This window comes from Hemibagrus wyckioides, linkage group LG26 (genome assembly GCF_019097595.1).
Source record: "Hemibagrus wyckioides isolate EC202008001 linkage group LG26, SWU_Hwy_1.0, whole genome shotgun sequence".
Classification (NCBI taxonomy): Eukaryota; Metazoa; Chordata; class Actinopteri; order Siluriformes; family Bagridae; genus Hemibagrus; species Hemibagrus wyckioides.
In genome coordinates, this window is record NC_080735.1 from 17,986,433 (window position 1) to 18,270,199 (window position 283,767).

Consider the following 283,767-nt stretch of genomic DNA (forward strand, 5'->3'; position numbering starts at 1 on the left):
GATCTGTCGCCGGTTCACCACTGTTCCTTCCTTGAACACTTTTGATAGATACTGACCACTGCAGACCAGGAACACCCCACAAGAGCTGCAGTTTTGGAGATGCTCTGATCCAGGGGTCTAGCCATCACAATTTAGGCCTTTTGGTCAAACTCGCTCAAATCCTTACAGTTGTCCATTTTTGCTGCTTCTAACACAAAATGTTGACTTGCTGCCTAATATATCCCACCCACTAACAGGAGCCATGATGAGGAGATCATCAGTCTTATTCACTTCACCTGTCACTGACCACAATGTTATCTCTGACCGGTGTTTAAAACATCACAACTTTGATCATGTTTGAGTCCACATTTTGTTTACAAAAAGGGTCAGGTCCTGGATTAGATGTGTGTCTAGTAAGGAGCGTTAGGTGGGATTGGGCTCACGATTAGGTCTCTAACAGTTAATCACGTGGGTTTGATGTCATTTTGGCAGACGCCCTTATCCAGAGGAACTTACGTTTTATCCAACTGATTGGCAATTAAGGGGTTAAGGGCCTTGCTCGAGGAGCCCAGCAGTAGCAGCTTGGTGGACCTGGGGATCGAACTCACAACCTTCCCATCAGTAGTCCAACACCTTAACCACTAAGCTTTATTTTCCTCATGAAACTGTCCTCAGAATCTATAACAGGCAGTAAAGTGTTTATAACACGACTGTCATGACCCTGTCCAAACACAGACATACTTCTGGACCGGAAGGTCAGTTTTCCAAACGGACAGCTGATGTCATGGGTTAAACCAACCTTCCAGGTTATTTGTGCATACAGGATATAAAAGCAAGCAATCTACTCCTGGACCTTCAGCAGTGAAGGTGTTACCTTTCTCATCCTCGTCGATGCGCAGAGCCACTGACATGAACTCAAAGGCCTGCTTGTGATGCCTCTTGATCAGCTCTCCGGTGGCGTTACCGTCCCCTTCCTTCGGCTTGGTGGCCATGGTGCGGTAGAAGGGCCTGAAAAACAAGGCTAGCAGTGCACACAGTCGCGAAAACAGCACCCCAAGCACTGAATAAAGAGACAGGAGCGGAGAGAGAAGGACTAGAAGGTGGTAGAAACGCGGAGGAGGATGATGATGATGATGATGATGATCAGGGTGATGAAGCGCCTCCTGGTCACAGGTGTCCCCGGCTCCAGGCCCGATCCGGGCTGCGGTTCTCTTCGTCTTCGTCCACTTCACTCTGCTTCCGACAACCGAATTCATTCACATCTACTGGGTATAACGCTTCCATAACAACAAAACAAGCCGCTTCAGAATTCCATCAGGTCCAATGAATTCATCAAGAGTCCTGCTGTAAGTTCCTGCTTTGGTGCGTCTGATGTTTACGGTTCGGGCCCAGACCTGTACTGCGCATGTGCGATACTTTTGCCCGAACGCATGTGCACTGAACATCCGGCCGAAAGCGAAAGTCCGGAGAAGAGGGGAAGGAACTCGTTTCCATGGTAACATTTCGTGCCAAAATACAGAAATCAGACGGATACCGTTTAGCTAGCGTGACGACAAACTCGTTTTATAAACATTAAAATGGTAAAAGAACAAAATAACAGAATTTTATTTTATTGTTTTATTTTTATTTTCAGAATAAAAAGGCTGCAGTTCAGTGTCGTAACAGCAGGTGGAGACAGAGAATAGAAAATAAAAGAGGGAAGCGCATCATACCGTGTTCATCTCAAAGACTCGTTGAAATGTGATAAGTTAGATGTAATAAAGATAAATAAAACACAATACTCATCAATTGGACATGAAGGCCATGTTTTATTTTGCTTTTGTTGCTGTTATGTAATGTTACTGCTGATTGTTTTGAGTTTTATTTTTTTCCTGTCGTTTTTGTCATAAACCGCACAAGTAAATGTGTTTAAAGTGTTTAAAAATAGCTATTAATAGCTAATAAATGCTTAAAGTAAAAGAAAGTGCACTAATTTGCATATTCATTATTCATCATTTCCACATCAAAACAGAATAGGCTGGACAAACAGTGATTGGTCATCAGTGATTGGACGGTGGAAACAATGGCGATCAGTGATTGGTTGTTGGGAACATCATTGACTTTTTCAGCTCATATGAACCACAGCTGGAGACAAATGTCGTGCAGAATAGTCATTAATGTCTGCTCTCTTTTTCGAAATAAAATCAGCCAATGGATCTAAATCCTTGCCATATTTAATCACTAAATTAGCAAAACTGCTCTGGACATTGTCTACACATGGGATTTCTCTGGGAATTTAGAAGACAGGTCAGTGCTTGTTGCTTTTGAAGCTCCAGCACAATGTTAAATGTAAGATAATGGAGGTAAATTATGTTTATTTCATTTTTTGCTAAACTGTCTCTCTAATGTTGCAGTCTGGCATTCAGCCTGGTTGTTCATATAGGCGTTGGCATCAGATCATGGGCAAAGTTCTTTCTGAAAGTTGGATCATCCCTGAACCATAAAGCTTTAGAGAGAGATCTTGTAGAGCTCAGATTCAAGTGAAGATTGCGGACTGAGAAAGTGTCACACGTTTCCTCAGACTTAAACACATGGCAATCAAGTGTATTGCAATACAAAACTTTATTTTCTTTGAGTTATTCGGGGCAGGGCAGAGTGTAATACACAGAGAAACAGTGTCTTTTCAGACATGCACCACACTTGCATAAATTTTAATACATTACACCCCAGCTGCTGTATTCAAATTAGGCCACATAATACACCATCCCTCCTGACAGCAAATATTAGAGACATCGACACTACAGTCTGAGATGGACACAGATGGACAGACGGAGCCCGGAAAGAGGTAGTGTCCGTTTTAGCACAGGGAGCTGATCTCGCTCTTGCTGCATCCCCACTTGCAGCAGGCGTTGGACAGACCCACCACCACGTCCCTGCCTTTCCTGTCGGAGGTGCGCAGAGCCTCGAGGACCTCGTCTGAGATGAGTGAGCGAGCCGGGCGGATGAACGCTAAGCTCTCTGGACCCTCACCGGCCAAGCCGTCCACCTCCGGGTCAGCCTGAGCTTTGTAAGGAAGGCGGGGGATGAGTTGGGAGCTCCAGCTGTCTGAGGTCTCGTCGTCGTGAATGGAGAGAAAGTCACCGGCTAAATCACCTGAGACGAGAGGAATGAAGATTTTATCAGTAGAGATGCTGCGCTTGCTCTGCCATGTGATCGCATGAAAGCAACACGAGATACACGATTGAATGAACAGCTCAGTTGTAGAAATAAAAGAATAATAGAAGAAATTACACACTTTATTAATACCATATTTTTGGTACATTATTATTTATATTTTTTTATTTTCTAATTACACTTAGAAAAATTTTAAAGACTGTTATGATGTATTTACCTTTATGAATCACACAATTAATATTATTTTATTTAAAGGAGCAGTGTGTAATTTTGCCTCCTGAGCTACTTGCTTTTGGGGGCAGTGGTAAAGGCTCTGGGTCATGGATACCCACTGTTGGGTACTTGAGCTGCCCCTGCACTCTGACCCCAACATCCTCAGCTGAGATACGCGAAGAAAAGACTTCCACTGTGCTGTAAAGTAATGTGTGGAGATAATAAAGGCTTTTTCTGCTTAATAAATTGAATCTGAGATGAAACACTGACACATCTCCTCTTTGACCCCTGTTCCTGTCTATTCAAATCATCAATGCCTTGAAAGTTGTCTCTTTTTGTGGAAAATAGGGGGTGGGGTTAAGCAGCTCTGGTGTAGTTCAGAGTTTTGGGCTGGAAAAGTCTGAAGAGAAGGAAGATCATTTGCATGGTTGTGTTGTAAATGCAGCACAGTGTTTCTAAAGGGTCTAGACGTGTTTTTAAAACATCTGAAACCCCGTATTTTACTCTTTGCATGTATACATATGCAAACACACACTAAGCTGCATCCTCTGCACCATCAGGTGGTGTTTCACCTGTAACTTTCTCTTGACCTTGGACACCTTCCAAAGACACTTTTAGATTTACTTCACCATCATTTTCTCTTCCACGCCAACAGACACCTTAAAAGGTGCCGAGGAGATAAAACAATAGATCTTTAAAGATGCTAAAATAAAAGGGTTTCTCACAGGTTCAGTCGCTGGTTGATTTCTGAAGGGGTTCTGTGCTACAGGGTTAATTAGTTCGATCTCTCTCTGGAAATTCTTCTAGTCAGAATCATATGAAAGACACATCAGAGAGATTTACAGGTAAAATCCATTCAGGAAGCTAAGAACCTTAGAATCTAAGGTTTATACAGCAATCCAAGATCTCAAAGACACAAGCTGAGGAACTCTTGAAGGTTACATGGGTTCCTCAAGCGTTTAAGAATATACTGAAGGTTTCTGTGCTGCTGGAAACAAAGAGGAAGTAAAACATTTAGATGGAACCCTTTTGGTCCATCAGGGCAGACAGAACCTATGTTATTATTATTATTATTATTATTATTATTATTATTATTATTATTACTACTGTTATTACAATATTATTATCACTATTATTATATAATTATTGTTCCTTAATGTTTTGTAGTTAACACAGCTCAAGGGTTTTTTTAGAGTAATTATGTCAATTGAAATACATTGAAAACGGGAGAATTTTCCTGAATTGGAATTGCTGACCAATCAGCAGCTTCTTGTGAATTAAATTTCAGTGGAATTGTAATTGTTCTTGTGCTGGGAATTTTTCATTCAGTAGGAAACAAAGTAAAGAAAATAAAAAAACCCTCTGAATTTCTACTCAGAAAAAGTCAGGAAAGATTCCTCAGTCCAACATTCCTGCTCACAGCATCAAAAATAAAGTAAAGATAAAAGTGGAACTAGTACCGATCCGATATCCAGTATCAGTATGAAGCTGAGACCAGTACGAACAGGTTTACTGTATATTAAATAAAACATATTAGCTATGGCTGCTAGCAAAAGATGAACATAGAGGCATCCTGGATTTCCCATTTTGTAGCAGGAAGGTAAAAAAAATATTACACAATTCAAAGTTTCCACTTATTACATTTCTGAGTTTGCTTCGCCTCACTTCCTGTTTGTTCCTCTGACAGAACTCTTAAAGATTCATAATCCTACAATGGAAACTTCTCAAAAGTTTCAGAGTAGAACCTAGAACTGTCTTAGTAGAGAGATCATCTTCTCACTTGTACACTAAATGAAAGCCAGAATAAATCTAAAGTCTGAAAGATTTGAGGTGAAGCTAAAATACCCACCGGTTTCCCCTGGCATCCCGACGGATCTTCTCCAGCGTGAGCCTCCACAGGTGAAGATGACGGCGCGGATGAACTCTCTCCCACACAGCTTCACGCCGTAGATGGGGTGACCCTCGTTGGCCTGGGCTCGGCACGCCAGCGCCACCAGCAGGCTCAGGGTCAGCACAACCTCTTTATACATGACTGGACGTGAGAAGCGGATCACAAGATGAGCAAAGACGACTTGTGGCAGATCCCAGACTGGGTTTCTCAGCACCACCAGAGCCCTTATATAGTTCCTCAGCTCTCCGGTATGACCTATTCCTCGTCTGGTGTCAGTCAGACAGATAGTGACAGAGACCTTTAGCGGGACAAAGGGCTGGCCTTGAACTGCTTTAATTAACCAGAACTCGGCCTTCAAGGTTAGGTCAGAGGAAATGGCCTAATCTTATCATTTGTGACCTTTTAAGATAACACACACATACAGACACCAATTGGGAAACCATACAACCAGACACCCACACACACTACACACACATTGTTACCCAGATCACTACGAAATATTAAACTCCTCCTTGTCCAACATCTATAAAACAAATGAATTGGTGTATGTTTGTTGAAACATTTTGAGTATGGCAGACTTTGCCAACTCTCTGAGACTCAAAGCTCTAGTTAGACACCAAAGACCTCTAAAGACTAAATTTTTTTCACAGAACTGTTCCTTCAATCGAGGTACAGTTCTAATCATGACTGCTAATTATTGCTACCTTAGAACTGGTTACTAGCAGCGCCTTCATATTTTCTTCCATAGTAAATAATATCTGTAAATATTTTGAGCCATTTTGTTAATGTCATGTTTAGAAAAAAAGGGAATTCCTGAGAAACTAAATATCGCGGAGTCAGCAAAAGCTTAAACCAAACTGTCACATGATCTAACGTGACTAGTGTAAGATTCTCCAAAAGGGAGATCATACAATGGAATCATTTACACTACTGCTCAATAGTTTGGGATCACTTGCTTATTTCAGCTTGATTTCAGCTCCGGACGAAGACTCCATCAGCCAATCCATCTTGTAGAAGATGCTCCAAGAAGCATGGGGTGAAATCTCTTCAGATTATCTTGACAAATTGACAGCTAGAATGCCCAGGCTGTAATTGACACAAAATGTGTGTGTGTTTTTTTTTGATGAAGGCAAAGTTTGAAGAAAACATTCATCATTTCCATCAAAATCATTATTTCTAACTCCGACATGTCAGCACGTCCTGTTCATTTTGCTATATTTTCTATTCGGACTAACTTCGTGTGCATTTCCTTGGAAAACAAAAACAATTTTTGAGCGATCCCAAACTTCTGAGTGGTAGTGTGTATCTTTTTTCGAGGTAGAAAGCGAGATTTTGTTAGATCACACTTTAAAAAAAACGTCATACGGTGTATCACAGATGTATCACGATGACCTTTGATAGGCCACGGCAACAAGCGTGATATGAACCAGGAGACTGGACACAAACCCGAAGATTGGAATAGAGTGTGTGTAGTACACCGTAGCCATTATAGGACACTGTCTGGGGTTTTGGACATAAAGATGCATTCGAGAGACGTTATTTGCATAAAAATGGCTAGGAGACGTCACAGGTGCAATATTTCAACTCGGGGGGTTCATTAACCCGCTTTGACATTTTAGTTCAAAGATAAGGGACAGCCGCGTAAGAAGGGAAACAGGGTGAGCTATATGCGCCTGGTTGTTTTGTCATAATCAGAAGCCTGTAGCTGCCTATCTGCTTATCCCGCCGAGCCGCCGGTGTGTGAAATTCACTTAGCAATTTGGCATTCGTAGAGATACAGAGGCAATGTGCGGGCTGAGATTATTTTCCCGCCGTTATCTTGTTGATTTACGTTTTGGAAGAGTTTAATTAAAATGCCACAGAGGCCATATCAGGGTGTGTTGAATTTGCTGTCTGGGTCCAGGCGGCTCATACATATTCATGGAACAATAAAAATAAATAAAAAAAAGTTTCAAGCACAGCCTCTAAAAGTGTTTGCTGAATCTTTCTCATCTCCAAAACTCTCATTTCTAAACTTTTGTGTGTGTGTTGCACCATCCTAACAATCTAGCATGTTTAAGGTGATCGTTTTTGATTGACTGACTGAACGTCAGAAGGGGGGGGAGGGCGTTTCTTTTACGTAACGACCCCCCAGATGATTGACAGACGTCGTCCGCGAATGAAATGACAGTCGGGAAAAGGGAGAAGGAACTCAGCCAATAAAACAAAGTCAAAGCCGAGCGCCTTTGGAGCACCGCACCAATCGCGGCTAAGATGAGGGCGGGACTTGGACGGGTGGGTAGCAACAGTTGCCCCGGTGAGGACGAGGCGCCATAGTCACGGTAGTCCTGGCGACAAGAACCAAGCAACGGGAATCAACAACAACAACAACAACAACAACAACCTAAACTATTAAGGAATTAAAAAAAATAATAAAACTCAGCAAACAACCATCACGAATCAGAAGGTGAATATTATTGTTTTATTTTAGTCTTTTTGGGAAACTATCAACTAGCCGAGTGTGTGTGTGTGTGTGTGTGTGTCATTTTGTTGAGCGCGAGCTAGACGGAGGTAACCGGATCCTCGCAGCTTTCTGAAGGCTGACGGTCGTTATGACGATGTCAGATCCGCGATAGTGCCACAAAATGGCGGGTGTGGTAACACGAGAGTCTTGTACTTTTACTTGTTGGCTGTTTTTGGACGGCTAAAAAAAACCCACCCCTAAACCTTGCTGTCTAAACTGTTTGAGTGCTTAAAGGGGAAGAGTGATCTCAGGCTAGTGGAGTGTCATGCCGAATGGTGACTCGTGTCACTCCGGGTGTTGTAACCTAAATACATTTCTGCACTTTAATTCTTTTTAGTATTACTTTTTTTGTTAAAGGAAAATAGCTTTCCTCTTGAACGAGTATTCATGTGCGCGTTCTCATCGCGTTTTATACATAGTCGTATGTGGGGGGGGGTCGTTAAAAAGTTTTTGGCACGCGACTGAGAAAGTCGTCGAAACACTATGCATGCAGTCGGAGGGAGTGGGGAGAACTGGGCGGGGAGAAACTTGTGCAGTGGGCGTGGCACGCAAGGCGAAATGTGCGTGATTGACGCGCCTCACAGCCAATCAGCATTCGGAAATCATTTTAAAAAGCAGCACGACAAAAGTATTTAAAATATTAACATGTCATGGTTTAAAAAATATATTTAGAGAAATATTTCAAAAGATATATATAGATCTAATTGATTTTAAAAGTGTAATATTTTAGCCTACTGAACTTCCTCTGGTTCCCCTATTTTTTAATTTTGGAAATGATAAAATATATTTATAAAATAATGACATGGGCACAGCCGTGAATGGTAAGGGATTTCGGCTGGCCGTGCTCCAGTGGTTAAGGCTCTGGGTTGTCAAGCAGAAGATCGGGGTTCGAACCCCAGCACTGGAAAGCTGCCACCTGTTGGGCCTTTGAGCAAGGCCCCCCCAACCCACCCTGACCCTTCACTCTGACCCCAAACCCCCAAGGATGGCATATGCGAAGAAAGAATTTCACTGTGCAGTAATGTATATGTGACAAATAAAGGCTACTTACTAAGTGTGGGCAGGGCATACCTTCTTACCCCCTGTCAATCACAGTGATACTAGCCAATCACAGACGTCTGTGAACTCGGGTATGAGGAAGAGGGCAGAGTGCGCTTTCCTTTAAGTATGTTTCAGGGGTGATTGATATGTGAGACTCAATTATGGGGTGTTGAGGATTTGTTTTTAGTAGCAGTCTTAAATTAATAAAAACAATTACGATTATCACCTAATTAATATTAATATGAGAGATTAGGTTTAGCTGATTATCAACATTATATGCTGTAGTTGCATTTGATAAACTAATTTATGCAGCATTATTATTTATTTATGAGTAGGTTGGGTGGATTTAATGAAGTGTTTAAGCCAGCGCTGATGAATACATGTGGCAGTTAACTTTGTTGCTTACCTTTAATGAGAAAAGTAAAGTATTGCAGAAACACCTCGATGGCCTTCCACCACCCCAATGGCCTGATATAGCTAACATTATTTAATTGAACTAACTGCTTGTAAACTAGTTCACATCAGTCAGGGGTCGATAGGAGTGAGATTTCATTATCAGACCCATGATGTGCATCATGTTTTTATTTATTTATTTATTTATTTATTTATTTATTTATTTATTTATTTATTTACTAACTAATTAATTGATTCATCAATCGATTTATTTATTTGTTTATTTATTTACTTTTTTATCTATCTATATATATTTATTTATTTAACAGCAGTAAATTATCTCTCTTATGTAGCACACTGATTCCTCTAATCTTAGACGCGATTGATCCGAACCTTTAAGTTTTTTGTAAGATCATTACATGTTTCCCTGAATACAGTTTATAAAAAACTGTTTTTTGTGTGATAACCGTTTGAACTCAAACAGCTGAATAATTATTAATATTATTATTATTAATAAGAATAATAATAATAATATGATCAAAATCTAGTCTAGGAGTTCTTTCTAGTGCAGGGGGATTTGGTGAAATTGAAGTTTCTCATGTGTGTGTGTGTGTGTGGAACAGATGAGATTTGACGTGTTTAATCACAAGAATTCCATCACAAGACCAGGCAAGTAAACGGTGTCTAATGCAGCTGATTTAAGGCAGAAAAGGGGTACAGGGTGAAACCAGTTCTACCAGCTCAGGACATATCTGAAATCTTCTGTCTCTTGCTTATTTAAGAGATTTCTGTGTGTGTGTGTGTGTGTGTGTGTGTGTGTGTGTGTGTGTGTGTGGGATACTATAGACTCGGACTGGTTGCACCTGTCGGCCCAATTATCTGGCAACCCGTAAAAGACGTTTACGTAATTATGACAGTCGAGACCTCCGTGTTGGGTTTAACTACAGATAAAGCGTGTAGTGTTCAGCAGGTGAAATGACGACATGCTGTCGATCTCGACGCTCAATAAAGCTCAGTGTGGGAAAATAATCAGCGACAGAATGATGTCAGAAATTATTATTATTATTTCCTGTAAAAATATAGGAGTTAGTAAGTTTTATTCCTCTTACCCCACAGCAGAACACCAACAGTGTATTTATTATTATTATTATTATTATTATCATTATTAATTAATTAATTTATTTATTTATTAAAGAGCTGTGCTTTTTATCCAGTTATAGTTACATGTTATGGAACATCCATGAAACAAGTTATACACAATCCTGTTCCAGCTTGTCATGTTACTGATGAATCGCAAAAAAGCGTAAACTCTGTGACGGAGAACTTAAAGACACCGTTTCTGTGGAAAGTTCTGACCCTGAGCCAAACTTTGCTCCGTAATTTAAAATAAAATGATAGAAATCTTCAGCATCTTCAGTTTATACCTTTTTCATTGATAAATATCAGGACGTTTGTCATTTAAAAAAAAATCTTAGTGTTAAACCGTGTGGTACGTCCACTGTGTAGGTTGTTACTATAGAAACGATAATATTTAACAGCTTTCTCGTATGTTTTGCATCCGATACATCAGAGCTGTGGATTTAGGAGGTACGTCAACACCTTCTGACCAATCAGATTTCTTTGAGCTTGCAGTAAAGTTCTTATCTTATGTAAGATGCTGTTTTTACTGATTTCAGTGTGTCTTAAATCACAAACTTCACATTCAGCTCTTTAAGTAGCACATTTAATATACACTATATTGCCAAAAGTTTTGGGACACCCCTCCAAGTCATTGAATTCAGTTGGAAGGGGTCATCCGCAAACTGTTCCCACAAAGCTGGGAGCATGAAATTGTCCAAAATGTCTTGGTATGAAGCTGAAGCATTAAGAGCTCCTTTCACTGGAACTAAGGGGCCGAGTCCAACCCCTGAATTCACTTTTGGTAATATAGTGTATGTAGCCTGACCGTGTTTCAGCATGTAAAACATTAACACTGTGACTAAGGAGCAGTTTTATTTGCTTGATCTGTTGGGTTACAGCAGCCCTTCGTAATAAAGTGTGATAAAAGTCTTTAGGTTCTAAAGCAAGATCAAGATTTTTAAAAAAGACAAACAAACATTAAAGTATGTTATCGTGCAGTCCTCTGGGATCACTTCACTATTGTCAGTTTCACTGTTGTTTCCTCTTATCTACACACACACACACGCTTGGGTTCAAACAGGAAGCAACTTCCTTTACGTTCAGTGACACACAAAAGAGCCACATGTCTGCTTCTGCTGCACTCTTTCTTTCTTTCTCTCTCACTCTCTTTTTCACACACACACACACACACACACACACACACACACACACACACACACACACACACACACACGCACACACACACAAACGTGTGCACTTTTGCAAGCAGAGGTGAATGGCTGACCCGGGTAAAGCCGCAGTGTTTTCTCTGCATGACGTTCATCAACGTTATTCATTTCAGATGAATAAACACTTTGTCTCATTACACACTCAGGTCAAAAGCTACACAATCCATCAAACCACGTCCAGGTCCTTCCTCATGCCAGACAAACTCTTGACCATGTCACGGTCTCACCATGATGTTCTGCGTCGACATCATTTGCGTAAATAACTATCGTACGTTTTTATTTCTCAGAATGGCGACTCCCGGCTACACAGAGGAGCTCCAACCCTCCCAGCCTCAAGGGGGCGGCGTGACCACGCCCAAAAGCAGCCAGCAGAAATCCGGAGCCAGCGTCACGCCCACCTTCCTCCCTGACATACAGAGCTCGTCTAGCTCCTCCCCCTCACAAACAGGCCTTTCCTCTAGAATAACACAGACCGCACCTCCAGCGATCCTCAAGAAGGCCGTTCTGGCCACACCCACTCAGGTAACGGCGGCGGCGGCGGCACAGTACGCCGTGTCCGAGATCCAGAGCTCCACCTCCGGGTCCAGCAACGGCCAAAACACACCACAGTATATAGTGGTGACTGTTTCAGGTGAGAAGTTGAGTGGCAACACCCACCCACCCACACACACACACACACACACACACACACACACCCACACACACACACACAGTTGGACACGGTTCTAGTTTCCACATGTTTTCTTTATTTCCTTTCTCAGCTTCCTCCAGCAGCACGATCCTCACCGTTACTTCTGCTTTTGGGATATTTGGAAGCCACATATTACTCAGTGTGTCACTGTGTGTGTGTGTTTGTGTGTGTGGTGAAAGTGATGCAATGCTGCAGGTTTATTTGTGGTTAATTTGTTGCAGCACTCTGCAGGAAATATCCCACAACTCACCTTACCCCCAAGCCCATAATAATCCCTCGCTGACTTTTTACACTCACGTCTTTGTGCCACGTTATCACCGGCTTCACACAGAGACGCTAAAACACCCCCGAAAGAATCCCAAATATTTAGTCAAGTTGATGTGTGTTAGAGTGATTCTATCAACGAACGTCATCCGAAGAAGAAGAAGAAGAAAAGCAGGGAAAAAAGCAGTAGTTCATGACAACGCTGTTGCTAAGCAACTGGAAAACATACAGCCGGCATATGCAGCCTAATGACTGAGGGGAAAGTGAGTTAGTTAGCTAGCAGCTCTGGTGTTTGGGCTACAGAAAAGGAGCTGTGGCAGTGGAAATGACCCAGAATTATTCAGAAGGTCAACATTTACCTCAGATGTGTTGAGAAACGTCTAGAAAAATGCTGGAATTACGCCGTAGTTACACAAACATTCACAAACAACACCGCTGTGCCACGTGTCAGCAACCCGGAGCTGTCAGAAATCTGAGATTTCTTTTTATCTTAAAAAGATCTTACTGTTAGTTTATTCTTATTTTTTTTACTCAGAAGAGGAAGCAAACTTGGTTAGCTTAGCGAGCAAGGTTTGTTTTGGGGTTTTTTTCTGCTCCATCCCGCTTCACTGGCCCTGAGATCAGGAAATCAGGTCCTGCCCTTAAAGCCGACATGAAATGGAAATCACACGCAACACATTTTCTCTCCATCCTGTCACATATTTCTCGATGAAACCCAAACGTTCAGGCGGGGAATGTTACATACCCAGACTTAACTGGCGTTCCACCGACCAAATCAATACCATCGAGTGGGAAATATCTCAAATATCCATCCAAATCCAAAGACTTTCCTGTCAGAATATTACAGAAAACCAGTTATTTGATCACTTATGCCATTTCTATCATATTTAATCGTGATTTAAAGCGCTTGAAATCGCTTGAAATTAGCATTTGTTTCTAGACCGAAGCCAAAAATCTGCCGATGGAACGAGAAACCATTTTAAAAAAGTATGAGGAAAGTGTCTAGATGTGTTTAATTACCTCAGAATAGGGGATATTACACAATCTATGCTATATTTATGATATTTCTATTTGATAAAAGAGAAAGTTCTTGAGTTTTCCAGGATAATAGAAGAATTTTCATTAGGGATTTTTATATTTGGGGATATTCCGTGAAGTGTCCAGGATTCCAAACAGGAAGAGCGGCGTCAAACAACAGGAAGAGTCACATTCAGAAAGCGTTCGCATTCAGGCTCATTTTACTTGTCGCTATACTTCACCTGACTACACCTCATACACAACAAGCGTACACTAACAGATCGGCTGAACTCGCTCTGATGTAAATACTCAAACGTTTTAAAACCCTAAACGCGACTGAGCTTGAAGTAAGTGACCCATGCTCATGAACATTGTACCTCAGGAGCACAGGGATGCTAATGAGTTTGAAACTAACACAACAGATCCTTTTAATTCTTCTTCTCGTCCATACGTCCCTCTCGATCGGCCTCGTTCTATCTCTCCGTCCATCTCTGCCTCGCTCAAATCCGAGCGGCGTGTTTACTAGAACATGAGAGCGTCCTGCCGTCTGCGGAGATTAGCCGCTCAAGGCTGGCCTCGTCCCGCGCTGTATAAGAGGAGAAAGAGCTGGAGGGATGCTCGCATGTTTTCCTCCCTTCTCTCTTTCTCTCTCTCTCTCTTTTTTCTGTACAGCCATGTTCTACAGTAGCTGCATGTACAGCTTCAATACAGCGTTCCGTGAGTAACCTGGACTTCCTGTTTAACTTGATCTCTTCTTAGATGATGAGGAGAAATTATTATATCGGACCTTTTCGGAAGTTTTTTTGTTTTTCAGTCTGTTGCTGGGAAAGTTTGTGATGTCGAGCGTGTGAAAATTGCTCTAAATTATTCGGCGCGAAAACAAGCCTTTGTCACCACAGCCCTCTTTTCCTCAGGGTTCTAGAGAAAGAGGCAGTTTACTGAGAGGAACCTGGAAGTGTAGAGAAGAGGGTTTGAGATGATCTGGTGATCAAACACTGACCTGAAACACACTCCAGATCAACGTGTGGAAGTTTTCCGCTTATTAACCACCGACTTTGATGGATATTATATTTATATATGTGGAGAAATTAAAATTTTGCAACACCTTGTAATAAAAAGAGCTATCAGGTGCTGTGTTATCTGTGCTGTATGATCACGCAGTACAGTATCTGCTAACCTGGATCTCTATGATAGGAATATTAATGATGCACCATTGCGTTCTCACAGAGAATTTTCCGTATCCAATATCTAATTCAGATTGTTTTCCGTATCCATTCTACTGATATCTAATTCAGAGAGTTTATCCAATCCACTGATATCTAATTCGTACATTTTTCCGTATCCATTCTACCGATATCTAATTCAGAGAGTTTTCCATATCCATTCTACTGATGTCTAATTTCTATATACACCCTAAATATACAGTATATGATGAGCAGTAGCAATTTATTTCATTTATCTAGTCACCTTTTTATCTCAGGATCATTATATACATCTTAATAAAGATATATAAAGAAGAGCACCATTAAAAAAACAATGCTTTTTGAAGTATGAGGTGATTTTCAGATGTTTAATATTGCTGCTTAAAAGCCTCCCGGTGGTCCAGTGGCAGGATCCTGCACTGTCATTGCCGTGGCCCGGGCAGGGCACTAACCCAACCACTGAAGAGTTAGCTCTAAGCGCCGGTCCCACGCCCGGATTAAAGGTTGATGATGATGATGTCACATTACTCAGTCTTGGACGTGTCCACAGCGGAATGCATTTAATAAAAAAGTCTAAGCAAGATTATTCGAACTGATATGTCGAGCTCTGACGTGATTAACGTGTCAAAGACGTGAAAAGAAACAGGATTAGTGGTTGTGGTTTGGCCTTCACTAACCAATCCTGAGCTGACTCAAGTCTTTGTGTTCTTGTATCTAAGGCTATAACCGAGGAAGCGCGTTTCTCTCGCATGTTGAATCGCAGGAAGGACGCAGACGACCGTGTTACACGTTCCAGCATGCAGAGCGAACCCAGGGAAATCTGGCACCACAAATGATCAGAACAAGGCTCGTTAACGGCATGACGTGTAGGATACTGTTATCCGGAGTGGAGCATTTAGAGTCGCTTTTGTCGTAATGTTCAATGAAAAGCAGACCATTTTTAATTCACGCTGTACTGGACTGGTTTTATGACTCACTTTTTCAGTGATTTATTCACTTTATTTAATGTCCGCTCAGGTTTCACATAACCGTACTCCTTAGCTATGCAACAAATCTCTGCTTAATAGTAATTAAAAATAAAAAAAACTGAAGAAACGGATGATGAATGAAAGGTTTAATATGGAGAAGAACATAGAAAGGAATGTGTTTGCATCAGGTTTTTTGTGTCATGTGTTTTCCTGTGTGCTAGGGTCTCTGTCTTATCTGTTTTTTCAGTTCCTCTTACACCACACGCACACACACACACACACACACACACATACACAGAGTGTTCAGTTCAGCGTTGCTTTTTTGCCACAAATCCTAGATGACATTATTGGCAAGTTTACAGAAGAAGATTAATGAAAAGCAAACACGTTACTGATCAAGTAGCAAAAGAAAGAAAGAATAAGAGATGAGTAAGAGAATCGTTCTCTAGGAATAGAAATATTACGAAGTCTTGCCTCACTGCTTGACGTGAGTCGAAGGCAGGATGCCACAAATTTGGCTGCTGGATGAGTGTCACTTTTCTCTCCCTCTCTCTGTGTGTGTGTGTGTGTGTGTGTGTAGAGAGAGAGTGTGAGAGTTTATTTGTGTCACTTCACGTCACAGGGTCATGCGTGATGTATGTTTTCTGGTACAATATATTTCTATCTGAACAAATAGATAAATATATATATATATAAATATATCTAAAACTCTCCCTTTGGCTCCTCTCTATAACTGTAGAAGGATCCAACCATTCGAACGACTCGGTGTCGGAGTCCAGTCCACCTCCAGCTGTCCAGACGGGTGTGCCAACGCACGTGGTTCAGACCGCGCAGGTAACAAGCACACACACACACACGCACACACTTCACTCCTTTCTCAATGCATCACCCTGTCACTGTTAGAGCTGTGAACATGTCCTTCCTGTTTCCCACCATCAGAGGTCAGTAGTGCAGACCACAGCCAAGAGCGGCGGCCAGCACGGAGTCGGCAACCTGCACATTACTCCTGAGGTCAGTTTGCGTTGGAAAGGTTTTAAGTAGCGGTATATATTTTAATATTATTACTGCTGAGTGAATAAACATTAGCAGCAGAGCGCCACTGTGTGTTCAGATCACAGAAACAACACAACGTTCCTCCCTCACTGATCACTCAGTTAAAGCACAGACGCTGTTTTCTTTTTACGCAACAAAACACGTTTACTCAAAACCATATTTCTGGACACTTCACTGAGCTGTGAAACAAATCAAAATTTGTAACTATGATTCACTTGGTGATTCAGTGAATCATGAGGTGTTCATCAATAACACTGAAAAGGGGAATATTTAAATATCTGGCAAATTGTGTTACAGTGATTGATGAACTGTGTGTGTGTGTGTGTGTTGTAGATCTCTCAAGTAGGACATGTCTACTCCAGCCAGGTTCAGTACGTGGACGGAGACGGCAACTACAACGCCACACCCATGTGAGACACACACTTGTACTTTTTCTTCAATCTTCCTCTTGGCCAATCAGACACCTGATCTTTTGTCTCCTTCTGTCTTTACACGTTTCTCTATCTCAGTCGTTCCAGTACTTACCCGTTCACAGAGTCGTCCCTCTATGGCCAGGCCACGCCCTCTGGCCCATACTACGATGATCCACCCACAACCGGGTCACAGGTCTCCACCCCCGTGACTTCTCAGCCGGTTTCCGTGACTACAGGATTCTCAGGGGGTGGGACTGGGGTGACGGCGGTATCAGGAGCGTCTTCTTCAGGTGGGGGCGGAGCCGGAGTTGTGGCTGGGGTCGGGGCTGGAAGTGTGTCCAGTGGCGGAGTGGCGGGGGCTTATGTGGTTCCAGGAAGCTACGTGCTGGGAAGCGGAGGGCAGAATTACACCCACAACATACGCGCTTCACCTGCTACTGTGAGTACACACATCTGTACATGATAAAAAAAAAAAAGATCCTATAAACTCAATTTAGCGTAATTGTAGCTACATTAATAATTATCGTAATGGCAGATTCTCACAAGGATACTGAGGCAAGTGTGTGTGTGTGTGTATGAAGGTGCAATGGCTGTTGGATAACTATGAGAAGGCTGAAGGTGTGAGTCTGCCCCGCTGCACGCTGTACTATCACTACCTGCTGCACTGTCAGGAAGCCAAGCTGGAGCCCGTCAACGCTGCCTCCTTCGGCAAACTCATCCGCTCCCTGTTCATTGGCCTGCGCACACGCCGACTCGGCACCAGGTACACACACTGAAAGGAACCATCTATGTGCTAAACACAGATTTGCTAGAAAGATGCAATTCCTACAGAGACTGTGAGCCAGACCTTCTCGTCCAACATCAGTTCCTGACCTCACAAATGTGCGTCTAGAGGAATGGTCAAAAATTCCCATAAACACACTCCTAAACCATGTGGAAAGCCTTCCCAGAAGAGCTGAAGCTGTTATAGCTGTAAAGGGCGGGGCAACTCCATATTACATTCATGTGCATGTAAAGACAGACGTAACAGTTTGGTCTGGCTCTCAGTCTCCACTCTAATTCATCCCAAAGGTGTTCTATGGGGTTGAGGTCAGGACTCTGTGCAGGCCAGTCAGGTTCCTCCACACCAAACTCTCTCATCCATGTCTTTATGGACCTTGCTTTGGTCACTGGTGTGCAGTCATGTTGGAACAAGAAGGGGTCATAAACTGTCGAAAATGTCTTGGTATGAAGCTGAAGCATTAAGAGTTCCTTTCACTTGAACTAAGAGTCTGACCCCTGAGAAAAGAGGTGTCCCAAAACTTTTGACAATACAAATGTATGTCAGTGTGCATATGTCAGTTATAATAGTTTTAATGTAGGGTGCCAATACTTATGGAGTTCACTGTACAGGAAGAGTGGTGGTAAGAGTAGTCGCTTTGTTTTGTGTGTGGATTTGTGTATGCAGGTGTAAGTGTGTGTGTGTCCCTTAGTTTAAACTGTCCCAGAAACTCTGTGTGTGTGTGTGTGTGTGTGTGTGTTTCAGAGGGAACTCGAAGTACCACTACTACGGCCTTCGGATCAAGAGCAGCTCCCCCCTGCACCGGCTCATGGAGGACCAGCAACACCTGGCCATGAGACAACAACCCTTCTCACACAAGCACAGGTGTTTGTGTGTGTGTGTGTGTGTGTGTGTGTGTGACAGCATGTATTTTTTGATGAGGGAATTTTAGTCTCTGTCACAGAGAGACGCTTCTCCAGGAATGACTTGGTTGCTTCAAACAACAGCTCACTGCTGAAAAGTGGATGACTTTTTTTTACTCAGTTTGATGAACTTTCCTTCACAGGATAAGACCGGTGCAGAAGGTGGAGGGAATGACCAACGGGATGGCATTGGGGGCGGGGCAAGGAGGAGGCCAGGGGGTGGGGCTGTTTGACATCAGTTCCCAAATCCAGCAATATCAGCAGTTTTTGGGTAAAAACACTCCTCTCTCTCTCACACACACACACACACACGTGAATGTATTTCTTTTAATATCTTTGTAAGAATTATTCCACTGACAAAATTATTAACCTCTCTCTCTCTCAGATGCGTCTCGCTCTCTTCCTGAGTTTCCAGAGATTGATCTCCAGGGAAAGGCTCTGCCAGAAGGGATTCTTCCGGAGCATATCCGAGCTTTCCAGCAGCTCTATCGGGAACACTGTGAGGTAAAACACAGTTTTTATATAAATACTGTGTGAGAGAGGAACAGATACTCTAATTACCTGTTAGTCAGGCATCCCGGATGGAGTGGTGTATTACTGGTTAAAATCTTTTAAAGGATGCGGTTACTAAGGCAACTGGATCCAGAATGGAATATGTAGCTAATGTGTGTGTGTGTGTGTGTCAGGCCATAGTGGATGTGATGGTGAACCTACAGTTTCCTCTGGTTGAGACTCTGTGGAAAAGCTTCTGGAGATTCAGTGAGGGGCAGACCAACGAAGCACTTGACCTGTGAGTGATGTCTGTTACACAACATTGATTAGCGCGCACACACACACACACACACACACACACACTTTGCAGTGTTAACATTCCGCTTGTTACAGTCACAGCGAATCAGAGAAGCGACTCCCGAAAGCATGTCTGGTTCTGCTGTGCCAGTACGAGCCGGTTCTTCAGTGGAGCCGCAACTGTGACAACACGCTCTACCAGACCCTAGTGGAGATCCTCATCCCTGATGTTCTCACACCTATACCCAGTGAGTAACAGCTCTACACACAGTGACGCCTACACACTTCTACACACTTCTACACACTTCTGCACAACTCAGTTTGTGATGTTTGTTCTCAGGTGCCTTAACACAAGCCATCCGCAACTGTGCCAAGAGTTTAGAGAACTGGCTCACCAGTGCCATGATGAACATTCCAGAGGAGATGGTCCGCATTAAGGTGTCACACACACACAGCTACACATTATGACATGTAAACACAAATATTTGTGCACACATACACACAGCAGTGTTTGTATATCTTCAATACACAAAGGTGACACCATAACACTCAGTGGTGTGTGTGTGTGTGTGTGTGTAGGTGGTGTGCGCAGGAGCGTTTGCACAGACGTTGCGCAGATACACTTCTCTGAATCACCTGGCTCAGGCGGCCAGAGCCGTCCTGCAGAACTCGGCCCAGATCACACAGATGCTCAACGACCTCAACCGAGTGGACTTCAACAACGTGCAGGTAACACACACAGTTTTTGCTTTTCAGCTTAATTGTTTTTTGTCTGAATGACCGTTGCATTGCGTGAGGTTCAGCATTCAGCCCTGTGTGTGTGTGTGTGAGCAGGAGCAGGCTTCATGGGTGTGTGCATGTGAAGAGCGCACGGTGCAGCGGATTGAGCAGGACTTTAAGATAACGCTGCAGCAGCAGAAGTCTCTGGAGCAGTGGGCCGCCTGGCTGGACAGCGTGGTCACACACGTCCTCAAACCCTACACGTCCAGCCCGTCCTTCACCAAAGCTGCCAAACTCTTCCTGCTCAAGTGGAGCTTCTACAGGTCAGCACACACACACACAGTATAGTGTGACTGTAAATGTCTGGAGACACTGGAAATCGGACACAGTAGATTTTACAAAATTTCTGGCACCCTTCAAGAGACTGGGCAAAAATACTATAAAATGCCATACTTTGAGGACTTTTGTCCTCAAAGTTGATGTTAGAAGCAGGAAAAATGGACAAGTGTAAGGATTTGAGAGAGTTTGACGAAGGGAACAAATTGTGATGGCTAGACCACTGGATCAGAGCATCTCCAAAACTGCAGCTCTTGTGGGGTGTTCCCCCTGGTCTGCAGTGGTCAGTATCTATCAAAAGTGGTCCAAGGAAGGAACAGTGGTGAACCATTGACAGGGTCATGGCCGGCCGAGGCACATTGATGCACGTGGGGAGAGAAGGCTGGCCGTGTGATCCGATCCAACAGACGAGCTACTGTTGCTCACATTGCTGAAGAAGTTAATGCTGGTTCTGATAGAAAGGGGTCAGAATACACAGTGCAGGACGGGTCAGGGCTGTTTTGGCAGCACCAGCACAATATTATATTGTCGTATTAAGAGTGTGTAGTACTACAATACTAATCCTTCCTTCTGTGCGTGTGTGTGTGTTTAGCTCGATGGTGATCAGGGATCTAACTCTGCGCAGTGCAGCCAGTTTTGGTTCGTTCCATCTCATCCGGCTGCTGTATGATGAGTACATGTATTACCTGGTGGAGCACAGAGTTGCTCAGGCCAAAGGAGAAACACCCATCGCTGTTATGGGAGAGGTACACACACACACACACACACACACACACACATACACACACACACTGTATACGCTGCATTGGGATCTCATCAGAAATGTTTCCTTGCTGTGGAGTTCCACAGGGCTCTGTTTTAGGACCACTCCTCATCTTACTCAACATGCTTTCTCGTACAGGAAAATTGTGTGTGTGTGTGTGTATAAACTTCTTTTTTGTCTTTTCAGTTCGCCAGCCTCGGCCGTACCGACAGCACGGCAGATGCGGACAAAGGTATCACACCTCCACCACAACCTAGACCATCGTCCTTGATGACATGCTTGCTGTGTTTACAAGAAGCAGACACTTTGTTATAGAGACTGTGATGATGATGATGATGATAAGATGAAGCATGTCAGGTTTCTGTTAGCAGTCGATGCTAGACATACTTACGGTGTAGGTTTTTAATTTGTAATTTACGGACAGGTATAGGGAAAGGTTTGTTTCTACGGTAAACAGTAGTAGTTTCCTAGTTGCCTAGCAACAGTGATCTTATTATAGAGACAATGATGATGATGAAAAGATGAAGCATGTCAGGTTTCTGTTAGCAGTCGATGTTAAATGTACTTACGGTGTAGATTTCTAATTTGTAATTTACCGACAGGTTTAGGGAAATGTTTGTTTCCATGGTAAACAGTAGTAGTTTCCCAGTTGCCTAGCAACAGTGAGCGTACGAATATAATCACTATAATAATAATAATTTAAACACACTGATAAAGCATTATCACAAGTTGACGTTAAGTGTGTGTGTGTTTCGTAGAAGAGGAGGAAGAGGAAGAGGACGAGAGCGACGAAGACCAGATGCCTATTCCGGTCGATTCCACAGCTATGGGGGAGGAGTCTCTGGAACCGCCCAGCAAATTAGCTAGGACAGACCTGTTCAGCACCACGCACAACTAACACACACACACACACACTGTTCAACAACACTTACATCTCACATAGACCTCTTTATAGAGATTTATTAGATATAAACATTACACATCACTGATACACACACACACAAATATATACAGATTTAGCTCTATGTCCTTTCCTCTCTCTCTCTCTCTCTCTCTCTCTCTCTCCTTTAGTGCCATGCAGTTGTTTGCCTTATTCATTATTGCCTTTTGAGAGAACTGTTCTATCTGCCATAGTCTATCAATGTTTAATGCCTTAAATTAATTTGAGTGATATGCCTTATATACGTCTGCACAGCGTTAGTGTGATGGTATCTACATGCGTATGCATACACACTGACGGTTCGAACGCTTTCGGAAAAAATCATATTAGTGTGACTGGTAAAGAAAACCCACATCATGGTCGATACGTTCTCAAATCTCACTGTAATCCAGCCGCAATCAGGATGTGCTAGATTACTACTCAGCGCTGGACTACTGACCAGAAGGTCCACCAAGCTGCCACTACCACCAGGCCCCTGAACAAGGCCTTTAACAAAATGTTGTTGCCCGTCACAGGTTCACGTTAAGGCGCTCGTTCTGATACCTCACCGTTTCTACAGTAACCGCTCCTTCACGGAGTGGTCATATAATCTTAGCGTGAATGCAACAACATGTTATTTAACGTACAGATGGGTGTGACTGCTAATAATAACATGATGAAGATTTCTGTAAGGAGATGTTTATTCAACGTTTAATAAAAATCTCCTGCTGGAACAGGCAGTCAGGAAGTCAGTACATTCAATCCATCCATACCCGCTTTATTAGCTAATTAGGGTCACGGGGATCTGCTGGAGCCTATCCCAGCACACATTGGGCGAAAGGCAGGGGTACACCCTGGACAGGTCACCAGTCCATCACATATAGACAGACACTCACACACACACTCGCATTCAGTACATAAAACTCTTATTTGGATATTTATCCAGCCTGGGAAATGTCTCCCAGTTTCCACTATAAGAGACTCCAAAGCTTCGGACTGGCAGTGTGTGTGTATATATATATATGTGTGTGTACGGACAGAGAGAACGTGTTTTTCCTGCTCATGATTTAAAACCATGATGTCTGGGAGTTTTGGGGGTTGATAAAAAAAGGAGAGTTCATGTTTTCTGTTTCTGATGTTAGAGTTCGTTCAGCCATCATTTTGCACAGCCTTAATTCCCTCCATATGACAACAAAACAAAACAACCCTGCAGGTTTGTCCCCGTTTCCCATAATGCCTTGTGATAGTTGGCGTGAATCTGCGCTCTGGTTCTAACCTGCTCCTGCTAGCCGTAACGTCTTCTTAGCGACGTTAGCGTCTTCATGACCATGGAGAGGTTTGACCACAGGTCGATATTGACCGCATGTAAAAGAAGTCGTGATCATTTCACGTGTCATTTTTTTTCCACAAGGCTTCGAAAACAAATCCAACAGATTTGGATTACCCATGATACATAAAACATACCCATGTTTTTCGCTTGATGCCTTGTTTCGTTTTTTGTTTTTTGAGTTGCAGTGTAAGTTTTTCCATAACGCTGACCATATGCTTTGTTTTTGTTTGTTTATTTTTTTGCATGCTAATTTGCCAGAAGAGAGATTTCAGCTCGATGCCTCAGTGTAATAATTGTACTGCTTGTGCCTTTGGAGAATAACCTCTGACTGCAGAGATCTTTAAATGTATGAATAAATTAAGATGTTATATTGCTTACTATGCTATCTGTTGTGCTTTTGCAAACAAACAAAAACAACCCCATAGCTATGCAGTAATAATACTACGGTTCTCCCAGCATTCATCACTCCCTCTCCATTCCTTCATCTCATTTGCTTGGATCAGCCATCCCGCACATCTGCCTCTGACTGCTTCCTCTCAGAACCACCAGGAAACCTATAAGCAGCAGGCATCTGCCCATATTCTGCCTGAGCTTTTGTCATGACTTCATGCACCATGTCACAAATTTGCACTGAAATATGTCAGCGTAATGCTCCTGTAAATTTATCCGAGAATAAGGACCTTATTTTTAGTGTTCTGCCAAAAGTAATTATACCTAAATAAGTCATGTTATTCTTCGTTCATCAGAAGATCCACAGATTTAAAACTCTGTAAATGAAATTACAAGCATAACCTTCATATTACAGTTACAGATCAAGATCATGTTTATGTTCTTACGACAATTTTTACACTATGCTGAAATTTATGTATAACTTGTTAAGCTGCCAGTCCAGGCCCTTGACTGAAAGGTGTCACTGTTGTTTATTGCTAGAGCCTAGGGGTCATCTGGATGGTTCTAGAGACCAGAGGGGCCAGGGAAAGGTCGATAGGATTTAAGACAGGGTCAGGGTCAGGTGGATGGTTCAGGAGAACCGTGAGGACAGGGTCAGGTGGATGGTTAAGGAGAACCATGAGGACAGGGTCAGGTGGATGGTTAAGGAGAACCATGAGGACAGGGTCAGGTGGATGGTTTAGGAGAACCATGAGGACAGGGTCAGGTGGATGGCTCAGGAGAACAATGGGGACAGGGTCAGGTGGATGGCTCAGGAGAACAATGGGGACAGGGTCAGGTGGATGGCTCAGGAGAACAATGGGGACAGGGTCAGGTGGATGGCTCAGGAGAACAATGGGGACAGGGTCAGGTGGATGGCTCAGGAGAGTTGTGGGGACAGCGTCAGATGGCTCAGGAGAGTTGTGGGGACAGGGTCAGGTGGATGGCTCAGGAGAGTTGTGGGGACAGGGTCAGATGGCTCAGGAGAGTTGTAGGGACAGGGTCAGGTGGATGGTTTAGGAGAACCATGGGGACAGGGTCAGGTGGATGGTTCAGGAGAGTCGTAGGGACAGGGTCAGGTGGATGGCTCAGGAGAGTTGTGGGGACAGGGTCAGGTGGATGGCTCAGGAGAGTTGTAGGGACAGGGTCAGGTGGATGGTTTAGGAGAACCATGGGGACAGGGTCAGGTGGATGGTTCAGGAGAGTCGTAGGGACAGGGTCAGGTGGATGGCTCAGGAGAGTTGTGGGGACAGGTTCAGATGGCTCAGGAGAGTTGTAGGGACAGGGTCAGGTGGATGGTTTAGGAGAACCATGGGGACAGGGTCAGGTGGATGGTTCAGGAGAGTTGTAGGGACAGGGTCAGGTGGATGGCTCAGGAGAGTTGTGGGGACAGGGTCAGGTGGATGGCTCAGGAGAGTTGTGGGGACAGGGTCAGGTGGATGGTTTAGGAGAACTGTTTTATTTGGGGTCCTAATGATGGCTCTGGAGAACCTTGGGGAATGGGTCAGGGGGATGGAGAACTGTGGGGGAAACAGTGCATTGAAGTCAGTTGGATAACTTAAGGTAAAAACAAAACAAAAAAAACAAGGTAGAGGTGGTCAGAAAGTTGAGGGGGCGGGGTCAAATGGATGGCTCCAATAAGTTGAGTGGGTAAGACTGAGGTGGACAGCACTGGAGCTGGAACTCCAGAAATGGAATGTGGAATGTCTATAATAAAGTTACAAATTAGAAATGATAGAACATCAACATTTGATTTACGTTTGTATGATTACTTTTAGCAGAGAAAAAAAAAATCCCTTCCTTATTTTGCCTTCAGACTGTTATTTGTGAAAACTCCTCAGCAGGGCAGCTTCATCCTGGATGAAACAGCGAGCTTCTAATGTTCTGAGAAGCTGAACATGCGCGATTCAGCGTCATATCTTATAACTGATCATCAGCACAAGTTAGCCGGCAGATATCATGAAGGAGACACAGGTCATTTCAGTCATATGAAGTGCTGGACACCAAACACACCGTCATTAACGGTCTCTCTCTCACACACACAGTCTGTACACACTGTCTTACGGTGCAAACCCTGTTCCTAACGGCAGCTGTATTAGTCAGTCAGCAGCTAATCTCTTGTGGCTTCATCGTGGCGTGGGATTGGTCGCTGGTTTTAAAGTGACGTGGCCAATCAGAGCGCTCGATACTCCTGCTAGACGTTTAAAATGTACGGAAAGAGATTTTCACGTGTTTATAGAAGCTGTATTTCTACATTGTGAAATTTATGTTCTATACAAATTTTATTGTCTCACCTCGGTGATCTTGTTTAAAAATGTATAATTATTTTATCAGACTGTTTCTACTATTAGAGCTTTATTTGAAGTGGCCTGTAGTTTTTATCGTGGGAGATTAGCTATGTAGCCATCAGTGTACAACAGAGAGAAAATTAAACACAAAAAGCTGAAGTGAAAAGCTTTGTGCCTTTTTGTTTGCCTCTAAAGCTTGTAATTTAATCTACTAAAAGTGCCAAGGTTAAGGAATTGAAACGTCATGGATTTTCTGCTATCATGCATATGTAAGAGTGTGCCTCCTGGTGGTCCAGTGGCAGGATCCAGAGCTGTCGTTGCAGTGGACTGGGTTCGATTCCCTAACCCAGCCACTGAAGAGTTAACTCTCAGTGCCGGTCCCAAGCCTGGGTTAAATCAGCCAATCATAAAACAAGCATTTGTTGTAGCTTTGAAGATCACATGCTAATTTTATAAAGAAGAAAAAAACACATGGATACTCCCATATTTCTGTGTTACTAGCCAGCTAACTGTCCAGTGATTTATATTTACATCCTCAGAACAGATAGCGTTGGATGATTTAAAGCTAATTCTCAGTATACTGTATCCTAGCTTATATATTTAAATGTGAAGAAGTGCTGATGATGCAAGCAGCCCATGTGGATGTGAGGTCACTTGCTGAACTCAGAGGTGAGGAGACCCTTTCAAGGTCCTGAGTAGAGTCGAAGACGACGTCTGCTTTTTGTTTTTCCCGCCCACGGGTTCGGGAATTACGAGTTCCGTCTTCTAGTCCGACGCAGCCTCTGCAGTTTTTTCAACTCCAACTGATCACAGAGGACGTTTTAGAATTATTAGTTTTTATTAAAAAATAATCAAGTAAAGACAATATCAAGTATTGTTCGTATTCTGTAGAGGCGCATCATGACCACTACATCAGGAAAAAACAAACAAAAATAAAAACAAACAAAACAACATAGCTGGATGTAATGCTCGCTGTGGAGTTTCTGCATGTTTTAAATGAACAAAGTTGCAATAGTTGGTTGAGAAAATGCAGTTTGACACACACACACACACACACACACCCACGGTAGCATCTACAATGAAGGGACCCTGCAATGCCCTGACCTTCTGCACCCCAAACATACCTGCGAAGAGATTCAGAACCGTGGTCCTTAATTTTAAGGATATTTTAGTGTTTTATCTGCTCCGATAAAATGAAGGAACTCGTCTGGTAATGGACTGATGATTACTCCGGCAGAGGAATAATGAAGAAAAACAAAACAAAACGTGCAGATCAGGAACAGATGGACCTCAAGACAGCTGGACACGAGGCTGAGTGAGTGATTTAACATCTTTCAGGCCTGGAATTCATTTCACAACAAACTACTGGTCTACATTAGATGACATTTTGTTAATAGATAAATAATCGATGCCGAGATGATTATTAGTGTGTGTGTGTGAAAACAAAAGACTGAATGATGTAAACCCAAAGACACCGGATTAAAGCACCATCTGGAGAGAAAAGACACACCTCAAGGCAGACAGTCCGTGAGATAAACTCGTCCCTGATCGATACTGATGCTAGGTAAGAAGTTCTATTAGTTGAACCATGCACACAGACGGATCGATCACGTACACCACGACGACGACGACAAAAATAAGAGACACGTATAAAAGACGCTTTGTTCGTTCCAGCGGAAAGGTTTTAGTGCAGCAGCATGTATGTATTAACACTGGACTCACAATCGAGGCTTTCGCTCCACATCTAAACTTCTGAATACAACAGGAAAGAAATACACTCCGCCTGTGTGTGTGTGTGTATGTATGTGTACACGTTATGGTGTCTTCATTACAGGACGATCCAGGTGGCTCTGTCGCTGTCAGCAAGTACTTGAAGAGAGGTACCTATAAAGCAACCAGTAAACAGGACACGTGTTAATCCTGAGCACTGAAGAGACAAACAGGATCCAAAGTTTTTGTAGTTTGACAAAATGTGTATCGAGTTAGCTCGATGCTAAACTGGTAACTAAAGTACCGAGGAATGAACACTGAGAGTAACTGAATTATCAATTACAGAGTGAAATGTGACACACCCACAGAAGCAGTATCACATGATCTGTGTGTGTGTGTGTGTGTGTGTGTGTGTGAGAGAGAGAGAGAGAGACAGACACACCTTTGTGCAGGGCTTCATTGGTCATGCGGTTGATGTAGCGTGAGCTGCTCTCAGGGACGAGCCACCTCATGACTGTGTTTACACACGACTTCCTGTAAGAGCTCCATACACTCCCACTAAGACATTCAGAAAAAAGAAAAACAAACAGAAGAGGAGGGAGAAAGAGGGAGAGAGAGAGCAAGGGAGAGAGAGAGAGAGAGAGAGCGAGAGAGAATGTAAGGAAACACTACCTATACAGTACTTACTCTGTGTAATTGCAGTTATCACAGACTTGTGGGCGGGGCTAATCTACACTAAAATAATTGATTAATATATCTGAATAATCAATCCCACGGTTTATTCGAAATGATGGGTTTCCACGTATGTGTGTCTGAGATAGAGGGAATGCTCGTTTGAATATTAAGCCCCGCCCATGAAGATTTAAATACAGATGTTTAACACAAAGTTTCATCATACCTGGTTTGACCTTTGACCTCCGTGAGGTCACCAACACCTACGGTGCAGCAGGCGCCCGTGTTCAGATCCCAGCTGACCTGCAGGCTGGAGTGATACGACTTAGGCCTGCCGACACACACACACACACACACACACTATCAGTCCACATCCAAGCTTTAAACATGTTGATGTGTGTGTGTGTGTGTGTGTACCTGCTGTGCTCCTCCTCACAGTTGGAGAAGGCCAGTAGCAGAAGTCCAATGTTTATCACTACTATATTTGTCTCCGGGCAAACCTGTCGTCATGGAAACAGACCTCAACAACACATGGTGCCAACTGTTGTCATGGTAATAACATGAACGAAAATGAAAATACCGAAATTAATGTGGGGCCTGATTACGGTTGGGCAGTGCAGGCAAAAACGTTAGCATGCAACCACCCACTCTCACTCACACACACACACACCTCAAGGATCACAACGTCATAGTCACTGAAGGAGCAGAACTGGGAGGCCCACTCTGCATCGTTTCTGATCACTTCATTAATCAGATACTCAAAATCCAGGGTCAGCTGCTCCACACAAACACACTGAGAGGGAAAGGGACAAACACAGATTATTGTACAGACACTGTCGTTAAATAGAAACGGCAGAACAATTTCAATGACTTTAATGACACGATCACCCTGAACCTTTAACCTGTTTAAACACGGAGTAAACATCAAAATCAATCACACATGCTTTTTTTTCATGCCACACACACATACACACCGGTCCCGTGTACTGTCCGGTAACCAGCTGCAGGTTCCGTCCTCTCAGGTCCGAGACGGTGAACGGCAGCTGAACTTTATCTTCTTCTTCTGCTGAGACGCAGAGACAATTTCTCTGTTTGTTCTGTCTGTATTGTTTGCTTAAAACTACAGACATTCAATTAGCAAAACTGTATTTTACTTGTGTGTGTGTGTCTTACCATTGTCCTGCTCTGTCCTCCCGGGCTGCTGCAGCCTGTACCTGAGCCGCGTGTAGTTCACGTATCCCGGCTCCGACGTGGATGATGGCGCCGCGGCGTGCGGTGAAAGCGAGCACGAAGAGGACGTGGATGCCGGGGACATGACCGTGTTAGATGAGACGCCCTCCTCCGCCTCACTGGACGACGGGGTACTTCCTTTCCCGTGTGAAGTGGACGGCCCCTCTGCATCCTCCCTTCTTTCTTCTGCCCTTTTTCGTTCGGAGTCTGTGGTGGATGAGCGTGATGTTTTCGCCTCTCGGGTCTCGCTGTCCTTCCTTCCGTCCACCCCCGCCTGAGCACGCCGGAAGATATCAGCGGCGAACTCACGCGCTCGCACGGCAGCCTGAGATCGGCTGGGAGAGAGCGGCGTCGCGTGGAGATTGGTCGGCCTGCGGTCAGGTGACCCATGAGAGGAGGAAGAAGAGGAGGAGGAGGTGGAAGTGGAGGGGCTGGGAGGATGATGAGAGGAAGAAGCAGAAGTCTCTCGTTTTCGGTACAGGATTTGATTATTCTGTCCATCCCCCTGCTGCTGCTGCTCTCCACCTGAAAGAGTGAGAGACAAAATATAACAAATATTCAATATTAATCACGTATTAACATTAATGTCTATCACACACACACACACAGACACACAGAGGATGCTGACCGGAGCAGAGTGAGATGGCGCAGGCCACCAGTGAGTAGCTGGTGTTGAGGAGGATGACCTGATCCTTCTTCAGCTGCAGAGCTGGTTGGAAGGTAGGGAACGGATAAACCACCTGATAACGAGCGTTCAGGACATATCCATGCTCCAAACACTCCCCTCCTACACACACGGCCAGGGTCATAGTAAAAAAATATGTAGATTAGGCATGAATTAGAATAAAAAAAGTGGTAGAGTTGAGTGTGTATACTCGTGTGTGTGTGTGTGTGTGTGTGTGTGTGTGTGTACCTGTGCGTATTGTGGATGTAGTGGGTACAGGGCAGCACTGTAGGCACCGTTGTGCAGGAGGCATGGAGGCGATAGTGATGTATATGTCTCTGTTATTCTCGTCACTCATCATCATGTTCATCAGAGCCGTGCTGCTGCGAGTACTGACACACACACACACACACAGTTTACAGAATGTTCAGAGAAGGGCAAACAAACACAGATATTAGAAAAACCACACAAAAGCTGTGTTTTCACAACAGATCTGTAAATTCTGTGAGCTCAGCAGGCCAGTAAAGGAGGTGTGGCCTCTGTGTGTCAGTTTCAGTGAAGGAGGTGTGGCCTCTGTGTGTCAGTCTCAGTGAAGGAGATGTGGCCTCTGTGCCTGTCAGTCTCCGTGAAAGAGGTGTAGCTTCTGTGCGTGTCAGTCTTAGTGAAAGAGGCGTGGCCTCTGTATGTGTCAGTCTCAGTGAAGGAGGCGTGGCCTCTGTGCGTGTCAGTTTTAGTGACGGAGGCATGGCCTCTGTATGTGTCAGCCCTAGTGAAGGAGGGGAAATGCGAGCTTCTCACTTGAAGCCGAAGATGACGATCTTTGAGTGATCGTTGTGCCACTCGCAGACGGTGAGGTACAGCTCACTGTAGATGTCTTCACCCGCAAACAAGCGCACATGGTGCACCTGGGAATGAGAAAGAGAGAGGCAGAAACAGCTTAATTACATACAAAGACAGGAATCTGGTCTGGGAAAGGGTTCCATCGGAAATAACAGACAACAGTATATGTAACTTGACCATATATGTATGTATGTATATATATATACACATACATACACACACACAGCACATGTAACTTCCTGTCCATGAGACACAAAGCGATGGCACTCTGTCGTAAGATACCTGTTTGAGGCGACTGTGCAGGTTGAACTCCCACCAGTACAGATGGTAGGTGTAGAAGGAGAAATCATCGTCCTCGCCACAGTCGCTCGTGTAGGACAACACGTAACGCCCGCACTTTGTAAAGCCCAAGAAGATGTGACTGAAAGAAAGCAGATTGAGGAACATATCAGTGTCTGATGTTCTCACAACCAAGGGTGCCAATACTTATGATACACAGAGAGACTCTGCTCTTCCTCTGTAATACATCAGCTAAGACTTTCAAGTGATACTGTGCGTTCATCAGATTTTTTATTATTTTTCAAATGACCGCACTTAATGGTCTGTCTATTTCAGAAGTATTGGCACCCTTTAGATGGTTTAAGGTTGCCGTTCAGGTAAAATGACTGTGTTTCATAATCTGACATTAAATAAGATCTTTCAATGACGAGAAATGCCTCTTTGTGGATTGTGAATATTATCACCAGTCTTCATAAGCTTCTAAAAACCTTCCTTTTTTAAGGTAACACACACACACACACACACAAAATAGCACCCACGTTACTGAAAGCTATGGATCAAATATCACACAGGTAAGTCAGACAAAATACTAACTCAACTTCTAGCTAAGGTACTGCAGCACCTGGAAAACCTGAAAAGTGTTCGATAACCTAATATACTAATCATGGTGATATAGTTAGCCCCTGATACCGTAGCACACTGTGTGTGTGTGTGTGTGTGTGTGTACCCTCCAGCAGAAATCACCGGCTGATATTTCAGCTATGAGATGGTGTTCTTTCCTTGGGCTGTATGTAAATACATATTATTCGAGTCAGGTTAAGATCAATTGTCTCATTCTATATTTAACAGAACAGAGATTAAGCAAGAGAGTTATATTACAGCCCTGAGGTGGAATTTATGTTGCTTGCTTGTCAGGGTTAATAATCGTTCACACTAATTACACCGACTGGTTAAAACTGTTGAGCTGTAAGCAGGAGGTGAGATTTGGAACTTTATGCATTCTCATTACAGCATTGAGGCATGTCATAAACATAAGTTAAGTAGCCTTTATTTGTCAACTATACATTATTAGAGGCAGTGGTGGCTCATGTGATTAAGGCTCTGGTTGTTACCCTCAGTTCAGTACTACATGGTAAAAGTCTTTCATCACATATCCCATTCTTGGAGAGTTGAGGTCAGAGCACAGGGTCAGCCATTATGCAGCGCCTTAGGAGCAGGGCGGATTAGGGGACTTTGCTCGAGGGCCCAATGATGGCAGTGCTGGGGTTTGAACCCAGATCTTCACCGCCCAATCAATAAATACACTCGTCATGGACACTGGATACTACTGACTCATTCATCACTGCATACTCAGAGGTAAAGTGTTAATACAACACACTTCGACACTCACCCTGCCCGGAGAAACTCCTCGCTCACTATAGTCTTCAAGGGGACACACACTCGGGGGGGCAGCTTGCGAAACAGCCTCTGAGACACCTGGCCTGAAAGCTACAGAGACACAGACAGTATTAAAGACATGTCCAATAGACTGACAATGTCCAAAAGGATCCTTCTGACAGTAAACCTTTAAGGCAGGATAATTCAATTCATCAATATTGATTGCACTTAAAGCCATTAATCAATATCCAGTACTTCACATAGACCTGATGCACCACAATACATGACATGTCTCATTATTTAGTTAAAATATAAGAAATACACTACTCTATGAACCGGCTCGTGCTCACTATACTCGATGTCCAAACAAATCATAGCAAATTCCTAGCTGCTAACTTTATTTATGCTAATATCATTATCATAAGCTATATCAGTGATGGAAACGACATGTCAGCGACTGTAAAGTATTAAAGTTTATTTTATAAGGTTTGTAGCTCATCTACTTCTCAGGAAATCTCTCTCTTGTTTTGAAAGCCCATAGACAGGAAGCTAGCATGGTAATGATTGTTGTTGTTGCTAGCTTAGCTAAGGCTAACTTAAAATCGTAGTTTACGCGATTTTTTAAATAAAAAGCGCCGCCCTGGATAAACTAATGTAATTTTGTTATAGATTTATAAATGTATTTTTACACTACAGTGCTCAGTAACGATATATAATTGTTTCATCGAGCACTATAGGCTACAATAGGATTGTGTCCCAAATCGCTACATGCTCCCTACATTAGTGCACTACGTCAAGGAACTATTCCTCGACTGTCGCAGCCTACGTAGTGCACTTCGCGCCCGGTCTGTACACCATTTGGAACCGGACCGCTCGCTAAAGGGTTTAGCTTCCCTAATGTCCTTAACTGCAAGTGTGTACCCATCGATAGCATTTAATTCCACCGTTGTCCAACAACAACAGTTCGCACGCTCAGAAACAAAGGGTGACTTTAACACCTTTCCGCGAGTGAGGAGTTTGACAATGTGGTCTTTGTGTTTTCGCTGCTGTTTTTGTTTGTTGCCGTTGTCTTCTTTTTCCGATTTCGAGCTGGGCGCCATTTTTTCCCTTTGCGAAAAAAAATCCTCAGACGTGCCCACAGTCCAGCCCACCTCAAGCAACGATTGGTTATAGGCTCAGGTCTTCTGCTTATTGATTGGTCAGGATGAACGTCAATCAAAGAGTCGCGCTTTTCTTATTGAGTGTTACAGCGCTCCATATAAAATGGGTTTATCGGTATTTCTAAAACGTGGTGTGGAATCGGAATGGGAATAAAAGTCTAGGTTTGAACCAATGTGGACAGTTTCTTTTTTTTGTTTACTTGTTTTGAATGATTGAAACATTTTAAAAATAGCTAAATAGAAAGCAAAAAATCTTCTGAAGGTAACAAGGTAATACACATTAAACAGCCAAAAAAGATGTGGACACCTGACCATCACACCCACATGTGGTTCTTTCTCAAACTGTACCTACAAAGCCTAAAGCACACAATTGTATAGATTGTCTTTCCATTCACGGGAACTAAGATTCCCAAACACTTCCCAAACACTTCCAGCATGACAATGCCCCTGTGCACAAAGCGAGCACCATGGTGTGTGTTAAGGTTGAAGTGGAACAACTCGAGTGTCCTGCACAGAGCCCTGAATCTGACTCAACCCTATTGAACACCTTTGGGATAAACTGGATCCCAGACTGCACCCTGGACCTTTTCACCCAAATCCAGTACATGACTTCATTAAATAGAAAAAGAAATAGAAATAATTTGATTATAGAATACTACTTACTTACTAATACTTACTACATCTGCAATAACATATTTAACAAGGACATAAAAGTGTGATGGTCAGAAGTCCACATACACTATATTTCAAAAGTATTGGGACACCCTTCCAAATTGAGTTCAGGTGTGGTTTTTCAGGGGTTGGGCTCCGCCCCATAGTTCCAGTGAAAGGAACTCTTAATGCTTCAGCTTCATACCAAGACATTTTGGACAATTTCATGCTCTTTGTGGGAACAGTTTGGGGATGACCCCTTCCTGTTCCAACATGACTGCACACCAGTGACCAAAGCAAGGTCCATAAAGACATGGATGAGTGAGTTTGGTGTGGAGGAACTTGACTGGCCTGCACAGAGTCTGGCCCAGTGTTTATGGGAATTTTTGACCATTCCTCTAGAAGCACATTTGTGAGGTCAGGCACTGATGTTGGACGAGAAGGTCTGTCTCACAGTCTTCACTCTAATTCATCCCAAAGGTGTTCTATGGGGTTGAGGTCAGGACTCTGTGCAGGCCAGTCAAGTTCCTCCACACCAAACTCACTCATCCATGTATTTATGGAGTTTGCTTTGTGCACTAGTGTGCAGTCATGTTGGAACAGGATGGGGTCATTATAAAATTGTCCAAAATGTCTTGGTATAAAGCTGAAGCATTACGAGTTACTTTCACTGGAACTAAGGGGCCGAGTCCAACCCTTGAAAAACAACACCTGAGTTCAATGATTTTGGAGGGGTGTCCCTTACTTTTCTGGCAATATAGTGTACTTTTGGCCATACTATGTATCTTCACCCATGCACAGAACCTGTCTACAGAGATCTTTGAGTAGATGATTTATATTTTCCCTGGTTCATAGTTCAAGTTTAATGATGGTGTCTTTGGCGCCCTCTCGTGGTAGAAAAGAAAAAATAACAGGAAGTAGCCTTAATATAAGCGCTCTCTCTCTCCAAATACAGAACATATAAAGCAGGAAAAAATGGCGTTGGCAGCGCGCGCCCTTTTTCGGAGTTTCCTCGCTAGGAATGCCGGGTTAAACTCAAGAAATATGAAAGGAGTCACACTGAGCCGAAACGCGGTGACCTCAACCTCGGGAGCCATACTTCCAAAACCAGATATAGTACGTGTGTTTTTCTTTCTAATGGACATTAAAACTGTACACTATAACTAGGCGTAGCTATGGGGGACGTCGCTGGATTAGCATGTAAATACATGCGAGCCAATGAAAATGGAGGATTAGTTTGACGGACGTGTCATTTGACCAATCAATGCTTTGCGAAAACTATGTCGCGTGCGGTAGCAACGGGTTCAAATATTAATATAAATATATGTAAAATATTAATATCCAAATTAAATCTAAACTATTTGGACGTATGGAATGTGTTGATTGATTAAAGTTTTATTTTATTAAAAGTTACAGCATATTGTTATTTTCCGCTCTGTGAGTAGTTTTAAAGTTTATTTGTTTTAATGGGTGGGGACTATTTTGTCGTAACCACGGTAGCATACAAGCCAATGAAAATAGAAGAATTGTTTGAGTGACGTTTCTTCGGACCAATCAGTGCGTGTTATTTTTCTTGACTCGCTGTCGTTGAATGAAGAAGTGAATACTGTACAATGGCTTCTTGACCATTTTGTTTTTCCGGACTTTTTTTCGCCTAAAGTAATAAATCTGAGGCATAAAGTATAAACAATAAGCTCTAAAGTATCTCACAGACACACAGTAAATAAATATGTAGGTTTGTAGAGGTTATAAATTGAAGTGTTATAAAGATAAAGTACAGTTTCCAGCGTAGGTTTTCACTCCAGTCTTTAACAATTGGCAGAGCCCCCCCCCCTCTGTCTGTCTGGCTCTGTCTGTCTGTCTCTTTCTCTCGGTCTCTCTCTCTCTCTGTCTGTCTCTCTCTCTCTCCGTCTGTCTGGCTCTGTCTGTCTGTCTGTCTGTCTGTCTGTCTCTCTCTCTCTCTCTCTCTGTCTCACTCTATTTTGTTTTTATTTGTTTTTAAGTGTCACACACACCCACACCAGGTGATCAAGGCTGGAAAAAATGCAGCTTGATGATATTACCTGGCTTGGGCGTGTCAAAGACTGGGCCTGGACTGGACTGAGAACCTCTGTGCTGGAAGATAAACAAAGCAGATCATCTTCACATTGAATATTCTACTTTATCTCAAGCTCATTTGGACTTGTTGCCTTTTGCAGACCCGGTTTGGTGTGGTGCGCATGACGGTGGTGGTGCTCCCGTTCCTGTATGTAGGCACGCTCATCAGCAAGCAGTTTGCAGCTCTTCTGGAAGAGCACGATATCTTCGTTCCTGATGATGACGATGACTGAGTAACAGCAGGCCATACAATGCAGCTGGTAAGTCGAGTCTCAGATAGAAGAATCTCTCAGACCATCTCTGACCGTCTTAAGGTTGTGAAATGTTGCCTTCAGGGATATCAGCTTTTCTATGGTTTTATTGTTTTAATCCAACCACATTTGTGTGGAAATTAGAGCTTTCATTATAGCAAACATTATAGAAAACATCTTAAATGGCTCTGCGGTCCTTAGAGAAGTAAATGGTAGTACTATGTCTAATATAAGTGCATTTCATATTCATATTATCTTGGCTTTTTACCAGTCTAGTGGTCATCATTTACATACATTTGGTTGTTAATTATTATACGTAATGATCTTGTGCTTGTGATTAAATATTTTGTTTCCTTCGCAGGGTGACTGGGGACACACACCGTCGCTCACACTGAAGATAACTCTAAACAGGATCAGTGCAATAACGTTCCAGTTCATCAGCTAGCGTTTACACTCCAACTTTTCAGTCAGACTCTAATGTCAGATTTTTGATGAGTTGTCTTTTAAAGCCAAAGTCTTAACACCATATATATATATATGTGTTTGCGTGTACAGTTTTGTTTCCGTCGAATAAAGGACTTGACTATTGGTTGTATCGGTTTTCTTGACTTTTTTTGAATCGTGTATTTTTATTCACACGTTAAATTGTGCTCAATCATTCAAACCAAAAGAAAAACATGCATATTGTCGTTTTTTCCATCTATTCCATTAGACTATCTATCCATTACAGTAGATTCCAATCTACTCAAGTGAGTCAAATTATGGACAGTCGACCTTAATGAAACTGTGACATTTGGGCAAAAATACAGGCTGTGTAATGATGTCACCTTTCTAGTTCTATGATTGAAAGTCAAGTTCACATAATAGAAAGCAGGATTATTAGATTTTTAGGGGCAGTTTGGGGACACCTTTAGGATGAATTAGAGCGGAGACTGCGAGACAGGACGTCTGCCTTTACATGCACATGAATGTAATATGGAGTTGTCCTGCCTTTTGCAGCTATAATAGCTTCAACTCTTCTTCACAAGGTTTAGGAGTGTGTTTATGGGAGTTTTTGACCATTCCTCAAGAAGCGCGGTCATTTGTGAGGTCAGGCATTGACGGATGAGAAAGCCTGGCTTGCAGTCTCCGCACTAATTCATCCCTATGGGGTTGAGGTCAGGCATCTGTGCAGGCCAGTCAAGTTCCTCCACACAAAACTCACTCATCCATGTCTTTATGGACCTTGCTTTGGTCACTAGTGTGCAGTCATGTTGGAACAGGAAGGGGTCATCCCCAAACTGTTCCCACAAAGAGCATGAAATTGTCCAAAATGTCTTGGTATGAAGCTGAAGCATTAAGAGTTCCTTTCACTGGAACTAAGGGGCCGAGCCCAACCCCTGAAAAACAACAACTGAAATCTATGATAACATGAAAATTTGTTTTCTACATGGGGGAAAAAAGCTCCAGAATCGTGTACAATGTGCTTGGACCTTTATTTAGTGTGTAGGTTTAATCGCTCACTGCCTGCTCTTTCTCCAAAAAAATAAAAATAAATTTAGACAAGTGAACGATTTACATACATCTTTACATAAATCTTTTTTATTTTCTGGTAGCAAAACTGCCCTGGAAAGTACCGTGACGTAACGAGATGTCCTGCACTCCTGCATTGGAGGCGGATGAAAGCATCCATGAAAGACAGTTCATGTTCTGAATAATTTAAGGCCTCAGTTGCTGCTGCTGTTCCTCATCCAGAGCGGCGCTGGTCAGTCGGAGGTGTTCTTTCAGAGAGCTGATCTCTCGGTCACTCAGCCCTTTCAGTGCACAAAGCTCCATGTACATGGCTTTATAACGCTCGCTCATGTCCTGCTTCTCCTACACACACACACAGCGTAGAGAGAGTGTCTGTAATTATACATGACTATGATGATTAAAGGTGTGTTGAACAATAGGGAGGGTGCAGTTTAGTCAGTGTATACTGTGAGTAGGGCAGTGACGGGATGCTGTATGCACTATATGTACGTAGTATCTTCTTCTCCTTCTTTGGGCTTTTCCCTTCAGGGGTCTCCACAGCGAATCATCTCTCTCCACCTATCCCTATCTTCTGCATCCTCAACACCCACTAGCTTCATATCCTCATTTATTCCATCCATATACCTCCTCTTTGGCCTTCCTCTTTGCCTCCTGCCTGGCAGCTCCATGTCCAACATTCTCCTACCAATATACTCACTCTCCCTCCTCTGGACATGTCCAAACCATCTTAATCTGGCCTCCCTAACTTCGTCCCCCAAACGTCCAACATGAGCCATCCCTCTGATGTACTCGTTCCTAATCCTGTCCAACCGTGTCCCTCCCAAAGAGAACCTCAACATGTTATATGTACGTAGTGTGTTATTTGTATAAAACAGTAGATATCGTATTGTATGTGTCCAATAGAAATTTCCTTCAGGACAATCTTATCTTATCTTATCTTAACATGTCACTCTATGTGAAAAGTCTGTCCATTAAAAAATATCCATTAAAAATGAATGATAGATTAGATTGGACTGAACTGAAAAATGTAAGTAAACACGTAACACCTGATCAAGATAAACGATTCCAGCTCTCAGAAACACACCTTACCTTAATTAATGACTGGATCTCGTTCCTGAGACAGCTGATCTCCTTGTGTAAATACTCGATCTCATTCTCCTTCACTCGCAACAACATCTGCAACACACACACACACACACACACACACTAGAGTTTAAACATTGCCTTAGTCTGTAGTTCCGTCTTTCTAAAAAGCACCAAATCATCCAGTGTTACCGCTTGGGTCCACTAGAGGGCAGTGTACAACAACCAAAATCTGATTTCTACCATCTATGTGAGGAGCAAATTCATATCCAGAGCTCAGTGTCGTTATACAGTGATTTTATCGCCATTTGCTGTAATAGGACATCGCCTACTACTGGTTGCCATGGTAATAACATTCATTGGTGTGTGGGCGATAATAATCTAGCGTTAGGAATCAGTTTTTCTGACGGCTGAAATGAAACGTTCTGGAGGGAGTTTGTGTAATAAAATTCAGCAGTGTTTATCTTCAACATGAAGCGTGAAGATGAAGAAGAAGCAGCGTGTGATCACGTGCGCTTTACTCCCATTGGATCAGAAGTCGCTGGATCGAGTCCCGCCCAGCATTCTGCGTAACGTTTGCCGCGTCACTGATGTGGCCACGCCCACATCCACGTCTCCACTGATTGCTGTATGTGTGTGAACACCATTTACAGGAGAACACACTGTGTGGTGTGCAGTGTTAGTAAAATAACCAGTGACAGTGTGGTGTGATGAAACAGTGTCACTGCTGTTACCCAAAACTTGATCATTTTCCAGTAACAGTACTCCACCGTGATTGGCTAACAGACTTCACAATCATTGGCCAACTTTTTTTTTTTTTTTTTTTTAAAAAAAGAATGACGCATACATTATAGGCTTTATCCATTTATAGCTACAATTAATCCTGTTGAACATCCGAGAGACAAGTTTACTTCTGTTATAGCAGCTAAAAGATGTAGAGCTCTGACACTGGAGACTCCTTCCAAAATCGTTACACAAACATCTCCTCACAGAAAACTCAACAATCCTGTCCCTACTGACTAGATAAAGAATAACGCATCAGGATGGGTGTATTATTATTATTTCTTCTATGTATTATTATTATTATTTTTTTTTATCTATCTTTAGTTTCTGTATGAATATAAGCAGTGTTTTATAGACCTCTTACACACCAACCAGGCATAACATTATGACCACCTGCCTAATATTGTGTTGGTGCCTCCAAAACAGCCCTGACCCGTCCTGCACTGTGTATTCTGACCCCTTTCTATCAGAACCAGCATTAACTTCTTTTGAGCAACAGTAGCTCGTCTGTTGGATCGGATCACACGGGCCAGCCTTCACTCCCCACGTACATCAATGAGCCTTGACCGTCCATGACCCTGTCTCCGGTTCACCACTGTGCCTTCCTTTTGATAGATACTGACCACTGCAGACCGGGAACACCCCACAAGAGCTGCAGATTTGGAGATGCTCTGATTCAGTGGTCTAGCCATCACAATTCGGCCCTTCATCAAACTCGCTCAAATCCTTACGATTGTCCATGTTTCCTGCTTCTAACATCAACTTTGAGGACAAAATGTTGACTTGCTGCCTAATATATCCCACCCACTAACAGGTGCCATGATGAGGAGATCATCAGTCTTATTCACGGCACCTCTCAGTGGTCATAATGTTATGCCTGATCGGTGTGTCTTACCTCCAGTTCTGAGGCACTGCGCTCGTAGCTTCCGACAGGGACGACCCCTGACCTTTGACCCGTGATGAAGGACCGCATTAGACTCATTTCCTCGGTCAGGCGTGCCTGCAGTTCCTGTTTGAGCAGGGGACAGGAAGTGTTTGTGAAACTGACAGTTCCAGTGCTGGACCAGTGAGAAAAGGATATGCATTAATGACACTAAGTCTAGGTGTCTGTATGAAACAGGAAGCTGTGGCTGTGAAAGCTAACAGAGCTAAACTACATCTTAACCACATCCACTCACACTGCTGCTGCCTCACTTACTATAATGACTGAAATATAAGCTGTCGCTAATCACACACTGTCATCTAATACGTCCACTCATCTATTACTCTCTCTCTCATTCTATCTCTCTCTCTCATTCTCTCTCTCTCTCTCTCATTCTATCAAGTGACTTTTCTCTAATGAGTTCTCTTTGTTTATGCACTTCTCTCACTTTTCTTTCACTCTTCCTAAATGGGTTTTTTCTTCCCTCTTTCCTTCCTACTCTTTTTCAATTCTCAATCACTCTGCATTTCTTGAATAAATTTCTTTTTCTTTCTTTCTTTCTTTCTTTCTTTCTTTCTTTCTTTCTTTCTTTCTTTCTTTCTTTCTCTCTTTCTTTCTTTCTTCTCATGTTCTACTCCTCTTCATGACTATCTTCTTTCTAAATTTCTTCACAATTTCTTCTAAATTTTTTCTTTCTTTCTTTCTTTCTTTCTTTCTTTCTTTCTTTCTTTCTTTCTCTCTCTCTCTCTCTCTCTCTCTCTCTCTCTCTCTCATGGATTCTGTATAATAGCAGAGGATTTTTCTTTTAGAAAAGGTTCTGTGTATGTATACAAACTGTCTCTTTCTTTCTTTCTTTCTTTCTTTCTTTCTTTCTTTCTTTCTTTCTTTCTTTCTTTCTTTCTTTCTTTCTTTCTTTCTTTCTTTCTTTTTTTCGTTCTTTCTTTCTTTCTTCTCATGCTCTTCATGCTCCTCTTCATGACTATCTTCTTTCTAAATTTCTTCACATTCTCTTTATTTATTCAGTCACTTTTTTAGTCTTTCTTTCTCTCTCTCTCTCTCTCTCTCTCTCTCTCTCTCTGTGACCTGGCTTCACTGTGTTCTGCAGGTGTTTCTCTGCGGTTCTCACTGGAGTACCTGGTTCTCTTTGCGGAGCTGTTCCACTTCTCTGTGCCGTTCCTTGATCAGCGTGTGCCTCTGGCCCGTGACGTTCTGTAAGTCAGTCAGCTCCACACACCTCTGAGTGTATTGCTCTGACAGACCATCCAGCTCCTGCTGCAGAGACACACACTCGGACCTGACACACACACACACACATGCACGATGGTTTATTCATTTACCAAAGAACAGATGTCTGCTTTAATGGGTTAATTGATCTGTTGATGGATTGAACCGATTCATTGAAAATCTATTTAGTACTCAATCGGCTTTTGTTCCTTTGTCGCAGCTCTTTTGTATGACTCTCCTGCACCCTACACAGCTGTTAGCACCGCACCGCGCCGCACAGTGCTACCTCCGGTGAAAATAACTCAGCAGTAACTTTATACCCGAGTCTCACCCTTAGATCATTCAGATACTTGGATAGTGGAGATTTGTAACTAAGAGCTGCTGCTGCTGCTGTAATCATAAACTGCATCCTGTTGCTCATCCCAGACTTCATCCTCACACCCTGCTCATAATCAACATCCCGTTAACTCACTCTGTACTGTCTGTCTTCACATTCCTACACCTGTGCAGTGATTTATAATCAGGGGTTTATAGGGTTTATAAAGAGAGGGGTTTATAGGTTTTATAAGGGGAGGGGTTTATAGGGTTTATAAAGAGAGGGGTTTATAGGTTTTATAAGGGGAGGGGTTTAAAGGGTTTACAAGGGGAGGGGTTTATAGGTTTTATAAAGAGAGGGGTTTATAGGTTTTATAAGGGGAGGGGTTTATAGGTTTTATAAGGGGAGGGGTTTATAGGGTTTATAAAGAGAAGGGTTTATAGGTTTTATAAGGGGAGGGGTTTATAGGTTTTATAAGGGGAGGGGTTTATAGGTTTTATAAAGAGAGGGGTTTATAGGTTTTATAAGGGGAGGGGTTTATAGGTTTTATAAGGGGAGGGGTTTATAGGGTTTATAAAGAGAAGGGTTTATAGGTTTTATAAGGGGAGGGGTTTATAGGGTTTATAAAGAGAGGGGTTTAAAGGGTTTACAAGGGAAGGGGTTTATAGGGTTTATAAGGGGAGGGGTTTATAGGTTTCATAAGGGGAGGGGTTTAAAGGGGTTACAAGGGGAGGGGATGGGTTTATAGGTTTTAAAAGAGGAGTGGTTTATAGGTTTTATAAGGGGCAGGGTTTAGAGCTTTTTATAAGGGGAGGGGCTTATAGGTTTTATAAGCTTATAGGTTTTAAAGGGGGGGGCTTATAGGTTTTTTAAGTTTATAGGTTTTATGAGGGGAGAGGTTTATAGGTTTTATAAGGGGAGGGGCTTATAGGTTTTAAAAGGGGAGGGGTTTATATGTTTTATAATGACTAATGTCCACCACTTCAACAATGATTAGGCAAAACAGATATTTCTAACACTTAACACTCAGGGAATACAAAATCCAAAGTCCAAATCTGTGCAGTTTGTCATGCAACTGACTGCACAAAACTTTAATAATGTAGATTCATGTATAATTTTATGCACTCACTTGCACTCACTCACTACTGTCTGTTCTCCTCCTCTCAGTCTCTCCAGCTCCTCCTGATGGGCCTTCCTCAGAGCTTCAATCGCTGCAGAGAGAGTGACAGAGTCAGCGAGTCAAGCTCCGTAACATGGTTAAAAATGTCTTTACGAAGCCTGTATTCACCTTTTGCAGCGTGCTGTGCCTCGTCCCTCAGCATCTGCTCTCTCTGAGTCTCCAGCTGTCTCCTGTCTCTCTCATGTGTTCTCTCCATTTCCTGCAGTCTCTCCCTGTGTTCTCTCTCTAGCTCTTCCAGCCTGGAGGCACAGAGTGAACCCGGGCCGCAGGGAAGCGCAGATCCTGGTCCGGCTCGGCATTTACGCATCACTTCCGTCTGCTGCCTCGGAGGCACCTGAGGACCAGGAGAAAGAGTTGCACTTCAGCTTCTAAAGTTCTTTCATGCATGTTTATGTTTTTAAAATAGCACGTTTTTCACATCACAGGGTTCACACACACACACACACACACACTACAGACAAAGTAGAGATGCCAATCAGCCTACAAGGCATGTCTTTGGACTGAGGAAGGAAACCAGAGAACGCAGAGAATACCCCCCAAAGCATGGGGAGAACATGCAAGCACCACACAAACAGGGCGGAGACAGGAATCAAACCCCCAACCCCTAAGAGATTTTGAGCTTCATTCAGCTGTTTGTTGGTCAGTTAATATGTCAGTCATTACACTGGCAAATAAAATGCACTGTGCTGTGAATGGTCACTAATGTAATTATAGTGGGCAGTGGTGGTTTAAGTGGTTAAGGCTTTGGGTTGTTGATTGGAGCATTGGGGTTCAAGCCCCAGCACCACAAAGCTGCCACTGTTGGGCCCTTGAGCAAGGCCCTCAATTCTCACTGCTCCAGGGGGCACTGCATCATGGCTGACCGCCCCCTCTGACCCCAACCTCCAAAGTTGGGATATGTGAAGAAAGAATTTCACTGTGCTGTAATGTATATGTGACCAATAAACACTTCTATTCTATTCTATAAATCTCAGAAGAGACAAGGTAGATAAATAATATATGTGATGGTCAGGAAACAAGTCCATGACTTGATCTGAGACATTACACTTGATACCTCACTCTGTAGCCCCTCATTGGTTCCTTGTGGAGCGTCTGAGCCGATCAGCGACAATGACCTCATCTCTCCGACAGGAATCTTCTCAAAATCCTCCCATTTCTTCTCGATGTCCATCCCTGTCATGGTCTCATGGATATGAGGCATAACACAAGCTACTGCCCCCTTTTTCAGCTGCACTTTGTCCCACGGGCTGTCGGCCTCTCTGTCCGAGGCAGCTTCCTGGAACCACTTAGTCCTGTCCCCTAACCGCTTTTCCTGTTCCGTGTCTCGGCCCACGCCTGCCTCCCGGTGATTGGTCAAAGGCAGTGACATCATGTCGGGGTCATCGTGAGATGGGCTAGTGGGCTCTGACCTGAGAGATGAGCAGATGAATGCATATGCATAAATAAATTGGAGCTAATATTCAGTATTGAAAAAGACCCCAGTTCCCCAGACCTATAGCCAGTCTACAACGTTTTCCCAAAAGTTCATCAAAATTATTGGCACCCTTTTCACCTTTTGACATTCTAAGACTTGAGCCCTTCTTTGAAATTATATCAAGTTCACATCATGGTGTCTATATCATCCAGCTACATGCTACAAAAAGGCAGAGTCAGCCTTTTAAAAATAAGGGTTCTTTGTGTTCAAAAGGGGTACTGCTTGTGAGGTTCAACAAAGAACCTAAAAATCAAGCATATCAATACATTTAGGGTGCTAACATGAATATGAAGCTAGAACTATTAAGCGTTTTTTGGTTAGTCCCTTTGGGGGAACCTTTAAAGGTTGTTCGCATAGAAACCAGCCCAAGAATCAGAGAGGAAGAAGGCTTTAGGGTGATAAATGGAACTTAATAAACTCCCCCTGTCTCCATCCCTGTCTCCAGGGAAGAGTGATATGAGGAGGATGCGCCGTACCGCATGTTATCAGGTGATTCAGTGCTTCTGATGCGTCTCTGCAGAACATCGATCCAGTTCCTCCTGATGCGGGAAGTCATGGCTGACAGGGTGATTTCAGCATCATTCATCTGTACGCCAGCAGACAGAACACATCCAGAACATGGCAGACACGGACAAGTGAATGTTAACATTGTATAGTACACATTCAACAAATTCTAAATTAGTGACCACCAGAACCACATACGATTTAAGAACATAGAAACACATTTATGTCTAAAGAAGACAAGGTATGTACCAATCACAGGCATATCTTCAGTGTTTCATCGCTACTAGTGAAGGAGGTGTGGCCTCTGTGTTTGTCAGTCTCAGTAAAGGGTGTGTGGCCTCTGTATATGTCAGTCACACTGAAAGAGGTGTGGTCTTTGTGTCTGTCAGTCTCAGTGAAGGAGACATGGCCTATGCATGTGTCAGTCTCAGTAAAGGAGGTGTGGCCTATGTATGTGTCAGTCACACTGAAGGAGGTGTGGTCTTTTTTGTGTGTCAGTCTCAGTGAAGAGACATGGCCTATGCATGTGTCAGTCTCAGTAAAGTAGGTGTGGCCTATGTATGTGTCAGTCACACTGAAGGAGACATGGACTCTTTATGTCAGTGTCACATGAGGTGGTGTGGCCTCTGTGTGTGTCAGTCTCAGAGAAGGGGGCGTGGCCTTGGTGTGTGTCAGTCCTAGTGAAGGAGGTGTGGCCTTTGTGTGTGTCAGTCCCAGTGAAGGAGGCGTGGCCTCTGTGTCTGTCAGTGTCAATTTCTTGTAAACCTTTACATTTAATTTTGTACCCAAACATACAACAGAAATTCTTACGTGTATCTGAAGTCCGTAGTTCTTATCCGCTTCAAACTCCACCACATCGAGACAGCATGAAATATCAATCTCTCCATCTGGCCCATCCCCCTATCACATATAAACAAGGCAAAAAAGTTTAATTCATCACCCTGACACAGAAGAGACAGTATCTACCAGATTTTCTTTCTTACTTATGATGTTTTGTTTGTTACTTTAAACTCTTTAATACACCTCAATGTCCATAGTCCTAACTCAACATTACCTCAGCCCAGCCAATCAATAAAAACTCATTTTTATTTGGAAAAAGCACCGCAGCAAATTGACACCACCGCTCCTTTAACTAGACGTTCCTTAAAAAGGCAGTGATGAATGATATTGTGTGAAATCAGATTAAATGTGTATGTGATCAGCTCACCTCCTCAGCATCAGGGTTGGTATAGTATCTCAGTCCAGAGCTGTCCAGAACAAACCAGAACTTTCTCCACTAAACACAGAGGGGAAGCAGTGTTTCAGGAACATCGTGCAGAGAGGATAAAAATATAAACATATCAAGTTTATTCAGTACAAAGAACAATACTACCGGATGAGAATGTTTAACATCATCAAGAAGTAGTAGCATTTTAACTAGCTGTGTGTAGTACACATTTGGACACCTTCACTTTTAAATTAATAACAAAATTTAAATATATTAAATTACATAATTGGAAGAGACTGTATTTAGTTTGGGGGAGCATGGTAGCTTAGTGGTTAGCACTGTTGCCTCACAGCAAAAAGGTCCTGGGTCCGAATCCTGGGTTCGAACAGGCGGGGGCCTTTCTAAATTGCCCATAGGAGTGAGTGTGAGTGTGTGTGGTTGTCTGTCTATATGTGTGGCCCTACAATGGACTGGTGACCTGTCCAGGGTGTACCCCTGCCTTTTGCCCAATGTGTGCTGGGATAGGCTCCAGCAGATCCCCATGACCCTAATTAGGAATAAAGTGGGTATGATGGATGGATGTATTTTGTTCGACTATAACTGGTGCAAATTTTATTTTCTAACTGTTACTGTTCAATCAGTGTTTGTTTTTTTATCTATCGACAAAAGAACACACCAGTTTACAGCGATAAGGGACAGTGTGTGAAAGTGGGTGGGGCTTAACTTCATGTAAACGAGAAGCATATACACTGGTGTGAGAAACAGAGAGATTCCAAAATCATTCATGACTTACGTTAAAACTTTTATATTTACATTTGAGTCGGTGACACTGACAACAGGAATACATGATACAACAGCTCTAAACGTTTTCTGGAAGGTGGATGATTAAAACTGCTAGTTATTTTACGAAGGTTACTTCACAGATGCTAAAGCGTAACGGTAGGCAGAAAGTAGAACCTTTTTTAAAACTTGTTCAGCCATTATCTCGAGAAAACACATACACAAACATATTTTCCGATAAAATTCTTCTTACTTCTGCGCAGTTATCCAACATGAACATCCATCCCTTTTTAAGATCCAGAGAGTTGAGCTATAAATAAAGTCACATCACAACCGTTAGCTTAGCCTTCAACAGATCAGACATGATCATCAGAAGCACAGATAAGAAGCTTTTTGTCCTTCTTCTAGTGTTTCAGCTAATCCATAGATGACTTTTAATGAGTAGAAATGTAACCAGCATGCACCTTAAAATAATAGTTAATCTTTCTAATATCTAATCTTCTAAAATCTAATATTTAGCTCATCTGTATTACATCTGTATTATGTAATCACAGTTTTATACAACGTGTTCCTGTAAAAGATTCTTTTGCATAAGATTATAGGGAACTATCTTCTGATGCTGTTATTGCCTAATAAGGAGAAGAAGAAGCTTGTAAACAACCTTTCTATATGCTTACGAATCTACATCATTTTGTTTTTACTCATAACCTATAAGAAATTGTTCTCTGGTTTTATGGCTCATCATATAAAAGTTATTGATTTGTTTTATGTGGTGGCAGAGATGTGAAGAAAACTTAAGGCACTTAATATTTTCCTCACTTCCCAAGCTGTGAAGGAAAAGACAGTGGTGAGACCGGCCATGCTGTATGGTTTAGAGGCAGTGTCACTGAGGGAGAGACAGGAGTCAGAGCAGGAGGTAGCAGAGCTGAAGATGTTGAGGTTCTCTTTGGGAGGGACACGGTTGGACAGGATTAGGAACGAGTACATCAGAGGGACGGCTCATGTTGGACATTTGGGGGACAAAGTTAGGGAGGACAGATTAAGATGGTTTGGACATGTCCAGAGGAGGGAGAGTGAGTATATTGGTAGGAGAATGTTGGACATGGAGGCCAAAGAGGAGGTATATGGATGGAATAAATGAGGATATGAAGCTAGTGGGTGCAAGTGTTGAGGATGCAGAAGATAAGGATAGGTGGAGAGAGATGATTCGCTGTGAAGGGAAAAGCCCAAAGAAGAAGATGGACAAGCCGATGACCCTCACCAGAATAAAGCGGACACTGAAACTCAATGAACGAAAGATTGGTGGTGATGTCCACCAGTGTGTGGAAAGTGTAATAAAAAGTACAGATAAGTCACAAGGCTCATTAAGAACCACATGCTAGAACTTGTACGGTTCCTTTCTATTGCTTGACCGTTTTTGTAAACTCCCTAAGGACCCTTTAGATACCCTACTGATGAAAACACCTGCTGGAAATCAGACACGCCCCCTTCATCTCATCCTACGCACACTCACGCGCACACACACACACGCGCGCGCACGCACGCGCGCCTATCATGTATACAACGTAAATAAAAAAGAAATCCCAGCACTCACCGTCATCGTTGTCGAATGTAAGCCGGCAGAAGGCATGAAACAGGAAGAGATGAAGCTGTTATGCGCGCAGTTTCCGTGTAATATCCACTGTCAGCAAATCATCTGGTTTAAAACGTTAGGCAGCATCCTTTCGGGTTTGTTATCGAGGAATAAAATACATTGTGCGCATTTCTCTTTTTACTTAGGCGTCAATTTTTTTTTCTGTTGATCATAAATGACTTTTTTCGCCTCATCTTAAAAAAAAGGCACGGGAATTTTAACCATACAGCTCTCTGTCTGCGGTTTTGTAGCGCAGCCACACTGGTCTCGAACAACTAGTCACGTGACTTCCGTGCCAATGGCGCGAATCATAAAACCGCTAGCTTAAGTTGCTATCAGTGTCTCCCCCCTCAGAATGTCTTATGGCTAACAAATTTTTTTTTTTTTTTATCATATCTACTTTTATATTATTTATTTTAAAAAAAAGAGACCTACCTTCGTGTGGCTCATTTTTCAAACTGTGTAGTGAGACACCTCAGCCTGAAGCAGAAACTGGACACCGAAACCTCCCACATCATGGCATCTGACTCTGTGTGTGTGTGTGTGTGTGTGTGTGTGTGTGTGTGTTTTCATGAGGTAAAGGTTACCTGCATCAGTGGAGAGTCATGTTGTTTTCCCTCATGTCTATCTGAAGAGTTATTTTCTTCTCTGGATCGCTGCAATTGAAGAAAACACTCAACTTGTCTACAGAAATACACAATACGCTGTAGCATGTGAGGTCAATCCCATTGAGATGGATGCTTTGTGAAGCCTCTTCTCCATCACATCACCTGTACTTGTAACTGACGTGCTAGCTCTGATATCAGCTTCATATCAGAAATGGAGAAAAAAAAATGACTTGTATGGATTCACGCGTCTTGTGTTACAGGTTTAGTGAATAGCGGACGACTTGGAATCAAGCTAACATCATTAACAGTCCATGTTTGTGTAGACACTGTTGAAGACAGGTGCCATGCTTTTCACCTGCGAAACCTGTGTAACGCCGGAGACGGTACTGTTGGTTTCGGACGAGCCTCCGGCGTCCTTGTTATGGCGTCTCCTCTCCCTCTCTCTACGGTCCCGCCCTCGCTCCCGTCCTCTCCCGCGTTCCTCCGCCTCTACGGATTCACCACGGCCTTCTCTCTCTTCTCTGTAGCTAAGAGAACATGAGGAACAAATGGCATGAAAAATGGAAATTCGACTTCCCCTTTAAGAATAAATTTTTTTTCCACAGCATGAAACTAAAGAGGAACCAACATATTTGGGTTTTTTTGGTTCTTGATACCATGGTCAATGTTTCCTGATAGGTTGCTCGTTTACGAAGCTTATAACAGTGTAATTCCTGATGAAAAGTGCTGAATCTAGAGCAGGTAGTAAAAAAATATACAACCAAAACCACACATAATTAGGTTTAATGGAAATAATAGTGTTTCAGTGTTCTGGAAACAAATGTTCCTGTACTACATCAGTAAAAGGTCCTTGTCTCTCCTCCCTCTTTTGCCTTGTCTTTCTGACCTGTGTTGTTTGTCTCGACGTGGACTGCGACTCTGAGGCCGTCTTCTCACTACGATTGCCTCCTCTTCTTCCGGATACAGATTTACTTTGGGAATATCAGCTATGATTACATAGTCCTCTATTGTCATCTCGGGCACAGGTGGCTGGCTCTTAGATCTGTTGTTTTCAGAGAGTATCAGTGCTTCCAGACCACGTCGAATGGTGCTTCTGCTTCTCTCTGTGGTCTGGTTGTCTGTTTTCATGGTGTCTTCTTGGCTTTGCTTTGACGGCGAGATGCTGTGTGATGACTCTGGGGAAGCGGGGCTCATGGGAGAGTGTGACGTCTCATGCCAGGACCCCTGTGATTGGCTAAGATCTGTTCTGGAGTGTCTGTCTGTCATGGATGATTTCGATAATGGTTGCAATTTATCACTTCTGTAATCATTTTGTTTTCTATCCCTCGTTGAACTATGGCCGTTTTGATCATAATCCCTACGAGGAGGTGAACTGTTGTGACTGTTCGCGCCTGTGTTGCGACCACTGTTGCGACTGTTATATCCACTCATACGACTACTTCCTTTTGGTGAAAATTGGCTTCTGTTGTACTGACTACCTGGCGGTGAGAAATCTCTGCTGTTGCAAGCAGTGTTGGATCTGCTTTTCCGACTGTTACAACCACTACTGCGGCTGCTTCGGCCATTCTCATACCCGTAACTCTCATTTTCCATTTCGGCCCTAGATCTTTTTGACCAACCGTTTCTTCCCTGTTGCGAGGTGTCCGATTCCGCTGAACTAGCAATTGATTGTAGATTCCGATACAGCTTTTCCGAGTCCAGACTGTGTTGACCGTAGGAGCTCTGAGAAGGACTTTGCTTGTGGGAGTGGCTTGATGAATCTGTATATCTGTTAGAGGCAGAATTTCGAGAGGGGGAGTGTGTCTTTGAGACCACCGAGGCTCGTCTTGTTGCTGGACTGCATTTCCGAGAGGCTCGTTTAGATGAAGTGTGAGAGCTCGCGTGAAGATGGGAGGTCGAACCTCTGCGATGGGAGGAGCTGTGGGATTGCCTTTGTGGAGACACATTGGAGGACCTTGGACTACACGAACGTGGGCTTGCACGGGACTGACTGTCACCACGTCTGAAGTTTGAATAGGTCATGCAGCGTAGAGGAGAGAGGCCGCTCATGGCTTCGTTGCTAAGCGCGTCGTGGCGCCTCCTGTAGGACGGAAGGCCCAGTTCGGGGTTTCGGAAGGGAATGGTGGCTTTGCGCTCAGGACTGCAGTTGTTGGGAAGAGGGTGTCCTCTCTCGTAGTACCGCACGGGAGCTTGAGGGCTGTCATTCGGCTGTTCTCGGTCACGGGACAGGAAGCGGTTGGCTCTTTGGAAAATGGCACGACTGCTGCTTTGGTCCCTCTCTTTTTTTGGTTCTGTTAGAGAAAAAGGGGTTGTAATTGATACAGTGCTTCTGACATAATACATAATGCATGTAAGGCACCTTGTCTGACCTTTACAAAGAATGACTGGTGATAACTCGCATATTTACGCGTTATCTCCAGACTTTCACTTGTCTCTGAATCAGCACCACGTTTCAAGTGTTCATTAAAGATATTTAATGTGATGAACAGTAAAGCAGAACAGGTAGGTGGATCAGAGCTATGTGAATGGTTTTCCAAGCATTTTTCACCAATATTAATACACAAAACACGAATGAACCAAGATCAATTGAGTGTATTATAAATGGTTTCTTTTCTAAACGTCACTATTGACAGTTTATTGTCAGTATAAACATTTCTATTACAGAGTATTTTTTCTTTTATTTGCATTTGTTTTTATGGGCCATGATCAGGATAATCCAACCAGACATCTAATTTAGGAATGGTTACTACTTTAATTCCATCATCTTATGAGTGGAGTGCAAGAAAAAAACCCCATTAAAATATTGATTATGCTTAAACAAGCCGATTATTTTAAGAATAAATAAAAATCCCTGCACAGTGATGTCTTGTCTGACCTGTGCGTTGACTGACACTGCTCCTTCTACTGGTGTTTCTACTGCGAGACTCCATCTCGGAACGGCGACCGGAATGCTGCAGAGGAGAATCAAGTTGAGTCATTCTCTAGAAAGCTCTCCAGATTCCAAGAAAGGTTTGGAGCAGTATTGTTTGGTTATACATGTGGCGTTCCATACAGGACTAGTGTCTTGAGATTTCATTTAAAACTGCTCTCCTCCTTCTGGAGTCGCTTGCTGGTGTCCTGTGGTATCTTATATGGATGAGTGACTGATGCAGGTCTCCTTGGTCCTTGGTCCTTAGTAGGTTCTGTAAGAGAAGAGAAAACAACATAAAATAATGAATTATAAAGTGAGATCCCAGATAACAAAAGATAAAAATCTACCGATAAACATCAAGTGTCGGTCACACAACCTCAGATCAGTCATCTTATTTCTAGGCCAAGAGAAGGAGTACAGCGGGAGCTCCTGGACAGCACGACAGCTGATCGTTAAGCACACTACACCTTAATTTGGCTGATTGTTAAAATGTGACATAATCCAACCAGGAGTGAATAATTTAGGCTGGCGAGGTGAAGAGAGAGAATCCTTTGTCGTCTGATAGGTGCAATCTTAGCAGGATCCTTAGCAGAAACAGGATATTTTAATGTGAATCAGGAATTACACCGGTCTCTCCGAGCTCAGAGGTCAGATGGGGTTCATGCCAATGATTAGACTAGGCACATTAATCAAGAACAACGAATAAATGAATTAACAGCTAAAGACTGACACGAAATGAAAGAAATCAATGGGATTAAGGGACAGTTAGCGGTCAAACGAAGACATTCGAATATTGTACACAGCAACCTAAATAGCAAGACAGAATGTTTACTATCTTTTCCAGAGTGCTAGGCTATACAAGATACAGCACACTGAGGAAAAGTATATACTCACTGCTAGGGAGCAGCCGTCACACCGAAGAGTCTCCTGTTGAACTTGCCAGAGTCTTATCCCTTTACTTCTCTCCATCCTCTCATCCAGGCACCTCCTGTTCTCTCGTTCATTACTTTAGACGCGTCAGAGTGTAACATAAGCTAGACTCGGCCTCCACTCATGACTTTTTCATCATCTCCTGTGCCTCCACTTGCCTTGCTCCTTGCGTTTTTTTTTTTCACTACTCTCTTCATATCTCTTGTTTTTTCTTCTCGTATTGCTTCCTGAAACTGATGACCTCCTTGAAACAGCTCTACTTCTGTTAGGTTTAAGCCTTCTTTAATTTGTTGTATATTTCAGGCCATAATACAATGGTTTTGCCAAACGGTGGCAGATGGTAATTGACTCTAAGTTTTGACTCTTTGAGCACTGCGTTACTTTTTGGTGTCTATGTTGTGTGGGGGATATAGCATTACTGTCAGTTCCCCGAGGACACCACATGATCTGCTCATTAAATTGCAATGAGATCACAGAGCAAACCTTCTCATTCCTGGCCCAGTTTTCCATTGAGTCAGCTAAGTCATTCGAACTAATTGAGGGATCCAAGCCTGTTCTTCGAATCCTAGTTTTCAGTAAAATGACCAACTTTGGAGGGTTATATTTTTAACCCAGAAATTTAGGACTGATAGTCGAGCAAGATAATGTAATGTATGCTAAGTAGTGGTAGGTTATAAACTGATATATAAAGGTATGACATGAGGTAAACAGGAAAGTAGGGCAAAGTAATGTTACGCAAAGTTTGCCCCCCAAAGTAATTCAAGCATGGTCGAATGAGCAGAGTGGAGCAAAATGTGCTTGGCCCAAAACTTAAAGTATTTCCATTGTCTCTATCTTCCATGGCCATGTGGGGTCTAGCTGGTGTTTTCTGCCTGCAGGGCGCTTTGACTCAGGAGGACAGACAACATCTGTCGTTCTTTGCCCCACAGACCCCCACTCCCCATCTCATCCCATCCCTCCTCCCCTTTCTCCGTCCATTCAGAGACACACACTGGCACTCCCAAATGTTGCCCTTTTGTATTGCGCCATTGTCCAGCGCAGCATTGTGTGTGACGCCGCCTACTCCCAAGAGTCTCACTGATGACTGTCGTAAGAGACCTTGCACAGAAATGATCACTTTCACTCTGGCCAAAACAAAAAAGTTTCTCCTTCCAAATTTTAACCAGCATTGCGTCAAATAATTCAATCTAATTAGTACTTGTAGTAATTGTAGAAAAGTCTGGAATTGATTAGAAAAACATTTTAAAATTAAAATAATTGTGTACTTTTGTTTTAGTGACACAACCTGGTTGAAGTAGTATAGATTAATTAAAAAAAAAAAAAACTTTTCGTATTGGTCCTTGAGCAATCTATAGGCTCCCGTTCTTTCTCTTCCATCCTCTAGCTGCTAAAAAATTCAGAATGCTAGCTCTCTCTCCACTCATGTTGACAGAGTTGTCGGTATAATTGGTCCGTTTTGCCATGTTTTTCAGAGCCCCGGTCTCTGTGTTATATGTGTGGCCGAGCCAGAGGGAGGACTGTAAAGGGGGTTTGAATGGCTCGGTATGGGGTGAGCAGGAGGCTGCAGCAGATGGCAATGATTAGCTCTGTTCACATCCCTATCAAAAGAACTGAACACCCCCCCCCCATCCATCCACCCATTCCTCTAAAGGACCGCTAATAACAGAGAAAACCGAATAACAGCTATAAAATGCCCCCAAAAAAGAAAAAAAAGTTCTGTACCGCAGATATCATGTGCAGAAATTAGTAGCGTGTGTTACCTCATTTAATGAGTGAAAACTTTCTTAGTTTTTGGAAAAGTTTTGTCTATTGTTTTTTTGTTTATGCCCAAATCCATCTACTACTACTTGATAATTTTTTTTATATTTTTCTGTATATGAAATTGTTTATCTAAGATACCAGGACAAGTAAAAGGAGGTCACGTGAACCACGAGTCAATTCCGAGTGAAGTGAACATGTAGCAACAGCGCAAAGCTTTTTTTTAATATTTCATATTTTTCTTTATTTGGAAAAATAATTTAAGCTAAATCCTTCTCAAAACGAAAAAACAAAAGACAAAATGGGAACAAACAAAAAAAACCCCAACAACAATAGCATTAATAACATTCTTTTTACAATCCTCTTAAATAATAATATCTTGAAACATCCCAGCAACCCGAAGTGCCATTGCGAGTAACGAGTACAACTTAAGAAAGAACTTAAATAATCTTAAAAAGCCTTACAAAAATTTTAGAAATACAACTTAAATAAAATAAATTAACTTAAATCATACACATTTTTTTTTGTTGTAATAAAGAAACAAGCAAAACAAACAACTTAGGATATTATTCATATTAACACAAATGCTTTTTTTTTATCATGACGGAACAGAATTACATACTTAGACGAAAACCATATTATAAACCATATTACAAAAAGAAGTGGAGGCTCGGAAGACTTAGAGTTTCTTTTTTTTTTTTTTCCCCATTTACACAGTGATCAAGTAATACATATAGTCTCCACCGGTCACGTGACAAGAATATGACATCATGCACCATTTAACCTAGTGAAAGACAGGCCAGTATGGCCAAACATCCACCGTTTTGATGTGGTCTCTTGCACACTGACTTGTGGGGCTTGGAGATACTGGCGAAAAAAACAGCAAATGTTGCCAAAATATTGCTAAAACGTTGCCACGACGACGTCGCCATCGAATCCACGAGAGATGGACATTGGCAAAGACGCTGTGATACATTTCTTTATCTACTCTTCTTTAACATCTTTCACGTTCGGTGCATTCTCTGGGCACAGTAATATAGCACCTGTGTGGGCATTGGAGAAATTGGCGAAAAAAGAAAATACAGCAAATGTTGCCAAAATATTGATAAAAAACATTGCCACAACGTTGCCACAGTACCGCTTACCACATGGCAGAACATTGCGATACGTTTCCTCGAATTCCTACTTCTTCTTTTCCTTTCAAATGTTTTTTTTCCTTTTCATATTTTTTTTTCTTTCCGCGTCATAAATCTAAGCACTATCAAAATGGACACATGCTGTCCAACACCTTTATAAAATGGCTTTACGGGTAAATTTTACAGATACGTTCGAAAGAGGGGTGGTAAACTTTCCGCAACCACTCCTCTGTTCGTTTCAGGACGTTTCCAAGCCTACAGGCCAACGTTTGCCTGCGATTCGTTCAGAACAGAGAACCAGCTCACCCTGAATATCAGTTAAATCAGTCCTACTTTCTCAGCAGCAGTAATCATGAGGTGGGACAGTTCCACCTAAGGTTTTGAGCAGCAGCATTTTCTATGGAAGTTCAAAATGTCCTCCATAGCACCCAAATGAGCATCGGCTTCCTTGAGGCCAATTACACCTGAGCGAAGGAAAAAGGAAAACAAGATTAGCCATTAGTAACAGAAAACATAAGGTGTAAGGAGATCATGCAGTCTGAGAATTCATCTTATTATTGTATTTGATTCTCACCTCGGTTGCAATTACACATTCATCTTTCTCCTCCGACATGACCATGACGGACTTGTATTTGGTGTCGACGCACGCCGACACGGATGCCGATGCACATGCAGATGCGCATGCTGACTCGGAATACAGCGAATCGGAACAGTTCGACTCGGGATACCTTGATTCAGAGTACTTCGACTCTGAGAACTTGGACTCGGAACATCTCGACTCGGAATACTTTGATGCGTCACTGTGAAGTAAAGAAGATAAACAAGACATTAGTATCACTGGTAATATGTAGTAGTAAAGATATGACTCGGGTCCGAAAGATTTTTGTTTATTTAGATTTTCACCTTTTCAAGCGTTTTCTGCGTTTTTCTTCAAACTCGCACGAGTCTTGCAAGCTTTGGCACTTCACATCTTCGCAGCTATCGGCCAGTTCCTTTGCTGCTGCCTCTTTCCCAAAATGCTCCAGCTTCACCTCGTGCTTGACCTCGTACTTCACTTCGTGCACGAGGTTGTAGTCGGAGGCTTGGTGCCTCGACTTAAAGCCACCCTTCTCCGCATTGGCACTCAGGTCATGCTCACTGTGAAAATCTATCTTCTTGTTGATGTTTTTGACTGGCGCCAATCCCGACACCACACTGACACTGAGGTCCTTGTCCCGGTGGCAGTTATTCGTGAGGTTGTTGATAGTCTCACTTTCCCCATTCGCCGCTTCTTCCTCACGACTCCTACGCCTCTGCTGCACCTTCGATCGCACGCAGACCACCAGAACGGCACACGCCACAATCAGCAGAAGCACCAGCAACACGCCCGAGCCCACCGCCGTCCATGGGATGTCACTGGCAGCCTGGGATGCACGTTCCGGAAGCAGGAACTGGCAGTTGCGTCCTCCATAACCGGGCACGCAAGCACAAACGTACCGGTTGTTACGTTCATGGCATGTGGCACCATTGTGGCATGGGTTGTGCTGGCAGCGGCTGATAGGCGAGCTGCAGTTACGTCCTGTGTAACCAGGTGGGCAAGTGCACGTATAACCATTGGCACCCTCCTGGCAGGTACCACCGTTCTGGCAGGGGAGCAGTGAGCACTCGTCGCTGACACGGTCACAGTTCATCCCGGTGAAACCCTCAGGACACTGGCACAGGTACGAGTTCACTAGGTCCACACAACGGGCACCTGTAGGGTAAAGAAATAAATACAACATCACATAAGAGCAAGTTTGTTTAACAGGCTTCTTTAAAAGCCAAATAGTTAAGCATCCTAAGGTAAGAATACTCATTAAGGATCAGTTATATTCTGACAAGATTATGGCTTTACAAGGAAGTAAAAGGTACATTTTCAGATATCAAGAAGCCAGTCGTACCATTTGAACAAGGGCCAGATGTGCAGTGATCGATCTTCTTCTCACAGTTGAAGCCAGCATAACCTGTGGGACACTGGCAGAAGTAGCCACCGTCAGGGTTATCAGCACAGCGTCCCCCATTGAAACATGGACCATCTGCACAAGTCATGGCACTGAGTTCACAGTTTTTGCCATAGTACCCAGGAGGACAAGCACAGGTGTAGGTATTTTCCAGGTCCTGGAAGATAACATAAAATTAATGCAGTATAAGCAAAAAAAAACAAAACACTTGGCTTAAAAGTGCAAACAAACAGTATCTCAACCTCAATATTTCATAAAGTGGATGAAGTTTAATTTGTGTAAAAATTGGTTAATGACTTCCAAATTCAACTGATATCAAATTAATTGACACTGGAGTCCTGTAAAATCTGTAATACAAGTGTAAAAACTTACAGTGCAGCTTCCTCCATTGCGGCATGGATTCCCAGCACATTCGTTGACCTCGATCTCACAGCTGGTGCCAGTGAATCCCGGGCGGCAGGAACAGGTGTAGCTGCCTTGTCCAGTGTTGCTACAAGTGGCTCCATTCAGACAGGGCTTGTGATGTGTGCAGTAGTTTAGATCTGGAGGGAAAGAAAGACACGTGCAACAAACGGGGATTAGTATGATGAAAACAGCAGCTCATGGCCAACAGCTGGACAGCTGCCTTCACTTCTGTCTATTATGTATTTTGGTTATCCTTTCACTTCTTCTCCTTCTGTGTTCTGCCTAGTCAGTGTTTTCTGCTGACTTTTGTATTGAGTCTTTTTTTTTAAATAATACACTCTTGTTTTTCCTCTACATATTTTTTTCAGTTCTTACCCTGGTTGCAGAACAGGCCACCCCATCCCTCCTGGCAGTTGCATTGCCATGGCTGCTGGCACGTCCCGTGAAGGCATCCTGGGTAACGAATGCACTCGTCACAGTATCGGCCTTTGAAGCCCACTCTGCACCTGTTACGCGAGCAAAGAACAAACAAAGTTAGCTTTGTGACCAAGGAAAGCGATATAAACTAAAAGCTAAAAGATTTTTGATCAGCATATGGGGTACAATCCAATCATTTATTCCCCATGCACCAGATTAGTTTGAGGCTAACATCATGAAGCAGGTTTACTTACTTGCACTCTACAGGTTTCTCACAAAAGCCATGCTCTTCATCACATCCAGGGAGGCAGATTGCTATAAAAACAGACAAATGGACACATTAGGACCACAGTGCCATAGCCATATGCTCTTTGTTTGGATTACATACAGAAGAAACTTACACTCTAAATCCTGGGTTATTCATTTTGTCTTAAAGGATAGGGATCACTAAACCTATTAGCTGTTACACTCTCCCTTTAAAAAAAATCCTAAAATCTTCTTATCACTGTAGAAGAGGTTCTGCTTAACACAAGAGGACAATGAAAGACCTGACAAACAACGGATCTCTTTTTTCCTCTCTCTCTCTCTCTCTCTCTCTCTCTCTTTTTTCTTTTCCCTGTGGGTCAAAAACTTTTTTTCTCCTTCTTGTCCTCCTTCTTCAATCTTTTTTTTTTTTCGTCCAGTGTCTCCGGGCAGTGAAGATAAGAGTGGACAGCTGGTGTGCGCGCAGCCAGCGCGCGACAGCTGCTCCATTGTCTACGCGCTGCCGGCAGCTGCCCACTTCGAACAATACCGCCCCTTCGCCAGCCAATCAGCGCCCGGCCCACTCAGGAAGCGACCAATCAGATTCGGGCATGTAAATTTATGGCACGCGTGAGATTATTCCGAAAATAAATAAAAGAACTTTCCTTCCCCCGACTTGAATAAATCAAGTGGTGTTGTGAAAGTCGGGGGGGGGGGGTAGCTAACCTACAAGTCGCCCCTTAACCGTTAAGTTTGGGTGTTTTTTTTTTTCTTTCACTAAATAAATGGTCCTTTTCATCCCTCTCCACCAAAAAAATGAAGCAGTAACCGCTTTTAACCGATCTCGTTACGATCAACAAAAAACAAAGAACAAAACTCCTGAAGCTTTTTGAGACTTTTACGCAATTACATTTACACCAGTCTATTCGAACTATAAATCAAATTCACTCGCACTAATGGCAGGATGTATTATTATTATTATTATTATTATTTATTTTTATTTTATTTTTTTATTATTATTATTACTTACGCTCTGTGCAGTATTGACCCTTCCACCCGGCATCGCAGATGATCTCTCCGCGCTCGCCGCAGGTGAAATGGCCGAAAGTGTCGTCCCTGGGCCGGCAGAACACCGAGCAGCCTTCACCGTAATAATGCTCATCGCAGACGAACCGGTAGGAGAACTTGAGCTCGGTTCTGCCCGCGCTGTGCAGGTCCTGAGCCCAGTCCTCTCCGACTGTCAGGTGTCTCTGTGTGGTCATGGTGCTGATGATGCGCTCTGGGTTTTCTGTTTATTTGACGGGGGAAATTTATAGACTGTTTATTCCAACAGGCTCTGGATCGGAAAGAAGTGTTGTTGTTTTATAACTGAAGCACGTGCCTACCTGTTGTGAGATCCTCTTTGGATTCGGCGTGCACTGCCTCAATGATCAACGAAAACGTTCCCTGTACAGATAGACAAGAGTTGATGAACCAAAAACACATCACGGGAGCACCGCCAGCTCATACACACACACACACACAAACACACGCTCAGCATCACGAGGAAAGAAAAAAAACTTCCTGCTAAGACTCACCGGCCACGTGAAGCCGAAATTCATCCTGATGGGATTGGTGAACGAGCCATCCGGTAACGTGTCCGGGATCTGGAAAGAGTTGGAGCCCAGGACGGGAGTTGCGGTGCTTCCGTACGTGCACGGCGGCTCCGGGTTGGCGTTGGGCTGGTAGTGTTTTAAACATACGCGGAAAAACGTTTTACACTCGCACTGCTGGTAAGGCGACGTTAGCCCGCCTTTACAGCAGTTCCTGTTGCCTTGGATGCCCTTTTTATTGAGAAACTCTTGCAGCTTGAGCTCAAAAACACCAGAGCAAAAAGCCTGCAGAGAAAAACAAAAACCATGCAAAAAATGATTAACAGGCATTAACTTTGATTTAATGCGACAGATATTTATTTGTCGTTGAACTTGTTAAATGTTACTCTGATCATAGGCTGATCCTACAGACAGAACACCAAACACCCTATACAACCATCCCAGCACCTGTTCAATAAATTCAGACGGATTTCATGTATATTTACCTGGCTGGCCAAGATGCACACGACTGAGAGCAACAGAAGCACGCGCCCCATGGTGAATAATAAATAATAAATAAATAAATAGAGATTTAGAAAAAAAAAGTCTTTGAGCTCCTCAGATTCTCCTCTCCGATTGATTCATCCGTTGTTTCTTCCTCAGTACCTTCATGCGCCCACTGATGCCAAAGCCAACTCCAAGAAATCCACAAACTCTTTCTTTGCTCCCGAAAATTACTTGTTGCTGCTTCCACAGAAATAATCCTCAAATTCCTTCAGTTTCATGAAAGAAAAAAAAAACTCTGGGGGCTTCAATGTGTGTGTTAGAGTGTGTGTGTGTGTAGTTATAGTTCCGTTTTTGCTCGGTCCCAAACCGAGCGCTTTGTCACTGTCCTGACGCGCCTCCTTTCTTTCGGCCGTCTTTCTCCTCGCGTTGCGTTTTGGCTCTGTTGGGGCAGGCCGCCTGGCCGCAGGTTTTATATGGGGGTGCCACATGCCGGGGTACTAATATGCTAATGAACCACCACCCCCAATCTGTCCCACGCTTTCTGATGGGGCTGCCCCCACCCCCTCTTCACTTCACCTCCTAAAAAACCTGCTCCAACAAGCTCTCTCTCTCTCTCTCTCTCTCTCTCTCTCTCTAAACTGGATTGCTGGAGTGCACTGCATTTTCATAGTGTTTACAGTAAAATTAGTCCAGTTTCTCACTTTTGCACTAAACATATACCTTTTAATGGCTACACCTAAAATATCTGGCACTATAAACAAAAAAATACAATAAAAATAAAAATAATAATAATAATAATAATAATAATAATAATATACTACCATCTTCACCAGCACTTTTGCAGCACCCCCCCCAGGGATTAATAAAGTGCTATCTTAAACTAATTTAGATTCTTCTTTAAATATAGAGTTTACCCGATATAAGAATCCACCACATGGTTTCAAAGCAATTTGTTGTCTTAAATATTTATGATAATTAACACAAAGGACGTTTTTTATTTTTCTCTCCTCACACTAATGACGCTTTATTTTTCAAGAGTAAGCTATTAACACGATTAAATGATCGTAGCATCTCTTTGATGTCATTTCCTGTTGCATTTGGTATGATGAAAAACATCCTTCATGCCATCAGAGGGAAATGTAGCCGCCGACACACACACACACACACACACACAGTTTGCATTATTTGTATGGAAGCCAAATTCACCACTTGTTTTTCCTTTCTTTTCTTTGCGGGCGTGTGTGTGCGCGCACGAGCAATGCGCGCGTGTGATACTTTGAGAAAGGAGAATGAAGCGTGTGCGTGTGTGCGTGCATGCGCGCGCGTGTGTGCTTGTGTATGTGGCTCGCGTGGCCATCCCCGGGGCACTTCGCCATTGTGTGGTGCTGGAGTAAAGTTTGCTCTCTCCGCGCGCTCAGCTGTATGGTAATTCGGCCAGCACCTGCTCTCCCCCTCTTACAATATAACGGGGTGCGCGAGCTCCCACCGGCTGCGCATGCGCACCAGCGCAGTCTCACAATTACAGGAGCCCCCCCTCGTCCCTTCATGCACACACAGGGGGGAAAAACAAGTCCATCGGCTTCTTATGGTTGTTCTCTCAGAATTTCTTCACTCAAACAAATATGTACTTGTTTTTGATTCCTCCTGTTTCTACTCGTGCCTCTTTTAGGCAGACATAAGAAAGAACTGCATTCTTAAAACTTCCTGTGTGTGTGTGTGTGTGTGTGTGTGTGCATGGAATGTTGGTGGTGGAGGGGCTATGGGTATGTGTATATGTGTGTGTGTAGTTGGTGGTGGTGGTGGGTTTTGGGGGGGGTGTTCTTAATTTGATCATTCATTTAAGTGTGATTTTCTTTAGCACAAAAAGCTATTTGCCATGCGGTCCATAGTAACCAAACACAAGCGAGACAAATTGCATCACTGTTAAGATATGCCCGCTGAGTTCATTCGGAGTCTGACATCACAACATCTTTTTCTTTTTTTTTTAAGAGAGAGAGAGAGAGAGAGAGAGAGATGGGATTGTAAGAAAAGACTTGAGAGCTGTTGCTCGGTTACAAACAGGACGGGAGGGATCGGCCAAAAAAAAAAAGAAAAAAGAAAAACAAATGATCCTAGGCTGCGACCATATGAAAGCTTTATGGAAAAAAAAATTGTCCTCCACCCACCAGGCTGATAAATAAGTGTCTTTTAAATTGGTTAACTCCTCTTGAACGGCTGGCGTTTGTGTCGAATGTGTATAACACAGCAATAGATTCATTTTATCCTACTTAAAATGACACTTTCTTGGGAGCCCGGGTCTCTAAGGGACAGTTAAAATAAGCTCTGAGGTCTTGAGATGCATCGTGTTAGAGATGCCACCATACCGTGAGCCACAGACCCTGTTGCATGACACAGGGAAGTGATGGAAATAACCAAGATCTAGAACTCTATAACTATAAGCCTTGAGTTTGTATACAGAAGTACAGGTGCATACAGCAAGTTAGCTTTCTTGCTTAAATTCATGTTGATGTTTTAATGTCTAAGTAGCATGATAGTAAATCCTAAAGCGTTATATAATGATGCTATATTGAACTAGTCCAAGAGATCACTGGAAATGTTGGACCCTAGTAATCTACAGACTAGGAGTTTGAAGACCAGAGTGAACATATGACTGTGCTAAACTGACAGAAACACCAGAAAGCTTGTTAGAAAAATTCACAGGGGTTATGGAGGCGCCTCAGACTGATGTAAACAAATAGTATGAAGATATAAATCTTTTGTGGGACAAAAAAAGATCATGCAAGACGTACAGTCTTCATTCAGTTGTGCTGTGTTACATCAGGCGACTAGTTTTGCTTATGTTTTTTTTAGTAAAATGTAGGAGCAAACTAAATCACAGACCGGTGCAAAACAAACACTGAACTAGTGGGAAAATTGTGAACAATCTCAAGTTTAAACCAGTTTGGATTTGGATGAAAAGCAGAAGGGATTCTCAGAATATACAACGCTCCGAGCCACGAGGCTGATGAGCTCCGACAGCAGAGGTTTTCACTTCTATCAGTGAAGAACACTGAGTCTGAGGCTACAGTGTGCACAGACTCCCCCAAACTGGACAGATGAAGATCGGAGACCATCTTTTTCTTTTCTCGTAGAGTCATTAAAATGAACATGGGAAGAAAGTTAAGAGAGAGAGAGAGAGAGAGAGAGAGATGAGGTTTAATACATTTCAATAAACCTTAGTTGATTAGTTGGATAACTCTGCCTGCATTTTTGCCCGAAAGTAATTTTTACAGTGAACATTACAGATGAGATGAACACTGTGGGTCTCTGAACAAAGTGAAGGGTAAATATCTGAGGTTTAAGAGAAAGATTTAAAACAGAACCATTAAAGAAAGCCATTAAAAAAGAAAGACTTGACTTCATAGTGTAATTTGTTTTCTAATAAACTAGATTCTGCATAGACTTTATAGTGAGCAGGTTGGAAAGACAAGATGAGCCTGCCTCTCTCTCTCTCTCTCTCTCTCCCTCTCTCTCTCTCTCTCTCTCTTTGGGTCTTTATGCTTTCGTTTTTTCATTGATTGTGAAGGCCCTCGAGGGGGATGTAGTCAGTGAAAGGGGGGTGAGGGGTAGGATGGGGGATATGGTACGCTTAAAGACGCGACCAGAGCCTTACAAGCCATCTGCCACCGACTACACACCATTCATTCTCTTTCTCTCTCTCTCTCTCTCTCTCTCTCTCTCTCTCTCTCTCTCTCTCTCTGTGCTCGGTCTCGGCGCGCGCGTTCCCGCGCGCACACGTGCCCACCCCGCCAGCCCCTCCCGATCCTGAACATGGAAGCACGTTTGAAGGGTCCCTGTAACGGTATGGGCCGCCCCGGGACCAGATGGCGCGGGTGAAGCCTGGAAGTTTCTCCGTCCCAGCGGAGCGCAGGCCACATGGGACGGCCGTGGGAACGTAAGCCGCGCGCGTCTCACACGGGATCGATCATATTAAGGTCGCGTGGTGGTGATGGTGGCGGTGGGTGGGGTGGGATCCTCAATTAGGGGCAGTGATGTCGCATCGTGACCTATCGATCGGACTGAGCGCGAGCTGCGGAATCCGACTCGGAGGAATACGCGAGGCGAATCGCGCTTGACGCGTTTGACACGCGCGACGCGCAGACGGCCAATAAAACGCGCAAGACGGACAGAAGGGTTTTTTTTTTTTTGATCAAGGGTTATAGCGCATAGCGATAGGGTGAGGGGTCTGTAACGTAAAAGAGGACAGGGCAGTTACACCGGATTACACTCACATACATACAACACGTAAAAAATAAAGCATTACATATCTGTAGAATAAAGTAGGCTGTTGTTTGATTTGTTTGTTTTTCCTGTAGAATTAATCAAATGGCCCGAGGATATCTCTATATATTAACTCTCATTAAAACCCCAAGAGCTATGAATATGCATAACTGTGAATTTTAGCAACACCCCCATGTCTTCCTGCCATCTCATCATGAGCTACAGGAGATTAGAAATTGTTGCTAATGGACCAGCTCACATTTGTCACAGGTTAACTGGAAGGATTTCAGTATCTAGAAAATCAGTACACTCTCAGAAGTAAAGGCACTAAACTGTACTCTTTCTGCTCACTGGGGTTGAAATGCCAAGGGTAGATCTTTTGTATACGTTATATGAGAAAGTGAATATGGTGAACTGTTAATTAGCTTTTAGAGTAAAGCTTTCAAGGTACATCAGTGGTCCTTAAGGTCCAGTAATCTACCCTTAAATTTATTTTTTAGAGGTATAAAGATACCTTCTATACAACAAACACACACAAGATGTACACTTGACGGTATCATCATTTGTATCTTTATTTATAAAAGTCGATTTACCAGCAATAAAAAGGTCAGGATCAACATATATGCCTAAAGATGAAGTTTAGAAACACCCCATGACCTTCTGCCATCCCAAATAACACCAAATCACTATTATGTGCTAATGTAGCTTTTGTATCTAACAGTAGCAAAAATAGTAGTAAATAATTATATCAACAGTTTATTTATGAGTACCATAAGTCTAATTATTAATGTGATTATTTTGTGACATCACAAATCCATAGACTTCCTAAGTAGCAGTACGGTTTTATGAAAAATCAGTTTTAGGAGTCATGGCGGTAATTTAGCCGAATGTAATCTGTATTGTACTAAGCACACGCCTGTCACCCTCTCATTTCCACGCTCTGTGTAATTTAGTGAAGGACACGTGTGGGTGTTTTTGCAGGCTACCTGTGGTACAGATCGCGTTACTTCTGAGCAGCTGCCCGGGGTGGGGCGGGGCGGGTTGGGGTGTTGTGGGGGACGCGGAGCAGTCCGTACGCGGGCCCCTGCGCCCCCCCTCCCCGGCCCACCCCGGCCTCAGTGCGAGCTCATTGTCATGCACGGTAGCCATGGACACGATGGCCACAGCTTCACTGAGCTTCTTCTAAAGGGGGCCCCTGGGGGTCCAATCATTCAATAATTACACAGACTCCCCCCCTCCTTTTTCCCCTGTGTGTGTGTGTACGTGTATGTGTGTGTGTGTGTGTGTGTGTCTATAGTGAGATAGAGAGCGTGGCGTGAGTCTGGGTGTGCGTCTGTTTGTGGGTGTGAGCCGCGTGCCTGCGTGGATCAAAACACATCTGCTTCCAGCGGGCTCCAGGGACAACTCTCCACTCTCACATATTGACTCTATGGAGCATTGCTCCTTCTTCTCTTCTCCCTATTTACAATAAAGTCCACAGTTACCCAGCATTCCAGACGCTGGGAGGTTTGAACACTAATTTGTTGCTGTAGGGTTTCATGACGTCACCGCAAAGTCTCCTCTGTGCAAAGAAAAATCAGTAAGCAGTAAATGTTTAGGATGTACAGATGTACAATTTAAAGGCTAATATTTTATTGGACCCTGCTTTCTTCTTTAAATGCACACACTTCACACTTTATTTGAGAACATCTGCACACATGTAGTAGACAATCATATGGCAGCAGAGCGTCGAGAGGTGGACAAGAGCTTCAGTTAAGGTTCACCTCAAACATCAGAACAGGAAACGTTTTCTGAGATGAACTGCTGATCTTCTGGGATTTTCCACACAGTAGAGTTGAGAGAGAGAGAGAGAGAGAGAGAGTGGGCACCAGTTCTTGCAGGTGGAAACACCTTGTTCATGAGAGAGATCAGAGGAGAATTGAGCTGTCGGGAAGTCTATAGTATCTTACAACTTACAACTCAGAAGACACAACATATCAAATTCATAAATCTACAGCAAGTCAGGTTTCGCTCCACAGCCAAGAACAGGAGTCTGACGCTATCATGAGCACAGGGTCACCTGAACTGGTCAGATGTACAACAAATGTCCAGTTTCAAAACCACACTTTGTAGATCAGCGCACTAGGATCCAGTTTCACAAAAACAAGAAAGCAAACTCTCGATAGTTCCCGTAGATTCCCTTAAAGGTTCCTTTTAATGGCCAAGCTGAAGAACGCTTGCAACTGTAATATTTTTCACAACGATGATTTGTGAATTGTCGGGCAGTTATTTTATTATTTTTCCCATTAAACCTCCCACAATATTACAAAAAAAAAAGAGTTCTCATGGGTTATTTTAATCAATAAACGGTACTGGGTTCTCCTTAGAACCCTGACAAGAGTCTACATAAAACTAGATAGAGTATAGGGTTCAAGGAAATATTTTAGGGTTTTAGATTAATCCCTTAATGAGGGAATGTTTGAGAGAAAAAAAAGCAAAATGTTAAAGTTTGGAGAGAAAAAGTTCTTTCGTTCTCTCTCTCTCTCTCTCTCTCTCTCTCTCTGGAGAGAATGAGTGTGTGAGCATCTGTGCTTGGGATGAACAGATGTAGGCACCTGTGTTTAGTACTCACCCCCCCTCCCTTCTTTTCCTCCTTTCAACCTCTTCACTCCTCCACAGCAAGCACCACAAAGGAGGCATGGGGTGAGGGAGGGTAGTAACTAAACCCCCCAGGCCTTTCTATAACCCATAAACTCTCTCTGTCTCTCTCTCTCTCTCTCTCTCTCTCTCTCACACACACACACAATCCTGAGTCCTCGTGCTCTGTTTGAGTCTTTGTTTCTCCCCGTGCCATCTTGTGGACGGTCCAAAACACCCGTCCGATACCGACGGTTCCACTTCAAACATGGCCGCCGCCACTCTCTGCACGAGAGAGAGAGAGAGAGAGCGCGTGTTCGGGTGAAGTCGCATTTAGTGAAATTGAGCGTTCTCGAATGTCCGACTCGGAGAAAGTACAGAGCGACTGTTTTGTTGTAGTGGTGTGTGCACGATTACCGAGCCGCAGCCTCACAGCTGGAGCTTGCGTCGTCGTCTCAGATCTCACAGCCATACAGGTCGCAGTCCCACCCTGTAAAAAAAAGTCAATCCTCCCCATGAGACAAAAGGAAAGGGAGGAAAACAAGAATAACTAAAACCCGAGCCGAGGGACAAAGGCGGCAGGCGGCAGGTGTGGACTGGGTGAGGGGAAAGAGGAGGCTCGTGGGAAGGCTGAGCCGTCACAATGGACTCATTTTCCTGCAAGGGCAGATCCGGGATCAGTTCTCCGACACCACCGGCCAGTCCTCTGCATTATCTCCAGTCCACAGATCTGATCTAGAGTCAGTCAGCAGAGTCGCATCTCCCCACGAGCAGGCAGGTGGATTATTGATTCCTCTCCTGCAAAAAAAAAAATGGCCAGCACCATTCATGTATTTTTAGAGTAGCTCTTGATAATTGCATGCTTTTAAGCTTCTCGGAGTAAAGCCGGTCTTCTCAGGTCCGCTTCTATTATTCAGAAAGAATAATCTTAAATTAGTGCTTATCCAAATTACCTTCAGCAAAAAAGGACATTTACACAATTTTCCCTTTAACCCTATTGTGGTCGATGAACCGAGACACCATCACTGTTTAACATTTGCTTCTTTAGTTTACGTCCAAACACCTAACAGGAGCTGTCTCTCATATTATTCACTGGATTCTGTGTAGATCTCTGCCTCAATCCACATCCAGAACTTCAGTCACACAGAGTTGTGATGTGGTTGTTGACTGATGGAGTAATTGTAACAAAAAGCTGGACTAGATACAGATAATAAATATTAATAGTGAATTATTTACAGCATATGTGCCTATCCAAAGCAACTCTATACATCTGGAGGTTAAGGGCCTTGCTCAAGGGCCCAGCAGTGGCAGCTTGTTGGATCTGGGATTCAAGCTCACAGCGTTTCACTCAGTAGTCCAACATGTTCACGACAGAGCGAGAACAACTTACATCTTTGGGATGTAAAGTTCTCTATAAACACAAAGATTTTAGTATCAGTCCACCCTCTGGGGCTCCGCCTCTCAAAATGCTGAAAGTGGAACTGTTAGGAACTGGAGACAATCTTCTGCGGTCGACTAAATCATGGACTTGCCACCAACTAGGAAAAAACCAAACAAAACAAATTTCTGCTCAGGAAGTTAAGAAGGTTTCGTCAACGCTGAGTTCAGCATACGACAAACATCAAATCCACCTGAAATGAAACAACGACAAACTTCTTTACTGTAGTACACACTGATCAGCCATAACATTAAAACCACCTGCTTAATGTTGTGTAGCTGCTTAATCCTGGTGTCACATCTCAAGAACCAGGCCTGCTTCTTGCACTGCTCCATGATCCAGCTCTTAGGAGCTTTCGGAGGTGTTCAGGAGTCAGCATGGGAACTCTGTAGCTCTGCAGCTCCATACACAGCAAGCTGTGAAGCTCTGTGAGGGCACTTTTTCTTCAGTCAGTGCTACTCTTCTGTAGGACTGGACTTTATGAGCTAGCCTTTATGAGCTAGCCTCGGGTGCTCATGACCCTGTCGCTGGGTCACCGGTTGTTCCTCTTTGTAGCACTTTTGATAGGAACAAACCCCTGCACACCAGGAACACTACACAAGTCCAGCTGTTTCAGGGATACTCTGATGATATATGACTGTAGAAAGGACATTATTTACACCAATCAGGCATAACATTATGACCACCTGTCTAATATTGTGTTGGTCCCCCGTTTGCTGCCAAAACAGTCCTGACCTGTCCAGGCATGGACTCCACTAGATTCCTGAAGGTGTGCTGTGGTATCTGGCACCAAGATATTAGCAGCAGATCCTTTAAGTCCTGTACGTTGCAGGGTGGGGCCTCCACATGGATACTTACAGGACTTAAAGGATACTTTTGATAGATACTGACCACTGCAGACCGGGAACACCTCCACAAGAGCTGCAGTTTTGGAGATGCTCTGATCCAGTGGTCTAGCCATCACAATTCTTCAAACTCGCTCAAATCCTTACTCTTGTCCATTTTTCCTGCTTCTAACACATCAACTTCGAGAACTGACTCTTCACCTTCTGTTTATTAAATCCCACATCTCTGACAGGCGGCGCCATGACGAGGTATTCGGTGTCACCTGTCAGTGGTTTTAATGTTATGGGTGATTGGTGTATTAGGGTATCAGCTTTGAATATGGGTCGAAAACGATGTAGTTTTGACTTCCCACTTCTCAACATTTCCTTCAGAACAGAAAATTATAAATACAGATTTTCTGTGCTGTCATTTTTTCTCCCCTGAAAAATTGTGTTTAGTTGAGACAGATTTCCATTATGTGTAAACAACATTGAAGTAGTTTAAATCTCCAAAACCTTGAAATCTTTGGCAGACAGACAGACAGAGTCTAGACGATGGCCTGATACCAAAAATACTGGCTCCACTTCTCCAACATGGCCACCCTCCTAACATCACCCTGTGTGCTCCACTTCTTATAGAAGACAGGAAGTCACACACACTGTATTAGCCACAATACACTGGGGCTTTCTTACACAGCACCTGAGTTCTAGCTAATTTACAACATGGAATATGTTTTCAGTATCAATTCTTTTAGAAATTATATCTGGAAAAGCAGCTTCCTGAAAGTTTGGGGCACATCAGTCCTTTCTGTCTCGTTCCCAGCGTTCCTCTGGGTTCCTGTCTTCGAATCGTCTTTCTAACGAATGTTTGGTCCACTGTGCACCTGTTGTCTCCGCCGCTCTTTTGGAATTCTCTGCTCGAACACTTCAATCTGCATCTCCAGTCCCACAGGGAGCAGCAGATACCAAAGGTAACGGGGGGAATGCTCTCCTACTCTCTCTCTCTCCTTGTCTCTCTCTCTCTCTCTCTCTCTCTCTCTCTGTGTTTCTCTCTTTCGATGCCCAGCAGCAATCTGTTCATCTCTCCTCCTCCTCCCTCGCGCTCTAACCCTCCTCTTGTTTTCTCTCGCTCTCTCTCTGTCTCTGCCTAAAGGTCTGGGACCCCTGCTCTATGTGTCCTGCCCTCGGGGAGAGAGGCCTTTGTGTGCCCATACCCCTGCAAGCTGGACTGACAGCTGCTGTGGAGTGGTCATCTCTACACACACACACACACAAACACACACACACACACACACACACACACACACACACACACACAGTATAGTTTAATGAAGACAAAGATCACACAATCTCAACCAAATGGTGGCCATGGTGACCTCAGTCACGGACAGAATGTCAAGTGTCTCGTTTAATATTGTAGATGATTCTTTGAAAGGCTGAAATATCTGTAAGAATTCGTTCATTCTCACATTAGTCTTGACTTTTACTGCTACACTCACATTAAGCATGGAAAAACTCACATCTGTAACACAAAAAGTCAGATCTGTAACACGAAAAATTCACATGTAACACAAAAAATAACATCTCCAACACAAAAAAGTCACAACTGTAACACAAAAAGGTTACATGTGTAACATAAAAAGATAAAATCTGTAACACAAAGAAGTTACGTCAACAATGCAAAAGCGTTACACGGGTGATGTAACAGCATCACAGTCCTAATGCAAAAACATCATCTCTTTACACAATAAAGTCACATCTGTAACATAAAAGTTACAAAAGTACCAGACAAAAGCCACATCTGGAAGAGAGGAAAGTCTGTCACAGCTGTAAGACAAAAACTCTGCTGACTGAATACACGTCTCACCGACGCGCCGCTTGTGTTTAAACATCTAAAGTCTGAGATTAAAGTCACATCTGTAACATCTGGTAGACGGGATATACTTGTGTACAGACACACAAATGTATCCACACACAGATACCCACGCTGAATACAAGGTTAATAATGCCTGACGTTATCAGATCTGAATTAGGCAGTCGCGGTCATGTTCGATCTGCAGCGCGTGTGTGTGTGTGTTGATAATAAAAACAGCACATGGGTCATTAGAAGTGTGTGTGTGTGTGGACTCGGTTCCCATGCTCCACGCTAAAAGCAAGACAGCAGGCCTGTGCTTCCAGACGCACACACACACACACACACGTGCATACTGTGGCACACGCCTGTTGACCGTGCCACAAAAAGCGTGTGTGACATCGACATGCCCCATTGGCCCTTCAACCCCCAACCCCACCACCCCCTGCCTTTTCTTATCCCCCTTCCTCATCTTTCCTTTTCATCCTCCTTTTCTTCTCCTCATCCTTTTCTCTTTCTCTCTCTCACACACACACACACACGCACCTCCCTACCAAACCTTCTTATGTTCCCGATGAAGCTCCTCCCACTTGTAATCAATTTTACCAATCAAATGAGCTGGCCTTCGTTTCACACCAGGGCTCTTAAGATAGGGTCCTCCCTTTTCTTACACACACACACACACGCTATTGGAGGTCCTTAGGGACGCTATCAGCTGCTGGGGTGGAAATCCATCATTATCTGTATGCAGGGACCTTCTCTCTCTCTCTCTCACACACACACACACACACACACAAACACACACAGATATTTCACTATATTTGTAGAAGATCTGATTTCTGTGGATAAATGATGGATAAAGTGAATATCATGTGTATCGATTGTATGTATGAACTTAAATGAGGATGCTTGTTTGTGTGTGTGTGTGTGTGTGTGTATGAGCGACGGCTGCCAGGGTCAACCCTGTCCTGGGAAAGTTGGGCTCTCCATTTAAATCAGCACATGCTGTGGCCTTCTGGTGGCTGCACGGGCCTGGAGAATGGCAGATGGCACCAGCCCATAACTATAGACTCACCACCATCACGCTATCCCTCAGGGAGAGAGAGAGAGAGAGAGAGAGAGAGAAAGATGGGGGATAACAAAAGATTGAGAACAGAACAGGAGATGCATTTGTTTCTTTTTTCAGCCCTTATCTCTCAGAGATGGAGTGGATATGCTACATGCAGCATGTTTATACAGAATTGTTGGTGTCTCCTGCAGGAGTGTGTTCTGTAACTCAGCCACATTAACACACCTACTGTTCACACTGTAGGGACACACACTCAGGAAAGTTTCTTTTCCCTTCAACATTTTAAAATAGAACCCACAAAAATCTGGGCTCTGGCTGGTTTCGCTTTTTTAATGTCTAAAGTGAGGAAACATAATGAGGCAAAGTACTAAATACAGAACAAGTTCAAGTACAAAAAGTAAACAAACTAAACAAGTTAAAATACAAAACAAGTTACAGTACAAAAAGTAAACAAACAAAACAATATAAAATACACAAGTTCAAGTACAAAAAGTAAAAAAGTAAACAAACAAAACAAGTTAAAATACAAAAAGTAAACAAATGAAACAAGTTAAAATACAAACAAGTTAAAGTACAAAAAGTAAACAAACAAAACAAGTTAAAATACAAAAAGTAAACAAACAAAACAAGTTAAAATACAAAAAGTAAACAAATGAAACAAGTTAAAATACAACCAAGTTAAAGTACAAAAAGTAAACAAACAAAACAAGTTAAAATACAAAAAGTAAACAAATGAAACAAGTTAAAATACAACCAAGTTAAAGTACAAAAAGTAAACAAACTAAACAAGTTAAAATACAAAAAGTAAACAAATGAAACAAGTTAAAGTACAAAACAAGTTAAAGTACAAAAAGCAGACAAACAAAACAAGTAAAAAAAACACAAAGTAAACAAACAAAGCAAGTTAAAATACACAAGTTAAAGTACAAAAAGTAAACAAACAAAACAAGTTAAAATACACAAGTTAAAATACAAAAAGTAAACAAACTAAACAAGTTAAAATACAAAACAAGTTAAAGTACAAAAAGCAGACAAACAAAACAAGTTAAAAAACTAAAAGTAAACAAACTAAACATGTAAAAATACCAAACAAATACAAATACAAAAAATAAACAAACAAAACAAGTTAAAATACCAAACAAATCCAAATATAAAACATTCTGTAGTTCAATCCTTTAATCAGATAAAAAGTTCCTGGGATTAATAACATTGGTCTGTTTTGTAAACAATCCAGACAATATCCACGATCTGTGACCAGAAATATCCCATCAGTGTCACATTACTGCCATTCCACCATATTACTGAGTGTGTCTGCGGTTGTTTCACCTTAAAGTGACCTGTTCTGGTCTTTCTGTTGTTTTATTTATTCTCCTCACTACTAACATTTCTAACATTCATATTTTTTAGTAGAAGCAGGACAGACAGTAAACACAATCAGACTGTCTAAAGGTAGCCTTTGTAACCTAAGTAACCAAACTCATTAAAAAAACAAGCCCAAACCACCACCCCAGAAAAAATAACCATAATCACGCATGTTGACCATGTCACGCCTCGGTCTCCCCGAGCAACAAGGCCTTTCAGCTGTCAGCGGCTCACCCGCGCGGCCGCTCCGTCTGACACCGTTTATCATTTGACCCCTCATAATTTAATCCGGGATGGAGTCTGACATCCTTCACACATGTGGCGTCTCTGTCTGAGATGTGTGGGAGGCTCCAGGCGTTCCAGCAGATTGATACCGGCCTCGTGTTCTCTACAGGCGTCCTTCCTCACTCGCTGCTACATTCTCCAGCACTAGCCGGCGTACTCGCATGCTGTTTATACAGATAAAGTAAAAACAAAGTGATCATGGAAACAGGGCACCTGTTTCAGGACACCGTCCGTAAATTACTGAAAAAAATACACTGTAATTACGATACAACCGCTAATCTTCTGCCTCTGCTAGTCGGAATTTCATCAGCGGATTTAAACAAATGTATGAAATCATACAACAAAAGAAATAACCGCAGTGAACACCGGCATTAGCTTAACGTCACGATTTCTCCACCGCATTTACAATGACTAGTTCAGCTAGCTGGGAAGCCGTTATCTTAGCGAAAACAAAAATGAAGCGTGATGTGAATGAAGTCCTCTGCACTGTGATGAATCACTTTGTAAACTCACTTCCAGACTCAGTGGATATTAGCATATGAGCATCGCACGGTAAAAAAAAAAAACAAATCCACTTTGCTAGCCAGCTAGTGATTTAGCTCAAGCTTGCGAAGGAATAAAAAAAAGGCTTGAATGGTTTCCATCATGTAATGGAAATTTGGCAGGTTGCCTTTAAGGGATTTTTCTGGTTACTGTCATGAGCATCCATGAATGAAGGCCTTCTTTCATGAGTGAAGAATAAAATTAGATGAACCATCAGAGACAATTAGGAAGGACACAATTCATTCAGCTACCATTACAGACCACCGGAAACTCATTCAAATCCATTAGGAAGCATTAAATATCTTTTATCATCCGGATGTTTGTGATATTATCCAACATTCCCAGTTTAAAGTGATAAGATGAGTTGATTGTGGGCGTGGCCTGGCCTTTCAAGGGTTTTTTTTTTGTGTGTTATGATGAGAAATGTTAGCTTATGTATATTGCTTTGAGAGATAATCAGCTAAACACAAATGAAATAACCTATTAACGCTATTCGGTGAAACAAGCTCGGCTTCATGCTAGCTTTGTTTGCTAGCTAAACGTTCGGGTTTTTCAGGTCCTGAAATAAGGTTGTATATTTATGACGTATTCAGTCATAGGTGTGAACAGAGCATGGGAACGACTCACAGGTAGGAAGTAAAGCGGTGAGATTAGTTTTGATGGATCATGCTAGTCAGTGGTTTGGGTTTGTGGCTTTGGCTTTGTCACGGCTTTTCATCGGTTTGAAGATTTCAAAGCATGGCTCTGGGTCAGACACGTGGTGAATGCTGACCTGTTGTTCTGTCGCCTGATAGTGTGAATGAACGATTAGCCTATTGAAAAGATCACAGGAAGACATGTGGGCGTGTCCATATTTGCATATTCATGTAAGTTCTTTTAATGAAGGGTAAAGTGCAAAGATGCTCTCGGTCCATTGTACTATTTTTTGGCATGGACACCGGACCCCAATAAACTGTTTATTGGTCTAGATAAGGTTATTTTAATGGTTCAGAATGACATGTTTAAAGCTGCTTTTAAAAAATAATAATAAAGTAAAGATTAAGCTCAGATGTGAAGTCGGAGCTCAGCCTATAAACCCCAGCAGCCGGTGTGGAGAAGCTCCTCTGCTCTGGTCCCCATGTGGCGCGTCATTAATCCCGTTTATGCATTTTGGTGCCAGCAGATGCGGAAGTGTGTCAATCAGCTGCAGCCTCGCGCGCAGACGTGACTCCGTAACCACGACGACGGCAGGTGCGTCTCGCGCCTCAGTTTTTTACTTTAGAAGCAAACAATCTTTCTAAAACAAAAATTAATAATAAACTAATTAACTTAGAAATCAAACATTTGGTTATCGCTATCATATGGTTATCGTATGCATGAACGAGAAATGCCAGATCGTTATCGGGTCTCCGAGCGCGCGCCCCCGGTTCCACCGAGAGCGTCACTGGACCGCACGCGCCCGCGCTCCGTTTCTACACCGGACGCTACCGTGAAGTGCGTGCTAGCAGGCGACGGAGGTGTAGGGAAGACCAGCCTGATAGTGAGCTACACCACGAACGGATACCCGGCGGAGCACGTGCCCACCGCCTTCGACAACTTTACAGGTCTGCGCGCGCTGCCCAGGTGTTTCTTTCTGCATAACTTTATTGAAATACGTGATAGGTTACGGTTAGTGGATTATGTACAGACTTAATGCACTACATTACACAGAAGCAGGAGTTATTTACTGCATCTCGTATGTCTGTACACACAGCACGTGCTCAGCTGTACTGATGACTGTTTTTTTATATTCCAGTGTCGGTGGATGTGGATGGAAGACCAGTGCAGCTTCAGCTCTGTGACACGGCCGGACAGGTGGGACAACCCACAATCAATCTCTCTCTCTGTTTTTCTCTCGGTCCATGTTCCTCTTTTACTAACTAAACCTACTTGGATTTCCGGGCCGGTGCTGTAAAAATAAGACGTCAGATGAAGGAAGGTGATATTATGATAGGAACCAAAGATGGGTCTGTAATTCTAAGCCTCTGTGGGATCAGTGATTAGAATAATATTTCAGGATTAGGTTGAGGACCTAGATGTGTACCTTGTGATTTGACTGCCCTATGTCTCTGAGCATGCCTTGAAGAAGTGGTAAGAAAAAAAAGCAGCTGATTAAAATATTCGATAAAAGAGCAGTATTTAACCTGAGGGAATTTGTGCATGTGAAGCTGATATCATGAAAGTCATGTTCAGAAGAAGAGAATGTGATACAAGAGACGGTCATAAATGTTACTTATTGCACCTTTTAACCTTTTCTGGCCTGTAATGACAGTAATAATAAGAAGAAGTAGAAGAAGATGATGAAGAAGAAGAAGAAGAAAAAGAAGAAGAAGAAGAGGGATAATAAAGATATCTTAAACTGTATTCTGTATACTTTAAATCTCACTAGCAAGCTTATGTTTACATTTCTGCTGCCTTGAACTTAGCTCCGCCCATAAGTGGATGCAGTGCGGCTCAACTCTGCCTCTCAGGACAGCTTACAGATTCAGCATGGACTTGTTGATGTTTTCACTGTAGTTCACCTGACAGGCAGCAGAGGGCGCTAAAATGACCAAGCTCTTCTTTAACATTATAACTTAACGTTTGCTCTTTGTTTTTTTTTTTAAAAATATGCTTCTATTAAACATATTACGATTGTTGTTCAACTTATTTTAATCTCTCTGCTGCCCCCTGCAGGATGACCTCGAGTGTCTGCGCCCGTTGTGTTACCGTGACGCTGATGTTTTTCTGCTCTGCTACAGCATCATTGCCCCGTCCTCTTTCCACAGTGTGAGGGAGCGCTGGGCTCCTGAAGTGCGCCGCTTGCACCCGGCGGCCCCCGTGGTCCTGGTGGGGACGCAGTCTGACCTGCGCGACGACGTGCAGGTCCTCATCCGGCTAGCACGGCAGCAAGAACAGCCCGTGAGCGTAGAAGAAGCGAGGCAGGTCACCCGCAGCCTGGGGGTCAGTGCGTTCGCCGAGTGCTCGGCTTTAACGCAGAAGAACCTGAAGGCGGTCTTTGACACGGCCATCATGGTCAGTTTAGAGCACAAGGAGGAGCTGAAGGGGATGAGGCAGAGGGTGATGCTGAGGGAGAAAACACCTGATAAGTTCAGACAGCTCTCACAGACCTGGTGGAGGAAACTCAGCTGTTTCATGTGAGGATGTTGGGAAAGGTTTTCTCCACCACTTAAGCCACAATCTATCTTCTCCACTATACCCTAACACTGACACTGACATTGGTGAGTGTGTGTGGTGCAGGTATGAGTGCTGCAGGATATCACGGAGGCTTTGGAACACTGTTAAATGCTTCACTGCACCTTCATACACACACTTAGCTTGTTTTTCCATCTTGTCAGCGTTCAATTAGAAACCAAAGCTCTTTTTTCCCATACACTATGCATGTTAATCATCCTCAAAACTTCACTGGTGTCGGTTTCTGACCACAGCACAGCTGTCGACTAGAGACGTGACACCGAGGTGGTCAAAAATCAGAGATTCAGCAAATTGTGGTGGATGTGGTGAACGTGCAGGAGGACATAAACCATCAAATGTTACTTCAACTGAAATTGATGAAAATAAATAAGTAAATAAATTATAAATAAATGATAAATTACACAAATGATTCACTGTGTGTCACTGATGATGATCTAAACCTGAGACATTTTGTGTCCTTCATGCTATATCCATGTTGCTTGTTATGAAATATTCTGATGTTTTGTTTTGTTTTTCTGTGTTATGTGAATTATTTATTTTATTTATTAGAATAATGTACCAGAGACGGTGCTTGTAAACCTTGTTGATAAAACTCTGGCACTTAAGTCTCCATAATTTTCTCTCTGTTTGAATGAAAGTGTGTTATTTACATGGTGTTGATTGTAATATGTAATAAAATACAAATCAAGCCACTGACTCTTGAATCAGTCTTTAATTCCATTTTCCAAAAGTGAACTAAACAAGCTTTTGGAGCATCACTATGGACATGAGTGAAATGATAGGTCTGGATAAACTTCCTAGCTACTAGATCCAAGCTTCTTCTGGTGGTTCATACAGACTTCTAGTGAGGTGGAACAGCTCATTCAGTCCAATATAGATATTAGTCTTTATAGCTGATCAAATTCCACTACAGTATCTAAGCAGAGCAGGTTTTGGATCCTGAGCAGGTTGGGAAACAGTGTTGGGGATAAACACTCTGTGGCTGTGTGTTGTTTCTCAGACATGATCCTGACTCAGGAAAGCGTCCTCACTGCTGCTGCTGCTGTACGGTTCATCCAGTAATGGAAGCAGACAGGGGCCACCTGGTGGGAATTAAAAGACAGATGGTGGTTTTGGTTTTCTTCTGAAGGGATCTGTTAACATCGCTCTCCACCTGTTCTCTGCACATTAAGCCTGACTTTGGCATAAAGTCAACAAAGAAGACCTTTTAACCTACAACCAATAAGCGACATGTCGCCAGTTGTTTAGTTGTTCAGATGTTCACCGAGTCTGAATGTCGTCCATTACAGGTCTCCGTGATGTAAGAACACCTCAGCTGTAGCTACAACTGCATGAATGAAGAGTTGGATTTATGTTTCATGGAAGGTTCATGTTAATACAGGACAAAAATGATCCTAAGGACAACTAACCTCAATATCCTGATATAATACAGTATATACTGTCATTAAGGTGATATCGATGTTCAACAGCAAAGGATTTACATTTACATTTCTGGTATTTGGCAGACACCCTTATCCAGAGTGACTTACAATTTATCTCATTTTATATAACTGAGCAATTAAGGGTTAAGAGCCTAGTTCAAGTGGTTAAGGCTCTGGGTTGCTGATCGGAGGATCGGGGTTCAAGCCCCAGCACCACCAAGCTCAACTGTTGGGCAACTGAGCAAAGCCCTTAACCCATCCTGCTCCAGGGGTGCTGTATCATAGCTGCCCCTGTGCTCTGACCCCAACTTACTCAGCTGGGATACCAGAAGAAAAGAATCCCACTGTGCTGTAATGTATGTGTGGTGAAAATAAAGGCTTCTTGCCCAGGAACCCAGCAGTGGCAGCATGGTGGACCTGGGATTTAAACTTACAACCTTCTGGTCAGTAGTCCAAAACTGTAACTACTATGCTACCACATCCCCTATGTGAGGATGATGATGGATTATATTTTTCTGTCAGGAAGACTAGCTTTACAAAAAATAATGTCACTTACAAAGCATACAGTTCATATGACTATATGAAGTAAAAAATATATGGCCAAAATTATGTGGACACCCGACTATTAAACATCACAGTCCATAACTATGGGCTTTCCACTTGATGTTGATTGTGTCTGTGGGGATTAGTGTTCATTCAGCTACAAGATCATAAGTGAGATCAGACTCTGATGTTGGGATGTTGAGGAGACACCAGATTTCAGTTCATCCCATTGGGGTTGAGTCAGAGTCAGGGCTCTGTGCGGGACCTTTAAGTTCTTTCACTCCAACCTTCACCTCTACATCATGGAGATCTTCATGGAGCTCAGGAGCTTTGTGCACAGGGGTTTTGATATGCTGGAACAGGGTTTGAGTCTCTTAGTTCCAAAGCTACAGCACACATTCTGTGCTTCCAGCTTTGTGGAAATAGTTTGAGGAAGAGCCTCCAGGTAGATCAACAAACCAAGCAGGATGTGTAGTTCTAGAGCTTATTTAAAGATAAATATTAAGTTCATTCTTGAGTGATATTTTGCTCTAGGCCATTTCAGAGAGGAGAAAAATGGAGGAACTTTCATTATAAAAACCTAGAGCATGTAGAAAGATTTTCGGTTCAACATAAGAAAAATAAAGACAAGAGGATTCAGACTGGAGGAGGCATCTTCTGGGTGGTTTGGTTAATAAGCGTGTGATGAATTAGCCCACAGTGTAACAGCATACACAGGGGAGAAGTGAACATTTGTTAAGTGTGTTGAGAATACACAGAGCATTATCTCTGACACCACTGTGACTCACACCAGGCTTGATAATGACAGCAGCTGCTGTTGGAAAGTTCCAGAAGATATCACTTACTGCTGACTAATGGTATGATCATGACAACTGAATACAGATGTAGCAGTATCAGTATAGAAGGTTATGATAAAATGTGTGGAGATCAAACAGAAAAAAAGGCATTTTCACGAGCAGGATTTGTAAAAAACAGAGCTTTTAATGGCTAAAAACATCTTAAGGTCTCTAAACATCTTCTAAAGTCTCTTCAGGTTATTGATAGCTTAATACTCCAAGATCATTATATCAAATAACTGATATTTATCAATATCTTCACCAAGAGCAACTTCATCACAATTTCTGCTATTAGACAGAAAAACGATAAATGCCTTCTTACATGGTTCTTAAAGTGGGGTCTGCGGGCCCCTAGGGGTCCATGACGCATAGCTAAAGGGTCCATGTTTTTGTTTTTTTTAGTTACACTGGTGAAAATGTATTATATTTAGGGGTCCAAACACCAAAGTCCAGTCAGACATAATGTGTTTTACTGGTTGGAAAGGTCAGGAATAGAAAGCTGCATGACTTCCAAAAAACATTTAATGTTCAGCAACAAAAAGTGAGTGTGTGGAACTGATTGTACAGATGTCTACAGAAAGTTCAAGAACCACTGGAACCACCGGTACATAACATTAAATCAGCAGTAATGAGTGCTGTCCATAGTGTCCATGCTGAAAGTGTGTGTGTGTGTGTGTGTGTGTGTGTGTGGAGTGATGTATTGCCTCAAGAGGTCGCTGTTGTGTTGTTCTTCAGTCTTGAGCTAAACCACTGGAGTGACAGCTGCTCTTCTTGCCCTGCTGTGATGATGTGATGTTTTCTGGTCTAATCAGTTCTCAGTGCCGTTCTCATAGCGCTAGTGCTGACTAAAAAGTTTCAGTGATGAAGAATCAGCAGTTAGGAGTCCATTAGATTATTAAAGGAATTCTCTAATCTAACTTTTAGTCCAATACTTTGTCACTACATCTCATTTCACTGTACTGAGAAGATAAACACAAAACTTGTCTACTCCAAACTCTAAATTGATAATAAAAGTCTGAAGGCCAGATGTCCATGCAGAAATCTAGATCATTGATGTTAATATTACATTTTACATTCTTGGTCAAACTTTTATTTACACCTTCCTCATCTTAACACCTTGAAAATTGTATATGTAGTCATTCATTCATCAGTAAGAACCTTCTCCTAATCAGGATCGCAGCAAATCTGAAGTCTATCCCAGGAATGCTGGTCATGAGGCAGGAATACAACCTGGGTGGGATGACAGGGACTATTTAGGGTGAGCAGTTCACCTATCTGCTTGTTTTTGGAGAAAGGGATAAACCTGAGAATCTGGAAGAAACCGATATGAACATAGGTGAGAAGATTAGCACCAACTCAGAGCCACAACCCTGGAGCTGTAAGAACTAGACATAGGTTTTTTTTTAAAAACCATTATATCCATTGGTTTGCCTTTTTGTCCAATTCTTCTCTCACTGCAGGAAACTACACCAGATGTGTTGGTAATAGTGGAACCGTGGAAGCCCATACTAAACATAAGGCCACTTTTGGTGCCACTCAAAATTTCCTCTTTCATATAACATGTTGATTGGCCTGGCTGTTATATACTGGTTATGTGACATGCTGTTTGCCACCAGTGGAGCCCAGATGTAGGCTTTCTTCACAGCAATGAGTAATGTAAATCCTAGGTACTGGTCCAGCTAGCTATACTGGTCTCCATTTACTTCCAGAAATCCCAACGTAAACGAAGCTAGTAAACTATTAATGTTATTATTCTGATTCATCCCTGGTGTTGCTATTAATATACAGAATTAAGTTAAACTCTTTCAACCAGCACACCTACAGAGAAGTTTATGATTAATTTCATTTACATGTGTTAGACGTTTCAGTCTGGAGCTCAGTTCTGCAGGCTGGTGGGTCTTCAGGAGCACTGCTTCCTCTATACTCTGCGTATATGGTATATATATATATTTTACTTGGCCTTTGAGACACCAGACCCAGTTTGGGATGTGCTGAGCTGGAGAATAACAAGAGAACCTAAAAATAAGTGACGAGCGCTCGGTCGTCCTTGTTATCTGTGTCACTAAATTCCACCACCACCATCAGACGGTCGACAGAAACCATTGATCTGATCTACCTCAACATCCGACAGGTGTGGATTTTATTTACAGCCAGACATTATATCAGCTTTATGACTGATACAAAGCCAGTCATGGGATATATTATGTCATAAAAGTCTGCTAGCATACCCCGGCATAATAAAGATGAATGTTAATGACTAGCCTGTCAACACAAAGGTCTGATGACTTCATGTGGGCTTTTTTTAGACACACAGTTACTTATAGATCACAGACTGTGGCATTCAGTTCAGCTACAGAGTGCTGTTCTATTCAATCTGAAACTTTCAGCTCTCTTATTAGCCAGATGCTACATTTAAATGTAGGTTTGTATTATAAGATGTCTATTAGAAGGTACTGCATAAACCCTGCAATTAATATTCACTCAAATTGTCACATGTTGGAAGCAATGCAACTTATTGAAATGTTTCTAGCCCATAATGCTAAGCTTAACAGTGTACTTTTAGTCAGAGCATTTTATATTTTCTAGTTAACCAACACGAGCGAGTAAAATGTTACTAGTTCTATCTTCTTTTCACTGTTTTTGTAAGAGCAACTAAAGCAGTTTTCTTTAGACGTTAGCTAGCTTGCTCTTGACCTCCATAGTTCTCAGTTGCTTAGCAACAGCATGTCCGTGAATGTAAACCCTTATACACAAGCAGTCGTGTGTTCATCATCTTCTCGGTGGTCTCGGGATTGTTCTGGAATGTCAAAGAATTCCGTAACTCCTTTTCAGTTGTGAATCTAGAATAAGGTTGGACGTGGCTTTTTCGGGGTGCACACAAACACACACACACACACACACACACAACCACAATGTCAGTAGTAACCCGTGAGACACGTGAGCTTCAGAAACATAATATAACGTGTTCAAACACTAAAACGGCCGACAGCTGGTGGCAGTGAATCCCGGCTGAGAGGAACAGGTGGAGATCCACTGACCAGCATGGCTCCATTCAGACCAGCCTCATGATGTGTGCAGTAGATCACACACACACACACACACACGAGGGATTAGAGTAATGAAAACAGTGTTGGCGTGTGTTTAGCGTGTGGTGAACAGCTGGACAGCCGTGGTTCTCCGGCTCTCCGTAATCCAGGGGTTTAAGCTCTCAGCAGCTGTGTGCTTTCTGACCTCCTCACTGATGAAAACGCTACATATACCGTCAGCTCCAGAATTATTGGCACCCTTCACACATATATGAACGAATTTGTCTACATAAAGCGAATAACAGCAGATGCGATGAGTGTTACTCTCTGCTTCGAGCGCCATCTGTCTCTTTTGTGCTGGTGATGGATGGAGCGAGGGAATTTATAACCCAGGGAAACATAAAGTTGGTCAAAGGCGACAACAGAAATTTCAGGGTCCTGAGAGCGGCTTCGTTTTTTTGTTTTGTTTTTTTCCCAAGAAACACAATTTGCCTTTTTTTTTATTAAACACACTTCATGTTTTTGAGAGAAAACACAATATTTTTTTGTTTGTTTTTAATTCCTGATGTGAATATTAGTAGCTTTCTGTTTTTCACTCAGCTCCAAAATTATTGGCACCCTGAATGAAAATAAGAAACAATACACACACACATACACACACACATACACATACACACACACACACACATACACACACACACACACATGCACACACAAACACACACACACACACATTGTGCCAAAAATTCCTCCATTTGTCTATGATTATTAGCTTTTTTTTTGCACTTTTTCTCAACGTAAGACTTTACGCACAAAAAGACATTAAAAGCGATGTAACAAAGAGTTCATTTTAAAAACAGATCTCCAAAATAACACTTTATTCTTAGTGTGTTTGTGTATGAAGTGTGTTTTTCTGCATTTCTCCATCAGAGGGATTTTGCCATCCTTCAGTGATGAGATGAGAGCAGCTGCTCCTCGGACTTATCAGTGTCCGCCCCCTCACGCAACACAGCTCCGGCCAATCAGAGCGCAGTACATTCGGGGACTGACCAATCGAGCGGCGGATATGCAAATCAGCTCCACTGAGCCAAGTAGAGTGGGGGTGTTTCAGCATTTTATATATCTGAGGTAAATTTTATACAAGGCCCTGTAACACACACACACACACACACACACACAACAACAACAACTAAACTGATAATTAAATATAAGTAGATAAATATGGCTGTGCACATCATGTACACTGTTCCTCTGATCTAAAATTAGGGCTTATGAGAATTACTAGAGCTATTATGCTAATGCTTAAATCGTTAGCATCTGTCAAAATTGTTAGCAAACTATATATATATATATATATATATATATATATATATATATATAGTATTATAATATTACTATATAAATAAAGAAAGTCGCAATATTATAATTCATTTAGTTAATTAATAGTTAACATTAAACAGTTAGCTTCTTTGTCTACTAATCTCACAAAAATGACGCTAGTACAAAGCCTAATATGTGACATGTCTATCGAACCATTTGATGCCTGAAATGACTGAAGACCATTTGACATTTGAGGCAGATATATAGAGAAGTTAGGTGACTTTTTCATTGGTTATTAGTAAACATTAGCTTTAACGTAAAAAAAATAAATAAATGAAGCAAACATCAGGCAGCAAATCTATCTTTAGTTGATTAGCAGCTATATCTTGGTTATGAGGAAAACTGTGTATGATATTTCAACCAAATTAGCTCAGTCAGGCCAGTCAGGCTGGGAGAACAGCATTTTATTTCTCAAACAAATATCCAAGGTCAACAAATCTCACACCACACACACACACACACACACAGACAAAGACAGCTGTCCAGAGAGACAGACAGGTGACAGGTGTGCACAGACAGCTGTGGTTAAAAAGCCTCGAGACCTTTCGCCCTCGTTGTCAAGATGAAGCCGAACGATATGCTACGTCTCCTCTATTCAGCCTCCTGACAACATCCACAAATCCGTCACCGTGTGTACATTTACAGCTCAGAAAGAGATCCTCTGCTCACTAACACAGATATGAAGGAAGCCATCTTGTCTGCAGTAATAAGCAGCTAACCAACGATTCTGTAACGTGTCGTGTGTTGAACAGTCTGAGAGAATGGTTTTGATGAAATGCCTGATGTTGTGATTCAGCCTGGGTTTAGTTCTGTGAGGTAATTCTAATCTGTTAGATAATTAAGCTAAGCTAGCCAGCTACATAATCATAGCACTGTCATGACTAGCCAGCCAGCTACATTCAAGCTATGTTATTGTCCGATTAAGTCAAGATAATAAATAATATTGTGTGATATTGAGGTAGTTAATAATACTAATATAATAATAAACACATTGAGGTATTTTACTGTGTAATCAAAACCAGTGGTCAAGCTAAGCTAGCTACCATAAGCTTAACAAACCACTTTGAGGTCTGTGGTGAGGTAAACTATTGTATTAAGGTGTGGAAATAAATGTTTTAAAATAAATTTAAAGTCAGAAGAAACAAAAATCACATGGTTTTCAATCTTTTAGAAATCTATTTAAACCAAATGGCTATACCAACTCCGCTAATCTGCCTCTCCTTCTCTTACACTTGGATGTGATTCATGCATGACTAACTGCTACAAGTGAAGCTAATCTAATGATATGTATCCCAGCAAAACACAATCATAACCGACTGTAGCTCAATTTAGCAGTTTAGCATTAAAGACATATCGCAGGTTGCCAGATCTTCCACGCACGAATATAGTTTCCAATAAAAGTGTTCGGGTTGCCACATCTCCGCCATAACAACAAAAAAAACAACTCGGCATAGCTAAAGATACGAGCATGAAGTAGCTTGAACATGATTTTATTAATGCTCCAAAGTGAGTTTATTCACAGACGAAAAAATAGATTTACATTTGTATTTTTCGTTTTGTTTTTCGTTCCAAACCCTAATACAAATACAATGTTTAAAAATGTAAACCGCTGCAAAATAAACAAGTCAATCATGAGAATAGATATTCATTCAGATTAGAAATAACATTCTTCATATAATCATCTGGTACATTATTATTATTATTATTATTATTATTATAGCACAAAACAAACCTCAAACAAGCAAACTCAAAATACAAACCACAAAGTTATCAGGAAAAAGGAGAGAGAGAGAGAGAGATATAGAGAGAGGGAGAGAGAGAGAGAGAGAGAGAGAGAGATCCAGCTGCATATGAATCACTCTTCAGTGTAGATATTGGTCTATATGATATTATATTGATATTATGAGAGATATTGTGGAAGCTCAATAGAGTTTTATACTATACTTTATCTCTTATACATCATTTACTGATGTTTTTAATGTTCATTAATTTTGAAAAAAGCTGATTTGGTCTTAAAATCTTAAAGTTTAATTGCAGTAATTTCCACTTTATAACATTTTTCTTTAGATATGACATGGCTGTTAAAGGTTCTGCTGTTAGTTTTGCATTAAATTATATGTACATATTTATCCTTACGTTGAAGTACTGTCCAGCTCTACTACTGTGGTGTACTGCTGCTGCTGTTGGTCCAGAGCTTTGTGATTACGTCCACACTTCTCACGTAATAAATGGCGAGTGAACGCAAAATAATTGGCTTTATATGGCAACATTGCTGTATTTTGTTTCCATTGTAGCTGGTGATCGTTTCATCTATAAACACATTCATAAGCGCCGACCGGCCATCCGACCCCAAGAGCTTCCGTTTCAATCACAAGTTAAAAAAATATTCAGTATAATGAACCTGAGAAGGTTCCACCTACAGGAGTGCAGCCATGCAGAGGGGATGTGGGAAAAAAATGAAATGAATCAATAAGAAACCTGAGGGATTTTACCAGACAGTACAGAAATTTCTAGGTTTCTATGGTGACGAAATGTAAATGTCGAATCTGTTATTATGGTGTTTGTAAGAAGACTCGCTTAAAAGTGTTAGTTACAGAGCTAATGATCAGATACGTAAATTAATTAATTAAAGTAACAGCATTATGGAAAGATAGATAATTAAGCTAGGTAATAAGCTAAATAGTAATGATAGATAATGGCTTTGCTAGCATTGTGACTGTCCTTCATTTAGAATGTTCAAGTCATGTAGGAAAGGCGGTATTTACGAGTTAAATGCACAAGAACGGCACCACAAAGTCGTAATTACGAGTGGGATTTTCTTTGAGCTCAGAGTTTCCGAGTTGGTGGTGTGTTTGTGCATTAGGGGTGTGTCAGTGCAAGTGTGTCAGTTGAGGGTGTGGCAGTTTGGGGCATGTCACCTAGGGGTATGTTAGTTAGAGGTGTGTCAGTTAGAAGCGTGTCAGTTGTAGGTGTATAAAGTTGGAGGCGTGTCAGTTGGAGGTGTGTATGTTAAAGGCATGGCAGTAAGAGGTGTGGCAGTTGGGGGTGTGTCAATTGGAGGTTTGTCAGTTGGAGGTGTGCCAGTTGGAGGTGTGTTAGTTCAAGGTGTGTAAGTTGGAGGCGTGTCAGTTGGGGGTGTTTCAGTTGGAGGTGTATCAGTTGGAGGCATGTCAATTGGGGGTGTGTCAGTTGTGGGCGTGGCAGTTAGAGGCGTGGCAGTTGGGGGTGTGTCAATTGGAGGTTTGTCAGTTGGAGGTGTGCCAGTTGGAAGTGTGTCAGTAAGAGGCGTGTCAGAAAGAAAACATGGTGACAGTATTATACTGATATGTGATTAGAACAGTTTCATTTTGCACAGAAAAAGATAGCTTAAGTGGTCAGATTTGTGTGATAGGACATGAGGTGGCGCTATTTCAAGTACAGTTTTCAGGTCATTCTGCTTCAGTTGATTAGCTGGTGACTGACGGTTAGCTTGCTAACAATTAACGTTAATTAAATAAATGTTTCTACCAAAAATCTACTTCATTAACTAAGTAATATTTACTGGTTCTGGTGGCCATCAGCTGCAAACATCTTCTTCTGGAAATCTGGTTTATGAAGGATTTCAGATGGATAGATAGAAGTGATGTTCAGAAACTGCTAATAAAAGTTAAACTATTTGGATCAAAAGCCAGTCACCCTTCTGCAGTATAGTGGCTACGTCCTGATAAAACCATGGACTGTGATCCTCTAGGTGTCTGTCGAGAACACAACACACACCTCAGATTTTACAAACCTACATTTTATACCTATTTCTTTCCACAATTCAGTTCAACTCCACGCTGCATCACAGCATCACCCTCATGACACTGGTGTGTAAAAGTCAAACCACGACAAACATACGCTGTTTCAAATCATTCAAAAACAACTAAATCACATCACTTTAACCTGACGAGCTCCAGAGACGGAGAAGAAATCAATACACAAATTCAAAACAAGCTAATCGTTTTGGTCCACACAGATATTTAGCAGCAGATCCTTCAGTGTCTAGCTGCTTCATCTTATACTTCATGTTGCATTCCAAGAAATCCACCAAAACAAAACACATTAGATATTTGCACAACCCACCAATAATCTCAATAAATATTCATAACATCAATCATGAAATTATTTATTGTCGTAATTTATTTGTTAATGTTTCCTGGTTAGCCCTGAATCAAGTGTGAAGTCGATTAGAGACTGCAAAACTCATAATAAAATAGAAGATTTTCATTAATTATGCTATTTTTTCATTTGTTCTTTGCTTTTTGATTTTTTTTTAACGGAATGAAGAAATTAAGACCTGGATGAATAGGGTTAGGTACTTTTTTGGTCAAACAAAAGCTTCAAACGTTCCCTGATGCTGGTATGAGATCCGAACCAACAACCCGTAGTATAATACGAACCCGTTTAACGTGTCACTCTGTGATTTTGATGCGAATCATTGCGATGAATGGACTTCCTGGGAGAATGTTCTTGCCGAGTTCCTCTAGCAAAGACAGAGATGGAGTCATGCTGTATAACTGACTGTAGTGTTAGCGATGCCACGTCCAAGTCATGCCACAGGAAGCTAAGTTACCTCGTGAGGTTATTGCTAGCTAGCTTGTTTAGCTAACCAGAACTTGTATGAACAAAATGATCAACGATTCAACCATTTCTCGTCTAATAGTCTGAACCAGAATTTTGCACACAGAATTTTTTCAAATGAACGAGCAGAAAACTTACACCTTGTCCACAGTTGCTAAGTTGTTATGATACATTCCAGGTCTTTTATTTCCTTCTCTTCAGGGTCGTACCGATGTCAAGGTTGGATCAAGAACTCGTCTGGACATTTGTTCTTTTCCTACATTCTTCTGCGGTGGAACTGAACTCGGGCAGTGAAAGTCGAGGTCGAGATGGATGAATATATGAGAGCGCACACTGAGAAACTTCCCGTTACGTGTCCTGAGTTTAAGCTATAAGCATAATGGAAGTCTTTTAGTCTCGTCATGGTCCAGTCCATTCTGGCTGCAACAACTGAAACAAAAAAGTCCTTTGTCATATCACTCATATACACTTGGAGTAACATTTATCATATTCTGGAACACTGATGAACCAGTCTATTAAGGGGATTTTAGATCAGGGTTCAATCCTCTTTTGTTGTTTGTTTGTTTGTTTGTTTGGTTTTTACCTCAGCCTGGCCGAGAAGCAGCGCATGTACTCGGTAATCCAGCGATCGTCCACTGCCGAGAGCTCGGACCGTCGCAACTTCTCCAGGTCAGCCGATCTCGTTCTCCGACGCTCTGAGACCTTTCCACGTTTTTCAGAGTCACGGCGTGTTTGGACCCCGACGTCGGCCCGGTGGATCTGAATGGGAATGGGAAAGGCAGAAACATAACCACATGGAAAAAACATGAATGTACTTTTACATTCAGTTAGAATAAACTTCCATCCAGGACATATTTTATTCACTTGGCTGTCACTTTTATTTAAAGTGACTTACACATGAGGCAGAATTCAAGTGCTCTCCAATTTCCCTTAGATTTAAACTCACAAACTTTAAGTTCTAGGACAAAACCATCTAACCCTAACCCCTAACCCTTAACGCTAACCCTAATCCCTAACCCTTAACGCTAACCCTAACCCTTAACTCTTGACTCTAACACTAACCCTTAACTCTAACCCTAACCCTTGACGCTATCCCCTAACCCTAACACTTAACTCTAACCCCTAACCTTAACCCTTAATCCTAATCCCTAACCCCCAACCCGTAAACCTTAGCCCTAGCTCAATCCCTAACCTTGAATCTTATCCCTAACCTTAGCCTCTAATCCCCAACTCTATACCCTAAACACTAACCCTAACATCTAACCACCAACCATAACCCTAACCCTTATCCCTAACCACAAACCATAGGTCTTGCTGTTTAGACGGTTGATGATACAGTACTAATCTCGGAAGCTCCGCCCACAATTGTAACACTGTATTAACCATAAACTTTCTCTTTAATGTTTTTTATTCCATCTCTTAAAGGTTCATGCTAGTGATTAAGAGGCTGAGAGCTCCAGAGAGCTACTTATGGGCCCTTGAACAAGTTATTAATAATTAATAGCTACATGCTCTGCTAGCTAGCGTGGCTAATGTTAGTGATACAAATGGATTCCGTTGTAATGGTACGGCTGCTGTTAGATTAATGACTGAGAACTTGACAATCCAGACGCAAACTGAGACTCTGGTGCTGAAATCCCACTCACTGTGTACTGGGACAAACTCAAGCTAGTTTCCTAGTTTCTGTACCACCTTGTGGATAGATTCAATTCTATAATGTAAAGTTGTGTGTAAATATCAGCTATTGTAACAAATTCTCATATATCTGTGTGTCTTTACTCAGGACTTTCTGCAGCCACAAGTGAAACTTCTTTTTGTTCCTGCTGCATTTCCCATGTGCTAATTAAGCGAATGGGACGCTTCAGATACCCGACTCGACCTGGGCTCAGCCTGAATAATTTAGCAGCATGTGGCCGGTAGAGCTGTGACATCCAGTACGTCTGGTACCTCTGGATGCTTCACTGAACAGAGATTTTTAAAGGGACACATCACCTGGAATGGATTCAGGGACATGGACAGGAGAAAGGAAGTGAGGTCATGTTGTGTGATCCCATGTGGAAATGTTTGCTATTGAATTTTCTGTTTTTTCCACTGAATGTTGAAAGCCACAGTCTTGCTTTGTGTACACAGGTTGAGATCGGTACTTAACTCACCTCTCCAGCAGACGCTGAGCCTTTCATGTTGAGCCTCCTCCTCTCCCTGGCCTCCACGCTCCTCTCGGCCCAGTCGTAACGGATATTCGAGCGTCTGTTGTCCCGGTTGGAGGTTTTCTCTGCAGCGCCGGCCGGCGGCTGGCTCTTGGCTCGGGTCGGTTTTCTCAATGTGGAGTCGGTGGATTCATCTGTGTCGAGTTCACGCTGAGGGAGACTGGGTTCAGAACGAGGAGCTCTGTGTCTCTGTCTCAGCGGGAGCTCCGATGGCCCGTTAGCTGTGACGTGCTGGTATCCATTCTCTGGGATTTATATAAAAAGACAGAGACTAAACTCATGCAGTTCAGCAAATAATGGAAACCCTGTGCTGATCATACACATTCAGTAATATTTCTTTATGAGCTTTATGATGCGTAAAACACAGAAATACGAAACATCTGCAAGGAAACTCTTTATTTTTATTCTTACCTACATCCTACAACCACATGGCTAACTCATCATTTAATCACTGAGAATTAAAGCCATAACTACATCAAAAATCATTTGAAAAGGAATCCCATGAGGCATCCAGGTAACAGCTCCACTCTTCTCCATCATTAACCAGGACGAAGTTCAGCTGAGGACCAGAAACCTGGACACCTTTAAAACTTCACAGCTGATTTTTAGTCCCGAAGGAGCACAAGGCTTATTTTAAAGAACTCCGAGACCCAGCTTCTGTCCAACGTAGGTTATATCACAGAGGGGACATTATGTTTTTATAATCTGGGTCAAAAATTTCTTTTTTTTAAAAAAAGTTCCTCTGTGAGTAAAGAATTAAATGCTGTAAATAAGTATTGAACATGTCGCCATTTTCTCAGGAAATATTTTTCTAAAGGTGCTTTTGACCTCCAGATGTTGGTAACAACCCATGCAATCCACGCATGCTAAGAAAAGAAATCAAACCATAGATGTCCATAAATTAAGTTATGTGTAGTAATGTGAAAGGATACAGGGAAAAAAGTATTGAACACATGAAGAAAGGGAGGTGCAAAAAGGCATTTGTTTTTCATTTTAACGCAAAGCTTTTCATTATTTAATATTCGAATTGTTTTATCATATTAACAGTTTTCACTATAATGACAGTGTGTAGTCGAGCAACAGACTCCACCCTCCACCCACCTGTGTAAAAGTTGATGTTCCATTTTTAGATCAACACCATCGACCTCTCGCTTGAACTCATGCTTCATTGGTAAGGATAAGACACGAGGAAAATCTGACCTTTTGTACAGAAGAAGTTAAACTGTTCAATGTCGCATTATTTGCACGTTTAAATTGCGGCCCAGAAATACTGCAATGTCTCGAATAATAACAATAGTCATGATGTACTTTCTATCGTTCTGAAAAATTAAAACATTTCCTCAATATTTCCAGATTTTCACTCTGGTCTCAGACTTTTGGACTCCGCTGTATACTACCTATCAGATCTGTTCATTGTTATTTATATTTTCTTGAGCAAGTTGGAATGAACATTTCCTTTAGGGACCGGTGAAGTTGATCTGATCTGTGAATCATTCTCAGGAATAAAATGATTAATCTGTACTCTTCCTTGTCGCTCAGATGATAATGTCAAAAGTATCGTTTTGAGTAATAAGGCTAAAGATTTCATTATCCATTTTCTATACCCGCTTTATTCCTAATCAGGATCACGGGGATCTGCTGGAGACTATCCCAGCACACATTGGGTGAAAGACAGGGGTACACCCTGGACAGGTCACCAGTTCATCACAGGGCCACACATATAGACAGACAACCACACACACTCACACACACTCCTATGGGCAATTTAGAATTACCAATCAACATAATGTACATGTTTTTGGACTGTGGGAGGAAACCAGAGTACCCGGAGTAAACCCACACAGGCACGGGGAGAACATGCAAACTCCACACAGAAAGGCCCCTCCCTGTTCGAACCCAGGACCTTCTTTCTGTGAGGCAACAGTGCTAACCACTAAGCCCAGAGTTAAGGAAAAGCTACTTGTGACTGAGTGATGAAGCTTAAATCAGTCATGACATTTGGTTTCAGTATAATCTATACCGTCTTGGTGGAAATGTTTTGCTCTCCAGGTGATTGGGGTACCTACCTAGAGGAAGTGAGTTGTGCTCGTGCTCGGCGGTGTCCGTGTCCGCGTTCACCCGAGGCACGTCTGCGCTCTCGGAAGAGGACGGATGCGGGTTTGAGGACTCGGTCACCCCTCTGACCCTGGGGCTGGACCTGCCGCTGGAGTCTGATCCGCTGTCCCAGCCGTCCCCGAACAGCGGCCGGTGCGTGTGCTCCATCAGCCGGCGGCTCAGTCTGTACTTCACCGAGTCCTGGTAGCATTTGGTGAAGGTCTCCCATTTCGGCTCGCGGAACTTCTTCATGTACTCCGAGCGGATCTTCTTCGTGGCCGCGTTGTCGCTGGTGCTCGTCATCGGGGCTGGATTTGACAGCAAGCGAGCAACCCCTTGCACAGGTACCGGGAACGAGGTTCAGATCTGGACACTAGGATCTAATTCAACCCCGTCGTTCCAGTTCCTCTGCAGCACAAACCCGCGCGCGCTCCACTGATTATTTATTTATTATGTCTTACATAATACATCCACCGCCGTTTCCACGGTCAGTGACAGTTTTCTGTTCTCGTGTTACTGTGGCTCTCGTAGTGAAATCCCAGACGCCGTGGGAAGTATTCATGCATGCGTAATTAGATTATTAGTTTATTATTCGCTTGTTGATGTTGAAGTAGATGTGCACTGATTGCCCCTTAATCCTTGCACGCGCGCTGGAGAAGCGTGTAGGGAGCCTGTGGAGAACATATAGAGAACGTGCTGGATTTCTGCTGGTTCCATGTCTTCATTACTTGTCCTGAGGATGTACACAGCTGAGCTCTTACCTCTCTGGCGTCTTTTAAACTCCGAGACTAAAGCAGGATGAAAACAAGCCTCTCCGCGTCACAACCTCACGCGCACAGAAACAGAAAACAGCTCGGGATTTCTGAGATTTATGAGAAGTTTTTTTTTTTTTTTTGCATTAAGCGAACAGGTAGGGAAATGAGGTCAGGGAGTATTTACAGTGCCATCTTCATTATCATCAGCAGCAGCAGGAGGAGGAGGATGTCGCGCCCTGGCTGATTCACTGTGCGCATGCGCGAGTGTAGAGTAACGCGAAGCAGAGTAAACATGAGCGCGCGCTGTCGATTTTTGTTTTTTATTTTGTGCGTGAACGCGCACATCTTTCACTTTACACCTGATAATGCACGTGCAAAAAACAATGCAAAATCATATCAAATGAACAGTTTTAGGCAGGTGATTATGCTGGTTTCTAAATGAGCATCATGTCATTGTGATCCTACCCGCTGTATAATGATCATCTCCGGTGTCACACAGTAATTAGGCGATTAATTAACAGATTAAGTCTTTACAACCCAGTTAGATTTTTTCTTTATTCATTCTGATACGATTATTATCATTATTATCATGTCTGTGATCGTACAGGACAGTGGTGAGACCGGCCATGCTGTATGGATTAGAGGCAGTGTCACTGAGGAAGAGACAGGAGTCAGAGCTGGAGGTAGCAGAGCTGAAGATGTTGAGGTTCTCTTTGGGAGGGACACGGTTGGACAGGACTAGGAACGAGTACATCAGAGGGATGGCTCATGTTGGACGTTTGGGGGACAAAGTTAGGGAGGACAGATTAAGATGGTATGGACATGTCCAGAGGAGGGAGAGTGAGTATATTAGTAGGAGAATGTTGGACATGGAGCTGCCAGGCAGGAGGCAAAGAGGAAGGCCAAAGAGGAGGTATATGGATGGAATAAATGAGGATATGAAGCTAGTGGGTGCAAGTGTTGAGGATGCAGAAGATAGGGATAAGTGGAGGGAGATCGCTGTGGAGACCCCTGAAGGGAAAAGACCAAAGAAGGAGAAGAAGATCTCTGTGATGTCTGTGTTCGTTTCATCTGCAGAGCAAAGTTTTTAAAGCTTGAGTGTGTTTTTGTCATGTGAATACAAATCTACAGAAAGCAGACTGAGCAGGAAAGAAAGCAACCACAAGAACAAACATGTTCAAAAATAAATATTTTATATTGAATTTTTTGCTATTCAGTTGATCACTGGGTTGAGAACAATAATAAGAAAGGAAAAAAATACAAAGACAGAAGAGGAAAAGGCACTGGAGGCAATCAGATGTACAGTACAGTGGTTTAAAAGGGAAGCTGTGTTGACAAAAGCTGATGCCTGATGCCTTGTTGTGGCTTTTCCATCTCACAGTTACATGCTGCTATAGCATAGCTTAATGACGCTGACAATTGGTTCCAGAACCCAGAATTGTTTTGGCACTAACGTGGTTTCCTTCACATAAATAAAAACAACGTTACAGTCTTCAGTAAATCATCTCCATACAACAGAGGGAACATGAGTCCTTGTTTTTACTCCCTACGTTTCTTGATGTCGATCTGTTTGTAAAGTAGGGGGAAAGGAGATGCTGTTATGAAATAATAACAACTCAAAAACTCGAGGTCGGCGAGTTCCCGAGCGAGAGCTTGGTCCAGGAGAGGCTGGGAACTTAGAAGCACTTGCGGTGGACGATGCTGGGGCCGGCCTCGTCGTACTCCTGCTTGCTGATCCACATCTGCTGGAAGGTGGACAGGGAAGCCAGGATGGAGCCACCGATCCAGACGGAGTACTTACGCTCAGGAGGAGCGATGATCTGGAGAGAGTAGAGAAATAAAAAGATGAGTTTCCAGCACGTAACACAGGTTCATTAGTAACAAATAGGTATAAAGATTATACCGCTAAGTCAAATCCACAGTTTTTACATGGCTGCAGTTTAAAATGGAGTCACTTATTCTGTGTGCAGTTAAACCTAAAGGCTTTACACTCTTAAATAAAGGGTCTTTCTGTTCATCCCCTTTATAGATTTTCCAGATCCAGTAAGATCAAGTAATCTTCTGAATGAGGAATTGTGAATAGCGTAGATCTTTAAGGGTTTTCTAGTGTACCTGAACAGGATGTTCTAACATTTGATATAATGGATAAAGAGCAGAACTGCGGACTGGATGCAGACTATTTCAGCTGATCACTCAACAGTGTAGCAGAAGAAGGAATGAAAAACATGTTGTGTATTCGTGAAAGGAGAACTCCCTGTGTTACATTCTATGTAATGGAAGAAACCCGTAATTGTGTTGTATTATTGTTTGGAAGAAATAAAAGGACAACGTAATGTCTGATTGTTGACTGATCACAAACTGCTTTCAGTTCTCAGCCACACCTGTAGCAGATTCTCTGTGGTGGCTTGTTGCTCCGATCAAATGGTTTTGTGTAAATTATTCAGCTGGTAGCTCATGGAGAAAGGGAAGAGTTGTAATTTACCCTCTCAGGTCTTATTGGTCTAATAAGTGAAATGATGAAAACGGAACGTTTAAAGACAACTGGATTTGTGTACATGGCGCTAGTTAAAAGATCAATTGTTGTGTTGTATTTATAGCCATGAAGACAGTTAATAGTTAAGATCATCGCCGTTCAAGTCATGTTGTTCTCTTAACTCGACTTTTGTAAGCAAGGAATTTTGAAAATTTTAGTCAAATACTTCTGATATAAGGATTGATAATGATATTGACTATGACTGATTAAAAAATTTAGTCTGATACCTTGATCTTCATTGTGCTGGGGGCCAGAGCAGTGATCTCCTTCTGCATACGGTCAGCGATACCGGGGTACATGGTGGTGCCACCAGACAGGACGTTGTTGGCGTACAGGTCCTTCCTGATGTCAATGTCACACTTCATGATGCTGTTGTAGGCGGTCTCATGGATGCCAGCGGACTCCATGCCTGCAGGTGGAGAACAGCTTTTAACAGACTGGCGAGAAAATCCAGAAAGAAAGATTTAAGAAGAAAGTTTGTTCTGGTACGTACCGATGAAGGAAGGCTGGAAGAGGGTCTCTGGGCAGCGGAAACGTTCATTACCAATGGTGATCACCTGACCATCGGGAAGCTCGTAGCTCTTCTCGAGGGAGGAGGAGGAGGCGGCGGTGGCCATCTCGTTCTCAAAGTCCAGGGCGACGTAGCACAGCTTCTCCTTGATGTCACGAACGATCTCACGCTCAGCTGGAATGAATGAAACATTTTTTTTGAAACATCTCTAAATTAGACCTGCACCCGGAAATGATATTTAACGAGATATCAGATGCGACACGAACCAGTGGTGACGAAAGAGTAGCCACGCTCGGTCAGGATCTTCATCAGGTAGTCAGTCAGATCACGACCGGCCAGATCCAGACGCATGATGGCGTGGGGCAAAGCGTAACCCTCATAGATGGGCACGTTGTGTGTCACACCATCACCAGAGTCCAGCACGATACCTGAACAGGGTCAACAAGCACAGGGTCAGAGCACATGCATTAAACTTTTTAGTTTGGTTCACAATTTTAGCACTCTTTGGCACCCTCTGCTTCCAGCAAGGTGAAGTGCAGGGAAAATGAACAAGCTTTAATTTCTCCCAACAAAGTCCCTTGAACCCCCCTGTGTTCTTTTTACTTTCTTGCTCAGGGACAGGCTTATGGGTTCAGAGCTAAAAGACTTTATTTTAATAACATTTGAAAACCTTAGAAGTACTTCAGGTTGTTTTTTTAAGAGAAACCTAAAAGATGCCATGTATAACTTTAAAATACAGTTTCCTTATTAGAGAGTTCTGAGTACAACAGCTTTAGGAAACAAATAACCCTTATCTGTTCTTAAATATTGTGTCTATATTTGACATTTTTGCTAATAAATTATTTATATATATATATATATATATATATAAATTTATATATATATATATATATATATATATATATATATATATATATATATATATATATATATATATATATATATTAAATATTGCTCCAAAATGCCAGGGACATTCATTGTTCAGTAAGTATCCTACACTAAAGTGTCCCAATGAATGCTCTTAACTCAAGCTAATGATTAAATAAATGTGGTTATGATCCTCACCGGTGGTACGGCCGGAGGCGTAGAGGGACAGCACGGCCTGGATGGCCACGTACATGGCGGGGACGTTGAAGGTCTCGAACATGATCTGGGTCATCTTCTCACGGTTGGCCTTGGGGTTCAGGGGGGCCTCTGTGAGTAGGGTGGGGTGCTCCTCAGGGGCCACACGCAGCTCGTTGTAGAAGGTGTGATGCCAGATCTTCTCCATATCATCCCAGTTGGTGATGATGCCGTGCTCGATGGGGTACTTCAGAGTCAGGATACCTCTCTTGCTCTGGGCCTCGTCTCCCACATAGGAGTCTTTCTGACCCATACCGACCATGACACCCTGTAGAGAAACAAGAAATGCAGTGAGATGTAATGCATCTGAATTTATTAGCAGACATGCTAAGTTGTATTTGCTAACTCTGGGGGCGTCGGTACTGTGGAAAGTGTGGAATAAACTCTCCGGGGTTGTGAGGTGAAGGACTGATAGTTAGCATTTGGTTATGAAATTGGAACAATGAGAATGCCCAGATATTTGATGTTTGGAAACTACAAATTGCACTTGCTATCAGTTTTACAAGAGCATTTAACAATTTATGGCTCAAGTGAACTAACAAGTGAACAATTTGCGGCTCATTTAGTGAAGAAAACTTCAGAAAATGAATAAAAGTAGTTACGTCAGCAGGTGACACTATGGGTAATTATGTTTTATGAGACTTTATTAGCTCTGTGGTGAGTGCTATGATATGGATATCACAATACATTATTTTACAGTACAGTTTTCCATTGTCCTAGTTTCCTAACTGTTACCTAAATAAATGATATAACCGGAATCGTTAGGATTTAGTTCGCAGGTTTGGACGCAAGATGACGAGATGTTCTATTCGCAAAAACAAAACATCAAGACCGCCATGTTGTTAGAGCTTTTTAAACGAAGCCTGAGAATTCCGTTAGATGTTTCTGTAGAAACAGATCAGTCCACTGTGCCGGAAATAAGGGGAGCTGAAGCACTAAACACTGTCTGTTTAAAGAAATTACCAATGAAATGAATTATTTTGGACATATGCGTACAACAATGTTCATTATTATTATTATGTTATGAACAGTATTTTAATCTACGTGTGTATGTTGTCGGACACTTGTAGATCCACTAGGGGTGGTGGGGGTGGGGGGTGGTTCGTGGAACCGCCTCCACACGGCCACCAGGGGGAGACGGAAATTATAATACAGTGACTAGAGATTTGTCTAACATCCCGGGGACCTACCTGGTGACGAGGGCGGCCGACGATGGAGGGGAAGACGGCTCTGGGGGCATCATCTCCGGCGAAACCAGCCTTCACCAGACCGGAACCGTTATCGCACACCAGGGCGGTGGTCTCTTCGTCGTCACACATGTTGAAGTGGTTTCTGTAAGAGAAGCATACGATAAGGAATGGAGCGTGCCCGCGCGCGCGCGCGCACACACACGAAATCTAACCATATCCTCAATAAGCAAATAAAAGTTCCATTTTGCCTCTTTTTGTTTGTTTTAAAATAATATGTACTTCTTTCCTCTAAAAAGAGAAGTTTAATCAATATTTAGAGAAGGTAAAAGATTTTTACTAGAGTCCATTGAAAATTCTATCTTTCATTTCCATAAAGAAAAATAAAGAATTATAATCCAGTCCTGAACTGCGGCGTCAGAGTAGTCCGTCTGCTTGGCTAAGCTGGTGCGCGCTCCCGGTTCTTACCTGTGCTCGTTCCCGCTGTAGAAAGAAGCTCGAGGGCGCCTTGGGCTCTAGATCCAGCTACAGTGAGGCAGCGAGCCTGGCTGCTCTTATACCCCCCGCGCTCCTCCGTGCCCCCGCCTCCGGCTGTCAGGAATGTGCGCGTATCTCACAGGAATCCCCGCGTCCATATTTGGGGTCTTTGAGGAGGCCGCGCGCTCGGAACAGCCGTCGCGGTGCGTATAGGAGCGCGCGCGCCGGGCCATAAATGGCGCTCCGGAGACTGTATACCAAGTGTGTGTGTGTGAGTGTGTGTGTGGTGGGCCGTATCCGTGTATGGACGACTCGGGGGTCTGGTGTGTCATGTCTGGGAAGTGTCCCTGACCTGATCAATGGACTCCAACTTTGGTTAAGGACAAGAGTCTGGATCAGATGGCAGCTCTGGACGCTGCACCTTAAATATCTTTGATCCAAACACTGGACAGGAGTAGGGATATTTTCTAGACAAAAGCCAATGTATATATGCTTAAAATGGCATTAAATTAAAACTAAAACACACGGAGATGTGCTTCACACACGCTTTCTCCCTGATTGTTTTCCTATAACAGAACATCCTGGAACGCTTTATTCCTCTTACACCCTCATTTTTCCCCATATTTCTTTAATCCGTGTTTCATAGCTCTTGAACCCTCACACTGCATTATAACAGCAACAAACTGTCATTCAGTAACTTATACTCTATTTATTTACTTATACTCTACTCGCACCAATTCAATACCAACCCATGCATAGACGACATCTGGTGGAATCCTGGACCTTCATACACTTCTTCTAGAAGAATTGTCATCAGATTGAAGCCACACAACCCGAGAGGAATTTATTTTATCTTGCTAAATGCATTCTAATTAGAAAACAGTGTCGAGTTCTACACAGAAACCGGAAGGATTGGAGACTTTCACACCATCAGAGATCTGCCGTTACATCAGTCAGCTTCCGACAGCCAGGAATTAGTGTCTATAATGACCTCAGAAACTACACTGACCTCATAGTTCCTCATGGGCTCGTGGTTGCTGTTGTAGAAAGGACATTATCTAGTCTCCAGTGTCACCCAGATGAGGATGAGGTTCCCTTCTGAGCCTGGTTCCTCTCAAGGTTTCTTCCTCAGGGAGGTTTTCCTCAGGAGGAGAAGGTCCTCATCACTCCATTCATCATCAGTCACACTCTTAATAAGTGGGAATTTCATTTAACTCATACAAGGTTTAAACAAAGTTTTATTTGAATCTTGAGCTTCTCGGTCAGATTCAGCAGGAACCACTACATTCAGAATCTTGTCACTGTTTAATCTGTAGGCCTTTATTTTATTTATTTTTTGTGGATGAATCTTCACTTAAACGGTCACTTGTTTTCTTTTAAATTCAGCACTGCAGTGAATAACAAGCTAACAGACAGTGGATGTGTGTACGAGACGCTCAGCATCCTCTCTATACAGGGGATTGTGGGAATTTACGAGTATCTCCAGATTAAAGTTCTGTCTTTTTCTACTCCACCCCCCCAGCAGGAATTCCACCTGTTTTAATCAGCTGCGCTCCGTCTGATAGCGTCCTGCTCGGTGCGACGGCAGAGCCCAGGACCTCCCCGTGTGACTGACCTCCCCGTGTACAGCCCCATATAGGGTGAGGGCAGTCGCTCCGCAGAGCTCTGCTCATCATACAGGCGCCGGATTTAAACCCTCCTGCACTATTTATAGGGAAGGACAGAGACACTGGGGTGTGTGTGTGTGTGTGAAGACATCTGCTGTCCTTTACCTACTGAGAAGAGATCAGCTGCTGCCGCAAACACACGTGTAGGGGGATGAGTAAGCACAAGGGAGTGTTAAGTATTAGGTTTCTGTTTTGCACCAGCAGGAGGGGAGAGAAATATAGACTTCCATTTTCATTTAGATCTTTACATTACAGAGATCTCCAGCTACACTCTCACACACACTCCCTCACTCTCACACACTCCCTCACTCTCACACACACACTCCCTCACTCACACTCCCTTACTCTCACACACACACTCCCTCACTCTCACTCACACTCCCTTACTCTCACACTCATACACTCACACACACTCCCTCACTCTCACACACACTCCCTCACTCTCACACACACACTCCCTTACTCTCACACACACTCCCTTACTCTCACACACACACTCCCTTACTCTCACACTCATACACTCACACACACTCCCTCACTCACACACACACACTCCCTCACTCTCACACACTCACTCCCTCACTCACACACACACACGCACACACAAACACACCCACACACACAGAGTACTGATATCCACCTTGCAGGCTTTGAGGTGTATTATGACTCAGAGAGAACACACCTGCGTGATACACAAATACATCATTTATTCAAAAAACCCTCACATGGAGAGAACATCATCAGAAGTGTTAAGTAGAGGAGAGTAGAAAAGTGTAGAGGAGAGAAGAGGTCAGGAACTTCAGGTCACATCTGTGACTGGACGAAGTGCTCATAGTTCGCTCTCAGTAAGAACTCGAAGAAGGGTTTCGATTTCAGAGCGAACAACTCGTCCACCTGCAGCAGCTCCTTCACATCGGGCAGATACTCCTGCAGAGAAACACCTGGAACCACACACACACACACACACACACACACTTAACTTCACAGCATTTTTATTAGATCTCCGTTATGTCTGTAGAGTGGACGGAAACCTGGACGCTACCTTCATGAATGAGTTTCTGGAGAATTTTAACAAAGATGCTGTCTTTAGCTGCTTCCAGAGGATCATCACTGCCATCTGAGTCTGACCAACTGTCACACACACACACACACCAAGAAACATCATCATTCATCCAGGCACACCAATACACATCAATACTAACCCCCAATGATCAATACACATCAATACTGATCAACTCTAATCAATCACACTCACAGCTTGGGGGGGGGGGACAAATGGAGAAAGGAAAGAGAGACAGTGCAACAGACAGAGAAATGGAGAGAGAGAGAGACAGAAAAGGAGAGAGAGAGAGAGAGAGAGAGAGAGAGAGAGAGTGAGACAGACAGATAGAGAAATGGAGAGACAGACAGACAGAGAGAGAGAGAGAGACAGACAGAGAAATGGAGAGAGACAGACAGACAGAGAAACAAAGGGAGAGAGTGAGAGACCATGAGACAAACAGAGAGAGACGGGTCTTACTTCTCTTTCCAGTCTTTCTTCAAGGCTTTGCTGAGAATCGCACACTTCAGAGCCGTAATATCCACAGCGTCTTCCTACAGACACGAGAAAATAGTTTACACCTTTAGACCTACAGTTTTAGGTGTGTGTGTCTCTCTCTCTCTCTCTCTCTCTCTCTCACACACACACACTTAAACATGTTACCTTGTCGATGTACTCCAGCAGGTCGAGGGCTTTCTTGAAGTCGTACTCATTGGCTCCACGATTCTCATCACATATATACAGCTACACACACACACACACACACACACACACACACACACAGGTTTAAATACACAGAATATATTATCAAGCAAATCACTAACATACTAACGCCTTCAGCGTTTAGGCCACGCCCCCTTGCAGAGTCTGGTGCTGATGTAGACTGTGTATTTAAAATCACTAAGCTGACTGAGGTGACAAGTCTGTGTGTGTGTGTGTGTGTGTGTGTGTGTGTGTGTAAGTGTGAGTGAATGAGTGTGTGAGTGTGTGTGTAAGTGCGAGTGAGTGTGTGTGTTTACATTAATAAGGTTATGAGCACTCAATAGAGGCATGGTGTCTGGTTTCTGCTGCTTGTCCTCCAGCAGCTGTTTGGGAAGAGTCTCCTGATGGAGGAGGAAGCGCTCTTGCTCCACAATATCTACAAACACACACACACACACCAGAATGAGAGTCGTATCAACAAAAGAAGTTAAACTGAGTGTGCAACCATGATGAACCTGTAGATGAGGGTGCACAAAATTTTGCATGTATTTCTTGCTATAATGAAGAGGATGTGACGGCGTGTGAGCGACTGACCGTTGACCTGCTTGCGCTGCAGCGGTTCAGGCATGTCCGAGGCCAGAGCCGCGAGTTTGCTCAGCGCTAGCAGAGTTTTCTTCTTGCTGAAGTAGCGTGTCTCAGTGTTAGCCTGGCTGTACAGAGTGTTGTGGGCCTGCAGTGAGGGGACACACACACACACACACACACACACAGAGGCTTAAATTTTAACAGTTGAGCCATTGCTGTAGAAACAGTAAGGTATTAGAACGAGTGTCAATGTAAACCTCTGAGTCGAATCAGAAAATGAATCAATATCTTCTGACCAATCAGGATTCAGAATTCAGTAACGTCAGTGCACAGCATAACCTGTGTGTGTGTGTGTGTGTGTCGTACACTCTGGAAGTCCTGCACGTGGATATGGTGCAGCCAGCTCAGGTGTTCGTGGGCCTGCAGGAAGCTGGCGAGTTGCTGGTGCTGAGCGATGGGCTGAGACAGCAGCTTCCCTCTCTTCCCCTTCTCCATGTACCAGCGGAACAGGAAGTCCGCAAAGTTCTACAGGAAACGCACACAGGACACAAATCTTATACCTTTACAGACATGTGCGCTTATCAAAAGGGAAAGCTTCGTCACAAGGTATATTTAGCTTTATCAAAAGGTACAGGAACATGTGAGTACTCTAGAACCTGACTCTAGAACCCTGTTTTGTTCAGTTCTGCAAGCAAGCGTTCCTTCTCTACAATAAAATTTAATCTAAATCAATCTAATCTGATACAGGTGATAAGGTATGGCATGGTGTGTGTGTGTTTGAGAGAGAGAGAGAGACAGGATGAGATGAAGATAAAAAAGTGTGATGGAGTGAGAGCGTGTGAATGTGTGAGACAGAGTCGGGTAGAGCGTGACACTGTGATGGGGCATGGGGATATAACATGGAGCAAGAAGGTGTGACACTGTGTGAGGAGGCAGAGGGTGTGACAGGGCATGGCGGGGGTGTAACATGGGGTGAGGGTGTGACAGGGCATGGCGGGGGTGTAACATGGGGCGGGGGTGTGGCAGAGCATGGCGGGGTGTAACATGGGGTGGGGGTGTGACAGGGCATGGCGGGGGTGTGGCAGAGCATGGCGGGGTGTAACATGGGGTGAGGGTGTGACAGGGCATGGCGGGGGTGTAACATGGGGTGAGGGTGTGACAGGGCATGGCGGGGGTGTAACATGGGGTGAGGGTGTGACAGGGCATGGCGGGGTGTAACATGGGGTGAGGGTGTGACAGGGCAGGGGGGGGGTGTAACAGGGGGTGGGGGTGTGACAGGGCATGGCGGGGGTGTAACAGGGGGTGGGGGTGTGACAGGGCATGGCAGGGTGTAACATGGGGTGAGGGTGTGATAGGGCATGGCGGGGGTGTAACATGGGGTGGGGGTGTGACAGGGCATGGCGGGGGTGTAACATGGGGTGGGGGTGTGACAGGGCATGGCAGGGTGTAACATGGGGTGAGGGTGTGACAGGGCATGGCGGGGTGTAACATGGGGTGGGGGTGTGACAGGGCATGGCGGGGGTGTGGCAGAGCATGGCGGGGTGTAACATGGGGTGGGGGTGTGGCAGAGCATGGCGGGGTGTAACATGGGGTGGGGGTGTGACAGGGCATGGCGGGGTGTAACATGGGGTGAGGGTGTGACAGGGCATGGTGGGGGTGTGGCAGGGTGTGTGTGCAGTGTCCATGTTACCTGGTCAGCAAATTTAGTCATATAGTGCTGCAGGCGTGTCTGGTTATCTGTCTGCTCACACATCTGCACCAGGATGTCGAAATCACAGTACTTTTCAGCCAGAGCCGCTACCCACTGATACTGACCCAGCTCCACTGAAACACACACACACAGTGAATCAGAGATCACCAAAGTCACACATCTGGAATAAGCAGCTTTTTATATATTCTAAAGTTTTATTATGTGTGAATTTACTTTGTGACCAAATAGAAAGATAATAAATTAGAAACAAAACTGACGTAGCGGTGTGAGCAGCTCAGAGCGGCGCTGTGTGTACTCCATCTCCAGGGCGTTGTAGCGCTCCTGTTGCCCGGGGCGACGCAGTGAGGTGAGCTGAGCCACGTAGCTGCCGAGTAGCGAGTCCAGCAGCGCCACCAGCTGCTCGCTAAGAGCGTTACGGAGTCCCGAGTCAGCGTGAGGATACACACTGCGCAGGATCACGTCATGCTGCCGGGCGATCACTGAACGAACTCCGCCCACTCCACCTGAGGCTGCAGCACAGAGAAAGAGAGATAGAGGCAGAGAGAGAGGCAGAGAGAGAGGCAGAGACAGAGAGAGAGAGACAGACAGACAGAGAGACACAAGATATGGTCCACATGATATTTCAATTAGAGCAATTACAGCATGTTTGTTACTATGGTTACACACCACTTTTAATTAAAGGCAACAAACATTTCTAGATAAATATTTTCCTAGCCTGGAAAATTCCGTATAAGTACGAGTCTATGTTTCGTACCTGTCCATGGGATGTACTCCGGCTCTGGAGCTGTGTTTTCTGCCGCTCTGTAAAGAGACGCTTTAGTCTCTCTGTACTGCGCTGCTGCTTGGAGCATGTCCTGAGGAAAACACACACACACACACACACACACGCACACACTTAATATCAGCTCACCATAAGCCTACCTCTCTATATAATCTCTATTATAATCTATTATTACCTCTATTATACAATTAGTCTGGATTCCCACGAGTTCTTTAGCAAAACAGAAAAAAAATAATCTAAAGGAAGATATGCAGATATGATAAGAACGTGTGTGTGTGTATTCAGAGAACACGTGAACACTGTGAAGGTCGATATCCTATCAAGGCAAATCACACTCAAAGTTTTTTTTAAATCATTATACTGTATACTATTATTAAATATTTTGTTATTTAACCCAAAGGGTGCACTAACGTTCTCACTCGACTCCATATCCAAACACAACAAACCTGTTGGAGGAGTTAAAAAGGTCACAAATCGCATATTATTCTACTCCACACTAAAACCTCCAAGAAGGAGGAGGAGGAGGAGAAGTGCACTTCAAGAACCTGGATGATTCAATTATTCCCCTGTGGACACTTCATTAACTCGACACTCACGGCTTTGATTCCATAATGGGGAATCAAAAGGGGGCGGGGCTACCAGGCGCCGACACTGAGTAAGGAAACATTTTCAAGATGGCCGACGACTCTCCGGCGAATGAGAACTGTCTTACAAACGTCCTTCAAATGAGCTCACCTTGATGATGATGTTGACGTTGAGCACGACTTCAGCCCACTTCACCGAGGTGACGGAATTCTCCTTCAGACACTTCTCCTCCTCGTCCAGCAGAGACTCGAAGATCAAGGAGATCCGAGACACCTGAAAACGTGCACACACACACACACACACACACACGAACACACACACACACACACGAACACTTGCATGGATATCAACCCACTTTACTAAATAAAAAAGATTTCAGATACAAGCAAATAAAAATGACAAACCTGTGGCAAAAGACACATGCCGTATAAGTGTGTGTGTGTGTGTGTTACCTCTCTGAAGAAGACGTCAGCAGGCGTGAGGCTGGAGGGCACACTGGCACCAGTTTTCCTCAGCGTGGCGACGATGGCGGAGTTCACCAGCTCTGGCTGCTTGCTGTGGTGGTTCTTCAGCGTGACGGCGGCCGTCAGCTTCTCCGCGTGTTCACATAGCAACAGCCGCGTCGCCATGGGAGACGAGCGCACTGTCGTGGAGGTGAGCCGGTCCAGGAGCCCGGTCTGAGAGAAGGACGGGGAGAAGATTACTTATACCTCCAGTGGCAGATCCGGCTGATTTACTCATCAGTGATCATTCGCACCTCTCACACTCGGATCTCACCGACAGTCTGACTGACCTGCAGCAGGAAGTCCATGAAGCAGTGGTGAGCTTTCATTTTGTCCTCCAGCTGGTGCAGCAGAATCAGCGAGGTCAGAGTGAAGCCAGCGTTCTCTGGAAAGAGGGGAAGGGGAGCAGTCATGTGATATTCACAACATTAGATGTGTAAAATGTCCTGACAGCTCAGTCATACACAGAACACTGCAGTTCAGGTCATGCTAAGTGCCTTAGTGTGAATCATTTATTGCCACATCCAAGGAAAATGTTAACGTTCCTGCTTTTTTCCATTTTACATAAAGACTAAATCTTAAGCTAGATTTCATCATAGTATCCAGTTGCTCAGCAACAGTGTTCCTTGGCTTTATCCACTTGACCCACTCCTGTAGTTTCACTTCCAAAACATGAAGGTGTAGCTTCCATAATTCAAAGGTAATGTGAACCTTTAACATACACGACACCTTCATGTCAGTTGCTAGCCATCGTAGCGGTCAGTGCCATCTCGTGATGAGTGTAATGTGAGTAAACGCTCTGTAACGATTGTCTAATGACTAACAGTGAGAACACAAACTCCTCCCAACATCTCGCTCTCTGTCCCTCACCATCAGGCACTGACTCGGCCCAGCGAGGGTCAGACGCGGGATAATCGTCCACCAGGTCCAGGTCGATCTGAGTCACCAGTGCGTCCAGCTCCCCTCCGGCCCCACCCTCTCCGTCATCGGGGAAGAGCTCGTCCGTCATCTTCTGGGCCTCCATCACACGGTTACTACGGGCAACGAGAAAACTGCTGATTCAGGGTTTGAGAAACTTTCCCACCGAATGCAACATCAAGGCATACCAAGCTGTGTGTAAATATTGTGTGTGTGTGTGTGTGCACGTGCTCACCGGCAGAACTCCAGGAAGGCTTGTTTCAGCAGCTTTGTTTTGTCCTCTTGTGCTACAGTGTCTGTTTTAGGTGGTGTCTCCAGCGGAGTTCCCTACAGGAAAGGAGAAGCACATTTCAATTATTCTTAAACCCTAATCCTCCAATTCCGGTCTGATTCTAATGTTCTAATACCAGTCTGGTGCAATTCCTACTATTCTGGCATTCTGATCGGATCCTACTCCTACAGCTCTAGTCAAATCTGTTATTTTGGTCTTGTTCTCTTCCTCCAAAAACATCCAATCCTCTGATCCAAGCTGATCCAGGTCTAATACCCAAATTCCAGTCAGAATCCATGTCTAATCCCCAAATTCTAGTCAGAATGGAATCCGATCCTCACCTTCAAATTCTAGTCTGATCCTCATCCTGATATTCTGGGGTGGAATTCAAGTTTAATCCCTATTTTCAAATTCAAGTCAGAATTCTAATCAAGGTGGAATGCAGGTCTAATTTGAGTCGGAAACCTAGCATGATCCTCATCCTCACATTCTGGTTTAATCCTCACTCGTTTGTAATCCTAATCAGATGCTCATCTTCAAATTTCGTTGAGATCCGTGTCTAAACCTTCACCTGAACTCTGATCTTTACAGACGTAATTTAGACGCTAATCCTCACCTCAGGTCCAGGTCCGGCCAGTGAGGTACACAGAGAATCCTCCATGGTCTCGGGCAAGATGGAGGCGCTCTCTCTGGGTACCACGGCAACCAGGCCGTTCATCTGGGAGAAGAAAACAGGCAAGTCGGCACACACGCCTCCACCTCGGACACGGTCACCTAGAGGAACCAAAACCCAGAAAACTCACTAAGGATAATGGAGCGAACAGTGTGTGTGTGTGTGTGATACAGTCCCTGTGAGGGTCATACCAGAGGCGTTAAAGGTGAGCTTCTCTTCCGGTAGCCCGCTGCGTCCTGCACCAGTGGTGCAGGTGTACACCATCTCCTCATTATATAGATACGCTGCAGGACTTTTCACCTGTGGCAACACCAACCTTGTCTTATGGAGCTCCTCCTCACTCTACACAGAGAGAGAGAGGGGGAAAGAGAGAGAGAGAGACAAAGAGAGAGACAGAGAGGCAGAGAGAGAGATAGAAAGACAAAGAGATGGGAGGGGAGTGAGAGAAAGAGGGGGGCAGAAAGAGACAGACAGACAGAAAGACAGAGAGAGAGAGGTTCAGTTATGATGTAACACATACTGTTTACAAGTTTATAGCCCCTAGTTGAGCTCCATGATAGCTGCATGTGAAAACACCATTTGTATCAGAGTGTACCTGAAACGGTGGGTTGTACTTCGTGACCTCTACAGTGAGTTCGTCCGTCACGGGCATCGCGGTGTCTGGGAGGGTGACCAAGCAGAAATACGCCAAACACGGAGTATCAGCAGGATGCCACGCTGCAGCCAGCACCACCAAGCCAGCGCTGAGGAGAGAAAACCAGCTCTGACTCCCAAAATAGATACGGTAGAGTACACACTTTAAACCTTACAAGACAGAAAGAACCCTTTTTAAAATAACAAGAACCCTTAAAGAACCGTTGTTACTAACAGTCCATAGTTTAACTAGATAAATCTATTGGTTCTTTAACTAATTGCTCTAAGCCTATGGAAAGAAGATCTGTCTTGGATCTGTTTCTGATGGAAATCACTCTGTTGGTTCCTCTAAGGATCCCTTAAAAGGTTCCATGTAGACGTCTCATCAGGGTGGAGCTATACTCTGTCACCCGTCACCAGGACATGATCAGGGTGGAGCTATACTCTGTCACCCGTCACCGGGACATGATCAGGGTGGAGCTATACTCTGTCACCCGTCACCGGGACATGATCAGGGTGGAGCTATACTCTGTCACCCGTCACCGGGACATGATCAGGGTGGAGCTATACTCTGTGGCGAGAGGAATTCAGTGGTAAAGCTGACTTATGCTTGACATGACCACACTCTGGGCTGTTAGCCAGTTACTTACTGACTGAGCTGCATGTCCAGATACGCCACATGTACTCCCGCCTTCATCTCAGCATAGTTACTCTCAGAACCCTGAAACACACACACACACATAAATAATGATGCAGATATATACAGTAAAAACACCAGGCTCCTGATACTTGAATAACGGTACGTATCACGATATACAGGTCTGCTAATCAACAGCCAGATAAAAAAATGTTCATGAGGTGTTCTCTGGGTGACTGTGAACTCTGGGTAAATGGTATCCTGGGTTATGTTGTTTGTCGGTTTCACACTCATCGCCTGGGGTTAACAAACACATCAAACACTGATCATCTAAATCATATACGACATTTTCCCAGAAAGACACGTGTGATCACGTGATCGGATCACGTCTCTCACCCAGATGGCGTCTGCGATACTGTCGTAGAGGCTCGGGCAAGCGTTCCAGCTCAGGACCTGAACCTCCGACGTGTCCCCGACCTCCCATTTATTCAACCCACATGTGCTGAGAGTGTAGAGGCAGCTGGTGTCTGGCACCCACAACACACTGTGAACCTGAACACACACACACACATTTCAGTGATAGGTCAGGTCAAGCAGCAAGCAGGGCAGGGTTACTATGGCAACAGGATCTGGTATCATGTATATTATTATTATTATTATTATTATTATTATTATAATAATAATAATCATTATATGTAAGAATCTTACGGTTGTGTCGGCTGGAGGGCTGCGGAGGCCGAACAGACTGGAGACGCGGCGTCCAATCCCAGACAGCATCCCGTGTCCCTGCTGCACCGCCCGCTGATAGAGCCTTCCGGAAGCTTCCATTCCCATCCGCAACATCTGGCCACGGTACGAGGAGACGATGAAGCTGCCTCCCTGAGAACAGAGCACAAAGACAAGGACGGATTCATGGCACACTCCAAGGAGTCGTCAATCAATTTTCTATAACAGCGACTCTGACAGAGGAACAGGTCTATCTTCGATGTGCTCCGCCTTACCCACCGTCGTCATAGTAACAGCTCATTCACAGGGTCTTGTTCGTTTTTCTGTAAGGAAACTTTCTGTGACTCACCCTGACTGCGGTCACGTAGTTACACAGCTGTCCTCCCAGATCAGCGTGGGTCTCTGTGTACGTCCCCTCATGGGCCAGACTGGGCCAGAACCGGGCCAGACCATCCGGAGACACAGCCAACACACACACAGACTGCCAGAGAGAGAGCGAGAGAGAGAGAGAGAGAAAATAAATCCCACTATGGGATGATGCAGGCTGCAGGGTACAGATACAGCAGGGTATAGATTGAGCAGTGTGTTATATGTGAGTAGAATTATTTAAGTGAGCAGAACCTGCACTGATGCTGACTCCAGCAGAGACGAGGAGCTGATGGAGATGAGATCAGCGCTGTAGGCATAATCACTGGGGGATAACTGCAGGTCCTTACACACAGACAGCTACACACACACACACACACACACAGGGAGCAAATCGGTTTCAATACACAGTGAGGTTTGTTTCAGAGAGGCACTGAAATAAAAACTTCTATAATTATTATTACTACTATTATTATCGCCGTTTTTATTTTGTATTATCCCCTTGTTTTACTATATCTTTATCAAATATCAGTTATAATAATCATCATATCTTACTACTATTTTTTAATAAAGTCAAATTTAACCACATTTACTCTTTTTTAATTTTCTTAGTCTGAATTCATGTTATTGTTGGTCATTTTGTTATACAGCATCTTTAACAGCACCACTGTGTCTATGTTATGGCGTAGCTTACACCACTCTTGCCCATGCCAGGCCCTCCCCCAAAAAAAGGAAGCCCCGCCAGTCATTCTAAACATCCGCCTTTGGCGCACCTTGGCTACTGCAGTCTGACAGATCTTCCAAATGATCAGTCTCTCCCCACACACCATCCACGCCCAGCCTGATTCCTCCACCTTCACTGAGATCTGGTCATCCGCTATGGGACCAACACACACACACACACACTCTTAGGGAATCACATCATGGCACGATGAAAGGTGTAACGGACTAGCCGTGCTCTCGTACCTTCTGCCATGGTCAGGGCCTCCATCACTTTGACAGGAAGAGATGAGCCGAAGGTCTGCACGTCGAAATGGTCCGAGTCCACCGTGGCACAGCTCTGCACCCGCGTGGGAGTCGCCCGACTGCAGGACGCCGCACGGGACGATCAGCCATGACGGAATAGAGACACACAGGAACATGGAGAGGACAGGTGGTAAATTTACTAGTAGAATAATATACAGCTTTACACACAACATGAGAAATAATTCAAAACCCTGTGGAAGAAACCATGGGTGATTCTCCTTACAGCTCAGGTCCTGCTTCTGAGGAAGCTGAGAAACCGCGCGAAACAAACATATTACAGAAAAATGGTTTAGCCTACAGAAGAGCCGACTCATTACCTCACTTCTGTAATGGTGTAATTAATGTAGAGCTAGAAAGTGACCTACAGGGCAGCTCTTTGATATAAAGGTCACTGACTGCAGCTGGATGAAGGGTTTATTATATAAATTGGCAGCTTGTGTGTATTAGAATAGATAGACACTGTAGGGTCAGTGTTCTGTAACTAACACCTGTGACCCTTCAGTTCGTCCACATTCAGTTATAAAGGCGTGGTGTTCAGCATGTTGAGTGTGTTTCAGGGGGTTAGTGAAGCTCTCTGGGGGTGTGTGTGTGTGTGTGTGTGTGTGTACCTGGGGGTTAGTGAAGCTCTCCGTGGGGAGAACAGTAGCCCTGGCGGTGTGTGTGTGTGTACCTGGGGGTTAGTGAAGCTCTCCGTGGGGAGAACAGTAGCCCTGGTGGTGTGTGTGTGTGTACCTGGGGGTTAGTGAAGCTCTCCATGGGGAGAACAGTAGCCCTGACGGTGTGTGTGTCCTTTACCTGGGGGTTAGTGAAGCTCTCCGTGGGGAGAACAGTAGCCCTGACGGTGTGTGTGTCCTTTACCTGGGGGTTAGTGAAGCTCTCCGTGGGGAGAACAGTAGCCCTGACGGTGTGTGTGTGTCCTTTACCTGGGGGTTAGTGAAGCTCTCCATGGGGACAACAGTAGCCCTGACGGTGTGTGTGTGTGTGTGTGTGTGTGTACCTGGGGGTTAGTGAAGCTCTCCTTGGGGACAACAGTAGCCCTGACGGTATGTGTGTGTGTCCTTTACCTGGGGGTTAGTGAAGCTCTCCTTGGGGACAACAGTAGCCCTGACGGGGTGTGTGTGTGTGTACCTGGGGGTTAGTGAAGCTCTCCGTGGGGAGAACAGTAGCCCTGACGGTGTGTGTGTGTGTGTGTACCTTGGGGTTAGTGAAGCTCTCCGTGGGGAGAACAGTAGCTCTGACGGTGTGTGTGTGTGTGTGTGTACCTGGGGGTTAGTGAAGCTCTCCGTGGGGAGAACAGTAGCTCTGACGGCGTGTGTGTGTGTGTGTGTACCTGGGGGTTAGTGAAGCTCTCCGTGGGGAGAACAGTAGCCCTGACGGGGTGTGTGTGTGTGTGTGTGTGTGTGTGTGTACCTGGGGGTTAGTGAAGCTCTCCGTGGGGAGAACAGTAGCCCTGACGGGGTGTGTGTGTGTGTGTGTGTGTGTGTGTGTGTGTGTGTGTACCTGGGGGTTAGTGAAGCTCTCCGTGGGGAGAACAGTAGCCCTGACGGGGTGTGTGTGTGTGTGTGTGTGTGTATGTGTGTGTGTACCTGGGGGTTAGTGAAGCTCTCCGTGGGGAGAACAGTAGCCCTGACGGGGTGTGTGTGTGTGTGTATGTGTGTGTGTACCTGGGGGTTAGTGAAGCTCTCCGTGGGGAGAACAGTAGCCCTGACGGGGTGTGTGTGTGTACCTGGGGGTTAGTGAAGCTCTCCGTGGGGAGAACAGTAGCCCTGACGGGGTGTGTGTGTGTACCTGGGGGTTAGTGAAGCTCTCCGTGGGGAGAACAGTAGCCCTGACGGGGTGTGTGTGTGTGTGTGTGTATGTGTGTGTGTACCTGGGGGTTAGTGAAGCTCTCCGTGGGGAGAACAGTAGCCCTGACGGGGTGTGTGTGTGTGTGTGTGTGTGTGTATGTGTGTGTGTACCTGGGGGTTAGTGAAGCTCTCCGTGGGGAGAACAGTAGCCCTGACGGGGTGTTGACACTTTTCCTGCCGCCGGTCCTCGCTGTATGCCGGCGTCCCGAGCCTGAGGCACCGCGGGGAGTAAACATCCTGAGTCACGCGCTTGTTTCTGACCACAAAACCGTAAATCTAAAAACTTCACCGCCTCATGTACGGATTCCTTACTTTTTATTATTTGCACTGCAGCGCGCGCGAGAACCACCGAAAGCACGCGCGCGCGGTTGACGTCACTCGCAGGATAACGGTGGCGCCGAAAATCAACGTCACTCGTTAAGGAGAAGCGGAACTGGAAGCGGAGGATAATATGGTCGGATAAATAAAAAAAGTGTTTTTATTGTGTGCGGTGTGTTTATTACTAAAGTTAAAAATAAATATTACATTGTGTGCTCTCGAGTTAAAACAAGACGTTTTATACGTTCTAGGTTAGTAATAAATAAAAAAATTTGTTTACTAAAAATAAGAATTTTTGTCACAGCCAGTCGCATCAGCAGTGAAAGTTTATCCTTTAACACCTTCACCTTTCCTCTGTTTAGATAAACTCTATACTGCAGATTTCCCCATGTCTATAGAGTGCACTTGTTTTATTAAGACTGAATGTGTTGTGCAGTGCCCCCTACAGGCAGAGTCCTGAAACTACAAACAACCCAGCCAAACACAGCGACTTTATATTTACGCGTGTTTGTTTGTTTGTTGGCCTGCTTACTTGTTTACTTCCTTACCTACATTCTTACTTCTTCACTTCCTTTTCTACCTACCTACCCACTTACTTGCCTACACCCTACCTGGAAGTATAGTTTAGTTCTATGTTTGTCTGGAAGTATAGTTTAGTTCTATGTTTGTCTGGAAGTATAGTTTAGTTCTATGTTTGTCTGGAAGTATAGTTTAGTTCTATGTTTGTCTGGAAGTATAGTTTAGTTCTGTGTTTGTCTGGAAGTATAGTTTAGTTCTGTGTTTGTCTGGAAGTATAGTTTAGTTCTATGTTTGTCTGGAAGTATAGTTTAGTTCTATGTTTGTCTGGAAGTATAGTTTAGTTCTGTGTTTGTCTGGAAGTATAGTTTAGTTCTGTGTTTGTCTGGAAGTATAGTTTAGTTCTATGTTTGTCTGGAAGTATAGTTTAGTTCTGTGTTTGTCTGGAAGTATAGTTTAGTTCTATGTTTGTCTGGAAGTATAGTTTAGTTCTGTGTTTGTCTGGAAGTATAGTTTAGTTCTATGTTTGTCTGGAAGTATAGTTTAGTTCTGTGTTTGTCTGGAAGTATAGTTTAGTTCTATGTTTGTCTGGAAGTATAGTTTAGTTCTATGTTTGTCTGCTTCACCCTGTTCTTTGTTTCTATTCTATGTAGCGCCTCTGATCCAGGAGGAACATTGTTTAGTTTCACCATGCACTGCATCAGTTATATATAGGGTTGAAGTGACAATAAAGCTTCTTTGACTTTGACTACTTACCTACCAGCTTACATACACATTTATTTACTAAACCACCTACCTACTTGTTTACTTATGTACTTTCTTACCTATTTCATTGCTTTCTTACTGTACTTCCTTCCCTACCTATGTACTTACTTAATAAATTATTTAAGTTATTAAAGTTTGAGATGCACATTTTTTGTAACATTTACACCTGCAACTTGATTTATTTTTCTGTAATATTAACACATTTATTCAATTTTAATATAGTGTATCATTAAAATACTCTATATTGCCAAATGTTTAGGGATGCCTGCCTTTACATGCAAATGAATGTAATATGGAGTTGTCCCGCCCCTTTACAGCTATAACAGCTTCAACTCTTCTGGGAAGGCTTTCCACAAGGTTTAGGAGTGTGTTTATGGGAATTTTTGACCATTCCTCTAGAAGCGCCTTTGTGAGGTCAGGAACTGATGTTGGACGAGAAGGTCTGGATCACAGTCTCCACTCTAATTCATCCCAAAGGTGTTCTATAGGGTTGAGTGATCTATAGGATTCTGTGCAGGCCAGTCAAGTTCCTCCACACCAAACTCTCTCATCCATGTCTTTATGGACCTTGCTTTGGTCACTGGTGTGCAGTCATGTTGGAACAGGAAGGGGTCATCCCCAAACTGTTCCCACAAAGAGCGTGAAATTGTCCAAAATATCTTGGTATGAAGCTGAAGCATTAAGAGTTCCTTTCACTGGAATTAAGGGGCGGAGCCCAACCCCTGAAAAACCATACCAGGATTCAGTGATTTGCAGGGGTGTCCAAAAATATTGAAATCCTCAATATGTTATTGAAACATATTTTTACTTCATGCCTTTGGATATATACTTTTTTTTTTGGGGGGGGGGGGTCATATTAATAGAAATATGATACAGATACTAGACAAGTAATTGTTTGTCTACTAAATATGTATGTATACCTCTTTCCCTTTAACGAAGAAACTCAAGAATATTTCTTTCTCTTCAGTGTGTCTGTGTGTAGGATCTGTGTGTATGAGTCGTGTTGGAGTGTAAATGCAGTTGCTTTTGGTTCATTCACTCAGACTGCAGTTTGCTTTTTGCTGTGGGTTCCTGCTCCTGTGTGTGTGTGTGTGTGTGTATTGTGGAGGAACCTGTGGACCGCGCCCTGAATATTTACCCACAGAAGCCAAATATAAATGTCAGAGTTCAAATATTATTATTATTATTATTTGCAAACAATAATATAGTGTTTTTATAAAACACTCATTCAGGTGTGTCACCTATAGAGAAGAATTTATCATATTTAATATTTAACGCTTTAATTTGATTACATTTCTATTTCTTATTTGCGGCAGTAGAATAGTGGTCTTATACACCGTATCTAGTGCACTACGTCTGTATTTGAGACTCGGACCCTATCCGAGAGGCTTCCTCCTGTCCGGCATGTGGCGGTATAGAGTGTGTGTGTGTGTGTGTGTGTGTGTGTGTGTGTTTTGGTTTGGAAGCGGCTCTTTCACACAGGCAGTAAACAGAGAAAAGGCTGTATAACACTTGAAGCTGTTCTCTCATTATATCTCTCTCTCCATATCTGAGCTCTAACGCGGTAATGACGGTGCTGTGAGGAGATCCGGGTCCTGTCGGTGCTTCACGGGACATTTAACGGGACATTAGTGGAGCTGGATTTGGGATTTTAGTTTGCAGTTTCCGGGTCTTTAATGAAGAGGAGGACCGAGGCGCTGGGTCATGTTCTGAGGAGGTGAAAGTGAAGAGAAGAGGAGAGGAGAGGAGAGGAGAGGAGAGGAGAAACACCGGGGATGCGAACATGGCATCGGTGCGCGTGGCGGTGCGCGTGCGGCCCATGAACCAGCGGTGAGCGCGCGACACGCAGACCTGGTTTGTGATTCTGACCGCGAGTGAGAGTCCGGTGTCTCTCTTCACCTCTCGCAGCCTTTACCCTGTAGCCCTGAGATTTACCCCGAGGGCTCTGTGTAGTGTACAAGTGCACCGTGTTCCCTCTCGACCAGGATAGTGCACTCGACTAGGGCATCAGGAGCATTTGGGATTTTACCCAGTCGTGATTTTTTCCACTGTTCATTTGGGGTTTCTTTCTCTCTCTCTCTCTCTCTCTCTCTCTCTCTCTCTCTCTCTCTCTCTCTCTCTCTCTCATCATTTGATTTTCTTGCTTCTTTGTATTTTTCTTATTCTTTCTTTCTTTCTTTCTTTCTTTCTTTCTTTCTTTCTTTCCCATTTGTTTTGTTTCCTTTCTGTCTGTCTCTGTCAGACTGTTTATTCAGTCCATCTATTCTGTCCTTCCTTCCTTCCTTCCTTCCTTCCTTCCTTCCTTCCTTCCTTTATGTCTGTCTTTTCATTCTTTCTGTCTGTCTGTCTGTCTGTCTGTCGTTTCATTGTCTGTCTGTCTGTCTTTTCATTCTTACTGTCTGTCTTTTCATTCTTCTGTCCTTCCCTCCTTCCTTCCTTCATTTCTTCTATTCTATTCTTTCTTTCTTTATCTCTTCGTGTCCATCCTTTGTTACATTCTTACCTTCTTTCTTCGATTCAGCGAATCAGCTAATTAACAGCTCTTCCTGAGTTGAAGTACAAATAGGAGTGTGTGTGTGTGTGTGTGTGTGTGTGTGTTAGAGCAGGGGGAACACTACAGTGTGTGTTGTGTCCAGACTCAGGTGTTTTTAAGACATGTGGCAACAGCAGTGATTTTTTATTTCTGACTCGTTTCTATTTAAAGCTGAGAGAAGTGCTGAGAAAAATCTTTTAAAATGTTTTTATTCTCATGAAAGACCTCAATCTTCTTCCTGCTGAGTCACTGAACAGATAAAAGCTAATGAGATGTCAATCAAATCAAAAGAAATAAGTTCCTGTGTGTGTAATGCTCGATAAGGAGTGTGCGGGCAGTGTGTGTGTGTATGAGACTTTTTAAAGCAATGCTTTTTAGGACTTTGGAAACATTTGTGGAATTAGGATGGGGTGGGGCTGGTGAGGATGGTGGGATGGTGCTGGTGGGGATTGTGGGGATGGTGCTGGTGGTGCTGATGGAGATTGTGGGGATGGTGCTGGTGAGGATGGGATTGTGGGGATGATGCTGGTGGGGATGGGATTGTGGGGATGGTGCTGGTGGGGATGGGATTGTGGGGATGATGCTGGTGAGGATGGGATTGTGGGGATGATGCTGGTGGGGATGGGATTGTGGGGATGGTGCTGGTGGGGAGGGGATTGTGGGGATGGTGCTGGTGGGGAGGGGATGGTGCTGGTGGGGATGGTGCTGGTGTGGATGGTGCTGGTGGGGATGGGATGGTGGGGATGGGATTGTGGGGATGGTGCTGGTGGGGATGGGATTGTGGGGATGGTGCTGGTGGGGATGGGATTGTGGGGATGGTGCTGGTGGGGATGGGATTGTGGGGATGGTGCTGGTGGGGATGGGATTGTGGGGATGGGGCGGGGGGGGATGGGATTGTGGGGATGGTGCTGGTGGGGATGGGATTGTGGGGATGGTGCTGGTGGGGATGGGATTGTGGGGATGGTGCTGGTGGGGATGGGATTGTGGGGATGGTGCTGGTGGGGATGGGATTGTGGGGATGGTGCTGGTGGGGATGGGATTGTGGGGATGGTGCTGGTGTGGATGATGCTGGTGGGGATGGTGCTGGTGTGGATGATGCTGGTGGGGATGGTGCTGGTGTGGATGATGCTGGTGGGGATGGGATTGTGGGGATGGTGCTGGTGTGGATGATGCTGGTGGGGATGGGATTGTGGGGATGGTGCTGGTGTGGATGATGCTGGTGGGGATGGGATTGTGGGGATGGTGCTGGTGTGGATGATGCTGGTGGGGATGGGATTGTGGGGATGATGCTGGTGAGGATGGGATTGTGGAGATGATGCTGGTGAGGATGGGATTGTGGAGATGATGCTGGTGGGGATGGGATTGTGGGGATGATGCTGGTGGGGATGGGATGGTGGGGATGATGCTGGTGGGGATGGGATTGTGGAGATGGGATGGTGGGGATGATGCTGGTGGGGATGGGATGGTGGGGATGGGATTGTGGGGATGATGCTGGTGGAGATGGGATTGTGGGGATGATGCTGGTGGGAATGGGATTGTGGGGATGATGCTGGTGGGAATGGGATTGTGGGGATGATGCTGGTGGGGATGGGATTGTGGGGATGATGCTGGTGGGGATGGGATTGTGGGGATGGGATTGTGGGGATGATGCTGGTGGGGATGGGATTGTGGGGATGATGCTGGTGGGGATGGGATTGTGGGGATGATGCTGGTGAGGATGGGATTGTGGGGATGGGATTGTGGGGATGATGCTGGTGGAGATGGGATTGTGGGGATGGTGCTGGTGGGGATGGGATTGTGGGGATGGTGCTGGTGGGGATGGGATTGTGGGGATGGTGCTGGTGGGGATGGGATTGTGGGGATGGTGCTGGTGGGGATGGGATTGTGGGGATGGTGCTGGTGGGGATGGTGTTTGTGGTCCTACTGGGGATAGTGTTGGTGGTGATTGTGGGGATGGCGTTAATGGTGCTGGTGAGGATTGTGGGGATGGTACTGGTGGTCTTGGAGGGAATAGTGTTGGTTGGTGGGGATGGTGCTGCTGGAAGGTGTTGGTGGGGATAGTATGCGTGGGATGGTGTTGGTGGTGCTGGTAGGGATGCTATGATGGTGCTGGGGTTAGTGGGCATAGTGCTAGTATAGCATCAGCAGTGAGAAATGTGGTTGAGTGATGAGCTCTCTGTGACTCATCTGATGGTTTTTGTTTCTCCTCCGCAGGGAGAAGGAGCTCTCAGCACAATGCATCATAGAGATGGAAGGAAACAAGACGACCATTACCAACTTAAAAGTGAGAAACACAGAAGGTTGAAAGATTAAATAATAAAAAAGACTGAATGGTTAAATATGAACAGCTTGAACACCTTCATCACATTCATGATTTAGAGTTAAAATAAAATAAAAAAAACGATCATGATTTTGTTTTGTTTTTCTTTCTCGTGTGCTCCAGATCCCTGATGGTGTGACGGGCGACTCGGTGAGAGAGAGAACTAAAACCTTCACGTACGACTTCTCCTACGACTCGGGCGACCGCACCGGCACCAGCTTCGTCTCACAGGAGAAGGTGAATTAAATACTGGAAAATATTTACTAGCTGTTGGCTCCGTAAAGTGTGATTCTGATTCTTACTCATATAAAACACTACAGCAGCTTGGAGTCTTTAGGATCTTTAAATGTCTCACTCATGGACTAGAACTTGTGCTGTCCTGGTTATAGACAAAACCTAATCATTCCTGAGATGTCTTGAGATGTTTTGAGATATCTTGTGATGGTCTGAGATATCTTGAGATGTTCTAAGTTAATCTGAGATACCCTGGGATGTTCTAAGATGTTCTGAGATATTTCAAGATATCTTGAGATGCTCTGAGATATTTCAAGATATCTTGAGATGCTCTGAGATATTTTGAGATATCTTGAGATGTTCTGAAACTGTCTTGAGAGATTATAAGGTGCCCTGAGCTATCCTGAGATATCTTGAGATGCCCTGAGAATTCCTGAGTTGTTCTAAACTGCCTTGAGAGGTTATGAACTGTCCTAAGGCATCATGAGATGTCCTGAGATGTCACAAGATAACGTGGGAAGTCCCGAGATATCCTGAGATGTCCTGAGATATTTTGAACTCTCCTGAGATATCGTGATTACTTCCTTGAAAAATCATGAGCTCCCCTGAAACATCATGAGCTCCTCAGAGCTATCATTAGATACCATGAACTATTACTGGAGATATTAAGAACAAGCCTGAGAGATCCTGAAAAATCCCGAGTGATCATTAGTTATGTAGAGCATCTCAAACTCATGAGATATGAGATATTTTGTCAGGAGATATGAGATCACTGTAACAGAGAAATGATTGTGCACTTTGTGAAATAGTTTTCTAGTTGATTTTTCGTGAAGATTATTAGAGCCTTACACCCCTCATGAGCAGGTTTCAGGTTTTTCTCAAGGCTGATGATCCTGGTTATGAATCTGTCAAGCAGAAGGTACAAGTTGTGACCTGTTGATAAACTGGACTGTCCTGTTTCACAGAGTGACGTGAGCCATATTTAACAAATGGTGTGTAGACGACACACTGGGAAGGTTATGGAGGATAATGAAACATGTGCATGTGGTTTTTTTTATGTTAAGGAAATGGTTTAGGAAAATCCTCCATAAATACCACCAGGAGCTATGAATACTCATGAATATGCAAATTACAGACACACCCTTAACCTCCTTCCATTTCGTATGCCTAGCTGAGTCGATACCAGCAAGAAATTCATTTGCATCATTTTCTTCTCTGTAGCCATCGTCCGCTTGTAAATCGTTAGATAAATTCGCTAGCTAGCCCGTTATGGCTTAAACTTTGTGTCATTGTTTATTAATAATTTGCATATTTTCCACGATAATTCAAGTCAGTTTGTGACCTCACAAATCGTGCTCACATACAGCTCCGCCCACAATTCATTTTTTGTAATACTGAACTTTAAATGTTTGTTCAATTTGTTGCTGTGTGAATACATTTGACTCAAACCGACAAATTCTACACCATTAGATTGAGAGTCAAGAGAAGCTAATTATGTCAACGAATCTTTTAAAGGCTCCTCTCATTCATTACCGTTTATTAGCTTGATGAAATCAGATCCTCGCTGTGGCTTTAGCAGAAAGCGGTCTGGATTTATCAGGGTCTGTTCTGGGATTGTTTGTTCTCAGAATCCTAAATCAGCTTACGGTTCGGTCTCCTAGCTTCGGGTGGTGACCGTTTCATGCGGCTCTCCTCGTATGAATGTAGGTCAGCATATCTCGGCGCTGATCCTGTGGGTGCCACAAAACCACACAGCTCAGCATTTTCCTGCTTCAACACTAAACATACGCAGATTTTGGAGAAGAATGTGGTGTTCAGGGGGGGAAAACAAACTGAGAGGTGAATAACATGGTGTACAATCATAATTCTGACACTAATCTCCTTCATAATCTGGCCTTCAGGAGCATAAGAACATTGGGTATGTAAGAGCGCTGAACTTCGACACCGAGTCTTGTGCAGCTGCTTGATTGGATTCCTCCTGTCTCCATGGTGACCATATTGGTGTTGTTCTATCTACATTAGCAAACACGTTGGGTGTAGCGAGTAGGCTTAGTAAGAAATACTAGCAAACGATATTAGAAAATATTAGCTACCTGGGTATGTCATAACAAATTACACCAGACAACCAAAATCATGGACTCCACTCCACTGAGGTTCACTCATCTTCTCTATGGTTTTGTCCCAATCCTTGTTTAATCATCATCCTTCTCTTTAACTGATTTTTTTAAATATAACATGTATCAATAACTTCTTTGTAATTCTATACTCTTCTCATCTCATCCACTTGTCTCCTGTTCCATCACTTCCTGTTTTATTTATAGCTTCCTCCTGGAAGAGGATGATCAATTCGAGAGCTTATTTTGAAGCAAACAGATCTTTCTGTCCATCATGTTGTTTGTAAGTTACATGACCAGGACGTGAGGTATTAAGGAAAGAACAACAGTGGGCTTAAAACCGAACCTTGTGGAGCACCAGACTGGGTGTGTTTCTGTGTCTCCACTACACTGTCAAGCCATTTCCACATCAAAGTATCATAATCACCAGTGGCAAATGTAGCAATCAAGTCCCCCCAAAGATAGAAAGATTTCACCAAACTGCAGCAAGCTGGAGGTCACTGAGGTCCCTGACTTTATCTGGAAACACTGATGCTTCTGGAAACCATCCTGAAATGCATCATGCCTTGCATATGCTATTTAGCAAACATGCTTGGACCTTGATGTGTGTGTGTGTTTAGGTCTTTAGGGACCTGGGTTCAGATGTCCTCAAGGCAGCGTTTGAGGGCTACAACGCCTGCATCTTCGCCTACGGACAGACGGGTTCAGGGAAGTCCTACACCATGATGGGCAACCAGGTAAGAGAAGTCACCTGTTCCTCTTCTGGTAAATAACTTAACATACAATAGCTGTATAAATGTTTCTCTTCATGGAACTTCTGTAAAATATCACCGATAATACAAACAGATTGATCTTTCTGGTATCACGAGCTGTTCGTGTTAAATGACTATAAATGAGGAAATGTATGACATGCTGCTTTTCTTTCATTTCTGAAAAGGCTTGTAGTAAATTGGTTATATGCAAATGTCCAATCTAGAATGTGACAGTGTCTCTTACATTTGACATTTGTTTATTTTGTTTTGCACTATAGTCTCGATGCAAATGTAGCTAAACTTTGCTGTCATCTATATTTTAAGAGTCTGTACCTTAGATTTTTTTTTTAAATGTACTTATTTATTTATTTTTGTGTGCTTGCACCGCAGGGAGACGTGGGATTGATCCCGAGGATTTGCGAGGGCTTGTTCACCCGGATAACCGGCATGATCCGCCGTGACGAAGCCTCCTTCCGTACGGAAGTCAGGTGGGTGACACGAGGGTCAGGGGTCAGCGTCTAAGTCAGAAATCATCTGTGAAACGGAAGCTTCCTACATAACAGACTGATTCATTCGTGGAATGTTGAACACCTCATGCACTCAACACTGCCAGCTTTGGGCTCTTACATAAAGGCGGGGCTGACGATGCTTTGGTGGATGAGATACATCTTAAAACATCTTTTAATGAGCTCATGCAACGTTTCTGTTCGTTCGCCATCAACTGGGAAACTCCGCCTTTTTCCTGTTAATTAAAAAAAAACAACTTTAGTGTTCCGTTTGAGACGATACGACCCTTCTTACGTTCATACACTAGACGCTAGAGCATGTAGTGCGTAGTATAAGTGTGTAGTGCGTATTGGGATGCAGGAATGTTAAGTAGCTGGACTGTGAGCCAGGTTAAACCTGAACAATAACAACAAGAAATCTAGAATGAATCATGAAGATTCATAGAGTCATGAATCCGTTTCCTCTTCCTCCGTCCACTGAAGTCTTTGACGTCTTGTTATTTTTAGTTATTTGGAGATCTATAACGAGCGCGTACGGGACCTGCTGAGGAGGAAGCTGGCTAAGACATATAACCTGCGAGTGAGAGAGCACCCTAAAGACGGCCCTTACGTTGAAGGTAGGACTTTATTGATTGATTTATGTTACACTGCTGTAGTGGTGTAGTGTGGATGTAGAGGGTCATGCTGCTGCTCTGTCCTGTCTCAGACCTGTCGAAGCACCTGGTTCAGAACTACAGCGACGTGGAGGAGCTGATGGAGGCCGGAAACATCAACCGCACCACAGCCAGCACTGGCATGAACGACGCCAGCAGCCGCTCGCACGCCATCTTCACCATCAACTTCACACAGGTATAAAAACACACACCGGACACCTGAGTGACGGAAAACACTAAAGATACACACGGCTAGCTAGATTTTTATCACTGTTTAAGGGACTAGCTTTAATATTAGCTAGCCTGCGTTACAACAGAGTTGTGATTGTAGCATTTAGCTAAATTTAAATAGCTCACTGAAATCCCCAAAACATAATACACTCATCCTACAACTATCCAGCTCTCTCTATCCATCCTTCTCTCTCTCTCTCTCTCTCTCTCTCTCTCTCTATCTATTTCTTTCTCTCTCTATCCCTTATCTCTCTATTGCTCTCCCTATCCCCCGTCCCTCTATCACTCTTTTTCTCTTCCTCTCTTTCTCCCTCTGTTTACCTATTTCTTTTTCTGTCTACCCCCCCCTTGATCCGCCTACTTTCTATCCCCATCTCTCTCTATGTCAACCCTCTCTCTACCCCCCCATCCCTGCCTCTTTCTATATCCCTCCTCTCTTTATTCCCCCCTCTCTCTATCCATCGCTCTCCCCTGTTTATCCCTCTCTATCGCTTTTATATCTATTTCTATCCCTCTGTTGTTGTATCCATCTGTCTCTCCCTCTCCTCTGTCCCCTCTCTCTCTCTGTAGGCTAAGTTCGATGCAGAGATGCCGTGTGAAACAGTCAGTAAGATCCACTTGGTGGATCTGGCGGGCAGTGAGAGAGCCGATGCTACAGGAGCCACCGGCGTTCGCCTTAAAGAAGGAGGCAACATCAACAAGAGTTTGGTTACCCTCGGCAACGTCATATCTGCTCTGGGTGAGGGCAGAATTTGAACCCTTCAGCTTCACCATAATTTATCTATAACAGCACTGATCTCCTGAACGTCACTCTCTAACCTGCTGGAGCTCGTCTGGACTAACTCTCTCTCTGTCTGTCTCCTCTGTCTAGCTGATATGTCTCAGGACGGAGGGAGCAGCCACCTGAAGAAGAAGCAAGTGTTTGTCCCTTACAGAGACTCTGTCCTCACCTGGCTTCTCAAAGACAGTCTGGGAGGAAACTCCAAAACCATCATGATCGCAAGTCAGTAGCTGAACACAGAAATGACACTCGGGAGTTATTGATCAGATTTAGATTGTGTTTTTGACCAGCATCTGTCTGTACATCACAGTGAGAAGAGCGACATTCTACAATTCGTACCTAGCTTTGAACTCTAGAAAAAAAAATTTTTTCCATTGAACATCGCACTACATACAGAGGCATTCTAGAATTCTTAAATAGCTTTGAACTCCAGAGCTGGAGTCAAAGCAAGAAGGAATGCATTCTAGAATGATCTAGAAATACAGATCCAATTCTCAAATTCTTGGGTACGCATTGAACTCTAGAAAAATAACATGTATTCCAAAAAGAATGAATTCATTCTAGAATTATCTCGAAATACAGAGGCAGTTAGAATTCCTGGGGGAGATTTGAAAAAGAACATGTTTTCCAATAAATATAACTGTGAAAAGGAATTCAGTCTAGAATGATCTAGAGATACAGATCCACTTCTGGAATTCTTGGGTAAGCTTTGGACTCTGGAAAAAGAACATATTTTCTGAGAAGAAGGAATTCATTCTAGAATTATCAAAAATACAGAGGCATTTAGAATTCCTGGGGGAGTTTGGAACTCTAGAAAAAGAACATGTTTTCCAATAAATATCACAGTGAAAAGGAATTTATTCTAGAGTGATCTAGAAATACAGACCCAAATTATAGAATTTTGGGGTAAGCTTTAAACTCCAGAAAAAGAAAATATTTTCCAATAAATATCACAGTGAAAAGGAACTAATTCTAGAATTATCTAGAAATACAGATCCAAATTCTAGAATTCTGGGGTAAGCTTTGAACTCTATAAAAAGAACATTTTCCAATAAGAAGAAATTCATTCTAGAATTATCTAGAAATACAGAAGCATTTAGAATTCCTGGGGGAGTTTTGACTTCCCCAAGAATTTAATGTTGAATTTTTGTTACGGCTAAAGGGAATTCATTTTAGAATTTGCTTTAAACTCTAGAAAAATCTTTTTCTCCTGTACATCACAATGGATAGAGAGAGGTTATAGAAAACATTTGCCTGTACGAAGAATTCTAAAATTCTTAAAAGAAATTTGATCACAGTGAGAAGAAAGGTGTTCTAGAGTGCTCGGGTCACGAAGTCTGAGAAAAGGAACTTTTGCCTTTACAAAGAATTCTGATGTAAATTCTTAGCTAGCTTTGAAAAGAAATTTAATCCTAGTGTGAAGAAAGGCATTTGAAAACTTTTGACGGTTTTGAACTTTAGAAAAGAAACCATTTTATTTGTGTGTCGCAGTAAAAACAGTAAAGCGCTCGACAGTGTAATAGTTTCCCTGCTTTCCTCTCAGCCATCTCTCCTGCGGATGTGAACTACGGCGAGACCCTGAGCACGCTGCGCTATGCGAACCGCGCCAAAAACATCATCAACAAACCCACCATCAACGAGGACGCCAACGTGCGGCTGATCCGGGAGCTGCGAGCCGAGATCGCTCGCCTCAAAGCCCTGCTCGCCCAGGGTAATCAGGTCAGGCGTTGTGTAAAGAAGAAATAAAAACACAATGTCCTTTTCAGAACTCGCTCTCAGAGCGCTGAGTCAGATTCACACAGTTCAAAGCTGTAGGGTTTTTTATCGTTCCTCAGATCGCACTGCTGGATTCACCCACGGCTCTGAGTATGGAGCAGAAACTGCACCAGAACGAGGCTCGGGTAAACAACACCTTTAATCTGTCACGCTGCCGGAACCATGGTCCTGCACTCTGTCTTTCTTCATTCACCCCTTTCATTATCTCAATCTGCATCCTGTCTTTATCTTTTCATGTTTCTTTCTGTTGTGTCTTTCTCTTTTTTTCTTGCTTTGCTTCTCTATTCTTTTTATATTCATTTCCTTGCTTTTTTCCTTCCTCTCTTTTTTGTTCCCTTTTCTTTTTATCTTGCTTGATTTCATTTAAACTTTTCTTTTCCATTCCAATTCCTTTCTTCCTTCCTTCCTTGCTTCCTTTCCTTCTCTTTCCTTTCTTGCTTACTTGCTCTTTTGTTTTCATTCATTTCCCTTTCTTTCTTTCTTTCTTTCTTTCTTTCTTTCTTTCTTTCTTTCTTTCTTTCTTTCTTTCTTTCTTTCTTTCTTTCTTTCTTTCTTTCTTTCTTTCTTTCTTTCTTTCTTTCTTTCTTGCTTGCTTGCTTGCTTGCTTGCTTGCTTGCTTTTGTTCTTTCTTGTTTTCATTCATTCATGTGTTTTGTTCTCAGGTGCTGGAGCTGACGAAGGAGTGGGCAAACAAATGGAATGAAACACAAAACATTCTTAAGGTACTGATGCTTTCATTATAAACAGTTCACAGAGGGACATAGATTTTTTAAACTGTGTGTGTGTGTGTGTGTGTGTGGTAGGAAGAGACTCTAGCTCTGAGGAAGGAAGGGATTGGTGTGATCCTGGACTCAGAACTTCCTCATCTCATCGGCATCGACGACGACCTGCTCAGCACCGGCATCATCCTGTACCACTTAAAGGTGCGATTTAAAACAAAAAGTCAAATTACATTAAAAGCCATTAATAGTAATAAATCTCAATCCCGCCCTGATCGCTCATAGTGTCGGTCAGAAAGCCTGTAGACTGAGGAACTTTCCAGTCTCTCAGAGTAGAGGAAGAATGTTGTGTTATGAGGAATTTAGGAAGTGATGTTATTCATGAATCTAGGCTAATCCTGTTATACAGGAGTTTTAGTTACAGATTGGAGCAGAACCTTTGTGTTATTTTGATCTGGGATCTGGTGTGTTGTTGCAGGAGGGGAGGACGTGTGTAGGCCGGGAAGACGCTACCAATGAGCAGGACATCGGTAAGCCTGTCTGGGTCAGAACTCTGCTCTAAATACAGTCTAGTGTAGTAACAGAGCTCCTGCTGTTTCAATGGGAAGGACTAATGATGTTTTTTCCCCTTTCATTATGTTTTAAACCAGAATTAAATTTCTATTGGTCATTGATTTGCTATATTTATGTTCTGAGGTCAGCCTCAGTAATAGACCAAACTGACTACTCAGTTATTTAACGAACAGGACAGTAAACCAAACATCGGCCTTTTCAACCACTCACACAACCATAATAAACAATCTTTCCATCGATTTCATCAAATCAAACTGACAGTACACTCAACCAACCCACACGCTGAAGAGACCAAATCAACCCACCACAGAAAAACTGCTGTCCAAAATTTCAACTTTTTCATCAAACCACACACACCCCCACCCATCCAACCAACTAACCAACCAGGTAGCCAAGCCTTCTACCCTGCTAAACCAATTTCCAAACAAAACAACTACTTACTCTAAACAAGCTCAAACTAACCAAGCCCACACTGTCCGCTATAAAGACACAAACCAATCAGCAAACCAAACCAATGAACCAACCCAAAACAACCACACAAGACCATACCAATCAATCACCCAAACACTCAACCATTCCACCAGACTAATTACCAAACCAACCACTGAACACATTTACACAACTCCATATTAACCAAACAACCAACCACTCGACATTCATCTGATCAATGATTCGACCAACAAATCACCAAACCAACCACTGACTGCATTTACACAAGTCAGTACCAACCAATCACCCAACAATCTAACAAATCACTTGACCAAACACGAAGCCAATCAGTGAGCATCCAGTAAATCGGCCAAAAATTACTAGACAAACTAACCAATCCACACAAGACCAACATAACCTTCTACCCAATGAAATGTCTGCCTTTTCACCAGATAGATCAGTCACTTATCCCTCCAGTCAACCAACCAAAGAACCGACCAAGCAGCAGCTCTTTCTTTGTTCTACAAGCAGAATTAAAAATATCACAAAGCAAAATAAAAGATGGCACAGGATCCATGTACCCTTTTTAATAAAGCGTAAAGATTGAGAATGTTGTTGCCTCAGAGATGTCACTCAGCTGATCTCACCCACCAACTGACTTCTTTCTGCACTGAACTGTATCATATTGAATCACAGCGTGATACTATTTCACTCTCTCTGCAGTTTTGCATGGCTTGGGCCTGGAGAGCGAGCACTGTCTGTTTGAGAATCAGGACGGCACCGTGACGCTGATCCCCCTGAACGAGTCTCAGTGCTCCGTTAATGGAGTTCACATCATTGAACCCTGCCAACTCAACCAAGGTCAGCTAGACGCTCTGTCTCACTTCCTGTGTTAGATGGTGGTTACATAAATAAGCGGTTACAACCTGACGCACCTGTAAACATTTAGACCGGTCCTGATTTGATTTGCTTGTCTAGTCTGGTTGTGTTCATGTGTACATCATACAGGAGAACACTCTCAACAACATACTTGTTCGTTTGACAGAAAGTCTGTGACATGGCGCTGGTCAATGGAACAAATTCCGGCATACCAGTGTACTGGGAAAAAGGGTTTAAAACCATATAAGAACACAAGCATTTGGTGACCTCGGTGTTGAAGTATGGATCGGCCGCTGTGGAAATCATAATCTGATTGGGAAAATTTCTGTGGAAAAAAACAAATCTTGCTTGAAATCCTGGAGAGTATCTCGACATACCCCAGTCTTACAGTGTCGTCTTGTCTATCATTCTTCTATCTGTCTGGTCAGTAGTTTTGTTTTTTCTGGTTGGGTGTGTTTATGTGGACATTGTATATCTCTCTTCCAAGGTGCTGTAATCCTGCTGGGCAGAACCAACATGTTCAGATTTAACCATCCTAAAGAGGCAGCAAAACTACGTGAGAAGAGGAAGGTCAGTCTCTCTCTCTCTCTCTCTCTCTCTCTCTCTCTCTCTCTCGTATAATGTTAGAAATTGATTATTTTTGTTATTTCAGAGCGGTCTGCTCAGCACACTGAGTCTCTCCATGACCGATCTCTCCAAGTCCTGTGAAAACCTCTCTACAGTCATGCTCTACAACCCTGGGTAACGTATGATTCTTCTTCCTCCATTTCTTCCTCCTTTCTTAGTATTCCTCCCTGATTTTCCTCTTCCCTCCTCTGTCCCTGCTTCTCCCCTGCCACTCTCCCTGATCCTCATCCCCGGTACTCCTCGCCTGCGCCTGGATTTAAAGGCATTCGTCACCCGGATACGCTAACGTAACGCTAACGACGAGTGAGCCGAACCCGACAGAAAGACGTTGCTAGCTTTGATCTGCGATCGTTAACGTTAGCGTTTCGGGTGACGTGTTAGGTTTGAGATGCCGGCGTTAAGCCACACCTCAAATTAGTTTTGTTTCCTTTATCTGTGCCTGAATTTTTTGCAGCAGTTTTTTTTTTTACTTTCCAAGGGCATCACAGGTTTAGCGGTGTTTAATGCTGTGTTTTTGAACTTCCCCGATCACAGCCTCTACACAGAGAAGGGGCCAGTCTTTCTCAGGTAGACCTACTAGTGAGAACAAAACAAAACAAAACTAAAAGTGTCCTAACATCAGCTGTCTTTCATTTCTAGTGTTAGGTATCACTTTTTGTTCGTTAATGCAGTCCATCGCCTCCTGATGTGATCTTAACGACTCACTAGTTCTTTTTTTCCTGTTCTTTTGTTTTGGGAATTCCTCTCTTCCTTTGGACATTTTAGTATCTGTCAAAAACCGTTCACTTACCGTTGATAGAACGGATGTTAACGTACATCATAGAGCGTAAAAATTTAGCCTCAAACAACTGAAGATTTTATGGATGAAACTTCTAACATCTAATGTTTCACTCAGCTGGGGATGTTCTAGGATGTTGTTTGATCACATGATTTCCCGTCTGGGGGAGAAGAAAAATCATCTATAGACAAAAACACCTGATTTTGATAGATACTAAAACGTTCTTGTGAATGATGCATGCAATGATCTGATGATGCATGTCATGTGTGTGTCTGTGTGTGTTGATGCTCATTGCTTTGTATGCACCAGGTCATGATTATCATTTGTGTGTGTGTTTATTGTGCAGTGTGGTAAAACTGTTCATTCTGACTATTTATTTATTTATTTATTTATTTTGAACATGTTAAAAATGCTGTGTGTGTGATTTCGCTTAACAGTGTGTCGTGTTTTACAGACTGGAGTTTGAGAGGCAGCAGCGAGAAGAGCTGGAGAAGCTCGAGCTCAAAAGGTTTGTGATGAAAAGAGCTGTGTGGAAAAAACATGTAAGTTCATTGGAATCTAAAGTGGTTATGGAGTGTGTGTGTGTGTGTGTGTGTACCATAGGCGTCTGATAAAGGAGATGGAGGAGAAGCAGAAGTGTGAGAAGGCGGAGCTGGAGCGCATGCAGCAGGAAGTGGAGTCTCAGAGGAAGGAGTCGGAGCAGGTGCAGCTGCGCATCCGCAGGCAGGAGGAGAGTCTGCGCAAACGCAGCCAGGACATCGAGAGCCGCATGAGGGACCTGCTGGCGGAGAAGGAGCGCTTCCAGGTGTGGGGGGTGGGTTTTTGGGGAAGGTGGGTCATGAATGAGATCTGATTGGTTAACATTAGGGGGTGGGAACAGTGGAGAGACGTGTTGAGAGTGGAGTAAGGGGTGGACACTGCTCTCTGATTGGTCACAGAGGCATCAGAGTAGGCGTGACCTGTGATCCAGTTGGTTACCGTGGAGTTAGGTGTGGGAACTCTTTAGAGATTGGTTACAGTGACATCAGGGGGTGGGAACTGTGGAGAGAAGAGAACTGCTCTCTGGTTACTTGTGGTTACTTTTGTTATAAAAGTGTCAATGGCAGAAAATGAGTTTTAATGCTTTAGAGTATTTGCTAAGGGCAGGAACTACACTGGTCAGTTGGCTGCAGAAAGAGAAATGGAGGATTTGTTTTAGTTCTTTACTAAAGAGAGACTGAACCCTTTCTAGGAGGAGCGTCACAGAGAGCAGCAGGAGCAGAAACAGAGGAGAAGGCAGCAGCAGCTGGAGCAGCATGTGGAGGAGGTGGAGGAAGAGGAGGAGCAGGAAAAGGAGGAACAAGAGGAGGAGGAGGAAGAGGAAGAGGAGGTGCAGGTCAGGAGAGAACATGCCGAGCAGACGGAGCTCTTCAGGGAGCTGGAACGTCTGAAACGGGAACGAGAGGAGCAGGCTGTGAAAATCCAGCTGGAGAGGAGGTGAAGGCAGATGACACAAACACTTCTCATTTAGAATTTTAGATTTTTAAAATAATTTGTTTGTTTCATGTGCGCACGTCTAGACGTCTGGAGGAGCACGAACGGGAGCAGCTCTCTCTCGTGGGCCGTCTGGAGGAGCAGCTGAGGGAGCGGAGCGAGGAGGCAGCGGCGCTCCTGAGCCGAGACGAGGCTCGGCGTCTGGAGGAGGAGCAGAGAACGCTGGCTGAGATCCGGGAGGGTCTGCTGCTTGCAAAGGAAGCACGGGTGGACGGAGAGGACGCTGGTGAGGAGGTACTGAGGAGCTCCAGGGAACGCTACCAGGGTTTCAAACAGGAGCAGGTGCAGGAGTTGGGTGTGTTGGTGGAGGGGCTCTCGCAGCAGAGGGAGCGGCTCGAGAAGGAGGTGACCAATGATCATGCCACCCTAGGAGTCCTGCAGCATGCACACAGGGAGAAACAGAGAGTGGTAGGACAACATGCCGTCTCGCACCAATCGTTTAATGCCTCAGTAAACATCAGTATGCGTTTTATCTGTATAACTGCTAACATTTAAAAGTCTACATCAAGTATTTCTGCCTTCTTGATGGAAAGTGGGAAAATCTGACCTAGCTAGCAAAAGCCCTGAACTAGCATTCAAAAGCAAATGTATTGTTAAGAGTAAAGAGTGAGAACTGTATTCTGTGTCCCTCCGTCCCCCTCCTGTGGTAGGTGCGTGAGACAGTGGCATGGGGAGTCCAGGACACCTCGTCACTCCTGCAGGAGGAGGCTCAGCTCTCTCAGGCTGCACACAGGCTGCAGTGTAAAGAGCGACAGCTGATCTCTCTGTGCCAGAGTCACCTGCCCGCTGTGTCCGAGGAGCTGCACCGAGCCGAGGAGGCGCTGGAGCGAGTGCGGGGTAAAGAGACGGCGGGCAGTCCCGAGCAGGTGGAGAAGGAACTGGACGAGATGCTCTATCAGGTCAGCATTGAAAAAAAATCTAAATGTGTGAAAGGGATTTTTTTTCCACCCCTTATTCTCTCGTTCTCCATCAGATAGAGAAGGAGCTGGAGGAGAAGCAGGAGCGTCTGTCTCAGCACAGTGCCAGCGCTGAACAGCTCCTGCAGCTGCAGCAGACCTACGAGTTCACTGCCAACGTGGCGCGGCAGGAGGAGAAGGTGCGGCGTAAAGAGCAGGAGATCCTGGAGACAAGGGAGAAGCAGCAGAGGGAGGCGCTGGAGCAGGCAGTGGCTCGACTCGAGAGGAGACACTCGGCGCTGCGCCGGAGCCTCAGCCTTGAGCCCGAGGCAGAAGAGGCTCGGAGGAGGAGCATCGTGGCCTCCTTGGGACACAACAGCATACGGAGCGCTGCAGTGCCCGAGCTTGACCAGGAGAGGTGTGTTTTTATGTGTATGTGAAAATGCTAAAATTCCAAGTCACGTTTGAGAACATTTAGTGTACATCATCACAATGTCGCAGCTTGCTCTGCAAAGTGGGCGGGGCGACAGTGGGGAACACGTTTGTGTAACGACCAATCGTAAGGCAGATCATCAAGCTAACTCGGCCAGTTGACTGAATATCAGATAATATGGATCGTAATGGCTACGGCAACATCATCAACCCACTAACCTTGTACAAGTGAAGGCTAACGAGCAAGGACTAGCCCCTGAGCGTACCTAGCAAGCGTATCCTGCTGCTATACTACATTCAACGGTCATTTGTTGTTGCTACATGTGGCGTGAAACCATCCTGATTCTCATGCTGTCAATCAAGCGTCTGGAACTTCCACATCAACACTGTGTGTTTGTGTGTGTCAGGCTGGAGAGGGAAATTGCTCAGCTCAAGCAGAGGATCAGTGAGAGTGAGGCGAGTGGGCGGAGCCTGTCTGTGAGCAGTGATGATAAGACCAGTGTGGGGAACTGCCCTATGAGCCCCATCCAGAGCCTCAACACAGTGCTGCCTCTCACTGATGACCGGTACTGCCCTTAGCTAACACACACACAAACTCACACACACTATTGCAGTAACATACAGAATAATAGATCTGCAGGTTATGGTTTTCACAGGTAAACAGCACAATAAGCTCCGCCTCTTCTCCATATTCACTGATTTCCTAAACATTCCCAGATTTACAATGTATGTTTGTGTGTGTGTTTGTGTTTAGGTTAAAAGCATACATTGAAGAAGAAGTTCAGAAGAGGCTGCGGCAGATGAACCTGCAGAACGCTGACAATAACAACGGTCTGTCTCTGTCCTCGGAGTCGCTGCAGGTAGCTGCCCTTTTCTGCCTCCTTACAGATGCTGTTGCCATAGTAACCTGGGGGTCACACTATAACTCCGCTACTGTGTGTTTATAAGCTATTTGGTGTAACATAAGACAGAACAGGCAGCCAATCAGCAATGAAGAGTATTAACAGCTGCTGGTGGACCAGGACTATGCAGCTGCAGCATCGCAGACTAATCACGTGAAGCCCCTGGCTGGACAGGAAAAGCCCCTGCTTGGCCGATTCTGAAATAACCTGCAGTTTTGCATTTAATGCCTATTAATGCTTAACCTGCTTTTGGTTCTTCTGTGAGTTCAACACTTCAGCATGCGAACACTACACGAGAATCGGTTTTGTGTTCGACTTCTGCAGACCTGGTTACAAATAAGTTCAATTTTAATAAGCTGAATCTCTGAGAATCACTAAAACCACTCACACATCTATTAATCTAAGGTCTGGTACCATAAAAAAAATCATCCAACAAGAAACCTTTGGTACTTATCCAGTGCTCTTCTGGTAGCAAAGATGAGAATTGTTCCAGCAGAGATGGTGTATAAAATAAAGCTTTTAATGAGTCCTTGAGAGTCCTTTTAATGAGACTAGTTCAAGCCAGCAGGAGAATGAGGAAGATCGTATGAGAATGAACGAGCAGGTAAGCGGAGGCCTCGTCCAATCAGCACTGTGATCTGTATCTGGGAATGATTTGCATGATCCGAATCCACTTAATACTCAGAGATCTGTGTAGCAGGTAAAGATGATGATGGGGATGATTATTCTGCTTCTTGGTATCACTATGTCAATTGTTTATTCCAAGTTTTTAAGTGTATTCAAATCTTGAAAAAGGCTGAAATTTCGAAACATCCTAGCTCGCTAAAACGTCTCTCAGTCATTAGCTAGGTCATGCAAAAGATTGACAAAAGTGGTCTTATTTAATTACTTGATCATCATCTAGTGTCCGGGGGTGGGGTGGGGGGTGTCAAGCATACCCTCACCCTAAAACCACGGAAATGTTTTCAGATGATAGCTGATTGAACAGCAGGACTGAGGGCTAATTCTGTTAATGTAGTCGTAAGCGAGCAAACTGGGTTTAGACACTAAACCTAGCTGTATAAACTTTTTGGCAAAGGCAGACATGCTGACAGATAAAGGCTTAGAGCACAGAATGATGGAAACGACTAGACTACGCTAATAGAAGGCACTAAAGTGCTGATTTCCAGGCAGTACACACATTGCCTGGAAACAGACGTCTTGTACATTTAAAGTAATTTATATGGATTTTTCTTCCAAGCACAACCAGTGTGTCTTAGGATCTGGAGCAGTGTGTGATGAGGTATTTCATTATTTTGTTACAGAACAATCATACATGTCCAATAGATCCACGCAGACAGAAGTATGAGGTATGATCTTACTACCTGTGTATGGAAATAAGATTAATTTCACAATAAATTTCAAGGGCAATTATGATTTTTGTCTCTTCCCTCATTTTAGCGCTTTGTGTCAGTCCCATTAAGTCCAAGTCCGGACAGCTTGAAGGATCCGGTGAAGATCAGCATCCCGCGCTACGTCCTTCGGGGACAGGGCAAGGACGAGCATTATGAGTTCGAAGTCAAGGTCTGTGACTAGTAAGGCTAATTTGGCTAGCAGGTTAATGATCATGTAAACTGCATCTTCTAGTACATTCTCTCCAAACATTGTTGCTTACATAGTAATACAGTCTCATAACTTTCTGAAGTATAAGATAATGTTTAATTTTTAATCAGATCACAGTTCTGGACGAAACATGGACTGTGTTTCGACGCTACAGCCGCTTCAGAGAAATGCACAAATCCCTCAAGATGAAATACCCAGAGGTAACCTCATGCTAAACATCACACTAAATTCGAATCCCGCCCCCCACACACACAGCTAATGGGTTGGTCCAATCTCCCACTCTTCTCTTTTGCTTTAGCTAGCAGCACTGGAGTTCCCTCCGAAAAAAATATTCGGTAACCGGGATGAGAGAATGGTGGCTGAGAGACGCAGTCATCTGGAGGTAAGATGGCAGTTTATCATGATGTCCTGAGCCTAGCAAGCTGAACTAGCCATTACAGTACAGTGGTTCATGAAGAGGCAGAGTGTGTAGCATGACTCAAGCTAACTGCATTTATACTGTATCATGGTGCTTTAAGTAATTTTGTTTCATCCTCTTATCTCTGAATCTTCTACCACTATTTTTTTCTGTCTGCTTTTCCATTGATACATCTATCCACCTGGCTCTCTTTTTTTTTTTTTACCTGTTTCTGATTGGCTGGCTCTCTTTTTATCTGTTTTTGACTGACTGGCTCTCTTTTTACAAGTACATAACTGGCTGGCTCTCTATTTACCAGTATCTTACTGGATGGGTCTTTATTTACTAGTTTCTGACTGACTCGTTTTACCAGTATCTGACTGGCTGGCTGGCTCTCTTTTTACAAGTACCTGATTGGCTGGCTTTTTAGTTGCCTCTGACTACCTAGCTCGCTTCTTTTATCTATTCTGGCTTTTTATACGAGTCTGTGGCTAACAGTTATATTCTTCCTGTGTCTCTCTCTCTCTCTCAGCGCTACTTGAGAAACTTCTTCCAGATCATGTTGTCGTCATCCTGCTCGTCTTCTCCTTTGCGGGGGGACGACTCGGGCCTGCAGCTCTCCAAACATGCCGTGTGTGACATCTCACCCTTCTTCAAGAAGGGAGTGTTCGACTACAGCAGTCATGGAACAGGCTGACCACCACAACAACCATCTCTGCTCAGGCTACGTCACTCCTACGTCCATGCCACCTCTGCACACATCATTCCACACATTCTCAGGATAGCTCCAGGGTGATTTGGTAGGCGTAATCAGAAAGCCAAAGTACTAGCCTTAGTGCCTTTAGTGGTCCCACAGTTTAGGCTAGATACAAAAGACCATCAACGTCCATGCTAGATCCCCTCATTCAGACCTGCTTCCTGTTACTATAGCAACCAGAAGAAGAAAAATGAATGCCTGTAAATGATGTGCAGCTCTCTGGCCTGGTTGTTGTCGAGGTAAACATGATACACGGGTCACTGTGCCATTAATTTATCGCATTAGTCAGGATAAAATCATAATTTACACAAATATAGTCTATGAGGCTAAAGTTTAAAGTTAGCTACAGTTTCACCTAAACTGCACTAGATGTCATACACTATTCTTTTTTTTTTTATTCGACAATTTACGGCAGCAGGCTATTATTGTAGTTGTTCAGATTTCTTAGAGCGGTATTGCTGTGTCTGGCGTAGTGAATATGCCTGTGTGGACAGCAGGCAGCTAAACCCAGCCTAGCGCATTCCCTATGCAAGTACACTACAAACTACAGTCTAGAACCTGCTAACACTCATCCAGGCCACACCTGGAACTGTTCTCCACCGACATTACTGCCATTACTGTTTCTAGGGGTACCGGTATACACTCTTGTGGAGCTAAAAGTAAAACATTTCAGAAGACGTCTTCCAAAAACTCCATCCTATCCAGATTGCTGATCTGTTTAAAGTTACCCTGGCGTGACCCACCAAATATTTCAAACTCAATAAACATGCCAGATCTCATAGCTAATTGTTTCAAATTTGGTTCCATAGCATGATGAACATTTTTTGTCTTTGTACAGCAATGAAACAGTAACTCTCACGCACAGACATGAACATTTCTCCGAAAGCCATAGGTGTAGTTGATGTATAGATTATTGTGCAATGTGTGTATAAAGGTGCTTCTTCTATTAACGCAATACGAAAGGGAAAGAGATTGTACAATTTAGAGAATTGATTAATGTAGTTAATATTTCTTTCCTTTCTCCTGACTTTTGTTTTTTTCTGATTATTTCCTGGAGATTCGCTGATGGTTCTACATATGAATTAGAGTTATGATGCAGGGTTTCTGACTATTTAGAAAGCCATAGCATTGAAAGAAAGAAATGCACTATTTTTCTCTTACGGGAGATGATGTTTCATCAACGGTGACCGGAGATTTGAAGGCCTTTCGGTTATTTATACATTTGTATGTATATTTGTTATCAAAACATTTTATTTTAGCATTGAGGAAATGATGATTTGTTCACCAAGATTAAATTGAAAAATGTCCTGTTCAACTCGTCATTCAGTGAAATTTTTACATACAGTACAGTCACTTATATGTACACTTCATTATTAAGCAACACTGCTACTATATTGGTGTCGATTAGTTGGTTCGAGTCAGCTAGCTTTAGAGCTGGATTTGTCCGGATTTGTTTGCGGTCTGTGTTCGGCTGATTTTTGACAGATCTGCGAAGGACACGGTTGCCGAACCTCTTTTCGCTGGTTTCGCCTGTGATTTCGGAAAAACACAATGAAATGGTTAACGTTGGTATAAAACTTTACAGCAGTACATCTGTAATTTTGTATTTTTTTTTTTGTACAATTTCAGGTTTAAATGAAATCTGGGGCAAAAAACATTCAGAGCCAATCAAAGACCAGCAAACCTGTGACTCATGAGGCTTCCAGCCAATCATAAACAGGATGTCAAATGTGGCTGGGACAGATCCATCTTCGTTACCGTACATCTCTAGGGAGTAGAACAGATTACTCTGGTCAAGAAATTCTGATCAAGTCCGCACCACTTCTGAAGGAACTATAGGGTTTTAGCACCAGTACCAAGACATCACTTTGATTGCAGAACTTTGCTGTAAATTGCAAATCTTAACAATACTACTATTAATACAAGCCTTAAACATATTAAACCCATTGACGTGGTTCAGTTAAAAACATATTTTGAACGTTATGTTCCATGGCAAACATCTCCAGCGTTCTCCAGCTTACCTTTATAAACGGCAGCCGCTGCCAGGATGGTGTCTCTGTGCAACAACGCCTTCCTGTTCCACGCACAGTTACTCTCGCCCATTCCTTACACATCGCAGAAACAGAGATCTGGAGTTAACGTTTAGAATCTCTTAATGCTTCCTTTGTACGGAAATCGGTTGCTGTGACCCACCTTGTAAATCGCACAAGACTTCAAACATGCCCGGGTAATGAACCTGAATCTCATCCACATCCTACATTTGACATGGGAACAAAAAAAAAGTGCACAAGATAAATGTCGCCGTTGAAATCAATCAAAGATCTGGATGCATGCTAGCTCCCTCTGCTGGCACACTAACCACGGTGAGCATGTTGAAGCCAGCTTGGCCCAGCAGGTTGCCCAGGTCGGTGACGGCTGTGTAGGGTGAAATGTGGGGCGCAAATCCTCCCTCCCTCTCCAGCTCAGCTAGCTGTAGGGAACAGCGCAACTCGTACAGAGTCTCACCTCCGACCATGGCGCCTACAAACACACCGTCTGGCTTCAGCACACGATGGATCTGAAAGAGAGGATGGTTCATGATTTATAGAAACTTCTACCTAGGGGTAATGTGTGATAATAGGATCCAAATATGGCGATAAACTTTTACACAAGACATCTGTCTGAGAGAACTATGTAGGCATGGCTTAATGTTTTAATAAGCAAGCTTGATTAACATCCATCAATCACTAACCATCGATAGGTTCCAGTACTTCTGGCCACAAAGTTTTCACAGGACACTGACTCACTTACTGAGAAAGATGTTCCTGCAAATTTTACCCAAGACCCGCCCACATTTAAATAAACTGGTACTATAGTAACATGCAGTACCTGACTCAAAGCTCCTGGAAGATCATTGATCCAGTGCAAACTGTGGAGGAAAGATGATCACAGTGATACTATTAGTAACCTCGATTATTATCATTTATATTAAGTATCGTTTTTGCTTTTACCCTGACATTATTATTAAAGAGTGATAGAACTCATCAGAGTAATGGACAGTTACCTCAAGCTGCTGAACACCAGATCGAAAGTGTTCTCCTGAAAGGGCAGGAACTCTTCATCGACCATCACACATTGTGTAGGTATCTCACTCTGCTTCTTCTGCCTCTAATATACACAATAAGTTTCAACACATGCCTCATTTCAAGCATCCACTATCCTGGACAAATGTCTTCTAAATTATCCATCATACGGGACAAACAAATACAGAATTATCCAGTAACTTTGACTAAATTTATTCTAGATTATTCAGTACACCTGACAACGTTCCTCTGAATGAACAGTTACGCTTGACCAAATATATTCTATATTATCCACCATGCTGGAGAAACAAATTTGGGATTTTTTCAGCACACTGAACAAATTTAATCTACATTTTCCTGCATACTTGACCAGATCTATTCTAGATTTTTTTTTTTTTAGTAATTTTGATAGATTACAGGTTATTCAGTATGTTGGACAAAATTACTGCAGATTATCCAGTCTGCTTGACAAATTTACTCCAGATTATCCTGGACTTTTATTATAGATTTTCCAGTACTTTTGACAAAATTTAATCCAAATGGTTTAGTAAAATGCACAAATTTAATCTGGATTTTCCAGAATGATGGCCAAATTAACTCTATAGTATTGAGAATCCTAAAGAAAACTACTTTGATTTACTCAATACATAGGGCAAATTTACTTTAGATTATCCAGTAAGGTAAACAAATTTACTCTAGATCCAGAATGTCTGTTAAATTTATTCAGGGTAATCCAGTGTGCTGGTCAAATTTACTCCAGATTATCCAGTACACTCCAAAATAGTTGGGGATTATCCATCTCTACTAGACCAATTGGGATGTTTACAGAGAAAACTTCTTTGGAATCACTGCCTCGCTTTAGTTCTCAACAGAGTAACTTACTAACGGAGCGTCTGAGATGTCTGTAAGGAGAAGGCGCTCTACGACTTCCTGTAACGGAGAAAGAGTCAAAAGATTTAATAAGCTCTGATTTCACAGACATGGAGAGGATCTGTGGTCAGAGAAGGACCGGTACCTTGCTGAGATGTTGGGCAATGTGGCTTTTTCCGCATCCCACATCTAGTGCCAATGGGAAAGTCCTGCAGAAACACCACAAAATCAGCCAAGTGGGTCAAATCTTACAGTGTATGGTGAAACTGCGGATCACAATGTTCTTACAGTCTCTTTCGTAATAAATATATGAACAATAGAGATACAAAGCAATCAGACCAAAAAGAAATGAAGAAGAATCACCTGGCAATGTCATAAATTCTGTCTGCTACCCTGCTACCAACCTGCAACAGAAAAAGAACAAACACATGACATTTTTTTGTTGTTGTTGGTCTTATTACCTCAGGAGGAAAGAAGAAACAACTGTTTATAGCTGAGTCACAGAATATATAAAACTCCTTTGACACAATCTGAGGTAAATCTGAGGTAAAATCTCTGATAAACTGGGTCCTCAAATGAATTTGACAGACAGACTACAGTCACATGACCTTGTATAGCAAATGACAATACAGCTATACTTGCATACTGAAATGAGTAGTGCAAATAAGGCAAATCCTGCCATAAATGGGGTACATGAGGTAAATAAAGCTGTAAATGAGGTATACATGACATAATTAAAGCTGTAAATGAGGGAAATAATGATGTACATGAGGTAAATTAAGCTGTAAATGGCATAAATAAGGCTACAAATCAATTTAAAAAAACTAATATAAATAAGGTAAATTAGGTAGATAATGCTGTAAATGGGGTATAAAGCTGTACATGGGGTAAATTATTGCATAAATGAGGTAGATAAAGCTGTAAATGAGGTAAATAATGACGTACATGAGGTAAATAAAGCTGTAAATGAGGTAAAAATACTGCAAGTTAGGTAGACAATTCTGTAAAAAGCTCAGTCAAAAACTGTACATGGGATAAATGATTTAATAAATGAGGTAAATAATGATGTACATGAGGTAAATAAAGCTGTAAATGGCAGAAATTACACTGTAAATGAAGTTAAAAGCTGTAAATGAGGTAAATAATGATGAACATTAGGTAAATAAAGATGTAAATGAGGTAGATAATGATGTTCATGAGGTACATAAAGCTGCAAATGGCAGAAATTACAGAAATTAGGAAGTCAAAATCTGTAAATGAGGTAAATAATGCTGTAAACTAGGTAAATAATGATGTACATGAGGTAAATAATGCAGTAAATTAAGTAAAAAGCTGTAACTGAGGTAAATAATGCTGTAAATTGCAGAAATTATGCTGTAAATGAAGTAAAAAACTCTCAATGAGGCAAATAAAGCTGTAACCGAGGTAAATAATGCAGTAAACTAGGTAAATAATGATGTACATGAGGTAAATAATGCTGTAAACTAGGTAAATAATGACGTTCATGAGGTAAATAATGCAGTAAACTAGGTAAATAATGATGTACATGAGGTAAATAATGCTGTAAATTGCAGAAATTATGCTGTAAATGAAGTAAAAAGCTGTCAATGAGGTAAATAAAGCTGTAACCGAGGTAAATAATGCAGTAAACTAGGTAAATAATGATGTACATGAGGTAAATAATGCTGTAAACTAGGTAAATAATGATGTACATGAGGTAAATAATGCGGTACATGAAGTAAAAAGCTGTAAATAAGGTAAATAATGATGTACATGAGGTAAATAAAGCTGTAAATTGCAGAAATTATGCTGTAAATGATGTAAAAAAAACTCTCAATGAGGCAAATAATGCTGTAACTGAGGTAAATAATGCTGTAACTGAGGAAAATAATGCTGTAAACTAGGTAAATAATGATGTACATGAGGAAAATAAAGCTGTAAATTGCAGAAATTATGCTGTAAATGAAGTAAAAAACTCTCAATGAGGCAAATAAAGCTGTAACCGAGGTAAATAATGCAGTAAACTAGGTAAATAATGATGTACATGAGGTAAATAATGCTGTAAACTAGGTAAATAATGACGTTCATGAGGTAAATAATGCAGTAAACTAGGTAAATAATGATGTACATGAGGTAAATAATGCTGTAAATTGCAGAAATTATGCTGTAAATGAAGTAAAAAGCTGTCAATGAGGTAAATAAAGCTGTAACCGAGGTAAATAATGCAGTAAACTAGGTAAATAATGATGTACATGAGGTAAATAATGCTGTAAACTAGGTAAATAATGATGTACATGAGGTAAATAATGCGGTACATGAAGTAAAAAGCTGTAAATAAGGTAAATAATGATGTACATGAGGTAAATAAAGCTGTAAATTGCAGAAATTATGCTGTAAATGATGTAAAAAAAACTCTCAATGAGGCAAATAATGCTGTAACTGAGGTAAATAATGCTGTAACTGAGGAAAATAATGCTGTAAACTAGGTAAATAATGATGTACATGAGGAAAATAAAGCTGTAAATTGCAGAAATTATGCTGTAAATGAAGTAAAAAACTCTCAATGAGGCAAATAAAGCTGTAACCGAGGTAAATAATGCAGTAAACTAGGTAAATAATGATGTACATGAGGTAAATAATGCTGTAAACTAGGTAAATAATGATGTTCATGAGGTAAATAATGCAGTAAACTAGGTAAATAATGATGTACATGAGGTAAATAATGCTGTAAATTGCAGAAATTATGCTGTAAATGAAGTAAAAAGCTGTCAATGAGGTAAATAAAGCTGTAACCGAGGTAAATAATGCAGTAAACTAGGTAAATAATGATGTACATGAGGTAAATAATGCTGTAAACTAGGTAAATAATGATGTACATGAGGTAAATAATGCGGTACATGAAGTAAAAAGCTGTAAATAAGGTAAATAATGATGTACATGAGGTAAATAAAGCTGTAAATTGCAGAAATTATGCTGTAAATGATGTAAAAAAAACTCTCAATGAGGCAAATAATGCTGTAACTGAGGTAAATAATGCTGTAACTGAGGAAAATAATGCTGTAAACTAGGTAAATAATGATGTACATGAGGAAAATAAAGCTGTAAATTGCAGAAATTATGCTGTAAATGAAGTAAAAAACTCTCAATGAGGCAAATAATGCTGTAACTGAGGTAAATAATGCAGTAAACTAGGTAAATAATGATGTACATGAGGAAAATAAAGCTGTAAATTGCAGAAATTATGCTGTAAATGAAGTAAAAAACTCTCAATGAGGCAAATAATGCTGTAACTGAGGTAAATAATGCTGTAACTGAGGAAAATAATGCTGTAACTGAGGAAAATAATGCTGTAACTGAGGAAAATAATGCTGTAAACTAGGTAAATAATGATGTACATGAGGTAAATAGCGATGCAGATGGGGGTAAAGTCGTAAAAGATATGAATAAAGCTGTAAATGAGGTAAATCAAGCTGACCTCGTCTCGCAGGTAGTCATATTTATCGCTGTCCGGTAAAGTGGCTGCCCATGTCTTTTGTTTTCTCTTCATATTTCTGTCGAACACACTGATGACCCCTCCAGCTCTCCCGGACATGTTCCTCACACCCCTGACCTTTCCCACAGGTTGTGCGCGTGCAGCAGAGTTAACTTTCTGTCCTGAGGTAAGGTTAAGGTCAGTGATGGTTCCGTGAGGAATAATAAACCGGGCTGTTGTTCTGAGGAACACGCTGTGACAAAGACAAACACCGTTCATGAGATTATTCATGATTTCATCTTACAAAGGGCAACACCTATAAACTAAAAGAGAAAGTTTGGCAGGTTAAATCAGGTCGTTTTCTGCTCCTGCACCGTTGCCCCTCCATCCACCGGCGCTGAGGACCTTTTTCCTGCATGAAAACCGGCTGCGTCCCAAACTGCTGTGTAGTGAACTTTAAGTGCCCTAGATAGATCCATACTACCTCACTGCGTCAAATTATGACAAGCGCCAGGTAATTTATTAAAATATAACGGCGTACCGTATTTTTTTAGCCATATTTTAAAAACATGTTTGGGATTTCCGAATATTTCGCACCCTATGTAGTGCTCAGTTATAGGGAGTGAAGGGTGATTTAGGACTGAACCGTGAAGTGTGTTGTCTCGTGTAAAACACGGAACAGGAAATGGCGTAAGAGGAGCGACTGAGCTACATTCACACAGCTAGTCTGTTATCCCACTAATAACTATTCTTAGATCCATAAATCGCAAGAAAAGCTAAAAAATAAACTATAAACATCTACGTCATTATTATGAAAGTCACATAATGTCACATGAGACAAATTATGTGAAAATGAAACTATAGACAAACAGATCAACTTTTCTGATACTGACTGGGTTAATAATAAAGAGTCAGAAAGCTCCACAATGACACTGACAGATTTATTCATAGAGCTCTGTCAACAAAAACAGTTTGAAATTCAGTCTTTAAATTCTGGAATAAAAACTCAATAAAACAGTCAACAGATACAGCATACAGAGAGAGAGATAGAGAGAGATGAATAGAGGGAAAGCAACAGAGACAGGGGGTGGAGAAAGAGAGAGAGAGTGGGAGAAAGGGGGGAGAGGAGAGAGAGATGAATAGAGAGAAAGCAATAGAGATAGGGGGATTGGTGTATATATATATATATATATATAGAGAGAGAGAGAGAGAGGGGGGGGGGGCATGGGGATAGAGAGAGATGGATAGTTATGGGATAAGTGTATTATGTTCTGGGGTTTTCAGTGAGAGAGAGAGAGATGAATAGAGGGAAAGCAATAGAGACAGGGGGTGGATAGAGAGAGAGAGTGGGAGAGGTAGAGGGTGGGAGAGAGAGTAGGAGTGTGGGAGAGGGAGAAAGTGGGAGAGAGAGAGTGGGAGAAAGGGGAGAGAGGAGAGAGAGAGACAGAAGGATAGAAAGAGAGATTAATAGAGAGAAAGCAATAGAGATAGGGGGATTGGTGTATATATATATATATATATATATATATATATATATATATATATATATATATATATATATATATATAGATATATGAGAGAGAGAGAGAGAGAGAGAGAGAGAGAGAGGCATCTCTAGTATGGACCAGTTGAAGGTGATTCAGTTTTATTTGTATATCACTTGTAACAGTGGACACCTTCACATCAGCTATACAGAAATATATAAAAAAGAAATCAATTTTACATTTATAAATGTATCCCTACCGTATACATATTCCTTACTACTATCTGATTTCCTCTGAAGAAGTCATATATAAGCTATGGATTATTGTATTTGTGCATCATTTTATCTAAGCAGAGCTCCAGGAGTTACATTTAGGAAGCCAAGTTATCCTCGGAAAACAGCACAACAGCATAAACATCAAGCTAGGTTTTCTAACATAAATGATCTTCATACACTACCGATTAAAACATGCTGCCAGTACAGAGTATTCGGATTAAATGATTAATATGGCAATTATTTATATACACGCACATTACTTTCTCGGGATTTTTATGTTTGTGTTTTTAGGATTGTCACCACCCACGGGCTAACGATCTTATTTGACATACGTAATAAAGTAGAGCTGAAAAAAAAAATCTCATGATCAATCAGAATTTTCTTGTTATCTTGTACATTAGAGGAGTGCATTAGGACTGAAATTGGACTAAAAAATACTGAATATACAAGCAGATGGGAATAGGACTAAAACAAAACACACAGTCATACACCTTGAGTGCACACCAAACTTTACAGTTTTCTTTTCACAAAGTCACTGGCAAAATTCACAATACTTGTCAAAGCCATGAGAATCAGAACATCAATCTCATTGTTGTTGTCGATTTCCTCATGATAGTTCTTTACAGGGAAGATGTACTTCAGTGGAATACCCAGTTTGACGCTGCACTGCTCCATCTAGAAAGACAGACACTGAGAATAATCTGCATGAACCTGTAGTAAAGATCATGTGGTGTTCTGGTACTGACGAGTTCTTGTACTTACATTCATTTTGATTTTCTTGCTCTTGTAGATCATTGTCAGGTTCTCTTTGACAAGTGGACATGCAACATCCACCTTGGTCATGATGGCCACTACAGGAATATCTGTCATGAATAATTCAGGTTATTCAAAATTTTTCTTGGACTGATTATACCATTACAGATATTTTAGAGAATTGTATTTTTATTTTGATTCGGTAATACATCGGAGAGTAATATATGGTCAATTTATTGTGAAGGAATGACTGTAAAAATCAATATGACAGGATGATAACTCACCTAATTCATGTGCTCCATTCCGAATTAGTTTCATTTTATCGCTAACGCCTTGAGATATTTGATCAGTGCTGTCTGCTGGTAGGACAAACACCAGACAGTGAACTTTGTCATTTAGACTTGGGGTTGTGTTATAGTGACTGCTTTCAGCAGTCAGATCCTCCTGAGGATTAAACTGAAAATAAAAACATAAACTATAATACCACTGCACTTGCAAATGGACAATGGACCATTATCATTTGAGGGCACTGAAATAATTCAATATGTGGAAATGTGTAACAACTCCAAGCCTGAGTATTGAACGCTTCCAGGTTGTTTCTCCTCCACTGAGGACTTTTAAACCAGTGTTTTCTGTCATACTATGCAAAGTACTGTTATTTCATTCTACTTTACCAAGCATTGTATTGTTCCAGCCATTGTTCTCTCCGTTTTCACCATTACTCTTTTCGTGGATTTACTGTTCTCTGGATTATATTTTTGTACCTCAACTCTGATGATTGTGTGTATTGGTTTTTCAGACTCTTTGTCTTTTTCGCCCACTTTCTATCCTGCGGTTTTAGATTTGTATGACTTGTCTTTCTTTCATTAAATTCCTCAAATGGATTCTAACAGTGGTGTAACGTAGCAAAGTAAAATTACTTCATTTCAGCCTAGCCAGTATACTTAAATACTTAAGTATTTTTTGAGAGTTTTTGTACTTTACTTGAGTTTTTATATTTCTGTCAAGTTTTACTTTTACTTCACTACTTTTTTGAAACAAATTCTATACTTTTACTCCGATACATTTTCTGTTCCACATTTTCATTACTTACTACAAAAAAAACCTGCGTCCAAATTTGCGGTAAAGGAAGTTTGTGGTTAGTGATGACTTTAGGCTAAGTCCATACGTAGCTGGGGATTTTTAAAAACGGAGATTTTTCAACTTCATTTTTTTAAAAAATTCTGTCCACATGACCTACGTGTTAAAAATATCTTTGTCCACATGAAAACACAAAACGCCCTGTTACGTGCTGTCGGGAGCATGCCTAGCCAATCAGAAGCCCTGTTAAGTGCTGTCAGGAGCATGCCTAGCCAATCAGAAGCCCTGTTAAGTGCTGTCGGGAGCATGCCTAGCCAATCAGAAGCCCTGTTAAGTGCTGTCAGGAGCATGCCTAGCCAATCAGAAGCCCTGTTAAGTGCTGTCAGGAGCATGTCTAGCCAATCAGAAGCCCTGTTAAGTGCTGTCAGGAGCATGCCTAGCCAATCAGAAGCCCTGTTAAGTGCTGTCAGGAGCATGTCTAGCCAATCAGAAGCCCTGTTAAGTGCTGTCAGGAGCATGCCTAGCCAATCAGAAGCCTAGACAAAACTTTATTACTGGTTCCGGTAGTTTAACAACAATGGCGTGTCGTGTGAAAGCGATGCCTTTGACATGCGAAAATTTCATGTAGAATGTAGAAGTCGGACCGGGTCTCGTCCAAAACCGCCAGCGCTGTGTGTGTTGTGGGAGTTCTGTATGCAGCAGCAGTGAGCTCCGTATTACATTCCGGCCCTCTGTTCATGAACGTAATGTGTGAGTAACTGCGCGTGTATGTACACACATGGAAAAGTCCAGTAAACAACGTTAACACAGTCAGTAGTTTACGCAAGTCTGCTATTGCACAAAATAAATTCATAAACAAAGGTGACATCAAATCAAGGAGACCGGCGCACAGACAATGACGTCAATTCATTAAAATCTCCATTTCCCCCGTCCACACAACACCATTGAAAACCGAGAGTTTTGGAAAATCTTCACTTTGGAAGGAGTTTTCCAAAAGCTCCGTTTTCATCGACCTCAAACTGCATTAGCATGTGGACGAAGGGTCAAAACACAGAGAAAAATCTCCCTTCTTAAAAATCCCCGGCTATGAATGGACATGGCCTTAGTTACAAGTGCACATGGATGGAAACACTGATACTGTACACTTCATTACAATACAGTTCTAAAGGCCTCTTCTTTCTTTCATGCAAGTCTTATTTTTTTGGTGCTGCACTTATTGAGAAGTTTAAGAAAGAAAGCACTACAGAATAAAATTCATAATTCTCCAAATTATTACAGTCTTGCTTTTTTATTAATTTACTTCTACTTTTACTTTCCATACTTGAGTACATTCATGAAAATACTACTTTTGATACTTAAGTACAGTTTATTTCAGATACTTTAAGACTTTTACTCAAGTAGAATTATAATGGTTGGAGTCATTTTCTAATAAAATACCTGTACTTTTACTCAAGTGTGGCTTTTGGGTACTTTATACAACACTGGATTCTAACCCCTCTGCTTTTGCGAATCCGTCACAAAATGTGAACATTAACTTACTGTGTATCCCTCTTGGATCTGTCCGTTCAGAATGTTGATGATGTTGTTTGTGTGTACACCTTTTGAACCTTCTTCGAGACCCATGGTATCACCAAATACAAATGGAAAGATGGATCCATTTGTGTCTTTCTTCAGCTTGTAGACAGTGTACTGTAAGCAGGTAGAAATAAATGTTATGAAACATTTGATCTGTGTCCTTTACTTAAATAGAAATTCACCTAAACTAAAATGAGAGTGTGTTTGAGTGTTAGATATTAAATATTACATATAGTTACCTTACAGGTGTTACTTAGGCCAGCACTGAGTGAATGAGCGAGGTAAGTACTGTGACCTTGAAATACATTATTAACTGAGGTGATAAAGGCGGACTTCCCAGAACCTGCTGGTCCAACACACAGAATCCTGAGATGTTCAACACTCCGGCTTGACGGAAACTCCCTCAGGGTCTGTAACATCGTTTCTCTTTCACTACAGGAAAGTCAGAAAGAGACAACAGCCAAATACAGTATTTTTACATCAAAGTGTAACATAGCAAATGTATATGTAACACAAACATTGTATAAAGTTATGCTTTTGCCTATTTTTGGAAACTATTGTGTGAAAAAGCCTGTAGTTATGAAATGAGAAAACAGAAAAACTATTTCATGCACCTTTATATTCATAGTTTAGTTTTAGCATCTTTGTAAAATGTACACTCAGTTGCACTTGTGTCCTATCTATACCAAGCCTTTCTGAGTGTTTTGCTATCCTGGATCCGAATCTGTCTTTGTGATTGTTTTTGCCATGTCTTCTGATATCCTGTTTGCTGATCACCTGACCTGTGTCTGTTCTTGGATTTTGATATTTGATTTGATTCTATTTTATTTGTACAGTGCTTTTAACAATGGATATTGTAACAAAACAGCTTTACAGGAAAACACAAATGTAAAAAATGCGAATTTAAAATTTTTTATTTGTCATGCTAGATGTTTCGGATTATAAGAGTTTAATAAAGCATGTTAACCTGCACTTGCATCCATCTCAGAGTCTCTGTTCTCACAGGAGAGATATGCATATTTTGCTAGTTAATAGAATTGAAGATGATAGATAATTCGCAAAGGCTCATATTTGTCCTGTTCTCTCTTAAAAGATTAGGAAGTTGAGTAAAAACCCTTGTTGGGTTGCTGAAAGTTTTGAGAAACACCCAAGAAGAAAGTGTTGGCAGAGCATTTTGAAACTGATGATACAAAGAAAGGAGAGACTTTTACAGACTACATAGCTATTTTGAAAGTATTAACATGCACATGCGGGACTGCAGGACCAGTTGCAAGAAGCATTGCTGGAAAAATTGATTGAGATTATGGTTGGAATGAAAACCTGCAGCCATACAGGCACTTTGCAGATACAATTGGAGACCCCTGGTCTAATATAAAACTATAATGAACTAAACTAGGCAATGAGAAAGAACATACAACATTATACATTGACTCTCACCTCCATTTCACTGGCCTCCATGGATCATCTAAAGCTGTGAGAGAATCAGATCATTAGCCAGTGTATTTAGTAGAGGTATATTACAGTATTTACATTTACACTCATGCCATTTTTGATGTAAGTGGATGCTGGTCTGTTTTTGGTTGTGTAGGCAAGCGTCATTGTTTTATAATCTGATGCAGGAAGCATAACAATTGAAGGAAGCATAACAATGGTGTGGGAGAACTTCAGGAAGTTTGAAAAAATCATGCAGCTGCAGAGTGACGCTCTGGATGATGCCCAGAGGAAGACCTTCCAGGAGCGGGTTTGCAATAGTTCTGTTTCTAAATGTCAAAGAAATGAACATGCTCCTGAGAACAGCAATTCAGTTAAGCTGGCAGCTGATGAACTGGAATTAATGATAAGATCTTTACCAGACATGCTGAGATCTCAGCAAAAAGAGTAGGGAGGGAAGAGGAGGATGAGTTGAGTGTCATCTGCATAGAAGGTATAAAAACCCATGCAAATATATGACTTCGCCAAGAGATCTAGTACAGATGGGTTCAGAAGAGGGTGATTGGGGAGGTAACTGTAACCGCATGGAATTCATATGATGAGTTGATGAGTTTGTTGAGTTGTACAAGCCACTTCTGCTCTGCTTATGCACTGCTCTATCACTGCTCATGCATCCAGGTGTAAGCAGAGGATAGATAAAACACATGTATTTTTACTGAACCCTTTTTTTTTTCAAGAAATCCTTTTAAATTACTAATAAAATTTAATTTGTTTACATTGTTATATCATTTATTTATTGGTCCTGATATAGATCCATCACACCCAAGTGTAGTGAATGTGAGCCATTAATGAATAGTGGGGTGTCTGTTAGTACCTGATAACTGCATAAGCAGACATTAAATATGAAATACCAACATACATTAGTTAAGCATCTTAATTCATAAATAAAAATGGGAAAACTTACATAAACTCTCTGGACTGATTGGAGGTGATGGAGTTGTAGTTGACTCTGATCCACCCATGATGCAATTATGCTCCTGTAAAAGCTAGAACTGGCACAATAATTAAAAGTTTTATGCCTATTATCATGTCTGTATTTCTAAGTGATTTATGGAGATGGATTTATGGAAATTTCACTTAAACACTTGCTCGAATGTGAGTATTTTTGGACAAGGTCTTATGGTGGTATCTTAGTGATTAAGGTGTTTGATTACTGATCAGAGGTTTGTCAGTTCAAACCCCATGTCCCCAAAGCACCACTGCTGGGCCCCTGGGTAAGACCCTTAACCCTCAAGTTGTATAAAAATTAGATAAAATGTCGCTCTGGATAACGGCATCTGCCAAATGCCCTAAATGTATTACATATATCTAAATTTCATATTAAATTCCTGGTAAATTAATCAAGCGTCTGTGATGTGAATATTAGGGGTTATGACAGACATGCTTCATGTCAAAATTATCATATTCATATCTAGGAAACTGGACTTAACTTGATGTGTTTTTTTTTCTCCTCCTGATAGCATGGTTACTGATCTGGGTCAATTTTAGGGGCGCAGCTTTCTCAGACACTTAGCAGTAAAAATGCCAAAACACGAGCTCATGCACAACAGATCGTTTTAAAAACCAACACACAACAATTCGCAGTATGTAAAATGTACACACACACACACACACACCTACACACACACACACACACACCGACCCACCCACCCACACACACACAGACATTCACAATTATGTGCGTAATATTACTTGCCAACATGAATATACACCCAATTTATTACATTAAACAGCTCAGTTTAGATCACAGTTTTCAGATGAGTCACTAATAAGAAAGATGAAGTATGAAACTCACCTACTGACAGCAGCGACAGTTCAGATCTGCAAGGGCGTGCCCAGTGACAGGGATTTTATAACTCTGTCTGCAGTACATTAGTGGCCACTGGGGGGGGGGGCTTCTTAAAGCAACCAAACGTTACTCAATATCACTGAATATTACAGACTGCTTACAATATCACCAATATTATAAAACCCTGTTACACACTAGTACACACTACTAACTCATGGTATTTTCTGATCATTATAATCTTCTTCACCTCCACCATTATTGCTAACTGTTGTGTGAATTCTTCCAACTTTTATAACATTCACAACAATTTCCAGAACAATGTCTCCTCCCCAAATTCACAGCTAGAAGGTCAGTTATTCTTATGTAACTAAATTATATATAAATACCATATATGTGTGGTGGTCAGTAACGAAGTAATTCTTTACGGTACTTAAGTATCTGTAATTCTTCACGGTACTTAAGTATCTTTTTCCAGTTTCTGTACTTCACTAAAGCATAAAAAACAGTTGAATCTAATTACAGCACAGCAGCGTGAGCATTATTTTTGAACCTACGTATCTTTTGGTTTCGTTACATACAGCACGCGCAAACGGTTTGGTAGAGCATTAAAACCGCGGTGTCACAGCCTGAAATACTGTAGCCTACGATGGAAGAAAACCCTGACCCCATCCCGCCTACTGCACACCCATGACCCGTGGCCTGACCTGCAGGATTTGTTTTAAGTTGTAGAACAGAAGAAAGACTCTTTCATATTCAGATACCTGCTCTGCCTCAGTAACATACGATTTCTTCTTTCTTCTTCTTTCAAAGCATTAGTTAACTAAATACTGAAATATTGACTGTGCTGAATCTGCTCAGATTCCTTGCTTGTCAAACCCAATTGTTCTGAAATCCAGCTATTTCTTGACTGCTCAGAATAATGTTAACTGACATTACAGAATAACTGACATCTGTATCGTGTTCATTTTTAAGATCTTCTATTAACAGGCATGTACTGTATGAGTAGATGCATGTATGAACGGATTCTTCTCACACAAAATGAACTTTTATTTTAAAAAATAGAATTACATAAAATGACAACATTAGAGCTCGGATAAGTGAAGTATTTTTACTTAAGTACATTTGGTTACAAGTACTTTTGTACTTTAACTCAAATGGAAATTCAAACTGAGCACTTAACTAGTGTATCTCTGTTTTTATTTAAGTACAGGGGATGTGTTCTTTGCCCACCACTGCTGAAGACGAATGAGTGATGGAGTTTAGCCTTCTAAGATGAATTTAAATATAGACAAATAGATCGAATTTGGAGAAAATCCTACATGGGTCAGTAATAAAGAGTCAGAAGGCTCCAAAATGATAGTGACAAATTTATTCATAGTTTTCATCATCTTTAGTGTTATATATATTCAGAATATATCAGATTTCAGGAATAATATGTCTGTCAGGCAAATGATTCAACTTCTTTTTTAATCTATATGTTCAGAGAGAGAGAGAGAGAGAGAGAGAGAGAGAGAGAGATGTCCACTGTTATCATTAATAACAATGGTAATTGGTAATCACAAGTTCTGGATATAAATTTTTTATTACTGTCTGATTTCCTCTGAAGGAGTTACGTATAGCAGAGGCGTGTTGCACAAAGCGAGTTGAACAAATTCAGAGTTCCATACTTCTGAGTTTACAAAACCAAACAAAAAACAACTTTGGTTAAATATAGGCTTCATGATGCTGATTCAGCTTTCTCAGTGAACCCAGGTTTTAACCCTGAATGAATGAATGTGATCAAGGGCGTACACATATCTTCTGTACAGATGGTCACCAGGAAAGGCCGGGGTGTTGTGTCTGTTAGTATGCCTTTCTGTTGCAAAAGAAAACTATTCCTGGTGAGATTTTTTAGTCAGCTGATTGGTCCATTCAGGGTTTGTGATCTCTTACTCAGTATAAAACCAGTTGTGTTAAAAAAAACATGTTGTGTTGAGTTACCATACAGATAAAACCTGATAAAACTAAACGTATACTTGCCTGGGTAGCCTGTGAAAACGCCTTTGTGAAAAAGGCCTTAGAGTTCTTGAGCTTAGTCATCTTTTGAAACCAACTTCGCCTTGTGAAACACAGTAACATTATAAATATCAAGCTTAGCTGTCTAACATACAACTATTTCATACACTATTGATTAAAACACACTACAATCACTGGATTAACTGTAGTTGATTATTGTGGTGATTAATAATGAACATGCACATTATCATGATTTCTATGATTGCGTACGTATTTTTTTTTTTTTTAGCATTGTCACCGCCCACATGCTAAGGTTCTTATTTGGCATAATAAAGCAGAGCAGAAAAAAAAGAGATACACTTTCTCAAGATTGACCAGAAAGATCTTGTTATACATTGGAGGAGTGCATCAGGACTAAAGTCTAAAGAGAAAAAAAGACAAAAAAAACATTGCATACAGAAGTAGATGAAAATAGGTTTAAAGACACACACACACACACACATACTACTAGTGCACACCAACGTTTACACTTTTGTTTTCACAAAGTCACTGGCAAAATTCACAATACTTGTCAATGCCATGAGAAGCAGAATATCAATCTCATTGCTGTTGTTGATTTCCTCGTGATAGTTCTTTACAGGGAAGATGTACTTCAGTGGAATACCCAGATCAACACTGTACTTCTCCATCTAGAAAGACAGACACTAATAATAACCTGCATGAACCTGTAGTAAAGCTCATACTGTGTTCTGGTACTGGAGAGTTCAGCTGAATGAGGATCCTGTACTTACACTCTCTCTGATTCTCTTGCTCCTGTAGATCATTTTCAGATTCTCTTTGACAAGTGGACATGCAACATCAACCCTGGACATGACAACAACTAGAGGAATCCCTGTCGTCATGAATGCAGGTCATTAAAACATTTTCTTAGGCTTATTATACCATTACAGATATTTTAACAAATTATATTTTTATTTTGGTTCTGGTAATACATCAGAGAGTAATATATGGTCAATTTATTTTGAACAAATGACGTTAAAAATCAGGATGATAACTTACCTAATCCACGAGCTCCTTTTAGAATTAGATTCATTTTATCACTCACGCCTTGAGGTATTTGATCAGTGCTGTCTGCCGGTAGGACAAACACCAGACAGTGAACTTTGTCATTCAGACCTGGGGTTGTGTTATAGTCATTGCTTTCAGATGTCAGATCTTTCTGAGGATTAAACTGAAAATAAAAACATGAACTATCATAACACTGAACTTACAAATGGACAATGGACCATTATCATTGCTTTGAAATAATTCAGTATGCGGAAATTATGTTACAGTTTCATACCATAGAGATATCGTACATGTGGTTAAACTAAATGAACATTAACTTACTCTGTATCCCTTTTGCATATGTCCGTTCAGAATGCTGCTGATGTCCTTTGTGCGTACACCAGCTGAACCTTCTTCAAGACCCATCGTATCACCAAACACAAATGGAAAGAAGGAACCATCTGTGCCCTTGTTCAGCTTGTAGACGTTGTACTGTAAACAGGTAGAAATGAATTCTATGAAGCATATGAGCTGTTCTTTTACTTGAATAGAAATTCAGCTAAACTACAGTGTATTTTAGTGTTAGATATTAAATGTTACATATTGTTACCTTGCAGGTGTCACTTTTGCCACCAGTGAGTGAATGAGCGAGGTAAGTACTGCGACCTTGGAGTACAGTATTAACTGAGGTGCTAAAAGTTTACTTTCCAGAACCTGCTGGACCAACACACAGAATCCTGAGATGTTCAACACTTCGGTTTGACGGAAACTCCCTCAGTGTCTGTAACATCAGCTCTCTTTCACTAAATGGAGGTCAAAAGGGGACATAAGTTAAATAAAGCATTTTTATTTATTAGATTAGATTTCTTAAAATATATTACATCAAAATGTGATATAATAAAGTGATGTATTTCTTTAATTGTACTACATTACATATTTCTCTTTCAACATGCACCAACCCTTATATCCTAAGCTGTTTTTTACCTGGTTTAGCCTCAACAGGCCAAATATCTGCATATTTTGTACAAAGAATTGTGGTAAAGCATAAACACCCAGTTTATACACAGATACAGCTGCACTGAGGCCTGATGCAGATATCAGTCCATGAAAAGGTTTTAGGATTGGGACATAAATTAAATTAAAATTTGGCCAAATTATGTGTAATTTTTATGTGTATATATTTATATAAATTATGTGTAATCAGATACAAATACATGCCATACATGTTTATTTAGAGCATTACAATCAGTTTTATGCTGTTTTCTTTGCATGTTTGCAAAGAAAACTATTTGATTTTTTTAAACTTTTATTTTTATCAGAGGTATTACATATTTTGCTGCAAATGAGAGGTGAAAGGCCAAACTAATATTATAATAAACCAAACAGGTGAGTGAGAGAGTCAGAAAATCAAATTAAATACTATAACAAACCAAACCGAGGAATAAGAGAGTGAAAGAGTCTAAACAAAACAAGCCAAACAGAGGAGTGAGCAAATAGAAGTTTGTAACCTAATGCTATAATAAATCAGAGAAAAAAGTCCCATCTATTATAATAAACCAAACAGGGGAGTGAGAGAATCTAATAAACTAAAGTGACAGTGTAAGAAAACTCTAATATTATATTAAACGAAACCAGGTAATGGAAGAAAGTTCAATACCATTCTCTTAAAATCCAAACAAATGAGTAAGATTCCTATCAATATATAAGCTATTACAGATGCAATCCATAATCGATAATAAATCAAACTAGTCAATAGAGAATGCATGCATGCATTTTAGCCCATGCTAATCCACGGAAACTTAAAAAACACAGCTAATATATTAATACATTGATCCTGACCTCCAGTTCATTGGCCTCCATGGTTTTTCAGAAGCTGTAAGAGAAAACATATAATTAGCCAGTGCCTATTGTAGAACGGTATTCTTATTTTATATCATTTAGTGTATCACTTAACACATCAAATTTTAGATGGTTAGATTTCTTGATTTTACTTCCTTCTATGAAAATTAAGTTGGAAATCATCACTATACAATGTAAATGTATTTATGTAAATCCATGGGAGCCTAGCACTCAGAAGTAGAACGCACTTAAGTGCAGAAGGTTGAATGGGCTCTATTTAAAACAGTGAGAATAGGGGAGTGTGGGGAAGGAGTGTGGCTTGATGTTTTGTTCAAGGCCAAGTTGAGTTTCTGATCTGGAGCTGTACACAGGAACAGCACTGCAGCCACACCGGAGTCTAAGGTTTCCATCACCACAGTGAAGGAGGAATGGAGCAGGAGGTAAGTTTGGTGAAGAGGGCCACCACATGGCTGTAATCTCTAATGAGTGGCACAGATCTTTTGGAGGTTGCCCTTCGGGATCTGCCCACCCCCAATAATATATTTTAGAAAAACTGACCATATATAACTGCTGTTATGAAAAGCTGGTTCTCCAGCAGCTTAAGGTTTAAGGACCTGGCAAATGTGGGTGGTGTGTTCTGCTTCGGTACAGGACACAAGGAGGAGGTTGTCAAAGTACGCACAGAAAATCCTGAGGATATTTATAAGGGCCTGAACTACTTCTGTGATTTTGGTGAGGCTCAAGGGCATGAGCAGATGACCAAGAGGGGTGTTGAAAGCTGACATCTACTCATCGGTCACTCTTATCCTGACCACATGGTAGATGACAGAAGAGGCTCCAGTTAATGATCTTGCCTGCTGGTCAGTCAAAATAGGGATAATGTCTCATTAGTTACAAATGTCTTAGCACTTTCAGGGAGAGTGGAGTGGAGGTCAGGTTCAGCCAAATGTGTTCCCAATGGTTGTCAGACAGAGGGGAGAAGCCAGAGGGGGTGGGGAGAGTTGGCTCTCTCACTACACTGTTCCTGTAGTTGGTTATCCAATCAGATGGCAAGGGAGATAAGTGAGTCAAGGGAATTGGACTCATCAGCCAACTCATCCTTAACCTAGGTCACTCAGAAATACCCCATGGAGGGCCACATCTATACTGGGAATCATCTGGGAGACCTGGGTAGAGATGAAGTGCAATGGTTTTTAGCAAGGCTCCACAGCTGTTGGTCATGTTTCTAGAGGAGTGCGTGTGAGAGTCAAAAAACAAACAAACAAACAAAAAAAACCCGCAGGGAAAAAATTTAGTCTCAGTGACTTATTTGAGTATTTCAGATCTTATCACCTGGGATTTTCACGCACCAGACTCTATAGGTATTATCTCCAGGTATTACAAAGAAGTGCCTTGATGATGAGAGAGGTAAGAGGAGAATGACCAGACTGATCAGAGCTGACAGGAAGTCAATGGTGGTAGAAAGTATCTCAGAACAGATCGGACCTTGAGGCCGATCAACAACACAAAACCTCATCGGTTACACGGAGTCTGCAGTTTTACACATACACTTTGAAACCGGAGTCATTTCCCAGTCTTTAAATTTCCAACTTTGTGAGACACGATGTCACACAATTCAGTAAACTTTCTGAATGATCTGATTTTTCTGTAAAGATGTGTTAAATGTCACATCAAGTTTAGTGTTCCTGACCCTTTCTGATGTCTGGACCTGCCTGTCTGATTTAGGAGCTTTCTATTGTAATCAAGTGGAAGTCCATATGGAATTAATGGGTGTAGCAGCAGGACATCAATGACCATCACTGAACAAAGGGTATAGATGACTGTGATTATCATTTGAACCATCGCATCACTCGGCCATTTGGGTGATCCTCTATTCTTACACTCAATTTACATTTAAAATGAAACCCCAAATTACAAACAGGAAAAAAAACAGTATAAAATGTTTGAACAGGATTTGTCCTGCATGCTTTTTGACTCAGATGACCCCGAAGTATTTCATCAATAAAAGATCTTTGACGCTCTCATCGTTTTATTTTTTTTACAGACTCCAATTGCTATGGAAACTTTATGACTACAAATGCCACAAACCACTTTGCACTCAAGTTTTTATCAGTGAGCTGGTGATATATTCAACAAAATATTTATGTAATATAATAAAAATAAACATGTAATATTTTATTTTTATTATATTACATAAATATTTTGTTGAATTTATCACCAGCTCACTGATAAAAACTTGAGTTTATTGAGTATATTACATAACATAACATTATGACCACCTGCCTAATATTGTGTTGGTCCCCCTTTTGCTGCTAAAACAGCCCTGACTCGTCGAGGCATGGACTCCACTAGATCCCTGAAGGTGTGCTGTGGGATCTGACACCAAGATGTTAGCAGCAGATCCTTTAAGTCCTGTAAGTTGCGAGGTGGGTCCTCCAATGATCGGACTTGTTTGTCCAGCACATCCTACAGATGCTGGATTGGATTAAGATCTGGGGAATTTGGAGGCCTGGCCAACACCTCAAACTGGTTGTTGTGGTCATCAAACCATTCCTGAACCATTTCTGCTTTGTGGCACGGCGCATTATCCTGCTGAAAGGGTGTAGATGGTCTGCAACAATGCTTAGGTAGGTGGTACGTGTCAAAGTAACATCCACATGGATGGCAGGACCCAAGGTTTCCCAGCAGAACATTGACCAAAGTATGACACTGCTTCCACTAGCTTGCCTTCTTCCCATATTGCATCCTGGTTCCATGTGTTCACCAGGTAAGAGACGCACAGGCACCTGGGCATCCACGTGATTCATCAGACCAGGCCATCTTCTTCTTTTGACCACTGCAGACCGGGAACACCCCACAAGAGCTGCAGTTTTGGAGATGCTCTCATCCAGTGGCCTAGCCATCACAATTTGGCCCTTCGTCAAACTCATTCAAATCCTTACGCTTGTCCATTTTTCCTGTTTCTAACACATCAACTTTGAGGACAAAATGGTCACTTGCTGCCTAATATAACCTCTCAGTAGTCATAATTTTATGCCTGATCAGTGTATTTATTATATTATATTTTTTGACTGTATTCTATATAAAATATTTTAATATTCTTTGCACTTTCTGGCCCTATTGTATAGAATTATGTAAGGGAATTAATTATAATTACACTCTCCGATGTCACCCTGAAGAGGATGGGTTCCCAACAGAGTCTGGTTCTTCTCAAGGTCTCTTCCTAATATCTTCTCAGGCTCTATTTTGTCTCTAGTTTGTCTCATTAGCAATAAATTTAAAATGTATGTTCTGAATTTATACATTTCTGTAAACCTTCTTTGTGACCATATACTTTGTTAAAAGTAAACAAATAAAATTGATTTGAACTGAATTATACATAACCTTACTTGTTGCAAAGTCATTTGCAAAATTCACAATATGTCTCAATGCCACGAGAAGCAGAATATCAATCTCATTGTTGTTGTTGATTTCCTCATGATAGTTCTTTACAGGGAAGATGTCTTTCAGTGAAATACCCAGATGATGACTGCACATCTCCATCTAGAAAGACAGACACTGAGAATAAACTGCATGAACCTGTGGTAAAACTCATGCTGTGTCCTGGTACTGAAGAGTTCTTGTACTTACACTCTCCTTGATTTTCTTGCTCCTGTAGATCTTTGTCAGGTTCTCTTTGACAAGTGGACATGCAACATCCACCTTGGTCATGATGACAACTACAGGAATCTCTGTTATGATGAATGCAGGTCATTAATTCTTTTCTTGGACTGATTATACCATTACAGATATTTCATGATTTTTAAATTTGATTCTGAACCACCAGTAATACAGAGGTAATGATAGTCTTAGAGTAATATATGGGCAATTTATCGTGAATAAATGAATGACTCACTGTGTGATTTTTGCAAGATTTGTTTCATTTTATTGATTTCTTCAGACATTTCAGAGATTTTGTCTGCTGGTAGGACAAACACCAGACAGTGAAATTTGTCATTTAAAATTAGGTCATTATTATAGGAATTCCTTTCAACCGTCAAAAGATTAACCTGAAAATTTAAAATAAGTTGTCAGAACACTAAAATATTTGTGTTGAGAGGGTCAAAAACAGATGCAGACTTTTCTTAAACAAATATTTCAACCAGAGAATGGACAGTTATCGATTAAAGGGCATTGAAATATGTGAATATGTAGAAATAAAGTTACAGTTCTGTACCTTGGAGATATTGTACATTTTAATAAACTGAATGAACATTAACTACACTGTGTCTCTCTCTTGGATTTGATCATTCAGAATGCTGATGATGTTGTTTGGGTCTGCACAACCTGTACCAGGTTTGAGACCCATCGTATCACAGAACTCAAATGGAAAGAAAGATCTATCTGTGCCTTTGTTCAGCTTGTAGACAGAGTACTGGATATAGATAGAAGTGAATTCTGTGAAATGTGTTTTTTTATATTTAAATATTAGTTTGTGTCCTTCACATAAATTGAACTTGAAACTAAACAAAAAATTCCAAAGTGCATAAAAAATATATAAAAAAATATATATATAAATAAAAAATTACAAAGTGCATTTGTAAGTTACATATTCAAGATTATGTTATGTGCTGTAAGGTTATGTACTGTTACCTTGGAGGTGGTGCCAGAACCACCAGTGATTGAAGGAGTGAGATAAGTATTGCGACCTTGGAGTGCAGAATTAACTGAGGTGATAAAAGTGGACTTCCCAGCATCTGCTGGTCCAACAAGCAGAATCCTGAGATGGTCAACACCATGGTTTACCTGAAAGTTCTGCAGAGCCTGTAACATACGTTCTCTTCCTCTAAAAAAAAAAAAGGCCAAAAAGGGACATTAGTTAAACAACGTTTTTACATCAAAAGTAACAGCAAATGTGTATGTAAAAGTTAAGTTTTGCGTATTATTGGAAATGTAAATGTGTTAAAAGCTTGTAATTATGCAATGAGTAAACAGTAAAATAATTGAATACGTTTAATTACATGTAATGCATAATTGCTTTATCTCTACAGCAGCAGCATTGGCCTTGTTCACAAAACAATGGCAGAAACATTCAGAGGTTACCAGTGCTGCCGAACTCTAGAAAAGGGACTAATCTAATGTTATATTACAGTAATCAGTGAAGAAAGAGATTGTGAAAGAGTCTTTTGTAATAAAACAAAAAGTGACTGATTGGACTGAAAAAGTCTAATCTAATACATTAATAAACAGGAGAAACCGGGAGGTGGAGAAAAAAGTCCAGTATAGTACAATAAATGCATTAATACATTGACACTGACCTCCAATTCTCTCTCCATGGATCTATTTCATCTAAAGCTGTAAAAGGAAACAGAATATTAACCAGTGTTTTTAGTAGCGGTGCATAATGCAATATTTACATTTATGACATTTGTCAGACGCCCAGAGCAACTTGTCCAGAGCAACATACAGAAGTGCTTTAGTCTTACAAATGGACTCATCCTGAAACTGGCTCATTAGATAATAAAGTAGGTCTTCATGTCTAAAAATACATTTAGACAACATTTGATGCCACCAGATGGAAGAGTCTTGATGTATACCTTCCTTGTACACTCAGCAGTGGTCAGAGGATCAGAGGGAGCATGGTGCAGTGTGAGGTGTGATTTATGAGGAAGTGCTTTGAGGTAAGTGGCTGGTGGTCCATTTTCAGCTTTGTAGGCAAGCATCAGTGTTTTAAATCTGATGTGGGCAGCTACAGAAAGTTAGAGGAGGGAGAGTATTAATAGTTCAGTGTGGGAGTAACCTAGGAAGATGGACGTTGTGCAGCTGCATTCTGGTTCAGAGGTCAAATCTCATCTAAATCACCTGATATGACCGACTTTTCATGTATGAACCAAACCACTGGCAGGCTGCACCATGAATTCCAAGACTCCTGAGGTTGGACAAGAGAGTCTTGTGGGTGACTGTGTCAAATGCTGCTGGCAATGTCTTCAGCCAGCAGGGAGTACAGAGCAGGAGGAGCTGGGGGGTTAGATGTTGTATAGCATGGAAGGAGCTTTTGCAGAAGATTCCAGCTTTTCTTTGTAGAAGGCAGTCTTAGCAGTAATTACTGTAAAAGAGAATTGGGACAGGGGAGCACAGCAAGTGTCAAGATCTGTGTAGAGTTGTGATTTCTTCCACTTTCTCTCTGTTGTTCTAATTCTTTCTGACTGATTCTTTCCGATTGCTGTGGAACACATCTGATAGCCAAGGAACAGGGCAAGAAATCTGACTGAGGAGCATGTCCATTTCTTCAAGAAAGTCTCCCAGGAGATTGGGAGTGTGGTAGATGACAGTGACGAGAAGGTTGACTAGGAAGGTAACCTCATGGAATTCAAAAGACAAAATGCTTCATGGAATTAAAAAGATGAAATGCTTCATGGAATTCTAAAAATGAAATGCTGAGATAAGTGAAAACTTCTTCTTCAGCAGACCTGAACCCCCACCCCCCTGCCAACTTGTGTGACAGAAAACATAAGCAGAGAACAGAGCATATGAGTTCTACAGAGAAATCCAGGTCACCGTTAGTTTCAGAAAATGAAGAGAGTAATGGGGAACTAATCCAAGATTAATTCAGCTTTTGTTACAGTGGACTGCAATTCCAGAGTCCACCTACCAGTGCTGTTTGAGACTGAGACAACAGAGGAGGGTAGTGGATGAGAGTGTCAGTGTCGGTGAGAGACGACAACAGAGACAGGTTTGAAGCACATGCCTATAGTGTGAGGAGCCATTAAAGATTAGTTTAGGACCTGCTCATTGCATGAGATTAAATATGAAATATTAAGCGCTGTATAAAGATACTTTGGAGATCTTAAATCATAAAAAGATGGGAAAACTTACTTGAATTCTTACTACCCATGATGCAATTGCTCTCCTGTAAAAGGTGCAGTTGGCAGAATAGTTAAAAGTTTTAGATTTATTATCATATCTGTACTTCTATGTGAATTGTGGATATAGAAAGTATAGTGAATTTTGTTAAGCTGGGATGAAGGGTAAAGTTATGCTTCAACATTTGCTCCTAAATTCCTTATGTAGTGTATTGTTGGGAAGTAAAAGCTTAAATTAATCAGTATCCTAATTAATTAGTGCTAATTCTGAAGTGACTTTTGGGGGTAACTTCATTTCAAAACTTGTTAGGCCGCAGTATATATATATATATATGCTAAAAATGCTAGGTGCATAATTTTCAGATGAGCAGCATAATATTAAAGATAAAGTATGAAACTTACCGACTGCAGTGACAGTTCAGATCTGCTGAGACTCGTCCAGTGACGGGGATTTTTATAACGCCGTCAGCAGCACGATCCTTCCCGCAGTGGCCACTAGGGGGCTCCTGAACACGACCAAACATTACACAGTATCACAATATATTACTTGCAATAGTAATTTTTTTTTTTTAAAAAAAACCCCACTACTCCTGTATTCTACTCTCCTCATAAATGCATAACAGTTGAAATGTTTCTGAGAATTTTATGAAGCTCCTTCACCCACAGTACACCATTATTACTACTTGTTGCTTGAACTCTTCCAAAAAAATACTTTTGGATGTTTTAAACTATGTTTAAAACATTGATACCAATTAGCCAAAAACATTTTTCCCACCATTTTTTGTTATAGAATAAAGTCAAATGATATCATGTGTAAAGTAGAAATGTGAAGGAGATATACTGGAAGTATATTAAACAGCAACAACAAACGTGTCCTGAATACTTATTTCCTCTCAATGTAATCAACACTCAGGATGAGACAAATGTTTGATTCCAGATGTGTCAAAAGTAAACTTACAGCATAATACACGTCTGTTTGTAATCTGGTTACAGAAAAGATTCAGGACAGTATTTACAGACCGTATTTGTTGACAGTATTTATACTTGTGAATTAATACTGACACAAGAAATACATGTGAAATACAGTGAAACTACAGGGGAAATTATTTTTAATATTATAAGTCATTCTTACTAAGAAAGTTGATGTACTACGAGACGTCTCATGAGCTTCGTATGAGAAACCAGCTATCAATAAAGTCAACTTTAAGACAGCTGGCCAGGAGACATGTTGAAGTTCATACTGGTGCTCCTCACTTCTCGCCATGTGTATGGGTCCATTGTCATCTTAAAAAATGGCATAATTGTTTGGAAACAACATTTGGACCATAGGATGCCCCTGATCACAACTTGCTGGCAGTAACACGACCATGTAGGCTAATGCCGGGGCCAGCAGAATACCAAGATATGGCCGCCTAAATCTTCACAGATCCACCCCCACTTTTGGCAGCTGGAAACAGACCAAGTTTACCCTTCCTTGGGGATGCTTCAGACCATATCAAACTCATTTCCAGTCTTCTGCTATCCAGGTTTTATGATCATGACACCATCTTTTTCACATTGGTGCCTGTTATGTCCCTAAAAGTTGACTCTGGCACATACTGCCATCATTCTGATTCAAGTGACACCCAAAACACAGTTTGGAAAAAATGTAGTGATTTCTTTACAAATATGGGTATGGGCAAAAAAAACAAAAAAAACAATATATACAAAAGGTAACAAAACAAGCCAGTTAGGAACACAAAGAGAGAGGGACAAATGCTTTGCTAAATCAAAGAAAACAACAAAAACAAAAAACTAAAACAAAAATGTCCTAATCTGACTGGGAAAAATCAAAGAAAACAAAAGTACCCTGTCTCACGCTATGCTAGCTACCAGAACAAAAGTATACTGGGTGGCACTCCAAAAAACAGAACCAAACCTCTACATGTGTATACTATGTATGTCATGTGTCAACCTTCCGTGTCCACATACCATCTGATCCAGTTTAGCACCAGCTCCAGGTATTTGTTGGAAAAGAAAAAACAAAACATGTCATGGCCAAAAACACTGGTAGAACAACATGCCACAAAAGAGTAACATCAATGGAAAACAACACAAAGGCAGCACGCAAATTAAAAAAAAAAAAAAAACGTCAAAAAGAACAGCAAAAAAAAATATGACGGGCCCTCGCACTATGGGCCATCACTACACGGTGCCATCGCCGCCCAGGCGCACCAGACACAGTAAGCACAGTGGGTACATGCATTAAAGGGGAAATACCAAAAGGAAAAAAGGGACAGTTTGGGTGTACTGAAATAGATCATAGCAATGTCCAGTGATGTCCAAAGGGACAATGACTCTCCCTATAAACTATATTACTATATCAGTTTATTTATATATATATATATATATACATATATATATATAGAGAGAGAGAGAGAGAGAGAGAGAGAGAGAGTCACCCAGAAAAATGTATACACATTTATACACTGTATACACATTTCAGTATTTAATATTTTTTTTATACAAAAATTTGTATAAATACTGTATTACTAAATTTATTGCTATACGTTATAGATTGATATGATGATATTATGATAATATTATGATAATATTATTAATATTATACTAATATTATTTACATCATACTATTTTTCTTTTCCTGAAGTGTTTATGCATTTTTTTTGGTTGACTCTGTATATATGAATTGTGAAAATTAAGCAATATAGTAAAAAAATTAAAATAACGGGATAATAAGTGGACATAGTCTAGTACTGCAGGAGTCAGGCCAAAACCATGTCCAGTCAGTGGACTGATAAATGTAAAAATTTGTTGTGAGCCGTTAGAGCGTCACAAAATCATGAAACTAAGCAGAATCACTCACAACCAGTTGTTCTTTCTATTAAATTTTTTTTTAAACATTAGGACTTTCCACTGTTAAGATATAAGAACATTAATATTTTTCTATTATGTCCTCACAATAGCAACATCATTCAAAATATCACAAATTCCGTCCCAGTTTCACATCAGCCATGTCCTGACATTATTCTGACTGATTTTCAACCAAATCAGGTGAAAGGAAGGGAAAATTTCTAAAAGTGACACACTTCCTGCTGCCAGTTGGTGGCGCTATGACTGACACTCACAGTAGTCATGTCCATGTCATGTCCATGTTTCTAAAAGTGACACATTTCCTGCTGCCAGTTGGTGGCACTATGAGTGACACTCACAGTAGTCATGTTCCTGTTGAGCAGATCCCATGACAGGTGGATGAACGTCATTTAGCTCAGTGTAAATGTATACCGAGTTTCATGCATATACGTGCAAGTGAATATGAGCTGTACAGCTATATTTCTGACAAAGTTCCAGGGGGTGCTGTGACAGCCCTGTGCCACGCCCGGGGACCAGCCACACTGGACTATCTCATAAACATGTACACTCTCTGTGGGAAATATTTTGGAACATTAGGCCTTTCCACTCGTAAAATATGAGAAGATTCATTTTCTTCTATTATGTTCTCATGTAAATCGTCGCCATAGTGACACGATTCAAGGCATCAAAAATTCCATGTCTTGGCATTATCCTGACTGACTTTGAACCAAATCAGGTGAAAGTAAGGGAGAAAATATTAGAGATTTCAAAAAGTGACACACTTCCTGCTGCCATTTGGTGGCGCTATGACCGAGACTCACAGTTGTCATATCTGTGTGATCAGCTTTCAATGCTTAACATAATCCTAAGGTCTCATGTAGATCACTTAATGTACACAGAAGTTATTAGCCACTTCCTGTTTCGTTTTATTCGCCATAAGTTTAAGGGCTTCTCACAGCTGAACCGTTTGAGATCAAAAATCCCTCATCAATTTTGCATTATCAATGTCTTGAGATCATATTAGCCTGGGTTTGGTGACGGTTGTATCAATTCCCTAGGAGGAGTATTTCAAATTCCATTGGGTGCGTTTTGCAAACAACTCAAAATAACTCACTTCCTGTGGATTAGACTTAATGACATGTCAGTTCAATGAGATCTAAGTGTGTACCAAGTTGTACATGGATACGTGCAAGTGTGTATCAGCTATGCAGCAAGATGTTCCGGGGGTGCTGTAACGGGTGTGTGCCACGCCCAGGGCCGAGCCACGGTGACGTCCTAATGGCCGCAGAGTCCAACCTGTCTGCTGATTTTGAAGAGTTTTTGAGCATGTTAAGGGGTCCAAAATGCCCCGAAAGGTTGAAAAAAAATATATAAATAAATAAATAAATAAATATAAAATTCTAATGAAAACAATAGGGCTTCCGCACCTACGGTGCAAGGCCTCTGGCCTTGCTCCTTCGGTGCTCTTGCCCTAATGACATGTGCGTGCAAACAGGACAATTTAGTGTGTGTGTGTGTGTCTGACTATGTCCAGCACAGTTCAGTTCTCCTTTGAGATCAGATCTTGGTTGTACTTGTGTGTGCGTGTGTGTGTGTGTGCGTGTGCACCAACAAATGGAATGCATGCAACATGCAAATATTTTCATCTTCACACCTCCTCCCCTTCTTCACTGATGAACACACAGCAGTAAATTAAAAAAAAGCTAAACCACAACTGCAGACATGTCTCTGTCAGTGTACAACGCTAATGAGAAGTCTTTATTTCTGTATAATTCTTTGATAGATTTGACACAAATAAGTAAATAAAACTAGATAATAGGTTGAAGTTAGTGTGTATTACAAAGAACTTATTGCACTGAGATGCTTCCAGTACAGACCATAATAGTAACAAAAATATTACTGTAGATTATAAGATAATTTCTTTGTTTTTCAGTTTGGACAAGTTTTGGTTTAAAAGGGTTCAGTGATGTTTAATTACATTTACAGACATTATCAAGAGTTAAAAAGATAGTTATTGCTTTCACACGTCCATCTTCACACACCACCCTCCCTTTTTTCACACATCCGCTTCTTAATAGCTACATTTGCACCAGCAACCTGCTCTCTGCTCTCAGACCTCTAACACTGTCACTGCTCTGTGTGTGTGCAGGACTAATGAGAAGTATTTGTGTCTGCACATTATTACTCTTATTTTTAACATAAAATATAATAAGTGGTAATTAGTAAATAATGATTAGGGATTATTTAAGAAAAGCCTGTGCATTAGTTTGGTATTAATGTGTATTAGAGTGAACTCGCTGTACTGAGATGTTTCCCTGCACAGATCATAAGAGTAACAAAAATGGAAATGTAGGTTATAAGGCATTAACTAACAATTTCTAGTTAACATTAACATGGTTTTGCTAAAACTTTTCTGTATACAGGAAACACCACCAGAAGTACAGAATACAGACTCATTTACACTCATTAGATAATTTAAACCCTGTGTTTTAAACTTGCTCTACTTGTACTCTTAACAACTTTATACCCCACCACTCACTCTAATGAAGACACAAAGAGAGCATTTACTCACAGAGCATCACAGAGAGTGGACTGAGCTCCATCCTGTCCCTTTAACGACTGACTAACTGACAGAGGAGTAGCTCTGTCAATGGTCAAGTAAAGCTTGACCATTTCCTGTTTGCTAGAGAGAGCGAGAGACAGAGAGAGAGAGACAGAGTGAGAGAGTAAAAGAGAACCACCCATACACCACTATTTTTTTTCTTCACATTTTATGTTATCGTTTGTTCTTCGTTCAGAGATGAACATATGTTCACTGAGAGAGAGAGAGAGAGAGAGAGAGAACATATGTACACTAATCAGCCACAACATTAAAACCACCTGCCTAATACTGTATATGTCCCCCTTGTGCCACCAGAACAGCTCTGACCCCTCAAGGCATGGCATAATGTCATGGCATAATGTTGCTGTTATAGTGTACTGTCCAAGTTGTTTGATTCTTTGACAACTGTTCTTGAAACTTTTATAAACTGAATTGGGAAAAAGCAACCAGGCAATGCCATCACACTATGCAAGTATAATCAGAAATATGGCTGCAAGCAGCAATAGAGAAAGATATGGGTGGTCCTTTTCATTACTTCGATTTTGACAGGTCTGACAGCCAATCAGAATCGTCCATGTCACAAGGTCCCGCCCCCTTTCAACCAATCAGAAAAACATATCTGTCACATTATTCCGCCTCCTTTATAAAACATTTTTTAAAATAATAATTTCAAATAATCAAAGGATTAAAAACAAATTAAACTTTATTTTTCTGTTTTTTAGGTGCATCAGGACAAGTAGCCATAGTTGCGCTCAATGAATCTACAATATTCCGTATGTGGAAACATAAAGTATTTCAAGGGGAGAAAATGGGTGTGTCACGTACAGAGGGTTTGTGCACGTGTGTGTGTGTCATGTTCAGGGAGACCCAACGATGAATATGCCATATTCTGGACATTCAGTATGTACCATATCAGTAGAAAACACATGCTTATGTGTGTAAGTGTGTCACATACAGGGGTGTTGTGTGTGTGTGTGTTTGTGATTAAGGGTCTGATGACGTAGGATTATGTAACCTCCCCATCAATCATCCTTATTGGTTGAAAGGGGGGCGGGATATTGTGACGGATACGTTTTTCTGATTGGTTGAAAAGGGGCGGGACATTGTGACGTGGACGATTCTGATTGGTTGAAAAGGGGCGGGGCATTGTGACATGGACGATTCTGATTGGCTGTCAGACCTGTCAAAATCGAAGTAATGAAATATACCACCCATTCCTCTCTCTAATGTGACTCCCAAAACTCAAAAAAGGAACTGAAGAGTCAAGACTGGAACATGGACATAAGAGAGTCGAATCTAATACTATATTAAAGTAATTAGTGAAAAGAGAGCGTGAAAGAGCCTTTTGTAATAAGTCAAAAAGGTGACTTAGAGAGTGAAAGTCCATAGTATAGTACTATTATAAACCACACTAGGGAGCAGAAGAATAAGAAAACTAATGAATAACCTATTTTATAATCTACAATTAATGCATTAATACACTGACACTGACCTCCAATCCACTGGCCTCCATGGTACATTTAAGGCTGTAAAAGGAAACAGATTATTAACCAGTGGATTTAGTAAGGGTGCATAATACAGTATTTACATTTATGACATTTGTCAGATGCCCAGAGCAACTTATGCAGAGTAATGTACAGAAGTGTTTTAGTCAGATGCAGTGTGAGGTGTGATTTGTCAGGAAGTGCTTTAAGGGAAGTTGGTTGTGGTCCATTTTGGCTTTGTAGGCAAGCATCAGTGTTTTAAACCTGATGTGGCCAGCTACAGAAAGCCAGGAAAAGTACTAATAGGTTAGTGTGGGAATAACTTTGGAAGATAGAAAATTAGTTGTGCAGCTGCAGTTGCAAAGGTCAAATGGTGCTCAGAAAAGCAAGTTGTAATAGTCCAGTGTGTCACGGACATGCCGGTCCCAGCCACACTACCGCGATCACAGTCACCTGAGCTGTAATTGCGTCACCTGCACCTAATTTCCCGGCACCTATTTAAAGCGCCCACTCGTCAGGGACGATGGCGAGTATTGAGTCTGTTTAGTCACGATTCCCACATTTAAGCTTTCTGTTTCATGTGCCGGTTTAGTTTCGTTTACGTTTACCTGCTGCCTGAGTTTTGCCTTCTGCCTGCTTCCCTCATTAAAGTTGCTGTTTGGAATTTCACTCTGCCTCTGAGTCGGACTGTAACACAGTGTTGAAATGGCAAGAGATTGAACAAGCACCTGAGTGGCCTGTGTGGATAGAAATAGAGGAATACTTTTAATATTGCAAAGGAAAAATGAATATGAAGGTATGAAAGCAATGTGTTCAGAAAAGGAGAGTTGATTGTATATTGATATACACTGCTCAAAAAAATTAAAGGAACACTTTGAAAACACCTCAGATCTCAGTGGGGAAAAATATCATGCTGGATATCTATACTGATATGGACTGGGTAATGTGTTAGGAACAAAAGAATGCCACATCAATTGATGGAAATAAAAATTATCAACCTACAGAGGGCTGAATTCAAAGACACCCCCAAAGAAAAAAATAAAGATTCAGCAGACTAGTCCATTTTGCTGAAATTTCATTGCAGCAACTCAAAATGGTGCTCGGTAGTTTGTATGGCCCCCACATGCTTGTATGCATGCCTGACAATGTTGGGACATGTTCCTAATGAGATGACAGATGGTGTCCTAAGGTATTTTCTCCCAAATTTGGACCAGGGCATCACTGAGCTCCTGGACAGCCTGAGGTGCAACCTGGCGGCGTTGGACCCACTGGACCAGTGCAGGGTCTGACAATGGATCCAAGGATTTTATCCTGATACATAATAGCTGTCAAGGGGCCATTGTCTAGCCTGTAGAGGTCTGTGCATCCCTCCATGGATATGCCTCCCCAGACCATTACTAACCCACCACCAAATGGGTCATGCTGAACGATGTTACAGGCAGCATAGCATACTCCACGGCTTCTCCAGACCCTTTCACGTTTGTCACATGTGCTCAGGGTGAACCTGCCCTCATCTGTGAAAAGCACAGGGTGTCAGTGGCGGACCTGCCAATTCTTGTGTTCAATGGCAAATGCCAATTGAGCTCCACAGTGCTGGGCAGTGAGCACAGGGCCCACTTGAGGACTCTGGGCCCTCAGGCCACCCTCAGGAAATCTGTTTTTGATTGACACCCTCATAAAGTCTGTTTCTGATTGACACCAGTGGCCTGCTGGAGGTCATTTTGTAGGGCTCTGGCAGTGCTCGTCCTGTTCCTCCTTGCACAAAGGAGCAGATACCATTCCTGCTGATGGATTCAGGACATTTTTCGGCCCTGTTCAGCTCTCCTAGAGTAACTGCCTGTCTCTTGGAATCTCCTCCATGCTCTTGAGACTGTGCTGGGAGTCACAGCAAACCTTCTGGAAATGGCACGTATTGATGTACCATCCTAGAGGATTTGGACTGCCTGTGCAACCTCTATATGGTCCAGGTATCACCTCATGCTACCAGTAGTGACACTGACCCTAGCCAAATGCAAAACTAGTGAAAAACAATCAGAAAAGATAAGTAGGGAAAAAAATCACCACCTGTAAAACCATTCCTGTTTTGGGGGTTGTCTCATTGTAGCCTATCTAGTGCTCCTATTGTTCATTTCACTAACACCTAAACAACTGCAACTGATTAACAACCCCCTCTGCTACTTAACTGACCAGATTTAATTGACTTGATGCTATTCTCTGATTAAAAAGTGTTTCTTTAATTTTTTTGAGCAGTGTACTTTGAATATATCTCAATACGCTCTGCCAGTGGCTGACTGTGTGATATCATTTGTTTATGACCTCATCTTATGACCATTATCTTCTTTGTTTTGTCCTAGAAATTCTTTCTGTTCTGTTTTGCTGAACATGTGCCAAACACAGACACTCCCTGGCAGTTATTTAGATAACCATTTTCATAATAAACTCGCCAAACCGCCAGTGAACACCACCACGTCTGCTTCTGCTAATGTCTTTTGTTTACCTACAGATAACAATAAATATTATACCTTTCTTCTGTATAAATACCCTTTGTTCATCTCAATAAATCTTGAAGAGTTTTGCTATTCTATTTTGCTATCACTGTCTCTGCTTTCACTATTTTGCTATCACTATATTTTTCTACGACTGTCTCTGGGCAAAAAGCTTCTCATGATGAGACGTCTACCAGACGTGCAGAGATCCAAGCAGAAACAGTGGTGTTTGAGGGAAGGAACGAGAGCATGAATTGAGAGTCATAACAGTGGTATAAAAACCCATGTGAGGTTATAACTTCATCAAGAGAATGAATATAGATGGAGAACAAAAGAGGGCTGAGTATTGAGTGGGGGGTTTTAGTACAGCAAAGATGTTGTGGAGCATGCAAGAAGCTTTTATTCCATGTTTTCTTTGTAAAAGGCAATCGTAGCAGTAGTTACTTTAGGAGAGAATTTGGACAGGGGAGCATGGCAAGACAAAAGATCTGTGTGGAGTTGTGATTTCTTCCACTTTCCCTTTGCTGTTCTTAATCCTTTATGATTGCTGTGTAACACATATGATAGACAAGGAACAGGGCAAGAAATCTGACTGATTTCTTTAAGCAAGTCTCACAGGGGACCATGACAATGACACTGAGGAGAAGGTTGAATGGGGAGGTAGTTGCATGGAATTCAAAAGATGAAATGCTGAAATGAGACAGGGATAGAGATGTGAACACATTTTCTGAGACAATAGAGCAGTACCACCACCAAATTCTCATGGAGTGTGATAGAACCATAAGCAGAGGATAGAGCAGCTGAGTTCTGTGGAGAAATCCAGAGAAATCCTTGGCAGAAAATCAAGAGAGTAATGGGAAGCTAAGCCAAGATTAAATCAGCTTTTGTTACAGTGGACTGCTATTCCATAGTCCACCTACCGGTGCTGTTTGAGAGTGAGACAACAAAGGAAGGTAGATGAGGTTATTGGTAGTGTGGCCTCTGTTTTGTGGATGAGAGTGTCAGTTTCGGTGAGGCTGACAACAGAGGCAGGTTTGAAGCACATGCCTGTAGTGTGAGGAGACGTTATTGAATAGTTTAGGACCTACAAATTGCAAAAGATAGCAGTAAATATGAAATATTAAGCACTGTATGAAGAAACTTTACTTTAACATCTTAAATCATAAAACAAATTGGAAAACTTACTTGATTTCTTACCACCCATGATGCAATTGCTCTCCTGTAAAAGGTACAGGTGGCAGAATAATTTAAAGTTTTAGATTTATTATCATTTCTGTACTTCTGTGTGACTTATGGATATAGAATTATGGTGGATTTGTTACATTGGGCTAAAGGGTAAAGTTAAGCTTCAACACTTCTAAATTCCTTATGGAGTCCATCATTAAAAAGTACAGGGTTAAACAAATCAAGTGCTAATTCTGTGAGGTGACTTAAGGACATAGTACATTTCAAAACTAGAACTGTAAAACGTACTGGTAAGTGAAATAATATAGCCATACAAGGCAACTTGATTAAGATTGTAAAAGCTTTTAAATTTAAAGGGGATGATCTTTCTAAAAATTGAATATCCAGTGTTTAAAACAATGATGAATCAATTGAATCTGCACTACAGTTAAAACCAGCCACACTTCCTGAAAGCCTGAAAGTACGGTTACTAATCTATTTCTAATTATTATTAATATTATTCTAATTATTTTCTAATCTACAAATTAATATGAGCACAGTAAGATATTATAAACAAATATAAAATCAAATTTATGAGCGCATTTAAGGGATATTTTATATACATATACACTACTCACAATAAGTGTAAAATGTAAAAAGTTCACACTACAGTTTCATATCATGAAAGTAGGGCATTTAAGTAGAAGCATGCAATGGTGATTTCCTCATCTCAAACAATTTATTGAAACAAAAGCCAACAACAGTGGTGGGTATAACACAACAAAAAATGTCAATGTCTCAATAATTTGTCATGTGCCCTTGACCATCAATTACAACTTGACAACGACGTCTCATGCTGTTCACGAGTCGACTTATTGTCTGCTGAGGTATGGCATTCCACTCTTCTTGAAGGTCATTGAGGTTCTGGGGTGCAGGGTTACGAGCCTCTACACGGCGACTCGGCTGATCCCACAGGTTTTCTATGGGATTCAGGTCTGGAGAAAGTGCAGGCCACTCCATTTGAGGTACCCCAGCCTCCAGCAGCCGTTAATGATGCGACCTCGATGAGCTAGAACATCCAGGAAGATGATGCTCCCTGGCCCGACGCCTGTGCCTGGTGGTGTGGTCAGGTACCCTTGCAGGTCGTCTAGCACGCAGACCACGCTGATGTAAACGGTTTCGAATGGTCTGACGTGACACTTGGGTGCCTCTCACCTCCCTTAAATGTGCCTGGAGTTGAGTGGCATTCATCATCTGGTTCCGCAGGGCACTGTTCACAATGAAGCGGTCATCAACGTGGGATGTGGCCAAAGGACGTCCACTTCTATGCCTTTCTGTGACTCTTCCAGTCTCTCTGTATCTCTGTCGCAACCTGCTGATGACACTCTGTGACACTCTAAGCTCAGTGGCCACTTCCCTCTGAGAACATCCTATTTGAAGCCTCACAATGGCGAGGTACTGTTGATCAATTGTTAGGTGTGGTCTTGGGCTCATGATGTCAAAATGTGAACAGCATGATGAAGAGGACTGTTTAAATACCAATTCTAATTGAACCAGAAAATTTATTGGTCGATTCATGGATCAAACACCAGTTGTGAATTTTGCCGTTAAGCACCTTGTTAGAGAACAGCAAGTTATGCAAAAAGCACTGAAACACTGAACAGTTGGACATGTGCATTCAAAAGTGTAGAGAAGGTCAAATTAAATTCACCTGTAAAGGTTATAGTGCATTTTAGGTGCATCCTGAAATTTCACCTGAAAGCCCAATATCCTTAACTTTTTGTGAGTAGTGTATATATATATATATATATATATATATATATATATATATATATATATATATATACAAGAGTGTAACTTTGCTTTCAGAAGGGGGGGGGTTGTGCACAAAATTTGGGAAAAAGGTTTTCGACTTGAATCCCATTTCCTGCATTTACATACATTTAGGGACTATGGTGATAAAAAATCCAGGAAATAATAAAGTTGATTATAATGATGTGGCCAGGTAGCAAAATTGAACACTATCTCTGGTGTATGTATAATTAAATGAATTGTTTGTGGCCCCTTTCAGAGGTTTCTGTCTACTTGCACGACACTGTTCATGTGTATTGCATGCGCGCAAATATTTTACCTGTGTAGAAAGAGCTCCGTGTGTAACGCTCACGGTAACCAAGATTTCGCAGGTGGAAACGTTGTCCTTGTTCGTAAGATTTCTTTAACTTCTTTAATATGTACTACTAAGTTGTGTAATGGAGTCTTAAAGAATATTTGGTATATAAATTTCGGCAATCACGTGGCAACGAGCGGGTCTAGGGGATAAAGCTAAGTGATTGGGTTTGTAAGTTTCATGATTAAACTGTTCCAATACCGTGTTTGAGATAATTGATGTATGTTGTTGATTTTGTTTAATGTATTTGTTATGTGACTGATGTACATGTGATTATATATTTTTGATAACTCATAGTTCACATGTGGAGAATATGTAAAGTGGCTTTGTTAATATGCTTTTATTCTTCTTTGTACCTTAGCCACTGCCGTATTCCAGTAGTCATTGTTTTTTATTTCTGTTTTGAGTAATTTGTTTTTTATACATTTGGATTGTAATTATCTCCACTATATTTTAGCTAAACAAGATTTTTGTGTTTTTTTTATTTTTATTTTGCTCTCATCGACCGCTGTCAATTTCCAAAAACAGCAGTCAGATTAAAACCCAGCTAAAGAGAAACATACTTGTGTTCTGGTGTATTCTTCCCTGTGTACACCCGGCTACAATGATAAATTCTGTCAAAAAGAAAAGTACTAAACTGTTTATATAGAAAAGATGTCTTACTTTCTTTATTGTTTAAAAGCGGCCTATCACCAAGACTTGAGAGAATAATTTTATAAAGTGAAAAATGGTCACCATTAATGATTTGTGCGTGAATAAAATTTAAATAATGTGAGACACAATTTCCACTGCTAAACAAACTCTATTTTAAACTGACCGCTGTAGCTGAAAATGTAAAATAAATCACTTGTGTGGGTTTCTTTTGGTCACGTCTCACCGGGAAAAAGTGCGCTGGGCGGGTTGATAAAATCTGGGCTGGTTTTTGATGCAACTGGCGGGTTTTTATTTTTGACTATAAACATGATATTCTATTAATTTTCTATTCAAATGAATAAATAAAGTATAATATGTAATGTTGATGTTTTAATTATATGGTTCAGTTTAGCCAATAAGGTTCAAGAGAGTCCTGTCCAGTCAGACCTCAGTCTTGATTAGCGGGTTGTTGTGATCGTTCTATTCGTTAAGCCGATATCACATAGTTATTAATTGCTATAACTGTTTGTTATTGTATTAGTTATAATGGTATGCATTTTGGGCTCGTATTTTTTTTTATAATGGGCAGGTTTTAAGCTGTAGTTGAGCTGGAAATCTTAAGTCCAATCTAGCAACCCTGTTCACAAGCCAAAAATCTCCAGTCTCGCTGTCTACATGATAACACTGAAACCGGAGTTTTTGAAAAACTTCACCCTGGCAGTGGTTTTGAAAAATGTTCATTTTCAATGACCAGATGCTGCGTTTGCGTGGTTTTAAAAATACCTGCGTTTGTGTGGACACGGCCTAAGAGAGTGCTCCTACTCTCTGCTTGTTACCTGTATAAAAGACACCTGGGAGTCAGAAATCAAATACTTTTTTGAAATGCGTTTTTCTGGATTTTTTTTCTTGTTATTCTGTCTCTCACAGTATTTCAGAGTATTCAAATAAACCAACCAACCAACAAATAAACCATCCATTAAAATTATAGACTGACCATTTCTTTGTCAGTGGGCAAACGTACAAAATCAGCAGGGGATCAAATCATTTTTTAGCAGTACCTGATAACTGCATAAACAGACATTAAATGTGAAATACCAACATACATTAGTTAAGCATCTTAATTAATAAATAAAAGATGGGAAAACTTACATAAATTCTCTGAGTTGCTTGGAGGTTGTGGAGTTGACTTCAATCCACCTATGATTCAATTATGCCCCTCTAAAAGGTAGAGCTGGCACAATAATTAAAAGTTTTAGGAATATTATCATATCTGTATTTCTATCATATCTGTATCATAGGCAATGGGATAAATCTGACTTAAACATGTCTGCTTAAACCTCAGTATTTTAATGTATATATCTAAATTCCTTGCTGAAATCAAGCTTCTGTGTTACATTTAAGGGTTATGACCAGTGGCGGCCGGTCAATAGGGGGCGGTGGGGAGAGTTAGCCAGAGAAGAACTACTTTAACATGTTAACAACAATTAAATATATTTTAATAACAAAATAAAATCATTTAGTCTTATTATTACAATCTTAGTCATATTTATGATAAAAAAAAAAAAAACCTGTATTTCATTCGTTTGTGTGTGTGTGCACGTGGGGCGCCAGACAAATGTGCCCTCTGATTGGCTTGTTTAAAATTTTCCTCCACATTTGTTGTTAGTGAATCAATATTGTTTTTATATTATTTGGCCTCATGTGATTGGACCATTCTCAATGAGTCTCGTTACCGCTAGGCAGATGGTCATTTAACGGACAGGTACTGATTATTGTCCAAACAAAATATCTCGAGATGAAAGAAAATTCGGTTGTATCTTTACAAAAATAGCCTTTCACAAGGCGTTCGGATGAAAAAAAGAGACCGGTGACTGAGATGATTGACTTTAACCAGAAGCTCACTGAGAAATTGGCAAGCCAAGAAGTAAGGATGCCTGTAATTAGGCAACTTTCCAGTGTGTGTGTGTTTTAATTATTACTTTCATTAATTCATTACTGATAATAAACCCACTTTCACTGATTCATAGGAGATTTATTGAATGCTTTAACAGTTGACTTTAACAGTAACAATTTCAATATTTTATCTTAGCAGTAATGATACTTAATCACCTGATAAAGGACTAGTTACAATCCTGCATTTTTAACCCTTTCATTTTAAGTTTGTTTCTTTCCCCCAAAAAATAAAAACATAAAATAAAATTTTAGCACCAGCCACCACTGGTTATGACACTTCATTTAACAATTATTATATTCAAAACTAGGAAACTATTAGAATCAATGTTTAACTCGATTTACGATTAATTAGATTATTCTGCACTGTACTGTTACTGATCTGGGTCAATTTTAGGGGTGCAGCTTTCTCAAACTCTTACATTAAATGTGCCAAAACACGAGCTCATACACAACAAACGCCAACTTATACCAGTATTATACAAAATTATTGTTTTACAAACCAACACAACAATTCACAGTATTTAAAATGTACACACACACACACAGATCACAATTATGTGCATAATATTACTTGCTAACACGCATATACACACAATTTATTAGAATAAACGGCTCAGCTTAATCTCAGTTTTCAGATGAGTCACTAATGAAAAACCAAAGCACAAAACTATGAAACTCACCTACTGACAGCAGACAGTTCAGATCTGCTAGGGCGCGTCCAGTGACAGGGATTTTATAACTCTGTCTGCATTGCATTAGTAGCCACTAGGGGGCTTCTTAAAGTGACCAAACGTTACTCCATATCACTGAATATTACAGACTGCTTATATCACTAATAAAAAACCCTATTACACTAGTACACACTACTAACTCATGGTATTTTCTGATCATTATAATCTTCTTCACCTCCACCATTATTGCTAATTGTTGTGTGAATTCTTCTAACTTTTACAACATTCACAACAATTTCCAGAACAATGTCTCCTCCCCAAATTCACAGCTAGAAGGTCAGTTATACTTATGTAACTAAATTATATATAAATACCATATATGTGTGGTGGTCAGTAACGAAGTAAATGTAATTCTTAACGGTTCTTAAGTATCTTTTTCCATTTTCTGTACTTCACTAAAGCATAAAAAACAGTTGAATCTAATTACAGCACAGCAGTGTGCGCATTATTTTTGAACCTACGTATCTTTTGGTTTCGTTACATACAGCACGCGCAAACGGTTTGGTAGAGCATTAAAACCGCGGTGTCACAGCCTGAAATACTGTAGCCTACGATGGAAGAAAACCCTGACCCCATCCCGCCTACTGCACACCCATGACCCGTGGCCTGACCTGCAGGATTTGTTTTAAGGAAGGATGAGAGCTAGTATAACTGTGGGAAATGAGGAGATTCATACAGATTAGCATCTGCAGCGTTCTGGCACTTTCTTTAATGGCTTTGCCCTTTTTACCCGAACGTAAGTTCTTCATCACTTAGTGTAATGCGCCACCTACAGGCATCTTACCAGAGCACATTTTTAAAGAGTCTCTTAAAGAATAAATCTGATGGAAAAGAAGAAAAGAAAGAAAAAAAAATTTTTTTGGGGGGTACCCAGTATTCCTCAATACTTTTATATTTCACTATCACATTTCCGGTCTATCACACGGGGAACAAGGATTGTGCGTTCTGTATAATTGAACAAATGAATAATTTTGCAATGTGCTGCTGCTGATGCGGCCGGTCAAGCAAATATTTCAGCGTTATTTCTCTCTGATGTAATTGTAAAGCTAATTTATTCTGATATAACTATATTTAAGATATTTTTTTGATAAAAACTAAACTTTATTAAACTCTAATATTGTGCTCCAACTGAAGCCATGCTTGCTGATTTTGTGGTTTATAACCCCTCCCCTTTCCTGCTTTGTTGGGAGCATTTGTTGTTCCCCGCTTGGTCTGGACCCACATAGCCAGGATCGGACTTAACCAATAAGCGTGGTAAGCAGCCGCTTAGGGCCCCGGGGAATTAGGGGGCCCCGACCAATACCAAGAAGCCTATATAAATCATATAGTACTTATAACTTTTCTATCATATATTGTATGGTCTTCTATAACCATTAAGATTTTAACGTTATTATTACATCTTTTCAAATGTGCCCCCCCCCATGAATAGTGGAATTTTCCTATTGTATTGCACATGCTTGAGATTCCCATACCTGGAATCGCTTAGGGCCCCCAAATCACTAAGTCCACCCCTGCACATAGCAGACAGGTCTGGGCCAGATCTGGCATTAAGCCGGCACTGCTGGCTGAGTGCTGGCATGGCAAGTGGTATGTCAACCAGATGCGGACCAGGTCTGGCAGTGATGGCACTGTTTATATGATGGAATACCAGATGTTGCCCAGTTATGGTTTGGTTTATGTGGCCCAGATCTGTCCATGCCAGATGTGGCCCGGTTATGGTTTGGTTTATGTGGCCCAGGTCTGTCCATACCAGATGTGGCCCGGTTATGGTTTGGTTTATGTGGCCCAAATCTGTCCATGCCAGATGTGGCCCGGTTATGGTTTGGTTTATGTGGCCCAGATCTGTTCCTACCAGATGTGGCCCGGTTATGGTTTGGTTTATGTGGCCCAGATCTGTTCCTACCAGATGTGGCCCGGTTATGGTTTGGTTTATGTGGCCCAGATCTGTTCCTACCAGATGTGGCCCGGTTATGGTTTGGTTTATGTGGCCCAGATCTGTCCCTGCCAGATGTGGCCCGGTTATGGTTTGGTTTATGTGGCCCAGATCTGTCCCTGCCAGATGTGGCCCCATTATGGTTTGATTTATGTGGCCCAGATCTGTCTCTGCCAGATGTGGCCCCATTATGGTTTGATTTATGTGGCCCAGATCTGTCCCTGCCAGATGTGGCCCGGTTATGGTTTGGTTTATGTGGCCCAGATCTGTTCCTACCAGATGTGGCCCGGTTATGGTTTGGTTTATGTGGCCCAGATCTGTTCCTACCAGATGTGGCCCGGTTATGGTTTGGTTTATGTGGCCCAGATCTGTTCCAACCAGATGTGGCCCGGTTATGGTTTGATTTATGTGGCCCAGATCTGTCCCTGCCAGATGTGGCCTGGTTATGGTTTGATTTATGTGGCCCAGATCTGTCCCTGCCAGATGTGGCCCCATTATGGTTTGATTTATGTGGCCCAGATCTGTCCCTGCCAGATGTGGCCCGGTTATGGTTTTGTTTATGTGGCCCAGGTCTGTCCATGCCAGATGTGGCCCGGTTATGGTTTGGTTTATGTGGCCCAGATCTGTCCCTGCCAGATGTGGCCCGATTGTGATTGAGCTTATGTTTCCCATATGTTTTCTATGTGGTGTCTCACACTAATTCAGCTCTTTCAGAGTTTACACCTCACATGCTTCAACACTGAGAGAAAACGTTTATTTCTGTTTTATTTTTATTAAGTGAATAAAAATGGCTTGAAAAAGTGAATAAAATGGCCCTGGCCTTTATACCTATTGAATTGCAGGACGGTGTGCTGAGATATTAAAACTCACTATTCTGAAAAGCGCTCGAGCGCTTCAAACCACTGACGACAACCAACCAATCTTGTTCTTCGCTCTCATTGGCCGCCGCTCAACATGTGATCCCGATTCCTACGCTCTCATTGGCTCTAGCTACTTCGAAGTGCGAACTGAATCAGATACGCTGTTTTGAGCAGAGAGAACAGAGAAGTGAGTACATGGTATTATTAATCTTTTAATATTTTAAAGGAACAAGTTGTAGCTTAAACTGTATTTCATTTGAACGGGGAAGCTGGACTGTCCGAGTTTCATATAATGTTGAAGAGAAGCTTTGTGAGAAACGTCACTCACTCCGTGCAATATTTGAAGTGAGCAAACGGTTTTTGTATTTTGGGTGGCCGGAGTCTGTGGGACAGATCGTTAGCTTCTATGCTGGAATTCTGTTTAGATGTTTAAACAATAGTTGCCCGGCTATAGAAAGGAGGAACATTATATTAATATTATATAAAAAATTTCATTATATAATATTCCCACATTCCCAATGGGAATAGTTGGACGGGATTGTCGAGTTATAACACACAGTCAAAGTAGCTAGCGTATTTTTCCCGCCAATTATTCCCGCTTCGTCTGTGAAGCGGGAATTAAAACTGCACGCACACTGTCCGCACTTTATGTAGTTTATTATTAAGTTGCCTCAGTATTTTATATTTTTATATTTTATTTGCATTGCAGGGCTGTATTTGAACATTAATAAGTGTATCACATTGCTTTGTTTTGAAATCTTAACAGTTTTCAAAAATGTTCCAAATTTTAATACCACAAATCATCTGGGGGGTCCCTGGCACAAAACCCTGTCATATGAGGGTCCTCCGCTACATGCATATCAATGTGGGGGTTGTGGACATTGAAATGTTTGAGAACCACTCATCTATTGTATCTTTTAAAAATATGTAAACAATCAATATTTATCATTTATTACTTATTACAATTCATCTTAAATTTTCTTTTCTCCTGCAGGGCTGTATTTCAACTTTTCACTTTTCAAGTGGAACAGAGGTGTAAGTGATATGGAAGGGAACCAGCAGTGTGGCCCAGTGCTGACCCATGCATCGCCCATCTCTGGCAAACCAGATATGGGCCAGCAAAGGGCCGTCATTCTTTGCGGCATGTGGGCCATGTGTAAGTGCATTGTATGGGCCAGATTTGGGCCAGCTGTATGGCCCAGTGCTGGCCCATGCGTGGCCCACCTCTTTCAAACCAGATATGGGCATCTGGGCCAAGTGTAAGTGCATTGTGTGGGCCAGATCTGAGCCAGACCTATTATGCTATCTGGGGAGTATTTGTTTTTCCCCGCTTGGTCTGGAGTATTTGTTTTTCCCCGCTTGGTCTGGAGTATTTGTTGTTCCCCGCTTGGTCTGGAGTATTTGTTGTTCCCCGCTTGGTCTGGAGTATTTGTTGTTCCCCTCTTTGTCTGGAGTATTTGTTCTGATTTGTTATGATTCTGGTATTGCTAGATACCAACTAAATACTTTTTTAACGGCACAAGCACAAGGCCAATAAGACATATAGAATTGCCAATTCTATTCTGCTAGACACTGCTTGGTCATTCTAGAACTTGTTTCTGTCATGGTTCTGATGTACTAACTCAGCCATCACTTGGATAATATGTAATTCAGAGAAAAAAATGTTTGTCGTACTCGTAGTAGGGACCTTATGCTCCTGTATAAGTAGTCTTATCCATCATCTGCAGTGTGGTAGAAATTTGTCCTGCACCTTTCTTTAAAAACTGCTTGCAGTTTGTCTGATGTTCATACTGGTACTCAGTGATTGTCATTTCCCCTAGACAACAATAATGCAGCAGAGGTCTTGTTTATTGCTGAGCCTGACTACCCTCTGAATTCTAGCATGCATGGCCTTAGAAGGTGACTGTAGATTGAGGTTGGGGTTGTGGGACAGACCAGTGAACAGTGAGATCTTTAATGTTCCTTAAGAGTGTGCACAGGTCCCGTTGGGTATATTTTGAATAAATCTTGATGTGCTGATTTTTGTTATGTTTTTTGTATGATCTTATCTTATGACCATGATATATATATTTTTTTAGACCAAGGAATTCTTTGTTTTGATTGAATAAACAATGTGTCCGTTGTCAGGCGACCTGTAAAGATATCTGCCACCGGCACAGTTGACACCATTGATGCCAATTTTTGAACTCCTTTTGTTACCCATGGATAATGCACATACAGTAGATAATGACAAAGACCATTTCTTTACTGGTGCTGTTTTGATTTTTCTTTGCATGAAATGCTGGCTCCATTTCAGAAAGCTACATAATAAACTTTAATGCTCCATACTACCTCCAAAATATGTCAGATCACCAGGTAACTGTTGAAGTAACTGTTGAAGTGAAGTACTGCACTTTTTTTTGGTATATTTTTAAAGCTTGTTTGGGATTTCTGAATATTTATAAATAATCACCCTATGTAGTGCTCATTTATAGTAAGTAAAGGGTCATTTGGGACTGAACCGTGAATTGTGTTGTCTCGTGTAAAGCACAGAACAGGAAATGGCGTAAGAGGAGTGGCTGAGCTACATTCACACAGCTAGTCTGTTATTTCACGAATATTTATTCTTAGATTCATAAATTGAAAAAAGACTAAAAAATTTAAACATTTACACCATTATTATAAACGTCACATAGTGTTGCACCACCCCATTGCTACACTCCCTTCCCTGGCTTCCTGTAGCTAACCACATCAGAATATAAAACACTGATGCTTGCTTACAAAGCCAAAAGTGGATGAGTACCCACTTTTCTCAAAGCTCTTATCACACCTCATACTGCACCACACTCTCTCCATCCTTCAGCACTGCTCCACAGATCCCACCATCTCTCAGGGAACAAGGAAGACCTGCATCAAGACTCTTCTCTGTTCTGGCCCCTAGGTGGTGGAACGAACTTCACCTAGATGTCTGAAAACTGAGCCACTGTCAGTCACAGAAATCTGCAGGCCCTGATAACATACCAGGATGGGTGCTTAGGAATGTGCTGATAAGCTTGCAGATGCTGTCACAGACATCTTCAAAATCTCCCTGAACCAAGAAGTTGTCTTCCCTTTCCAAAAATGTGTGTGTGCATGACACCCTGCAATGGCTGCAATGAGTCAGTGTCCTATGTTGTATTCCAACCTCATGTCCTGGGTTCCTGTGGCAGGTTCCAAATGCGTCACACCCCTGACCGGGATAAAGTGCTTGTGAATGATGGAGTATAGCCTGTCAGAGAAATTATATAACTTCTTTCATCTCTATGTTCAGAGATTCAATTCAATTCTATTTAATACACATTTATTTGTATAGAGCTTTTAACAATGGACATCGTCTCAAAGCAGCTTTACAGTACATAAGAAATATAGTACAAAAGTTGAAGATTAATATTAGACTTGTATTTAAAAATATTTGTACTTATCCCTAATCCCTAGAGAGAGGGAGAGAGAGAGTAGCAGCTATACAAAAATATATAAAATCCAGATATGAATTTCTAATTGCTGATTTCCTCTGAAGGAGTCACAGATAATAATCAGAGGCGCATTGCACAAAAGGTTGAACAAACAGAGTTGCCGAGTTCTGAATTGACAAAAAACAACTCTGGTTAATTTAAGGTTAATAGGCTTTATAATGCTGGTTATCAACTTTCTCGATTAACCCATATTCTAACCCTGAATGAATGATAACTAACTGTAATTGATTAACATGGTGATTATTAATTAACACGCACATGACTTTCTCAAGATTTCTCTGTTCATGCTTTAAGCATTGTCACCTGCTAAAGTTCTCATTTGGCATAATAAATCAATAATAAAAAAAAAAACATTGCATACAGTAGCAGATGGGATTAAACACACACACACCTTAAGTGCACACCAACCTTTACACTTTTCTAGTCACAAAGTCATTGGCAAAATTCACAATATTTGTCATTGCTGTAAGAATCAGAATATCAATCTCATCGTTGTTGTTGATTTCCTCATGATAGTTCTTTACAGGGAAGATGTAGTTCAGTGGAATACCCAGAATCCTATTGCACTCCTTCATCTAGAAAGACAGACACTTAGAATAACCTGCATGAACCTGTAGTAAAGCTCATGTTGTGTTCTGGTACTGACGAGTTCAGCTGAATGAGGATCTTGTACTTACCCTCTCCTTGATTCTTTTGCTCCTATAAATCATTTTCAGGTTCTTTTGGACAAGTGGACTTGTAACATCCACCTTGGTCAAGATAACAGCTACAGGAATCCCTGTCATGATGAATACATTTTAAAAATATTCTTTTGAATGAGTGTTTGTAAAAAATCAGGATGACAGATAACTCACTTAATTTCTGTGTTTCTTGCAGAATTTGTTTCATTTTATTTTTTACTTCAGGACTTAAAATGAAAATATTATCTCCTGGTAGAACAAACACCAGACAGTGAATTTTGTCTTCTAGATTTGGGTTTTTGTTGAAGTAATTGCTCTCAGCAGTCAGATCCTTCAAAGGATTAAACTGAAAATAAAAACATGAACTGTTATAACACTGCACTGCTGTACACTAAAATATTTGTCTCAAGAGGGTCAAACATTTTTCTAAATATAAATTTCAACCAGCAATGCAATCATGGATAATTGTAAGGGAAACTATTTGTAAAACAAGTTAGCATAATAAATTTACTGTTGAAGTATTAGCCTTTGTATTGCAAATGGAAAATGGACAGTTAACATTTGAGGGCATTAAAATATTTTAATATGTGGAAATAATGTTACAGGTACAGTGAGAGAAAAATGATTTGATCCCCTGCTGATTTTCTACGTTTGCCAACTGACAAAGAAATGATCAGTCTATAATTTTAATGGTAGGTTTATTTGAACAGTGAGAGACAAACAAAACAAACAACATCCAGATGCAAAAATGCATTTCAAAAAAGTTATAAATTGATTTACATTTTAATGAGTGAAATAAGTATTTGACCTTCTATCAATCAGCAAGATTTTGGCTCCCAGGTGTCTTTTATACAGGTAACAAGCAGAGAGTAGGAACACTCTCTTAAAGGGAGCACTCTGCTAATCTCAGCCTGTTACCTATACAAAAGACACCTGTCTACAGAAGCAATCAATCAATCAGATTCCAAACTTTCCACCATGGACAAGACCAAAGAGCTGTCCAAGGATGTCAGGGACAAGATTGTAGACCTACACAAGGCTGGAATGAGCTACAAGACCATCGCCAAGCAGCTTGGTGAGAAGGTGATAACAGTTGGTGCGATTATTCACAAATGGAAGAAACACAAAATTACTGTCACTCTCCCTTGGTCTGGGGCTCCATGCAAGATCTCACCTCATGGAGTTTCAGTGATCATGAGAACGGTGGGGAATCAGTCCAGTCCAGTATCTTATCAATGATCTCCAGGCAGCTGGGACCATAGTCACCAAGATAACAATTGGTAACACACAACACCGTGAAGGACTGAAATCCTGCAGCGCCCGCAAGGTCCCCCTGCTAAAGAAAGCACATGTACAGGATCATCTGAAGTTTGCCAATGAACATCTGAATGATTAAAAGGAGAACTGGGTGAAAGTGTTGTGGTCAAATGAGACCAAAATCCAGCTCTTTGGCATCAACTCAACTCGCCGTGTTTGGAGGAGGAATGCTGCCTATGACCACAAGAAGACCATCCCCACCGTCAAACATGGAGGTGGAAACATTATGCTTTGGGGGTGTTTCTCTGCTAAGGGGACAGGACAACTGAACCGCATAAAAGGGAAGATGGACGGGGCCATGTACCATCAAATCTTGAGTGAGAACCTCCTTCCCTCAGCCAGGGCATTGAAAATGGGTCGTGGATGGATATTCCAGAATGAATATGACCCAAAACACACGGCCAAGGCAACAAAGGAGTGGATCAAGAAGAAGCACATTAAGGTCCTGGAGTGGCCTAGCCAGTCTCCAGAGCTTAATCCCATAGAAAATCTGTGGAGGGAGCTGAAGGGTCAAGTTGCAAAGTGTCAGCCTTAAAACCTTAATGTCTTGGAGAGGATCTGCAAAGAGACGTGGGACAAAATCCCTCCTGAGATGTGTGCAAACCTGGTGGCCAACTACAAGAAACATCTGATTGCCAACAAGGGTTTTGCCACCAAGTACTAAGTCATGTTTTGCGAAGTGGTCAAATACTTATTTCACTCATTAAAATGCAAATCAATTTATAATGCGTTTTTCTGGATTTTTTTGTTGTTATTCTGTCTCTCACTGTTCAAATAAACCTACCATTAAAATTATACACTGATCATTTCTTTGTCAGTGGGCAAACGCACAAAATCAGCAGGGGATCAAATCATGTTTTCCCCTCACCGTACCTTATATATTGCAAATATTGTATATGAATAAACTGAATGGATGTCAACTTACTGTGTATTCCTCTTGCATATGACCTTTCAGAATGCTGATGATGTCGTTTGTGCGTACACCACCTGGTACTTGTTGAAGACCCATCATATCACCGAACACAAATGGAAATGAAGATCCATCTGTGCCTTTGTTCATCTTGTAGACAGTGTACTATATACAGATAGAAAAGAATTCTATAATTTCTATATTTACATGTTGTGTATATATTTAAGTTCTGTGTCCTTTACTTGAACTGAAATTTACCTAAACTAAAAATAGATAGATAGATAGATAGATAGATAGATAGATAGATAGATAGATAGATAGATAGATGGATACTTTATTCATCCCAAAGGGAAATTTAAAATGAATGTATTTTAAATATATATAGTACATTAAAGATTGTATGGGTTGTTACCTGGCATGTGACACTTGTATCATCAGAGAGTGAATGAGCGAGATAAGTATTGCGACCTTGGACTACAGTATTAACTGAGGTGATAAAAGTTGACTTCCCAGCACCTGCTGGTCCAACACACAGAATCCTGAGATGTTCAACACGTTGATTTGCCTTAAACTCTCTCAGTGTCTGTAACATGGTTTCTCTTTCACTAAAAGAAGGTCAAAAAGAGACATTAGCTAACAAACTATTTTTATGTCAAAGCGTAACAAAGCAAATATCTATTTAACAAAAATTGTGAAAAGTTATGCTTTTGCCTATTTTTAAAAGCATAAAATGTGTAATAAAAAAAGCTTGTAGTTATAAAATGACAATCATGACAATTATATGTCATTACTAGGGAGCAGAAAAAATTATATAACAACCAACAGAATAGTGAGAGAATCTAATATATTACATCCTTAAGAGTAACAGAGTCTAATCCAAAACTATAATAAACTAAACTAGGCAATGAGACAGACAGAAAATACAATATCATACTCTTATAAACCAGAGCAGTGACTGAGTCCAATATCTAACATGTTAATACATTAATACATTGACTCTGACCTCCAATTCTCTGGCCTCCATGGATTACCTAAAGCTGTAAAAGAAAACATCATTAGCCAGTGTGTTTAGTAGAGGTGTATTACAGAATTTACATTTGGCAGACTTTTTGAAGTTAGTGGATGCTGGTCTGTTTTTTTTTTTTTTTTTTTTGTGGTCTTATCTTTGTAGGCAGGCATCCTTGTTTTATAATCTGATGTGTGCAGCTACAGAAAGCCAGTGAAAGGAGAGTAGCAAAGGAAGGTTGAAGTTGAAATGTTAAAAAGTCATGCAGCTGCAGAGGACAAATGACACTCAGAGGAAGACCTTCCCGGAACGGATTTGCAATAATTCTGTTTCAGAATGGCAAGAGACTGAATAAGCCCCTGAGTGGCCTGTGTGAATGAAAATGGATGAATCATTTTAATACTGTAAAGCTGATACTGACATGAGTGTTAGATTAGCAACGTGAGAGGAAAAAGAAAGTTAATTGTCCATGGTTTACCAAAGGTTGCATGCAGTGACCAAAGGTGAGATCAGTGAGTTGTCCAAAGAGATCATAAGATCCTCACATGGAGATAAATGACCTGGGAAGAAGAGCAATTCAGTTAAGCTGGCAGCTGAAGAACTGCCGTTCATGATGAGATGTTTACCTGACATGCTGCAGAAACAGTAGGGAGGGAAGAGGAGGATGAGTTGAACGTCATCCAGAGCAGAGGTATAAAACCCATGTAGGTATATGACTTCACCAAGAGATCGAATACAGATGGAGATCAGAAGAGGACTGAGTAGTGAGCCATGTGGGACCACTGAAGAGTCTGTGTGAAGATCTGCTCCACTTCACCTGATATAAACAGCACTCCAGGTTGGAATGAACCCATTGCCATAATGTGCCACAAATTTCAAGACTCTTGAGGGTGAACAGGAGGGACTTGTGGTAGACTGACTGAGTGTCAAACCCTGCTGAATGGTTGAGGATGATGAGGACTGATGACACTTAGGCTGATCTAAGCAACTTGAAGTTTCTCAGTGGAATGAGCTGCTTTGAAGCCAGGCTGTTTGAGGACTTTGCGATTGGTCTGCGAGAGACAGTTAATTGTAAAGTGTGCATTTAAGTATTTTAGAAAGAGAAGACTGAAGTAAAACTGGTCTGTAGTTGTTGATGTCTGAGAGACCCTGAGCGAGTTTCTTCAGAATGGGAATAACCCTTGCGCCCCTGAATGAGGAAATAGAGTGGCTGTTTCAAGAAGTTGGAGAAAGATTTTCATATGTTTTAGGCAGGATATGGGAGGGTGATGGTGATGTATAACAAGTGATGATCAGATATGTGGAGTGTGGTAGCACTGATGACTGTAGCGTGAGAGGGGCAGCTGAAGGACTAGGGCATTTCCTCCCTTGTTTGTGCCAGGGCAGCTAATGAATGTCAAGGAGAATGAATGCAGAAGAGGCAGAAGGCAAGAGGACTGGAGATTGTCAGAGGTGGGGTTAAAATCTCAGAATCTTAAATCTCAGAAGACAGAAGAGGGGGTTGGGGGAAGACAGACAAGCATGTACATTTCTACAGCAAAGTCTCCTAGGGGGTCAAAAGGGAAATAGATGATGATGATGAGAAGGTTGATTGGAAAGGTAACTGTAACCACACAGAATTCATATGATTCGATGAGTTGTTGAGATGTGACAGGTAGAAAGGTGTGTCTCATCTCTGATACACCAGCAGACCTGTACCATAACCCCTGCCAGCTTCTCGTGGCATGTGAGAGATATTTAAGATATTTAAAATAACCTTCTTGAAAAGGTTCTCCTTCTAGATGCACCAACTTTAAAGTAGTACAAACTTTCTTGTATTTGAGGTACACAAGCCGCAGTGTGAAAGCAGATCGGTGCATGCCACTTCTGCTCTGCTTACACACTGCTCCTGCATCCAGCATGAACCAGGTGTAATCAGAGGAGAGATTTTGAGATTCGTTCTTTAGAGACACTTTATTAAACACACATTTTATAAAAAAAAAACAAAAAAAAAAAACATGTTTGTTACTGAATCCTTAATTACATTAAATATATTTTATTTTTTTCTTCAAGAATTTCTTTTAAATTACCAATAAAATTACATTTAAATTGTTATATAATTTATTTATTGGTCCTGATATATATCTATATATCTATATATCTATATATCTATCACACCCAAGTGTAGTAAATTGTAAAAATAGTAGTAAATGTGAGCCATTAATGAATAGTGGGGTGTCTGTTAGTACCTGATAACTGCATAAGCAGACATTAAATATGAAATACCAACATACATTAGTTAAGCATCTTAATTCATAAATAAAAGATAGGAAAACTTACGTAAACTCTCTGGATTGCTTAGAGGTTGTAGAGTTGACTTTGATCCACCCATGATTCAATTACGCCCTTCTAAATGGCACAATAATTAAAAGTTTTAGGACTATTATCATTTCTGTATTTCTAAGAGACTTACGGAGATGGAGTCTAATTTGTCTAATTTGACTTAAACACTTCTGCATAAACCTCAGTGTAATTCATGGGAAATAGATCAAGCACTGTGTCTGTGATGTTACCTTTTGGGGGTTATGACAAAATTATTATATTCAAATCTAGGAAACTAGAAGAATCAATGTTTTACTTGATTTTTTTAAACGAATAATTAGTCTATTCTGCACTGTAGTTAAACCAGTCTCTCCTCCTGATAACATGGTTACTGATCTGGGTCAATTTTAGGGGTCAAAGTCAAGTCAAAGTCAAATAATCTTTATTGCCACTTCAACCATATATAGCTGAAGCAGTACACAGTGAAGTGAAACAACGTTCCTCCTAGACTGCTACCCATAACAAAAATAAAGTACAGTGACGCAGACAAACACTGAGCTGAACTTAGAGATAAAACTAAACTATACTTAAGTTGCAAGAAAAACTGGACATACAACAGAAGTGCACAGGATGACAAGACAAGACAGTGCAGACAAACAAAAGAATGTGCTCTGTGCAAAAGAATAGTGTTGACAGTGAGTGCAAATATTAAAGTTAACATGTAAACAGGATCGATATAAAGTGTAAAGTGTAATGTAAAGTGTAAAGTGTAAAGGGGTGCAGCTTTCTTAAACACTTACAGTAAATGTGCCAAAACTCGAGCTCATACACGACAAACGCCAGCTTAAGCATTATAATTAAAAACGATGATGTTTTACAAACCAACGCAACAATTCACAGTATTTAAAATGTACACACACACACACACACACACTGTTCACAATTACGTGTGTAATATTACTTCCCAACACACATATACACACAATTTATTAGAGTAAACTTAACTTAGAACCCAGTTTTCAGCTCAGTCACTAATGAAACACGAAGCATGAAACTCACCTACTGACAGCAGTGACAGTTCAGATCTGCTAGGGTGCGTCCAGTGAAGGGGATTTTATAACTCTGTCCGCAGTGCATTAGTGGCCACTAGGGGGCTTTTTAGAGCGCCCAAACGTTACTCAATATCACAGACTGCTTATAATACCCCCAATATTATAAAACCCTGTTACACCAGTACACACTACTAACTCATGTTATTTTCTGATAATTATAAGCTTCTTCACCTCCACCATTATTGCTAACTGTTGTGTGAATTCTTCCAACTTTTATAACATTCACAACAATTTCCAGAACAGCCCCCCATTTACAGATAGAAGGTCAGTTATTTATATGTAACCTTATTACATATGAATACACCAACAAACGTGTCCTGAATCCTCATTTCCCCTCAATGTAATCGACACTTTGAGGATTATAGAAATGTATCGTATCTGGTTTTTAATGCTTAAATTCAGAAACATACAACACAATTCACTCTTCTGTTTGTAATCCAGTTATGGAAAACATCCAGAACAGTATTTAGAGAAAGTATATAGACAGAATAAGTAAGTAAGTAAGGCAAGTGTAATCAACAGTAAACTAAAGAGAAGCAGTAGAACTAAGAGGAAAATAAATATTAATAAAAGCCTTTCTTACAAAGCAGTTGATCTTAGACATGTAACATGACAGAGCTTTAATATGAGAAACCAGCTATCAATCACTGTATCAATCAATGTAATCACTGGAATCGGTGTTATTTATCCTGAAGGATTTTCAAACCAGAACCCCTTAACATTTTGTTAGATTAGAATAGGACTTTTATTCTAACACACCATTATTTCATGGTTTGTAATTCATGATTATACTGTGTGACCTTTAAAAAATTTGTCCGTGTCTACGGCTAATTGTTAAGGTCCTGTTTTGCTTGTTTTAGATCCGAGAGAAGAGATAATCAGCTGCCAGTTGCTTCAATTCAGATTTGGAATGTTATCTCATGATCATTCAAGTCAATCCTGTGGGTTCTCTCTGAGGGCTTCAAAAAGACATCCTCACTTCAGCAAACCCCTAACACTGCTGTGTATATATATAGAAAGAAATTTACATTTGAGTCACATTTGAGAATCTGCTACAGAATGATGGGAATCATGCAGCATATCGAGCTTAAATACGGTCAGTTTTTTCAGCCCAACAGGTTTATTGTGTTATTTTAAACAACAGAACTCAGGTACTCTGTTCTGTCCACTGAAACTGATTTCTGACTTACCCATTTACGATTACAGACCCAATCTATAACAAGAGAAGCCAAATATACACTATATTGCCAAAAGTATTGGGACACCCCTCCAAATCATTTAATTCAGGTGTTGTTTTTCAGGGGTCAGGCTCGGCCCCTTAGTTCCAGTGAAAGGAACTCTTAATGCTTCAGCTTCATACCAAGACATTTTGGGCAATTTCATGCTCTTTGTGTGAACAGTTTGGGGATGACCACTTCCTGTTCCAACATGACTGCACACCAGTGACCAAAGCAAGGTCCATAAAGACATGGATGAGTGAGTTTGGTGTGGAGGAACTTGACTGGCCTGCACAGAGTCCTGACCTCAACCCCATAGAACACCTTTTGGATGAATTAGAGCGGAGACTGTGAGCCAGACCTTCTCGTCCAACATCAGTTCCTGACCTCACAAATGCGGAGGAATGGTCAAAAATTCGCCTTAAACATACTCCTAAACCTTGTGGAAAGCCTTCCCTGAAGAGTTGAAGCTGTTATAGCTGTAAAGGGGTGGGACAACTCCATATTACATTCATGTGCATGTAAAGACAGACGTCCCAGTTTCGGTCTGGCTCACAGTCTCCACTCTAATTCATCCCAAAGGTGTTCTATGAGGTTGAGGTCAGGACTCTGTGCAGGCCAGTCAGGTTCCTCCACAACAATACTACTTTTTTACTCTTAAAGAATCGTACTTATTTTTAAACAAATACATTTCATTCTTAATTTACCAGTCTGAAATTGAGAAATAATTCAGATAATAATCAATGTGTATAAAGATCTGAAATGAAATAAAATCAGAGATAATGTTTTAATAAATAGATTTTACTTTTTAATTATTTTTATAAAACAGCTGAGCTCTTTTCTAGGTTTGTCTTTGAATAATAATAACATTGACTTGTTTGTTTGTTTTTGTTTGTTTCGATGCTTATTCAAATAGCACTATTGTAATTTAGATAGCATTTATGTTTTACAATATAATTACCCCGAACGCCAGCGCGTGAGGTTTATTTTGGCCCTGACTGAGTCTTCTTGCTCGCCGTAGTGAAAGGGGCGTGGCTTCGGGAGATGAGAGGAAGTAGTTTTTTCGCATCACGGGGGAAAAACACGTGTTTCTGGAGGATAGTGATCCTGCGTGATGTGTAAATACTGAACCGGTGAGTGTGTTCACGTGTTTACTTTATCTTTAATTGTTTTGTGAAGCAAAATAGCACTTAGCGGATCGGAGTTTATTGATTTGAACATGTTTTCTATGTCAGTTAGCAGGAGGCTAAAGGCTAATATAGCAGTATGTCTGATCTGTATTCCGCGTGCCTTCAGTGTTTATGTAAATATCTCTAATGCACTGCTGTATAATAACATTTTGGTCTATATTAATGTTAAAATTTCTTTAATCTAATATTTTCTATAATTAATATTCCAAAAGTCAGCCTCCCCTCCGACCTGCCCCTTTAATGTGAGTTAAAGCCCATGTTTGTCTTATTTACAGCACGAAATGTGAAAGATTCACACGGTTTCTGTGAGGAATCACTGATACGGTGAAGTGTTCTGTAGAGAGAGGTTTATTTATCAGTTACGGAAGGAGTCTCTAGTGTCAGAGGTAGATCCGTGACATCTTCAGGACAGACACTTTCAGTTTCTCTGTAAATTGATAAGATGCGTATTTTTTGGTCGTATTAAAGTGTAAGAGAGTATAAAAAAGAGCACAAGAACAGGATCTAACCTTCTCCACGGTATTAAAAGTCACACAAATCAGATAAAATTCTTTAATCAGTGAATAATTGTAATTGTGGCTAGGCTGCTGTTGTGTAAGAGGAATAACACGCCTCAGGATGGGCTGTTAATAATAATCTGCGTAAGGATTTATATAGAGATTATTTTTCCGAAGCAGCATGATTCAATACAGATGGTTACACAATAAAGTGCAGGTTTTCGTCCCCCAAAAAGCTGTACATGGTCATGAATTGAAATTTCCCATTTACTAACCCAGTTTATAGTTATTCTGTCACGTTGAGTTGTGTGTCATTGTCACGTGTCTTTGAACGCAGTTGTTTTCATGAGATCTTGAGATTTTTATTTGAGACGCGATGCAGATCTGCTTGTAAACCATTACATCATCCTGTGTAGCATTTAATATAAGTGCTGCATTAAAACCTTATTACCAAATAAAAAAAGAAGTCACACAACGTGTTTGTCATCTATCCGTCCATCTGTGATTGTTTACACGTCTCCTGTATGCCTCCAGGCTTGCGTCTGTAAACAAAGCGTCGTCATGTCGTCCAAGAAAGAGATGAGCGCTGATGAGCGCTTCGCACGCGTCAAGAAGGACCCCCGCTTCTGGGAGATGCCGGACATGGAGCAGAAAGTGCGCATCGACAAGCGCTTCCAGTCCATGTTCCACGACGAGCGCTTCAAGCTGAAGTACACGGTGGACAAACGCGGCCGTCCCGTCAACCACACCTCCACCGAGGACCTCAAACGATTCTACAAACTGTCCGACTCGGAGCAGAGCGACACCGACGCACGGGAGGAGCAACAGGAGAAGAGGAAGAAGAAAAAGAAAAAGAAGGCACAAGCAAAGGAGGAGGAGCTTCAAGATGAAGGGGAGGAGCTTGGAAAGGGGGAGGGGCCTGTGTCTAATAAATCCGTAAAGAAAAAGGCGTTAAAATCTGGTGTGTGTGAGAAGATCAGGAAAGCTGAGCCAGTTAAAGGAGTGAGAGTCATGGAAGAAGGTAAAACAAACGCGCACACACACACGTATGTTTCTCTCTGTCTAATGTTCTGAGCCTCTGTACTGAATCTGACTGGTCAGAAGGTTGTGGTCAGTTTGTAGCTTGTTGCTATAGTAACAACTCATTCATATGAAATCGTCCTTGAATGAAGTGCTTTTGCAGACATTCCTCAGCATTAAATGCACCTATAATTGGATAAAAAAGTTTTTCCTGGTAAAGTGCTGCAGTGTAAGAGGAATAAAACACTTGGGGTTGTTCTGTTATTGGAAAACAGTCAGTGACGAGGTGATGTGAGCGACACAGACAGTTGTATTGGGTTGGTCTGGGTTTGGTCTTAGTTTTTCACCTCTTCATCTTTATTTCCACAGAAGATGATGATGAAATTGAGGAGGAGGAGGAGGATGATGAAGAAGAAGAAGAATACAGCGACACTGATAAAGGAGTAGGTCTTTCCGCTAGCGATGATGATGATACTGATGACGACAATGAAGAGGAAGATGGTGAGGAAGAAGATGATGATGATGAAGGCGAGAGTGAGTCGGAGGACGACAGTGACAGTGGTCCTGATCTGGCCCGAGGAAAAGGCAACATCGAGACGAGCTCTGAGGATGAGGACGATGAGGAGGATGAGAGGGAGGATCTCCTGATGAATGAGGAAGAGGAGATTGAACACAACTGGGGGGAGATGTGGAAGGACGCTCCACGTGCCGAGGAGGTCAGTTATATAGACAGACGGGCAGACATTAAAGGATAGATGGAACTGACAGACAGATAGACAGACAGATGGCTAGATAAAGAAATAATTAGGTAGACAGACAGGAGGAGTGATGGATAGGTAATAGTATAATTATGGACAGTAAATATGGTGTATGTGGCAGTGTGCTCAGCTGTGTGTGTGTGTGTGTGTGTAGGTCAGTTGCAGGTTAGCAGTGTGTAACATGAACTGGGACCGGATCAAAGCTAAAGACCTGCTGGCTCTCTTCAGCTCCTTCAAACCTAAAGGAGGAGTGGTGCTGTCTGTCACGGTAACTCCGCCCCTCCGTCATTATTGTCATTATTATTATCATCATCATCATCATCATCATCCTCTACATTTTCTGCTCTCTATACAACTGTGTGTGTGTGTGTGTGTGTGTCAGATCTACCCCTCAGAGTTCGGTAAAGAGAGGCTGAAGGCGGAGCAGTCTCAGGGCCCACTGGAGCTCACCAGCCTCCCAGACGACCCAGAGGCAGACACTGAGGATCAGAGGTGACACTAACACAGACACACACACACCTGTACAGATCTGGGTAAATGTAATCTTCAAGTGTCCAGTGAGACTGAATTCCAAGTGGCTTCCTATTCACTCTGTTGGCTCACTAAATAGGGTACAACACCGTAGCACTGTTCTCCGTACCTAGTGCCCTTCTTCTTTGGTCTTTTCCCTTCAGGGGTCTCCACAGTGAATCATCTCTCTCCACCTATCCCTATCTTCTGCATCCTCAACACTTGCACCCACTAGCTTCATATCCTCATTTATTCCATCTATATACCTCCTCTTTGGCCTTCCTCTTTGCCTCCTGCCTGGCAGCTCCATGTCCAACATTCTCCTACCAATATACTCACTCTCCCTCCTCTGGACATGTCCAAACCATCTTAATCTGTCCTCCCTAACTCTGTCCCCCAAATGTCCAACATGAGCCATCCCTCTGATGTACTCGTTCCTAATCCTGTCCAACCGTGTCCCTCCCAAAGAGAACCTCAACATCTTCAGCTCTGCTACCTCCAGCTCTGACTCCTGTCTCTTCCTCAGTGACACTGCCTCTAAACCATACAGCATGGCCGGTCTCACCAGTGTCTTGTATCACCTTCCCCTTGATTCTCGCTGAAATTTTTCTATCACACAGAACTCCAGACACCTTTCTCCACCCATTCCAACCTGGCTGCACTCGCTTCTTTACCTCTTTCCCACACTCTCCATTACTCTGGACTGTTGACCCCAAGTACTTAAACTCCTGTACCTTCTTCACCTCTTCACCCTGTAATCTTACTGTTCCACTTCCCTCCCTTTCATTCACACACATGTACTCAGTCTCACTTCATTCCTCTTCTCTCCAGCGCAAACCTCCACCTCTCCAGATTTTCCTCCACCTGCTCCCTGCTCTCACTACAGATCACAATGTCATCTGCAAACATCATTGTCTCTACCTAGTGCCCTAAATCAACAATATGACCCCATTTAGGATTCAACCAGAAAAAAGTTGTAACTTTATTTTTGTATTGTTGTTGAAAAATCTTTACACTCTCCATCAACTGTCTTTTCACTGAGATAAAATATTGGCACCCTTTAGATGACACTCACTGACATTAAAAGAAAAAATGTTTTAATCACAGGACAGTGTGGTTTAGAGCGAGTGAATAAAAGGCTGTCGGGTGTTTCCTGTGTTTTAGGATCTATAGGGAGAAGGTGCGAGATTATCAGTTTAAGCGTCTGCGTTATTACTACGCCGTGGTGGAGTGCGACTCGCCCGAAACCGCCGCCAAGATCTATGAGGAGTGCGACGGCTTCGAGTACGAGAGCAGCTGCTCCACGCTGGACCTGCGGTGAGACTCTATAGAAATAATCCTCGATTGTTTTGCTGCAACAGCATGACCCTTACACCGTGAACGAAAGCTAGTCAGGACTCATTAGCATAGAATCACTGGACATTCCCATATCAAATGTGAATCAAATGTGTGATTCTGTGTGTGTGTTGCGTGAACCTTAATTTACAGGTTCATCCCTGACGACATGACGTTTGATGATGAACCCAAAGACACAGCGACAGATGTGGATTTGTCCACCTACAAACCCAAACTCTTCACCTCCACCGCCACCACTACAGCTAAGGTGCGCTAGTCCTGTCTTTCTCTTTACTGTAAACTGCTTACTGCACCTTTAAAGGTGACCCGGATTCGTTGTTAAAGTCATAGTGTGACTTGCAGAGTTTGTCTCCACCTACACTAAATGCTGCCATTGACCACAGTCTGATGCTATTATTCACAGAAATGTAGTGGGGAAAAATATTGCAAAAGTATGTGCACCCCTGACCATCACACCCATATGTTGGTTGCTCCCACAAAGTCTGAAGCACACAATCTTTGTATGCTGTAATTTCTCTTCACTTAAGGTGTCCACAGGTCTATTTTGGTGTCCCTATGGTGTCCACAAGTCTATTTTGGTGTCCCTAGGTCTATTTGGTGTCCTTAAGGTGTCCACTGGTCTATTTTGGTGTCCTTAAGATGTCCACAGGTCTATTTGGTGTCCTTAAGGTGTCTTAAGGGAGTGGAATATCCACACAGAGCCCTGACTCTGACTCAACCCCACTGAACACCTTTGGGATGAACTGGAGTCTCCTCAACATGCCAACATCAGAGTCTGAGCTCACTGATGCTCTTGTAGCTGAATGAACACTAATCCCCACAGACACAATACAACATCTAGTGGAAAACATTCACAGAAGAGAGGAGTGGAGCTGATTATAACAGTGAAGGGAATAAATCTGGAATGAGATGTTCACCAAGCACATGAGTGTGAAGATCAGAGCAGGGGTGCACTTACTATTTGGCCCTGTAGTGTATGTCATTTCAGTTGAAAATGTGTGCCACTGTGAAAGAATGATGTCCTAAATGACAATTTTGACAAACTGGTGATCCTGCATAAATTTTTCTATACTCAATTTTCTAGAATAGGAGTAATAGAAGAATTTCCAGAAAAATCAACACGTAGAAATCCATAGAAAGCAACACATGTAAAGAATTTCTTTATATAACACACTGAATCGAATCTGAATCTGTGTGTGTGTTCTGTTCAGGTGGAGATAACATGGGACGAGACGGATCACGATCGCATCACCACCCTCAGCAAGCAGTTCAACAAGGACGAGCTGCTCAACATGGACTTCCAGGCCTACCTGGCTTCCTCCAGTGAGGAGGAGGACGATGATCATGAGGTCGAGGCAGAAGGTGAGGTGACCTTTAGTGTAGATGATGTTTAAAAATTACACAGTAAATGAAAACATACTGGGAATCTTCCTCAGTTTGGTGTTGCCTCACCGCAAGAAGGTCCTGGGTTCGAACAGGCAGGGGGCTTTCTGTGTGGAGTTTGCATGTTCTCCCCGTGCCTTCGTGGGTTTACTCTGGGTACTCCGGTTTCCTCCCACAGTCCAAAAACATGTACATTAGGTTGATTGGTAATTCTAAATTGCCCATAGGTGTGAGTGTTTAGTAGTTGTCTGTCTATATGTGTGGCCCTGTGATGGACTGGCGAACTGTCCAGGGTGTACCCCTGCCTTTCACCCAATGTGTGCTGAGATCCAGATCCCTGTGACCCTAATTGGGAATAAACCAGGAATAGAAAATGGATGGATGATTCAGAAGATTCAAATTCCAGTAATTTCAAGCAGTGTTTTAGCTGAGCTCTTCCTATGATGTCCCTCTCAGAGGTGAAGCCAGTGAACCTTGTGACAGAGAAGAAAGGAGGGAAGAAGGGAAAGAAGGAGGAAGAGCAGATCGTGAAATACCGTGAGCTTCTGCAGAACATCCAGGATAAAGAAAGGAAGGAGAAGGACAAAGACATGGAGATGGAGATCACATGGGTGCCAGGTACGTCGCATCAGCATGTCGAGTTCATCATTGGACCCCGACAGGGGAGGATGGATTTAGTGTTAGTGTTTGATTTCTTTTTTTTTTTAACAGGATTAAAGGAGAGCGCTGAGAAACTGGTGAAGAAGAAAATGGAGGGAAAAGACCAAATGACTCCATGGGAGGAGTTTCTGGAGAAGAAAAAGGACAAGAAGAAAGAGAAGAGGAAAGGAAAGAAGGTGAGAGAGGCATTTTTAAGCATTCACTGTTGTTCCTCTTAGCCCTGCCCCTTTTTTCTTTGAAACCGTTCACATGGTCTCACCCCCATCTCCCTGGAGCTACCCACCTGGCCCCACCCACTCATCTCCATCTATTGGCATCTCTGTAGATATCTATTTGGTTCTTCCCTGGTAACTTTGGCACTATGTTCTTGAGCCCTCCATCCCCTTCAGCCTTCTTCACCACCTGGCCATGCCCCCCATAGCAAACCATTTGTCTGGCCACACCAGATCTTACAGCATGACCCTTAATTGAAATCTTAATTGATAATATAATTGTTGAATTTGTGTAACTGATCATTTTTGCAGGAAGTCGAGGACCAGGAAAAGGTAGCTATCAGCGATGATGAACTTCCACCTGATGTTGACCTGGACGACCCCTTCTTCTCTGAGGAGCTGGGAGGATCTACTGGTCAGTTCCGAATTTTCCTTTTCACCGTCATCTGTCTTTTGTTCTCTCTCAATTGGTCTGTTTTGATGAGTTTTATAAATCTTAATATCTCATGTATAACAGGGACAGCACAGAAAGTCAAGAAATCAAAGAAAAACAAAAAGGGGGAGGAGCAACTAACAGCAGAAGAGGAGGCTGAGCTTGAGAAACGGAAGGTATGCGCCAGACAGTAATTCGAGTGATTCTGCATCGTTTGTATCATAGCTTCATCTGAGGGGGACAAATACGTTTTGATCAAAACCCAACATATTGGTTAAAGATGTAAATTCCACTTTAACAATACTCCATATTTAACTTTTTATAGAGTCTTAGCATGGCCCTGCTCTTCAGGTGTAGGTATAATGTGTGTGCGTGTGTGTGTGTGGTCTCAGGCTGAAATGGCTCTCCTGATGGACGACGACGAAGACGAGAAACACCGGCATTTCAACTACGATCAGATCGTGGAGCAGCAGAACCTGAGTAAGAAGAAGAGGAAGAAGCTCCTGAAGAACAACGCACTGCTGGAGGAGGACAAATTCAAGGTCAGATATCAAACTCTTCTAAAATCATTTACCGAACAGTATATTTCACATTTTGGTAGCAGATCACGATTACACCCGGAACATGAAACGGTCTGTCTTTATAAACGTCTGTGTGTTTTGTGAGCAGGTGGACTTGCAGGATCCGCGCTTCCAGGCCATGTTCACGTCCCACCTGTACAACCTGGATCCCTCGGACCCGGCATACAAGAAGACCAGAGGCACTCAGAGCATCCTGGAGGAGAAACAGAGGCGGCGGGAGGAGCAGCAGCAGCAGCGCAGCCAGCAGGAGGCACTCCAGAATCAGGAGAAACCCAGCAAGAAAACAGAGGAGAATCAGAGCAGGGATGTCGGGGAGACTACGACAGAATCGACGTCGGCGGCTCCGAGTAAAAACCTGGACCCGAGCCTGTCTTTACTTATCAAATCTGTGAAGAAAAAGACCGAGCAATTCCACGCCCGCAAGAAACAGAGGACGAAATAGATCCGGGGCATTGATTTGACTGCGTTTTAGTGTATGTGTTTGGAACTGAATTTATACAATTTCTCAATTTCTGATGTAAAGTTATTTTGTACAGGAGACGTCATGACCTTAAAACTATCCCATAAAACATTAGTCATCCGAGATCTAAAATATTTCACTATTTTTCCCCTTCTTGTTTTATCAGAAACTTATCTTTTAAATAAATAAATTGATCTACATTATTTAAAACTGTGTGTGTATATATATATATATATATATATATATATATATATATATATATATATATATATATATATTAAGCAGTTATCAGGGATGAGCTAGAGTTGTGATGTCACAAAGCAGGTTTCATAGATTTAGACCAATCACAATAGATATGTAAATTATTAGCTACACTCACGGCTGCGTAAACTGTGCGTTTAGCTAGCTTTTATAAAGGTGATATTAGTGGATGCTATGGCAACGTTATTTTTTTTTCCGCCAGGTTTACTCTGAAAACTACAAATCAAAACAAAACGTTGACCCTGAAATGATGCTTGTGTGGACCTGTAACATTTTTGGAGGCTCGAGCGTAATCTGAGGTGGTCTTTTACTCCTCCACCCGGTGGTTTGATGTTTTGTTCCTCCTGAGATGCATTTTTGCTGTAAAGTGTGGCTCATCGGGTTCCTGTTGCCTTTCTGTCCACTTGAAGCATAATATAGCTCTCATCTTGCAGGTGTTAGAAGGACAGCTGACATCTGAGAATCCAACACGTTTCAAGGAGCACTCCGTATCCTTGTCTCAGACACCATACAGTGACCTCACTGTAAAAGATCATTAAAATAACAACAATATTAATAATGACATCCACAGGGGTGTGTGAACTGAGTTTATTTCAGATTGTGTGTGTATTCACTGTGATTAAAGACGCAGTAGGCAATATCCCCCCCAACCCCCAAAAAATAGATACAGTAACAAGAGTCACTTCTTCACCAGTGAAAAGTCCAAAAATATCAAAGCACGAGTAAAGTGAGGAACAATGTGACGAGCAGCACGACACATCATCAAGCCCTTCGATAAACAATGGAAAAAGTGCTGGCTTTTATTTTTTTTTCAACAATCGGAGCTCTTTGTCATAAAACAATGTTCGGAGAACAAAGCTCACTGAGCAAGAGAAAGCCTACAGTGAGGACGGCGAGTGTGTGCAGCACACATCTGATACACGACAACATCTAGCACATCAAGTATAAAAGATGATCAAGTATCCATTTCATAAAATAAGCACTTACCCAGCAGAATGTATGCTAATGTGTACGAAAAAATGACTAACGGCAAACGTTTACTCGGACTGAATACGGCCTAGCGGCTACTTCATTTATTTGTTTTTTGTTTAGTGTTATTACCGAGTTGCAAGCTGCTTTCATATTCTGCGTTTTCAGAAACCAGTCAGCCATTTTCTTGCTAGCGAACCAGAAACACAAGGCACGATGCAGAAACTGACACAGAGTCCGGCTGCTTGATGGCTCCAGACGCCACGGTAGAAATTGGCAAGTGAATTTTAGCACTTTAATTGTTTTTTTTAAGCACCTGTCTGGTGCTGCTGAAGCTAATCCACAAAACCACAAACGAACGGCACGGTAATATGGCAGAGTTCTGATATACAGACGGAAATCCCTAAAGCTCGATCACTAACAAGATGTGATTAGTATATCGCATGATTAGCATCATCTCTGAAACCTTCCTCCGTTAAAAGACTAGCGCAGATAAACTCGCTGGAGAGGAAATGGTTCAGTGATTAGCTGCGTATGTCAAATGAGAACGATGCAAAATTGTTAAGCTAGCTAGCAAACATGCTTTCTAGCTCTGTTAGCGATGCTGTTCTTCATTCTTAAATGTTCTTATAGACAGAAAAAATAAACGTGAGATTTGAAACATTTCCTTTCAGACGATCTCACATTTGTGTTTTATTGTAATTCGCCTCGGTGGCATCTTTTAAAAAAGCTGTGAACTGAAAGGGACGCTGTAGAGTTTGCGTTTAGTGTTAGTAAAAGGCGTGGCTGTGGTTTGTTGGCCGTACCGGAGTGTGTTACAGTGGGTAAACTAACTAATAAGGCAATCGTGTGTAACGTTTAAAATGTAAGGTTTATAACAACATCTAGTGTTGTCTGCTCAGGTCGTGGTGATGAGGGAGCGCTGGTGATTGTCATGCTAGTGATGTCTCTAGTGTGACTGAACGTGTGCTAGCTGCCAGTCAGTATAACACCCCTCAACACCTCAGCATGGTGAGTTTAAACACCCCTCTATACCTCCGCATAGTGAGTTTAAACCCCCCTCAACACCTCGGCATGGTGAGTTTAAACACCCCTCTATACCTCTGAGTATGGAGTTTAAACACCCCTCAACACCTCCGTGTAGTGAGTCCAAACACCCCTCGACACCTCGGCATGGTGAGTTCAAACACCCCTCGACACCTCGGCATGGTGAGTTCAAACACCCCTCTATACCTCGGCATGGTGAGTTCAAACACCCCTCTATACCTCGGCATGGTGAGTCCAAACACCCCTCTATACCTCGGCATGGTGAGTCCAAACACCCCTCTATACCTCGGCATGGTGAGTCCAAACACCCCTCGACACCTCGGCATGGTGAGTCCAAACACCCCTCGACACCTCGGCATGGTGAGTTCAAACACCCCTCTATACCTCGGCATGGTGAGTTCAAACACCCCTCTATACCTCGGCATGGCGAGTTCAAACACCCCTCTATACCTCGGCATGGTGAGTTAAAACACCCCTCTATACCTCAGCATGGTGAGTTTAAACACCCCCCAGCACCTTCTGAATCTAACCCAAGTAAAGTTTAAGTGGAACATGGCAACAAGCCATCAGAAATCCAGGTCTGATGCTGCAGTTACAGATTTGCCACTGATACACCACTACAAGCATGAACAGTGATGTATAAGGGGAAAACTGTTCTGTGAAAATGCCCTGCCTGTTGTTACAACACAGTAACCACAACTATGGCATGAAGGTATATCTGTACAAGCTGGTGTCCTCTAGAGGATTGTCACGCGACCCTGCAGAGCTTACAGGTAAGAAGTCTCTCAGGCATAAAATATGAGCTCAGGTATCTGCCCCCCCTGCACTCCGGTGCCGTTGGTACTGTCCGAGGAGCACTGGAACTGGAAGGTGACCTTCCCGCACTGCACCTCGGTCATTCCTTCTTGGCCGAAGTAGCTGAGCTCATTGCCATCCAGCACCACGCTGGCTGTGTAGAACGTGTCAGGCTCCACCTGCACAGGGTGTTCGAAGAACACGGGGAACGTGCCGCTGGAGCCGTCCGAGAAATACTTGACGACGGCGAGGCCCAGCGTGGCTCCCTGTCTCTTGAGCTCAATCTTGGCCTGATATTCGGCCGAGCCGCAGCTGGAGCCGTAGAGGCCGAACCCGGCAATGAAGACGCGCCTGTCCACAGCAAACTGAATGCTGTCACAGCGTCCACGGTAACGCCACTGGTTGCTACGGTAGGCACATGACTGGAAGCGGTGGCAGCGCTGAGGAGTCAGGCCCTTCCTCGGCTGGCTGACGAAGGGCAGCTCAGGTTTGTTAGCTGCCGTGTGCCACAGGAAGACGGCGTTGGTCTCAGCTAGCGTGAGCAGGCCGCACTGCGCCGCACCATTGGCGAACTCATCCAGTGACATTGCTGGGACACGGATGAGGTACAGAGCGTCGCCCAGCACCAACCTCTTGTTTTCGACAGTTGGTTGCAGTTCACGCCGTTGGCACTCGGCCTCTGCCCAGCTGAGCGCCGCCTCCAGAACGACTGTCTCGCTCGCGTTGAGAGTTTCGCGCCGTAGGATGCTCTCCAGCGTACGCAGATCGATATCACAGAAGGCGTCAGAGCGCAGAGCAAGCTCAGCCTGGGCGTCGATCACCTGCCAGCAACGGCGCGTCAGCTCCGGCTCTTCGAACAGGCAGCTCTGTGACAGCAGCACACAGGCGTTGCGTGCGCTCAGGCTGGTCTCCAGGAACGCCACGCAGGCACGTGCCAGGTGAGGAACCATGTACTTCTTGGCAGCGTACAGCGTAGCCAGAACAGTGTCCGCACACAGGTCTATCTCATCACAGTAGATGTATCTGCAGGAGAAAACAGGAGGTGGAGTCAAATGAAAAGTTTCCAGTACAACAGATGGCTGAAACTCTAACAATTCAAGCACTTCTTTATCAGTACAATGCTCTTCTCTACTCTTATAATTCTCACTTGAGCATGGCCAGGAAGGAATGTGGCTCCACGTCTGGGATGCGGATCTCATCCTTATCCTCTGCCAGCTCCCCGTAGAACATGGCATAGAACACAGAGCTCCCGACAGCCAGGATGTACTGAGAGAGAGAGAGAGAGAGAGAGAGACAGAGAGAGACAGAAAGAGAGGGGTGTCATTTTAAGTACACTACTCATTATTTAACTGGAACTCAAACGCAAATTTTAACAGCTTTATCCTGAACAAGACACTTAGATTATTCCACTTCTCTTTTTATTGCATCCCATATCATATTTCTATGTATCACTTTATTGTAGAATAAACAAAAGTCATCCTTATTCCTGGTAATTAACCAGATACTGGCTTCTGTTCACACATGGGCACTCTTCGGAACTATATAACATCATTTCTCTTTAAATACACCAGCGCATGTGTGAACAGGGCTTTAGAGTGTGTGTTTGTAGGATAATACTCATTTCTGATCGGCTGGACTCTTTCCCACCCCTACCTTGTGCCCCGGGACTCTTTGTGTGCCCCCGGGAGGGCCGACCACGAAGTGTACGTCTGCCATCAGCTCGTTGTTGAACATGACTGCGTTTCTGGAGACGGAAAATTAAAAACATAACACAATCTTGTTTAACGTACAGTGGATTTAGTACACTGCTGTAGCGTGATACACAACTAGCTGTGTGTGAGAATGTCCAATTCTGTGTTTGTGTGTGTACCTCTCTCTGATGGTGGGATAGAGACCTTGCCAGTTGCAGCCCTGAACTGTGTTGTTGTTGCTGATGTTCTGCTGTTGGTACTGCTGCACCGCCGTAGCCGTCGCCGCCACAGAGGGCAACTTCTTAGCAGCATAAAGCTCACCGGCCATTTTAGCACACCTGGGGGGGTACTCAGGGGGCACTCATGACCAAACTGTTCCCAGGTGATCCGTATGGTAACGCCGCCAGGTATCACCGCTTCACCAAAAACAACTGAACCATCTGAAAGAGGAAAGAGTCAGTCAGTAAGAACAGGGGGGGAAAAAAACAATGAAGGGAGGGAAGAAAGTAAGGACACAGAGGGATGGACTGAAGGAATAAAGTCGGGAAGGAAGGATGGGATCAAGTTTGGATGAATTTAGGAAGGAAGGAAAATCAGGACGTTATAAAGCCAGGTAGGAAGGACAATCAGGAAGAAAGAACAGAAGTTCTGTGAGAAAGACTGGATTAAAAATGGAAGTATGACAGCCAGAAAAGAAGAACGGAAGTCATATAGGAAATAAAGAATGAAGTGGTGAAGTCAGGAAGAAAATACAGAAGGAAAGCAGAAAGGATTAAAGTAATGTCCAGACAGAAGCATGAACATCAGAATGAAGAAGTACATTCAAGAAAGTAAGCCAGAAACACAGGAAGGATGGAAGTGAGGAGGAAAGGAGCAGTGATAGATAGAGAAGATAGAAAGATGGACGATTCAGAAATCTGAAGAAAGAATATAGGTGAAGAGAATGAGGAAAATCTTGGGGGTGAAGAAAGGAAAGTGAAGGCCGGGAAAGGAAGTGAAGAAAAGTGTAGAAAATAACGAAACGTAGCTATCTATTTATCCAGCTTTCTTTGTAGGAAAAATAAACAGGAAGAACTGAAGGAAGGAAATGGCAAAATCAGTCAGATATGATCCAGAAACGAACCCATTGTCCATCTGGAAGGGAATTAAAACGTTATATTAGTGAAGATAAATGAATCTCTCAGGGTCAGTGACAGAGGAGAGGAAAAACAATCACTGCAGTGAATGACCACACCAAACTGCCCGCTATATACAGACAGGAAATAACCTCGCTGTCAAGATAACTAGCCTCTAGACGCCGTGACAACAGCAATAAAATGAGCATAAGTACCTCAAATTCGCATTTCTTTAAAAAATAATCAGCGATTTATCGACCAGAAGATTCACTCAGATGCGCTTTGATTCTCACACACAGCTGGATTAGCCGGGCTAGCATGTAAACACAAGCTAACGATATTTTGGCTAAATAAATAACAACTAACGCTTAATTTAAAAATAAACAAAATATATAATCTAATATGTGTACAATATCACTTAATGGCCTTTATGTGACTCCAGGAAATCTGCAAATCTTAAAAGACACTCGACGGAAAAAAAAAAGTTTAATGTCAGCTAAAGAGTCTGACGACGGCCATATTTACTTGGGACCAATCACAAATGAGCAGAAAGGGCACTTAGTAGGGCGCGTAACCCGCCATGTTCTAGCCTATGAAGTGCACTTAGGAGGCAGGATGTAAATTGGAACACATCCTAAATCTGGCGACGCAACAAATCTGGCCCAGTGACACTCCCTGGTATCGGGTTTGTTTATAATGAGTCTTTGTGGCTATTTTTTTTTTTGGTTTAAGATAATGATTAGAATTTTATAGAAATGTTATTAATAAAAAGAAATGCTGAACAATAATGACGGACACGAATAAAAAATAATTCACTTCAGTGTTTGTACGAGTACACAAGCAGATGGCAGCAAAATCACTGGAATGTCATTTCTGTATGCGCTTTAATAGTCATTTATTTACCTTTTTTTTTCAATTTAGTCAAAAAATCTAAAAGATTGACTTTAGTCCTTTTTTAGTCCTTCTTTGAACACACCAAAGTCTTCCGAAGCTCTTGGAGAGTAAGATGTAGACACCACTAGGTAATTTTGGCCTCTGATCCTTATTTATTTTAGTTTTCCTGGACATTTTTTTCATTACACAAGTCTTCTTTTATGGCAAAGCATTGTGTCATGCTGTTATTGCATTTACATTTACATTTCTGGCAATTTGCAGACTCTCTTATCCAGAGCGACATACAAAAGTGTTTTGAACACTCCATCAGTGAATACATTAATGGTTCAATAGGACACAGACTTAGGACACCATCAGCCTAAAATGTTCATACAACAATACATAAAATAAACAGATAAAAAGTAAGAGCTAGTTTAAGTGCTTCAGGAAGAGGTAGGTCTTCATCCAGACATCTAGGGGAAGTTCATTCCACCACCTCGGTGCCAGAACAGAGAAGAGTCTAGATGTATACCTCCGTCTGACCCTGAGAGATGGTGAGACCAGTCGAGCAGTGCTAGTGGATCAGAGGGAGTGAGGTGCAGTCTGAAGAGTAATAAGATCTTTGAGGTCAGATGGTGCTGGTCCATTCTTGGCTTTGTAGGCAGGCGTCAGTGTTTTGAATCTGATGAAGCTACCGGAAGCCAGTGAGGTGGTTAGTCAGATTGAAAACTAGTCACGCAGCTACATTTTGGATCATTCACAGTGGATAAAAATAATTGGAAAATAATCAACTATTATCAACGCCTCAAAGTGGACTATTTTCCAATGACAGTATGTTCTGAAAGTGTTTCCTTCCTCTTAGACTGCTGCAATTCTATATATTTTTTAAAGATTACATTAAAACAATAAATTAAAATGTGACACATCCTACTTTTTTCCATTTATTCGTTTGTTACTTACAATGTAATGTTGTAGGTAAACTGCAGCTTGCTGTGTTATTAAGAACCTGAGATACGTATATAAAAAAAACGCCGACACTGGAGACTCCTTCCATAGATATTACCCGAACACTTCATTATAGAAAACTCCTCCATATGAAGTCATGAGTTATGTGATTTGCAGCAAGGCTGCTGTTAGAGAATATTCATACACACCTTCTGACCAATCAGAATCCAGGATTCAACAATCAAATGAGTCGACTCTTTGGTACTTTCAAGTGAACTTTGTCTAAATGAACTGTTATTTTAATTGATTTAATTTTGATGATGATACCATTTAATCATTCATTTATTCATTTATATTCAGTAACCCACCTTGTGGGTGGGTCATGTGTGTGTTTGGGTTTGACTCAGCTTTGTGTGTGTGTGTGTGTGTGAAGGGGTGATCCGTTATGCAGAGATGTTTACTGTTCAAGTCAGTGCACAAGACAATTTCGTTTCATGCTGATTTAATAAACAGGAATAATTTAATTAGTCCTTCGATTTATAAAATATAGAGCAAAAATGCAGTTTAAAATAATTTCAGGCAAAGAAAAACAACCTCCGGTCATAATATTGTAATATTTGTACGTTTTAGGTAAAAAAAAAAAGTAGCAGGGAGATGACTGAGATCTGAAAGAGTCGACTCATACTGGTGATCCGAGCCAAACGATTCGACTCACTGAATACAGCCAGAATTCATAAGAAGAGAACAGTCGGCAGAGGGCGCTGTCTGATCAGAGAACACTGCGAGTTCACACACACACACACACACACACACACACACCTTGCTAAGCTAAAATACTACTTTCTCTCTCTCTGGCTTCATTCCAACCCACACTCTAGAGCCCTGAAGCGTAAATCAGGAAAAACAGAACGTCACTTTTAGGTTGCTATGGTTACGATTAATAATACATTAACGATTAATAATACATTATGGGGCACGGAGGGGGCGTGGCCTTGTTTTCATTCAGCCTGTTGAATGACATGTTTCTCACTATACTGGGTGGAAAATCCGTGCTGTGTATCATACATATAGAAAATACAGAGTCTGATCAGTGCTGTGTGTGATTATGTAATGTGTACATTCTTGTTTTTCTACATGACTTATCACTTATACCTTTACATTTCTAGTGTTTAGTATTTTTTGCTATATTTTATTTTATTTTTAATTTAATACCTTTTTACCTGTGTTTGTGGATGCTGCTGGAAGTTGTAAATTTCCCACTGGGATGAATAAAGTATCTATCTATCTATCTATCTATCTATCTATCTATCTATCTATCTATCTATCTATCTATCTATCTATCTATCTATCTATCTATCTATCTATCTACTGTATCTAAAACGCATATGATTAGATCAGGAAGATTAAAGGTGTATGCAGTGCACTACACGTGCTACATTTGAATTTTGAGGGGATTTTATAGTTTAATTAAGTCGTCAGTTTATATAGAATTATTCTTTCTGTCAGAACTTTTAAATAGTCCTTTTTAATGGTGCACTATTCAGTGGCAAAGTTTGTGCCTCCTTCGTTACTGAGTAAAAAAAAAGAAAACATACCTTTATTTTACATTTTCCTTTTTTTATCAGCAAGAAAGGAATGTGGAGATATTAAAAAATAAAATCCACAAAACAACAGGAGATGAACTCAAGTAAGAAGGTATAAGATATTGTTTGGATTTTTCTTCTACTGTTGATATATTGACACTATTGGCTTTATGTACATTATTCGAGCGTTATGTTTTGATAAGAACAGAAATGTAAGACTTTTAATGCTGTAATGCTTCTGGGTTTCAGTAAGCGCTTCATCCTGGTGGATCTGGAATCTACACCTTGGATGAGGCACACACACACACACACACACACACACGCTATAAATCAGCAGCAGAGCTGCAGCTCTCTCAGATCATTAGCACTTTCCTAAGTGGAACACACGATAACTAAATAAAGTTAATGAGGAAAAAAACAAAACAAACAGGATACCGATGTTCTCAGCGTGGAAACATCCCAAGATCCTCCAGAATGTCACTGTTTGAACTTTAACCAGCGCTGAGAATTTCGTTAATGCGTTAACATCAAGAACAACAACAACACCAACAACAATATCATGTGGCTCTGTGTGTGTGTGTGTGTGGGGACAGAGCAGGCTGAACCTGATCTCAGACCAGGGCTTAAGGGAAAGAGACAGGGCTGGGAATGCAGTTGTGCAGTTGTAGATGCGACAGCAGGGAATAGCACTGTAGTTATGTAATGTTTCACTAATTATGGCAGGGAACAGCCAGAGAGAGAGAGAGAGAGAGAGAGAGAGAGGGAGAGAGAGAGAGAGAGAGCGAGAGAGAGAGAGAGAGATTTTTATGTTTTGTTTTACTTGAAATGTGATTAAATATGTACAGAATGTATACTAGTCAATGCTTTGGCAACATTTTCTATAACAGTCATGCCAGTAAAGTGTATTTACATTTGTGTGTGTGTGTGTGTGTGTGTGAGAGAGAGAGAGAGGGCGAGAGCGAGAGACATGAAGTGATTAGAGAGAGGAATTTGTTGGCCTGATTGAAAGGGTCATAAACACGCAGCACTTTGTATTGTCTGTGTGCTGATTTCAATCTGGGCTCTAATAAGTGTTTCCCTGCTCTGCTCCCTGCCATTTAAGGGGCTGTTTGGGGGCAGTTTCGCTCAGGAAATTACCAGTGTCCAGCCTTCAATGCTCTTACGGATCTCTAAGGAGTAAAAATCAAAGCCAATGATCCAGATGGAGCCGAGAGACGGTGAGAGTCAGAACTCAGAGCTCTGAGCACGGCTTCACAAATGCCTGCTGCTATAAATATGAATGAATGAATGAATGAATACATAAATAAATATTCCAGACTTCCTCAACCCAGATTTATTTTATGAACTAAACAATATATCTTATATTAGCCTCATTATACCAATATGTTCAGTCTTTCTATCAAAGCTTTTGATTTTTGATTCCACAAACCAGCTACTTGTTACTTGCTATCTGTTTTCATTTATCGCGGCCGATCAGTACACAAACTCAATCATAAACACAGTCCAGTTTGTTGATGGTGGGTTGAGATTTTCACCACCGTAACAAAACGAAACCCCCCTTTCGGGCTTTGGGCCGCTCTGAGAACCGCCGGCTTTCCCCATATCTCTCATTTTATTACAGAATAAAATCGCTGGGTCTCGTCGTAAAGAGCGAGCGTGAAGCTGTGGGACGACTCGTCCTTGTCAAGACCCGGTTTATTATCTGAATCTGTTCCGAATGAGTCCATCAGAAACCTTTCTATAACTGCTGGCAGGATGGAGAGAATGTAGAACAAGACTCAGGAATGTCAGTGAAAAAAACAAAGGAAATCTGCCAAGCGAATACATTTTTCTGATTCTAGTGCATCTTTACGAAGCTTACAGATATCGAAACCTCAGAATGTTTTATTTTTAAACATTTTTTACCAATAATTTTCCACTGAAAATGGCTTCTATATCACCTCTCTCCTACCTTTTCTGTATTTTGTTCTTCAGTCAGTTCTGTTTATTTATTTTTTTCACTGTAGAAGTGACGTTTCTGACAGAAAGACTTTCTCGGTGTTTAACTCTGTCATGTACCTGTCATACCGGCTGGATTTATAAACCCTATGTCCCATCATGTTCCTTTTCCAGCTGCTTCTTTTTTTTGCCTCTTTGTTTTGTTGGAGAGCTATTAGCTTTAGAGAAAAAATTCCGACGCTCCCTGTTTCGTAACGCACAGACGATGCGGTTTTAATAGTCCTTTATCAAAACATCTGAGAGAAAAATTGAAGTTTCGGAATGTTTTTCTTTTTCTTTCTGGTGTCTTTTAAGCTTTTACGTTGTCGTATTAATCCACTTAGCAGCTAAGCGTTAGCTAGCTTAAAGGTTTCCGTGACTCGTTGATGTTTGTTTTTTCCTTTTAAAATCTAAACCGCTTCTTGGATCACGACTGAATTTTCTGGATATTGGCAAACAGCATGACAAATTAAATGCTAAGCTCTACGTGCACTCAAAATCCGAACCAAGCGATTATTAACAAGCCTAGACGCTAATCTGCGCCTAATCACTAGTAAGATTTGTAAGACGACATTAAGCTTTTATTCTTCATCTTCTCCTCCATTAATTCAGTCAGACATTAATCACAATCATGAAATATTTCTTCAGCAATTCAAAGTCTGTTTGTTTAAGTCTCTGAGTGATTTAGCCAAGGATCAGTTACAGCTTTCGGCTTTCTGACTCGACATCGATTCTAAACTCTGGAATACATTCAGTAACACTTTAAAATCCGGGTTAAAACACACTCATGTAGCTCGACCTTCTCTTAATCCAGGGAATTAACTTGTTTAGATGTCTAGATCATTTATTACTTGTTGCACAATACATTTTTTCCCCATCTAAGCTGATTACTAATATTTATATTCTGCCTGTTTTTCTTTCTTAAACCAATAAATCTGTTTAGGCGTGTTCGAAGACCACGTAGCTCTGCATTATACAACAACCACAACAACAAACCCTGCTAATGTTACTGTAAAATGTAATGGATAAAACTACATTTAATACAAGAAGTCAAGGTGAAGGACTGTATCCTTATCCCAAAAATCAGAACTAATAAATATTTACCTTATACTATAAGAGTTTGATAAAAAAGATTTCAATAAAATATCCATTTTCTGTAAAGTCTTGAACCTAAAAATATCAACAATATTTTCAGAAAAACATTCATTAAACATCTTTTTTAATATTTAATATTAAATATTTTTAAATATTATTTTTTAAATTATATGTTTTATTTTTAATTATTTATTATTTTTTTAAAATTATTTTAGTTTATTATTTTATTTAATATTATATATATATATATATATATATATATATATATATATATATATATATATATATATATATATATATATATATATATATAATGCTTTTTTAGCTGGTAAAATAAAGCTATACATAAATATATATAAAATTTTTGTATATTTATATATAGTTTTATTTTATCAGCTAAAAACAGTTCAAATGGTATTATTTTAATGTCATTTAGGCCTGAACACTTTTAAAATGCTGCTATTTTATTTTAATTTTAAGTTAAAACATTTCCCTTTATTTATACAGCACGCTCAGTCAGTCCCCCTGGAATTTCCCGAGTTCACGATCGCCAAAAATTGACGCAAATATTCTGAGGATCGCGCAATTTTTCAAAATGGCTGCAGATTTGTGACATCACAACACACTCACTCAGCCAAATCCTTCTTCCCACACCAAATCGCAAGTTTCACCGAATTGAATAATTTTTTGCAACAACAAAAAAAAAAGACGCAGCAAAATCAAGCATTTTCAGCCACAACAATCAGAAAAAAACTGGTTGAGATTCTAAAGAGGCTAATTAAAGAGCCCAAAGTGCTGCACAGTAATATCCAATAACATACAGCACAAATAAAATCATTTACTAGAACCACACTGTCAAAGCGCCGGATAAAAATAGCCTGGCTGCCACCAGATTTTCAGAAGCTCACCAGCCTGTAAATAAGGAAAACATTTGTAAATTCGATTGAGAAATGTCTATTCTAGTAAACTGTTCCAGTGTCTTGGGAAAGCATCAGAAAAAAAAATAAATAAAAAACCCTGATCGCCTTTAAACTTTACAACGGAAAGGTTAGGATCTACTGCTCAGCCAGGTTTAAAGATAGACTCCAGAAGTTTTCAACCTCATCGTTAAACTCTTCTTTTTGTAGAATGCGGTTATGAATCGTTTATTTTTGTAAATGAACGTCCAATACTGTTAAATTCACCATTTCGGTGATGAAGCTACTTTTCCTGGAAGATTTTGCGGTGATGTGTTTATCAGTGAACAGTTCGGTCCATAAACATTTGGATATTGGATAAATATTTGAGCATTGACTACAGTATACTGGAGCTGGAATTGAATAATGAATACGAGTGCAGAGTTCAGATTTAATATGAGGTTTAATATTTACACAAAAATTACATCAAGTGAATGACAGGTTTTTTAGACCTGGCCCTGCCCATTTTTAAAGGACCAAGACTAATTGGATAATTGGTTACTCAGCTGTTCTGGGGCTAGGTGTGTGTTATTCCCTTAATATGTCACTCACAACTACTGTAAGCATTTACAATTCTGGCATTTGGCAGATGCCCTTATCCAGAGTGACTTACAATTTATCTCATTTTTATCTCAACTGAGCAACTGAGGGTTAAGGGCCTTTCTCAGGGGCCCAGCAGTAGCAGCTTGGGATTCAAAGTCAGTAGACCAACACCTTTACCACTAAGCTACCACATTCCTCTAAACAGATTATAAAAGCAGATTATAAGAGGTCTAGAGTTGATTTCATGTGTGGAATTTGCTTTTGGAGTCTGTTGCTCTCAACATGATGTCCAATGATCTGTCAATGCCAAAGCCTTGTTTAGGCTGAAAAATCAAAACAAACCCATCAACAACATTCTTTGTTGTTCTTGATGATTGTTCTTAAAACATCATAATACACTGGTGAGGTCAGGAGTACCCAAAGACCTAGAAGTTCACGGATGACTAGAACTGTTTATCATGTGAAGAACAGTCTCTAGAGAACGGTTGGCCAGATGAAGAACACCATCCAGGAATTAGGCGGCGTATCTGCATCAAAGCCGACATGAGGGCTTACACCACAAGATGGAAACTTATGGAAAGCTTTAACCTTGGGCAAAACATTTGACAAGAACAAGCAGGAAGTGAAGACAGCTGCAGTAAAGACCTGGCAGAGCTTCACTGGGGAAGGATCCAGCGTCTGGTGATGTCTGTAGTTTCCTGATTTCAGGCAGAGGTTTAGTGAAAACAATTTGTACCCAAGTGGTAAAAATCCCAAACTATTCCCAATGCAGCAGAAATCTCTTTACACACCTTCTATACAAAATCCCTAATCATATAAACAAATAATTTTGAAAGATCGTCAATTAAAGTGCTTGAATACGTCAAGAATATTGTTAGATTTTAGTTTCTCTCATGTTGATCATCAAAATTAAACCCTTTATCCTTAAAGGTTAATTTTATTTATGTACACTGAAAGATTATTTTCTGGTATTTGTCTTTCAGCCTTTGTCACTTATTAGGGGACCAAGCACCAAAGGTTATTCTACCTTTTCCTCTTGTTCTTCTTCAGGCAGGGTTTCTGTTGGCAGCCCATAGAACCGTCTGGTGAAAATCTGTAAAATTTGGCACACTGGTTCTGGAGGCTCTAAAGAACATTTTCACCAAATTTGGGCTAAGTTCTTCCAATGCTCTAGCACCACCATCGGGTCAAATTTGGGCCTAATTTGATACGTTTTTGGATGTAACCTTTGAAAAGGTGGCTATACAAACAAAACAATCACAAGCTCAACAACAACACCAACGCTGTGCTTTTTGTGGTTCTATGTTTAAAGAACCTTCTCAACGGAGAGGAGTTAGTTATTTTCTGGCCTGGGATTGACAAGAACAGGCCACAATCTGATCCTGGATTAAGAGTCTGAAAATGAGGTTTCTGTAATACTTAGACTCTCCTCCATCACTCTCTCCTCTTCCTCTCGGCTCGTCGGTGATGTGATTTATGCTCCGAGTCCACTGTGGGATGTCGGAGTCTCCCAGCACGGGGCTGCCAAACCCATTCGGCTCTGAACTGATTTAAGACCAGGCTTTGTCTCAAGGTTCCTTCCTCTCTGGTATCTGTTGCCTTTCCTCCCGACTGATTTCAGAACAGCTTGAATGGGACGGAAAAGTGTGGAAGGAGCAGGAAAAGCTATTACATTCAATTACATGCCCTTGAACACGGGATAAGCACACTTTATCTCGCAGGTAGCGGAAGAGACTGTCGAGGTATAAGCCGACATTTATCATGTTATCGCAGTTAAACAACACGCAAAGCTTTCCAGTCCATGAGTGATAGATGTTTATTTTTTTGTAAAAGTATTGTTCAACATTTTCACAAAATAAATCAAACACAGCAGCTTTCACATGCAAATAAATACACCACTGTGGTTCCCAAAGACCAAACACCACCATCCTGCTCATGAAGGATTTCATTTCAGCCCATGAGTAAAGATAAATAATGTTAATATCCTTTATATCACAGTGCTGTTGGATTCTGGTTTCTGATTGGTCAGATGGTTTATATTAATGCTCTCGCTCTAATACGTTATTATTTAACCACAGACACAGGGACACTCCATGAGATAGAAAACTAATAATAAAAAAAAGAAATATTACACAGAAAAATGTATAATTGTTGACTTTTCTTTATTCAACATTTATGGAAGGAGTCTCCAGTGTAACATTCAGGAAGCTCTCCTTCATAAGAAACACGGTTTTGTAAGAACATGAAATTTTTCAAACAGGAACTTGTTTTTTTGGACTTTTAAAAGCGATAAATGTAATGTTTTATTTGTTAATAAATTTAAAAAAATTAATAAATGAAATAATTTCTCTGTTCATTGATACCTACTACTCACTTTTTTCTAATTCCAAAGTATTTTTCCTGGAGGTTTAGTTGAATATGTTAATACAGAGTTGACTAGTATCAAATTTGATCTTTTCTTATATTACATTCAATTATTCTTTTTATTTCACTTTCTTTTAAATCCACCTTAAATTATTTAATTAAATTCTTTTTTTGTTCTTTTTATTCTTGATTCTATTTTGTTCTCTTTTTTTTTCAATTTTTAAAGCATTAATTCTTTGTTTCGGATGCATTTTTATCTCATTTTTGTCCATTCAGCTTCTTGATTTCTTATTTCATTTTAAGTTACTGATTCAGTTTCTGATATTTATTTTCCTTTTAATCTGGTTCCACTGTTCATGTAATTGTTACTGGTCATTTCCAGACTCATACACTCTAAATGCACTCTATGAACTTTCCAAGAAGAACCTCATCATGGAGCCGTGGTTGCGGGGGCATGGCCGAGCACCGGTTTGCAAATGAATGGTGGCGGAGTCAAGAAAAGTGAGATGTCTCCCCATTTCTTGCCCAAATTGTGAAAGTGTCACTGAAGTTAGGAATCTTCTACTAATCACAGAACGTTTTTGAGTGGGTTAATATTTCCCTGCTTTGTTATTGGTATAAAACAGCATAAAATGATAAGTTGCGAACATAAATAAGGTTCTTCAGATTATGATTTTGTTCTCTCTCAAGTACTTCTCTAAATGGTTTTTATCATTTTTTCTTAAAAATCACAACACAAGTATTTTTTGCTTTTTTTTCCTCAGATTTGCCAAAGTCAATTAGAAGTCTATTAGAATGAAAGGGTGTTTAACGGAATAAAGGGACAAATTAGCTGGACTAACGGCACGCCTCTAGCTTTATCAGACTGGCCACATTCATGGTTAATAATACTGTGAGCATGGGAACCTTTGTGGTTTAGAGGGAACACATGGTGAAAAGTAATGGAGGCCCTATATTCATGGGACGGGTTGAGTTCTGCCCCGCTGCATTGTCTGTGTGTGTTTGTGCTTGTGTGAAGGATTTCATGGAAAAAGGGAGTGACAGTTTCAGTTGGCTTTAAAGGGGTAATTGTTGCTGTACTCTTTTCAATCGGAGCTCTTTGTTTTCGCCTGGATAAGCAGCAAGAACGACAGACGGTTAGGCGGCAGGCCTCAGGTGCATCGTAGGATATGGATACGGATAACCTGACACACCCCTCGTGCCTGGCACAATCCCAGTTGAGAGCTGGGTCACTTCGTTTTTAAAGGATTTGTGTGGTGAACTGTCGTCTTTTCAGCATAAGTCCTAGTAACGGATCGGCTCCACTGTCATTCTTCATTCACGTCATTCATGTTCCTGAAAGTGCTGCATGTTCACCACTCATGAATACCCAATAAAGAGCCTGTTATTTAACGCTAAATCGCCTCGGAAGAAAAGATGCCTGCAAAGAAAATAGTCCGGACTTTTTTGTTTCTCGGCCATCTGTGCCAGCGCCGCTGCGTCTCCACCCTCCTGAATGGGATAATTGAATGTTGAATATGCTTCAGAATGAACCGGGCGAGCTTTATCTCCTCCTGCATCTGCCCTATTGATCCCTCTCTGCCCTCTTCGGTGTATTTACACACACTCAATTAAACCGCTATAATCCCATTGAGCCTCTCGGGCCTCTCCATCTACTTCACACGGATAAACCCACGGCGGCCGTGCGGCCGCAAACAGCGTCCCGCGCCAGCGACAATAGAGACGGACAAGGATATTGTATCGCTCTCTCTGAGCTCATCAGCGCTCCATTGAGATGAGAGAAAGCCTTCCCCCAGCTCAGGCTGCCTGAGGAACAGCTGTTGATAAGCCTACAGCACATTTGTTTGCCATTGTTGCCTGTCACCTCAAAGCACATTCAAACAAGTGTCTCAGTCCGTGGCCATTTCTGCGGCAGAACGTGAGCAGCGGAGGGGCTTCAGTGAACGGCGGAGGCTTTTGTCAGGCAATTGAGATCCACCAGAGCTTTTCAGAGTACTATTAGTGCTTTGAAATATCGTTTGGAATCTACACTGGGATGATTACAGGCTACATAACACAAGCTAATAGCCACAAAGCTAGGAAGGTCTGAGATTATTTAACCACTCAAGATGATCTAGATTTAGATATTTAGCCACATGTTACTACCCAAGATGTGAAGATTTCCTGATGCTCTCGCTTCTGCAGTTCTAGTTCTAGGAACATTAGTGCAAACCTTTACAAAGCGTTATGCTTCTTTTAAAAGTCTTCATCTTACTTAAATAATTGGTATTCTGTGGTGCTCAACATCTTCTGATTCTTCTGACCGAATTCAGCAGGAGTAAAGTTCCTGCTTCCGCTTCCTAATATAGTGATGTTTCTTGTCAATGCTAGGTTTAATTACAGTGTGATTTCAGTCATCCACTAAACAACTCATCAAATCTCAGGAAAATGTTTCTATTCAGGATGATTATGTCTCGTCTTTGAATGTCACTCTGCTTTTATACCGCATATAATTTGTTTATATTGTATGTATATAATAATAATATACATCTTAAAGGATTAGCTAGCTAACTGAACCTAGGTATCTCAGGTTTTCTCTTTTTAAAGAAGAAATTTATGAAAACCGTTCAAGCACATCAGTCTGTAAGAATTCTGAGCGATGAGATGTCTAAAGAACATCAAAAATTAAAACATAATGAAACTTGGCATATTTCAGAAGTTTGTAGAAATGTTTTGTTTCAGAAGATTGTAGAAAAGAGTAAGTGTGTAATTAAGCATAAAGAAAAAAACTTATGACTGGCAGTGCAATATTGTGACATTCCCTAAACCTGCCAGACACAAAACCTCCCAGAGGCATTTTTTCAACCTTCATTTGGAAAATCGATGAATGTCTAACGAGTTTTTGTTTGTAGCGAAAAATGTGATTCGAAGTCTGGCCTTCGACATCAAAACATGCGGCTTTGTTTAGAGTCAGTGATTCTGTTTTCCTCTTGCCATGTGCAGCAGCGTTAGTTCTTTCATGGTGCCACAAATCAGAACATTTAAACAAGGAGTTTGAACTCCATGTAAACCAAGTCAACAGAAAACAATGACGTCGACATTTCCAACATTTGGTGAATAAGTCAAAGAAAAAAACCCAAATGATTTTGTTTTTCAGTTTGTTTCTGTTATAAAACCATGCTGCTTCACAGCACGGTTGTCCAACTCTTACACACTGACTGAAAAGAGATGTCCATGGACGTCGATTATTGAGCCAGACTTGCCTGCCTTAAATTGGACCATAAAAAGACACTGCTATGTTGGCCACTAAATGTCCTTTTTTTGACGTTCTGTACACAAGCTCTACAGTTAACTCTGGGCAGAATCGAGACGTCCCACTAACATCTGGCAAAAACATCTTTTTAACATCTTTTGTGCCCACTGGGTGGGTCCCTAATGGTGAGATCCAGTCTTTAATGCAAATGGAATGTTCCACTTATGAGCAACATAATGGGGGGGAATTACACAATTAAACGTAATCCATAAAGTAAAGAATTGTCATTGTTCATCTTCTTTATAGCTCCATTCGCCCGTTTAAGAGAGAAAGAGAAAACAGATTAAACATTCACATCACTGGCATCTGAAAAATGGCTCTTACACCATCGACATTGTTATTACTTCAATTGAGCTGGAATTCCATCAATGGCGATGTGGTCTGTGATCCATCAACCAACACCGGCGAACAGGTCTCTACATCTACCGCTGCTCTGTTTGGGTTAGCGCTGCTGCAGAGTCAACGTTCCTGATTGCACCGGCATGGAAAAGTAGTGAGAGCGTGACTAATTAAAAACAAGAGATAAGGTCTGTTTAGCTCCCTCGAAACAGAGAGGTTTTAAAAGTTTAGAAGACTGAGCGCATCTGCTCACTTCTTTTTCCTTTCGGTGCCCTAAAAGCTTTCGTGGCATTTTGTACAAACTGAATGGTATTTTATTGCATGTTAAATGTGATTTAGTGAATGTCTGTAATTGACTAGATAGTTCTGACAATAGTGACGCTCAAAGCACAATGGATGAGTCCATTATACACTAAAAAGGACCGAGCCAATGAATAACAAAGAAGGCTTTTTATTAGCCACGGCTAGGCCGGCTGTTACACCTGCCACATCCTAATCCTAAAACTGCCCTTGTGAATACACCACTAGCAAGATTTCTTGCTCTTGGCTTCACAAGTTAATCTGTGAGTCATTAATAATAAATGAGTTTTTAAAGAGAGAGCTTCTTCCTTCTAGATTAATTAAATGTTCAGAGAATAGACAAGACCTTGATTATACAGTGTTAACTTTTAACATATTTTAAACCAGGTCTGTACAGCTTTAGGAAGTAGAGAAAGAGTAGGTGAATAGCTCAAACCACCCATAAAAAGAGGTGTTATGACAGACTTTCCTTTTGCAGGATTTAACCTACTGATGAACAATAGAAGCAAATAATGATATTATATTAACTGTATGTGTGCTAAATGGGGGTTAGCATGATTACTGAACACCTACAGGGTTGGAGGTTCCTCTTGTACCTGCAATCTGTGTGCATAATTTTTGCATCTTCTTCCCATGCTTTCTTCAGTTTCCTCCCTCAGTTCAAAAACATATGTTGTAGGCAGAGTGGCATTTAACTGTATATTGTGTGCTTGTGGTTGTGCCCTGCAATGGATTGGCACCCAATCCAGGTTGTCCCCGGAAAGGCTCCACATTCTCTGTTACCTTGTGTAGAGTTCTACAGTTCTACAGAAAATAGATGGATGGATGGATGGAGAGATGAATGGTTGGATGGATGGATGGATGGATGAATGGATGAATGGATGGATGGACCCCCACTCCCCCTTGTGAGACAAGATAGGCTCCACAATCTCTGTTAGCCTGTATAGAAAGCTCTACAGAAAATGGATGAAGAGATAGATGGATGGGTGGATGGATGGATGGATCAATGGGAATGTATCTTGTATGCTTGGGATACTCTATAGTACTTACTGTTGTGCTGTTGAGTACAATAAAGCAAGTTGTTTGTTTTTGGCCTGCTTGATGAAAGTAAAGATGAATAAATTACTGGATGGAAATAAAATGATGTACTCTGTGAGATCCATAACAAATGTAAACATCCAGACATGTCTAGGACTCAAAGATCAACCAGATCATTGGTAAAGTGAGTATTACAGAGACAGTGGCAGTGGTGTCCAAGCGTATCCAGAAAGGGCAAGTGTGGGTGCAGGTTTCCATTCAAACCAAATAGAAGCCACAGCTAATAGTCTATTGAAAACCAAGATCAACTAATTAAACAGGTAGAATCAGGTGTTGATCCTACTTGATTGAAATAAAAGCCTGAACCAACACCATCCCTTTTTGTGGATTTGACTGGACACCCCTGGTTTGGTTAAGGTCAGTGACATGGTCAGACTAGTGTTATAGTAAGACCATGGTTAGGAAGTGATAGGGATAAAGATAGGTTTGGTGTTGGGTTAGAGATGGTCTAGTGTTGTGCTTGGTTTGGATAAGGGTTAGAGCTGGTCTAGAGTTAGGCTATGGTTAGAGTTGGTCTTGGGGTAGAGTTGGTTCTGGGTACAATTTACTCCCTGTCCTGCATAGCTACTTAACAGTAGTTAGAGCAGGGAAAACCCTAAAATGTACAGGAAAAGTACTTGAAAACCTGTGGCCTAGGGTTAGGTTGGTCTAGCACTGTGCTAAGGTTGAATTAGGGTTAGTGATGGAATACGGTCAGGCTAGGGTTAAGGATCCTGTAGGGTTAGGGTTGGTGCCAAGGCTTGGGACTTGGTAAAGGATTAGTCTAGAGTTTGCTTAGGATTAGATTTGGCCTAAGGTTAGGGTTGGTATAAGGCATGGATATGGTTAGGGTTAAAGTTGGTCTAGGGTAAGGCTAGGGTTAGGACACAAAAAGTTAGGGTTGGTGTAGGGTTAGGACTAAGGAAAGGTTGGGTTGGTAAGGGTTAGTTTAAGGTTAAGGTTAGGGTTAGGGTTATGGTTAGGTTTATAGTTTATAGTTATAGTTAAGTTTAAGGATAGTCTGTACTCAGGGCTAGAAATGGTGTAAGCTGAGTTTGCCAATAGGGTTTGGGAAAGACTTGGGTTAGGGTGAGAAATGGGCTAGGGTTGGTTTAAGGTTTGAGTTGGGGTATGGTTAGGGATTAAGTGTAGGTTTTTCATTATTTAACCACAGTTACACAAAAAGTCAATAGAAAAATACCTCACAAAGACAGTAATATAAGACACATTGAGTATGTGTTGTGTGTGTGGTCGTCTGAAGCTGCAGCCCTCATCCTGCTGTAACTCCGAGCCAAAGCTCAACCCCTCACTCGCTGCCCTGATAATTGAGAATGATTCGTGTAGAAGGACGCCTTCTCTGCCTGTCTGTTTCTCTAACTTCTCTAACGCTCGCCTCACTTTCTGGCTTTCGCGCTCTCTTTTTGTTGTAATGCTGTTTTGTGCAGTGTGTCTTTGGGCTTGCCTCATTCAAATTAAAAATGACGTTCTTGCTATGCTTGCATTAACTTTTCTCATGACCAAACATCCCTCCCAATCACCCCCCACCCCACCCCCCCAACTCTCTCTCTCTCTCTCTGTTCGTGTTGACAGCCGATGCTAAGCTGTGAGCTCACCACTTTAACAGATTTGGAGAAGACGAAACATTGAGGGGCGTTTTCTCCCCATACAGCACCCTGGGGACATGTGAGGAGGACCATGCTGTCAGCAGCAGCCAGGGAGAGACAGAGAACGAGAGAGAGAGAGAGAGAGAGGGGCAGGATGAGTGAATGTGTGAGATGGTAAAGGAGCAAAACCTTCGTCTTAATCCTTTCAGGATATGTGTGTGGTGCCCGGGTGTAAGCAGCTCCTCCTTGGTCTGTGTGTGGCGGCCATGTTCTGACATGAAAGAGTGACCCAGAGTCCCTCGGGGCCCTAATGAGCTGAACGAGCTGCCTGGCTCTTATTTTAAGAGGCTGACCTAAGACTCCTGTGGTTTCCGCACTCTGCCGAGGGTGTTTGACCCGCCACCAATGGGTGGAAAAGATGGCGCAAAATGCACCGCCATTAATTTTCCCCTCTTTGATTGGTGTTCCTGTTTTTTATGATGCTGTGAACAATTATAGCTCAAAGTAGCAGGCAATGAAAGTCGCTAGACTGCAGCAGGCCGTTCCATCTGTCTGTGTGCGTGAGGGGTTTTTATTTTAATTACTGCACAAGAAAAGCAGTGCGAATGAGTTTATCAGACTAATTAGTACGCCTTAGTAAAAATGTTACACTGGAAAAGTGACAACAAAACACTTGCATATGTGTGATGTGAAGGGTGTTTTTTTTATTCTTCTCCAGAGAATGCTGTTAGTTATGTGGTTTAGGAACACAAATACCTAAAGTAGTAGAAGTGTGTTGAGTTCTGATACTTATTCCTTAGCAGCACTAGAAAGTTGGGTTTCCTTTTATTGGAAATAGGAATACATTGCTCTGGTGTTACATTAAAACTCTTTTCACAAGGGAGGAATAAAACACAACAGGGTAGAAATTAATTAACAAAAGGATGGTGTGATGAAGAGGAGGTACTGCTACTCGCTCTGACTCCACCCCCAGTCCCACCCACTCAACATTTTGCAATTTGCCAATGATTTATATTTCACTTGATTAAAGAACAGAATGTCATATTTCTTTTCATTTTAATGTTGTGGAATGCTCATGAAAAAAGTTACTATTCTCAGTTATGTTATAGTTACAGTTATAGAAAATACTGTAAAGACTGTAGCATGGCTGTAGAGGGTGGCTATCTTGGATTTGGGTAGAAACAATTTCTATATCCAAGATTAGGATTCTACACTGTCTATTTTTACATCCTTAGCTGCTTGTTACATATAGAATGACGCTCAATAGTTTCATGCTAGTTGATTGGCTAATGCTAGAGGTAGACGGCTTGAAGGCAACGGCAGTATAATTACTAATGCTATCTGATGTAAGTTGTGTATTTATGGAAAAAGATTCTGGGTGAGACAGACATCCATTACTCATTACTCAAGCTACCTCAGTTGTAGCTTCAGTGCAAAAAACTATAGAAGCGAGCATCAGACACCAAACATGTCTTGGCTGATTTAACTACATTGAGAGTAAAGGAAAAATTGTGCAAGTTTCATTTTTGGCTGAACTGTTCCTTTAAGACAGCTCCAAGAAGTGAGTGCCAGGATGACTTTGGTTACAGTGAAGAGGGCAAAGTATGTCAGGGAGGACCAAGAAGTCATAAATACAAATGTCCAGAGATGCGGTCAAGCAATATTAGCGCAGGCATTGGCCTCGTGGGCTTAGACGGCTTTGGGCTCTTTTTTACTCCCTCTCTTTCTGTCATGGCCAGTGTGGAGCCTCGGGTTTGGCGTGTCTCTGCGTGGACACACCAGCCTCCATCCCAGCCCCATTAGACATGTGAAAGCTCCCCGGTCTGAAGGGTGGCAGCACTCACAGCATTTATGACCATGTTCTTCCATAAAATCATGAGAGTCACTGTCCATTTTTCATTCCCCCGTCTGCCTGAATAAAAAAAAAGTAGATCGAGAAGTTTTTTTGTTTGTTTTGTTTTTTTGTTTACTGTTATTGAGACTTGTTAGGGTTAGTGGAGCAGACATGTGAACTGAGTGACGAAGATCGGCAGCGGGGGAAAAATCGCTGAAGGAATGGAAAGAAGCTGAAATCTGACATTTTACAGAGAGAGGATTAGAGCAGGATGAGAGGGAAAGAGCAAGAGGCTGGCAGCAAGAATAAATGACAGAGAAGGAAAAGAAAAAGAAGGACTGGAAAAGAACATTCCAGAGGAAAGAGTTAGGCCCGAATCTCAGACCTGTGCACACGGAGTGATGTTGCACGCCACATTGGGTAGAAACGACGCATTTGGACAAACGCTCCTGAGACTCAAAGACGGGGCTTTCTAATAATGTAAAAGCCATTAATCCGGCCCAGTGCACCATGGGAAGGCCCGCCGCCTGCCGCCTGCCGCTGTGTCCTGCCATAAATTTTTCAATCAGTGCATACAATAAAGAAGAGAAATTGAATTCTGTGTCCCAGGGGAGCTGTAGGACTGTCGGTTCTGTGGTGTTGGTGATTTCCTGAAGGAAACGAAGAGGGAAAGGAAGGAAATCCCCTGGACCGAGGCAAGACGCTCTCACCTCAGGGTCTCAGGGAAAATGTTTGAAACAGGAGTGTTTTAGTCAAAGGTGGGGTCAGAAGACTTTTTTGGAATATTTGTTGAAGTTTCTTGTCATGTTCTGGCAGCTTGGATGAAAAATCTGTTCGGAGAAGAAACTCTGGTCTTTGTGGTGCTGGAGGCTGTAAACAGGAGAAACAAGACATGATGTGGACCACCAACGTCTAAATAATCAGGGTTTAGAAAGCTCCTCCTCTTACACTAGCATTCAGGAGTGAATCAGGGGGAGATTTAGAGGAAAGGCTGATGAAATTGGCTGGCTTTCTTCCGAGTTTGAGCTTCATACAGCTCTCCTCCACTGTGCCTGCTATTATTTGAGGAGAATATACGATTCCACTGGATGACAGAAAGAGCTTCACGCTTCACATTATGTAATCTGCTAGTTTACATTTGAGACCTTTAAAAAAAGGAGCTGAGCAAAAAACGCAGTGCATTATGGGTATGCCGTGGCCGCTAGGGGACATCATTTGTACACTTTGTAATCCAGACGTATTCCAGTCTTCAATCACCAAGACAAAATATCATATCTCAAAATTAGCTTAAAGACCAAAGTTTAGCTTAAAGGGAACAGTTACACAAACTTTCCACTTTAACTCGTCAGCAGTTCTCGAAAATAGTGCACTCAAACAAGTATAGTAAACTTGAATATTCGTCTGACTTGGCGGACATAGTGAGTTTCTCTCAAGCAGGACAGGCGGCTCTCCAGAGGGTGGTGCCATCAGCTGAGTGTACCCTCCGCACTAAGATCCCTGACCTGCTGTCCCATCTACAGCAAGCGGTGCTGGACCAAGGCCAGGAAGATAGCAGAGGACCTCAGAGGTCTGAACAATGGACTGTTCTCTTTGCTGCGGTCAGGGAATCGCTTCCGTTCCTTGAAGGCAAACATAGAGAAAATGAGGAGGAGCTTCTTCCCTTGGGCCTTTTGGACCCTCAACTAGGAGAACACCTAGAGCTTGGACTTTTCTGGTGTCCTAACACCCACTACATCAACTGGACTTTTTTTGTACAGCTCACTTTATAATACTTTTTAAAGAAATATTTATGATATTTTTCATTCAATTTAGTTCAATTCAATTCAAAATACACTATATGGCCAAAAGTATGTGCACCCCTGACCATTACACACGCATGTTTGTTGAACATCTCTTTCCAGATTTATTCCCTCTTCTCCTCTGGAAAGGTTTTAGGCTTAACATCTTTATTATCAGAGAAAATACCAAATTTGATTTGATGGAAACAATAATAGTAATTACAGAGTAATAACTTGTATAACTAGAGTAGCTAATATTTACAAAATGTTTTTTTTGTATCTCTGTCTGGAAAGTGTCCAGCATCTTCTCTGGAGCTTGAACAGTAGAGGAAACCCCCCTCACACCCTCACACACACATACAAACCAACCCCATGTTCACTTAGCTTTTGCTTTTGTCAACCAGAGCAGAAAATACCACCTAGTCTCCTCCTCTCCTCTCTCACTTTTCTCTCCATCAATCTCTCCTCCCTCTCTTCCGTTCTTTCATCTCCCTCACTCTGGTGTTGGATGAGACAGGCTGTTTTGACAGCAGGCTGGAAACATGATGGCAAAGATGGAAAGTGCTTCTCTCTCTCTCTCTCTCTCTCTGTCTCTCTCTCTTTCTCTCTGTAGTGGTGTTGACTTGTCTAAATGTCACCATGGCAAGAACACGAACTCCCATGTAAAAACGCCTTGCGCTTGGCGGTGGAAAAATTACCCACACTTCATTAACCGCAAACTGGCCAGAAAACTATTCTTACTGCTTTCTCTCTCTCTCTCTCTCTCTCTCTCTCTCTCTCTCTGTTTAAAACATGCAGGATGTTATAAAGAACGGGGTGGAGAGGGATCAAGTAGAACCTCCTGCTATAAAAGTTGCCTTTCTGGAGGAACAGCACACGCCTCAGAATTGGCTGGTTGTCAAGCGCTTTCAGGAAAAGGCTTGTGCGAATGCAACCCGTCCGTCTTGTGTGTGAAGTCGAAAATGTCAACAAGGTCAGCCTTTTTGAGGTAAACCTCACTCAAGGCCAGGTGGAGGTCATTACACTCTTAGGAAGAAAAAAAAGTTCCCATAATGTTTTCTGGATGGTTAACTGTTCTTAGCTTGCTAAATGGGGTCTAATTGGAAGACCCCTGAAAAGACATGCAAGACAAACTCTTTTACATTTTGTCTAAGGAAGGGGGAGAGGGAGGCTTTTTCATGGCTTTCTAGAGGCTAGCTGCTGTTGGACCTGGTACTCCAGCTTTCTGGTTTCAACTGCCCTATAGGTATCTTTGTCTCTAAAGAGCCCAGAGGAATAGTTTGAGATCCACTACCCTAAAGTGTTCTTCATCTAGAAGGAGCCCTGAGGAATGTTTTGAGACTACTGACCTAAAGGATTCTTCATTCTAGAAGAAATGCAATGGTTTTTCATCTAGCAATGGCCATGAGCAATCTTTGAGAACCACTTGCCTAAAGGTTCTTCATCTAGTAAGAACCCTGAACCCTGCTTTGAGAAGCAATGCTCTAAGAGGATCTTTACCTAGAAGGAGCCCTGAAAAACGAAAGGGTTCTTCGTCTTGAAAGACCCAGGAGAATGGTTTGAGATCCACTGCCCTGAAAGGGTTCTTTATCTAGAAGCAGCCCTGTGGAAAGAGACAAATGATAAAGCTTCTCTAAGCATATGACCTTTTTGACTGAACCATCATGTGTGATTATTCCAGTGAACACTGGCAAATCTTGGAAGTTTTTGACAAGGAATTAGGTGACTTAGGTGACCTTATTCATCTTCTCCTGAAGCACAGCAATAGTTGAGCTGGAATAGACCATGTGGTCCATGTGGAATGTTAATAATGTGGCCATATGGTAACGTTAGAGCAGATCCTTTAGATGTTAGTGTTTCACTGCTCATCCACCAAACACCCTCATTTTAACCCTAATAGATGGGTTGTTACCAATTGTGGGGTTGTTAAATATTTGCAGGGTGGGTGGTGGTTTAACACCAGGTTAGTGGGTTGTTGCTGATAATTAACTGTAGCACTGCTTACTTACTTGCTGTTGTTTTTTTGGACTAAAATGGTCTTAAAACAAATTCATGCTGCAATGCCACAGAACATTGCTATAAACCATCGCTAAATACAGCTGGCACTGTTGCTTTTTTTGTATTATTTTTGAGTTTTTCTTTAATATATTACATTTTTCCTAAATCTCATTACACTGCTATGGAAACGCCCTGCACTCTATTTCATGAGGAGACGAAAGTTAATCTTACCCTAATGAAAGCCAAAAATGTGCTCATGCAGGAAAAAACTTGAACTGGTTACACTGTTAGCCTAGCCAGCATACTAATTTAGCATAACTTGTTGGTTTGACATGAATAACTCACAACACATCCAATGAATGAGGGAGGGGGATATCAGCTGTTCTGATCCCAAAATGCTAGGAGTGTTTCTATCTGGATGAGTAAATGGTGAATTATTACAGGCTGATAAACAGATTTGGGTGATTTGTGAGGAGGAGGCAATGTTCTTGGTCATGATGATGAATGAAAAATGACAGTGTTTGCAGTTCAGTATTTGGCAAAAATTCCATTTTAATCCTTCTTCTTTACAAGGGCTGATGGACAGATAGGCCACACCTCCTTCACTGAGACTGACATGCACTGAGGCCATGCCCCCTTCGTTGAGACTGAGTAGGACTAAAGCCACACCTCCTTTAATATGACTGACAGGCATCAAGGCCATGCCTCCTTCACTGATACTAACAGGCACTGCAACTGACAGGCACATAAGCCACACCTCCTTCACTAGGACTGACAGGCACTGAGGCCACGCCTCCTTCATTAAGACTGACAGGCATTCAAGCCATGCCTCCTTCACAAGGACTGACTCCTCCTTCACTAGGACTGACAGGTATTGAGGCCACGCCTCCTTCATTAGGACTAACAGGCACTGAGTCATGCCTCCTTCACTAGGACTTACAGGAATTGAGGCCACACCTCCTTCAGTAGGACTGACAGGCATTGAGGCCACACCTCTTTGACTAGGACTGACAGGCACTGAGGCCTTGCCTCGTACACTGATACTAACAGGAACTCCAACTGACAGGCATATAAGCCACACCTACTTCATTGGGACTAACAGGCACTGAGGCATGCCTCCTTCACTAGGACTGACAGGAATTGAGGCCACACCTCCTTCAGTAGGACTGAAAGGCATTGAAGTCACGCCTCCTCCACTGATACAAAAATGTCACACCACCTTTTCTGGGACTGCCAAGCACATAAACCACATCTACTTCATTATTAACTCAGGCCACACCTCCTCAACTGAGAAAAAAGAAATAACGTAGCTATTCCCCATTTGTTCCCTCATATACACAGTAAAGACTTGTTTAACGGCTTAAAGGCTTTGGAAAGTAGCTGTTAGAGTCTTCTAGCTCCTTTTGTTTGATAATCAGAGGATGCAAACAAAGAGTTTAAATGATTTTTTAGAGGCTTATGCCGGTTTTGAGCGGTGCAGGGGCACGCCAAGTGTTGGGACACACACGGTGAAGTGGAGGGATAATTCAATCCGGGCTGTAAATGAGTTCCGTCTGGATTTGGTGCGTGTGTGTGTGTGTATGTGTGCAATACTCCTGCCCTGTGTGTGTAAGTGTGTATGTGTGTGTCCTTGGTCCTTTTTTTCACTGTGTGTAGTTTGTTATAACCTGTGAGAGGTTGCCCAGGTTTACAGATGAGGGCATGCTGGTGTGTGTGTGTGTGTGTATAAGAAAGAGAGAGAGAGAGAGAGATTTCTCTGCACACTGTGAAATGGTGCTATAGTTTGCAGAGCGTGACATGAGGATGCAGGATCAGAATTCTCCACATGCATTTGTTAATGGAGCTTCCATGGAATGGGCTACACACACACACACACACACATGCACGCACACACACAATGCATTGCCCAATTTGCACTTAGTTGCAGTTAGAGTCCAACACATGTACAAGGACAGACACGCAAACAAACACACACACACACACACACACACCCTTCAGTCTTCATACTAAATAATAAATTTGGTGTGTAAGTGAGAGTCCTCGCTCGAACAGAGCCAATGTACTGTGAACATCTCACTCCTGCCAACTGGTGAACTGTGTGTGTGTGTATGTGTGTTTAGAGGAGAGAGAGAGAGAGGCATGTAGGCCATGGCCTGTCTGCATATGTGTGTAGATTTTGCAAGATGCTAACAATGTCTTTCCAAAGCCACTAAAATAGGCAAGAATGACAGATATTGTTTGTGTGTGTGTGTGTGTGTGTGTAAGCTGGAGACAGACATTGCATTCCAATTTGAAGGCAGCTCCCTAGGAAGGCAACGTTTCTGAGCAGAATTCGCAAAGAAAGAAAAGGCTGTCCAATTTGGAAGAATCGCCAAGGTTCTTGATTTTTCAGCCAAATTCAAGAGCAGCATCACAAGGAACCATCTCAATGTAGCAATTCTGCTTTCCAGACCAGGAAAAGCTCAACAAAATCTTACTTCAGATGTGGAATTGTGTTACATTTACATTCTGTGGCAATTAAAAAAAATTAAAACAAAATTTGCCACTAAATTGCTAGCCTCCTAAAGTTAAATTGCTTGTTAGCCTTAGTTAGCTAGTAAATAGCAGTCATGTTCTGTTAGCATGCTCCAGTTTGGAAAGGTGGCATACCCTATCAAACTGGAGCATGCAACAGAATACGCATTAAATGAATCAATAAACAAGTCACACTATATATATATTTTCTCAAAGATTTCTCCTTTTCTGCTGATGTGTTGTACTCTCCAGAGATCACTGTGAGGAAATTCCCCCCACCTCCCCTTTCTTCAACACTCCACTGGTCCTGGCAGCACTGCGTGTATAGATCAAATCCATATCTGCCCTCACCACACACTTCAAACGTACAGACAGGTACAAGCTGGAATGGATGTCTTTTACCTCAACAAATCAAGTCATTAAACCCACAGCAATGTGAAACAGAGTGGTAACAGGATCTGCTTTAGCCTTCTCATGTTTCTGCCTCTTGCCAGACCGACCTAGATGAGGCATTTTCACTCGGTGATCCCGATTGTTCAGGAAGGCTCATTGTAGAGGAGCTGCTTGTGACATTGACACACTAGGTGGCAGTGCACATCTGAAATTTTGCGGAAATGTAACCATATTTGACAATTTACTAGCATTCTAGGCACAAACCAGTAAGTTATATCCATCTCTTTTCCCAGAGATTATCTTTTCAAGTGACATGTACACACAATTTGATAAATCTCCTTTGCTGGATAAACGTCTCGGAGAAACTTGTGTCCCTATTCCAACCAATCAGCCTCGCTGGATATTTGTCTCCAAGTCACTCATACCCAATCTGATAAATCACTTTTGCTGGATATTCATCTCAAAGCAAATAGTACCTGTATTCCAACCAGTGTCTTTTGCTGGATCTCCTGGACATTTCCCTTGATGCATCTTGTACCCATATTCCAATCTCTTTTGCTGGATATTTATCTCCAAGTAACTCATACACATAGTCTAAGAAATTACTTTTGCTGGATATTCTATAGGTAATTCGGAAACCCCCCACCCCCCCAATCAGTTGCAGAATATTGATCTCAAAGCAAATAGTACCTGTATTCCAACCAGTGTCTTTTGCTGGATTTCCTGGATACTTGTTTTGATGCATCTTATACCCCTATATTCTGGACATTTCCCTTCATGCATCTTGTACCCATATTCCAATCTCTTTTGCTGAATATTTCTCTCCAAGTAACTCATACACATAGTCTAAGAAATTACTTTTGCTAGATATACATCTCAAAGCAAATAGTACCTGTATTCCAACCAGTTTCTTTTGCTGGATCTCCTGGGCATTTGTATTGATGCATCTTGTACCCAATTAATCTCTTTTGATGGATATTCTTTGGGTAAGTCATATTTTTGTTTGCACCAATCATTTGCTAAATATTGATCTCAAAACAAATTGTACCTACAGTCCAATTAGTTTCTTTTGCTGGATCTCCTGGACTTTCGTTTTGATGCATTTTATACCCTTATTTCCTGGACATTTCTCTTGATGCATCTTGTACCCATATTCCAATTAATCTCTTTTGCTGGATATTTATCTCCAAGTAATTCATACCCATAGTCTAAGAAATGACTTTTGCTGAATCTTCTGGACATTTCTCTTGATGCATCTTGTACCCAATTAATTACTTTTGCTGGATATTCTACTTAATCTATTTTTCTGAATATCTCTGAATAACTCATACCCATATACCAACCAATCACTTACCGGATATTCAAATCCATGTTGCTCATACCTGTGTTCCAACCGATTCCATTTGCTTGATATTGATCTCAGAGCAACTCGTAATGGCATTCCAACAAATGTCGTTTTCATGGGTATTTGTTTTTGTGCAACTCATACCCATGTTCCAGCAAATCTCTTGTGCTGAATATTCATCTCAAAGCAAACAGTACTGGTATTCTGACCACTTTCTCTTGCTGGATGGTCATCTCCTTAACATTCATCTTGATTCTAAATAATTTCCTTTGCTGGATAGAGCCGCATGGAGACGAACATCCATCAACAAATATTGATTGGAAAGGGGCACTTCTCAAGTTGCACTGTTTTGCTATAGTTGCTTCAGTGATGTGAAAGAACTTCTCAGACTTCCAAGCGTCACTCTGCGGTCCATCACAACCATGACAGTAATTCATAGTTTAGTTTTGAATGGTAACATCGGCCCTCTTTCTTGACGGGTGCACTGGGTCGACTAGGAGTTCAATTTGACCAGTTAATCGCCAACTGATCATATGGCACTGCCAAAAAAAAAGCCTTTTATTTCTTCAGCTTGACCTAGGGATAACCCCTCACCCTTTATTGTCAGAGCTGGCTGAATGTACTGTTTATCATACGATGCTAGTTTTAGTCACATGACATATTGGTTTAGCGAAATACATTACTTACCCAAAATTCCATTACCAACCCTTACAAAACCACCATGTATCAACATGACCTGTAATGGTTTCCACAATTCTTTTTTCAGCAGTGTTGTTTAATTCGGTGGTTTCTTCAAACAATCCAATGTTTTGTAAAGATCTAATCTAATAACCTTCTAAATTGGAGTCTGGGTTAAACCAAAGCTGGCAGCTAGCATTTCTTTTCTGGCAGCAGTTGAGCCAATCAGTTCCACGCGTCTGTTCACGAAGTTAAAATGAATATTTCAGTAAGCAAAAGATGTAGGTCCAGTTTAAGATTAACACCAGGACACTAGGACAGACAGCCAGTTTGATTGACCCATCTCCAGTTCGTAACTGTGGAAACGTTAATGTTCTGTACAGGAGACTGAAAATTAACCCTGAAAGCCTTACACACTCGCACTGATAAGAACCAGAACTAGCTAGATCTAGTATATATATTTCGTTATACGCTCAACTAAAAACTGTAATTCTTTAGGCATTAAAATGTCACTGGACATCAGGACAGTAGAGAGGAACCCCAGGCATCAGTTTGGGACGTGACCCAGAGATCTGGACTGAAAAATGGACAGTAGAGTGAAAAGGTTAGGAGAGATGAAATGTGTGTTCTCAGCAAGCTGTGAAGGCGTGCAGTAGTTTGGGGAAAATACCTGTGTGTGTGTGTCTCTGTGTGTGTGTGGGTTCAGGTATGTACTTTTCTAGCCACACTGTGAAGTGCAGCCTCTGTCTGAAGAATGCAATTAAGGTAGAAACTAGTGAAATTTTGTAGCCTTCTGAGGTCTATTCTGATAAAATAAAAATAAAAACTGACTAATTAAAAGTTACTAATTAAAGTTAATAAAAACCTGCTAGCATTGCTAATAAATGTGACTGTAAATATTGCTATTAACAAATATTACTGTGAGTGGTAGCTAGCATTTCTTATAACAAATGTAGGTGTGTGAAAATAGTGAATATTGCTAATGATACATGTAACTATGTGAAGTAACTAACTTTTCTAACAGCAAACAGAACTGTGTGAAGCAGAGTAAGTCCAGGAGCACTGTGGCTCCCTTAGCATTGTGTAAATTATGCTAGCTGGCATTTCTGCTAGTTTAGGTGCTCTAGTTTGGTTATAAAGGTTCTATGCACATTGTGAACTGCTGGTTCGGTTTTCATACCTGTGTGTGTGTGTGTGTGTGTTTTTCTGAGCACACTGTTAAATGCAGCCAGTGTTAGCGGAGAGTAATTAAGGTAACTGTAGTCAGACTCCAAACGTCTCAACCCCTCCAGCTTACTGACCCCTAGACCACAAAGTGCTGATAATCTTTTATTTATGAACTATAACAGACTTTTAGTGTCGATCTGGTACGATGTGTAATGTGAAGTGCACAACAGTGGGACATTTATTATGGCCAAAAGACGGCCAGCAACAAAGTCTGAGTTAAAATCTCATGGGATGTGATGTGGTAATAACTGACCGGTTAATTACCTACCTAGCAATCTAGAAATTAGCTTATTTCCTCAAACATGTTCCATACACGAGCTTGGACCATGCTGACAAACTGGCTTTTTCATTACTGGAAGCTTATTCAGTCCCTTCAGGATTTGGCGGTTTTGCAATCACAGACATTAACACAAAATCTACCAAACTTCCTGATATTCAGAGAAGGTTCAAAATGTCCAAAGTGACGCAGATTTTCCACAGATTTGTCTCGTTACATATTCCGTTACATATGTGTCTTCACTGGGAGGAGTTTAAAACAAGAATCCTTGTCATTTCAAAAATTCAAGTAGTTTTCCTCAAAATCACTCCACGAAATCTTAGGGGGACCTATACCTTGTTATAATCGGAAATGCAGCACACACTTTATTGCCAAGCCTAGCTAAGCTCTATAAACAAGGCTGACTAGCAAACATCTTATTAGCTAGCTCTGATTCATACAAGTGGCATCGCACACCAGCGATCTAGTGACTGTAACTCTGATAACTTCCAGAACTCCAGCCACTTCAAATATCTTCCCAGCTTTAAGTTCAGGTTTGGTGGGAAAAAAAGTTTTATAGAGTTTAGCGTTTGTAAAGTGAACACAGTGCTGATTTCATCCTGGGCAGGTCTGCAGTCTATCACAGAACACTCACTCATTCACTCACTCGCACACTCATTCACTCACTAATTCACTCACTCGCTCTCTCATCCACTCACCAATTCACTCTCTCATTCACTCAATCATTTACTCACTTGCTTGCTCTGTCATTCAGTCACTCACTTATTTATTCACTCACTCACACCCTCACTCACCCTTTCACTCATGCACTTATTTATTCACTCACACCCACACACAAACATTCACTCACTCACTCATTCATTCAAACAACTGCACAAACAAATATACATAAATAATTAATAAAGTGCACAGCGGCACTCCTCCATGTCGGAAGCTATTTTTTGATCTTAAGTTAATCCCTTGTTTCTTTCAGAAGAGAAGTAGATTCTCATTCAGGGGGATCCAGGTGTCTTAGATTTAAGTGTGTTCAGGTGCAGGTACCCAGGGGCTGTGTGTGTGTTACGTGTGTGTTGTGTGTGTGTGTGCGCTTAATCCGGGCCTGTAGACACCGATCCTGTATGTCTCTTACAGTAAGTTCAAAACACACTAATAGGCAGGAGACGCTGCTCCAGCTGTGTGTGCTTTTCTGACTCATCGCATGAAGCATTCCTCGCGGATTAGTCCGGTCTGATCCTTTATGGTGATGAAGAGCATTTCCAGACACACACACACACACACGCAGACACACATGTAGTGGGTGAAAGGTATGACTGATAAGGCTGCAGTCTGTGTTTTCCTTGGGAAGCCGTGTTCAAATCTCAGAACGCATTCCTAACACACATTCTCTCCTCCTCGTCCTCTCACACCACGGGCTGTACGATTAATCACTTTTTTTATAGCCAGCCAGTAATTTATTAAAAAAGTAGCCGACTCATTGTCTTTTCCATAGTTAAAAAAGCGGATTTAGAACGTTGTTATTTTTAGCATGTTTTATTATTGCTAATAAACAACAGCACTGAACACGACGAACCGCACTTCAGTTAATAAACTCGCGCAGGCTACAAATGACATTTCCAGTTTGGATGTTTAACAACGAAAATAAATCTGTGTAATACATGTAACATGCAGAAATGCAATCTGTGTGTAAGGATTCTGGTTTCTGGATCCGAGAGCACGCAGCGTGGAAGCTCATGTCCGTCAACAGAGACTCCTTATAGCTCCAAGATGGAGAATGCAATGTTTTAAGAGGCTTGTTCCAGGCTGATAATCATCCAAAATCTGAACTGGATGAATTGCAACTGAAATGTGAGCTAACGTCAGACTGTATGCTAGCTGACTGGGATTAGCGACATGCAACACATGGCTCTGAACACCAGAGATTTGCACGGATTTCACTCTCAAACTGAATTTTTCTTTGAAGGACGAATTGATCAGGGATTAATCAGGGATTAATCATAGACTAATCAGGGATTTATCAGGGTTTGAACTTAGATTAACCAGGGATGGATCAGTGATTGATCAGGGTTTGATCTTAGATTAATCAGAAATTGATTGGGGATTGATCAGGGTTTGATCTTAGATTAATCAGGGATTGAACAGGGTTTGATAAGGGATTGATCGGAGGTTGATCAGGGATTTCTAAAAGATTGATCACAGATTGATTAGGGATTACTCAGAGACTGATCAGGAATTGATCAGAGGTTGATCAGGGATTGATCTGAGGTTGATCAGGATTTTATTAGGGGTTGATAAGGGAGTAATTAGGGATTGATCGTAGGTTGATAAGGGACTGATCAGAGGGTGATCAAAATTCTGGGGGTTAAAAAGAAACCAGTCTCACACACGTCTAGATTTCATTGTAAATTGTTAACACAGTGATGATGAGATGTTTTTCCAGCATAGTCTCACACAACATCTCCCTCACTGTTTCTAGTGAAGGTTTCAGTCAACTAGTCTAGAACACATCTGTCCTCATAACACACCCTTATCTCCACAGATGGATAAACAAACAGCTGGACTGATAGACAGGGAGATAGATGAATAGATAGATAGCAAAAGCTAGAGAAAGCTTGTGATAGTCTTTAACTTTGGTATATTGGTATATAAGACAGAAAGAGAAAATGTGTGTGTGTGTGTGTGTGTGTGGCATCTGGTTTTGCTCGAGAACACACACACACTGTTTTTGAAGAAATAGTTAGTGGGACAGATTCCCAGCCCCGAGAGCAAAGCAAAGGTTAGAAGATTAAGCTAAACACACAGGCTGTGATGACCAAACACCCGACCTACAACCCAAACAACACCTGGACACTAAAACAACACCTGAACTACACCCAAACACCAAAACAACATCCGAACACCTGAACTACACCCAAACTACACCCAAACAACAACTGAACATTAAAACAACACCCAAACTACACCCAAACACCAAAGCAACACCCAAACTACACCCAGACAACACCTAAACACTAAAACAACAACAAACTAAACCCAACACCAAAACAACATCTGAATTACACCCAGACAACACCCGAACACTAAACCAACACGTGAACTACACCCAAACACCAAAGCAACACATGAACTACACCCAAACAACACCTGAACACTAAACCAACACGTGAACTACACACAGACACCAAAGCAACACATGAACTACACCCAAACAACACCTGAACACTAAACCAACACGTGAACTACACCCAGACACCAAAGCAACACATGAACTACACCCAAACAACACCTGAACACTAAACCAACACCCAAACATCAAAACAACACCAGAAACACCTGAACTACATCCAAACTACACCCGGCTTTCATTTTCCACCAACTTTCTGTCTTTTTCTTTTCTTCCCACAGGTAGACACATACACTGACCACCTTCTGTCCTCTCTTCCTCTGCAGACTTTCTCCATATTCTCTCTATCTCTCTCTCAATTTTTTATTAGATTCTCTTAGCATCTTTCCATCTCTCTCTGTCTCCCTCTCTCTCTCTGTGAGTGTGTGGAGCGTGTGATATCGGAGCTGAAAGAGTGCTGAGAGGATGGATTGATGCTTTACTCGTCTGGTGGGCTTCTTGCGGTCATCGTTTTCTCGCTCGAGTTCCTCGCGCAGCGAATCTTCATTGGGTCGCTCGCTTGTGATCAGACCACACGGCGCGCAAGTTTACATTTCAGCTTACACGAGACACCGGGGCTCGCGCGAGCTGCCAGTCTCAATACGAGCTACAGCGACTGGAAACTTTTTTTTACATGTTCACTTGGCATGGGGAAAAAAGGGAGATTTTGCAGACCCCAGCAGAAAGATCTGAGTTCCAGATCCTTTGATTCCTGTTTTCTGTTGGCTTTGTAGCAATTAGCTTGCACACACACACACACACACAGATGTATAAAGGAGCTGATTTCATATTTTCCACATTTATTTAATGCTAATTTGTCAGTTAGCCTGTTTGACTGAGTTACAACACTGCTCCATTCTGATTGGTCAGAAAGTGATTTTCTTGAAAAGCAGCTCGTTCTGATATGTTAGCGTTTCTATAGCAACAGCTCTTTCACAGGAACTTGGATGTATGGTGGACGCTCCACATTTAGATTAAAAAAAGTCTGATCATTTTCTTAAAGGAGATGATTTTTATTCATTATAAAAGTTTTTGAGTCTCTTTCAAAGAAGATTTCTTCCTCATTTTTGGACTCCCGTAAAGCTACACAACAGTGTTTATTGTAGAAGAATTAACAATTTAAAAATGTCAATGATTTGAATTATGGCATTTAGTTGTGTAACTTTGCTGTTTTAAGGGAAATCTGATCTTCTGAGAAATATAAATGACTGCGTTTGGATTTTTGTTTGCTTTCATTCGTTCGTAAGAGACAAACCTCACCTCATAACCACAACTTCTGCATCTTTTCAGAGAGCAACGTTGCTCCAGAAATCAAAAGGGGGCGGAGTTAAAGACAAACGAGACCAGATACAGAAAACTGAGTATAAATTTGAGTCAGAAAAAATAAGGAAAAAAAAGAGAAACGACCGGGGTCTACCGTTATTTTTCACAGGAAATTAATTCCAAAGCTACAGAGTTCATATGGGACGCGACTCACTCGCTGTGATCCAATATCACCGGGTGAAAGGCTTTCCGAATTAAGGCATCAAATGCTGCTAACATAACAGGATTTACTACGCGAGAGCTTCAACTTCTGCTTCTCTCGGTATTTAAAGTCTTACGGAGAAAAAAAAAAAGCCGCGGGGCAGGTAATGCAATAAGTGAAACTGATAACTGTTGGGAAGTTTTAAGCGCTCACAGGACGTTCATCATCAAAAGGTCAAAGGTCAGAGGCTGTAGGAGCGACTCACTCCGCCGCTGTAGTCTGTCTCGAACGAGGTACTAAATAACTCAGGAAAGCGCTATCTCTTCTTGTCTCTCTTCCTTTTTCTTCCCCTCAGTCTCTCTTTTCTGCTGCTTTCTCTGATAATCTTTGATCAGAGCTCTTTAGCCGGTCTTTGCGTGTGTAATCCCTCTCTAAGTGTTTCTCTCTGTCTGGTTTAGGGCTCTGACTTGCAGGACCCTCCGAGCTCATAAACGCACTTGTATTCAATTACAGAGCTCTGCTTTGGTCTCTTGGCCCCAACCTCTCTCTCTCTGCCTGTTCATTCTTTTAATAACTGCATACTTCTGGCCCTCATTCCTTCTGCTATGGTGGCTGTGGGTACTGCGGTTTTGTGTGATAGTGTGTAATAGGGGTTTGACAAAAAAAAACAAAAAAACACAGTGTACGTTCAGCGGGCTCTGTGTCCTGTTTGCTATCAGCCTTGTCAAAAACCCAACCAATTCCGCACGCCACCTTCTTGCCCTTAACCAGCTTCTTCGTCTTCACCATGTGGGTTTGAGGGAACCGCAGTTGCGCCGCCCTCTTCCTCCATCTGCCGTGGGTTTGACCGCACTGTGCTGGTGAATGTAAGACCCACAGAAGATATCGGCTGCAGAGGAACAGCGTGCTAGCTAATCGGTAGGGGGTTTAGCTAGCTAATGTAAAGGAAATAGCTAATTAACCAATGACAAATGTCTTCAGGTTGAGAAATAGTGGTTTTTAACCCTTTTCACCAGGACGCTGGCGTTCTCGAATTACAGAACAAAAAACACCAAGCTGTCTTTTGGAACTTTTCTAATAGTCTAGAGAAAAGCAGAAATCCTTAAAGTCCTGAGTGTCTACATTGGTATGAGCTCTGTATTAACCTCCACTTTCAAGGGAAACATGACGAAGACATTCAATCATCAACATGGACGCTAGAACACAGGAGGAAACTCAGTTTTTGGCCTCTGGGAAAAGAGTTAACAAGGCTTCATATCATCTATGAGTAACTGGGAGGAACTGCTGGGAACTGGGAGGAATTGAGGCTTGACAGTTGTCACCGATCAAAACATCCAGAATGTAACTCAAGTCTCGATTCCACAAACCTGCTACTGTTGGTCCCTTGAGCAAGACCCTTAACCCTCTGTGCATCTTTCTGTTTTTTCTGCCTTCTTACTGGGAAAAGCCTTCTCCTCCATGTGTGTTACATTAATACAACATTGGTGCAGATAGGAATTTGGGGAATTTTCGTCTACAAACAATCCTAGAAGCTACTAGCATGAGTTTTAATCTGGCTACTAGCATGAACATACTATTGGCCCATGAGAGAGTCCCTCCATTCATCCATCCATCCATCCATCCATCCAGAACATAGAGTTTATATCAAGGGACTTAGGGTACAAGGTGGAGGACACACTAGACAAGGTACAAGTCCATCACAGAACACAATAACACACAACTTGTCTTTAGATTGCTGGAGGAAACTAGACAACATGGAGGAAACCCTTAACGCATAGGGAGAACATGCAAACAGAGAATCTGCACACAGAGACGAGGGAGGAATCAAACCCTGAACCCCAGGGGTGTGAGGCAAACTACACCATCCATGAGCATGAGCTCATCCTCATCTTCATCTCGGTTTCTGAATCATTTTAGCTGATAGCTTGGACTATACATGTAGGTAAAGGTAAGCAAACATCAGATAACAGCCATAACTACTAACAACTATGACAAACAATGTAATATCGTTCATTCTTACAGATCTGGGAACATTGTCTGAGTGACATTGCCTGTAGGTTTGTTGGCAAAATTGTACGGCGCACTGAACTAGTGAAAAGCAATGAAGCCTTTTTCAGCAGGTGTCATGGATAAGAGAAAACAATTGCAAGCCATTCATTCTTTGTGTGTGTGTGTGTGTATGTGTGTGTGTATTTGGGCATGCACATGTGTAACGTGAAAAAATTACTATATTACAGAGACGTCTTTTCCTGCCAAATGCAGCAAACATTTGGTTACTGAGGCTGAAGGCATGGCTGTGAGTATAGTACTATTTACTGTGTGTGTGTGTGTCTGTATGGAGACAGTGGGAGCTCTGTGGCTTTGAAGGGAAAGTCACTTTGTTTCCTCTCAACAGACGAATCGGGCAGAGCTCAGCAGCTTTTAAACACTTTATAATTCCACCTCTCGCCACCCTGTCTCTCTCCCTCCCTCTCTCTCTCTCTCTTTTTAAGTAGTCCTGGAAACATGTGTATGTGTGTGTGATTCTCCCTGAGGGCATCATCACTGTCTGACAGTCCTGCAGTAGCACTTTTAACAGGCTCATTTTACCCCAACACACACACACACACAGATGTGAGGCGCTCAGCACTGATAACCCTGCACTGATAATCACTGACCCATATACTTCGATATCAGATCTATCAGATGTACAGAGTGTCAGTTCAGATCCTCCCTCGGTTCTCAGGACGTCTCTCAGGTAGGCAGCGTGTTTGGGGTTTGTTCAGTGTTTACGCTTCTCAAATAAAATCTGTCCCATTTCGAAGGCAGTATAAGGACATTTGTCCTCTAAGGGTCCTTATTTGGTGAAATCTGAAGCCGTATTGCATGTGAGAAGGCAATCCTATAATTTTTTCTCACCAGACAAGAATTCCATGAAAGTTATAAAAACACGTCCGGCATGACTGTCGCTCTGACGGAGGAGTAATGCTTCAGCAATGCACACTTTATACTGGTTCTGCAAAAACACAGCGATGGAACCCAAATCATAAAACAGGCCGTGAGAGCGAAATTTGTTGGAACGTAATAAAGACATGTGGTTATTGATGAGATAAACAAATACAGGATTACAAACACAACACACAACAGGTTCACAATTCACAGCTCTTTAATATGTAATCCAACCATGTTGTTGCTGATTGTTCTAATCAGAAAAAGAATTTCTCATGAAATCAAGTGGGATATGTGAAAACAGTTCCGACCACGCCCCTTCACTGTGACTGACCGACAGACGCCACACCTCCTACATTGTGACTGAGATACACAGAGGCCACACCTCCTTCACTGACCACATAGAGGCCACACCTTCTTCACTGAGACTGACACAGAGGCTATGCCTCCTTCATGGAGAGTGACAGACACAGAGGACACGCCTCCTTCATGGAGACTGACAGACACAGAGGCCACACCTCTTTCACAGAGACTGACAGACACAGAGGCCACACCTCCTTCACTGAGACTGACACACAGGGAGGCCACACCTCCTTCACTGAGACTGATACAGAGGCTACTCCTCCTTCACTGACCACAATGAGGCCACACCTCCTTCACTGACCACATAGAGGCCACACCTCCTTCACAGAGACTGACACAGAGGCCATGCATCTTTTTCTGTAAGACTGACACACACACAAAGGCCACACCTCCTTCACTGACCACAACGAGGCCACATCTTCACTGTGACTGACACAGAGGCCACATCTCCTCTACAGACACTGACCACACAGAGGCCACGCCTCCTTCAGAGACACTGACCACACAGAGGCCACGTCTCCTTCACAGACACTGACCACACAGAGGCCACACCTCCTTTACTGAGACTGACACACGGATGGCCAAAGTAAACTAATTTAATAAAGTATGTAAATAAATGTAATAAAAACAAGTAATCTAAATAATCATAAGCAGTAATAAAGAATCTAAGTGTGTTTACTGGACTTTACGTCCACAGAGACGTCCGGATTCATTTAGTCACCACTTTTATTCCCTGATGTACACTGTTCTGATTCGAAGCAGTCGCATTGTAAATACGAGAGAAACTTTACGACCCCAACGCAGAGTGCTGAGTGAACCGGGTTTATTTTAGGAAGGAAAGCATCGTTCTCATGGGAGAGATGGGCGAGAGAGGTGAGGTGTATGTGTGTGTGTGTGTGTGTGTGAGAGAGAAAGAGAGAGAACAAGAGAGTGAAGAAGGAGCTGGGGGGGACGCACATCTGTGGGTCTGTAGACTTTTGGTTAAAGTCCCAACACACACACACACACACTGATTGGTAATGTAGGAGGCCAGTACCAGTAATGTCTGTGCCCTCAGGCTGAGAGACATTTTCAAATACCGATCCCTCCTTTGGAATGCAAATATAGCTCTAACTGCTATCCATAGTCTGCTGGCGAGAGAACACACACACACACACACACACACACACAAGTTAAGCATCCTCCTAATGAAAAGCAGCAAGGCCATGTGTCCTTCTGTACTGCTAATAACAGAACCAGACGTTTTTGCAAAGCTGAAGGATTTGTGAACAGTCTCACACACACACACACACGCAATGTTGTACTGTATTTTTGGGAGAAAAATTGTCTCAAAAACATGAATAATTAATATGTATTACACCTTAATAAATTATATAAAATGATACAATGACATCTGCATGCAAATTGCTAGTCAGCTAGCGAACCGCTAGTAAGCCAGCTCATGTTTTCTGTATCACGACTTCAGAAATTTCTGAACTTAAACAGCTCCATTATATTCTCCATAATTTTCTTAGGTCAGGTTGTGTGCATCAAAGTGCCAAGGTCCTGGCTAACAATTTTTATATTTGGAGTGATCCTATATTGTGACATCATACACTGAGTTTATGCACAGCCCCTCCCCTGATATCGGTTTTAGAATGGGGTTATAGCTTAATAAGATGTGAGGTTGGATGTGCTTGTGTCATGTATGCGAGATGTTTTACGTTATTGCTTAATTGGATAAATTGTGTGGACAAACAAGCTGCATGGTCATGTGATGGTGATTGTGTGTTACACAAATACACACACGTGCATAGTTCAATTTGCTTCTAGCTTAAATTCCAGGAAAGCTAAGCTAGCACACTTACACACAGCTAACACACTACAAAGCAAACCTGTACTAATGTAATACACTGTACAGTTGCTGGTTTCTCAGATCCTATACCACAATACAGGTCGCTATAGTATATTAAAATCCCCTCCTGAACCCAGCCTCCACCCTTCACCCCGCCCCCCACCCCCCACGGGACCGGCGGCGGTGCTGGTTGCTTCTCAGCCCGGCGGTGACACTGACAGTGACAGAGTGCTTGTGTGTGGCGCTGGTACGAGTCCATCAGCAAGCGCACGGACGTTTAAAAGATGTGAGAACGGCGTCTTTGCCAGACGTTTATGGGACGTCTGGACGCTGGCCAGCATGTGAAATGTTTTTAGTGTGTCTTTTAAGGACTGTTGTGTCAAACTTAACATGGACCAAAAAAGGACAAATAGTTTGGAGGGCAGATGGAGGCGGAGCTGCGCGCCGGTTAACCCGCGCCTGCCTGAAAACTTCACGCAAAATCTGAAACGGTTGGACTGCGAAACAAAACACACTCAGGTTTCCACAGAAACAACATATTTATATACAGCATGATATCAGTCCCAAGAACTCGGTATGTCGCATTCCTCAGGATGGGATCGTCTCATAGGAATAAAATTCAAGCTCACTGAATTATTTCTCACGTATCTCCATCAACACAACATTAAAACTGCAATTATGTATTCTAGTATTTCCTTTTCCTCAGTAAATTAGCCTCGGCTCTTAAGGTTTAGCTTTCACTCGCTAGTTTAGACTTTGCTTGCTAGTTCGGAATCTTAGCTAGCGTTCCCGCCCTGATTTTTACTCAGACTAAAGGAAAGCAGTCAGAAGTTGCACAGCGTCGATAAACCATACGTGATTAGTGAGTAGAAGACTTACACAGGATTCCACCCTAGCGATTAGCCCAGCCCACTTTATATTGCCAAGTAAGAAATTCTGGTTCATGTGCAAAGTCACCAATTATTCGGAGTTTTTACTGCACATTGCGCCCGCAAGACCAACATTAACCTCATTAGAAAGCAATTACGGATTTAGCTGCAGCAAATGAAACGTAAAAAAGGGTTAAAACGGACCCAAATCTACTTTTATGGGCATATAAAAGCCGGGCGCTCACTGGGGACAAGAGGATTTTTTTCTAGACTATTTCTCATACTTTGTGCTTCATAGCTAGAATTTCAGCCTTGGTGTGTAAAAGTGTTGTGATACCGAGGAGTAAAAAATGGAGCTTTATCTTCAGCTGGAACTCAGAGCAGTTGTGAAATGTGACAGTGAAATGCCAAGAGCTTCCAGCCGACGACAAGCAGCCGGTGTCCAAAACGTTCATCATTCGCCCCTGAGATTTCACCGGGCTGTTAGTGTCTCTCTCTGTGAATGTGTGTGTGTGTGGAGCATTTGTTTTTGGGTTCTGTGGTAAATGTGCATTGGTGCTGGATGGTGACCAAGTCTCGAACCGAGATAACAACTTACTCTAGTTATACACACACAGAAACACAAAGAAACACAGACACACACACCAATACTCACACACACAGAAACAGACACACACGTGCGAGCACACACACACACACACACAGAGAAACACAAGCCCGTACACAGAAACACAAACCTGTACAAAGAAACACAGACACACACACAGACACACACACAGAAACACAAACCTGTACACACACACACACACACAGAAACACACACACAGAAACACAAACCCGTACAAAGAAACACACACACACAGAAACACAAACCTGTACAAAGAAACACACACACACAGAAACACAAACCTGTACACACACACACAGAAACACAAACCCGTACACACACACACACACTCAGAAACACAAACCTGTACACAGAAACACACACGCACACACCAACCTGTACACAGAAACACACACACACCAACCTGTACACAGAAATACACACACACACACACAGAAACACAAACCTGTACACAAACACACAGAAACACAAACCTGTACACACACACACACACCAACCTGTACACAGAAACACACACACACACAGAAACACAAACCTGTACACACACACACATACACACACAGAAACACAAACCCATACACACACACACACACACACAGAAACACAAACCTGTACACAGAAACACACACACACACACCAACCAGTACACAGAAACACACACACACACACAGAAACACAAACCTGTACACACACACACACACAGAAACACAAACCCATACACACACACACACACACACACAGAAACACAAACCTGTACACAGAAACACACACACACACACACCAACCAGTACACAGAAACACACACACACACACACACACAGAAACACAAACCCGTACACAGAAACACACACACACTCACACACACACACACACACACACACACACAGAAACACAAACCCGTACACAGAAACACACACACACAGACACACACACACACACACACACAGAAACACAAACCCATACACATCAAACAAACACTAATCAGTGCTTCCTCCGTCTTGGATCATAAATCTAAATCTGTCGTTTCTCACACGGGTCACGTCGGCCTCACCTCCAGACGTTTCGGCTGAGTAAGGGTTAAACCCCACAGCGAGGACACGCCCCCTCTAACAAGCCCTCAGGATACAGGTCCGAGCATCACCACGCCACAGTGTGCTACGGAGAGGGGAATAAAGGTAAAGAGTTACTGTGTGTGTGTGTGTGCGCTTGACTGTCCGGTACCACAATTACACACTAGATTATTGCGCAAGAGGCACTTTATTATCCATCTTTTTCATTTTTTTTACTACAGCTGTCTCAGTCTATAAAACATAATTATGACCTCTTCCAACCGCCTGTGAACCTTTAACACTCTGTGTGCGTGTGTGTGTGTGAGAGAGAGACAGAGAGAGTACGTGAGAGGAAAAAAGTGACTGTGTGGAGGCCTGTGGTGTTGTGTAAGAAAAAAATAAATAAAGACTGCGAAGGCAGAAAGAGAGAGGGAGAGTAAGAGAGGGAAAGAGAGAGAGACTGAGAAAGGAAAAAAGAGAGAGAGAGAGAGACAGACTGAGAAAGGGAAAGAGGGAAAGAGAGGTAGAGAGAGAAAAAGTTAGAAGAGAGAGAGAGAGAGAGAGACAGACAGACAGACTGAAAAAGGGAAAGAGAGGGAGAGAGGTAGAGAGAGAAAAAGTTAAAAAAGAGAGAGAGAGACAGACAGACAGATTGAGAAAGGGAAAGAGAGAAAGAGAGAGGTAGAGAGAGAAAAAGTTGAGAGAGAGAGAGAAAGAGAGAGATGTGCTAATATGATCTCACCTACACCTGCCTTTTTGAAAGAATGTGACAGATAGAGGGTGAAGTCAGAGAGCTGTCATTACCTGCTAGTAAAAAAAACACAGAGTCGTGTGGAACCCGTGTGATCTTAATGTCTAGTTGTAGGTTTTGGCTGAACGACTCATTACAGGAGCGTAACGCTGTGTATCGTAGCGCTTGCTGTACCACATGTCCCCTACAGCAGAGGAGTTTGGGGTCCAGGAGACAGTCATCTATCTTCAAGTGCTGAAGGAAGACTGACAATGGAGAAAGTCCATCACCATCGTGTAGTATGGAGCGTCTGGCGCGGGGACGAAGGCGGGGTCTCCAAAGCCACAGTTACTACAGCGTCAGTCAGCGTCAGAGTTTCACTGCTCCTGCACTCAGAGGTTTCAGTAAATACAGTTCAAACACACAAACTGCTAAAGAATATCAGCTTCCATTCATTAGTGTGTAATGTAGAAAACCCTCGCCAATATACCTCATCTAATCTCATTATTATCACTCAGAAATGACCATTATAAAACAATTTTCAAATATTTATATATGATGTAGCATGTGTGGAGTCTGAAGCCTGTATTGTTTTTTTTTATTACATTACATCTAAAGTGCAGTTGATTTCATCCACATCTGATTATTTGTTTATTTATTTATTCATTTCTCTGCATGGGAAAGAGGTAAAGAAGCGAGTGCAGGCAGGTTGGAATGGGTGGAGAAAGGTGTCGGGTGTCCTGTGTGATAGAAAAATATTGGTGAGAATCAAGGGGAAGGTTGACATGCTGTATGGTTTAGAGGCAGTGTCACTGAGGCAGGAGTCAGAGCTGAAGATGTTGAGGTTCTCTTTGGGAGTGGACAGGATTAGGAACGAGTACATCAGAGGGACGGCTCATGTTGGACGTTTGGGGGACAAAGTTAGGGAGGACAGATTAAGATGGTTTGGACATGTCCAGAGGAGGGAGAGTGAGTATATTGGTAGGAGAATGTTGGACATGGAGCTGCCAGGCAGGAGGCAAAGAGGAAGGACAAAGAGGAGGTATATGGATGTAATAAATGAGGATATGAAGCTAGTGTTGAGGATACAGAAGATAGGGATAGGTGGAGAGAGATGATTCGCTGTGGAAAGAAGAAGCCCAAAGAAGACGAAGAAGATTAATTTCTCTGCATCTTCTTCCTGATGACATTGCTGTAGAAACCATTAAAGCTGTAAATTCTGGTGGACCTATGACTGAGTTGCTCTGGTGTTTGTTTACGTTGTGATTCATTTCGGTTACAAACTCAAAGCCTTCACTGCTTCAGAAGAGAGAGTATTAAAAAGTCATCATGAAGCTCAGGAACATCGTGTGCTGTTTCATGGTAAAACTTCATTTGTGGCTTAATTAACAGAACGCCGGAGTTCCAGTCCAGCGGCCGAACGGAAACGGACTCATGGGACGTTTTTAATCAGTGTAAAGTAATGAATGATCAGGCTGTGAGTCTGACCTAAAACGAGTCTGTCGGATTTCAGTGTGTTTTAGTCGTGTGTTTTTCCCTCTGTTGGAGAACCTTACACAGAATTTTACTGGTTGAAGATGAAATCTGAGATGCTTTTTAGATGAACAAGCACTCGGAGCATCTCAGAGAGCAGAAATGGGTTTGAGATCAACATTAACTTTGAAGATACAAACATCTCTGTGGGAAAAAATGAACCGTTTTTGTATTTTGGAACTTTTCTATGAATATATCACCCCTAGTAGACTAAAAACAGAAATACTCCTAAAACACTACAAAGTCCTGAGTGTCTCCTTTCATATGAGCTTCATATTAACCACCAATGTGGAGTGAGACATGATGAAGCTGCTACATCAAGGAACCAAACCCTAATACGTCTTATAATTACACACTTACTACAAATTTAATTACAATACATGTTATAATCACACTAAATCCTGCTGTTATTAGCAGAACTGTGTGTAACGAGGTCGCTGGTGTTTATCTTCAGCCTTCGAGCGAGGTTAAACTCTTCGTCATAAAAACATGCCCCAGTTCTCACTGCATCAATCTTAAAATTCTAGACGTAATAACACTGAGTAGGCATAACATTATGACCAGGTGAACAGGTGAAGTGAATAAGACTGGTGATCTCCTCATCATGGCACCTGTTAGTGTGTGGGATATATTAGGCAGCAGGTGAACATTTTGTCCTCAAAGTTGATGTGTTAGAAGCAGGAGAAATGGACAAGTGTAAGGATTTGACCGAGTTTGACGAAGGGACAAATTGTGATGGCGGATAGACGACTGGATCAGAGCATCTCCACAACTGCTGCTCTTGTGAGGTGTCTGCAGTGGTCAGTATCTATCAAAAGTATCCTTTAAGTTCTGTAAGTTAGAGGACTTAAAGGATCTACTGCTAACATCTTCGTGCCAGATACCGCATTACACCTTCAGGGATCTAGTGGAGTACATGGCTCAACAGGTCAGGGCTGTTTTGGCACCAAAAGGACCAACACAATATAAGGCAGGCGGTCATAATGTTATGGCGCATAGGAACTACTGCATGCTAACTAACTCCTCTGTTACTGGTCAGATACATGTTAGAGACCAGCCTTGTAGCTTGCAGGCAAAAGAACAAAAAAAGTCATTTTGGACAATTGACTACATTTGGATTGTTTGTTTTGTTTTTTGTTGGCTGAACTATCACTCTGAGATTAGACAGAATATGTGTTCCCAGGATGAGGTTTGAAGTGGATGAGCTCACATCTGAAAGTTTTTGTTTTCATTTATTGTGCTGTTTTTTCTCACGAGGCAGCTCTTGTGCAGTGACTGAACTGCTCTTACTCAGTGTGGTTCAGGTCAGAGAAGGCTGCAGTGAAAGACGGAGATGAGATGTTGTTGAGCTTCGTGCCACACTGGACTCGACCCAGAGAGCTTTAATGAGGACTCTGGCTGCCTCTTTGCAGGAAGGCCAAAGCTGAAAGCAGTTACTGGATCTTTCGATGATCCAAAACCTTCCTGATGATCTACAGATGAACCTTTCTTTCGTCTTCTGACAAGTTTTCAGAGGAATTCTGTCAGCTTAGCTCATTTTAGCAAGCTAGCTTCTTTTAACAATAAAGGCTGTGAGTAGGAATATGGTATCATTTTAATTCAGTCAGAAATCCTGTCAGCTTAGCTCGTGCTAGCTAGCTGACTAGCATTAGCACTGAATATGGCGTTTATCTGAACATAACTAAAATCTTCTCAGAAACCCAGTCAGCTTACCTTATGCTGACTAGCATTAGCACTGAATATGGCGTATTATATGAACATCTCAGAAATCCTGTCAGCTTAGCTCATGCTAGCTAACTGACTAGCATTAGCACTTAATATAGCATATTATATGAACATCTCAGAAATCCTGTCAGCTTAGCTCATGCTAGCTAGTTGCGCCTTTAAAATCTTTTCAGAAATCCTAGCATGTTAGCATGCTAGTTTCAGAGATATATAAAATAAACATACAACAACCTTTCTCTCCCTGTTCCATATATGGACTCAAAGACACACCCACAGTAATAGATGATTTAGAGACCACGCCCACACGCAGAGCTGCTCAGTGACACGCTAACGCTTCCATGATCTAGAACGCTTTTTGTTTTTTAATTAGATGATAATGTGGATAGTGAAAGAAATTTTTCGCTGTCGTTCTCCGTAGCTGTGGAAGGAAGAGAGTTATCGTGAGCTAGCGTCACGGCTGTGATGATGTGCAGGCGAGCGTGATGCTGGTGATAAGAGCACTAAGAAAACACCGACGGAATTTCACATGGTACCAAAACCCCAGGGAAGATCACGGCTGTGATTGCTTTTTAACGAGGTCCGTGTCGGTCTTGTGAGCACGAAAAAAAAAAGGGAAAAATGACGGATTTTTGGCCGGACATTCGGAGGTTTTTGTGTTTGGACGTCTGGCTTCACGCAGACTGCATTTGTCTACATTGTCACTTAAGATGGCTGTGCAAGCTGAGGAAAGGAATAAGTTCTCGCTCTTCGTCATGTTTAGTGAATGTCTCTGCAGTTTTGTTGTTGCTAGTTCAGACGGAAGAGTGCGGCTAGTCGTCAACCGCTAGCCCTCTGAAGCTCCAGCCTTCCTCATCAGCCTTCATTCATGCAAAACACAACCAAACTGCCCTGCAGTATAATTACTGCCAATTGCTGGTGGGATCGGGTTGGCGAGTGAGAGAGAGGAGAGAGGGAGAGAGAAGGGGGGGGGGTAATGTAAATTAGAAAAAAAGAGAGGGGGGGTAAGAGAGAGAAGGAAAAAAAGACAGGAGAGAGAAAATGCTAAGAGGAGAGAAAAAAATGTAAAAAGAGAAAGACAAATAAGTAGGAGGAAAGAGGAAAAGATGAGATGGATAGACGAAAGAAGAGAAAGAGCATGAGAAAGAGATAGAATTGAACAATAAAGAGAGAGAAAAGAAAAGGAAGGAGAGGAAGAGTGAAAGATGTCGGAGAGAAAATGTGGAGAAGAGGAGGAGGAGAGTGAATAGAGAGGATGAGAACAGGATGATGGAGTGAGAGAATGTGAAATAGAGAGGATGAGAGAGGGAAGGGGAAGACTGAAAGAGAGAAACTGAAGGGAGAGAGAGAGAAAGAGAGAGAGAGAGAGAGAGAGAGAGGAGGAAAGAGGAAAAGATGAGATGGATAGAAGAAGAAAGAGAAAGAGCATGAGAGAGATAGAATTGAACAATAAAGAGAAAGAAAAGAAAAGGAAGAAGTGAAGGATGTTGGAGAGAAAATGTGGAGAGGAGGAGAGTGAGTAGAGAGGATGAGAACAGGATGATGGAGCAAGAGAAAAAAAGGATGAGAGATGAAGGGGAAGATTGAAAGAGAGAAAGAAACTGAAGGAGTAGACAGAAAGAGAAAGAGAGAAATAAAAAGACTGACAGGAGATACACTATATTGCCAAAAGTATTCGCTCACCTGCCTTGACTCGCATATGAACTTAAGTGACATCCCATTCCTAATCCATAGGGTTCAATATGACGTCGGTCCACCCTTTGCAGCTATAACAGCTTCAACTCTTCTGGGAAGGCTGTCCACAAGGTTTAGGAGTGTGTTTATGGGAATTTTTGACCATTCTTCCAGAAGCGCATTTGTGAGGTCACACACTGATGTTGGACGAGAAGGTCTGGCTCTCAGTCTCCGCTCTAATTCATCCCAAAGGTGTTCTATCAGGTTGAGGTCAGGACTCTGTGCAGGCCAGTCAAGTTCATCCACACCAGACTCTGTCATCCATGTCTTTATGGACCTTGCTTTGTGCACTGGTGCACAGTCATGTTGGAAGAGGAAGGGGCCAGCTCCAAACTGTTCCCACAAAGTTGGGAGCATGGAATTGTCCAAAATGTCTTGGTATGCTGAAGCATTCAGAGTTCCTTTCACTGGAACTAAGGGGCCAAGCCCAGCTCCTGAAAAACAACCCCACACCATAATCCCCCCTCCACCAAACTTTACACTTGGCACAATGCAGTCAGACAAGTCAAGACCGTTCTCCTGGCAACCGCCAAACCCAGACTCGTCCATCAGATTGCCAGATGGAGAAGCGCGATTCGTCACTCCAGAGAACGCGTCTCCACTGCTCTAGAGTCCAGTGGCGGCGTGCTTTACACCCCTGCATCCGACCCTTTGCATTGCACTTGGTGATGTATGGCTTGGATGCAGCTAGGGTTAGGGTTAGGGTTAGAATGGAAACCCTCGGCCATGGAAACCCATTCCATGAAGCTCTCTGCGCACTGTTCTTGAGCTAATCTGAAGGCCACATGAAGTTTGGAGGTCTGTAGCGATTGACTCTGCAGAAAGTTGGCGACCTCTTCGCACTATGCACCTCAGCATCCGCTGACCCCGCTCCGTCAGTTTACGTGGCCTACCACTTCGTGGCTGAGTTGCTGTCGTTCCCAAACACTTCCACGTTCTTATAATACAGCTGACAGTTGACTGTGGAATATTTAGGAGTGAGGAAATTTCACGACTGGATTTGTTGCACAGGTGGCATCCTATCACAGTTCCACGCTGGAATTCACTGAGCTCCTGAGAGCGACCCATTCTTTCACAAATGTTTGTAAAAACAGTCTGCATGCCTAGGTGCTTGATTTTATACACCTGTGGCCATGGAAGTGATTGGAACACCTGATTCTGATTATTCTGATGGGTGAGTGAATACTTTTGGCAATATAGTGTAGAAGGACATGAGAGAGAAAAAGAGAAAGTATAGAAAAAAAAAAGAAAAAAGTGATAGAAGAAAGAATGGAGGGGAAGAAAAAAAAGCACCAGGAAAGAGAGAGAAAAGGAGCAAAGGAGTTTTTGTGGGATGGAGAAAAAAGTGAGGAGAGGAAAGATAGATGGAAAGGATGAGGAACAAAACTGGGAGGAAATGAAAGAGATGAGAGTGGAGAGGAAGGAGGGAAAAAGAGAGAAAGAGAGGAAAAGAGAATGAGACAGAAAGAAGGAGAGAGGGAAAAGAGTGGAGAGTAGAAGAGAGTGAAATGTTATTTGTTTTGGAGAGGGGATGAGAGATCAGAGGACGGCCAGAGCTTTTATTAACGACCAAACAGCCCACACACACACACACACTCACTCTCTCTCTCTTTCCCACACTCACACTCTCTCTCACACACACACACTCACTCACTCTCTCACACTCACACTCTCTCTCACACACACACTCACTCTCTCTCTTTCACACACTCTCTCACACACACACACTCACTCTCTCTTTCACACACTCACACTCTCTCACACTCACAAACACTCTCACACACACACTCACTCTCTCACACTCACAAACACTCTCACACACACACTCACTCTCTCTCTCTCTTTCACACACACTCACACTCTCTCTCACACTCACAAACACTCTCTCTCTCACACACACTCACAAACACTCTCACACACGCACACTCACTCTCTCTCTTTCACACACTCACTCACACACACACTCACTCACTCTCTCTCACACACACACTCACACACACACAGACGATATTCTTTGCTGCAGTTCAGAAACATATGAGAAGCAGAAGCACATCCTCTGAAGTCGTGTCACTGTGATGATGTCACTGGCTACAGCTCCGTGTTGTGTCTGTTGCTACGTCAGGCGGGGTCGTGTGTTTACCGTGTTTACCAGAAGGTTCCATACACGCGGCCCACTCATGCGGTATTCACCTCTTTGAAACGTTCGGATCTCTCTGAACCGCTCAACCGCGTAGCTGCCGTCAGTCAATATGGCGGGAAAGGTTCAGTAACCGGTCAGGATCTTATTCAGTGAATTGTTGTTTTGAAGTCAGTGGGTTGGGTTTTTTAGTCATTCCTCAGCACATCTGAGGGAAAACGCTGAGGTTCCGGACAGATTTGACCTCGTTTTTACTGACGCTGTGACTCTAGGTTGTCTTTCTAAGACTTAACAACTGATCTGTAACTAGCTCAATAAACTTCCCTCAGTGTTCCTGTTACTCGGTTGCCTAGCAACAGTATCCTCTCAACTGTAGCCACTCGAACAGTTTCTTGTTTTCCTGTGGGAAAATCGTGGAAATCTGCTAGCACCCGGGGTAAACATTGTTCTGAATAACACGGAGGTTCAGGTTAGCAGTTGAAATTTAAATACACACCTAGCAAAAATAAAAGCAAACAGTACTTATGCCTTTGCCTCATCTTCTTCCCTACATATGACACAGCTATGTTCTAGCTAACTAAAATCCCCTCAGTCGTTATCTAGCTTCTGTCTAGCTGATGTCAATGATTAGCTTTCTACAGAGTGTTAATGTTAACATTCTGGACAGATATGTCTCTCTTCTTTCAGCAATTTAATGCCAGCTATCCAAATTTCCTTTAGTCTTTAGCTAGCTTATGCTCAGCAGCTCCATTCCCTGGTTGCCTAGCAACAGTGTTTTGTTTTTTTAAATAAACACTTGGATTTGTAATTAATAGTGTCATTTCGCACATCTCACATCTGAGGTCATTTCCCTGACAGTCTTGTACCATTTCCACTGTTACCATAGTATATCTATATCCTAGCGAACTATCTGATTAGCTAGCTTATGCTTCAGTCATCATGTCACTCTGTTGCCTAGGTTTTGCAGGGGTTTTTTTCCCAACAGTTTTGTCTCATTGTCACTGAAATACGCATATGATAGCAAACTCAATTTCCCTCAGTCATTAGCTAACCTGTGCTTGGTGGCCATCTTGCCTAGTGACCATGTTTCACAAATACTTGCAGTTGAAGCCAAGTTTTCCAACAAAATATGGCTACAAACTAGTCGCTAGCTAGCTAGCTTCACCAGCTGCCTAATGAGTGTTCTTACAAACACTTCCAGTCAAGTCTAAGTCTAAGTTCTAAGGTTTAGAAAGTAATATCTGAGAGAAATGAATATTTTTCTGTATATTCTGTAGGTATAAAACATGCTATCATGTTTCTCAGGGTTTTGCTAACACACACTCTCTTAGCAACAGCTTTCCCATGACTTTAACAAATGGCTCTGATCTTAATTAAGGTTTGCTACGTGAACCAGGGTTCAGCCGTGTGCGGTGTTTGCTAGATGACGCCGCGCCGAGGCCGTCCCTGTGCGAGACGGTTTAGCGAGCGCAGTGTTTTGTCCTCTGCCGCACATCTTGATTAGATTAGTGTTTTGTGGCGGCCAGTAACCCACAGAGGGATCAGCCAGCTCGTAACACAGGCGTTTAGCGCAGGAGAAAAGAGACAGGACATTGTTTGATATAGTGCGTTGGTGTTTTTGCTCAATAAAGTGACGTTTGGAGAGACGAGTGGGACGGACGCCAGGGGTTTCTTTCTTTCTTTTTTTTCTCACACACAGCCAGACTGAGAGGAAGATGACAGAGAGACACAGAGACAGATCGAAAAATAAAGCACTCTCTCCCACGAGGAATTCCACAGCTCTTTTTCTTCCTTTCTTTCTTCCTTTCCTCCTCACTCTTACGTTCGTCCTCCTCCTTCTTCCTCTCTTTTCTGTAATTGCTGCCTCCTTTGAAAAGACAAAAACGCTCTGTAGAGACGGCGGCCGGCGTGGCGCAAGAGTTTCAGACAGGCCCGAGATCGCAGTCGGAGCAACTCGCCGGCACGTTTGAAGGGAAAGAAAAGATGCTTTGTGTAACAGCCATGATATCAGAACTAATGTCCCAACGCATCCTCCGCACTGAGGGGGATCTGCAGAGCATCATGTGTGAGCAATGGGAAAAGAGAGAAACTGAGTCATAGATAGATTGATAGACAAATCTGTACACACACACACTTCTGGGCAACACGTGAGAAAGAAAACCAAGAATGAGGAATGAGAAATATATTCAAGGAAAAGTAGAGAAAGTATGAGGGGAAACTTTAGGTTTGGGGATTTTTGTTTTGTGCCTTAGAGTTTGTGTGTGTGTGTGTGTGTGTGTGTGCAAAAGAAAGAGAGAGAGAGAGAGAGAGAGAGAGAGAGATCAGTTTCAGGTCAGAGATGTTTGGCGTTCCACAGCCAGACACATGAAAGAGCAAAGAAAAGAGGAGATTGTGTGTGTGTGTAAGAGAACGAGAGAGAGAGAGAGAGAGAGAGAGAGACACGGTTCAAAATCCCCTAACAAACACAACAACCCATATGAACCTCATTTTTAGGAAGTGCTCGGTGTCTGTGTGTGTGTGGATATGTTTTTAGATCTTGGTGGGAACCAAATGTCCTGAGAAGGATTGGACTATCTGACAGTTTGACCTTCTGGGGACAATTATTGGGTCCACATTATGAAAACATAACAGCTTTTATTTAATAATAATAACAAACAAACAAACAAATCGATCAATTTAGTGATAGACTTTGGTGTAGTGTGGCATTAATTAGCTGCTTTAATATGTATGTATAAAAGGTCCTCACTAAGACAGTGTGTGTGTGTGTGTGTGAGTGAGTGTGTAACTCCACAGTATGTTGTCCATGTTCTGTTTATAGAGCTGCTCATATCTGGGGCAATGACTCCTCACACACACACACACACACACAGCCGTCAATAACCAAAACACTCCAAAGTCCGGTTTGTTTTGGGGCGCTTGTGTGAAACAATCGAATGTTCGTTTGCTGGATATTTCTGCTGGAGCTCAGCTCTGCACCTCATGCTGTAAATCATCCCACTCTCTCGCTTGTGTAAGAATTCTCAAACTTTTCCAAAAATAACCCGCGTCCAAACAGGCCTGAAATTGTCCTTGTCAGTGGTTTATCCAAGGAAACTTGTCTGGCAAGGACTGCTTTTATGTCAAGTAGATGAGAAGTGGATTATTAAAAAAAAAATAAATAAAACAAACAAAACAAAAAAAGCAAACATTAAAACCTGAATAGTTACTTACAGGAAGTCTTGGTCCCAGACTGTGACACATGAACACAGAGCTCAGATTTTACCCTGATGCTGCTCTACACTCTCATTTCCATCTCCAGCCTCAGACCACATCCAGCTCTTCAGTGACCAGGCAGCGCTTCCTGACCTCTGTAAATACAGCAAGATTAAAACTTCACTATGTAGCTGAACACTGGAACGCCATCACACCTCCAGCTTCAAATAAAAAAATCTGAAGACGGGATTGTAGAGTAAAGCTGGAACAAAGACGACCTTCGTGCAACTTTGTACAACAGTTCTGGAATTTTGCATGTTGGAATTCTGAGCTGGAATTTTGTGTTAGGATTTTGTATTTTAGAATTCTGTGTGTTTGAAATATGTGTATGTGGGTTTTTATTGTGTTGGAATTCTGTGTTAAGAGTTTTATGTGTTAGAATTTTGTGTGTTGGAATTTAGTACTTTGGAATTCTGTGTGTTAAAACTCTACGTTGGAATGTTGTGTATGGGATTTTTTGTGTGTTGGAATTCTACATTTTGGAATTTTGTGTCGAGTTTTGTCTGCTGGAATTCTGTGTTGGAATTCTATGTGTTGGGATTTTGAATGGAGTTTTGTGTGTTGAGATTTTGAGTGTTGGAATGTGTGCATGTATGTATTGGAATTTTGTGTGTTGGAATGTTGTGTGGAGTTTTGTGTGTTGGGATGCTGTGTGTTGGGATGCTGTGTGTAGGGATATTGAGTGTTGGAATGTGTGTATGTACGTATTGGAATTTTGTGTGTCGGAATTTTGTGCATTGGAGTTTTGTGTGTTGGGATGCTGTGTGTTGGAATTTTGTGTGCTGGAATTTTAAGTGTTGGAATGTATGTATGTATTGGAATTTTGTGTGTTGGTGAAATCGACTTCTTTGCAAAACTAAAGAAAAGCATCTTTACTGGTCAATTAGTTTAAACGGGAAATTGGATAATTTGATTTTTTTTCTGTTAAAGCCTTGTACTATGCAGCTAAGCTTCTTTAATCACACACACACAGAATAAGCTCCAATACCAGTGCACTTCTTGTCATCCCCAAGGTCAGATTATCCATCATGAGGAGGTCAGAGAGGTCATTCAGTGTCAAGGCCCCAGAGCTCTGCATCTCTCTGCGTCTGTCTTCTCTTTCCTCTGTTAAGAAGGCACGATTAACACCCACCCCTTCACTCAACACTATCCTCTTTCCTCATCCTGTTAGCCGTCAGCTTTACAGAGTGTCCTCTGGGATTCGGAAAGGCTCTACTGATATTTAACGCTTAACCATTGTTATGGTGCGGCGCCTGCGAGTTCTGGTTTCTGGTCAGTGTTGATCCTTTCTTATCTTCTGTAATAGTAACCTGTATATACTGCACTCGATCTGATACGTTACTGTTTCTATAGCAACGGCTCATCCACAGAAACTCGTACAGCAGATGTTGAAGGAATGATTTAGTGAAATTTTTTGCTTTAGGGAAGGAGTCTCCAGTGTCAGTGCTTTAGAACAGTCAGAGGCAAAGCTGCAACTTTCTGACATCTACAAGACAGACGAGAGAGAGAGAGAGAGACAGAGAGAGAGAGAGAGAGAGAGAAAACAACTGTTTGTAGCTGCTATAATGAAAGTGATAACAGGAACAAACTTGTTTCTACATGTATCTATAAATCAGTTACTCCAGGATATCACCATTTTGTGTTTGCATAAATGAATGATATTCAGAGGATCTTGCGATTTTTTCAAAGTGATGCAGATTTCCTGTAGATTTGTGTCGGGACACGTTGTGTGATGTCACAACACGCCTTCAGCCGGAATGCTCTTCCCTTCATGTGTGTGAACATGAGAACAGCTCTCACAGAAAGGCATTACAGATGTATCTCACTGGGAGTAGATTAGAAGAAGAATCCTGTGCTTAGGATTTCATCAATCCGAGTCGATTTCTGAAAACAAGCACAAAAAACACATGACAAATGTAAAAAAAAACAAAACAAAAAAAAGAGATGCAAAATCAAGCAAACACACTGGAGTGACTGAAACACAATCCTGGAGGGACTGAATAAATGGATGAAGAGCATTCTTTAATAAATAAAACTAGCTGTGGTATAAGAGGAATAAAGTATTTAGTTGAGGAAGAAAAATGCATCAGCTTTATAATGTATTTAAAATACATAAGGTTTATGTCACTGTGTTGTATGACACGTTTCCTGAGCATGAGTTTGGTATCAGCGTGATGTCACTCCCTGGAAGACTCAGGTAGAAGGCGTGGCCTAAACTTTAAAGGCGGAGTCTTGCATTAGAAGTGTTAGAAATAGGTTGGGTTTTATCCTCGAAATTGTTTATGTTCACGCGGCGTCCTTCAGAGGGAGCATGTGATGGTTCGGACATGCGGGAGACACTCTGTGTTCTGAGAAACATTAAAAATCAGCATGGGCTTCCTGCTTTATTCTGTTCCTGTGAGTGTGTGTCGCTGGTGTAAGTGTGTGTGTATAAGAGAGAGAGAGAGAGAGAGAGAGAGAGAGAGAGAGAGCGAGCGAGAGAGAGAGAGAGAAAGAGAGAGAGAGAGAGAGAGAGAGAGAGAAAGAGAGAGAGACCCCATGTGGATATGTCCATTCAGACTAATCCTACAGGAAAGGCGCCACTGCAGACAGCTGTTAGGAGTTACAGAGAGAGAGAGAGAGAGAGAGAGAGAGAGAGAGAATAACCGAGATATCATAAATCAACAGTGTTGGTCTTCAAGTAAGCCGGGCACAAGTGTGTGTGTGTGTGTGTGTGTGTGTGTGTGTGTGTGTGTGTGTGTGTGTGAGGCCAATGCATGGCACAAAATCCAACAGGAAAATGTAAAGAGTGGGCCTGGTGTGTGCATATATTTCATCTCTCTTGTGTTTCTGCATATTTGTGTGTGTGTGTATACTCCGTGCTCCACCACTTCCCTCATGTTTCCCTGCAGCATTACTCTGTAGTCTGTAAAGATCACAAAGGCTCACCTTTCTCAGCTTCATCAGCAGCTTTACACACGACACCGAGCCAAAAAATCATTTCCAGCCGCTGAAGAACACAGAGGTTACGCAGGTTCTGTTTCACTTCAGATGCACACTCATTAGGCCAGATGGAAACTCACAAGCGCCTGTCACTCGGGTGGTCCCCTCAAGGGTACGTGCTTTCCTACCTTTAGTTAGAGGATCTAAAGGATGTAGCCTACTTTTAAAACTCATTTAAGGCACATAATTGAATGTTAAAGACCACTCTTGAACCTTTGAGGTTGCCTTTACATTGTTTGTACCTTCGGGAGGAATGAGTTACCTGTATAGTGCCTTTTTTTTTAAACAGTTTATATAGTGGGAGAGAAAAAAGGTGAAATATATTGTTGAATAACATGATAATTAAGATAAGGACACGAACAAGAAATTTGGTACAATTGGGTTCTTACATTATCATAAAAATGAAAAACAGCTGAAAAATGCATTTAAAAAAAAGTCAATAAATTGCTGATGAAAATGTTTATGTTCCTGAAATGAGAGTATTAATATCTCAGGCTTGTAGCGTCAAGACCCGGATCACATTTCAGTATGCAAATGCAGGATGTAATTCACAGGAAGAAAGGGGTGGGGCATTTCTAGCCCTGTGTTTTGGAGGACATGGTGTAACATGGTGGCCTCTGAATCCAGCGCTCCAGAGTTCATATCTCGGTGGAACCTGCAAAGTGTTTGCTCAAGGATCTTTGGTGATGTAGATAAATTGTCTCGAACATAGCTCGGGCTTGCTCCAAGTAATCTCTCGCATTCCAAGCACATGTCGGGATGAATAGGGACAAAATTCCCTTTTCAGTAAGTCGCTCTGCTCTGCACTTTTCTGTAAGGCATCTGCCAAATGCCATATATGAAAAAAAACTGTCTTTAAGAAAAGTAAGTGATACACTGCCTAAAAAGTGAAGTGTGGCAATGAAGTCCGTTTGGTTTCTAATCGTAGCACAAATTAATTTTAGTTCTTTCCCTGCTGAAATTCACAACTTTCTGTTCGCTAGCCCAGAGATTTAAATGAAGAACCACCACTGCCCTTGTTTAGCTGCTCAGCTTCAGAAATGAGCTGTATCCACGGCAACACGCACCAGGAAAAATGGTTTCATACACTATAAACATATCCAAAATGTTTCTGGACCATACTCTCTGTGCTTTTTGAGCACCTCGACGTTCTTGGTGACTTTCAGCTACAAGAGCAGTAGCAAGATGATGTTAGGATGTTGAAGAGTCTCTAGTTCCAGTTCATCCCAGTGGGGTTAAGTCAGAGTCAGGGCTCTGTGCAGGACACTCCAGATCTTCCACCTTCTCCATCCTTTGCCTCCACACCATGGAGATCTTCATGGAGCTCAGGAGCTTTGTGTACAGTGTCTGAGTCTCTTAGTTCCAGTCTCAACATCTTTTATTGATGTATTTTAAGAAAATTAATTTCCACCTGGACATGAGGAAGCCATTGGCACTGTCATGAGTTCATGACGTAACATCACACAAATTTCTTTGGGGTTTCGGAAAATTTCTGACCGGTTAGAAAAAGACAAGACGGATTAAGATCCTGACACTGGCTCTATTTTGATGTGCCGATTTAAATTCTTGACGTTCTGGACACTAGGACTTAACCTTGACCATCACACCTCTCTGCTGCTATTTTTTTCTCTCAGCATGCAAAAAGTCACATGACACGGGCGATAACAGGTTTCTGCATGTAATATCAAATGATCAGCTTTAACTAACACATGATTCAGCTTGGCTAGAGGTTACCAGGCGGGTTTTTTCTAAACACACACACACACACACTGGGGTTGAGCAGGCCCGTATATCTCAAGCATGAAAATGTGATGGTGTGAGGTCAGTGAAACATAACGAGGCAATATAGGACACGTTTTTTGCCGGCGTGATTGAGTGGATGTTCACTAAAAGTGGCCCGTTTGAAACACGACCCGACAGGAAGCCTTAAATGACCTCGGTGCAACGCCGGAGTGGGAATCGGGAGGGTCGGCAGAATTCCCGGTGGGCCGCTCATGTTTCGAGCTGATTACCGCCGGCTAACAACATTACACTTATGAAAGCGGTTTACCGCACCAAGCCATCGCCGTCTACCGCACATATATAAATAAATATATCAATATAAATGCACAAAAACACTCACGTAACCAAGCACTTTCTCTGGCTTTCTCACTCAACGTCATAACTGAGTCTATATTTGGATTAAACAAGCGGCCCCTCCCATCTGAGCCCTGCTTTGCCTTGGATTGCAATTGGTCTGCTAATGAGTCTCACTGACGAGGGCGGGGAGAGATGATTAAACCTGTAGCCTAGAGGGTTTTTTTTTTTTTTTACAACTTGGATGTCTAGCTTAGATTGTTAGGTAAAATAAGAGAGAGCGAGAGAACAAATGTTGTGCTGAGAAAACGAGCGAGAGAAAAAAAAAAGCAAATGGAGTTTAAGGGATATTCTGAGATGGACACAGAGAGTTCTGCTGGATCTGATGGGTGCATCATGCTAGTGTTACAGAATAAATCTGGTTTGTGATTGTATTTAACATATCAATCAGTACAGGGAAAGACATCATCCAAATAGAAAGACTAATCAGATTTGAAATTTCATCCTCGTTATAGTCATTGACATCATTTTCTTCAGACATGTTGGTACAATGCACTACATTGCAACACCGCAAGCTGAACTTCCATTAGTTCCACCAACTTGAGTCATATTTTTCGTGTAAACGTTCCGGTAGATGCTAGCACTCTGACGGCGTTCCATGCTACTGAGGTTCCGCTACACTGACAACACTAACCATCAACAGAGATAAGCGTGATACCGTAAACTACTATTAAAGTTAAGCAATATTTGTGACATGAAAATTATACCTTATCAGATGCGTGCTTCTAGCGCACTCGTATTAAAGTCTCACATAACAGCATCCTTAACATAACCTCCTTACCCCACATACACACATGCACATGCACGCACACACGCACACACACCCATTCATGGGAACGGACACATCCTGTATCCACTAGTTGGTTTCAGATTGAGGCTTATCAGGTTAACATTTTTCATCTCTCTGCTGTCAGAGCCTGCACAGGTTCCCACAGAGGTGGAAAGCCCTGTTCCAGCAAACACACCAACTCTCCGCCATCTTCATAGTTTAGCCTCGGGGGTGACGAGAGGTCACACGCTCAGTAACCTTAATTGCCCTCTGACCCCAGTGTATGGAGATGTTGTGTGAAGACATTGGGAAGTCTTGGCTAAAAGCTCTGATCCGAATGTGTGTGTGTGTGTGTGTGTTGGGGGGGGGGTTGGAGTTTGCAATCTCTCTTTCCTTGTTCATGCATATAAGATGATGAAACAATTTCAAGATGTTGTGGGATGTATATCTGTATCTGTTTGTGTGTGTTGCGTTTCTTTCTGTATGCCTGTGAGTGATTGTATCGTGTGTGTGTGTGTGTGTGTGTGTGTGTATATGTGTCTCATTGAGGCCCGTTCTGGTTTGTTCCCAGTGATTCTCTCGTTTCCCCCCGCTGCGGTCCAGATGCGCGTTTTGAACTCCGCTGTTGTCGCCGGCTCATGTTTCCGAGTGTTTATTGTTTTCCACAGGCAGACAGGGGGAAAGAGGGAGAGAATGAACTCTCTCTCTCTCTTTCACTCTCTCACACACACACACACGCACACACATACACACACAAGCTTTTTACAGGCTAAACACAGTCAGCCCACGACAAACTCAAGACCACATCCATTAACTGCTTGACCATAAATTTCCAGTGTTGTGACCCACTTCGGTCTCCATACACTTTTGTGAATGCTGGATGTTGTGTACCACATGGTACACAAAGTAACACACTACACAAATGATAATCGATACAGTTTTACTAGAGTAGCGTGATAGTATGGTACCTCTGCTGATTTATGATGATATCCTTATCTATTACACTTCCAGTGAAGTTTTGCCTGGTCTCACTTTCTACATTGTTGGCAGTTTATAATGTTCTTCCCTTAGATTACCATGGTTGCCATGGGGCAAATAAATAGCCAGAGGAATATTGAATACATGAAAAAATCACCCATTTGACCAGAAATCCAACATCCTCCAGCTAAAAAGGAAAATTCCAGAAGTAAATTGTTTGTGTATAACACATTGTTAGTGCATCACCGTAGTGAGCATGGCATGTTTTACTGTCTGGTGCAATTGGAAACAAGTATCTATACAAGTAAATCATGACACAGAAAATATAGCTAGCTCCTCCTACCTGGGTGGAGTCAAACTAAAAGTCTATGGGATGGGAACAAGTTTGTGTTTCAATGTTGTAGAGCATGTTGTGGTTTAGAGCTATAGGAGAAGGTGGATTAGTCTCGTTGTCAACTTTTTCACAATGATCGCCCATCCACTTTACCACTGAACAAACAATGAACAATGTCAGGCTTGTGAATGGCACAAGAGAAAAGTGCTGGTCCTGTTGTCCACAGAGCACATATTCAAATACCGCTGATGCCAGTCATCGTAACCAGAACCCCATTAATTGAGCATGTATGCAGAAGGGGCAGTTAGCGCTTTCCTTCCAGTGTGATTTAGCATAACCAGTGGCTTTATGTGCCTCCCGGGTGGGCAGCTGCCCCGTGATCAGGGGAAGCTAACAAGTGAGTGGGAATTATCCAACAACCAAATTAGGAGAAAATAAAGGGAAAAGTCCAAGAAAGAAAAAAAGTCATTGTTGTTGTGAATATAAGGTTTGTACACTAGTATGTGGTTTGGGTGGTTGTGGTTGACTACGCCTTGTTCTCACTGGGTACAGGCCAACAATAACAAGAGCTTCTTCTCTGCACTCATTAACAGCAGTTTACTCTCTTCACAAAGTTTGCACATCAGGTGTAGTTACATCACATCAACCATTTAAACTTCATCAAATCCGATATTTGTGTTAAATGTGCATGATGCTGTTTAATCATCCAGAATTGGATTATGACCTTTTTCTCATAGCGTACAGAAAACAAATGTAGCTACCCACAATTTAGATCAGAGCAAACATTTCATTTGCTCACTGTGAACTAGCTAATGGAGGCGGTGTTGGTTCTGTTAGCTTGACACTTGAGGATATAAAAGAAGTCTGATCTGTCAGTGACGGTTGGGATGTTTGGGTTTTTTGACTAGCCTGCTAGTTTTTAGTATCTTTTAAGTTATGCTGTCTTTATTTGTCACATCTACATTACTGCACAGTGAAATTCTTTCTTCACATATCCCATTCTTGGGGGTTGGGGTCAGAGTGCAGGGTCAGACATGATGCAGCGCCCCTGGAGCAGGTGGGGTTAAGGGCCTTGCTCAAGGACCCAACAGTGGCAAATTGGTGTTGTTGGAGCTTGAACCCCGATCGTCCAGTCAACGACCCAGAGCCTTTACCACTTGAACCACCACCGCCCACTTTTCAAAGTTGCATAAAGAAATCAAAAATTTACACAGTAAAACTTTTTTTTTTAATTCTCCTTTTCTCTTTTTTCTCTCTCTCTCTGGAGAAGGAAGTGTTGTCTTGAGTGCAGGGTTTAATGAGGGAAAAGTGTCAGCTTGCCTTGCCTTGGGAAATGCAGCATGTTTGGGTTTTGACTAGCCTGCTAGTTTTTACTATCTTTTCTAAGCTGCAAGAAGAAATCATAAATTTACAGAGTAAACAAACAAATAAAAAGCACTAGCCTACAAAACACAAAAGACAGAAGTGAACATATATTTTAAAAAAATGCATATGTTATTTGGGCAAAATAAATGACTTAGTCACAATTAAGTAGTTTGCTTATGTCTCCGGTGTTAGCTTCTGGAGTTCACTAGCTGGTTAAGTATTTTTGTAATAATGTCATTTTTGACAAAATTTTAAACTGATTTCTTTTAAATGTTAAACCTGGCACCCCAAGTTACAACTAAGTAAAGCCAAGCTAGCTGACATTACACTAAATATTATAGTGTGATCAGAATATCTCTACATATCTTTACTTCTGTCCAGACTGCTGGCTATAAAATGGTGAGAATCGGTAATCAACTTGATTGGGTGCAAATATTGTCAGGAATTTAGATTAAAAATTAGATTAAATCTGCTGTTTTTAACCAATGTTGGCTGAGGGATCACATGCATTACCTTAACACGAAGCACTGGGGTCATGCTTTACAGGGCAGGTAGAGATGGTTTCCAGATTTAGTAAAGCACATCATCATGTCATGTTCACCTTCCTACCCTGTCAGATTTTAGTAGCGTGTCTCTGAAAGACACAAAACATCCAGAACAGACCCAGAACAATGAAAATTTTATTTAGTGTTGTATTGACTTCTCGTAATAAAGCCTGCTGTTTTGTAATAATGCTGCAGCATTAGTCTTTATTATCTGACCCAGAAAAGCTCAGCGCTTGGCGTGACCCAACAGTAACGTCCTGCATTCTTGTGGCACAGAGTTTAAAATGTTGGAAAGATGCTTGTGTGTGTGTGTGTGTGTGTGTGGTGTCAGGAACACATATGCCTTCCAGTAGCCCACTTTATTTACCCGAAGGCTGATCCTATGTTGCCTTGAGTGGTAATAAATCATGAGATATTTTCGAAACGTCAGTTTGATATTCCAGTTTTTGGTAGGCCATAAAAGTATTGAACCGCAAGACATCTGTCTTTCATAACACCCGCACACTTTTACTTTAATCAAATCATTCAATCCCACTGACAAATAATTTCGCTTCCTCTGTGTATGTGCTCTCCTAATGACGTTAAGTGCCATTTGTTATTATTTATTTTTTTGGAAAGGGTGATTCATCCAGCTGGGTCGTTTAACATCCGGACACAGAGTTTAACATGTTCTACTTAAAGACACACACACACACACATGCACACACACACACACACACACACACACACACTGGTTTCACGCATGCTAATGCATGAACTAGCCATTTCCATGTCTTATACGTCCAGCGTTAATGAAATGGTTTGGCTTAATATTAAACGTATGCAATGTTCCATTTACCGCAAAATGTAGTCGATCAGCCAAGACATGTTTGGTGTCTGATTTTTGCTTCTTGCACTTCAGACACTTCTGCCGGTGCAGAAAACAAGTAATGGCAGTCTATTGTGTACAACCCAAACCACATCCAGTTATTCTGTGATGTCAGACAGCTTTGCTGGTGTGGTTTAGCTCATAGTGCCACTTCCTGTCATCTATACACAATAACTGCAGTCTAGTATCACTTCACAATCTACCTCCTAATGTTTCAGGGTGAAATTGGGCCAGGAAGCTGGAAGTGATGTAGATGAATTGTCTATATTCACACAATTTATTATCCATAACCTCTTTATCCTGTGCAGGACCATCCGGAGCATATCCCAGGAACACTGAGCATCAAGTGGGAATACTCGGGACTGTTACTTATACAATAAGTGATCAAGAGAAACACTGAGTACAAGGCAACAACACATCCTGGATGGAATATCATCTGCTGATGTAATACTGTCCACTGAGCCACCAATTCAACAAGGATTCGTCTGGGAATCTTACTCCCGGTATTCACCTGATCTTTTGGCGTGGGAAAAGCGAAAAGAAGCTTTGATCCCTAATAACGTGAAAGCAGAACTTCACTGCAGTGAACAGAGCAGCGTATAAAAATGATGTACATTATTCCATTAAGACCTTTTTTTTATCAGTCCTTTTATTAGAACTTTTTACTAAACCATTATACAGGCCCAAGGGTCTTCTGCTGAAAAGTTTCAAACGGATGCAGCAGCCGAAGATCAAGTGAGTGTGGTTGTGTGTGTGTGTGTTTGAGTATTTGCTGTGTCTGGCTCCTCTCAAGCAATTTCATCTCCCAAAGCAAAGAGACTTAAACAGCCTTAATTAATTCTGTTTTGTCCCCAAACAACCTCCAGAGACTGACACAATGTTGGTTAGCTAACAGCTAACCGCTTTCCTCTGCCAAGCTACACAAAGAAAGAAAGAAAGAAAGAAAGAAAGAAAGAAAGAAAGAAAGAAAGAAGGGAGTGAGGATATACTCGACTTTTACTGACTTGACTTCTGCACCAGCGTCAGGTCCTTAGTGTCCATTCATAAGGGTTTGAAGGGCAGAAGCTAATCCTGCATTAACATTTCCCCTTCGTGCTGACGCTTTTTTCCAAGATGACGTCCAAGCGCGAGTATTTAACTAATACATCTGCATCTGGGATCGGTCGCTTTAGCAGAAATGTCCTCCGGATGTACCCGTCTCATTCCTCGGATGATGCCGTTCACCTTTAGCACAGCACGCAACTAAAGTGTGATGATTCACTTGCTATTTTATCAACCTGAGGGAGAAATTGTGATGGAGCAATATTGCAAATATTTCTTTGACTGTCTCAGATCATCAGCGTTTTTGTGGCAGAAATTTTGGACCAAATTCTCAAAACAGTGAAATATCATCACTTTCTCAGTGTAGTGCTATTGCGAAAGAATCTTAATCGTATGCTCTGAATGTCAGCGCTTGTGAAGGTAACTGTTATTGCACAATCTACCACAGAATTTCACCAAGATTTTTATGGCGTCATCTTGTGTGACTCGTTGTTGTAAACTCAATTTTTTGCTGTGGAAATGGATTGTTTAGCACCTGACATTTTTATATTATTGAAAAGCAGGTTAACATCTAGAACATTGCCTCATATTCTAGCTACGTAAGCTGCCAGGTTGTGTAATCTAGTTAAGTTTAACCCTTTAACCACAGATCAATATCTGTAAATACTCCAAAACTGTACCCTATACCTGTGAGTGAGTTATGTTCATAAACATACATTAAGCAGCCATGTTGAAATTGTGCTTAAGAGAATTATGGGATTGGCTGCATGGCAAAGCTCACATGCAATGCTAAAGCTCAGATTTGCCTGAAATAATGAAGGCTTTCCAAATGGAACAGTCACAAACATGGCACAGAAGTGATGCCTTCTTAGGGATCCATCTTACTGATATTATATAATAGGCAAATACTGATCCCAGATCTAGCTGAGTTTCCCAAAGGCATCAAGATCATTGCTAAACGGTAGAGCAAGCATCACATGGTATCCTCTCTCTCTCTACCAGATGAGATGATTTTATCTTAACATACTACTGGGAAACTACAACCATGCCTCCTTTATTCAAATCAAAATTCATCCCATGAATTCAAATGGGAAACCTTGGGTCCTGCCATCCATACTTTAACATGTACCACCTACCTAAGCACTGTTACTGACCATCTACACCCTTTCATGGAAATGCTATTCCCTGATGGCTGTGGCCTCTTCCAGCAGTATAATGCTCTGTGCATGGTTTGATGACCACAACAACCAGTTTGAGGTGTTGACTCGGCCTCCAAATTCCCCAGATCTTAATCTAATCGAGCATCTGTGGCACGTGTTGGACAAACATGTCCCATCCATGGAGGCTTCACCTCGCAACCTACAGGACTTAAAGGATCTGCTGCTAACATCTTGGTGCCAGATCCCACAGCACACCTTCAATATCTGGTGAAGTCCAGGCTTTGGCATGTCAGGGCTGTTTTGGCAGCAAACGGGGGACCAACACAATATTAGCAGGTGGTCATAATGAGATGGCTGATTGGTGTAACTACCAGTTTAGCATGATGTGCCTAAATCTTTTTTCCAAAACGTGTTTAAAGCTTAAAGAGTCAACCTTCAGAAACATGTCTTGGTTGATCAACTGATTTTAGGGGAAAAAAGGACCATTGTGCAAATGGCTTTTTTTTTAGGCTAAACCGATGATAGCTTTAAACTTTGATTTATTTAGATCCCACAGTGTTAATGCATGATGATGGATCAGTACAAACATTTTCAAGTGTAATCTAACATGCACACACACGCACAGTATTGCAGAAAGTTTAATGATTAGAAGTTGGGAAAGTGAAGGGACTCCTATGAGGTCAGGCCTCACACCTGTTCAAGCATATACACACACACACACACACACACACACACACTCACACTCTCTCATACTCATGCACACACATGCTGGGTGAATACTTAGCGGTGCCTGAAGTAGATGAGCCATTAAAGGCCTCTTGGGTTAGTCATAAACTCTCTCACTCTCAGCAAAAACAATGTTCGAAGAACGCTAGAAAATAACTGCCAAAGCAAATAAGCTGATTAAATAAAAGAACATGGTTATTATTTATAATGAGGCGATTAGGTGTAAACACAGAAAAAACACACAAGAAACACATGGAGAGAAAAAAAGGGAGTAATTATCGCTCCCAAGGCTCATCCCTTCAGGCTATGACGGCATGCCACAAAAATAATCTTCTCCTCTCTCATGAACGTGGATTATCACCAGCATGTTCTCTCTCCACATACACACACACACACACACTTTTGGACTCACTTTTCTCACCAAAGCCATCCAGTTACACAACTTTCAGTTGAGTGACACGCAGGTCAGAGAGGAGCGACTGTGGGAAGTCTTGCACACGCACACACTCGCTAACACACTGCTTTATCTTTTGGCAGAGCCGCTCAGATATATATACATAAAGACAGACAGAAATAAAGATAAATAGGCCTGAGATGTTGAGACAGACAGGTATTAACGGAGAGAAAGAAAAAAAAGTCTACACACCTCTATTAAAGTGGCAGTGTTTTGTGATTAAAAAAAAAAGATAAATCATGTCAGGACTTTTCCACCTCCTTTGTAAAATTATAGAGATTTGGGGTAAAAGTCTATCATCTGGCCTTTTCCCACTCTTTCTTTGCAAAAACATTCTTATTAATAACCACTTGTCTTCCATGGGTTAAGCCGGTCCTTTGTTGAAGTGGATGTATGCTTTGGGTCATTGTTGTGTTAAAAGGTGAAATTCCTTTTAATCATCAGTTTACTAGCAGATGCCTGAAGGTTTTACAGTAAAATAAGCTGGTATTTTGTAGCTATTCATAATTCCCTTCACCTTGATAAAAAGCCCTGGTGCAGAAAAACAGCCTTTAAGAACAATGCTACCACCACCATGCTTCACTTTTGATGGTGTGCTTTTTTTTGTCATCAGTCATACCTTTTAGAATTATGGAATTATTATATCTTTTGGATTTTTGGATTTGGGTTCCTGAGACTCTTTAATGTTGCTGCTGTGTCCAGGTTATTGTCATACAGTTTGGAGAAACTTCCTATTCTTGGTGATGTCACTGTGGTGCTCTGTGATGTTGTGCTGGGAAACCTTGGGTCCTGCCATCCATGTGGATGTTACTTACCACTTAAACTAAGCATTGTTGCAGATCATCTACACCCTTTCATGGAAACGCTATTCCCTGATGGCCGTGGTCTCTTTCAGCAGGATAATGCTCCATGCCACAAAGCAGAAATGGTTCAGGAATGGTCTGATGAGAACAACAATCAGTTTGAGGTGTTAACTCGGCTTCCAAATTCCTCAGATCTCAATCCAATCCAGCATCTGTGGGATGTGCTGGACAAACATGTCCAATCTATGGCGGCCCCACGTCACAACTTAGAGGACTTAAAGGATCTGCTGCTAACATCTTGGTGCCAGATCCCACAGCATACCTTCAGGGATCTACTGGAGTCCATGCCTCGATGGGTCAGGGGTGTTTTAGCAGCAAAAGGGGGACCAGAACATTATTAGGCAGGTGGTCATAATGTTATGGCTGAGTATATGTTCCACAGTGTTTCATGGTGTATCTGATGTTTTAGAAATTCTAGAAATATCTCCTTATCTGTACCTTTCAACACGTGAGATACGATGAATGCTTTGTAAGACCATGGCTTGTGGACCATGGCTTCAGCTGTCAGATGAAACCAAGAAGATATGAAGAAAATCCTACTGAAGCAGCTGATTTTTTAATCAGAATAATGGTTAAATTCAGGTTAATCAGAATAATGGCATTGATGGCATCTGTATAAATACTTTCAAACATGAGATGTGAATGTGATTGAACACAGCCACACCCACAATTATTAAAGGGAAAACAATTATGCAACCAGGTTATTATAAGTTTTGTATTGATATTTTCCTATTTTTTCTATTCGAAATGCCTAGAAAAAGAAATTCAAAATTTTTTTTCTCTTAATTTTTATTAATTTCCCATTGAGGCTGGAAAAAGTTCTGACCTGATTTATGTTTTAAATTCATAAAACTGAATCTAAAATGCATAGCATGTGCAGTTAGCATATGTTAATATATACAAAACACAATAATCAAAGATGAAGTTTTCTTAAATAAAACACATTTGTTCTGCAGACACTCGACCTAACACTTATCAGCACTGTGATGTCTCCTCTGGAAAGACTAATGAGCACCGAGCCACTTCCTCAAATATCTGGAGACACTTGCAGAGGATCCCAGCCTGTTATTTATGCAGAATATTTTAGACCTTTCCATTTCTTAAAATCGGGATTTGGATAATAGTCTATAATCCAAGCCACAGGATTTTAAAATTCAAAGACTTGGTTAATTTGGAAGCATGTGTAGGATTATCATCTTGTCCAAGTAACCAAGTGGTAACCCCCTGGCAGAGGCAGAGAGGTTTTAGGCCAAAATATCCTGATGCCATCAATCTTCACCATGATGATCCAGCGCATTAATAATCCACCACCATAGTTTATAGTGGGTGTGGGAAACTTTTCTTGTAAACAATCTCCATTAATCAAAACAAAGTGCAGTTCTAGTGACTCTTAGCTCTAAGGAAGAATGTTCTTCTTCCTCATTACCTACAGTGATTCTATCAGAGATATGAACCCTAATATCACTCATTTCTCACACTGTTTATACACGTGTATAATGCAACACTTGCCTTTTTTGTACGCCTCGTCGTGTCATACACAGTTAAAGTGAAGTTCACAGAGATCAGAGGAACCCACATGACTTGCTCCACTCCTCTGCTTCATGAGGGAACAGGATGGGTCAGGATTTAGGCTTCAGTTGTCATTGAACAGCAGCAGCCTGTGATGAAGCAAAACAGAAAGCACCAATGAGAGTGCAGCATCCTGAGTGGGCGTGTGCAGCGATGATGTGTCATGTTTTGCATTTAATTGGGTAATAATACATTTGTTATTCTACGGTGACTGTCCAACGTGATCCACCCTGACCTGTTTTGCTCACAACCGCAAAATTTGGGAGAAGCGTGAGAAAAATAGGAGGTTCTCATGGGATAAAAGCACGAAGAGGACAGATTCCTTTATATATTTGTCATCGTTTTTTCGGCCTTGTCAGTAAAAGCTTAGGCATTCTACCATTTTAATACATAAGCATGCTTCACATGTTTGTTTTCCAGAAACACGTCCAAATAAACTTTTTGGATTTGTTTATCAGAATAGCAGAAAGTGTTCTCTGACTAAAAATGTGCCTAATTGGTCCTCCGAGAAAAGAAAAAAAAATCCTTTCAGCATTGTTTGGCTCAATTCAGTCACGATTAAGACCTCAGGTATTTTTGCAAATTTGTAGCACTACTTGCACTTAAATTCCTCCGAATGTTTTCCGGAGCAAGGGTGTTGGCACCTCACACCACTTCTTCTCCCATTTCCACGTGGGTTTCCTCCGGGTTCTCTGGTTTCATTCCCACCTTCCAAAAACACTCTGGTAGCTGGATGATCTACGCTAAATTCCCTCTGAATGTGAATAAGCATGTGAATGTCTATGCCCTGAGATGGATGTTGGATAGACTGATGTCTCATCCAGGGAAAATTCCTGCTGAGTGCCCAGTTCCCTGGATAAGCTCCAGATTCACACTGGAATCATACCAACACTTCCATGTTTGTAGTGTTGTAAATTAAAATG

The 283,767-nt window shown here is 41.9% G+C and overlaps 17 protein-coding genes, 2 long non-coding RNA genes and 1 pseudogene across 32 annotated transcripts in view; 5 read left to right on the forward strand and 15 right to left on the reverse strand.

Moving 5' to 3' along the window:
- Nucleotides 1-1,383, reverse strand: part of spast (spastin) — a 21,806-nt gene extending 20,423 nt beyond the window's left edge. The window contains exon 1 of one of the 2 annotated variants that reach the window (XM_058380105.1): nt 854-1,383. In XM_058380105.1, the coding sequence (XP_058236088.1) occupies nt 854-1,235 (382 nt within the window). In that variant the 5' untranslated portion in view covers nt 1,236-1,383. The remainder of the gene's footprint in view (nt 1-853) is intronic. The other variant, XM_058380104.1, reaches the window with a different exon arrangement.
- A 1,265-nt stretch (nt 1,384-2,648) lies between these two features.
- Nucleotides 2,649-5,599, reverse strand: rln3b (relaxin 3b). The gene is made up of 2 exons (XM_058380111.1): nt 5,195-5,599; nt 2,649-3,111 (listed from the first exon to the last, which is right to left on the reverse strand). The coding sequence occupies exons 1-2, from the start codon at nt 5,373-5,375 to the stop codon at nt 2,816-2,818; spliced, it is 477 nt and encodes a 158-aa protein (XP_058236094.1). The 5' UTR covers nt 5,376-5,599; the 3' UTR covers nt 2,649-2,815.
- Nucleotides 5,600-7,517: 1,918 nt separating this feature from the next.
- On the forward strand, nt 7,518-24,046 carry rfx1b (regulatory factor X, 1b (influences HLA class II expression)). Of its 3 annotated transcripts, none has more exons than XM_058380306.1 (18): nt 7,518-7,682; nt 11,809-12,152; nt 16,403-16,497; nt 16,603-16,674; nt 17,050-17,126; nt 17,226-17,568; nt 17,711-17,892; nt 18,655-18,774; nt 18,956-19,083; nt 19,198-19,316; nt 19,499-19,602; nt 19,698-19,849; nt 19,942-20,039; nt 20,181-20,330; nt 20,412-20,644; nt 21,250-21,403; nt 21,607-21,652; nt 22,179-24,046. In XM_058380306.1, the coding sequence occupies exons 2-18, from the start codon at nt 11,810-11,812 to the stop codon at nt 22,316-22,318; spliced, it is 2,556 nt and encodes an 851-aa protein (XP_058236289.1). In that variant the 5' UTR covers nt 7,518-7,682; nt 11,809; the 3' UTR covers nt 22,319-24,046. The 3 variants fall into 3 exon arrangements, with proteins under 3 accessions (XP_058236289.1, XP_058236291.1, XP_058236292.1); XM_058380308.1 differs by having other exon boundaries at nt 7,519-7,682; nt 20,436-20,644; XM_058380309.1 differs by lacking the exons at nt 7,518-7,682; nt 11,809-12,152 and adding an exon at nt 14,078-14,210.
- Nucleotides 24,047-27,220: 3,174 nt separating this feature from the next.
- dcaf15 (DDB1 and CUL4 associated factor 15) lies at nt 27,221-34,309 on the reverse strand. Of its 2 annotated transcripts, none has more exons than XM_058380311.1 (13): nt 34,157-34,309; nt 33,172-33,269; nt 31,785-31,923; nt 31,461-31,567; nt 30,912-31,054; nt 30,627-30,785; nt 29,942-30,523; nt 29,743-29,831; nt 29,439-29,561; nt 29,186-29,268; nt 28,995-29,099; nt 28,539-28,654; nt 27,221-28,270 (listed from the first exon to the last, which is right to left on the reverse strand). In XM_058380311.1, exons 1-13 carry the CDS (start codon nt 34,256-34,258, stop codon nt 28,215-28,217), a joined length of 1,902 nt encoding a protein of 633 aa, XP_058236294.1. In that variant the 5' UTR covers nt 34,259-34,309; the 3' UTR covers nt 27,221-28,214. The 2 variants fall into 2 exon arrangements, with proteins under 2 accessions (XP_058236294.1, XP_058236293.1); XM_058380310.1 differs by having other exon boundaries at nt 29,743-29,834.
- Nucleotides 34,310-35,906: 1,597 nt separating this feature from the next.
- On the forward strand, nt 35,907-37,910 carry smdt1b (single-pass membrane protein with aspartate-rich tail 1b). Its single transcript, XM_058381226.1, has 3 exons — nt 35,907-36,085; nt 37,168-37,326; nt 37,679-37,910. Exons 1-2 carry the CDS (start codon nt 35,945-35,947, stop codon nt 37,297-37,299), a joined length of 273 nt encoding a protein of 90 aa, XP_058237209.1. The 5' UTR covers nt 35,907-35,944; the 3' UTR covers nt 37,300-37,326; nt 37,679-37,910.
- Nucleotides 37,911-38,025: 115 nt separating this feature from the next.
- Nucleotides 38,026-54,486, reverse strand: triobpa (TRIO and F-actin binding protein a). Of its 2 annotated transcripts, XM_058381225.1 has the most exons (17): nt 54,349-54,486; nt 53,596-53,725; nt 53,419-53,494; nt 51,430-52,834; nt 50,899-51,070; nt 50,523-50,591; nt 48,556-48,588; nt 47,523-47,591; nt 47,126-47,215; nt 46,288-46,397; nt 45,392-45,746; nt 44,446-44,671; nt 44,287-44,368; nt 42,752-42,911; nt 41,591-41,704; nt 39,919-40,005; nt 38,026-39,171 (listed from the first exon to the last, which is right to left on the reverse strand). In XM_058381225.1, exons 2-17 carry the CDS (start codon nt 53,617-53,619, stop codon nt 39,016-39,018), a joined length of 3,228 nt encoding a protein of 1,075 aa, XP_058237208.1. In that variant the 5' UTR covers nt 53,620-53,725; nt 54,349-54,486; the 3' UTR covers nt 38,026-39,015. The 2 variants fall into 2 exon arrangements, with proteins under 2 accessions (XP_058237208.1, XP_058237207.1); XM_058381224.1 differs by lacking the exon at nt 54,349-54,486 and having other exon boundaries at nt 53,419-53,725.
- A 2,364-nt stretch (nt 54,487-56,850) lies between these two features.
- Nucleotides 56,851-62,893, reverse strand: dla (deltaA). Its single transcript, XM_058380033.1, has 11 exons — nt 62,400-62,893; nt 61,900-62,199; nt 61,708-61,768; nt 61,353-61,610; nt 60,334-60,394; nt 60,038-60,168; nt 59,630-59,799; nt 59,198-59,414; nt 58,182-59,010; nt 57,853-58,078; nt 56,851-57,742 (listed from the first exon to the last, which is right to left on the reverse strand). The coding sequence occupies exons 1-11, from the start codon at nt 62,448-62,450 to the stop codon at nt 57,737-57,739; spliced, it is 2,310 nt and encodes a 769-aa protein (XP_058236016.1). The 5' UTR covers nt 62,451-62,893; the 3' UTR covers nt 56,851-57,736.
- Nucleotides 62,894-77,878: 14,985 nt separating this feature from the next.
- si:ch211-133l11.10 (rho-related GTP-binding protein RhoU) lies at nt 77,879-80,514 on the forward strand. The gene is made up of 3 exons (XM_058380037.1): nt 77,879-78,232; nt 78,424-78,482; nt 79,344-80,514. Exons 1-3 carry the CDS (start codon nt 78,001-78,003, stop codon nt 79,806-79,808), a joined length of 756 nt encoding a protein of 251 aa, XP_058236020.1. The 5' UTR covers nt 77,879-78,000; the 3' UTR covers nt 79,809-80,514.
- An 8,025-nt stretch (nt 80,515-88,539) lies between these two features.
- On the reverse strand, nt 88,540-96,985 carry ccsapa (centriole, cilia and spindle-associated protein a). Its single transcript, XM_058380504.1, has 5 exons — nt 96,733-96,985; nt 95,944-96,642; nt 93,824-94,122; nt 92,254-92,429; nt 88,540-92,099 (listed from the first exon to the last, which is right to left on the reverse strand). Exons 2-5 carry the CDS (start codon nt 96,272-96,274, stop codon nt 92,039-92,041), a joined length of 867 nt encoding a protein of 288 aa, XP_058236487.1. The 5' UTR covers nt 96,275-96,642; nt 96,733-96,985; the 3' UTR covers nt 88,540-92,038.
- Nucleotides 96,986-97,902: 917 nt separating this feature from the next.
- acta1a (actin alpha 1, skeletal muscle a) lies at nt 97,903-102,706 on the reverse strand. The gene is made up of 7 exons (XM_058380503.1): nt 102,548-102,706; nt 102,083-102,224; nt 100,836-101,160; nt 100,037-100,198; nt 99,753-99,944; nt 99,487-99,668; nt 97,903-98,546 (listed from the first exon to the last, which is right to left on the reverse strand). Exons 2-7 carry the CDS (start codon nt 102,209-102,211, stop codon nt 98,403-98,405), a joined length of 1,134 nt encoding a protein of 377 aa, XP_058236486.1. The 5' UTR covers nt 102,212-102,224; nt 102,548-102,706; the 3' UTR covers nt 97,903-98,402.
- Nucleotides 102,707-104,910: 2,204 nt separating this feature from the next.
- Nucleotides 104,911-117,625, reverse strand: nup133 (nucleoporin 133). Its single transcript, XM_058381203.1, has 26 exons — nt 117,338-117,625; nt 115,320-115,438; nt 115,127-115,230; nt 114,609-114,713; nt 114,337-114,468; nt 113,970-114,140; nt 113,658-113,813; nt 113,275-113,345; nt 112,587-112,734; nt 112,183-112,333; nt 111,935-112,092; nt 111,283-111,374; nt 111,000-111,163; nt 110,420-110,514; nt 110,079-110,303; nt 109,777-109,899; nt 109,015-109,114; nt 108,518-108,769; nt 108,240-108,373; nt 106,916-107,074; nt 106,559-106,694; nt 106,282-106,400; nt 105,926-106,006; nt 105,743-105,816; nt 105,266-105,354; nt 104,911-105,164 (listed from the first exon to the last, which is right to left on the reverse strand). Exons 1-26 carry the CDS (start codon nt 117,460-117,462, stop codon nt 105,028-105,030), a joined length of 3,420 nt encoding a protein of 1,139 aa, XP_058237186.1. The 5' UTR covers nt 117,463-117,625; the 3' UTR covers nt 104,911-105,027.
- Nucleotides 117,626-120,252: 2,627 nt separating this feature from the next.
- On the forward strand, nt 120,253-142,564 carry kif16ba (kinesin family member 16Ba). Of its 5 annotated transcripts, XM_058380414.1 has the most exons (31): nt 120,254-120,655; nt 123,573-123,642; nt 123,802-123,915; nt 126,647-126,763; nt 127,169-127,266; nt 127,792-127,901; nt 127,991-128,133; nt 128,739-128,907; nt 129,040-129,171; nt 130,493-130,668; nt 130,785-130,850; nt 131,388-131,447; nt 131,529-131,648; nt 131,923-131,974; nt 133,170-133,307; nt 133,813-133,895; nt 133,978-134,066; nt 134,487-134,519; nt 135,185-135,238; nt 135,334-135,535; nt 135,962-136,206; nt 136,290-136,671; nt 136,914-137,162; nt 137,237-137,577; nt 137,999-138,157; nt 138,346-138,451; nt 139,798-139,842; nt 139,934-140,056; nt 140,206-140,295; nt 140,394-140,477; nt 141,025-142,564. In XM_058380414.1, the coding sequence occupies exons 1-31, from the start codon at nt 120,609-120,611 to the stop codon at nt 141,187-141,189; spliced, it is 4,062 nt and encodes a 1,353-aa protein (XP_058236397.1). In that variant the 5' UTR covers nt 120,254-120,608; the 3' UTR covers nt 141,190-142,564. The 5 variants fall into 5 exon arrangements, with proteins under 5 accessions (XP_058236399.1, XP_058236400.1, XP_058236401.1 ...); XM_058380416.1 differs by lacking the exon at nt 139,798-139,842 and having other exon boundaries at nt 120,253-120,655; XM_058380417.1 differs by lacking the exon at nt 137,999-138,157 and having other exon boundaries at nt 120,253-120,655.
- Nucleotides 142,565-142,642: 78 nt separating this feature from the next.
- Nucleotides 142,643-149,086, reverse strand: ndufaf5 (NADH:ubiquinone oxidoreductase complex assembly factor 5). Its single transcript, XM_058380419.1, has 11 exons — nt 148,657-149,086; nt 145,545-145,585; nt 145,327-145,390; nt 145,194-145,241; nt 144,293-144,396; nt 144,118-144,157; nt 143,609-143,806; nt 143,443-143,503; nt 143,271-143,354; nt 142,934-143,016; nt 142,643-142,779 (listed from the first exon to the last, which is right to left on the reverse strand). Exons 1-11 carry the CDS (start codon nt 148,942-148,944, stop codon nt 142,678-142,680), a joined length of 1,113 nt encoding a protein of 370 aa, XP_058236402.1. The 5' UTR covers nt 148,945-149,086; the 3' UTR covers nt 142,643-142,677.
- A 1,182-nt stretch (nt 149,087-150,268) lies between these two features.
- On the reverse strand, nt 150,269-157,173 carry LOC131346794 (interferon-induced protein 44-like). The gene is made up of 8 exons (XM_058380436.1): nt 157,107-157,173; nt 156,216-156,303; nt 155,258-155,291; nt 154,060-154,252; nt 153,785-153,934; nt 151,450-151,621; nt 151,175-151,275; nt 150,269-151,087 (listed from the first exon to the last, which is right to left on the reverse strand). Exons 2-8 carry the CDS (start codon nt 156,271-156,273, stop codon nt 150,923-150,925), a joined length of 873 nt encoding a protein of 290 aa, XP_058236419.1. The 5' UTR covers nt 156,274-156,303; nt 157,107-157,173; the 3' UTR covers nt 150,269-150,922.
- A 125-nt stretch (nt 157,174-157,298) lies between these two features.
- LOC131346700 (interferon-induced protein 44-like) lies at nt 157,299-179,098 on the reverse strand (annotated as a pseudogene).
- An 11,222-nt stretch (nt 179,099-190,320) lies between these two features.
- Nucleotides 190,321-198,500, reverse strand: LOC131346519 (interferon-induced protein 44-like). 4 transcript variants are annotated; one of them, XM_058379977.1, is made up of 8 exons: nt 197,410-197,477; nt 195,717-196,142; nt 195,088-195,121; nt 194,497-194,689; nt 194,100-194,249; nt 192,032-192,203; nt 191,855-191,955; nt 190,321-191,752 (listed from the first exon to the last, which is right to left on the reverse strand). In XM_058379977.1, the coding sequence occupies exons 2-8, from the start codon at nt 195,721-195,723 to the stop codon at nt 191,588-191,590; spliced, it is 822 nt and encodes a 273-aa protein (XP_058235960.1). In that variant the 5' UTR covers nt 195,724-196,142; nt 197,410-197,477; the 3' UTR covers nt 190,321-191,587. The 4 variants fall into 4 exon arrangements, with proteins under 4 accessions (XP_058235960.1, XP_058235961.1, XP_058235962.1 ...); XM_058379978.1 differs by having other exon boundaries at nt 195,717-195,907; nt 197,410-197,469; XM_058379979.1 differs by lacking the exon at nt 195,717-196,142 and adding an exon at nt 195,569-195,650 and having other exon boundaries at nt 190,323-191,752; nt 197,410-197,478.
- A 2,240-nt stretch (nt 198,501-200,740) lies between these two features.
- esf1 (ESF1, nucleolar pre-rRNA processing protein, homolog (S. cerevisiae)) lies at nt 200,741-208,970 on the forward strand. The gene is made up of 14 exons (XM_058381166.1): nt 200,741-200,853; nt 201,942-202,428; nt 202,797-203,143; nt 203,340-203,453; nt 203,568-203,677; nt 204,860-205,012; nt 205,184-205,298; nt 206,263-206,413; nt 206,891-207,052; nt 207,146-207,270; nt 207,619-207,721; nt 207,824-207,915; nt 208,132-208,281; nt 208,409-208,970. Exons 2-14 carry the CDS (start codon nt 201,969-201,971, stop codon nt 208,760-208,762), a joined length of 2,436 nt encoding a protein of 811 aa, XP_058237149.1. The 5' UTR covers nt 200,741-200,853; nt 201,942-201,968; the 3' UTR covers nt 208,763-208,970.
- A 645-nt stretch (nt 208,971-209,615) lies between these two features.
- Nucleotides 209,616-215,186, reverse strand: btbd3a (BTB (POZ) domain containing 3a). Its single transcript, XM_058380802.1, has 5 exons — nt 214,874-215,186; nt 213,723-213,983; nt 213,506-213,596; nt 213,000-213,118; nt 209,616-212,875 (listed from the first exon to the last, which is right to left on the reverse strand). The coding sequence occupies exons 2-5, from the start codon at nt 213,869-213,871 to the stop codon at nt 211,843-211,845; spliced, it is 1,392 nt and encodes a 463-aa protein (XP_058236785.1). The 5' UTR covers nt 213,872-213,983; nt 214,874-215,186; the 3' UTR covers nt 209,616-211,842.
- A 51,059-nt stretch (nt 215,187-266,245) lies between these two features.
- Nucleotides 266,246-277,422, reverse strand: LOC131346561 (uncharacterized). Of its 2 annotated transcripts, XR_009203635.1 has the most exons (5): nt 276,132-277,422; nt 268,688-268,938; nt 268,043-268,540; nt 267,013-267,149; nt 266,246-266,913 (listed from the first exon to the last, which is right to left on the reverse strand). It is a non-coding gene; the product is annotated as an uncharacterized LOC131346561 (long non-coding RNA). The 2 variants fall into 2 exon arrangements; XR_009203634.1 differs by having other exon boundaries at nt 268,043-268,938.
- A 5,368-nt stretch (nt 277,423-282,790) lies between these two features.
- LOC131346562 (uncharacterized) overlaps nt 282,791-283,767 on the reverse strand; it is a 3,508-nt gene continuing 2,531 nt past the window's right edge. The window contains exon 3 of the long non-coding RNA XR_009203636.1: nt 282,791-282,933. This is a non-coding gene — a long non-coding RNA (uncharacterized LOC131346562). The remainder of the gene's footprint in view (nt 282,934-283,767) is intronic.

What these genes read in the sequence shown, in the direction of transcription:
- rln3b (XM_058380111.1), bottom strand. Translation starts at nt 5,375, where the DNA reads ATGTATAAAGAGGTTGTGCTGACCCTGAGCCTGCTGGTGGCGCTGGCG. An exon ending in CGGGATGCCAGGGGAAACCG is followed by an intron (nt 3,112 to 5,194) that starts GTGGGTATTTTA and finishes CTCTCGTCTCAG; the next exon opens with GTGATTTAGCCGGTGACTTT.
- rfx1b (XM_058380306.1), top strand. Translation starts at nt 11,810, where the DNA reads ATGGCGACTCCCGGCTACACAGAGGAGCTCCAACCCTCCCAGCCTCAA. An exon ending in AACTACAACGCCACACCCAT is followed by an intron (nt 17,127 to 17,225) that starts GTGAGACACACA and finishes TCTCTATCTCAG; the next exon opens with TCGTTCCAGTACTTACCCGT. An exon ending in CCCTTCTCACACAAGCACAG is followed by an intron (nt 18,775 to 18,955) that starts GTGTTTGTGTGT and finishes TTTCCTTCACAG; the next exon opens with GATAAGACCGGTGCAGAAGG.
- dcaf15 (XM_058380310.1), bottom strand. Translation starts at nt 34,258, where the DNA reads ATGGCGCCCAGCTCGAAATCGGAAAAAGAAGACAACGGCAACAAACAA. An exon ending in AACTCCTCACTCGCGGAAAG is followed by an intron (nt 33,270 to 34,156) that starts GTGTTAAAGTCA and finishes GTGTCTCTGTAG; the next exon opens with CTTTCAGGCCAGGTGTCTCA. An exon ending in ATGACGTTGTGATCCTTGAG is followed by an intron (nt 29,269 to 29,438) that starts GTGTGTGTGTGT and finishes CCATGACGACAG; the next exon opens with GTTTGCCCGGAGACAAATAT.
- smdt1b (XM_058381226.1), top strand. Translation starts at nt 35,945, where the DNA reads ATGGCGTTGGCAGCGCGCGCCCTTTTTCGGAGTTTCCTCGCTAGGAAT. An exon ending in TACTTCCAAAACCAGATATA is followed by an intron (nt 36,086 to 37,167) that starts GTACGTGTGTTT and finishes TGCCTTTTGCAG; the next exon opens with ACCCGGTTTGGTGTGGTGCG.
- triobpa (XM_058381224.1), bottom strand. Translation starts at nt 53,521, where the DNA reads ATGACTCAACTTGATTCTCCTCTGCAGCATTCCGGTCGCCGTTCCGAG. An exon ending in TGTTGGATAACTGCGCAGAA is followed by an intron (nt 47,592 to 48,555) that starts GTAAGAAGAATT and finishes CTCTGTGTTTAG; the next exon opens with TGGAGAAAGTTCTGGTTTGT. An exon ending in ATGAGGGGCTACAGAGTGAG is followed by an intron (nt 44,672 to 45,391) that starts GTATCAAGTGTA and finishes CCTGGTCCTCAG; the next exon opens with GTGCCTCCGAGGCAGCAGAC.
- dla (XM_058380033.1), bottom strand. Translation starts at nt 62,450, where the DNA reads ATGGGGCGCGTGCTTCTGTTGCTCTCAGTCGTGTGCATCTTGGCCAGC. An exon ending in GAGAAACCTGTAGAGTGCAA is followed by an intron (nt 60,169 to 60,333) that starts GTAAGTAAACCT and finishes CTCGCGTAACAG; the next exon opens with GTGCAGAGTGGGCTTCAAAG. An exon ending in GCAATGGAGGAAGCTGCACT is followed by an intron (nt 59,415 to 59,629) that starts GTAAGTTTTTAC and finishes GTTATCTTCCAG; the next exon opens with GACCTGGAAAATACCTACAC.
- si:ch211-133l11.10 (XM_058380037.1), top strand. Translation starts at nt 78,001, where the DNA reads ATGCATGAACGAGAAATGCCAGATCGTTATCGGGTCTCCGAGCGCGCG. An exon ending in CGCCTTCGACAACTTTACAG is followed by an intron (nt 78,233 to 78,423) that starts GTCTGCGCGCGC and finishes TTTATATTCCAG; the next exon opens with TGTCGGTGGATGTGGATGGA. An exon ending in TCTGTGACACGGCCGGACAG is followed by an intron (nt 78,483 to 79,343) that starts GTGGGACAACCC and finishes TGCCCCCTGCAG; the next exon opens with GATGACCTCGAGTGTCTGCG.
- ccsapa (XM_058380504.1), bottom strand. Translation starts at nt 96,274, where the DNA reads ATGACGAGCACCAGCGACAACGCGGCCACGAAGAAGATCCGCTCGGAG. An exon ending in GCTCAGCGTCTGCTGGAGAG is followed by an intron (nt 92,430 to 93,823) that starts GTGAGTTAAGTA and finishes ATTCCCATTCAG; the next exon opens with ATCCACCGGGCCGACGTCGG. An exon ending in TGCTTCTCGGCCAGGCTGAG is followed by an intron (nt 92,100 to 92,253) that starts GTAAAAACCAAA and finishes TTTTTGTTTCAG; the next exon opens with TTGTTGCAGCCAGAATGGAC.
- acta1a (XM_058380503.1), bottom strand. Translation starts at nt 102,211, where the DNA reads ATGTGTGACGACGAAGAGACCACCGCCCTGGTGTGCGATAACGGTTCC. An exon ending in TCGGCCGCCCTCGTCACCAG is followed by an intron (nt 101,161 to 102,082) that starts GTAGGTCCCCGG and finishes GTTTCTCTACAG; the next exon opens with GGTGTCATGGTCGGTATGGG. An exon ending in CTACTCTTTCGTCACCACTG is followed by an intron (nt 99,945 to 100,036) that starts GTTCGTGTCGCA and finishes CATTCATTCCAG; the next exon opens with CTGAGCGTGAGATCGTTCGT.
- nup133 (XM_058381203.1), bottom strand. Translation starts at nt 117,462, where the DNA reads ATGTTTACTCCCCGCGGTGCCTCAGGCTCGGGACGCCGGCATACAGCG. An exon ending in ACTACGTGACCGCAGTCAGG is followed by an intron (nt 114,141 to 114,336) that starts GTGAGTCACAGA and finishes CTCTGTTCTCAG; the next exon opens with GGAGGCAGCTTCATCGTCTC. An exon ending in AAGAAAGACTGGAAAGAGAA is followed by an intron (nt 105,355 to 105,742) that starts GTAAGACCCGTC and finishes TGTGTGTGACAG; the next exon opens with TTGGTCAGACTCAGATGGCA.
- kif16ba (XM_058380414.1), top strand. Translation starts at nt 120,609, where the DNA reads ATGGCATCGGTGCGCGTGGCGGTGCGCGTGCGGCCCATGAACCAGCG. An exon ending in TGCACCAGAACGAGGCTCGG is followed by an intron (nt 130,851 to 131,387) that starts GTAAACAACACC and finishes TTTTGTTCTCAG; the next exon opens with GTGCTGGAGCTGACGAAGGA. An exon ending in AGAGACGCAGTCATCTGGAG is followed by an intron (nt 140,478 to 141,024) that starts GTAAGATGGCAG and finishes TCTCTCTCTCAG; the next exon opens with CGCTACTTGAGAAACTTCTT.
- ndufaf5 (XM_058380419.1), bottom strand. Translation starts at nt 148,944, where the DNA reads ATGAATAATCTCATGAACGGTGTTTGTCTTTGTCACAGCGTGTTCCTC. An exon ending in TTGCCCAACATCTCAGCAAG is followed by an intron (nt 145,242 to 145,326) that starts GTACCGGTCCTT and finishes TCTCCGTTACAG; the next exon opens with GAAGTCGTAGAGCGCCTTCT. An exon ending in GGAAGCCTCATGAGTCACAG is followed by an intron (nt 142,780 to 142,933) that starts GTTTGCTGGTCT and finishes CCGAAATCACAG; the next exon opens with GCGAAACCAGCGAAAAGAGG.
- LOC131346794 (XM_058380436.1), bottom strand. Translation starts at nt 156,273, where the DNA reads ATGGGTGGATCAGAGTCAACTACAACTCCATCACCTCCAATCAGTCCA. An exon ending in AATCAGTCCAGAGAGTTTAT is followed by an intron (nt 155,292 to 156,215) that starts GTAAGTTTTCCC and finishes ATTCTCTCACAG; the next exon opens with CTTTAGATGATCCATGGAGG. An exon ending in GCCTAAGTAACACCTGTAAG is followed by an intron (nt 153,935 to 154,059) that starts GTAACTATATGT and finishes ACCTGCTTACAG; the next exon opens with TACACTGTCTACAAGCTGAA.
- LOC131346519 (XM_058379976.1), bottom strand. Translation starts at nt 197,461, where the DNA reads ATGGGTGGATCAAAGTCAACTCTACAACCTCTAAGCAATCCAGAGAGT. An exon ending in TGGAGGCCAGAGAATTGGAG is followed by an intron (nt 194,690 to 195,087) that starts GTCAGAGTCAAT and finishes ACCTTCTTTTAG; the next exon opens with TGAAAGAGAAACCATGTTAC. An exon ending in ATATGCAAGAGGAATACACA is followed by an intron (nt 192,204 to 194,099) that starts GTAAGTTGACAT and finishes TTTTATTTTCAG; the next exon opens with TTTAATCCTTTGAAGGATCT.
- esf1 (XM_058381166.1), top strand. Translation starts at nt 201,969, where the DNA reads ATGTCGTCCAAGAAAGAGATGAGCGCTGATGAGCGCTTCGCACGCGTC. An exon ending in ACGCTCCACGTGCCGAGGAG is followed by an intron (nt 203,144 to 203,339) that starts GTCAGTTATATA and finishes GTGTGTGTGTAG; the next exon opens with GTCAGTTGCAGGTTAGCAGT. An exon ending in CCGCCACCACTACAGCTAAG is followed by an intron (nt 205,299 to 206,262) that starts GTGCGCTAGTCC and finishes TGTTCTGTTCAG; the next exon opens with GTGGAGATAACATGGGACGA.
- btbd3a (XM_058380802.1), bottom strand. Translation starts at nt 213,871, where the DNA reads ATGGCCGGTGAGCTTTATGCTGCTAAGAAGTTGCCCTCTGTGGCGGCG. An exon ending in TATCCCACCATCAGAGAGAG is followed by an intron (nt 213,597 to 213,722) that starts GTACACACACAA and finishes TTCCGTCTCCAG; the next exon opens with AAACGCAGTCATGTTCAACA. An exon ending in TCCTTCCTGGCCATGCTCAA is followed by an intron (nt 212,876 to 212,999) that starts GTGAGAATTATA and finishes TTTCTCCTGCAG; the next exon opens with ATACATCTACTGTGATGAGA.